Source organism: Zeugodacus cucurbitae, chromosome 6, assembly GCF_028554725.1.
Source record: "Zeugodacus cucurbitae isolate PBARC_wt_2022May chromosome 6, idZeuCucr1.2, whole genome shotgun sequence".
Classification (NCBI taxonomy): Eukaryota; Metazoa; Arthropoda; class Insecta; order Diptera; family Tephritidae; genus Zeugodacus; species Zeugodacus cucurbitae.
Window position 1 is genome coordinate 56738323 of NC_071671.1, and position 241374 is coordinate 56979696.

At 33.7% G+C, this 241374-nt stretch overlaps 5 protein-coding genes and 2 long non-coding RNA genes across 14 annotated transcripts; 2 read left to right on the forward strand and 5 right to left on the reverse strand.

Moving 5' to 3' along the window:
* Positions 1 to 9622: 9622 nt before the first annotated feature.
* Positions 9623 to 41220, reverse strand: LOC105214950 (loricrin). Of its 3 annotated transcripts, none has more exons than XM_011188658.3 (7): positions 41121 to 41220; positions 36765 to 36928; positions 20487 to 21071; positions 14442 to 14559; positions 13948 to 14260; positions 12466 to 12577; positions 9623 to 9881 (listed from the first exon to the last, which is right to left on the reverse strand). In XM_011188658.3, exons 3-7 carry the CDS (start codon positions 20913 to 20915, stop codon positions 9831 to 9833), a joined length of 1023 nt encoding a protein of 340 aa, XP_011186960.2. In that variant the 5' UTR covers positions 20916 to 21071; positions 36765 to 36928; positions 41121 to 41220; the 3' UTR covers positions 9623 to 9830. The 3 variants fall into 3 exon arrangements, with proteins under 3 accessions (XP_011186960.2, XP_054090352.1, XP_054090353.1); XM_054234377.1 differs by having other exon boundaries at positions 41116 to 41197; XM_054234378.1 differs by having other exon boundaries at positions 41021 to 41147.
* On the forward strand, positions 32686 to 185297 carry LOC114804311 (uncharacterized). 2 transcript variants are annotated; one of them, XR_003752529.2, is made up of 4 exons: positions 32686 to 33252; positions 79347 to 79518; positions 120659 to 120693; positions 184382 to 185297. It is a non-coding gene; the product is annotated as an uncharacterized LOC114804311 (long non-coding RNA). The 2 variants fall into 2 exon arrangements; XR_008471925.1 differs by lacking the exon at positions 120659 to 120693 and having other exon boundaries at positions 32688 to 33252.
* On the reverse strand, positions 57290 to 100760 carry LOC105214951 (serine protease filzig). The gene is made up of 7 exons (XM_011188662.3): positions 100408 to 100760; positions 63368 to 68599; positions 62111 to 62297; positions 61835 to 62019; positions 58710 to 58825; positions 58303 to 58422; positions 57290 to 57821 (listed from the first exon to the last, which is right to left on the reverse strand). The coding sequence occupies exons 1-7, from the start codon at positions 100646 to 100648 to the stop codon at positions 57657 to 57659; spliced, it is 6246 nt and encodes a 2081-aa protein (XP_011186964.1). The 5' UTR covers positions 100649 to 100760; the 3' UTR covers positions 57290 to 57656.
* On the reverse strand, positions 100770 to 108340 carry LOC128922747 (uncharacterized). Its single transcript, XR_008471926.1, has 2 exons — positions 108202 to 108340; positions 100770 to 101013 (listed from the first exon to the last, which is right to left on the reverse strand). It is a non-coding gene; the product is annotated as an uncharacterized LOC128922747 (long non-coding RNA).
* On the reverse strand, positions 153409 to 202560 carry LOC105214949 (serine proteinase stubble). 4 transcript variants are annotated; one of them, XM_054234368.1, is made up of 10 exons: positions 202400 to 202559; positions 197252 to 198264; positions 179801 to 180215; positions 166851 to 167008; positions 164338 to 165856; positions 163742 to 164248; positions 156614 to 156791; positions 156397 to 156549; positions 154325 to 154596; positions 153410 to 154262 (listed from the first exon to the last, which is right to left on the reverse strand). In XM_054234368.1, the coding sequence occupies exons 2-10, from the start codon at positions 197252 to 197254 to the stop codon at positions 154099 to 154101; spliced, it is 3369 nt and encodes a 1122-aa protein (XP_054090343.1). In that variant the 5' UTR covers positions 197255 to 198264; positions 202400 to 202559; the 3' UTR covers positions 153410 to 154098. The 4 variants fall into 4 exon arrangements, with proteins under 4 accessions (XP_054090341.1, XP_054090343.1, XP_054090342.1 ...); XM_054234367.1 differs by having other exon boundaries at positions 197252 to 198354; positions 202400 to 202553; XM_054234370.1 differs by having other exon boundaries at positions 197252 to 198104; positions 202400 to 202552.
* LOC128922746 (uncharacterized) lies at positions 178301 to 179210 on the forward strand. The gene is made up of 2 exons (XM_054234379.1): positions 178301 to 178499; positions 178561 to 179210. Exons 1-2 carry the CDS (start codon positions 178432 to 178434, stop codon positions 178973 to 178975), a joined length of 483 nt encoding a protein of 160 aa, XP_054090354.1. The 5' UTR covers positions 178301 to 178431; the 3' UTR covers positions 178976 to 179210.
* An 11683-nt stretch (positions 202561 to 214243) lies between the features above and the next one.
* Positions 214244 to 231028, reverse strand: Sb_0 (serine proteinase stubble). 2 transcript variants are annotated; one of them, XM_011188656.3, is made up of 6 exons: positions 230760 to 231028; positions 228078 to 228254; positions 215552 to 216115; positions 215049 to 215226; positions 214691 to 214988; positions 214244 to 214626 (listed from the first exon to the last, which is right to left on the reverse strand). In XM_011188656.3, the coding sequence occupies exons 1-6, from the start codon at positions 230989 to 230991 to the stop codon at positions 214330 to 214332; spliced, it is 1746 nt and encodes a 581-aa protein (XP_011186958.2). In that variant the 5' UTR covers positions 230992 to 231028; the 3' UTR covers positions 214244 to 214329. The 2 variants fall into 2 exon arrangements, with proteins under 2 accessions (XP_011186958.2, XP_028897936.2); XM_029042103.2 differs by lacking the exon at positions 215552 to 216115 and having other exon boundaries at positions 230760 to 231007.
* Positions 231029 to 241374: the final 10346 nt, after the last annotated feature.

Consider the following 241374-nt stretch of genomic DNA (forward strand, 5'->3'; position numbering starts at 1 on the left):
AACGAAAAATTAACTGTACATAAAAATTGTGCTAAGTACATATGGCTCCTATTACATTTAGGTATGCTAACATGCTAATTTAGGTATCCTACATAAAACACGAGTCGCCGCTTTTGGACAAAGTAGTAAAAAAAAGTAAAAATAAATCATTTAAAATGCAGCATACAACTATTTTATTGTGTAGCAACCAACATCCTGTTAAATTTAAGCATGTTGTTATTAATTTGTATTCCTAAATTTAATTCCTTATTATTTTTGTTAAGCATAAGTCAGTTAATTTAAGTAACATTAAACATTTCTATATTAATTTAGAACTAATTGTAAATAGTGTTTGTATAAAAAAATAAAATATAACATAAGTTTTAATTAATGAAATTATGTAGTTATGTATATGTTAAGTCTGCCTTTCTGCGCTTATCTGTGAGTTTGTTGTTAAACTATAATTACTGTATGTGTATGTGTGCACTTAGTGTGCTTATTGTATTTTGTTTTATACATATTTGTATGTTTTCTAAAAACGACAAAAGAAAAACACTGAATGTTAATAATAATATTAATAATAATGAAGATGAAAATAATAAAATTGATATAATAATAATAAAAAAATAATAAGAAATATAATAATAAAAAAAATATTAAGATAGTAATGATGATTATAATAAAAATAAAAAATATAATATTATTAAAAAAGAATAATTATAAAAAATTATAATAATAAAAATAATTTAAATTTTTAAATTTTTAATAGCAACAATAATAATTGCAAAGTGTGTCTATGTGTTCTCAATATAAAAAAAAAAATATTTGCTTATAAGCATTAATTTTGTTAAAATATATTTTCGCGTTTGTTAAGAAATATTATCAAAATAACTAAATATTTTTTGTTGATTTTTTTCCTTTAAGTAAATATTTAAATATTTATAACTTTTTACATATATTTTGCTTATATAATGATATTTAACTGCTAAGAATTCTTTAAACTGTTTTTTATTGTTAATATTTATGTATGTATATGTATGTAATTGCTACACTGTATTAAGAAATATTGTGAATAAATTGGAAATCTAAAAAAGTATACCAAATAAATTTAAAAATAAAATGTTTAAAAAAATGAAAATAAAAATTTTATTCAATAATAATTATACAGCATTAAAGCATTAAACACTGATTTTTATTAATTTTTTTTGCCTTACTAATATTTTTTTTTTTTTAATTTTTCCAATTTTCTATTATAAATTTATAAATTCTCTTTGTTCTGAATATTTCTAAAAAGAAAAAACAAAAACTTGAAATAATATGGTTGTTAGAACTCAAACTGCTAAACTGCATTTTTATTGAACACGTAAAATAAGTCATTTTTTAAATATTTCTACTATATTGATAAAGAAAAAAATACATATATATATATAAATTAATTAAATAATTAAATTACAGACGTAAACTTTTTGTAATGTAAATACCACAAATATAAAAGCTGCATATAAAATAATCAATTATTTGCGTTAAAAAAACAAAATGTTGGGTCATAATTGTACAGCAAAAGAATACAATGCTGTAAAGTACCGTATGCTCATGCATTAAAAAAATATTATAAATTGATAACGATTGATGATAATTTATGTATGCTAAAATGTAAATCGTAAAAGAATTGTAAGCAAATGAAACAGCTTACATGCAGATTATGATAAAAACCAGAGTCTAATGTTAGTGTTAAGTGGCGTTTTTACTGGCACTTTAAATAAAAAAATACAAAAAAATAAAATCAAAAATTATTATTAATAGTTTAATTACCCAAAGTGCACTCACAAGCGTTGGGTCCTCTGTCCGCACTTTGTACATTTTGTGTTAACATTTTATGTTTTTGAAAGTTTACTTGTGTTTTATTTTTTTCTGGTAAGTATATTTGCGTTATGGAAAACTTTATTAAAAACAAAAACTATTCGAAATTTTTTGAGTAGCTGTTGTTGTTGGTTGGGGTTTGCAGGTAAGGATATAAAATTCTTCAAAAAATAAATAATTTAAAATTTTATTATGATAAATCTTGTATTATTCGGCTTTCATCATTTAATTGGTTTGTGAAATTTCGCTGAAAATGTTTTAATTTACAAGTATTTTGTGAGGGAAAACTTATCGGAATCAATATGAAACTATTGTTTTTAAAAGTATATACATGTATTTTTTTTATTAATTTTCGATCCCACACTGTGGTCTAAAAGTCTGAAACTAACAAAAGTATACGATTTCCAAAGTACTGGATATTCGACATGCGAGATGTGTTCAAAAAATAACAGAAATTTTAGTTTTCATTCCCCTACATTGTTATAGTCGCTTCCAAAATAGTCCCTATGCACAATTGGCCAGCCTACTTCCAATCATCGATATGCTTGTAAGGGTCTCTTTATTTTTGGAAATAGGAAAAGGTCACACGGAGTTGATATGACTCATAAAAAGACGTCTAACTTTAGCAGCTGCTGAAAATTTTATCGTACTTCAGAGGCATATAATAAAAAATATAAACAAATTTTGGAAATGGACTTCTTTCCCTTTTTTGTTTCAAAGCGGGATTCAGTGCCTTTCCCCGCTTAAGTGTCTCAAAAGTATTGCATGTTTAGAAGGTTCACTTAAGTGGGGATTACTGTATTCGAAAAATTTACGAATTTAATAAAGACAAGAAAAAAACGTTAACTTCGGCTGTACCGAAGCTAATATACCCTTCACAGCTGCATTTCTTTTAGTAACTATGTTTAAGCAAATCTAAAGACGTAAGAAAAAGTAAGTAAAAACAAGTAAGGAAAGGCTAAGTTCGGGTGCAACCGAACATTTTATACTCGCATATACTATATCGCAATTTATTTAGAGATCTACCTATATTTTCGGTAAAAAATTACCCTTAGGCACGGAGTTCAACATGTTCGATATTTGGGGCCTTGACAAGTCATGGTTCGATTTTGACAATTTTTCCACAAGTGATGTCACAGGTCAAATACAGTATTTGTGTAAAGTTTTATTTCGCTATCTGTATCGGTTCCTTATGTATACATTATAAAGTGAACGAATCAGAAGGATTCAAAATTGAGTTATATGGGAAGTAGGCGTAGTTGTGAACCGATTTCACCCATATTCCACCAGTGTCATCAGGGTGTCAAATAATATTATACACTGAATTTCATTGAAATCTGTCGAGCAGTTCTTGAGTTATGGTTTTTGACCCATAAGTGGGCGACGCCACGCTCATTTTCCATTTTGTAAAAAAATCTCAGTGCAGCTTCCTTCTGCCATTTCTTATGTAAAAGGTGTTTCTGGTGTTTCTCGTTAGTGAGTTAACGCACTTTTAGTCATTTTCAACATAACCTTTGTATGGGAAGTGGGCGTGGCTATTATCCGATTTCTTTCATTTTTGCACTGTATAAGGAAACGGTTAAAAGAAACGACTGCAGATTTATATAGCTTTATTGGAGATAAAAATATTGGTTTATTGCAAGATATATACAAAAAACCTATTTGGGGGCGAGGTCACGCCCACTTCCCCAAAAAAATTACATCCAAATATGCCCCCTCCCAGTGCGATCCTTTATTCCAAATTTTACTTTTATATCTTCACTTATGGCTTAGTTATGACACTATGTGTTTTTGGTTATCGCCATTTTGTGGGCGTGGCAGTGGTCCGATTTTGCTCATTTTCGAAAGAAACCTTCCTATGGTGCCAAGAAATAGGTGTGCCAAGTTTCATCATGATATCTTAATTTTTACTCAAGTTACAGCTTGCACAGACGGACGGACGGACGGACGGACAGACAGACATTCGGATTTGAACTCCACTCTTCACCCTGATCACTTTGGTATATATAACCCTATATCTAACTCGTTTAGTTTTGGGTGTTACAAACAACCGTTATGTGAACAAAACTATAATACTCTCTTGCAACTTTGTTGCGAGAGTATAACAAAAAATTTAGAGATATCCTTGTTTTCAACCTCTGAAATCCATCTAACCCCTTAAACCAAGTATCTATCATTGGCCACTTGATACGTCAAGCTGTCACACATAACCTAAAACCCTTAAATCTCTTAGTAAACACTAGTTGAGTAGGTTTCTTGGGTAGTAAGTCTGAAATACGCATAAACATTTCCAGCGCGAGTAATCGAAATTACCACTTTGAAGATTAAAAGGGCTGCTATTGAAGTGAGTTAACTGTTTCAACAATTTTTTTGACCAAAGAAAATATTCAGTTTATTCAGTTGCAGTTTCTAGAGATTAAATTAATTGTTGTAGTAGTAAACATATTCCAAAAATCATTTGTAAAATTCTGTCGATATGAAGTTGTTGGGTATATATAACTCTGGATCAGTTCAGGTTACCTACACCTATATATATATATATATATATATATATATATATATATATATATATATATATATATTTGGCGTAGGAACCGCTTTAAGCGATTATAGCCGAATCCACCAGAGCGCGCCACTCATTCCTCCTTTTTGCTTTTTGGCGCCAACTGGAAACACCAAGTGAAGCCAGGTCACTTTGCACTTGGTCTTTCCACCGGAGTGGAGGTCGTCCTCTTCCGCGGCTTCCTCCAGCGGGTACTGCATCGAATACTTTCAGAGCTGGAGTGTTTTCTTCCATCCGTACAACATGACCTAGCCAGCGTAGCCGCTGTCTTTTTATTCGCTGAACTATGTCAATGTCGTCGTATAAATCGTACAGCTCATCGTTCCATCGTCTGCGGTATTCGCCGTTGCCAATGTTTAGAGGACCATAAATCTTGCGCAAAACCTTTCTCTCGAAAACCCCAAGAGTCGTCTCATCGGATGTTGTCATCGTCCACGCTTCAGCGCCATACATCAGGACGGGAATAATGAGCGACTTATAGAGTTTGATTTTGGTTCGTCGAGAGAGGACTTTACTTTTCAATTGCCTACTCAGTCCAAAGTAGCACCTGTTGGCAAGAGTGATTCTGCGTTGGATTTCAAGGCTGACATTGTTGGTGTTGTTAATGCTGGTTCCCAGATAAACGAAATTATCTACAACTTCAAAGTTATGACTGTCAACAGTGACGTGGGAGCCAAGACGCGAGTGCGCTGACTGTTTGTTTGATGACAGGAGATATTTCGTCTTGTCCTCATTCACCACCAGACCCATACGCTTCGCTTCTTTATCTAGTCTGGAAAACGCAGAACAAACGGCGCGGTTGTTGCTTCCGATGATATCAATATCATCGGCATACGCCAGGAGCTGTACACTCTTGTAGAAGATTGTACCCTCTCTATTTAGTTCTGCAGCTCGTATTATTTTTTCCAGCAATAGATTGAAGAAGTCGCACGATAGTGAGTCACCCTGTCTGAAGCCTCGTTTGGTATCGAACGGCTCGGAGAGGTCCTTCCCGATCCTGACGGAGCTTTTGGTGTTGCTCAACGTCAGCTTACATAGCCGTATTAGTTTTGCAGGGATACCAAATTCAGACATCGCGGCATAAAGGCAGCTCCTTTTCGTGCTATCGAAGGCAGCTTTAAAATCGATAAAAAGATGGTGGGTATCGATTCTTCTCTCTCGGGTCTTTTCCAAGATTTGGCGCATGGTGAATATCTGGTCCATTGTAGATTTTCCAGGTCTAAAGCCACACTGATAAGGTCCAATCAGTTCGTTGACGGTGGGCTTTAGTCTTTCACACAATACGCTCGACAAAACCTTATATGCGATATTGAGGAGACTTATACCACGGTAGTTGGCGCAGATTGTGGGGTCTCCCTTCTTATGGATTGGGCAGAGCACACTAAGATTCCAATCGTCAGGCATGCTTTCTTCCGACCATATTCTACAAAGGAGCTGATGCATGCACCTTATCAGTTCTTCGCCGCCGTATTTGAATAGCTCGGCCGGTAATCCATCGGCCCCCGCCGCTTTGTTGTTCTTCAAGCGGGTAATTGCTATTCGAATTTCTTCATGGTCGGGTAATGGAACATCTATTCCATCGTCATCGATTGGGGAATCGGGTTCGCCATCTCCTGGTGTTGTACTTTCACTGCCATTGAGCAGGTCGGAGAAGTGTTCCCTCCATAATCCCAGTGTGCTCTGGACATCCGTTACCAGATTACCTTCTCGGTCCATACATGATAATGCTCCGGTCTTGAAACCTTCTGTTAATCGCCTCATCTTTTCATAAAATTTTCGAGCATTACCCATGTCGGCCAGCTTTTCAAGCTTTTCATACTCGCGCATTTCGGCCTCTTTCTTTTTACGTCTGCAAATGCGTCTCGCTTCCCTCTTCAGTTCTCGATATCTATCCCACCCCGAACGTGTTGTGGTCGATCGCAACGTTGCGAGGTAGGCAGTCTGTTTTCTCTCCACTGCGGAACGACAATTCTCATCGTACCAACTGGTTTTTTGGCGTTGCCGGAGACCAATTGTTTCGGCTGCAGCGGTATGCAATGAGTTTGAGATGCCGTTCCACAGCTCCCTTATATCGAGATGCTGATGAGTGCTCTCCGAGAGCAGGAGTGCAAGTCGAGTAGAAAATCGTTCGGCTGTCGGTTGTGATTGCAGCTTTTCGACGTCGAACCTTCCTTGTGTTTGTTGACGGGCGTTCTTTGCTGCACAGAGGCGAGTGCGTATCTTTGCTGCTACTAGATAATGGTCCGAGTCAATGTTTGGTCCTCGGAGCGTACGCACGTCTAAAACACTGGAGACATGTCTTCCGTCTATCACAACGTGATCGATTTGATTGCGCGTGTTTCGATCAGGGGACAGCCACGTTGCTTGATGAATTTTTTTATGCTGGAATCTGGTACTACAGACAACCATATTTCGGGCCCCAGCGAAGTCGATCAGCCTCAGGCCGTTTGGCGATGTTTCGTCATGGAGGCTGAATTTTCCGACTGTTGTGCCAAAGACACCTTCTTTACCCACCCTGGCGTTAAAATCGCCAAGCACGATTTTGACATCGTGGCGGGGGCAGCGCTCATAGATGCGTTCTAGGCGCTCATAGAAAGCATCTTTGGTCGCATCGTCCTTCTCTTCCGTTGGGGCGTGGGCGCAAATCAGCGATATGTTGAAGAACCTCGCTTTGATGCGGATTGTGGCAAGACGCTCATCCACCGGGGTGAATGCCAGGACTCGGCGACGTAGTCTCTCTCCCACCACAAATCCAACACCGAATTTGCGCTCCTTTATATGGCCGCTGTAGTAGATGTCACAAGGACCCACCTTCTTCCGTCCTTGTCCCGTCCATCGCACTTCTTGGACGGCGGTGATGTCAGCCTTTAGTTGTATGAGGACATCAACCAGCTGGGCAGAGGCACCTTCCCAATTAAGAGTCCGGACATTCCAGGTGCATGCCCTCAAATCATAGTCCTTTATACGTTTGCCGTGGTCGTCATCAAAAGGGGGGTTTCTCATCCGAGGCCTGTGTTTCTTATTCACTGGTTATTCGTTTTTATGTGGTGGGTCCCAAGCCCTACGCACAACCGCACAAGCGGGCTTCGCCTTCTCACTTTAGCTCGCCTCCAAACGGATGTCTGTTAGCTACCCAGGGGATACTTGGTCTAAAACCGGAAGTCGTGAGCTGCTTGAGTCATATGCAAAAGAATCGTTACCTACACCTGCCTGGAGTAAAAACTCGATCCAAATTGTTCTGCTCTGTGTTCAGGGCTTTGTATAAGAGAGAGGACCGTCCAGCTGATTTAGTCCATGTGACGAATTCAGGCATTACACTTTATCTTCTATCTGTTCTTTGTATACTCTCTTAAATTAATTAATGTTAAGATGCTATTGGTTTCGGCTTCATTCGAAAATACATTTAGAAATTTGTGGATCCTTTTCACGGCAGTCGGATGTGTATAATCGATATGAACCAGAATTTAACATTTTAACAGCGTTTTTCAAAGTAGTAGTAGTTGAGTTCATATCTAATACATCTTGATATTTTCCGATAATTTTTTAACAAATAAAACAATATTTGTTGGCTTTTCAAAGCCCTTGCGGGCCTTACTATTTATGCTCTCATTTATTTATGTACTCTTTTTTTCGGATTTCTTTTGCACATATAATATTTAATTTACATATTTAAATACATATTACGAAAAATACGTTTTAAATTCTTGAATACGAAGTATAGAACACAAAGAATACAGGATTTCAAATGAAAACAATTCTCATATATTCACACAGCAAATGCTGCTGCGACCACCAGCTATACTATGCTATACGCATCCACATGGGTTATACAATTTTACACTTATAAATTTAATAAATAGTTTATATATTTTTTGGTTGTAATGAGAAAAATACGACATGCAAATGTGTGTAGTTTTCAAAACACGCAAGATATGGGAATGACTTTAGTCTGTGTTCTTCGTAGAATTTAAATTGAATGATTTTTGTGTTGTAATTCGAAATTAATGAATTTTTGGTTTCTCACTGGAATTATTTTTAGTTACTTAGTTTATATATATATATATTCATACATTGAGATTTACACACAAATGATTGACTCATTAAGGGATATGCATTGGTTCAATACTTTACTGTTGCAATAATTTTCAATAATTTGTAGCTTCATTTCTTTTGTGTATTATTTTATAATTTTAATGTTAAATAATTTCTCTTTGGTTCAACAATATTTTTTTTTTGTTTAAATCCACTTAATAATATTTTTTATTTTATTTTGTAAATATTTTTTTAATAATTTTTTTCGTAATTATTTTTTTTTTAAATAATTATTTTTCTCTTTAATAATTATTATTTTTAATAATTATTTTTTTATAATGATTTTTTTATGATAATCTATTTTTTATAATAATTTTTTTTTTATGATAATTTATTTTTTATAATGATTTTTTTCATAATTATATTTTTTATGTCATTTTTTTTAAATTATAATATTATTATTTTTTTATAATCAGTATTATGCCTCAGCCAGTATAATTTGTTGTTTTTGTCAGCAAATTAATGCATTTATTATTATTTTTTGTATTTATTTCTAAGAATATATAGTATATATATGATTTTTACAACATTTTTCGCTACTTTACATTTAAATTTGAAATTCTCATTGGGTTTATAGAATTTTTCTTTGAATTTTTCAAATGAAATATTTTTTTGTTTTTGTTTTTGAAATTAATTTGATATTTTTTGTTGTTTTTTATTGCATTGCGCACATTAAAACATATATATTTTTTATTTATGTATATATTGACTTACATACATAATAAGTATATACGCATAATTTCTTTGAGTATATAGTATAGTTGTTCACAATAATACAATTTTTAATACATTTATAATTCATTGAGTATGTGTGTGAGTGCTAATAGCAATTCTTCTATAATTTCTTTGCTTAAATTCTTCGAATAAATGATATGTTAGTGTTTTGCTTCACATTTTTATTTTTATTTAATTTTTTTCTTAGACCTTAAGTTTAACTTTGCTTGATATGTTGTTGTGATCTTAAAACTTGCTAGGGATTTTCTTTGTAATATTTTTTGCTTTTTTGTTTTTGTTTTCTTCTCAAAATCGTAGTTCAATATGATTGTTTGTTCTCATTGCCTCCATTTTACATTGCATAACGCGTCGGCTTGCAGGTGTCCTGTGAGAGGATATGCGTCTATATGTATATGTATATGTGGTGATTCTCTCAGTGACTCCACCACACGTGGATATATGTTTGTATATGTGTGTTCTCATATGCGTGTGTGCTTCCTTTCTTCTTCTTTCCTTCCTCCTTACACTCTCTTTACTTCTACTTCCTTCTTATTCATCTCCCTCCTTTTTCTTCATCTCCCTTCTTCTCCTTTCTTATCCTTCCCTATCACACTCAGCCTCATTACATGCGTCGTTGACTGAATGCGGATAGGAAGCGTGAATCGCGCACTTCCTGCAAAGAAACCAAGAAACAACAAAAAAATGCAAACTAAATAAAGAAAGCAGGCACACTTTGTAATTTATTTGAATTTCTATATCAGCAACTTTCAGCAGATGCCAAGGAAAGTTTTATCGCTTCCTTGCTCTTTTTCTTTTCAACGCTTAAATTATCCTTGTAGAAAGCTTATTTTTTGCAATTGACATACTCGGCTGGTAGCGTCGTCGCTTGAAGTCAATCAGTTTGAGTGCAGTGAAGCATGACTATAATAGCGGAAATGATAGGCTCATTAAATTTTGCTTGTACTTGACTGGTTGTGACGCAGGTTCTTTCTTCTTCTGATGATTAGATTACAGTGGGTAAATGTTATTATAATTAACTAGATTTGTATACGGTGTGATACTTTTAAATTAGATCTGATTTCTAAATAAAAGTAAATTTACATATACATACACATATGACGTTTTTTAAAGATTTAGAATTTCACAAAGGAATAACTGTCAAACCAAATGCAAACCAACTGTCAGAATTAAACAATGACTTTACGCTTTTTACAAAATTATTAAATTTTCAAGATTTATCTAGCTTCCGATATTTCAACACACTACTTAGAGACTAGAGATTTAGAATTTCCTAGACAATCTCTGTCAAGCCAGTTGTCAAAGTTAAGATATGGATTTGACATTAATGATTTCATATTTCTAAAGTTTTCGACATTTTTAAGTAATAATATATATTTGGTGTTCTTTGGGAGATCTACAATTTCGTAGAGGGCAAAGTGTCAAACCAACTGTCAAAGTGGTCACGAGATTTTGACATTAATGTCTCAATGTTAATCAAACATTCGAAATTTTAAGGTGGTAATTATATATAGGATGATTCATACCTTCTATTCTGAAATTGAAAGCTTTAAAACATCCACTGCTATATTTTCTAACGGTATTTCAAATACGTTCTGTGATTTATTTTGAACATATTTGATCTATTTGACTGCGTCGGTTGGCAGAATATAGAATATCAATTGATTTTATCTCAAAATAATTTTGTCTTTAGAACATAGCCCCAAGAAAGTATCTACACATCGGCCCAATGTTGACCGAACATAGATATTAGATTGGAAAATAGCTCCCATCCGCCTTTTTGTCTTTTGAATTTCGCGATTATGTGTAAAGCGCTACAGAGCTCGTATCTGGCAATACTATACAACTTTCAAAGATCTTGACATAACCTGCAAAACGACGCTATGCATAATTGGTTTGGATTTTGCGTTCAACAGTTATAGACGTGTCAACATGGAGTTCACTAACGCCGAAATTCGCGCTATTTTAAAGTTTTCCTTTGTTAAAGGCAAATCCGCTAGAGAAACGATCCGTGAGATTAATGGTGTTTTGGGGATGGTACTTTATCACTTCGAACTGCGGAGCAATGGTTTCAACAATTCAGAGCGGGTGAAACCGACACCATGGACAATTCAGCCGGTGGAAGACCTGTGACGACGAATACCGATCAAATTATGGCAAACATCGAAAAAACAGGAGATGGGAGTTGGGCACCAAACCACTTTAAACCATCTGCAGAAAGCTGGATACACAAAAAAGCTTGATGATTGGGTGCCGCATGATTTGACGCAAAAAAAATTTTCTGGACCGAATCAGTGCCTGCGATATACTGCTGAAACGGAAACTGGAAAAATCAGAAGCGTCCAGAATTGGCCAACAGGAAGGGTTTAGTGTTTCACCAGGACAACGCCACACCACACACTTCGTTGATGACTCGTCAGAAGCTACGGGAGCTCAGATGGGAGGTTTTATCGCATCCACCATATAGCCCGGACATAGCGCCAAGTGATTACTACCTGATCCTGTCCATGACGAACACCCTTGATGGTGTAAAGTTGAACTGAAAAGAGGCTTGTGAAAAGTGGCTGTCCGTGTTCTTCGCAAATAAGGAGGGGGCTTCTACGAGGTGGGTATTATGAAGTTGCCGTCTAGATGGAAAAAGATTATCGAACGAAACGGCGGATATTTGAACTAAATCTGATCACTGTAACATTTTTTATAAAGCATGGAATAAGGAGCAAAAAAGCGGAAGGGAAATATTTACCAACCAACATATTATACATACATATATGAAAGAACAAACGATTATTTCTGACTTCGTAACTGCTTTCATCTCAGATAAACTATATATGAATACTCGTATAAATATAAATTACAATAAGTAATGCCACAAAAGTGCATTGAACTCTTTAGTACTTGAAAGCCTCACTCCCTTAAATTTGTCCTCATAAAAAGCACTTTAATGCAAGCGCATGTTTCTTACTGCCGACGAAGTGTATAATTTATATTTGTTCCTTCTTACTATCTCAGGTGGCTGCCAGCACTTAAGCCCTTAAGTTCACTTGCTTGTATTTAACTCAGCTTTGGCTATGGCTTATACGCTTTGGCAATTGCACTGCCCACCCACATCTCACCTCAATTTGCCATGAATTCACTTAAGCACTGAATTAATTCATTGCATAAGCTTCTCATGCACTTACACCTGCAATTGAGTGCACCTTTTTTATGTTTTTACATACTTACTTCGTACACTTGCTTACCTCATCTTCCGTTGGCATAATGTCGATGCACATGAAAGGATCCCGGAAGTAAGCGCATAATTTGCGTGGACGTATGCGATGGTGAGTGCGTTGTAGTTGACAGCATAAGCCCCTGAAAGAAAATGCAATAAATGAGTGAGTCAATAAGTGTTAGAAAATGTGTATTCGTATTTTAAAGAATTACTGTTTAAATATATTATAGGTATACTAACACTACAGCTACAGGGTAAAAATTGTGGTGAGATTGATTCTCAGGTGGTAGTTTGTTAAAATAACTTAAGACGTCTTAAGTTAAATGTAATAATTTGTGTTCTTCTCACCGCCACAATCTAAAATAGTTTTTTGTGGTGTTTTAACACTATTCGAGTATATTAGACTTCAAATAACTTACAAAAGGAGAAAAAAATATGTGAACGATTTTTACTACAATGTAAATATCGTATAGCTCAAATCGATTTATGTCTTTTTCAAAATTTTTCAAAAATATATTGCCCATTATCTTCATTTATGTATTATTGGTCTAATTTCAGTCATAAAACCTATGTATATTTCATTCGTTTGAAATTGAGCTTTTGTACTTCTCAAACGGTTTATGAAATATTAAATTCTGAAGATCATCCGTTGAGGTGATCCTAACCTCTTTAAGTTACTTTAGATAGACGTCAGTGAAAAATACAATACATATTATCGAATTTAGAAAATTTTTATTGGTTTAGTTGACTGATATCATTAGATATATAGCAAGATATATGACGAATAGATGAGATAATAATCATCTCATCATGCTTTTGGGGGAATGGTATGATATGAGACTGTGAATTATGACTACCTAGACGGTTAACCTAAAGTGTTTTCGTAATATTAACTTGCCACCTATGGTATATATTTCAATAAATATGACTTTTATTGAAGAGAACCCTTTTTGAAAATAAGAACACAACTGGTTCTACTACCCTGTTGTTTTTATCGAATATTGTTCGAGGGAACATGGAGTTCGTTCGGATAGTCTTATAGGCTGCCTTATAGTTTTGTGGTTTCCAAGTGGAAATATTTGTTTGAGGTTGTTGTTGTTCTTTTTTTTGTTGTAGGAACCTTTTGTTGTGAACAATATCGCTTAAGTTCTTAGACCTTAATTGAATTCTAATCCAAGTCCGCCTGTTTTGTGTGCTCGAATATCATAAGATTTCAATATAAGGTATCAGAAGTTACTTGTTAAAATACTAAGAGTGAATGAGATACGTTCCACAACTTCCCCATTGTCTTCCATTTTCCATTGTTGTAACAAAGGACCAAGGTCATACTGACCTCACCTACTTTCGCTGTAAAAATATTATAAAATGGAGGTCGCATTTTTACTTCGCGCATAAAAACTTACTCCTTCGCCTTTTATCGCCAACATTCCACATAATATTTAACGACAAGAACTATACTAGCGGTAATATTTCTATAAAACACACACATATATGTTTATGTTTCACTTACTTGCTCACATTACATTCGCTCGACGATACACAATCTTCGCCAAATTGCTTCATATTCAACGTCAACTTGGGAGCCGTTGCCATATTTGCGCCAACATTGAAGCCAACAGCGCTATTACCAACACCGCCACCGACATCAGCACCAACACCCACACCACCACCGCCAACCGCATTCAATAGATGAGCCGTAGATGCGCTAGGTTGACACATCAGATTACCAGCCGAGGTCTTCAGGCATGACATGCCCAAGTCACAGTCCGTATTACGATGACAGAGATCGCGCTTACGCCCATAAACGTAAATGCATTTACCTTCTATTAAAAGAAAAAAGTGTTGATAGCAAAAAAAGGAGAGAAAAAATAAAATTTTGAAATTTTATGGTGACTTTTCGTCACAGAGCTGCGATAGATTAACACATCGTCAATGCGCTCTGCACTTGGTTATATATTTTTATGTGTGAGAGAGTGTGTGTGTATGTGTTGTTGTTACACTTACCACCATAGGTATTGACGCAGACACCTGTGGGACAGCAATCATCATTGACCTGACAAGCGCGATCCACGCATGGTGTATCCTCTATTAGCGGTTCCACGATGCCATATATCTCCGTTTGCTGCGAAGAGAAAGACACGTGTGTGTGAGGGCGTTTATGCGTGAATATATTCATAACGGTATATAAATGGCATGCCATATTTTAAAAATAAATATGCATATATACATACATACGTAGCATGTATGTATGCTCATAACTGCATTTGCATTAAAATTCAATTTACGGTGCCTCCAACCTCCAACGCCCACACAGCCTTCGCGCAAATGCATGGCGCATCTGCCATTTGTGCCACTAATTGAGTTGCATGTCGGGAGCAAAGTTTAAAGTGGTAAAAACGGCAAAGCCTGTGTGCGTTCATGGTTAGTTGCGCCCGTCCTACATGACGTATGAGTGATGTGCAATTTCATTGCGCTCAGTCACTGGCGGCTGCAACTGTTGCGCAAGCAAGCAAATATTTAATATTCGTAATATGAATGCATTTAATTAAAAGTACATCATAATACGTATATTCATGTTTGTTGGTAAAGAATTATGACCGAAGTCGATGGGAAATTTTGAATATGAGGCAACAAAATTTTGGGTGAACTTTTATCTATCAAAATTAAGAGTTAAGTTTGGACAATTAAGGTTGTTTAAAACTGTTAATTTCTGGTTAAATATTGAATTACATTTTAATATTCTCGCAACAAAGTTCCTAAGAGTTCACCTAACGGTTGTTTGTAAGTCATAAAACTAAAGGAGTTACATATAGGATTATATAATACATATATATGAAAATGATCAGGATGACGAGACGAGTTAAAATTCGGATGTCTGTCTGTCCGCCCGTCCGTGTTACGGCCAACTTAAGTAAAAATAAAGTTATCTTGACGAAACTTGGTATATATGTTCCTTGCGGCGGTAAAGAGTTGCTATTGAAAATGAGCGAATTTGGTCCACTTTGCCCACAAAATGGCGAAAACTTAAAACACATGAAATGTCATAACCAAGTTATAAAAAAAAGCTCTAAAATTAAAATTTTTTCGTAATTTTTTTGGGGAAGTGGGTGTGGCACGGCCCGAATAGGTTTTTTGTATATATCTCGGAAATCAATTCAGCTATATTAACCAAACTTTCTGCAATCGTTTCTTTTAGCCAGTATAAAATGTTCGGTCGCATCCGAACTTAGCCCTTCCTTACTTGTTTAGTTTATTTTTTATAATTACTTCATTTCTATTGTTTAACCTCCGTCGTTCATCATATCATCGATGTAATTAAGTGGTAACAAAATCATCTATCTCATATTTCCGACAGGGCTCGTATGATGAGCTTTTCATACGTTTTTAACGTTTAAATGAAATCCACAGTGTATACACTGAATTGTATTCAATCGAATCATAAATATTTATTGCTCTTCAATTTAAAATTTCTAACTATTTTTGTACCAGAGCTCAGGAATGTGATGTACAAGATATGATCCTTATAATAAAGTGCTTGCAGAATAAATTAAATCTTATTTTAAATATTTTTTATTAAAATCACAATTAGTTGTTTATATAAAATTCGAATATTTCGCTCAAAATTTCTTAAGTGGATGGTTGGTAACTCTAATTCAAAATGTGTTTAAATTGATGTTCCGAACACTTCACCAAATGCTTTTTTAAGCTGGTTATAATTGGTCTACATTTTGAAATAATTTGTTCAGTTTAATTTTTTCGGTAGGTGGCAACTCTGTTAAAAAATTATTTAAATTCTAAACATTCAATATACTTTCAAGATCTTAAATTATATATAATTTTTTAATTTGTATTTTTTTACTTTTGTGAAGCTGGCAACGCTATACCAAAATATTACTAAATACAAGATTTCTATAGTACTTTTTTTGATATATTTGTGCATTTGTGGTAAGGGCATTTTTCAAGCTGCTTAAAGAACTATAGTTCTTATAACCTTTTCACACAGCCAAATTAATTAATTACATTAAAATTATAATTGAGAAACTAGTTTTTGCCCTTCGCACTGCCGACTACTCGATAAACGATCAGCTGTTATAAATTTTTTGGTTTTGCTTTTCGTAAGAAGATGGTGAGTTTCATTAGCTGATTGCTATTTTATTAATAACCTTTTATTTTTGTAATTTATTAATTTACAGCAGCGACATCTACCGTCGAGTCGCAGTGCTGCTATTTTGAAAATAAATACAGCCAAATTTACAGCGGCGACAACAACTCGCAGATTTGTATTGGGTTTTCAACTCGATTTATATAATCGATCTAAATCAGCGCGTTAATCGAGCAAAGGCCGGTTAATTGATCAATTAAGTTCAGTGCGAAGGGACCAATTATCTCGATTATATTGTACCAAGAACTTAATTTTCTGAATTAACATATCTCTCTTCTATATAAACTCTGTAATTATAGTTCATTACTTAGATGGTAACGTTTTCCAACAGGTGTTTAATCATGTTCAAATTAGTATTCCTAAATCATTTCAAATCCTGAAATCTTTAACTTAGAGCTTTAACAACTGTTCTAAAGCTTTGGAATAAAACAAAACTTATTTTACAATCTATTTAATTGTTAGCTCTATTATATTTGATGTTAACAATATTGGGATAAGGGTATACTTTAATCAATGTAATATCAGTTGTCATTCAAAGGTTAAAATTTATTTTCAGAACTAAAAACTTTATTAAACTAACTTTTTCCAAATTGTTTTGAATTTCCATAACAAAACTGATGGTATGAAAAACCGAATTGCTCAAATGCATACTGTGATGGCTTAAAACAAAAAAAGCATTATACGTTTTTCAAACTAAAATACGCCTAATTGAAAATAAAATGTTTAATTTTTTCCAAAGAAAATTCCTTATTCAAATTGCCACTGATACATCAAACTGTTTCTTGTATTCACCAGAATATAAAACAAACTAATATTTTTGTATTAGAATAACAATACTTCAATAATAAAAAATAAAATTCCAGTTAGCCTAAGTTGGAAATACAAATACAATGTGCCTATTCAACAAAATGTAAATGCATTTTAATTGAATTGTATCCATATGTACAAATATAGAACTTCTTGAAAATAAATCGCTTGCAAAATTTCATTTTACTTTGCTTGAATGAAATCAACAAACAAGTATATGTACATACCTATACTACATACATATATGTGTTTGGCATATCTACATAGAGTATGTACTAAGTATATATTGCATTCGGTCAGTTATCATAATATTTATCACAATTCATTGATATATATATACATATTTATATGTGATATATTAAATGATGATATATCTGTATCAATAAGTGTCGTTCATCTGAGTGCAACAGCAGTGTCTTCCTTGTGTATCTTCTTTAATATTAATTAACTTTATCAATGAAAGGCAATGAATTGTGGTAACTATTATGATTACTTGCCAGATTCAATTTCTATTGATTTCGATATTAATTTGGAATGTTTAAATAGAGACTAAGACCTTGCAAGAGGCAATGCACACAAGTATATATTTTAAATCAATTAAATAATTGAAATGCAATCTACTCTTTACTCCTTTGGCTGCAAAATTATTTAATATATATAATCTGAATTGTAGGCGTTGAATCGTACTCCCGCTATGCCATTTCCTATCCTAGAAACTAGTCTTTATTCTGAGCATTGGAAAGGACTTCATATTTTACACTTCTCTAGTAGCTTCAAAGCTGGAATATCTGGAGACCAAATAATGATTGCCAAAGGGAAATATTTGAACATTTTCAAACGAAATTTTTCTAGAGACCCTGGTGACAGAAGTTGTGCAAACCGATTCCCTCGTTTTCGTCATTATACTTATACCTATAGTGCTTGAGTTTCTGTCTAGATCGCTTTTCTTTTTTGCCCAAAATGGATTCCTTAGGACTTTTTATTGGTGTAAACCTAACTGATTCATTTTGCTAAACTTTGTCCGCTCTACCGGAGGAACAAACGTCATTAAAATCACTGTACAATATATTTGACATTTCATCTATAAGTCCTCATGGTAAAAAGTTTAAGCAGATTCATGTAATAGTCTGCTATAAGAATGTCTTTCTTCTCTAAATTGGCTGAGATCATTTTACTAGTTTAGGAGATGGTCAAAGTAAAGGTATCTATCCAATTTTATTTCAGTTAAGGCTCAGGAAGGAGGGTTTTGGCTGGAGTCGAACTTCTTATCCCCCTCAATAGATCTTTAATAGATCTAGAAAGCGTTCCTCGATATATGAGGGTTTTCTCTCCTATTTCTATTTGTTTTTGGAATCACGAAGACCTGTCTATGTTGATTCTATGATTCTATGATTTCAGTCTCGGAGATCTTCTCCGAAATCTCTCCTAAACTAACTTAGGTCCAGAAAATATTTTAAACGTGTTCAGTTTACGGCTCCGATATTTTCCGTACATTATTAGATAAGTTTACATCTATATAATCTCGCAACAAAGTTGTTAAGAGAGTATTATAGTTTTGTTCACATAACGGTTGTTTGTAACACCCAAAACTAAACGAGTTAGATATAGGGTTATATATACCAAAGTGATCAGGGTGAAGTGTGGAGTTCAAATCCGAATGTCTGTCTGTCCGTCCGTCCGTCCGTCTGTGCAAGCTGTAACTTGAGTAAAAATTAAGATATCTTGATGAAACTTGGCGAAACCGAAAACACATAAAGTGCCATAACTAAGCCATAAATATAGCTATGGAAATTAAATTTGGTATGAAGGATCGCACTATTTTTAGCCACTTCTTAATACAGTCCAAAAATGAAAGAAATCGGATAATAACCACGCCCACCTCCCATACAAAGGTTAGGTTGAAAATTACTAAAAGTGGGTTAACTCATTAACGAAAAACGTCAGAAACACTAAATTTCACATAAGAAATGGCAGATGGAAGCTGACTCAGATTTTTTTACAAAATGGAAAATGGGCGTGGCGTCGCCCACTTATGGGTCAAAAACCATATCTCAGGAACTACTCGACCGATTTCAATGAAACTTGGTTTCTAATAGTTTCCTTACATCCCAATGATATGTTGTGAAAATAGCCCAAATCGCTTCACAACCACGCCTACTTCCTATATACCAGAACTTTGAAGACAATCTGAATCGTTTACTTTACAATAGATAAAGTAAGTATTAGTGAAGATATCGGTGCAGAACTTTGCTATTAGGCTATTAGGCAGCCCCATTCTAAAAATCACCGAATTCGGACCATAGGTTTTTAAGGCCCATATATCGAACACGAGGACCTCGGTGCTTCTAACCTAATATTATGGTTTCCAACTTTCAATGGACTTTATACAATATATATGACGAATATGTGGGTTAAATTGTGTATTATATAATATAAATAAAGTTAAATAAATAAATTGCGAGAGTATAAAATGTACGGTTACACCCGAACTTATCTCTTCCTTACTTGTTTTCTATATTTTTATATACTAATCTGGATAATTTGTGGACCAAGTTGTTGTCTAAAATATAAAAATAATCCGATCTGCTAAATCAACAAAAAAAAAACTCTCTCCTTTTCTCATGAAATTCTTAAATTAACTCTTTTCAAATACAGCACTTCTCGAAACCTTGGTCAGCTTTCATTTAATCAAAAACATGTCTACAACACTTCACCTTTCAGCGCAGCCCTTTCTTTTAATTAGTTACTTCTTTCATTTCCATTTGCCTTTGTTCTAGAGTTTCTATAGTTTTCACAAGACTTTTGTGCGAATGCAACTTTTTAACCTCAGCACTTGGCTGCCAACAAGCCTTGGCAACACTTTACAACTTCGGTGGCAAAAGGTGCATTCCGCAAAAAACTAGAGGCCACGCAACTTTTGTATTAGAGTTGCTACAACTCACTTTAATTACTTTCATTTCGCTGCAAAAGTTTGCAACATTTCCACTTTCAAGTGGTCGCTTTTTGTGTTCACATTAACCCTCAACCGGACCCGGACGCTACTGTGCTTTGACGACAAAATGAAATTGCATGAAACTCACCTGTTGTTGTTGGCCACCAAAACCACCTGTGTCCACATCATAGCCCGCGCCGTAGGTGGCGAAACCAACACCTGCCGCACCACCGCCGCCGCCGCCAGCAACTCTACTGCCACCCACGCCGCCATTGCCAGCAGCACCGCCACCGCCTCCACTTCCGCTTCCCATGCCATGCAAGCTCATGTCGTTGCCGAGGCCGAAGAGTGCATTAAAGTCGTCAATTTGCTGCGCATTACCGGCACTTCCGCCGGTTACAACGCCTCCACCGCCACCGCCACCGAGACCACCGCCAATCGGCCCATCAGCATTATTGCGCAGCCAGCTGCGTGAATAGCGATTGAAAAACTGACGATTCCAGGCGTCCACGGTGTCGCCCAGCAGCAACACGGCGCCAACACCGGCCAGCAATAACCAAATCAAAGTAGATTTCATGGCGTTGTTGTTGTGCGGAAAGTAGTTGCACCTCCTGGAAGTGTATGTGTGTGTGTGTCGGTGTAGTCCTGTGTTTACCGTTAAGTGTTGGAAATGCGTGAATGTGGTTATTCACGGTTGACGCTTACGGTTTTAGCTGGCGCGCTACCATATGTGCTATATATTGATGTGTTTTTATATGCCATAAAAAGAAAGAGAACAAGAAGAAGAAGCAAAAAAGAGCGGAAACAATTTAAAATCAATTTCATTTAATTTCTTTTTAGAAAAGTACTCATTCATGCTTGCGTATAAAAAATTAAGAAGCTTATGTGCATAATACATAATACTGTACTGATGCCGTTATACAGTGTGTATCAAATGTAAAATTTACACACGAATCACCGAACTAATTTCATTTGTTTTGTGTTCATGTTCATGCCGTTCACAAATATTTCGTTTGCCCGAGTGAGCAGGTATAATGGCTATATAAATGGATTTAATGCTGAGAGGATTATCAATTAATTGAATTTCGTAACAGAATTTTCAATATTCAAGTATTCAATGAACCATGGAGTACGCTGAAATCATTATGATTTGTCACGAGTTCATCAAAATTCTCATTGTTGCTCAATTTTCTATATAAACAATCATATTGACAACCTTGCAAATACTTTAGAATGAAAACACTTAGTACTGAAGTCCTTAAATTCCGTATCTGGGTACATACGAGTTGTGTTCAAAAAATAACGGGAATTTTCGTGTTTTGAAAAAAATATCTAATCAGTCATCTATAATAATGTTCATCTTTAAAATAGTCCCATTTCGATATTATGCCCTTATGCCAGCGTTTCTTCCACTCATCGCAACACTTATCAAATCCCATTTTTGGGATAGCCTTTGACTCTTTCTTTTTGGAAATTGAAAAAAAGTCACAGTCATGTTTTGCGAATATTGAGGCTGGAGCATCGTTACAGTATTGTTTTTGAATTTAAAGAATTTACGAACAAGAAACGACAAACGCCACGCTCATAAAAACACATACAACCTTAGGCTTTGCCACAGATTGAATCAGCTGAAAATTGTATGGTACATCCGGGGCATGTATATCAACTTAATAAAAAATTAAAAAAGTGTTGACAATTGGACTCTTGGACAAGTGGAAATTTTAAAATTTCCATTATTATTTGAAAGCACCAAAGTATATCTCATTTTAACCGATATTTTCGGTAAACAATCAGTCATATGCACTGAGGTCCACTTTTTCGGTATTTCGTATTTTATGATCTTTTCTATATCATGAAAGTCTTCATACTAGGTTGGCAAATAAATATCTCCCATTGGCCTTTTTGTCTTTTGAATTTCGCGGCTATGTATAAAGTCCTACAGAGCTCGTATCTGGCAATACTATATACATCTTTTAAAAGTCTTGACATAGGATATTGCGTTCAACAGTTATAAACGTGTAAATACGACGATTCAGAGCGGGTGGACCATGGATAATTCAGCTGGCGGAAGACCTGTGACGATGAATACCAATCAAATCATGGAAAACATCGAGTTAGACCGGCATGTGACATCTCGTGACATCGCTCAGGAGATGGGAGTTAGTCACCAAACCATTTCAAACCATTTGCAGAAGGCTGGATACACAAAAAAGCATGATGTTTGGATGCCGCATGATTTGATGCAAAAAAAATCAACGAAACAACGTCTGCCCTATGCTGCTGAAACAGAAAGAACTATACCCATTTTTGAAACGGATGCTGACTGGCGACGAAAAATGGATCACATACGACAATATCAAGTGAAAACGGTCGTGGTTGAAGGCCGGTGAATCGTCCTAAACAGTGGCCAAGCCGGGATTGATTTCCAGGAAGGTTTTGCTGTGAGTTTGGTGGGATTGGAAGGGAATCATCCACTATGAGCTGCTCCCATATGGCCACACGCGTAATTCTACCATCTATTGCGAACAACTGGACCGCTTGAAGCTGGCGATCGACCAGAAGCGTCCAGAATTGGCCAACAGGAAGGGTGTAGTGTTCCACCAGGAACACACCTCGTCCATGACTCATCAGATGCTACGGGAGCTCGGTGTCCATGGCGAACGCCTTTGATGGTGTAAAGTTGAACTCAAAAGAGGCTTGTGAATAGTGGCTGTCCGAGTTCTTCGAAAATAAAGGAGGGGGCTTCTACGAGGGGGTATTATGAAGTTGCCGTCTAGATGGAAACAGATTATCGAACGAAACGGCGCATATTTGAACTAAATCTGATCACTGTAACACTTTTTATAAAGCATTGAATAAAGAGCAAAACAACGGAAGGGAGATATTTGCCAACCTAATATTCGCTAACTGGGATTTTGAAAAGTTATTTTCCGATTTGAAAATCAACCCTAGGACTGAGGACCTCATTATCGATATCTAGGGTCTTGAAAATGTATATCCCGATTTTTATAATTTTAAAATGAGAAAATCTGCACTTGCAAAATCCAAATTTTCTGTATCTGGGGCCTTGAACAGTTATTTCCAATTTTGATCATATTTCAATTTCCATATCTCAATTGCTGTTTGATTTATATTGTAAAGTAAAAAAATCTAATGGAATTTAAAATGCCATTTTTTCAAGTTATCGATTGTAAAAACTGACAGACAGTCAACCAGATTTCAACTCGTCTCGACATTGGGGCATAACTCCCGGTTAGTCTTGGGTGCTACAATTAAGCTTTAGGCGAACCATTATCCATAATATCCTTTGTGAGGAAGATTCCATTCTCCTTCATATAAAGAGTGGTCTTGACTAGTATGTCTATGGTATTTTACAGAACCAACATAAACAGAAATAAGATAAAAGTTCAGTATTCTTTGAAGTTTCGGATCTTATCAAAAAATATAAAAATTGGAAGTAAATTAAAATCTTTTCCATGGAACTGATTTACCTCCTCACTTCCCTAATAAATTACCTAAAATCTGTAAAATTCCGTACAAATCAGAAATTGTTCAAGTATTATCGCACTTCAAAGATCAAAGCCAAACCAAAACTATTATGCGTAGCTACTCAATCAGTGTAATTAATTCATTTATCATTTCCTTCACACGAATTTCGGTTACCGTTTATTATAATCACGAACGTGTATATTTGATTACCCACTCAATGAGTGAATGAATGAATGAATGAGCCAAAGCGGTTGTATTAGCATGCGCATAAATGAATATCGTTAGCAAATTATGAAACAAACTTCCAAGGTAGAAATCTCTGTTCATAAGAATTTCCAATTTTGCAAAATATTTCCATTCACCATTTTATACGCCAGCAAATTAACATAAAATATTGCCGCTAAAAGCCGTTCTTGAATAAACACTCTTTATGCATTCAAATAAAATTGGAACGCGTGTGCAATGTGGGCCGCAGAACTTTACCACCTCGCCCGCTCCAGCGCCAAAAGTATGCTACAGTACTTAAGTACAAATCTTCGCTTTCTTCTATTCACACGCCTGTTGCTTCGCAGCGCAGAGAGAAAGAAGAAAAACGAAAAATGAAAAATAAAAAATAAATAATAAAATCCAATAAAATTACGAGCACTTTTGCAGTCGCGAGGAGTTATGAAAATGCCATAAATGTGTCCGGTTTTCTCTTACATAAAAGCAGCGCTGGAGATTTTACGGTATACACCGTTAAGTTAGGGTTCAAGAACTCTGAATGCAAAGTATTGTTGTAAGCATAATAAACAGAACTTTGCAACTGCTTAAATTCATCCACTCTCGGAGGGCGCCACTCCTTCGCTTGCGGCGCCTAACGGCAGGCAACAAAGCGCTGCTATGCGTGGTTTAATGGCATGGCAACAATGTTTTGTTTAAAGGCAAATGTAAATTTAAATGCTCGCCTGCAACATTGTTGTTTACCTTAACTCCAGGCCAACACTCTACAACATATTTGCCTTATTTTACATTTCTTTGTTTTCGTTTCTTCACCCTTTTCTTATGCTGACTTCGCCTTTCTTAATGCTGACTTGCTGGTTACTTGGCATCCGTGGGTTTGACATGTGTTGCCGCGTTGCTTTAAACAGATACATATATGCAAAGTTTCTACAGTTATTTTCCTTAATGCTTTTACCTTGTTTTGTCTTTAACTAAAGCTAACTAGCTACTGGCTATGCTTTCATGCGCGTGCAGTTGGTGTGATGGTATGGCTATACTAAAAACGTTTATTTTCTACTCATGTATGTATTCACTTAACCCCAAATAGCAAACGCCATTAAAGTTATCGCTGAAAAATCATGGCGTTATTCTATTTGCACGCGGTTGCTTTAGGTTTCCATTTGGTTCTTACGCGTTTCGAACAGATTTTATTTACTTTCTGTGGAAATAAATTGTCGAACTTCGAGAATATTATCACGTCCTTAAAAATTATACTATATTTACAACTAAAAAAGAGTATATTTTTTATCATTAAATTAAATTTATTCCAATTCAAGAGATTAGTGTTCAGTATTACTTTTTTATGGATGGCAACTCTATTTCAAAGTAAATTGAAGCCCTTGAAATTTTTCTATTGTTTTTTAAGGGTAGACATTTTTAATTTTTATACTCTCGCAACAATATTGCTAAAGAGAGTATTATAGTTTTGTTAACATTACGGTTGTTTATAATTCCTAAAACTAACTAACTAGAGTTATATACACCAAAGTCATCAGGATGACGAGTAGAGTTATAATCCGGATGTCTGTCTGTCCGTCTGTCCAGGCTATAATTTGAGAAAAAAATTAGATATATTGATGAAACTTGGTACAAATATTTCTTGCCAGCATTAAAAAGAAGATTATGTTCGAAGATGGTCGAAATCGGACTAGTAAAGCTATATCAATGAAACATTGAATATCTCACAAGTTGTATTCTTCAGACACTTCCTTACATAGTTCAAAAATGGAAGAAATCGGATTATAACCACGTCCAACTGCCATACAAAGGTTATGTTGAACACTAGTAAAAAACAGGAAAAACATTAGAAACCTTAAATAAATCGTGGTAAAGATGGTACATAAGTGCTGCACTCAAATTGGTATACGAAATTTTAAATGGGCACGGCTCCGCCCATTTATCGGTCAACAACCATATCTCCGAAATTACTCGACTCGATTTCAATGAAATTCGGTTCATAACATTTTCCCGACATCCCAATGATAGAATTTGAAAATGGGCCAAATCGGTTCAAAACCACGCCTACTTCCCATATACCAGAACTTTGAGGTCGATCTGAATCGTTTACTGTACAATATACAAAGATATCGGAACAGATCTTTGCACAAATACTGCATTTATAATATCGCCCTTTTAAAAAATTTCGAAATCGGGCCATAATTTTTCAAGGCCCCATGTGTCGAACATGAGGACCTCAGTGCTTCTAATATTTTTTTTACCGAAAATATAAGTGATTCTCTCAAATATTTTTAAGAAATAGAGAGGAAACATTTTTCTTCTAATAATATGTCTCCGTGCCAAAAATGGTTGAAATCGGGTCATAACTTCCCCCAGCTCCCATATACCTAATATTTAGGGTTTCAAACTTTAATTGGACTTTTTACCATATATATGCGGAATATGTGAGTCAAATTGTGCTTTATTAATAAAATTAAAAAATAAATTGCGATAGTACAAAATGTTCGGTATTAGCCCTTCCTTACTTGTTTAGTTTTTCTTTTTTGCACAAATGGAACACCTTTCTTTTTAAAGGTCTTTACGCACATATTATTTATATTTATCATTTGATTATGCTTCAAGACATATTTTAAAGCATAATCAAGCCATGTTGAATCATTGTTTGGTTTTATTTTGCTTGACGATAAGATCATGTAAAAAAAACGTACAATATAGTTTTGTACTTGCTTGGTGAAGTATTATTTGAAACGCGTTCCGTTGCCCAATAGAAGAATAGTTGTGTTTCATGTGGACAAAACTAGGTCACATACATTGACACCAAAAGATGTAGGACTTTAGCTGGGGCGATCTTGAGTATTCACCTTATAGTCAGACATGCATACATGACACCAACAGATTATACTATCTGTGCCTGTCTACGACGAATAATTTACTGGTGAAATGTACGCTTCAAGTGAAGCTTATCGACTGTTCCAATTTTTTGCCAATAAGGCCCAATGGATGGGTCTATGAAAGTGACATTTAAATTTACTTTCAAAATGGCAAGAAGTTGTCGCAAAAGTGTGCATATTTGATTTAAAACATAAATCATCATTCTAAATATGCAGAATAAGACTTTAATTAAATGCAAAAATTATTAAATTAATATAATTTACTAGACCATATACAATTTATTATTATTATACATAATATTATCAGTACAACGGTGCGGATGAGTAACATTTTATTTTGTTTTCATAGTGATTTTTAATTGAATATCAAAATACAAGTGGCAATGAATAATCTTTATATATGAAATTCTTCTGTAGGTGTGTATGTCACTGCACTAATCACTACACAGCTGAAACGATTTGAATGAAATTTATTGTGTGTCTTCAAGCGGATTCGACAATTTGTCATTTTATTCGGTCCAATTAATTAATTTTAAATTTATATATTTTTTATATATGTTTTATATTCATCAAAAATAGAAGTCACCGTTGCTACTATATTGAATTCGGGTAAAGGTATATCAAAGTGTTTTGCGAAAATTTATTTGGAAAATATTTTATAATAAGATATCGCTACTGTTGGTGTACCAAATATTCAATCCAATTATATATTAATTCTAATTATTTTATTATTTGTGTTTCATATTTTGTTTAATATCCCAATAGCTTCATACAGGCCAATGTCTGTCGGGTCTGCTAGTAATTAATAATAATTAAAGGTTAACATGATCGATTTTCATTCAAATTGCTTTCATTTTTTCATTACTATTTACCAAATATAATATATGTATGTAAGTCAATGAAATAATTTCTTTGATGATTTTGCTCATACAAATTGATTCTGTACATTTGCTATAAACCATACAATAAACCACATATCGATATATATATATATAAATGTAATTGTGTTGTAAGTAATATTGACTCTTAGATGGCGAAAACATCAAATAAATACAACACCCACACAACAAACAGTCAACGCGAGCACAAAGGTAATAACAATAAATTTATCTGCCAAGGGTACAAGTTGACCTCAGTAGCGCGTACAACTTGTTAGTTCACCAATATGGTCGTAGAGTGACAATAAAGGAATTGTGTGCGAAAGTCCCTTTGCGGAGGGATGTTTCCTTCCTGTATAAGCTTGTTTAGTTTGATGATTTCTAACAAATGTGCTAACTAGTTTAATGATACCACAAGTATTGTGTTATATAAATGGATACCTCCATAAGTTAGTAAAATGATAAAAGTTTTGACAATTTCCGATTATGAAACGATCAACAATCAAAGATATGGGTCACTTACGTTTATTAAAGTGAAATTATAAGGTTTTTACTTACTTCATATTAAATTAATTCATGCTAGTTACTATGATATTTATTTTTTCTTCTCAAATCCATTAAGAGTACAATCAATAAGCCATACTAAGAAAATTTTATAATATTTCAGTGACTAATAATACTTTTTTAAGGCATTTGCAGTCAAATTAGCCATTCCTTACTAGCCTTTACTAAGCAATTTATAAGCTAATTTTATACTAGGGTTATTTTTAGTTATCCATACGTGTAAAAACATGTGTAAAATCTGAAAATATTATATTCCCGCCCCTTGGGCCACGAAATTTGTTATTGTAACAGACACACACAAATTAAGGCATCTACATGCCACAGCAGTAGCCAAATCGAGAAAGAAATGCGGACGCTCATTAATTTACATTAACCCTGACACCAGCATTGTTTGCCGCGTATCTACAGAGGAAGGGTAGGTCTATATTGTTGTTCTTTTTCCTTTGTTTTTGGCGTGAACTCTTTACCAGCTTTCCAAGAATAAAAGTGCTGAAATGAATAATTAATTTATTGTGCGTCAAACGTGTGTTTTTTCTACTTCTGTGTAGAATGAAAATGTGGCCAAAAATAGCTTTGTAGCGCATTAAGCGGAGATTAACTTAAATTCTTTTCGTGTACAAATTAATACAAAAGTTAGATAAGAGAACAAGAAACATGTAAGGTAAAGTTTGACACTTTAAGTACCGGATAATGATGATTTGGGTTGAAATATATAGGGTTTTATATTGGTTATTTAAGACTCCTAGTCTTAGATACATATATTGGAGCTTAGGGAAGGTCTGGGCCGATTTCATCTACTTTTGTCATTAAACTATAATCTGCTAGGGATATTTGTTAATAATATACCTCACACATTGATCGATAAAAAGTCAACACGGATAAGGAAAGACCTTATGTTGGGTATATGAGAAATAGAGGACAGTACTGGAGCTGTTTTATCAATTTTCGACACCAGGTAAAGTTATTGCCAAGCAAAAAATCATCCACAGCTTCCTTTAGATGTTTGACAAATCGATCAATATTCCCAGTATAAAGTCAAATAGGTTTAAACAGAGGTCATAGGTCACAGAGGTCCTCATATTAGGTATCTGAGACAAAAACAGGTTTAGTCTAATTTCGACTAGTTTTCAGATAAGTGTTGATACACATTAGAGAGTTTCTTTGCTTAGCTTTCTTCAGATATCGATATTGGTGTTTGACTAATTGTTTGGTTAAAGATTTTCAAGGAATTTCAAAAGATGACATATGAAAAGTAGTTGTATTTGAGACCGATAATTTTACCATTTTAGGTAAAAGGATTTCAAGGGAATATATCTATCGATTAGTTTTAGGTTTTACAAATAACCGTTTGGTGGAGAAAATTATTATTCTCCGTGCGAGCGTATGGAAACACTTTCTTATTCCGGCTCCGTACAACTCATTATCTTTGTTGAAGGGTTAATATGGGGAAGGTGGTGGCCACACTTTTGTTTGATTATATATTTTCGATGATATTGCGTTGGTGTTAAAAAAGCTTTAATCCCTTTTATTTGTAATATATAGTATCACGTTACTTTACCATTGTGAGAGTCAATTATTGATTTACTATCCTTCTCGGTTTTATTTAATAAATCCGTTTTGAGAGCATGGTTGTTCGTCGTCTCTTACAAACTACTTCTTCAACATTTTTCAGATTTGGTTGATGCAACAAATGTCGGAATATATTCGACCTGAGATGAACAACAAACACATAGTATATACAACCAACACAATTTTACTTTTTGACCCAAGAAAATAATGTCTAAAATTTCTCTTATTTTGTCTAAGTTCATCTAATAACGTCCTTTCTCTGTCACCAAAGAATTTGAATATGGACAAATTGGAATAAACATGGATTTAATTCATTTCTCTTTAATGATTTCGAAATTTTTCGGATTACATATTTGAAGAATCTGTCCAGGGTTTTCAAAGTAATATTCCACGGTGATTACTTTATTTTGTTCCCTATTTTGCTATATCGTCTCATCGTATCAAACATAAAATTCACTCGAAATTCGTGAAAAATTCTATAAAAAAAGTTTCACTGCCTTATCATGCATTAAAGCGCATTGAAACTTTTCACGCATCAACTTTTGTCATATTGAACATAAAAAAATTTTTCCGCTTCATTTTCTCACTTCTCACAACGCACTTCCACTTAACTATGACAAACTTTTACATTATGGGTTAGGGATATGTGTACATATGTACACCATCTGTTTTTATCTCTTCACTTTACACCAACACTTATCAATTCTTTTTTTTTATTCTTTTTGTTCTTGTTGTAATAACCTTTGACAGATGTTGTTACTTGGAATTGTAAAATAAACTTTTTACAACAACACATGCACAAACACTATATTTTTATTGCAGTTCACGCTTACGGCTGGTCACTCTGTCACCCATTTAATAATACCGTAAAATGTCATTAGGTTGCCTTGGTGTCACAACGTGAGCGCCATACTTGAACAAACGCATAACTTTGGTGCTCACGGAGCATTTGAACGTTGTGGTATTATATATTGGAATTCTTGCAGCAAATTATAAGTTTCCTTATAGTCGTTTGTGGGTTATTTAGGTGTGGTCAGTATAGATATTTTGACACAGTCTGAGGCAGAAATTAGATGATTTTGAATGGTCGAAGAAGAGATTCAAATATCAAAGGAATTGTTAGAGAATAACAGCTTAATTGCTGTGATGCCCTAAAACTTAAAAATTCTAGTTTTTCTACGAGTTTTTCATTATGTCAAATTCTCTGACAAAAGTAAAATTTTCAGTTTCAGCGAGAACTGAGATGAATTTGAATGGTTGTAATGAAAAAATAAGGATTTAAATATTATTAGAGAGCAACAACTTTAGTCAAGTCCTGAAGAGTAAAATTTATTATCCTTAAATGTGGCTTTCATTATGTCAAAATTAATGACAAAAGTAAAATTTGAATTTCTACACATATCTAATAAGCGTTAATTATACTTTAAAATCATTGGTAATTTCAGTAAAAGTTTTGTTAAAAAATCGTAATAAAAATTAACAAAATTTTTTTCAAATTATTTCACTTTGATTGTCATTAAATTTGACGTAGAGAAAACCACAAGGATTTACAATCGGATTATAAAGACTACAAGAACTTTGTGCTGTATTTATCCCATTTATTGTCATTCTAAATGAAAATTAAACTTGAATAATATTTTTTCAACACAAAAAGAATTCGGCGCTGCTCATTTGCGTCAGTCAATTCAACAACACTCTCGCCCAACAACCCTATAAATTGAAGTCTTCTACTTCTAGATATTCGTTACTTGTTTTCGTTTTCGATTGAATTTCGTAGGCGTTAAGCTTCGAGCGTTTGGTCAGGCGCGTTAATTGCTTCTTGAAAATTTCATTCGCTTCAGCAACTCATCCATCGTCGCAATTCGCCATTCCCAATGGAATTTTTCGGCACAAGCTGAGCTACAAAATTTCCATTGTTCGTGTGTAAAATTTGTCGTTGAATTTTGTTTGAATTTAGATTAGGTGCAGTGAATTTTGCTACAATGAAGTGATTTGTTGACGAGAGCTTTAAAAATGGTAGTGGGAGTTTAATTGTATTGGAATATAGTATGTTTGATTAGAGAGATTTGAAGAGAGTTCAATATAGAATTGTTTGAAAACAAATATATAATAAAGGTGTTAGGTTGTTATTAAATTATATATTGAATGGATTATGGAACTAGATAAATTCATACAAACAATCATTTATTGTAGACGTTGACTGTTCGCCACTGCGTATGAGTAACCTCAAAATCTTATGTGAAGTATAAGAAGCGGTTTCGACTTCAAGCTTTATGAATGTAGGAACATTTATATTTTCTGCATATATGGGTGATAAATATATATAAATACCCCAACGAAGATCATGTTTGAAAATGTTTAATTTTTTAAATGGTAATTGATACGATATTATGAGCAGTACAGAGCTCTCATACTTCGTTTTAATATAAAATAATAAATTTTTTGAAATAAGGAAAGGGAATTACTTTCTATGAAATGCGATTGCACGAGAATTCAACTATTATTTACTTGTGATGCACTAATTTTGGCTCAATATTAGTCAATATCACAAAGTTATATTTATGTATAAGCGTTTATGCTCATTAAGGACATATTTAATTATACCGTTATATATAGTAAACATCATCAATCAAGGCTAATAACAGCAGAGTGTTTGCAATAAATTTACTAAACAATTAGAAGATCTAATAAGATTCAAACCAAACCAAAAATAAAATAAAATGAGAATTTAATAAAAAATAAAATAAGAAAATAAATTAATATAATATGAAAAATGTAATTAAAAAATAAAATAAAATAAAAAGTAAAATTAATAAATTAATGAAAAAAGTAAAAAAATAGTGAAAAGTGAAAAAAAAAATAAAAAAAGTGCAAATTAATAAAGTAAAAAATAAAAGTCGTTCAATCCCATTCATATAAAATATCAAAAGAGAAACAAACAAGTTTCCACCAAAGAATGCCGCCCTTCACACACCTACATCGCAGCTGGAAATATTCCTACAGACCGCAAAAGTACACGCCATGTGATGTCTCAACAGTTTTCGCCATTTACCATTTGCATTGTGATCCTGTGCTAACAATAATTTATGGCAGATTTCAATGGAATAAAATATCAACACACATGTGAGCAGTGTAAACATCGACGCTGTTAATTAACGCACAAAATTATGCAATGATGGCATGCCAGCGTGCACCCAACTGAACGCAAAACGAAAACACAGAAAATAAAAAAAAAAACGGGAAAATAACAAAATACACACAATTGGCCAGCGGTTTTACCCAACAAAAACACGACACACAACAGGTAAGCCATATGCCATGCTTTTTTGTTTTTGTATTATAAGTCTGCATGTTGAGCGAAACCGTAATATGAATTTGTTGAGCATAAAACACCCATTTTAACCACCACCAACACAGTGCTCTGTTATTTTATGCCTTCGTTGATTGTTGTTGTTGTTGCTTTAGTTACTCAGATATCTGTTTGCCAGTTAATTTGGCTTCATTAAGCGGTTGTAATATAAAACTCGATGTCATGGCATCAAGCTACACACAACATTTCCGTAGCAGCGCTCATTTCAGATTTGAAATCTCGTTAAAGTGAATTGAATTGAATTTAAATTGTTTAGAAAATCAGTAAAATATATATATACATAATTTTAAAAGTCAAGGAGACGTAGAGCATCCTAGTTATTATTTAGCTCTTTCCTCAAACATATGCAAATTTAAGTACAATTTTTTAATTTTTTCTCATTGAAATCCTAAGTATGATTCCAACTCGAGTTATTTCTTCTAAAACATATATTTAGTTACAAATATAGGTTATTAAGAGGTATGTAAAAAAATAACGGTAATTTTAGTTTTTTGAAAAACACATTTATTGATTCGTCCACATTATGTTGCCTTTAAAATAGTCCCCATTTGATATTATACGCATACATTCAGATGTCAGCGCTTTTTCCAATCGTCGAAACATTTTTCAAACTCTATTTTTGTGATAGCTTTTGGCTTTTTCAGCGAAATGCTTATAAAACGACGGACCTCTAAGGTTCTTTTAATTTTGGAAAATTGGAAAAAGTTATACGGTGCCATGTCTGGCGAATATGGAGGGTGGTGTATGGTTACAGCATTGTTTTCGATTGACCTTTTCGAACGATTCATCATCATCATCATCATTTGGCTCTACAGCTCTCTGTGAGCCTTGGCCTGCTGAACAGTACGCGTGCAAGCTATTCTGTCTTTTGCGTTTTCTCTCCAGCTTTCTAATCGGAGCTTTTTCAGATCTTCGTTTAATTCGTTCTTTCATCTTGTTTTTGGCCTTCCTATGTATGCTTTCGCGTTCAATATCTTCTTTTAGGCTCTTGAATCATCCATTCTTGTAATATTTTGATAAATCGCACCACGTTTTCGCTATAATTAGCTGGTCAAGTTCGCTATTCAATCTTATCGTCTATTCGTCAGGTCCGTTTTTGTCTGCGCCGAAAAATTATCGGAGAATTTTTCTTTCAAAGGTCATCAATTTTGTTTTGTCCTTTTGCTTATTGTTCATGTTTCAGCTCCATAGCACAAGACTGGCCGTACTGCTGTTAGCTTGTAGACAAGGTATGTGAATGTGCTTACCGCTTCAAACTCACATTTTCCAAGTTTAATTTTTGTTAGTGTTTGGGCGTTCTTTGCTCTGGACATAAGCATATGCTTTGTTTTCTCTTCATTGATTTTCAATACAATTTTTGAAGTTGCCACATCAATTTCAGAAAAAGTAGTTAGAAGCGCATTTTTATTATGGCTTGCAATAGCAATGTAGTCAACGTAAGCATATTTTTGAGTGGTTCTGTTCAAAATATGACCAGTACGCTTGACGTTGCACAATTCGTCTATTGCGCAGCATAACGACAAATTGAAAATTGTTGAAGAGAGTGTATCATCCTGGCGAACACCGCATTGAATGGTAAAAGCTTTCGATGTTTGGTCTTGTTGGTCTTGTATCATTACTTGCAGCGTCATTGCTGTTATTCTGATTAATTTTTCTGGAATTCCACATTTTTTAAACGCTGCGGGAATAGTCAATCTGTCTATTGTATCGAATACTTATTTGAAATCAATGAACAGCAAGTGTAAATCGATGTTATGCTCGTAGCATTTTTCCTTTGCTTGCTTAATGGAGAAAATTTGGTCTGATGTTGATCTACCCAGTCGGAAGCCGCATTGGTATTCGGGTGATATTTTTTCGGCATACTTTGTGAGTTTGTTGTTAAGTACTCTTGCGAATATTTTGCACGTTGTGTTGAGAAGCGATATACCACGATAGTTGCTACAGAGGGCTCTCCCTTCTTATGGATTGGTATTATAATGGCTGTATTCCAATCTTTAGGCAAGACTTCTTGCTCCCATATTAGAGTGATTAGGTGGTGAATTCTTTCAAAATATAGTTCTAGATTGATTTTTCCTAAAATCCCGGATAGTCTGCTATTCTCCAGACTACGAGTCGCCTGCTTACTCTTTCGAGAACTGGCTGTTAGGGATATACCGCCCATACTCGGTCGTCAGAGCCTCTTTCGTTATCGACAGGATGCGTACATATAGTGTTAAAATACCTTAAGCCTTTCAGTAATATTCTTAAGTTACTCATTTGAAGATTATCAGAACGGCAATGTGGTGGCATCGCCGAGTATTATTCGGCATCGTCAGTTAATAACAAATTCATTAAGTAGAAATGTTGGAACATTTTTAGTATGCTTGTGCAAGAATCTATTAAAGTAAAACATTAAAGTCTTCTTAGGATATAAAGCATGGTAGATAATAATGAAATCGTGCTATAATAATAAAAACTGTAACTTATTGGACGATTATCATGATGCGAATGAAGCATAGGTAATCGAGTAAGATATGTCAAGTCGATATTGAGGTAATATTGAATAGTATATTGCTTAATAATGACAAGTACTAAAGTATACCATGTCGTCTTTATTGATGAAAAGCAATATAAAACTGTTTCACGATAATGAGAAAATATTATACCATTTAGTATGACTATTATGCGATACTATTTTGGCATCGCCGATTAATATCGGCATCGTTATTGATAAATGTTTACAGAATAAAGATAGCCATTCCATATTCAACATATGCCCTGAATATTATATTAAATTATATTTTTTATTATTACGATTATGATAAAATCTTCATATTTGCCGATTAATAATTATCAGTATGCGAATGTGGCAACATTAATCACCTATGCGATGCCGGCTAGTAATTTTCTTTTCCGCGGCACTGAAGTGAGAAGTCGATAGCTTTGTCCCAGTAAATTACTCTACTCAATCTGGCATCGCCAAGTAGTATTCGGCATCGTCAGTGAATAATACACAGAACTTTAGAAGAGGTTTTGTTTTATTTTTGGGTATCCCTGTGTTACGATTCCTTAAAAGAGAAATACTAAGAGCCCTTCAAAAGTATTACACATCGATGTTAATTGTAAACCATACCCATTTGCTATTATTGCGATCTCCTAACTCCTTTATCGTTCGACAGCAGGCTTTCAGCCAAAGTCAATTCCCTTAAGTCCATAGGATTCAAACAAAAACCATTTAGAAAAATTCTTCGGGGTTCGGGGCTTTCTATATCATAAATTGCAACCAAATTGATCAGAGGTTCCTTTTTAATACAAACCAATAAGGGTCGAAAGGTCATAAAGTCGAAGAATTATCAACAATTTTACTGTTTTATGTTTGATTGTCTATTGTTTCTTCCCTTTCGTATATATGTTTTTCAGCTTCTTAATCTCTTATACACATACATAATGAAATACCGATTACTTACCTTCGAAAGTTGCTGATGCTAATCTCAATTAAAGCGTTTTGTATGCCTTGCTGTTTCTGCCAGACAAATCTATTATTTGCATTTAATTGCTTCCAACGCAAAGTCACGGCAGATTTACATTTTCCAACGGTATATTTGCAAACTGCAAAAATGCAGCGAAATCACTACGCAAAAGGAAAATAATAATAATAACAAATGTCAAGAAAGGAAGAAAAATTCGAAAAGTTGTGATTAGTTTTGATTAAAATTCCAGTAACTATAAATTTCAATTGGAAATCTACTATGTCGGCAAAGCAATTGATTTGTGTTTAGCAGGGGAAAGTGTATAATAATATTTGCATATGAGGGGGTAGTGGAGAGAGTTAACGTCATTTGCACGCGCGAGTTGATAATGCTGATAAAGAAATTGAATTTGCGCTCACTCACAGGCATACGCATGCACATACAAACACAGTGTTATTAAATGGCTATAAAAGAAAAATACTTGCGCGATAATCTTAGCAATGTATAGCTGAAATTCCTATTATATTGCACATAAATAGAATGTATGTGTGGTTATTAGTGTTAAAGACGAAGGAAAAATTTAAATAATTGTTATAATATCTTTTTTCTGCGAAACTACTTTTATAGGGAAGAATACCCGTCTCATAGTAGGTCTTTTCGATAATAAATTCAACAAAAGATAATTTTTTTTCGAGTAAAGTAGGATTTTCATCTTTTTCTAAGTTTTGTTTAAAAAGACTTATGTTGACGATAAGAATTTACAAATTTTTTGTAAAGTCCTTTAATTTCATCTGTATATGATATTTTTGATAAGGGTTGCCAACATAATTTTATAAAATATTAAATAAATATTTTAAATAGGTTTATTAGCTTAAAAATCGACTTTTTTCTATTGGACTAAATTCATTTTTTCTGAAAGATTGAGTCATGAGTAAAAAAATGTGTATTCACGAAGTTATCCTCGAAAATCGAATTATTCACCTTCGAATGTGTGTTGTATAGTGTTATATCAGTCTTAGGAATATAAAGAAAGCATATTTTTGTCTATCTGAAATCCATTCTCCAGCTTAAGCGAATAGAAAACAAGTAAGGAAAGAAGTTCGGGTGCAACCGAACATTTTATACTCTCGCAATTTATTGAAGAAATTTAACCAATACATATATGCGGAATAAAGCTCACCGTATTTTTGAAAAACCTATAATTAGGTATATGGGAACTAGGAGAAGATACTTTTGAAAAACCTACAATGAGGTATATGGAAATGTTATGACCCGATTTTAATAATTTTTGGAACAGAGACACACTATTAGAAGAAAACAATTTCCTCTGAATTAAATTGAGATATCTGAGAGATTTATCCATATTTTCGGTTAAAATTTACCCTTAGGCGCGGAGTTCAACATGTTCGATAACAGGGGCCTTGAAAAGTTATAATCCGTTTTCAACAATTTTTTCACAAGTGAAGCCAGAGATGATATGCACTTATTGTGTAAAATTTTATTCCGTTATCTTCATTGGTTCCTTATGTTTATATTATAAAGTGAAGGAATAAGATGGAATTCAAAATTGAGTTATAAGGAATGTAGTCGTGGTTGTGAACCGATTTCGCCCATTTTTTATCCGTGTTATCAGGGTGTCAAGAAAATATTATATACCGGATTTCATTGATATCTGTCGAGTAGTTCCTGAGATATGGTTTTTGACCCATAAGTGGGCGATGCCACGCCCATTTTCCATTTTGTAAAAAAATCTGAGTGCAGCTTCCTTCTGCTATTTCTTCTGTAAAATTTAGTGTTTCTGACGGTTTTCTTTAGTTAGTTAGCCCACTTTTAGTAATTTTCAACCTAACCTTTGTATGGGAGGTGGGCGTGGTTATTATCCGATTTCAACTATTTTCATGGTGGGGTATGTAAGAGACCCGACTGCAGAAAGTTTGGTTTATATAGCTTTATTAGTTTGCGAGTTAAATACAAATAACCGATTTGTGGGCGGGGCCACGCCCACTTTCCCAAAAAAATTACATCCAAATATGCCCCTCCTAGTGCGATCCTTTATTCCAAATCTTCACTTATGGCTTAGTTATGACACTTTATGTCTTTTTGGTTTTTGCCATTTTGTGAGCGTGGCAATGGTCCGATTCTGCCCATTTTCGAACTTGATCTTCTTATGGTGCCAAGGAATATTTGTGACAAGTTTCGTCAAGATATCTTAATTTTTACTCAAGTTACAGCTTGCACAGACGGACAGACGAACAGATGGACAGACGGACAGACATCCTGATTTCAAATCTACTCGTCACCCTGATCACTTTGGTATATATGACTCTATTTCTAACTCTTTTAGTTTTAGGTGTTACAAACAACCTTTATGTGGACAAAACTATAATACTCTCTTTAGCAACTTTTGTTGCGAGAGTATAAAAAGAAAGAAGACTGGAGAAGCTGACATATAGCTGACACTATTTAAAAGGGGTTACCACCTGTTTACATATTTTTGTTTAAATATTACAAACAACAAATACAAACCAATCGGGTTCAAGAAAAATTACTATTTGCAATATTTTTTCTAAATTTATAAAATAATATTATATTTTAATATTTGTATGAAACAATAGATTTTGAGGTGTTTTTGGGCCATAAATAAATATTTTTAATATGATTAGCTGCTTTGTAGTTCGTATTAAAATTTGAGTTATCACGAACAATTATAACAGACCTAGAACAATAAATAAATCTTAATTTGATTGCCAATTTAACAAAGAAGCAAGATGATGGATGTTAACTTTTTAAAATCCAGGTTTTTTACACACCCAAAAAAGTTTGTACTTTGTTATACTCTCGCAACAAAAGTTGTTCAGATAACAGTTGTTTGTAAGTCATAAAACTCAACGAGTTAGATTTAATGATATATGTATCAAAATGATCAGGATAGCGAGGCGAGTTAAAATCCGGATGTCTGTCCTTCCGACCGTCAGCGCAACAGATAACTTGAGTAAAAATTATTATTATTTTACATCATTATTTTTAAAATAGTTGAGATCAAATTTTACAGAAGAAATGGCAGAAGGAAGCTGCACTCAGCCCTTTTTAAGAAATGGAAAATGGGTGTAGCATCGCCTACTTATGGTTCAAAAACCATAGCTTAAGAGCTACATGACAGATTTGAATGAAATTCGCCATATAACGGTGATAACACGGTTGAGAAATTGGCGAAATCGGTTCACAACCACGCCTACTTCCCAAATAACTCAATTTTCGATTCCATCCGATTCCTTCACTTTACATTTACATCGACATTAGAAACCAATGAAGATACAAATACTGTATTTCAGCTGTGGCATTAACTCGTAGAAAAATTCTCGAAATCGGACTACAACTTTTCAATGCCTCGGATATCGGAAATGATAAACTCAATGCCTAATAGTAATTTTTCACAGAAAATATAGTTAATTCTCTCAAATATTTTACTTTAATTCAGAGGGAATCTTTTTCTTGTAATAGTGTGTCCCTGTGCCAAAAATTATTAAAATCGGGTCATACCAACTCCTAGCTCCCATATATCTAATTATAGGTTTTTCCAAAATACGGTGGGCTTTATTCCGCATATATCGGTTAATATGTGAGTTATCTTAGCAAATTTAAGTGAGAGTATAGCCTTGAATATAGTGTGCCTTGGTGGTGAAAATGAGTGAAATTGGTTCAGGAATTACCTCAGCCCTGATATACTATATATGATGATTTTCGTTATTTTATTGGACTTTATGTCGAATAGATGGGTGAAATTGTGTGTTATCGTAATAAAATTACATCAATAAATTGCGAGAGTATAAAATGATCGTTTCCACCCGAACTTTGCCTTTTCTTAAATGTTATTTTTAATTTAACTACTAAATTACTTAATTTAAAACACTTTAATCACCACAATATCAGCACTGGTAAATATGCAAAGTATTTTGAGATTTTAAATCCGCACTTTTTTCAGAAATAGATGAATACATTAACCTCAAACTTGTTTGTTTTGCTTTCAAAACCGAAAAGTTTTGAACTATATGTTAATAATCCGGTTGAAAATACATTACACGTGTGTCTACATAACGATGAATAAGTAAAAAAAAGCAAAGCAATACACGCAGCAACCGCAAATCTAAATACACCTACATAACCATATGATATATATGTATGTATTCCTCACTGCAAAGTCCCTTTAAGTCGTCAATTGCCAAAAACAGACACGCAAACTCAAACAAACACACCTCCACACGCAGCAACAAGCAAGCAAACCGAAAGTGTCTATTTGAATGGGGACCAAGAGGGACTGTTGTGTATGCTTTTCTAAAAATTGTCACACTTTACACTTCGCTTCTGATATGAAACGCTTCAGTAGAAACTTTCCGTGACTACAAATGAACGAACTGAACACGTACGCGTACGCTGAATAACTGAATATTTGTAGCGTCATTCGGTATTAGCCAACACCTGTCGGCTGTCGTCATATGCTAACGCCGTCGTCGTCGTCGTCGTCGTCGTCGTTGTTATCATGTCACGAGCAGAGGGGCGAAAATCCTTGCCGACCGGTTAAAATGTACCAGCGCCACCAGCAAAGAAAAGCTCCTGAGATATATATGTGTGTGTGTACTTTAGCAGCGAAAGCTTTCTCAGCCGCTTCGTGTGCCAAGTCGGCTGTTTTTTCGACGGCTAAGTAGGGTTAGGGACATATGCAATATGCATAGCATACTTTGCGGCGTACATCAACTGGCGTATGGTATTGCGAGCGGGGCATTTGTGCGTTTTATGAATTAAATTTACAAAAGCTCCTTACTTATAACCTATTGTATAGTAAAATGTCATAATCATACGTATATAGTGAGCATGTTTATATGCTTGTATGTGATCATATGTATCATATTTATGCGCGTGTTTACATTTTTAACCCAAGGAGACCCACGTGAGTTGAATTTTTGCTAAGTCCCTTTGAGAATTTTCGTACCTTTTTAAGCATCATGCCTGCTAAATATTTAAGTTTTCGTTGAATATAATTATAAATAATATATGCGCGAAGATTGATTCCGAAAAAATAATGTAGTTTGGGTGCCTAAAATGCAACTGTTGCTTGGTTAGAGCCAATGAGTATTAATGTCTTCGTCAACAGAGATTTCTTAGAAAGATTTATAAATATTTTTCTTTCTTGATAATATTCTTACGTACATATAAATATCATTCTTGTTACTTCGTTACTCTGGAGATTTGAGCACATATGTGGGTACGTTTTTTGTACTTTTTAAGTGACTGATTGAACTAAATCAAATATACTTATTGAGAAAATATAATATTAAAGATTTTTTCTTTTAAATATAAGTTTGTGTCTCGACTAATAAGCCTTAATTGAGATAATTAGCAATTTTTTTTAAGAATTCATAAATTTCCACTAACAGTTAAAATTGTCCAATTTTATTTTAATGTATACAAATTTTCTGTGCAAAACTGGAATGTGTCTCCTCCAAATGACTTTAATTTAGTAAATTAACATATTATTAACATATTATTTCTATATAATTATGAAGATCTAATTGAGTACTTAGTCAATACATTATTATTCGTCAATACTTCCCACTCACTCTAAACTTGTCACTAATGAGGTTATCACGTCTAGTATGCCTTAATTTAATTTAGTCAATTAGTCAATTGATAATCAAGACGCTAAACAAATTCTAATTCCAGCGAGTGTTTTGGGTAATAAGCCTTAATTTAGTAAATTAGCCTTAATTTAGTCAATAAGCAAATTGACTTCACATAATTAATTAATATAATAAAGTACTTAAGAGACTAAATAATTCTCTTTCCGGCGAATGTTTCGGCTGTTAAGTTTTAAATTAGTCAATTAGCAAAATTAGTACATTTAATTGAGGACCTGATAGAGTACTTAAGAGGATGAAACATTTCTCATTCCGCCGAGTGTTCCTGCTGTTAAGCTTTAATTTAGTCACTTAGCAAAATGAGTACATTTAAATTAGTCAATTAGCAAAATGAGTACATTTAATTGAGAATTTGATGGAGTAATTAATAGAAAGAAACATTTCTAATTCCGGCGAGTTGTTTGTCTAATTAGATTTAATTAAGTCAATTAGCATATTTACTATATTTAAATACAAATCTGATTGAGTAATTAAGAGGCTGTAAAGAAGTTTTAAAGGCATTATCAGACTAAATTCCCCAGCTAAATTTTTACAGTAGCAGGATCGCACTTTATTTATTTTTTTCTGTACTGTATACCACACCTGATTAAAAATAAATTCATCTAAAATTTAACTTTTGTATTCCTGGAATTGTGTTAATTAGTTTTTTTTTGTAAATATTTCATGTATTCTGTGTCACATTTGAAAAGCAGGCTTTCGCACCAATTTTCTCTCTACTAACAACTTAATCTCCCTATACCTGTTAAGCGGCCGCAAGCCGTTTCTTTATTTAGTTATTTTGTATTGTTGATTTATTCTATTTCTGGTTTCGCTGCGGTGTAGGATATTTTTCTCCCCGGTTCATGACGTCAACAAGCCCACTCTCGTGAGATTTTTTGCTAATATTGTTGTTAGTATTAAACGTAACGGTTGTTATTTCAATATGTTGAATGATTGTACAAGTTTTTGTATACTCTACACTAATATATTAGACATCAGCAAGCTTTCATGTTGTCTGTATTTGCTTTTAATCCATACGTAATATTGTTAGTTTGCTTTACATGGTACCTATGCATTTAAGTTGAATTAAAACACATGTGGGTACATATGTATTAAGATTTATCTGTATGGAATTGGTAAAGAGATAAAATTGTAAGTGCTTTAAGCGTGGAAAGTGTAGTTGTAATTGGTGATATGCTTTTCTGTAAATATTCATTTGCACTAATCCTCTTGATCAATATAAACAGTTGGATTATCTGTATCCTAATCTGAATATCTGTATTCAAAAATGAGATCTCAACAGATTTCTTGATGCATGGTAAAAAAAGTTTTAAACTTCTAAATCTACAATTTAAGGCTTAAGGGGTCCGAAAGAATAAACAACTTTTCCAAAAGAATTTGATTTCCAAAAAATATTTTGTTCTCAAAAGACTTCATCTCTATCTCTAACCCTATTTCAATTTTTATCTCTATCTCTATCTCTATCTCTATCTCTATCTCTATCTCTATCTCTATCTCTATCTCTATCTCTATCTCTATCTCTATCCCTATCTCTATCTCTAACCTCTATCTCTATCTCTATCTCTATCTCTATCTCTATCTCTATCTCTATCTCTATCTCTATCTCTATCTCTATCTCTATCTCTATCTCTATCTCTATCTCTATCTCTATCTCTATCTCTATCTCTAACTCTATCCTATTTCTATCTTTAACTCTATCTCTATCCTATTTCTATCTCTATCTCTTTCTTTAAGAAAACTTTAATAAGAAAGTCACTCATCCATTGCCTTCCGAACTATTTAAATCTCTTCAATGGCGTTGAACAGGAAAATTGGCGATTTCAATGGCTTGCAGTGCTCTAAAACACCCACTCATTTATCAAATTAAGCTCACACATGCACTCATTTTGCATGATGCATGTGACAAATAAGTTAGCTGGGCTGGCACACTTGCTGATCACGCTCTCATTTAGATTGTCAGCCCCCAAGAGGAAGATAATGCATGAATTCTTAATGATGCCATTCATGTGTCTCCGGTTTCCCACTTAAAAGCGTACAAACATATGCTCGGAATATACAATTACATACTTAGCTTACCTGCAGCCAGCAAATTGAGCTGGCGAAATAAATTCAAGCGAAGCAAATCGAAGTGTGTGACACATGTTGCCCCAATGAAATGGCAGCCACTTTACCTTTTTGAAGCAGGCATAAAAGTCTCAATGGGGCCATTGAATTATTGCTCCTTATGTGCAATCAGTAAAATTGAATTTTGTGCTCTTCGCTCTGTTCGTGTTGGTTGAATAATGTGGATGGAGTTTTTAGTTTTCTTACTGAAAGTAGTAGCAAATAGAGGAGAGTTTTAAATAATATAGCGGAACTTATTTCATCGATATCCTAGTGTTGGTTTTCAACGGGCTAGCTATACAATTTGTTCAATCAGATTGTTAATATTGGCTCTGTGTTTCAATGATTTTCAGTACACCAAGTGAGTGGAACCCGGTGTTATTCGTTTATCTGGAATCATAATTGATCGGAATCAATAATAATAAGAATATAAAATTGTTTCCCAATTAAAATCCTAATGGGAGGGTAAGCAGAGATACAATTAATTGAGTGAAAATACTTGGTCTCTAAATGTGGATTAGGCCATTCGGAAGAACAGTCGTAGGTCGATGTTTTAACGGTTATTTTCTAAAATAATAAATTATGAAAGTTTCACGGAGGAAAGTCAAATTATATGCTCAAAGTCATTGTTATGAACAATATTAAGTTATACATAATAGCCTGACTCTTACCTGAGGATTGATTCCTAATTGCCTGATTCTCTTAGACTTTCCATAATATTTTTAGCTAATCGAAAATGGGTATTTTTCGAAAAATATCGATTCTGGCGCCATCTAGCAGACTCATTTACTGCAAGCACAGTTACTAACTGATAACCTAAATCGGACTCTGAATATGATCTTTAGTAATATTGCGATCTTAGCCCCACCTGGCGGAACCAAATTTTTCAAATCTATATCAAATTTATTTCCAATATTTCCTGAAATGTAAGTAAACTCGGATATAAACACGAGTTTTAGTAAAATATTGACCATGGCGCCATCTAGCGAACTCATTTACTGCAAGCGCAGTACATTTACTAACTGACAAACAAGTTGGACTCTAAATATGATCGTTAATAATATTGCCTATCTAGCGTGGCCAGATAGACACCGTGTATCAGATAGACATTCCAATATTTTCCGAAATATACGCAAAATTCTGATCGCGGCGCCATCTATCGGAAAATATATTAATTTATATTTTTCTAACCAACATTCGAACTTATTTGAAATCAACTAAAGGTTTCCACCTCAAACTAAGTTTACTAAAAGACAATATCAATTGATGACTCCAAATAAAAATACACTTAATGCCAGTTGCACTAAAAATGTCAGTTTTACGCAAAAAGCTCAAATTTAGTGTCGCCGAAGAATTTTACCAACTGTGAATTGCAACCTGCACTTAAGTGCTGCACTTTAAAGTTCAGCGTACAAATAGACCTCAGCAGTTGCGATTGCAACTAACTCTTACACTTCACTACACCTGTGTATATGTATACTTATATACAAACACACATATATATATATACTTATTTACTTAGCGTATATTTGATGTTATTTGCATTTTCGAAGTGCCAATGTTGCGCTTTTTTGCTGTGCTTGTTGTTGTAGCTACTGTTGTCGACTGGTAATCTTAAACCAACAGCAGAAATGCATTTAACTACAAGTACTCTGCCGTGTATGTATGAATGAAGGAGAAGAACAAGAAGTAGTTTCCTTGCAACGCACCTGCTGTTTGTTGGCTTTTGCGCATTTCCAATGGCTTTCGATACTCAGATTTTATAAGCTATATAAATATAGGTGAACGCATACATATATAACTATATATGAAGTAGAGATTCCAGCAGTGGTTGGCGCTAAAATCCACATTAATCCGCCGAAGCGTGGGTGAGCTTTACAGTTATACAAGAAAATGCACTAATTGGTTGGTTTTTGGCGAGTTTAAATGGCTTGTATTGCGGTTCTGTAGAGTTTGTGTGCAGGAATCTAAAATTGAATTGCCATCCTTGCAAGATGTGTGTGTATTTTCACCGTGATTTATTTCACTCTACCACAGGTTGCTGCTCGTAGTATCAATATGCTTTAGAATTTGCGATTTTGTTGGGGTTTACGTTCTCTTACAATATTCGTGGTCAAATTTAGAATGCGAAATTCCACATTAGTTTCTTTTTGAATCAGGCAGAGGTCATTTAAAGGAATATGTGAAGCCAAGGAGCCAAAATTCTATATAAAATGTGTATTGTAAGTTGCAGAGGGTGAAAATCGGTCTAAAAGCACACCCAACTCGCATATAAATTGTGGACGCATATATTCTGAATAAAGTTCAATAGAATAATGAAAATCATCATAAATAGTATATGGGGACACCTATACTCAGTGCAGTTTCTTTCTGATATTTCTTCTGTAAAATTTTGTGTTTCTGACGTTTTTCGTTAGTGAGTTAACGTACTTTTAGTCATTTTCAACCTAACCTTTGTATGGGAGGTGGGCGTGGTTATTATGCGATTTCATTCTTTCATTTTTGGACTGTATAAGGAAAGGCTAAAATAAACGATTGCAGAAAGTTTGGTTTATATAGCTTTATTGGTTTGCAAGATATATACAAAAAACCAATTTTGGGGGCGGGGTCATTTTCGAACCCCCTCAGGGTGCCAAGGAATATGTGTTCCAAGTTTCATTAAGATATCTTAATTTTTACTCAAGTTATCGCTTGCACGGACAGACGGATGGACAGACATCCGGATTTCAAATCCACTCGTCATCCTGATCATTTATGTATATATAACCCCAGATCTAACTCTTATATTTCTTGGTGACACAAACAACCGTTATGTGAACAAAACTATAATACTCTCTTTAGCAACATTTGTTGCGAGAGTATAATAATATAGGATTTGCTTATAAATCAGTTAAAGATTTTGACAAATAGGCGTGGCACCGCTTATTTTTGGTGAACTTTCATATCTCCTTGCTGGCCAAGAATTTAAGAGACCTCTCTTTTTAATCGCCAATATAAGACTGAAGAGTAAAAAAATTAAGGAATGATGCCGAGTTGACATTCCTTGACCGAATAACAATCCGGCTCCGTTCCGGTTACTTGAAACCGACTGCTATGGGAACGGTACAAAAAATCAGTATACACCTTCTCTTAGACTCCATATATGGTAAATTTTGAATTTTTTATTTTTGAGCTATAAAACATCACTTAAGTTTAGCCTGGGAGGTGATTTTCTATGCCAGTACAATAGCCTTTGTCAGTTCTACTGTTTCCTCCTATTCCTATTCTTCATTTGTAAGGTGTCCCCAGTCTACTGGCATGACTACCAATAAGACAATGACCTGTTAACACTCTTACTATAGTTCTTAAGTCGTTTCTTTTAAATTTGAAGAAACGGCATGTGTGGTCATTATTCAATTCAGGGCACGTTTTAGCATATTGAGCAAGTCAGATATTGTTTTCAGCGAGATTCGGCTATATCTATGACGTATTTGTCAATTAAATATCAAATTAAATATCGGCCAGAGGCATGTATATTCACTTTTTCATGTATGTATATTCACAGGTGGTACCTAGTCTGGCTAGTTCATCTGCTTTACAGTTTCCCGGAATGTCACTGTGTCCTGGAACCCATTACCGGTTTATCGTGAAATAGTTAGTTAGTCGCATTAATGTTAGTTTCAGTGAAAGAGTGTTTCCAAAATACTATCATTCCTATGCTAATTTGCAACAGTTGCTTGTTATAGACAACTAATCAACTTAGTAAAGGTATGGCTTTATTTATTCATAGAGCCTCCTCCGCTATATTGTATTCTCAGTAGCTTAATGAAAATATTTGTCAGCAACGTTATCAAATTGTATGATAATTGATCGAATATGATGTCATGCGAATAACTTCTGCCGTTTTCCTTTAAACGAGTACACATTCTGTTCGACGGTGCGTATAAGTAACATCAATTACTGTGTTAAATGAAAATTTAATGATCAAATTTTTGCAATCATTATTTTTTTTTTTTTAATTATTATTATGAAAATATATCGTGGTAATCAGCCGAAAGCCTATGATGCTAGCGCTGCGTACTTTAGTTTATTTAATAATTTGTTTATTATGTAAGCTTTAATAAAAAAAAAATAAAAAAAAAATATCGTGGTAATAGTAAATAACGATTTAATATTTTTCCTAAATAATAACATTTACATGAGTCCTAAATCGCCATCACAGTATCGCATATTCAAGTCAATGTGCTAAAATAACAACGTATATTCTAGCTTCCTCAACTAAAGTTAAAAAAGTGATGACAGCGTATACACGTATTTAAAGCATCTCTCCATTACCTCCAAAAGTGTTGAAACTTAACCAAACCGCAGCTTGTTCACTTTTAGCTACTCACGTCCTATATACACACATACATACTTATGCATATTGCTTGGTATGTATTACGCGCACGAAAGCCCTTATTTAAGCACTTGGCTATATTTTACCAACGCAGACAGTTGAGTTATTTGTGTAGTTTGCTAGTGCTCACTTATTGTACGAGAAGCTTATAAAGATATACTTACAGCGTAACCGCAAGCGGTGCCGTACGCAGACACTCAAACACCTACACTTTAATATCTGGATATATATAAGTATATTATATAAGTGAAATATACTGCCAAAGCACTTATACACTTTCTTCAGCAAAATTTGTTTGGGTGTGAAAGCGATTTCTGCGCTAACCCACTTTAAGCGCTTTACCGTCGTCGTCGTTGTCGTCGTCAATCTAACGGTGTTGTAAAATTCGCTTTAACTAGTTGCTGCGTTGTAGTAAAACTAAAAGCTATTGCGATGGAGGTGGAGAGGGAGAAGTCTGTTATTTATACGTACTCCTCGTATCTATTTGTGTTTGCATTTGTAAGTAGCCAATTTTAACAAGTTGTCGATAAGTTGAGATCGAAAAGCATTTCAGTAGATTTTGTGCGCAGTTAACGAAAATTGGTTGCCAATATTTTGAAGAGCAGTGGAGGGAGATATTTGTTATGAGTGGTGAGATTTGATAATGTGCTGATCGTTTTTTTTTTTAATTTCTTGTCGCTAGAGACCGACCGATTAATCGGCCTTGGTATCGGCATTGGCCAGTATCGGCCACAAAATTCAACATCGGCATCGGTCATATTTGGCGATTCTTTTTTTTTATTTTATACTTTTTTGATTTCTTTAAAGCATAAATTCTGAACTAATAATTCATCACGATGATAATTTAACTCTAGTATAAAGAAATTCAATAATTTTGCATTAAATTGAAGGTTTTATTTAGCACTGCTAGAAAGATTCGATTTATGTCAAATATTCCCAGCTTTCTTTAACAACTTTTTGAGATTTTGAAATAAAGCCACTATTTGAGATTCTATTTTTAAAAGTTCGCCATAGACAGGATAATGTGATAATCACTTGGTGCTGGCCTGGAATATAAGGTGCATGCAAAAGAACCTCCAAAACAAGCTTCCGAAGTTTCTATCGAGTCACCATTACTATGTGACGCTTTTCACAATGCGAGATATAAATGACAAAAGTCATCTCTTTGAAAATAACGGATTATGTTTACTCTTCTTCTTCTTGATTGGCGTGGACACCGCTTACGCGGTTATAGCCGAGTCCACAACAGCGCGCCACGCATCTCTCCTTTTGGCAGCTTGGCGCCAATTGGTAATACTAAGTGAAGACAGTTCCTTCTCCACTTGGTCCTTCCATCGGAGTGGAGGCCTCCCTCTTCCTCGGCTTCCTCCAGCGGGTACTGCATCAAACACTTTCAGAGCTGGGGAACTTTCGTCCATTCGAACAATATGACCTAGCCAGCGTAGCCGCGCTCTGCGGTATTCGCCGTTGCCAATGTTCTGAGGACCATAAATCTTCCGCAAAACCTTTCTCTCGGAAACTCCTAGTGCCGTGCCGTCTCATCGGATGTTGACACCAGAAGCGTTGGACGGAAATGATGACGGACTTGTAGAGTTTAGTTTTTGTTCGTCGAGAGAGGACTTTACTTTTCAATTGCCTACTCCAAAGTAGCACCTGTTGGCAAAAGTGTTTCTGCGTTGGATTTCAAGACTAACACGCGAGTGCACTGACTGTTTGTTTGATGACAGGAGATATTTCGTCTTTATTTTTATTATTTTAACTAGCCCTACTATTTTCGAATATTGGCCATATTTATCCTTAAAGGAAAATCGGCCGATTCTTTGCTAACTGACCGATTAATCGGCATCGGCATCGGCCATAAATTTGGTATCGATGTCATGCACTTAAGCCAGCATTTCTTCCAATCGTCGAAACACTTCTCATACTCTATTATAGTCTTTGGGTTTCTCAGCGATTTCTCGTAAGCTTGAGAATGACGGGCCTTCAAGGTTCGCTTTATTTTTATAAATAGGTAAAAGTCACACCGAGTTATGCCTGGTGGACTCCAAATTCGTTAAATTTTATTTTTTACAATTCCCGTTATTTTTTGAACATACCACGTAAAATTTTCCATAAGAGGTATATGGCCTATGCTGTTTCATTTACCTTGGGAATAGAAAGCATTTCTATTCAGATTCATTATGATATCAAACAACCGACAAACAAACATCCAGAAAACCGAAAATTATTATATTAAGATTACGGATCTGGATTAATTCTTTGACCGATTTCCTCCAACCTCTATTTGACCTGTTGTAATCTTTAACTTGACTTCCCTTGACTCCTGTCTAGAACTCCCTTGACCTCGGAGGACCTTTGGTTTGACCTGGACGGAGTCAATGGATCTTAGGTGGAAGCCAATGACCACCACGTGACCCCTCAAAATGTAAATAAACTTTTGCCGGAGTCAATAACATTTGGCAAGTGTCAATGAGCTTTGAAAGGTCACGTGAGTTCAAGGTTGTTTACATTTTGAAATATCACGAGGGATTAAGTTAGAGTTCCCGAAAGGTCAAGGTGGTGGTGAAGTGAGGACAAACAGGGTGTCGGAAGAAATATTAATTTGGCTTCAGGAGACTTAAAATGCTAAAAGAAGAACCGTCGAGCAAAACGTATATTGAAATGGTCGTAAAAAAAAGAAAATTTCGGGAATGTAATGGAATTCTACTCTACTACTTCTACGAACTGTGAGGGAAAGAGAGGAGTGGCGCGCTATCATAAATTCGGGTATAACCGGCTAAACGATTTCCATGCCAATCACAAACATACATACATAGGATTTCTACTACATTCTTGGTGTAGAAAATATTCAAGTTTTGGGCATATTGGATCCCTTGCTATTACTGCGACAAACAGATTTTACTACGAAGAACGTGCGAAGTTAAATTGATGATGCCTGTTGTTAGTTCTTCCATTCAAAAATCCATCTAAAATATAGAAATTCAGAAAAATATAGTCGACTTTAATTGAAGTATCATTTACCGTTTTTTTATTATTATTATTTTTCTTTTTTACATTTCTTTGCAAGCTTTTTTTTTAAATTCTATAAGTTTCACATTTTCTCATTACATTTTGGCATCAAGTATCAGCTTTCGAAATATTCTCAATAAGCCGAGTGCTTAGCAACTCATTTCACTCAACATAAAACCGAATTGTCCAACATTAAAGTGCTTTGGTGCTTAAGACTACTTAGTACACATCACACCTCAGGGCTTGCGAATATCGATTTTATCAACACCATTTCACTGAAACTTTGTCACAAAATTTGCAATGGACTTTGCTGGTTTTATCACAATTCTTCTGTCTTTGTGCTATTTTTAGAGAAACTCATAGCAGTTACAAAAACAAAAAATGAGAATATCTATGTAAGAAGACTGTATGTAGTGGACAAGCCACCACAAGCCACACGTACACACACTTACACTCACGTAGTCAATTGAAACACCCTAGGATAAAATCGAAAAGAGCCAATTTGGGGTAACTGTATTCAACATGTCAACAAAACGCCCAGAAGCTTTCCGGACTTTTTTGTTTGTTGCGAATTCCGGCATTTTAGTGTGCGATTGCGCGTGTGTGTGTGTTGGCGTTGGCGTCAGGGCAAAGGTGATATGTTAACCAACTTTGCTGGCACTTATTCGTGTTTGTGTGTGGCGAGCTTTCTGAAATTGTTTGCTTTTTTTTAGGAAAGGTCAGTGGCAACCATTTTAAGTGCCATTTTAGGCATTTTTTGACGCTTGAGTAGTGTTGTTATGTATCGGCAATTAGATTTTTGGTATGCTCTTTGTGTTTTATTCTGGTCGTTGGTCTCAAAACAATTAAACTTTAACGTTTAACTTTTTTTTGAGTTTCTTGCAATTTCTTTTCGCAAAACTTCATTTGATAGCATAGAAAATTGCAATATGTGCAAAATTCAAGTTTTTAGTTTTATTTTTAGTTTAAACTTTTAAATAGTTTGGTTTTCAAAAGTTTTAGCCAATTTGTCATGGAATTGGTACTGAAACGTTTATCTTTGCTCATTCCTCCTTATTGGCTTGTTTTAGTTGTCATACTGTTTTGTATAGCCAAAAACATTTGCGGAAAATATGGCCGATAAATACTCTATTGAATTCAGATCAGGACTTAATGCCGGACACCGAAGTTAGGGAATATTACGCGACTCAAAAAAGGCTTTAGGTTACCTTGCGACTTTATGCTGGAACACCCAGTTATCGCCATGATATTCCTCAGTAAATGTGATAAATTCACAGTCCAGCTATTCCATATATTTGCGCTTTCCTACGGTTCAGGACAAGGCAATTGGGAGACTTATCTTTAGCGCTAAGAGCAGCCCACATCATTAGAGATCCACCGCCATTGTTGCGCTTATAGTAAGTATGGCGAGGGTACCGTAGATCCCTCCAATACTTATGATCCATCTAAATTTAATGTTTTCTCATCATAAAATATGAAATTTTGAAACTCTACTTCTTAGAATGTGTATGTTTCGCATAAAGGATGCATGCGTTTTATTGCGATCTTGCGATAGATACTTTGAATTCATATTTAAGAATTATGTAAGTATCCTTTCAAAATTTGTTGTATACATTGTCTTGGCACTTTCATTTTGAACCAACTCATCATGTCGTGCGTTGCCAACTTGCGAATATGCCATTTGGTACGTTCATTTATCGGAGATTTTGTTTCAAAACGCTTATGTTTTTTGTATTCTTCAGGGTTTCTTAAAGAGTTTCATATGGTTAATGCCATATTACTTTAGCAGTATTTACAAAATTTATACTAGTAAGGGCCCGTAATTTGGGAAAGCGGGCGTGGCCCCGCCCCAAATATGTTTTTAGTATATATTTCGCAAAATAAATTAAGCTATGTAAACCAAACTTTCTGCAGTCAGTTCCCTTACGTACTTCACACACACAATAATCACGCCCACCTCACATACAAAGGTTAAAAGTGCGTTAACTCACCAACGGAAAACATCAGAAACACTAAATTTTACATAAGAAATAGCAAAAATAAGCTGTACTCTGATTTTTTTCTTCTTCTTCTTCTTCTTGACTGGCGTAGACACCGCTTACGCGGTTTTAACCGAGTCAAAAACATCGCGCCACGTATCCCTCCTTCTGGCAGTTTGGCGCCAATTGGTTATACCAAGCGAAGCCAGGTCCCTCTCCACCTGGTCCTTCTATCGGACCTCTTCCTCGGCTTCCACCAGCGGGTACTGCGACGAATACTTTCAGAGCTGGAGCACTTTCATTCATTCGAACAACCTAGCCAGCGTAGCCGCTGTCTTTTTATTCGCTGGACTATGTCTATGTCGTCGAATAACACATACAATCCATCGTTCCATCGTCTGCGGTATTCGCCGTTGCCAATGTTTAAGGGACCATAAATCTTCCGCAAAACCTTTCTCTCGAAAACTCCTAGTGCCGTCTCATCGGATGTTGACATCGTCCACGCTTCTGCACCGTAAAGTAGGACGGGAATGATGAGGGACTTGTAGAGTTTGGTTTTTGTGCGTCGAGAGAGGACTTTACTTTTCAATTGCCTACTTAGTCCAAAGTAGCACCAAGAGCATGTTGTTGATGCTGGTTCCCAGGTATACGAAATTATCTACGACCTCGAAGTTATGACTGTCAACAGTGACGTGGGAGCCAAGACGCGAATGCGCTGACTGTTTGTTTGATGACAGGAGATATTTCGTCTTGTCCTCGTTCACCACCAGACCCTTACGCTTCGTTTCCTTATCCAGTCTGGAAAAAGCAGAACTAACGGCGCGGGTGTTGTTTCCAATGATATCGATTTTTTTACAAAATGTAAAATGGGCGTGGCATCGCCCACTTATGGGTCAAAAACCATATCTCAAGAACTACTCGACGGATTTTAAAGAAATTCGGTTCATAATATTTTCTTGATAGCCTGATGACATGTGTGGAAAATGGTTGAAATCGGTTCACAACTACGACTATTTCTCATAGAATTTAATTTTGAACTCCATCTCTTTCTTTCACTTTATATTGTATATATAAGGAACCAATGTAGATTGGAATTGATAGGAATAAAACTTTACACAAATTCTGTATATAATCTGTGGTATCACTTGTGAAAAAAATCGGAAATAAATTTTCAATGCCCCGGATATCGAATATGAAGAACTCAGTGCCTTTGGGTAATTTTTAACCGAAAATATGGGTAAATCTCCCATCGGGTCATGACTTCCCCTGGATCCCATATACCAAATTATAGGGCTTCAAACATACGATATGCTTAATAGCTTTTAAATCGTTTAATATGTGACATATCTTAGCCAAATTAAGTGAGCATATAATCTTGGATGTAAAGTATGTTGGTGGTGAAAATGAGTGAAATCGGTTCAGGAATTACCTCAGCCCTCATATACTATATATGATGATTTTCTTGATTTTATTGGACTTTATGCCGGACATATGGGTCAAATTGTCTGTTAACTTAATATGACTATAGCAATAACCCGAACTTAGACGAGGTTAATTTAAGGTTAAAAAACTGAAAATTATGAACTATCCTAAGTATGTTAGTTTAAGGGGTTTCATTTTCGTTTTCAACTCAGTTTTTGCTGAATGGTCTATATTCACGAATAAAACAACATAATTTCGAATTTTTCTATTTAATAACATTATTCGTTTTATTTAATGCTATAATATAAACTATTATTTTATGTAATTATGCATAAAAATTTTAAAATGTTTTTTAAAATATATGTTTATTAAATATATTTTCATTGAATATATGCTACCTTTACATTTTTGCATATTTTATTACATTTAATATTTAAATTATTATTTTTTAATTGTTTATGCATTATTTTGACTTAATTTTACTATTAATTACATTAGTTCAGAATTAAATTATAATTTCATTTAGTCGTTCTTTGTTCGTTTTGTTAATGAAAATAATTAATATAACTAATTTGTTAATTTCAATTTAACTAAAAACAATGCTGTTCAAACAAGCAAATCATCTTTCGTTGTCAGGCATAAATTCGTTTTCAACGCAGTGAAGCGCCTCAATTACCACCAACGGTTGAAATGAGTACACTTATGTGTTATGTAACAAAAACTGTTTTCGTAGTAAAGAATTTGTCTAAACAGTGTTTTTAGTTGAATTAAAGGTTAGTTGTTAAGGAAAGCAAATTAGTTTGCTTTAGACTTAAATGAGAAATAAATAAATATTTAAGTAAATAAATAAATAAATATGAAATAAATAAATAAATATGAAATAAATAAATAAATAAATAAATAGTTACAGTAATAAATAATTTTATAATCAATTTAATTATGGAATTTGAATTTTTTGAAAAGATTAATTTTTCTTCACATTTTTTTTCCAATTTCGTTTTTTTCAAAAAATAATATTTTTTTTTCAATAAATATTTTTGTTTTTCAATAAATAATTTGCTAAATAAATATACGAAATGCCTAAATAAATAGCATAGTCACAAATAAATAGTTCAATAAATAGTTTGCGCGCTTAAAAGTAGGCAATAAATATTTAAATGTAGAAATAAATAATGAACAACTCAACGCCTGTTTGTTTTGTGCTTTGTAAAATTAACTAACAATATAATTAAATATTATTTTTTTTGTTTTTTCAATTGCATAAAATTACTTTAACACTAAGACAAAACATCAATTTGCATTTAAACATTCAGACTACTTAGGCACGATTTTTTTAATTATTATTTTTTTTTTTTATATCAACTATGAAATTTCGCTTAATTTCCGTTAACCCACCCAAGCCCCAGTTGGAAGTATAACTATAATTTTGTTGTTGTTGAAAATATTGTGTTTTTGAAAAATATTTTGCCTTGCGCCAAAAGGTATGCTATTTAATGCCAACAAGCGCACTAATCATTGCGCAGCGTAAATTTAAGTGGAAAATTGCGTGTACGCCATGCGACAGGCTTTCATTAAGGTAAACAAAAAATCGTTGCATACCCACAGGCGTTCACTGCCGGTTTTTTCGTAAATACCCCACAACAGACATATTAAATGTGGCTATTTTTAAGCTTGGAATATTATGCGCGAAAAATAAATATGAAAATAAATATGAAAATAACAGCAAAAAAAAAATTATTTGACAAGCTATAGCCTGCAGTGTAGTCGGTGAAAAAGTTGCTTATTCAATTTCGCTACCACGCGTTATGTTGGTATATATGAGTGCCTTACATGCCTCTAAACAACAATTTCATTAATAATTTTTTTCAGCTTCACTTTGGCTAACTGAATTTTTGCGCAATTTCGCAATGTTTTTCTCGCTTGCTTGTTGCTTATATTATAACGGCATATACATTTCGGCGCTTGCATTTTATCGCTAACTTTTAAATCTCATTTTGCACAGAAATTTTGTTTTTGCTTTTTTCGCTATTTTCGCACATTTTTACACGGATTTGTTTTCACATAATTTTCACTAACTTCATATTTCCTATTGGTGTTGTTGCACTTATACACTTATATACTATATATATGTATATATATATCGTATTCGTATACCTAACTAACTGTATTCAATATACTATATATATTATATATAATGACAATGTTGGTATTTGCTATTGCTATTGCGTTGCGTTTATGTGTACTTTTGTTGTTGCTGTTTACTGTTGTTGTGCTCGACTATTGCTTAACGCTGTGTGTGTTACGTTATTTATTTGACACCCGTTATGCTACGCAGCCAAGGCTTATAGAATGTCGTACGCATATAGACACCGGGCAGGTATGGCGCCGCACATTTGATACCGTGTGATACAGTGCCGGCTAATTCGTAACGACCGTCGGGTCGTTGCAGCACCAATGGACCACCGCTGTCACCCTGTTGTTGTTTGATTGTGTGGATGTGTGTGTGGTAGAAGAGGAGGAAGAAAAAAATGCTATTATTAATTTTTGGTATTGATTAAAGCGCCATTGCCTTATATAGTCAGTGTTGTATATATTTTTAACCCTTAGTTACTCATTAAAAATAGATTAAGAATAGATTAATTTTTTTTAGAAGAAATTTTAAGTTTTTAAGAATTAGAGAGCCTAAAATTTTACGAAAAATAAATCAAAAATATATTTTATTTTTTTTTTTAATAAATTCATTTTTATTAATTTTTATAAAAAAATAACTTAAAATTTCTTCTATAAAAAAAAAAATAAAAAAACATTCTTTGAAATATGACTAATTTAAAATATGATTAATTGACTAATATAATCTATAAGTTTTCAAATCCTTCTGTCATCTTCGAAAAATTCATAATCTTATTCTTAAACATCGATGAAAGGCTTTTTTAATCACTTTCTGCGTCACTTACCTCACACGAGTCCTTTTGCCCGTTTGCATAGCCGGCGCACAGGAATGAGCTCAGAATCTTTTTGTTGTGCCCCGCCGTGTGGAACATTTCCTGACAGACGCTGTTCTCAATAATTGGCACCTTAAAATGAAAATAAGATAAAATTAAAATTAAAATGATATAATAATAAAATAATATTAAAAAAAAAACAAATGAAATAATAAGAAAAAAAAAATAAAATAAAATTTTGATGCAAAAAAATTTTATTAAAAATGCGCAATAAACTGTACCCTTGTTTACAACTTTTATACAAAAATCTCCACTTTAATTTTATAATAAAATTTCGCTGAATTATAAAAATGTGTAATTTAATATTTATACTCTCACATATACACTCTCACAAAGCTAAATTTCATCAACAAACTCACCTGAACTTCCTGCAAAACAGATGGCACACCGCCGCCATACTTGAGTCGTCCCCAACCGGTGACTGTCGCCATGCGACCGGTGAAGTCTGCTTGGTCGTTGGGCATACAAATTGGCACTGGAAATGTTGAAAAATAGTAAAATGTAGTTAGAAATTTCATTTAAGCAACGAAAGTAATGGGAAGTTTCAAATAAATCTGATCTGATTTGAAATAAATAGGTATTTAGTATAAAATATCATTTCAGGGCTAATGAGTTTATTCAATGCTTGCTTAGAAAGTAGCTAGAATGCTCTGTGAAAAGTGAAATATTGCAATTAAGTAGTTTTAATAATATAATACTGCCATAATGGAGGGTATAGTATTGGAAACATGTGATTGACTGAGTGGACAGTACGTATACGCAACGTTTTGGGTATCGAGCTTAGATCATTCCGATTTCTAATATAAACTAATATACTACGTTCTCTATATACTCTCTGTTCTCTATCTGTCGAAGTTCCAAGTCTATAAGTTCAAACAATTTGAATGTTAACGTCCCGTCCCTATGGAAATAGTCGATGATATTTTAAAGAAGTATCTGATCTGATCTCTTCATTTGCCATAATTTAATTACATAATAAGCATAATTATACTATAATAAGTGCAAATTTTCTGACTCTAACCTATATTGAACGGCATTGCCTAGATTTTGAGGCAGTCTATTATTAAGAACTCTTTCCTAATAATGGTCGCCTCCGATAAGTTATGCTAAACATCTCAAAGCACTTTGTCTTTGAAAAAGCTTTCATATACTAATATTGGGAGAAAAATATCGGCGAAACATATAGTATGGGAAAATATAAGAGATTGACAAATCCCTTCCACCTTTTTGTCTTTTTAATTTCGCGGCTACGTATAAAGCGCTACAGAGCTCATATCTGACAATACTATACATCTTTGAAAGGTCTTGACATAACCTACAAAACGACGCTATGCATGATTAGTTTGGATATTGCGTTCAACAGTTATAAACAGGGAGTTCACTAACGCCGAAATTCGCGCTATTTTAAAGTTTTCCTTCGTTAAAGGCAAATCCGCTAGAGAAACGATCCGTGAGATTAATGGTGTTTTGGGGATGGTACTTTATCACTTCGAACTGCGGAGGAATGGTTTCGACGATTCAGAGCGGGTGAAAACGACAACATTGATAAGCCAGCCGGCGGAAGACCTGTGACGACGAATACCGATCCAATCATGGAAAACATTTAGTTAGACCGTCATGTGGCAGGAGATGGGAGTTAGTCACCAAACCATTTTAAATCATCTGCAGAAGGCTGGATACACAAAAAAGCTTGATGTTTGGGTACCGCATGACTTGATACAAAAAAACCTTCTGGACCGAACCAACGCCTGCGATATGCTGCGGACCGAACTCGACCGATTTTTGAAACGGATGGTGACTGGCGACGATACGACAATATCAAGCGAAAAGGGTCGTGGGCGAAAACCGGTGAATCGTCCCAAACAGTGGCCAAGCAGGGATTGACGGCCAGGAAAGTTTTGCTGTGTGTTTGGTGGGATTGGAATGGAATCATCCACTATGAGCTGCTTCCATATGGCCAGAAGCTTAATTCTATCATCTACTGCAAACAACTGGACCGCTTGAAGTAGGCGATCGACCAGAAGCGTCCAGAATTGACCAACAGGATGGGTGTAGTGTTTCACCAGGACAACTCCAAACCACACACTTCGTCGATGAGTTGTCAGAAGCTACGGGAGCTCGGATGGGATGTTCCATTCGTGGTGTAAAGTTGAACTTAAAAGAGGCTTCTGAAAGAAGTCCGAATTCTTCGCAAATAAGGAGGAGGCTTCTTTGCCAACCTAATATGATATTTGAGAGAAGAAGTGTTATATATATTCCTTCCAACTCTACTCCAGCACCATCTAGCGGGTGTTAAATTTTTTGCAGAACTATTTATTATCTCATTCGTTTATAAAAAAGACTTTTGTATAGAAAAATTATATTCAGTTCGATAGATTCGATATTGTCGGAACTTGGATTACGCATCAAAATATTTGATAATAAATTACCGTCTATTTACCAAAGTATTTTCTATTAAACAAATTAAAGTAATGCTTGAAATATAATATAACCAGTTGAAGTATTCTTAGTTGTCTTAAAATACTTGGAAAAGCCTGCCTGAGGTAAATTTTGTATAATCAAAAGCACAAAATATGAATGAACTAAAATATATTTATATTCTGTTTTAAAAGTATATATATATATTCTTCTTTTATATACATTTATGCATGTATGTGCCTAACATGTCAGTATTTTGTCCCTCATCCAACACGAAATTTGGTTATTTAAATCTTTTGTTGCATAAATTCATGCACAGTTATGCATACTCGTATGCAAAGGCAGTACGCCACCAACTTGAACTTTATGGTTGCTTCCCAAAACTCGTAGTAGCCGTGGGGTCACATTGCATGTATAAGCAGTGTCCTATTACATACTTGAGCTACGCAACATTGTTGGGATTGCAGGTGGAATTTCCCACCGCTTTTTGCTGGCTTTGTGAGTGCTTGCGGCAAAGCCTTTGTGTTCTTTGAACACACACTGAAGCAGACGACTCTTCCATTCTTCGTGGGCAAAGTAATCAATAAAGTTGGCTCTGTAAACTGCTGTGCGTGTGTGAGTAGAAGCTTTATGAAGTTGACTTGTTTTAATGTTCGAGTAGCATATGTCAATTGCAATGGGTTCGGGAAGCTGTAAGGTACATGTGCATGCAGTTGAAGAACGGTATTTGAAGTACTTGGAAGTCTTATTGGAGTAAATGCTGAAGTTGAAAACAGTAAACCCCTCAAAATACTGTACTCTCGGTATTCATTAAGGTGTGAGACTTTGCTTCAGTCTTAAACTGTGAAACTTGACTATAATATGCATACAGCCTAAGTGTAGGCAACAGTTTGGTATCATTTGTTTAGAACGGAGCTAATAATCAAAAAATGTCTAGAAATATATTATGCGAAGTGTCTAATTATCCATATCTGGATTTCTGTCACCACATGGATTCACTAAAGTCAATCAACAATATGAAAATTAACGTTATCTTATTCCAAATTCCTTAAATTCTTCCACTTACCTATATGTGTGTCAAATTGTACCGTACTCTCGAGCTCAAGCAGCGCCAAATCATTTTCAAATGTCGCCGGATCATATTGACGATGTACAATGACACGTTTCACATTCTTCGTAACAGCACGTTTACTCTCCAAATCGCCAGAGATATCAAACTCACCCATAACAGCGACTAATGAAGCCAGGAAGCTGTTGACCACAAAGAATTAGGGGGGAGAAAGATATAGATTAGAACAAGCTAAAATAATTATGATTTTTCAGCATTTGCTTTTCTACTCACCCCGGCTGACAATGCGCCGCTGTGACGACATAACGATTCGTTATCAAAACACCGCCACACTTGTTCTTGGTAAATAGTCCCAACCATGTGGATTCACGTACGAGCACTTGCCATGGGTAAGCGCCGAATGTGGAACCTTTGCCGCCTACAATTCTGCCAGATTTGATGTGTGGCCGTACGCCGCATTCTGTCGATGGGGAGTGAAATGTGAGGTTAGGAGGTAAGGGAGAGTATAGCAACAGCATAGATGAGTGTTTTGCGAGGTGACGCTGGTCAGTGGTGGTGGTGGTGGTTGTTGTGATATGATTGATTAACTGTTACAATTTCGTGGTGGATAAATGGTAATGGTGTGGGTGGTTGATAAAAGTGATTTGTGATATTGGTGAAAGTGCTTGGGTTGCGGAAGAACTGCAATGGACTGCATGAGTCAAGGGAGAGTTTGACGGAGAAAGAATGCGAATGAAATCGGTTAGGATTGTATATGGAGAAGGTGAAATGGGGTGAAGTTGAGCGTGGTGAAATAGTTTAAGTGGGCAAGTTAGGACCAAGGCAAGTGAGTTCATGTTGGATAGCTAAGATAGGCAAAGTTTTTGTTTGAATGTTCTTCAAACAGAGGCAAGTTTAAGAGGGCAAGAGTCAGGGATGATATGACGAAGGTGGGAAAATCAGAAATGAGGGATTTATGAGGTATTTTCAAAGCAGGGCTTTGAATTTATGCGGGAATTTGTTGAAAGACTTCTTAAGGTTTTTTTTTCGAAGATGGATGGGAATTATGGTCTGTAGTAGTCTTTAAAATGGAACTCGATTTAGAGGAGGGCATATATTTGGTTGAACAGACGCACTGCGATGATCAAGCCCGATGTTCATGTAAGGTTTAATGCAGTTATGTGAGTGCAGTGGTTAGCATAGTAATGTCGTGTTAATAGAAATGTGTTAATAAACGGCCAACAAGTGCAAGAAGCGTTTTACAGGTGAAAGTGCGAGCGTGCGTGAGTGTGTGTGTGCGTGCATGAGTGTATGTCGCGTGCGTGCGTGCATGTATTGCGGAGTGTGTAGTCATACAGGGTACAAGGAGTGTGTGTGGGTTCAGGAGGTGAGGGTGATTGGGACAGTTTTAGTGTAAGTGGGTGGTGACAAATTAGAAGAAAAAGAAACAGAGTCGTTTCGGATTCTATGCATGGCAAACTAATTCAACACAAAAATCAAATAATAAAACAAAAAAAAAACTCTGCCGTCACCAATACGGCAATTACTTACTAAATTTGCGTCCACCAGCGCCAGCGTAAATCTCATCCTGATCACCATCGATCTCATTATCTATTGGATTCACATCTTCTTCGTCCTCTTCATCGATCAACTCATCTTGGACTGGTGCTTGTGTTGTTGTTGTTGTGGTTACACGACGTGTAGGCTTGCGTGTTGTCGGTCTACGTGTGGTCGTTGTGGGTCGTCTCGTAGCCGGACGTCTTGTGGTTGTTGCTGGTCTACGTGTCGGTTGTTTGGTGGTCACACGTGTTGCTGGTCGTTTGGTGGTCGGTCTTTGTGTGGCTAAACGTGTTGGTTTTCTGGTCGGTTTGCGTGTTGTAGCCGCGCCTCCAGCGCCAGCGCCGGCGGCTTGATATGTGGACGGTGGTGCAGCTGGTGCGGTGTTATTGGCTTCATCAATCATATCTGCCAAGGCATCGAAGTTACCCTGCAGTGATTCGACGATCTTGTGCACTAAAGTATTCATTTTGTCCTTGAGAACACCATCCTCGACGAAGGCGGGTGTCGACAGTTCCAAATCGGTGGTCACCGCGCTCGATGTGGCCGACATGTTGAGGTTAGGGTTGCGTACAGGTGGGAAGTTCACGAAGTCATTAGGTGATGTGTAAGTTTCCTCTTCGACGGGCGCGCCAAGTTTCTCACCAGGTATGGCGAATGGTGGGTAAGTCGGTGTTGGTCCAAAGTAGCCTGGGAATGCGGGACGATCATCGGATGGCACACCATATTCGGTATCAGCGACTGATTGCGTGAAAGCCGGATGCACGCCATTCTGTGCAACGTTTTGTCCTACATTCTGCACACCATAGTAACCTGGATCATCGAAGTCATTACTTGTGACTCCAGCTAGGTTGACATATTCGGGCGTATTTAGAGGCAAGTCAGGACGTCTTGTCACTACCGGACTGTAGATATATGAGGTGCTGCTGAGGGCGGGCAATGGCGTTGTTGGTGGGAATGCATTATCACCGAAGATGGTGCCGGCGCTGCTCGGTCTTTGCGGCCAGTCGCTGTTTGTGACGAGTGTGAATAGCGTTGGTTTGGGTGTGATAACTCCATTCGTGGTGGATATTGGTTTCGATGTTACCTTGACGAAGCCTGGTTTCTTATGTACGTAGGTATATTGTGGGCGGTCCGCATACTGTGGCTTAACATCACCACCAAAGACTTGAGACTGTACAGCACCGAAAGCATCGAGCTTGTCATCGGCAGCCACAAGTGGCGGTACCTCGGAGTCGTGGTAAATAAATGTTGTGCTTGGACGAGATGTAGTAGGTGCAGCGCTTTCCACACTTGGTTTGCGTACAATGATGGGCCGATTTGTGGAGCCGCTTACTTGCTCTTGATTGAAGTTGTTCGAAGGTAGTGGCGCTGGGTAATACGCGTCCGATTCGAAAGTGGGTTGTGGTACTTTAACATTTTGATCGTATGAAGCATCTGGTTTATCATAGTCTTGACCATAATCCTGTGATGTTAATTTAGTATCCTGAGGATATGTGTCATAGTTGTCTGTGGGCAATTGTGTATCTACAGGCACATTTTGTTCTTCTACATGGTCTTCATAGATGGCTGCCGTGTGGCTAATTGGTTTCCTTGTCGCCGTTGTAGAACCATAAGTATTCGTTTGTTCATTGTAGGTATTTGTTGACTGACTGACGGGTTTTCTGGTCACAGGCTCCGCATTGTAGGTGGGTTGCTGCTCGGGTCGCTGATATACTGGCTCTACATTGTAGGTATTTGAAGCGGGTTTCGCGTTGTTGTTATTGCTGGGCTGTGGTTGCGTCGTCGGACGTTTCACATATGTTGGCTTGTTGTGTTGGTAGGTGCTGGCGGGTTGTTTGACTGGCTGTTTTACGCCTTGTTTGGTCGGTTGTTTCGACGGTTTCTTCGCAGGTTGTTGTGTTTGCGCATATGAGGCTTGTACTGGTCGCTGAACATAACCATTATCCGCGGTATTTTCATTGTATGTGTTGGCTGGTTGTTGTGCCGGTTTCTTTTTATTATAATTGGGTTCTTGATAGTCGTTCGAGGTTTGTGCAGCTGGTTTCTTAGTATTGAAGTTTGGCGCTTCATAGTTGTTAGCGGGTTGAGCGGCTGGTTTCTTTGTTTGTAACTGTGCGCCACCATAATTATTGGCAGGCTGTGGTGGTGTCTGGTTGTAACTGTTCAATGGTTTTGCTGTTGTGGGTTTCCTCGCCGAACTTGGTTTCGTCTTTTTGTTATTCGGACGTGTGGTACTTGGTTTTGGACGTGGACGAGGACGTGGTCTAGTACCGCTCGAGGTGATTATACCGGAAACTGGACGTGGTGTTGACGTAACAGCAGGTGCTGCATCATATTGTGGACGTGGTGGCACAGGTGTGGTGGTTGGTGTCAAATAGGCAGACGTGGTCGTCTTGCTAATTGTTGGACGTTGTGCGACAGTACTTTGGTCTACATATTGTATTGTAGTCAATGTGTCCGGTTTGGGTGTAAGATAAGACGACGAAGGTGCTTGAGTATCCTGCACTTTAGTTGGATGCGATGAGACGGATACTTCTTGAGGCACATCATTGTACACAACGGTTGTTGGCAGCTTGGCACCATTGTAATTCTGTACATTCACCATACCGACATACGGCGCTACGGGACGTTGTGGCTTACCAGCAATAACGGGTACTTGCGCATAGCTCGTGTCTGCTGTTTCTACTTCCGCTATTTTGTCGACTGTGCCCTGTGTGGTTGTATGCTGTACATGACTTTGTGCGCCATAATTGCTTGCAACATCTGGCGCAAAGTTACCCTCTTCCTCCATATGCGACATATCAACTGGATAGGCAATACCGAGCGCCGGCATCTTGTTGAACTCGTGCGTTTGATGTGACGACGATTGCAATACATCATTATAATTATTTGCGGGCATTGTGTGTTCGTCCAGCACTTCGGCAGCGTCTTCAGCATAGTTGACAGCGGTCGTTGAACTATGGACTTCGTGGGTGACAGGCTTAGACACATACGAATGTACCGGCTGTTGTTGTGCAACAGATGGGATGGCATGTAGGTCGGTGCTTACGGTCTCCAAATAAGCAGGAACTTGCGCTGTGACCGGTGAGTAGTTTGGTGTATTCGATTGTTCATTGTCGGCGTCGTAGTCAACTGGACGTTTAGTCTCTACTTCATCATAATAATTTGTTGTTGCACCGCCATACACTGATTCACCTGTTGTGATGGGTACATTTGGTGTTGTTGTGCCATAATGTTGTGCACTACCAGTTGGCTCATATTTGCTTGCCGACGCATCGACTTCCGTATCATATGAGACCGTTTGTGGTCGTTGCTGACTGACAATATTATAAGTAGGACCATGATTGGTTGTGCCATTCAACTGCAATATTATGGATTCGATGGAGTCCACATGCGTGGTGATAGAGGTGCCGGTTGTAGGCTCACCATATGTGGGTGGTTTCTTGCTGGCCTCCTCATCCTGGACGCTTTGTATCAAATCGTATTTGTCTTCTGCCGCCAGCGATGCATGTGTTGTTGTTGTGGTGGTTGTTGGCTGATAGCTGATGGGCGAAGGTTGACGCACAGGCGCTTCCATGTACACAGGTTGTGGTCCATAGCCGGTTGAGAATTGCAAATCGTCCTCGATTAAGTCGGCATCGGCACCGGGATGTGTGATGTCGCTGTGTGTGAACTCGGCACCATCAAGTATGAGATGATTGTGGTTGTGTTGCTGTTGCTGTTGCGGTTTTTGCTTCTGTTGCTGGGACTGTTGTACTTGTTGTGGCCGAGCCGGTTGTGGCCGAGCCGGTTGTGGCCGAGACATTTGTATTTGTGGTCGTTGGCTCTGTTGCTGCGACTGTGGTTTGGGATGTGGTTTCGGTTGCAGTGGAGGTTGTGGTTTGGATTGCTGTTGTGGCTGCTGTTGCGGTTTGGCGGTCTGTTGCTCTTGCGACTCGGTTTTTGAATCCTCTTCGGTGGTATTCGCTTCCCACTCATTTTCTTGCACTGGATTTTGTGTTACTGGTAACTCTTCGAAGGAGTTCGATTCCGATGAGCTATTGGGTTCGGTGAGTCCATTCACGATGCGCATTGGCAAACCCGTTGTGGTAAGCGAGGCCGGTTCATCATCGAATGTCGGTGGTAATGTTGTGCTTAGCAGATCTAAGACGAAGTCATCATTGAACACTGGTGACGCGGTGGTGAATGGTATGTGGACGGGACGTGGATTGGACTCATGCACAATATTTGTACTTGCAGCAACTTGATCGGTTTGCATTTGTGCTTCCTGCTCCAACTCGACGCTGGAAGACTGCGTGCTCGAGTCTGCGCTGTTAGCAGCTGCATCCACCGAATTGGGCTGTGATGCGCTCTCAATTGAAATATCATGGTTGTCGTGTTGTTGTTCCTGCTGCTCCTGTTGTTTCTCCTGCTGTTGTTCCTGTATCTCTTCTTCCTGCTGTTGACTATCAGCCTGCTGACTATCCACCTGCATGGACTGCGGTTGTTCATAGTACGAAGCAGTGGGTCCAACTGAAGGTTGTATTTCCTGCTGTGCGCTCTCCAGCGACTCCATCATATACAGGGTGCTTGTGTTTGGCACTGATTCCTGTGATTGGTACTTATTACTAGGCACTTCATCTTGTTGCGTTTGCACTGCTTCATAGGAATTGACAGCGCTGCTGCTACTCTCCAGTTGCTGGAAGACTTTATCGATATTGGTTTGCGTATAACTGTTCTCTGGTTGTTTAACCTCTTCGGATGCCGTGTCCACCACATCACCATAGATGGGTTTCGGTAGTTGTGGCTTATATTGTTGCTGTTGTTGTGGTTTCTGTATGCGCTGTGGTTTTGGCTTTGGTTTGAAAGTGGGTGGACTATATTTGGTCTCTTGCGAGTGCTGCTGTTGGCTCTCTCCATAGGTTTCGTAAGATTGTGCCACCGCTTGATTGGCGCCGCCATACTCATCTTGCAGCTTCTGTTGTTGATGTTGTTGATAGTACGAGTTCTGTGCATCATTCAGCAGCGTAGTCTCAAGATCCTGTTCGCTGGGTATTTGACAACACGCGCCAAAGAGAAAACCATCCATACACGCGCCCACCACCTCACCATTGCGTTGCGCGCATTCGTGATTGAACATACAGATGGTGGGTCCATTTTTACGTGGGTCATTAATCGCCAGCGTTTTGGTGGCGCGACAATGTTTCGGTGTTATCCGGTAGCCGCCGAAAAGCTTACGTCCTTCTGTAAGGAGAGCAAGAAAAAGGTTGGGATTTATGATTTATTATTGATGTGATTGACAAAAAAATTAAAAGTAAAGTAATTAGATATACTTTATATTAGACTTTAATGATTCCCAGATGTAAAAAGAAATATAGAGTAGTGTTGCCACTTATCGAAACAAATAAAATTGAAAATTTTACAAACTAGTTTTCTACTTGCACTTTAGAAAAGATTTAACGTGTTGATAAAATCTTTAATGTATGCAAATTTTGAATAGGGTTGCCACCTATCGAGATTAGTAAAAAAAAAAAATACAAAATGCAAGCAAGAAGTAAAAAGATGTTTGAAGAAACTTCTCGTATTAATTAAAAAAGTATTAATAAAAATATAGAGTTGCCACCTATTAAAAAAAAACTAAAATCTAACCAAATATCAATGAATGGGGCCTTATATAAGGCTTTATGGACGAAATATTTTTTTTAGAATGTTCTTTCAATAGAGTTGTCACCTATATTTTATTATCCAAGTATAAATAATCCTTCCAATCTCCAAAAAAAATCCTTCAATAAGCAATTCTTGTCATTTGCACAACTTCAAAGTGAATTTAAATTCCAATTATGTAAACTAATTAAGCTTGCATTCAACGAATTTTATCACACAAAGAAACCTTAGTTTCATTGCTATGGTAAATCGAAAGCAGCTACCGATAATAATTAACTTAACTTATTTCATGGCTCAATCGGTCAACTCGAGCTGAAAATATTTCTGTTTCAATTTACTCACACTTCACTGCACGAATTAGTAGAGTGAAAGATGAGAAACGAAAAAATATTTTGACAAATTGTAATGGAAATGGAAAGTAATGACTGCACTTGTAATTAAGTTTACATGAAAAGTCATAATATCGAGCAAATGAAAGAGAAAATGAGGAGCTGACAACTTTAAGCCTGAAAAATCAAAAAAATATTTTAATAAGCAAAAAATTGAAAATTGTAATTTTTGCTATTTTTGAGGTTATGAGTGTTTAGAAACCGGGTGTATTCATATCATTTGTTAGTTTAGTGGCGCTTTAATGTCAACGTCTTTATTGAAGTCGCTTTTTTAGTAGCAGTAACTCATATTTGAAGTTACAAATAAAAACTGAATGTAAATATTATCTATCTCTCTCCCTCTCTCTCTCCATAACAGTAGCTATTGCTTTACATTATTTCAAGTTTTCTGTATGAATCTGTAATTAATTGAAATTAGTTTCAAGACATCTTCAGAAAAATGCAAATAAATAAAGAACACTCAAAGAAGACACCAAAAATAACTATTCCCTTCTCACAACCCTCTTTCTCTTTACACCAAACCTACTCTTCGTATTAATTTGTTCATGTCAGTCAACAGATTTGTCATTTTCAAACGATTACTCAGTACGCGCGTAGTCAATAGATTCATCATTAATTTTATTTTGATTTTTTTTGTTTGTTTGTGTTCTCCTACCAACATTTACTTAGCCTCCATTGACGACGGGTTGCTGCTGAAGATGTACTCAACCATTAATCTGTTTAAATTATAGCGTGCCGTGAGTGTGGTAATGACATGAAGCGGGCGTAGTGAAAGGTTTATGTTATGCTTCTTTTGCTTCACTTTTTTCTCCAATTTTGTGCAAGAATTGGTCATTTATTAGTTGGTTTTTGTGTGCTCGTTGACTTCATTGCATGCTTTTGTATCACCTCATTTCATTCTATTATGATTTATGATTTCTTTTAGGAACTGTTATTTTGATATTCATTTTTCGTTTGAGAATTGTTTTATACGATTTAATGTTTGTTTGGAGTGTTTTAAAGTACCATATATACATATATCTTGTGTTTAGAGAATTTATGAATGGTTTGTTTATCAGATTACATTGAACTAGTAAAAAAGTTTATTGGATTAATTGGATTAAATATTTTGATAACTATTATTCTATTTTACAAGAAGAAAATGTCAAAATTTCAAATATCAAAACGTATGTATATTGTTTTTAAGACCAAATTCGTCTCTTTTTCATTTATAAAGGTTTTCCAAGTTGTTTTCAGTTTCTTCTGTTTTTTTATATTATCTCTAACCATATTTGTTCAGTTTTTTAAATACTTCTGAGAGAATGTTTAATACTTAGGATGAGGAGATCTACATGGAGTTATCAAAAGATTCCTTAGTTCATTCTAGACAGTAGTTCCCAATCTTAGTTTCAGCGGAGGAAAGGTTGTTCGATCAAGATTTAAGATTTAGCATTCGGAAAATATGAGAAAAGTATTCCAACTGCTTGTTTAAAGTTAAGTATTAGGTCAAAAAATATTTAAAATTATAACAATGAATATTTGAAGAATTTTTTACTTTCTTCGAAATCTACTGAAATCTCATTGATTTCAAAGTAATCTCTTTTTGAGGTAGTTTTGTTAACAATTTTGTACTTTTTCACTTGTTAGAGGTCTTAGGCGAAATTATATCAGATTCCATATTATGGAAATCATATTATCGAGAATGCTGATCGACGATTTTTTTCTGATGTTTCGACACAAATTTTGTATCAAATTAATTTAAAAGCGATGCTCTTACTGTTTTAAAAAAATATATAAATTGTTAGTATCACTGATAACGGATAATTGTTTGACTTTAGACATCTCAAGTTGATTTCTTTACAAACTGCAGAGGGAAATTATGAACATTGTATGGATTACTGCTCAATTTGACGACGTTGTTTTTCCGGTTTGTTTAATTTTTGTCGGGCCAAAGCTCTTCTATCGCTATCAATAGTCAATAACATAGATTTGGGAACATATCATTAAGATTCTTTTTAGTGACCTTTCATTTTTGCATAAAATCAGACTGTACCTGAAAATGTCATGAATCGGTTGAGAGTCTATATTATTATTCTTTCGAAGTTATTGTAAGTACACGAGATTTCTATTGACGCTCGATAGAAGCAAATGTGGGAATATGGTCGGCATACTCACTGGTCACTGTCCTGTGGTGGCGCATGCCTACAAGATGGGACTGATAGATTGCGAAGACTGCCGGAAATGTCAAGAGCAAGGCACCAGAGAAACAATGGAGCACCTCTTCTGTGAGTGTCCTGCATTATCAAGACAACGGCTTCAGAATTTGGTTAGGTTAATCTGGAAGAGATTTCGTAAGTGAAGCCACAAAGCCCTTTGAAATTCGCCAAGCATCTAAAGTAGGATTACTCCTCATTAACTACGTGAAGGCACTCCATCTGGTATCGCAAAGGATCAAAACTGGTCTATGTGTGGCTTTATAGCCTACTAGAGTAATCTAAACTAATCAATTGTATTGACAAGAATTTAAGATCTATTCGCTTGAAGCAATTGATCTTACGAACTTCGTTGAATGCTTTAGAGAACTTTGATACTTTCGTTATAGGTTTTGAAACAGATCTCCGTTGATGCCGTATATTTTTGATTGAGACCTTTTTTTTAATTTTTTCAGAATTTTTTGAAAGAAGTTGATTTCGTCAAATACATAGTCATATAGTGATGAGTTCACTCTAAAGTGAACTCTATACTCAACCTTCTTCTCCTTCCTCAACTTTTTCATATAAAAATCTTTAACTTCGATTTCATTTCATCTATACTCGCATTGAATAAATTCACAGAATTTCTATCGCCAACTAAAATACAAATTTCTCGACAACTAAAAATAGTTGCTTAAAGTCGTTTAACACGCTCGCAGCTCATACATATTTACTGAAGTTCTTAAGAAAGCGGAGAGGATTTACACTACAAATTAACGCATCCGCATTCGTTTCACCAAAGCAACCACTACTCGTATGGTTAATGGATAAGCGCTTTGTATGCAATGCGTTCATCAGTGATCGCTTTGGCTTACGCATTATTATCGACGCGTGCGCAGAGTTGACCCAGTTACACATATTTCCCATATCGAATGTGCAATGTGAATAATTGAAGAATGAAAGCGATGCGATTAGGCTGACATGGTTAATGAATGACTGGCGGACGAACCAGGTGACTGGTTGACTAACAGAATGGGTGACTGGATGACTAAGTGGCTGTGATGGCTGACTGTCTAGTTGTCGCGTCGTCACTAAAGTTATTAGAGTATATGTGTTATTGTTGGTGTAATGTGCTGTGATGCTGTGACCAAGATTTACCGTTGCTGGACACCGTTATACTAAACCAAGTATTGAAAAGTAATTAACACACTGTTAATTAAAATAGTGAAAAAAATGTGTGGCTTGATTTAACTGTATTAACGAATGAGAACGAAATCATTTTTTCTTCTCTCCTCAGTGTGGGTATGGGTGAAAGGGCTACGAAGAAACGTGATAAAAATCAATTTGGTTTAATTAGTTGCAATTTGTAAGTGAAAATGAAAGGGAAAACGCTTGATTTTCGTTAGAGAAATGCGCAAGAATTTGCAAAAACCACAAAAACAAAAGCAATAACAACAAAAAAATCGTTCAAGAAATCACTTTCGGCATTTCACTTTACCGCACGGAGTCAAGCGCCAACCCATGGCCCGATAAGTGCCAATAAATGCGCATGCGCAAACGAAAGTAAATTGCGAACTGTCGATTTTTAGCTTACGCGCGCTCCAAATTATTGTTGTTGTTGCGTTTCGGCCAACGCATCTGCACATCATTGCTGTAAAGTGAAAGTAACTGAATGGTAATGGGTAGAAAAATGCTTCAACGGCCTGCTGGTCAATTGATGGAGTAGAATACTAATATATACATATCTATCTATAACTGTATTTGTGTGTTGTGGCGGAGGCAGCACACGGAAATTAAGAATTTAATTGCTGACCGCATACAATAATGCATTTTGTTTTTGTACTCATTCGTTTTTGTTTTTGTGTTTTTGCAAACCACGCAAATTACATGAGTACGCATTTCAATTTTGAAATGTAAACGCCATTCACTGACTTTGAAATTGATTACTGGCAGCGAAAAAAAAGGAAATTAATTTTTTTTATTTATATTATTTTTTGTTTGTGCGCCGATACATAGCAGCACAATCGAGTGCTAAATGATTTGCAGATAATTTTTATGGTAGTAGTGTTGGGAAGATTTAAAAGAAAGCGATAGTGATGTTTCGGAAATTGAGCAATTATGACTTGTTTACGATTTTCTGAGCTTGTTTTGCTTTTATTATTTTATTGCATTTAACGGTGTTTCACAATTATATGATAATGTTGAGTTGCTGAAGTTAATAATAAAAATATATTGACTTAGGGGCACAGAGAAGAAATAAAAAAATAAGTAAGATAAGTATAAAAAATGAGCTCGAAGAAAAAAAAATAAAAAAAAAACAAATAGAGTACAAAAAGTAATAAATCGGATATTAATTATACATATATACCTACGATCTTCTTGTGCAATGGGATCGATTGGGTTAATTCATCTGTCTCTAAATGCTCAACCATTCGATATTCGAAATAGGAAAAAGTCATACGGAGTCATGTCTGGCGAATATGTAGGTTGGGGCATCGTTACAGTATTGTTTTTGGCCAAGAATTCACGTACAAGCAACAAAGTGTGAGTTTTCAACAATTGAAAATCGCCACGATCATAAAAACACGTCTAACCTTAACTGCTGCTACTGACATTTGGACTCTCTAAACCCGTGAAGATTTCTTCTTAAAATGTGTGACACGAAAATCCCAAAATTGCATTACACTCAAAGACAAAAGATCAATACAATCTCTCTACTTATCCTCACTCACTTCAAGCTTAACCACGCCACAATAGCAACAACCAAACTCAAATCTAATTTCCTTAAAAACGGAAAATATGTGTCAAAAATGTGGCAAAGCTGTAACTGCAGTTCAATGGAAAGGCAAACCGGTAATTGCTCTACCAAGCAGGTGGCAAAATTGAGAGATAAACTTTCATGGCAGTTAACCGACAACAATCAGCAGTAGACATCAAAGTCACGCGTCGCTGTCATTTTCACTGCCAAGCATTCACTCATTCATGGCGATGACACACGGCAGCCGCAAGTTTGTCGTGTGTCGCACCTGTCGCTATGCCACGAAGCAATAAAGATCGCTTATGAGATGAGAAAAGTAAGCGGATTTTCAAAAGAGAAGTTTTTAAAAACTAATAAAAGGAATTGTAATCGTGTAGTAGTAATGATAATTGTGTAATGGTAATGATAATCGTATATTGGTAATGGAGTATTTAAAAAGGAATAGTAATGATAATCGTATATTGGTAATGGAGTATTTAAAAAGTAATAGTAATCGTAATCATATAATAGTAATGGAGTATTTAAAAATAAATAGTAATGATAATCATATAAATGTAATGGAGTATTAAAAAAGTAATGGTAATGATAATCGTATATCGGTAATGTAGTATTTGAAAAGTAATAGTGACCGTAATCATATAATAGTAATGGAGTATTAAAAAAGTAATAGTAATGATAATCATATAATAGTAATGGAGTTTTTTAGAAGTAATAGTAGTGGTAATCAAATAATATTAATGGAGATTTTAAGAAGTAGTAGTAATGGTAATGATGTATTTAAAAAGTAATAGTAATGATAATCGTATAATGGTAATGGATTATTTAAAAACCAATAATAATGATAGTCATATAATAGCATTGGTAATCATACAATAGTAATTGTAATCAAATAATATTAATGGAGATTTTAAGAAGTAGTAGTAATGGTAATGATGTATTTAAAAAGTAATAGTAATGATAATCGTATAATGGTAATGGATTATTTAAAAACCAATAATAATGATAGTCATATAATAGCATTGGTAATCATACAATAGTATAGATAATTGTAATCAAATAATAGTAATGGATTATTTAAAATGTAATCGAATCTGCTCTTTATCGTCAGTTTAAGAAAAATTGCTGTAATTTTGGAGGTTTTGCTCTTCAACACTATAAACCTAAATGCTGGTATTTTCATAACCTCAAAATACATATTTATGTTCGACTTTCTTGCAGCTTTTATTGGTACACTTATATGTAGACTACCTGTTAATGCCAGTAAAACCCCTTTCACACTCACTTTGTCACATCTTTTATTTATTATACAGCGAAAGAGCGACTCTATTCACACTCCAGCATTGCTGATTTATTTGCAATTTTCAATTTCTTTGCTATAATTCACGTGAAGCACTTCTCAGTCACTTTAATTAATTCCAGATCGAGTCAATAAAGCTTCTTCATAGCCATCAATACCCTTCGCTATCAATAGCAGCTTCAACAATATCGGCAAACACTTGCTATATGATTACTATAACGGTGGTTTTGCTCTGCCAAGCTGCCGTCGTCACTGTCATTGTCATTGCCATTGCCGCACACACACATCCACACAACAAACAGCACAGCATAGCTTATCTGCCGCTGTCTGCTGTATAGTGAGTGAGTTGTGTGGTGGCGTCGGTGATCAGGTTTTTCACGTTGTAAAGTTCTATGCTGTCTATAGCACCTAGTTGTTATTATTAATATTATTGCTGTTGTTGTCGTCGCTATCTATTCAGCTGTACGCTAGCGCTGTTTTTATTAGCCGTTTTGCTGTTTGCTTTTGCTTTGCTGTGTCGTCTTATTGTTCGCTTTGCTAGCTGCCAAAGTCTATGAACGTCAGCGACATAGGCTACTAAGTCAGTGGGTCAAGCTCAGCATTGTTTTTTGTGTGTTTGTTGTTTGCGTTGAAGCCGCAACGAACGAATGAATGAGCGTACGTCTTAAGCATAACAAGAATATAAAATTACAGCAACACTAATAACTTTGGCTAACAAGTTTACATTAATAAATGCTGCTATTTGTGTGGGCATTGTTGTTACATATGTATATAGGTGGTGAACATTTTTATTTTACTTTTTACTATTTTTTGTTGTTTTTGGGAACATTTTGTTGTTGGCATGTCTGGTTTGTTGGTGAAATATTTTAGAAAATGTCACATGCATGACATATTTTTTATTATGAATCGTATATTATAGCTTTGGTATAATTTTCTTTTTAAGATTTTAAAGTACCTTGGGAAGCGTCTTTATTGCTGTTAAATTGATTTGTTAGGAATCTAGCACGATCTTGATCTATGTATGTATATATTTTGATATAGTTAGAACTCTGAATTTTGTATGAAATCAGATGCTGGTTCATCACATGTCAATACAAGTAATGGGAGAGAAGGAGAGGAGGAGGAGGGAAGAGAGAGAATTTGAGCGAGAGAAAGAATGATTATTTTCTTCAAACCAAAGACCTTCTTTACTGATGGCACATAATTTTTAATATGGGGGGAGGAAAGATCTTTGACAAAGATCTTTATCCAGCGGTATATTTTGACAGCGCTGCCACCTTTTTCAAATAAAATTGGAAAATAATTAAATACGCAGATTTTTTTTTAGAAAATGTTACAATATGGCTTAAAGACAATCGGAGAAAAATGTGTAAAATAAATTTTTTTCTATACAGTGTTGCCACTTATGTAAACTTGATATTAAAAATAATTTTAAATTATGTCCAAACTTATTATTAAATCTTATGAATTAAAGAAATTCAGTGGAATAAAATTTTACACTGCTTGCTAGGGTTGCCACCTATTGAAAGTAATTTTGAATTAAAATATTAGAAGCAAGGTTATTGCCGCACTTTGTTCTTAAAATATATGAATGTTGATCAAGTGTATTTAGTACTCTACATAGTACTCTAATCCTAATTTAAACTGTATAGGGTTGCCACCTGTCCAAAAAATTAGAATATCGTGTTATTAATTTCAAATAATGCAGAAATTTCAGTTTCAATTTGGTGAATTATAACATTATTTTTGCCATATGTACGAATAGAATACTAGGGTTGCCAACTATTAAAAAATAATAATTAATTTTTTAATATTAATTTAATAGGTTTTTTTGTATATTATATATTTATATATTACTATCGATTCAGCCAGTATTCAAAGGTTGCCAACTATTTAAAAAAATATATATTTTTTTTAGAATAGATTATATACATTTTTCTACTATGTCTTATAATTGTGTGTAATCTGTGTAATTAAATGCTCTAAAACCCATAGTTGTAAAAAAGTATTTACTAAGGTATTTATAGTCAAATGATTACGTAATTAACTCAGCTTCTTATATATTTACTCATACTTTTTTCAATTCGACTCAAAAAGTTTAGCTTATTAGCATCTTATTGAAGTGAAAAAAGTCTCAATATTTCCGCTGATGCCACATGATTCATGCAAAATGCGCACATGTAATAACAACCGAAAACAATATATTCGTTATAAACAAATTCAGTGTAAGGCACCTGCATCAATACCCAATCAATTGAATGCGGGCAATCAAAAGATTTAAGCGACAAACCTGCTTTCAAGTGAGCACTCATTTATACACATATAAACACACATACAATCATATATATATATAAGTTCATACACGTATGTGTGTATGATATTATCATTTGCCGCTTCGAAACTTGTTATCTCATGCAACGGTGCGAAAATTTTCACCGCCCACTGTGTAATCCCATTTCCACGCACATAACAAACACACACACATTCACACGAAAATCATTGCACCGCCGGCAATTGCAGCGCTTGCACTCGACGTTGGTGATGGCAGCGGCAACCTGCAATGTCAACTGGCAGCTGTTAAACCTGCATGACTGCGCTTTCAAGTTTACTTTTTCCTGTTGCATGCAATCACGACGGCGGTGCTACCGGTGGCACAGCAGTAACAGCAGTGATGGTGCAGCAGCGGCGGCGACAGCGCAGCGTCAAAGTCGCTCAGGCGTTTGACACACTTTTCTCGGTTACTACATACTCTTACATTCGGTTCCGTTTTCTGTTAGTGCATTTATATGTATGTGTGCGAGTGTGTGCATGTTTTTGATTACTTTGATGGACCCACATATGTGCCTATTTGTTTTTGTATATGAAAGCAGTTAACGACTGCAGTTGTATTGGTTTGCTTTTATAATTAATTTCGCTTGCATTTTGTTTTTTTTTATAGTTTTTTAATTTTTTTTTTGCGCGTTGGGCTTCGTGCCTTGCTGCCTTGCGTTCGTATGCTGTAACCTAAATTGCACGTTGTTATGTTGATATTTGTTGTTGCCACATGCAGCACGCACTCATTGCTTTGGCGGTTGCATATGCAGGCATTGCAGCAGTTACGCATTTTAATGCATAATTTTTGCAAATGTGAGAGAAGGTTTATGAAATGGGAAAATTGTTAAAAAATTTGCAATGTTTTGAACGTTAGTTTCACTAAAACCCATTAAAGTATGAAATAATATTACTTCAATACAGAAACATTAATAATTAATGAGATTATTGAAAAAAATATTTCTGAATTATAAATTAGTAATTTCTAAATTTTTAAAATTTAAATATTTTATTTTATTATTATTTTTTTTATTCTTATTAATTTTATTATACGTTTTTCTTTTAAAATTTTAAATACAAAAATAAAATCTTAATTGATCACTTAATTCATTTTTATATACAAATTTAACAGCAAATTTTATTTTTAATAATCAATTAATAATAATTTGATTAAAAATAATTTAATTAAAAATGGATAATAATAAAATAATTATTAAAATTAATAAAAAAGATTACATTTTAAATCAGAAAAAAAATCATTGAAATTTTAATTTTAAAACATTTTTCTTTGAAATAAAATTAAAAAAATTGTAACTAAATTTTTTAAAATGTTTTTTTATTTTTAATAATATTTTTCATATCACATTTATATATTTATTTTATTTTTCTTCCTTTCTTTCAGTTTCATTCAGCTCTCCTGCAGCAATCTGCTCTCATTAATTACTCTTTATCTCACTGACAGCCTTACCGCTTTGGCCTAGTACCAATAAACTAGGTGCTTTAACGGTAACGTGAAAAAGTTATTATATCGATTAATTAATAGCGGCCGTTGTTTCGAAAGTGTCAAAAGCGGGGTAAGTGAATTGTTCTAGTTGCTATTAAAAACTTTAATGCATTTATATATAATTATGTCTGTATATATATTAGTTTAAATAAGAGGAAATAAGACTACATGTGGAGAGTGGAAGTGTTTGAGAGAAAGTCTCAAGTTCTAAGCTATCGATAGGATATACATATGTTAAAAGCATATGGGAGAATATTACAACATCTTCTGAAATTGAGAATCACTCAGTTGAATAATTATTTTTTGTTTTTGGCTTTACAGAAAGCTCAACTACCCACAACATCAGAAACTATATAATTTTGAGAGAGAGAGACCATTTTTTTATTAAGTCAAAAAATACAACTACTTTATTTTTTTAAGACAATTAAATATTCATTCAAAACCTTTTTTTTCGGTTTGTCCAATTTAGGAATCTATATATATATTATATTGCGCTTTAGGGTGATTTGTAATGTCAGACTTTTCTTAAGACCTAAGCTAGAATAATTAGGAAAATGTTTGGTAAATGCAACTTAAAGCTTCCGCTAGGTGTCGCTATGATGAAATTTTGCTTTTTATATAGTATAGTATTTGTATCGAAAAATAGCGTTTTTAATGTTTTTTAGGCTAGGTCTAGTCTGCTTCATTTCTAAAGTGATATTGGCATTACAAGGAACATTTGATTTTTTTTGTCTAAATATGGGTTTTGAAATAAATTGAAAAATTTATTAAAAAAATTTTATAAAAAACGTCATAAAAAATTGTGGACATCTATTTTTTTGCTTTTAAAATTTGTCTATTAATTTTTTTTTTAATATTTTTGTGATTTTTCAAATTTTTATTTTATATTTTTTATTTTTATTTTTATTTTTTTACGTTTTAAAATTTTTTTTTATTTTGATATTTTTTTTGTTTTAGTTAATTTGTATCTTCATTCCTCTACAAATTCAGTTATCATTGTAAGAGCACGTTTGCGGAATTCTTTCATTATTCACTTTCAACTGATTGCAAACGCTACATAGTTGCATATCACCATTTGAGAAATCATCATAAACAACGCGCTTTCATTTCGAAATGCAATGGTACTATGTAAAAACATACCAACAAACATAAAACTGGAAACAATTCAATTTCAACAATTGTAAATGATTATTACCCTCTCGTCTAGCACACATAAATGCAATAAAAAATAATTTAAAATAACTTTTCCAAATAGTTGCACGAAAATCCCAGATAGTACTTGTGTAAATATGCAACGATTCCCAACTCATCAATGCGTTGGCATTTCTCTCGCTCGCTTTGAATTTCTCACACGTACAAAGCATATTTCGTTCGTTACCTACATTTGTTTTCTAGTTTTACTGCTGAAAATGAAAGTTCTGATTTACATATAATCAATAGGTAGCATACATGTGTATTTACTCAACCTCCATAGCATATGTGATACCATGAAGTCACATTCGAGAGGCGCACACATTCCTTTCGTCGTCCGACTATTTATGAATATTTATTAATCGTGCGGCTTGTCGTTTGTTGCGCTCGCGTGACAAAAGTGTTTTTCTTTTTCACTTTTTTCCCCTCATTTTTTTCACTTCTTATTCAAATCTACCATTCATATGCATTCAATTGAATTTATAATTCTGGTGGCCCTTTTCAATTTGCTGGAGACAGCCGATGCGCGTGTGAAATGCGGCGCTCAAAGCAAATGCAGAGTTGTATTTTTCAACTTTTTTTTATTTTGTTTTTTCGTTTTTATTGTTTATGGCCTATAATTGTGTGCGTGTATATTTGTCATGGCGTTTTAAGACAATTTTGAGTATATAGTCAAATAAAATTTTTAAATTTTTTCTGGATTTTATAACCTAAAAATTTTAAACTTGTCTGAATGAGACTACCCTATATAAGGTAGTCGACTTTGGGATTTAAAATATACGAAAATGAATTTCAAATACGCTCATTTATCCGCTTTACTCAACACTTCATATTTTTATTGTTATTTGTTGTTGTAATTTTCGCTTCTAGTGTTACGAACTATAAGTTCTCACGTTATATATAAAAATTTATCAATCCGCAATTCAACTATTTCTTCGGTTTTCGGTGTTTTTCAATTAATTATTTTCTATCTCCAACAGAAAATCAATTAAAAACGTGTTTTGAAAATTGTCACGCTATTTGCATTAATTTGTTGTTCTTATTGATTTATAAATACATTATTGTTGCCTTTGTTGTAATTTGTATTTGAAAGAAAACGAAAGTGCTGCTCTTTTCATGGCTCAATGGATTTGAATATCAACTTTTTACTAGGTCAAATATCTAGCTGGGGGAAATAGTGAAGAATGCGATTTGGTTTTGCATTAATTAAGTCAGAGTTGCCAACTTTTTGAAATTTTATTATATTAAAATTAATATTTTTAAAACTATCTTAAATGGTTGCATGCTACAATTCTTTTCAAACTTAATTAAAAAAAATATATTTTTTCGTTTTATGGAAAAAATGTAAATAGGGTTGCCACCAATTATTTTTTAACTTGCCTAATAAGTATATAGATTTGAAAAAATCTGCAAAAGCTGGTCTATAAAAGTGTCACCAATCCTTCTTAAAGCTATAAAATATTTTACTAGGGTTGCCACTAAATTAATTTTTAGTTTTTGGGTTATCACCAATTATTTTTTAACTTGCCTAATAAGTATATAAATTTAAAAAAATCTGCAAAAGCTGGTCTATAAAGGTGTCACCAATCCTTTTTAAAGCTATTAAAATATATTGCTAGGCTTGCCACCAAATTAATTTTTATTTAATTTATCATAAAACTAATTATTAATGCGCAAAAAATACGATATTAATACATGATAATTTTGAGTTTTAAATTTTATAATATTTTTGACGCCTTTAATGGTCAACTCAGATTTCTAGTAGAATCTAGTTTTTCCAAAACATCCTTCCTAACAATTCTTCTTGTAATATTAAAATAGTTAAAAAGGTTGAGAATACATTGAAATTCTACATGGAACTATTGAATATACAGTATCAGCTAAAACGGAAGGTTTTCAAGGTTTCCTATGTAGGATTCCTTATAGAGCCTAGAATAAGTTGACTCTTTCAGCCTCCTCTCATTTTTTATAAAGTCTATTAGTTGTTTAGTGATATTACAAATGAATATATGTATTATTTGGTATACTTTCTACATTCCATTTTTTCCATATTGGGCAGAGTTGCCATATAATTTTTTTTTTTTATAAAAATTTTTATATGTTGTAAATCAGCGCCTTTTTCAATTCCTTGGTTTAATTTAAATTGTATTGCGCTTTTATATTTTACATTGTTGCCAGATTATTTTCAAGTGAAAATTATTATAAATTAGTATATATTAGCGGTATGTATGTACTTTTATATCTGAGTACAATTTTCCCTACAAGCATTTTACGCTCATTTTTCCAACACTAACTCGTAAATCATAAATTACTGTGAACAATCAATTACTCTCAGCAAAATATGCAAAGCTGGTAATTGAATTAAATTGCTATTTATTTATTAATGTCCGTCTTTATTTTATAACCCACATTGGGTATGCCGCTTAAGTCTTTTGATTCATTCGTGTGCACTTCAACTGCATGGCACAGTGCATATGATGAATTGCTGCAGCGCATTTGCATTGGTCACTGGTCGTTCGAACTGCCAACTAGTGCATGCAATTGGATTAGTTGCATGCAGCGCTGCTTTGCTGCATTGCAGAATAGCTTGTTAAAAATATTCATAATTGCCATAAATGTGTTTCCGCGATTTTTCGCGCGTTAAGTAATTCATGCGATCGAGTGAGTGCATGTCTGCCAACTGAGATAAAAATCTAATCTTTTTTTTTGTATTATTTGCATTCTTTTTTTTTAGTTTTAGGCCCATTTACCGCAATTTCTAGGCTTAAGTGAAGGCTTAAAACGCGATTCATGCTGAGTGTTGAATATATGCGATGTATTGCATGCATTTGGAGTATTTATTTAATGGTTTTCATTTCATATTAGATTTGCTTAGTTTGAATAGGGTGGTTACTATGAACCTAATGCTAATTGGGTTGTAAGAATATGATTGTTCTTCAATGCCCTTTTGGCGAGAAGGAAATTGTGTTTTACTTGCATCAACTCATTATAAATTTTTGTTTTGAATTTAATTTAACTTAATTTTTGTTAACTTAACTTAACTTAAACTTCACTTGAACTTAAGCTAAACTTAATTTTTAACGTAAACTTAAATTTTAACTTAAACCTAAACTAACACTTAACTTAAACTTAAACTTATACTTAACTTAAACTTAAACTTAAACTTAACTTAAACTTAACTTAAAATTAACTTAAACTTAAACTTAAACTTACACTTAAACTTAAACTTTAACTTAAACTTAAACTTAAACTTAAACTTAAACTTAAACTTAAACCTTAACTTAAACTTAACTTAAACTTAACTTATACTTAACTTAAACTTAACTTAAACTTAAACTTATACTTAACTTGAACTTAAACTTAAACTTAAACTTAAACTTAAACTTATACTTAAACTTATACTTAACTTAAACTTAAACTTAAACTTAACTTAAACTTAAACTTAACTTAAACCTAACTTAAACTTAACTTAAATTTAATTAAACTTAACTTAAACTTAACTTAACTTAAACTTAACTTAAACTTAACTTAAACTTAACTTAAACTTCACTTAAACTTAACTAAAACTTAACTTAAACTTAAACTTAACTTAAATTAAACTTAACTTAAACTTAAACTTAACTTAAACTTAACTTAAACTTAAACTTAACTTAAACTTAACTTAAACTTAACTTAACCTTAACTTAAACTTAACTTAAACTTAACTTAAACTTAATTTAAACTTAAACTTATACTTAACCTAAACTTAACTTAAACGAACTAACTTAACTTATTAAAGTTTAACTTTAGTTTCAACATTAGTTTAAATTTTAATATATTCGCATTCTCGTTTAATCAACTTTAATTTTTACACTTCGCATGCATCGCATATTTAGCACAAGAAAAATAATTTTCATACAAAAAATAAATTTCATAAACTCACGTGGCATTCAAATTCAAAATGCAGCTGTACTCTACTTTCCGACGACACAAAATCACCGCAAAATCAGGCAAAATTAAAATGCACGTTTTGCAGTTTGGCCATTAAGGTTATGGCCCAAGTGCTCGCGAGCCACCAACAGCAACAACAACAGTACAAGTATTGTCACCAGTTGCTTCTACAGCGACTACAGTGTCGTCTTCAAAGCCAATTCTGTGCTACCGTTTGGCTGACAAAAGGCGGCCGTAAGTCATCAGTGAAAGTTTCTGCATTTTTCGAAAGAAGACACACGACGACACACGAGTGTGACAAATTCATGCAAAACACACACAAGTGAGTCAGTCCGTAAGTGAGTGAGTGGATAAGTAGTGTTTGCAAACCAGGCGCTGATGAGCGCACGAGTACAGAGAAATGAAAACAGTTAAACAACAAATAAATATTTATTTGTGAAAATAAAATCGAAAACGGCATTGCAAGTCAGCCACGACGAAAAGTGGGCGCATGCGCGAGCGTGGAATGCATGCTAAATACTTGTATATATGCACGTACGCGCAGCTGTATTGAAAGTAAATTAATCAATACATGAAGAGGCCGTGTGCTGGTGAAATAAGCACATAAAAGGCCGGTAGGTGTTGGAAAGCTTGGAAATGAGGTGTCTCAAAAGTTCCTAAAATAATATATTTAGAATATCGGCGTTGCTGAGTGGTGGCTTAAGATTTTTGGGAGACTTATCAGTATGACTGTGGTGAATTTGTTGACTTTGTAACGAAATGTTGACAGTGCTATGGAAAGTGCAATAAGTTGAATTTTGGAAGAAGTAGGTAAACTATTGCACATGAAATGGGAATGAGGACGCAAAAAGGAAGTATTTTTAATGACTTTTTTATAAAAAAAAATATTTTTATTTTTTTTTCTAAGAAAATTTTAGTTTTTGTTCGTTTTTCAATAAAATTATTGTTCGTATTTTTATGAAATATTTTTTTGTGTTTTTTTTTTTTTAAATATTATATACAAAAATTTATAAAAAAGTGTTTTTAGTTTATAATAAAATTTTTTATGGAATATTTTTTTTTTTAAATATCATTTTTAATTAATTTTTTTTTTAATGTTTTTCCGTTTTATAATATATTTGTATATTATTTGTAATTTTGTTTGCAACATATTTTTTATAATTTTTTTTTTACTTTTGATTACATTTTTCCATAATTTTTTTTTTTGTTTATTTTATATTGATTGTTTTTTGGTAGTGAAAAATTTTATTATATTAATTTTTGTGATTTTTTTTTATTTTTTTGTCATGATTGTTTTATTTATTTTAGAAAAAAAAAATTGTAAGTAATATATTTATATTATGTATTATATATAATGTTGAAAAATTAAAACAAAAATGAATATCAGTTGTGTTCATTAATTTTTTTTATTTTAAATAATGAAAATTAATTTTTTTATGTGATGTATGAAATATTAAAAATAAAAAAAAATTACAAGTTAAATAAAAAAAAAAGAATATTTTTACAATAACTAGTAGCCAGCTAATAAATAAATAATTACAAGTCTTACAAGTAATATTGGAAAAAAGACATATTAAAAAAATATCAGAAAAATCTCATGACCATAAAAAAATATTAAAAAGTTAAAAATATCACAACAAATAGCACAACAATAAATAATAAATGCGCGCGCAACTCTAAACTCCGTAAGTTAGTCAGTAGAATAATGAGCGCAGCAGGAAAGTGAACAAATATACATTTCAAGCAAATTCATGCTACTTTTCGTATAATATTTTTTTTGTTATTTTTTTATGACTTTTTGCATGCCAAAGAGCGTATGCCAACAGTCAAACAACATAAAACAAAATATATAAATAAATAAAAACAAAACAAAAATAAAAAAAGGAAAATAAATAAGAAAAAAGTTGTACGTGAGCTCACTGCAGCATTTCACTTTCACCACTTGTCGAATTGTTTTTGGCTTTTTATTTTTAGTTATTTCTTATTTTCGTTGTTTTTGTTGTGCAAATGTCTGCGGTCTGTGTTTTTGCCACTCAAGTGTTGTCTCTGTTTCTTCTTCTTTTTCTTTTGGCTGCTTGCTGCTGCCACTTCTTGGTTCTCATTGCTGCCGCAAGAGCACACTTGACTTTTTATGTATATTGTTATGGTTGTTTGAGCAGATAATCATCTGATGAATGACAATGAAATTGAATTATTTCTGGTGACAGGTGTTCCGCACACACAAACGAATGTATATATATGTATATGTAGCTATATAGAATATGTGCTTGTGTTTGTTTGTAATGAATCTCATGCTGTTTTGGTGGGAAAGTAAATTGAAATCGTAATTGAAAACGTGGACAATGTAATGTAGTGGCAAGTAGAAAGAAATGTGCGCTTCAAAAACTTTAATATTTTTTATTTTGCGAATTATTATTGTTGTGATCACTAGTTGGATATTTTAGTGATCTTTAAATTTTGAATGTGGACTTATTTGCTTAATGCGTATATTATGGTTTCATAAATATGAAATATGAATATTAAAATTTAAAAATAATATTATTATAAATTATGAAAAAAATAAATAAATTAATAAAACTAATGTTTTGAAAAAATATTAAATTCAATATATAAGTTTAAAAACTTTTTTATAATTTTCCAAAAAATTTTAATTATTCTAATTTTATTTTTTTTTTTTTGTGAATTTTAGTGATTTTAGTTTAGGGTTTTATTTGCTTTTACTAGTCTATCTGGTATTTTTACATATTATATATTTTTTTATTTATAGTATTAAAATTTTTTTACAACAAAAAACTTAATTTTAATAATTTTAGGTCTATTCGACTTTGTTTTTATATTATTGCTTTTTTTTTGTGTAATTATTTATTAAGTTTAATTTTTTTTTTTAATAAGTTAAATTATTTTTAAATATTTTTTTAATAATTTTTTTATTGTTTCATTACCAATTTATAAACAAATTATTTCTATAGGTTTTATTTATACAATCTTCCATTTATTTTATGATATTAGAAACCAAATTGTTTTGTTTAATAAATTATTTTCTTATATATTTTTAAATGTGTTTCTTACCTTATTTTATTTTAGCGCTTAATATTTTGTTGATTTTTAAATTTATTTTACTTAAAGAATTTTTATAATTTATTATTATTTTTTTTAATTTTACAAAATTGTTGACGCAAATTTCTCAAAAAAATTGCCGTTACTGTCTTATTTTAATAAAATAATATTTGAACAATTTAAATGCATTGTCTTATAAGAAATAATTTCATAAACGAGTTGAGAATTATATAGTTTAAGTATATATCGCGAACGAAATACTTAGTTTTTAGCCTGATTAAATCTGCCAGTTCATACCTCTGAACGGGATTTCATATTTTAAGTGGTTCTACGAAGCAAAAGTAGGATTTTTATACACTCTTGTCGGTCTTCAAGGTTAAAATTGGGTTAAGAGAGGCATAGTTTCTATTTAGGGGTTAACAAAATTGTTCTATATAAGGAAATCACATCCTAACAAGTTAATGAGCGCTTGACGAAGAATTCAAAAATTTGAGAGTGGTTGAATAGATCACTAATTGAGTCAGTTTAATGGCTACAAGGAAGTCTAATTAGAGGTCTTATAACTTTTTGGTAACAGTAACAGTAATTATGAAAATACCTGAGAATATAATTTAGTGTTAAACAAATAACTAAAATTTGAAAACGCCTTCCGTAACTCATCTATTAAATTTTTTTGAACAAAAATATTAAACAGAAAATTTACACCAAAATACTTCAGTGAAAATTTGGTTTTCGTTTAAGAGCCAGAAATACTATCTTCCTCTCTCTTACCTATTTGCCTTGAGCTCTTTATTTTTTCCTCAACGAACTATTTCTTCAGCAACTGGACTTACTCGTTCACTATCCGGTTAATCAGCTGTAGACGAACATCAATCAACGCCATCAACAACAACTCCTACCAGCAACGCACGAGCTCGAGCTCATAAGCGCTACAAGCTGCCGGCATAGATATTGACAATTGATTGCAGCTAAATATGTTAAGATACTGTTATGCGACGTCGCAAACGAACAATCGCACCAATGAAAATATGGAGTATATGTGTATAGGGGCATTTGAAGCATTTTCTACATGCAACAGCAAACAATTTCAAACGCCTCTGTACAGACAACAACAACAAATAAAGTCAGATAATAACAAGAAGAGTATGTAATTTTTCGAGTGGTGATAATGTGAATCTAAGCGATACACTTAAAAGCAATAATCACAATAATAATAACAATAGTAAGAGTAACAGTGAATGGAGAAAATATGAAAAATATGTACCGGCAACAACAACAAACAGTCATAGAATGTAAGTAAGATCACTCAACTCCAAGCGTTGCCAGTGGGTTTTCAGCGTCGCATTGTTGGCATTTTGTTTGATTACTAGCTGTCGACACACCGCACACACGCACACATACATACATACAGAGAGGCACCCAAAAGCACATAAAAACATTCATAATCTCATTTTGTTGCTTGGTTTGTTTGGGGCGCTCAAAGTTGATGGAGTTGTTGATGCGCTTAAAAGATAAACGCGCGCAACAAAGGCCAAAATAGTGGATCAAATTTAATGATACGTTTAAATGGTGGCAACAACATTGTGTTCAAGCAAAAAAAAAAACACTTTTTTATTTTTGAGTTTGAAAAAAAGTGACAGCAAGAAATCACTTAGTTCGTCGCACAAATTAGAGTTGGTAAAATGAAATTTTAGGTTTTTTTGATTTTTTAATTTTTTTTGTTTTTGTATTTGTTTTTTAATTTTCCTTGTTACTCTTTGTCTGGTTTTGGCGCTAATTCAAGAAAAAATGGGTGCTCTTAGAATTAATGCTTAATGTGTTCTTGTCTGGCTAAATTGTTAAGTAGGTAAGCGCTACCGCTTTGTTGTTGTTGTATTGAGTTTATAGAGTGTAAAAACTATTGTGGCTTATAAGCATATTAGTTGTGTGCAATTTGCGGTTTGCTAATAATTTTGCGCAATATGAAAAAAAATTCATATACATATGTATGTATGTGTACTAATGGTTGCGGAATTTAAAGGAGGACTTGGGTAATTGTTTGATAAAATCAGTACATTAAAAATTGTTCTATATTACAGTTAAGCTTAGTTCATACAGTAAGCATAGATTAGCCTGTATGTTATGATTTTTTAAATATTTATAGAGTTGCCACCTATTTGAAAATTTTAAAAATTATTTTAAACGTTATTTATGCGTTAAAACCTCTAAATTATAAAAAACTATTTTTGGAGTTGCCACCTCTATATAATTTGTTTGGTGTTGCCACCTATTTTTAATTACAAAAATTTATTTAAAGCGTTATTTATGTGTTGCAACCACTATATGACAAATCAATTTTTTAGAGTTGCCACCTGTCTGAAAATTTTAAATTTATTTTGTATATATTGATATATTTTTTAATATTTCTAAATAAAAGGCGAAAGTATTAAATATAATAATAATAATTTTTCAAATATATTCCTTTATTAATTTTTTTTTTATTATTGTTAATTTTTAAGAGTGAAAATATGTTTTTTTTTTATTATTTTTAATAGACTACCAATTTCGAAACTGTGTACAAATCACTCACTCACAGATAAGTACTTCTTCCCAGTATTTGTTTGGCATTAAAAAACAATTTTTACTCATCAATGCCCAAGGCATTATTTGCTAAGAAAGCACTCACTCACCTGTGCACCCATAGCACCGCGCCTTTAAATGCCGACACTTTGGAAATTTGTCGAAATGCGCATGATTAGCTATCAATAGCACATTTTTATGGCGCGCTGTAAGTTAAATGGGTTTTCAAGAGCGCCAAATTGGTGAAAAAAATCAATGAATAAAATCCGCTGCGGGCATTGAGTATTTGCATAAATATTCAAAGACTGTATGGCAGACACATGCTTGTTTTGTTGGTTTTGTTGCTGTTTTAAGGTATTTGTGTCTTCGGACGCTAACTCTGACACATAGCGCTGAGCTGCCAGCGACTGCTGCCAAAGAAAGGCTACTACTAATTGTTTAAATACATATTTACATACAAATTTTGTTTTTGTTATAAATTTATTAGTGTTGCTCGTTTGTAATTTTATTTGGAAAAAGAAAGTGCGAAAAAACGGTGCTTTATGCTGTCTCTTTTGCGCCACTCAACCAATCAATTGCCGTTTGAATTGTTCACTATTCTTTATTTTTCTAGCTTTTATAAGCTTTTCTCAACTCAACCATTGTGTATATGGGTTAAATATCTGTACGTAGTGGTCGGCTTGAATGGCACTGTTTAATTGAAAATTTATGCAAAGACATTTGAATATTTGTTGGTGTTGTACATATGTGTTTAAGCACATATGTTGAGGTAATAGCATTACTTATAAGTCATTGTTTAAAATGTATATTATTAGTGGTTGTAATATACCTCAAATTTGAATTATTGCGGTAAATTAGAGTCAGTTAATATATCTCTATTTCAAATTTATATTTGTTTAGTGGCCGCATTGCACAAAAGTGTTAGGTAACGAATCATTAACCGCTCATTTGCATTTAACCAAATTTCACTTCCTACTTAAGTGCCGATTGATCTATCGGAAATCGAAGAAAGTGAAAATTTGCAAGCATAATTTACCTTTCAAGAAATATAATACTCATTTTTCATATAAATGAGCGCTGATTAATCAGCTTGTTATAATAATTATGGTTTTTTAGGAATTTCTTTAGAGAGGAAGTGATGTCATGTTGTCGCTGATGTAATATAAGAAAGAGTCAGTGACTCGATAAGGCCGATGCTCGTGGCGATTTTTTCGTCTATGAGGTTTTAGAAAGTATGAGTTTCAAAAATAGTAATTTTTATGCTAGCAATTCAATTTTGAACTAATTATTAGTGGTTTCAGACAGGAGCTAATTAATCAATTAACCGGCCTCTGTTCGATTAAAACGCTGATTAAGATCGATTTACCAAACAAAATAAAAATCTACCTTAATTTGAATAGTATTGAGTTTTAATCGACTTGAAAATGAGATGCAACTCTGCTATTGGCTGAATTTTTTGATCAATTTCTTGATCGGTTATCGAGTGGCCGGCAGTGTAAGAGACGAAAAGGGGTTTCTCTCTAATTTGGCTGTCTAAAATCGCTATAAGGTTCACATATGATTCTGCTGAAAATTTAGTATAGATGATATACTCTTTAAAAAATTTTTAATTACTAATTATTTTAGTCTTTTCGTTTGCTGTCAGTTATAGAATGACTATTTTTAAATATCTGGCAACACTGTAAAAAATATTTTCAACTACATTCTTTCCTAAATCTTTTCAGTTAGTTGGTTTTTGTAAAAAATCATTTATTTTATAACTTTCTAAGAATTAACATTTCCAAAAGTGTGGCAACCCTATTCAAAAATAAAAAAATACAAAAAACAATTCTTAAAACTCTCATTCTAATACATTTATTGTTATTTTTTCTTAAAATTTTTATATTGTTTTTAATTTTCGAAGAGGTGGTAACTCTTATCTTAACATTTTCTGAACTCTAAGATTTCCTAATAATTTTAACTTAATGTCTTACCTAACTACAAATATAGCAGTTTTTTCGTTAGCTATGATTTTGTTTATTATAATTTAAATTAAATAAAAATTGATGGCAACCTTGCTAAAACATAATTTTATTAATATAATTTTCTTAAATGCTTTCATCTTATTGATTATATTGAAATAAATAATTTATTTTAGCAACTTAATTAATTCATAATTTCAAAATGGTGGCAACTCTCATACAATCAAATATACTGCATTGTCCATTAAATCACTGCAATTGGTAACCAGATTTAAAATTTTCAACTCAATTTCAATTTAATTTTTTTTAATTTTCAAATAGATGGCAACTCTTCTTAAGCCCTTATAGCATTTAAAAATTAAAAATTTTGATTAAAAATCCATTAAAAAAAAATTGGCCCAAAAATTTTTTGTCGAAAAAAGATGTTCTTCTAGTAGATTTCTTTTTTTAACGGGTGATTTTTTTGAGGTTAGGATTTTCATGCATTAGTATTTGACAGATCACGTGGGATTTCAGACATGGTGTCAAAGAGAAAGATGCTCAGTATGCTTTGACATTTCATCATGAATAGACTTACTAACGAGCAACGCTTGCAAATCATTGAATTTTATTACCAAAATCAGTGTTCGGTTCGAAATGTGAAATCCGCTTTTTTATCGACAAATTTTGTTCAGCGATGAGGCTCATTTCTGGTTGAATGGCTACGTAAATAAGCAAAATTGCCGCATTTGGGGTGAAGAGCAACCAGAAGCCGTTCAAGAACTGCCCATGCATCCCGAAAAATGCACTGTTTGGTGTGGTTTGTACGCTGGTGGAATCATTGGACCGTATTTTTTCAAAGATGCTGTTGGACGCAACGTTACGGTGAATGGCGATCGCTATCGTTCGATGCTAACAAACTTTTTGTTGCCAAAAATGGAAGAACTGAACTTGGTTGACATGTGGTTTCAACAAGATGGCGCTACATGCCACACAGCTCGCGATTCTATGGCCATTTTGAGGGAAAACTTCGGAGAACAATTCATCTCAAGAAATGGACCCGTAAGTTGGCCACCAAGATCATGCGATTTAACGCCTTTAGACTATTTTTTGTGGGGCTACGTCAAGTCTAAAGTCTACAGAAATAAGCCAGCAACTATTCCAGCTTTGGAAGACAACATTTCCGAAGAAATTCGGGCTATTCCGGCCGAAATGCTCGAAAAAGTTGCCCAAAATTGGACTTTCCGAATGGACCACCTAAGACGCAGCCGCGGTCAACATTTAAATGAAATTATCTTCAAAAAGTAAATGTCATGAACCAATCTAACGTTTCAAATAAAGAACCGATGAGATTTTGCAAATTTTATGCGTTTTTTTTTTTAAAAAAAGTTATCAAGCTCTTAAAAAATCACCCTTTATTACCAGTTAGTTACTGTGCAGTTATAGTTATTTAATTATTTTAGTTATTTCTAACTAAATAAACTGCATCACAGCAGCTGCTCTAAATGCACTACCATGCGTATTTAAGCTTCAGTTTTTATTTAACTTTCAAATGAACGAGGAAAACTAAAATTCATAAAAATTTCCGAAGATTAGAAAGCGAAAAAATACCTCAAACACACTACTTTGCAGTTATTGAGCAGAAAAATCACTTAACAACAATTTCTATTTGCAACGAACGTCCGTCTCGCTACAAACGCACGCACCAGCACTTACATATGTACGAGTACATAGCTATTTATGCAGAGTATGCAGTTAGAAACGTGCCTTGCCTTACAATATACATATGTACGCATGTGTGTCGGTATGTTTGAAAGAAATAATAGAAATTTTCAATGGCAAACAAATAAAACAGTAATAAGTGAGCTGTTACACACATACATACAAACACATGTAGACGCATAAAATAGAATACCGCCATGGTTATGCTATGCGCTATACTATGCTCTGTGATATATATTTTTTTTATGTATTTACATATATGTATATGCATGTATGTATGTGTATGTGTGTGTTACATGCTAACAGCTACTACAAATAGCTGGCAGCCGGAAAGCGAGCAAATAGCCAGAGAAATTCTTTTAGTACACAAACAAGTCAGAGAGTGGGCAGCGGACAGCGCACCGCAGCGGCAACCGGTAGCGACTACGGAACGTGATTGTGAAATTATGGCGAGTGATAATGGAAATGGAAGCGCTCGAAATGTAAACACACACACACATATATATACATACATGCATTCATACATAAAAATGTATATATTTACATGTATGAATTGCATATTTGCAAGTTTGTTAATATTAACTACCTTTCTTGTTGTTGTTTTTGCCACTGCGTTTTGTTGTTAGCACATAATACTTGTTCTTATTACTGTTGTTGACCACAATGTGCCACATAAAGACGTCGCCGAAATGCTACTAACTACTTCTGAGTGGCGGTTAGCCGTCAAGTTTGCTTTGCCAGCAATGAAAATGTAATAATTATGCCATCACGTTTTCATTTAGCACACTTCTAAGTGTGTTTATGTTTATGTTTACGTGTCAGCGGGTGGTTCACGTGTGGTGGAGTAAAATGCTTTGGTAGTTCGTATTGAAAATATAAAATTCATAACTTTTTTTTTAAGTTTTAAAAACATTGTTGAGGTTTACAGTATTTGAGAGTAATTTCAATATGCTTGAGGTAAATAATTTTTAAAACATAATTGAAGATTTTTAAGTTGCTTAAATTTTTTATGATGAATTTTGTAAAATTTAATTTTTAATAGTTTTTATACTGATTTTTCACTTTAAAATTTGTATATATTTTATTTAATATTTTTTAATATTTCTAGTTTTAAAATTGTGTTTTTTAGATTTTTTTCCATTTCTCAATTTAAAATAAAATTTGTTTTCATTAATATTATTGTTTACTTTTCTAGTTTTATTATTTTTTAATTTTTTTTAAATTTATTTCCGTTTTTTTAATTTTTGATTAGAATTTGATCAATTAATTTTTCAATTGTTATTTCCATTTTTTTTAGGAGTATTTACTTTATAATTCTTGACATTTTTTTAATCTTATATGGAATTAAGTTTTTTCAATTTTTTTGCCTTACTTCTTAATCTCTTTTTAAATTATTATTGTTTTGTTTTTTTTTTTTTTTATTTCTTTGGTGTTTGGGTTTAGTTTTGAATTTTTAAATATGTTACTTATTTTTTTTGTAATTTCAATATTATTTTTAAATATGAATTTTTTAAGGTGACATTTTCAGTTGAGAATAAGTTTGGGATGCAAACAGATCTCCACAAATATTTTGTTGGGTTAATGTTGACACAAATGTCCAAGATCGATATAAAACGATTTAATCGATTTAATCGACCAGCGCTTGACCCTAGAGACATTCCCGCAAACGTCGAGAATTCGGCACAAAAAGTGACATTTTCAGTTGAGAATAAGTTTGGGATGCAAACAGATCTCCACAAATATTTTGTTGGGTTAATGTTGACACAAATGTCCAAGATCGATATAAAACGATTTAATCGATTTAATCGACCAGTGCTTGACCCTAGAGCCATCTATTGGAAAACGGCGGAAGCAAAGTTGTAGACCTAATATGATTTATTTTTAATATTTATTTATTTTTTGGTATATTTGATTTTGTGTTCACTATATAGATTTTACTTAATTTTTTATCAATTATAATATTTTTAAATATATAATTTTTATTTTTTTTTTAATTTAAAAGGTTACGGTTTTTTGTTTTTCGTTTTTGTACAATTTTATAATTTTCTGTTTTAGTTTTTAATATTTTTAAGAAAATATTAAATTTATTAGGTTTTTTAACTCTTAATGCTTATTTCTATTTCTATTTAAATTTTTTATTTTTAAGCTTTTTAAAATTATTATATATTTTAATTTTTTTTACCTTTGGGTTTTTAAAATGATTATTGAAATATATATGATTATTTAATTATAATTTGTAATATAATATTTGAATATACAAAAAAAAATGCAATTCAAAATATTTATTTTTTCTAAATTTTTAAATTATTTTTTTTTATAAATATTAATTATATTATATTTAAGTTTTTTTAAATATTTTTATTTTTAGATTTATAATATTTTAAATATTACTAAACTAAAATTGAGTATGAAACCTCAAAGTTAGATTTTATTGTAATAATTTGTCGTTATCTCTCTGCAACAAAGACTCCAAGGCCAAACTAGTTTAAATCAAAACTATAATTACTCTGTGCAACATACATCTTGCGGCTATAAAAACGCCAATTTGACCCATATACCTTGACTACGGGGATTCACAAACGGACATATGTAACACATTCTCTTTCGGCTTTAATATTTTATTACAATAGCACCAAACAGAATTTTGGGACACATTTTTTTTTTATTTAGGGGACATATTTGCCTTAAGACATTTTTTATTTCGTCTCAACACATTTTTATTATGTCAACTTGCAAGCGTGAAAGTGCGTAAAATATTGTGAAATTTTAGTATTTTTCCAGTCGACGTCGGTGACAGTATAACTCATCAATGTAGGCTTATATATATGAACCGAATGTGTTTTTAAATTAAAACTCGCCGGTTTGCATTTATGCCACTTCGTTGGGTGCTTAGCGCGAGCGACTAGTTGGCGCGCGCATACAAAAGACTTAAGCAACGAACGCGCTTGAGCTTCAGCACATGCGCCTGTGCGAGTTAGGAATTTGCAGTGCATGTTTGGCAGCGCAAGAGTAATCAAAGCAGCGCAACAACTCAGAATAATATGTATATATGTATAACAGATATATATATAGAGACATACATATATGTACAAATATGCTTCTATATGTATGTTTGTGCGTAATTATGCGTGCAAGCACACAACAAAACGGTATTTGCTTCAAGCAGACTCATTGAGAACGTCAGCATCTAACCAACCATTTGTCTTATATACGCCTGATGCGCCACTTCAAATCCTACTTTCTATAATTAGAGTATTCTATGGCTTTTGTTCGCTTGTTGTTGTTGTTGGCATTAATCATTAGCTTGCGTTTTCTCGCTACCAAACCAATTTCCACACCGACCATTTAGCCGTTAAGTGCGAAATGTGTTTCACTTTTCACTAGCTAACATGCGCAGAATATATTCAAGTGAAAAAAACAGAGTTAAACTGTCAACAATTAACACTTGGCAAATTATAAGCGCATTAGACAAGAAAGTCATTTGGCAGCGTTGAAAATAGAAATAAATGCAAATTGTTGTAAGACATCTTTGTATTTGCATGTAAAGCTTGTAATACATATATACATACATATGTAATTTATCTGTAGTGCAAATTGTCTATATGTGTGTTCTGTAGCCATTTGTCGATCAACGCGTACTAAATTTCTCACATTCTTGTTCGGCTAATGTGCGTAACGCCACAGGAAGTTGCTTTCATATAAGTAAGTGTGTGTAGAAAATGGCGTAAAAGCTGCGTGCAGTTTTGTATGTAAGCAATTATGTCTAGTTTTCCTAATACAAAACTAGTCTTTGAAGACAGTGTAACAAGTGGCAATTGATCCTATATTTCATTTCAAGTACCGTTATGCATTTTTATAGCATATTAGATGATCATACTGCGTCAAAAAACATAACAAAAGAATTCTCTATCCAAATCTCACAACAAAATTGAATTTTAAAATTTTTGTTAGGTGGCAACTCTGTTTCAAAAAATATTAAAATTTGTCTAAAGATGCCTTAAATGTACTGCCGTAAACGAAATATGTATTTTGCTGTTTTAATTTTTGAATTAGGTGACAACACTCTTTTATTTTTTTGTTAGGTGGCAACTCCATTTCAAAAAAATTTGAAATTCGCCTAAAAATATCTTAAATCCATGATCGAAGTATGTATTTTGCAGTTTTAATTTTTGAGTTAGGTGGCAACCCTCTTTTATTTTTTTGTTGGGTGGCAACTTTATTTTTAAATTTATTAAAAAATTGTTTCCAATTGTTTCGAAAATTCGAAGTTTCTTAAATTACTCATTTGTAGCAGACATTTTCTAACAATATCAGCTGCATAGTTTCGAAAGTTGGCAACTCTAGTTCAAAACATTTAACATTTTAAGAATTTCCGCAATATTTTTTGTTATCCCGATTGAGTATATCAAGATAAGAGATTCTATAATATATATTGTATACACATATATATGTATATGAAAATGAGTACATCCATAATTATTAACGATAATTATTCATATTTAATATTAAATCTCTTATAATCCATATTAATCATGTGAGTTCAGAATATTTTGTAATTAAATTCCCTACTTTTTAATTTAAATTATCGCAATTAATTGTTTCTCTAAGTGTAACAATATTTATCATTTGCTGCTTTCTTCCACTATTTACTCACGCACAGCAAATGACCGCAGAAGAATATGAGTTAGATCAATGATACCAGTTTAGCATTAATATGTACCGGCAGCTATTCTGAACAAATCACGTTAATAAGAAAATTAAATAAAACAATATTAGATAGCAAGTGACAAGGCAGCAAGCTTTCACTAAGCAAGTACAACAATAAATGGCTGTTAAAGAGAACAAATTGGATAATGGTTAGGGTAAGAGTAAGTTATTTTATAAATGTAATAGATATGCGTCTGATTGATAGTCTTCTAACACGAATAGGTATTTTTCTAAGCTTACTGCTATAAATATCCACTATTATTTGTATGTAAAAATGTTGAGAAGAGATATAATATATCTCTGGAGAAATATGTTTTCAAAATTCCGTACAATAGAGATCTAAGTTGAGAGGAGTGCATACTCCGATACCAAAGTTCAGTTAGGACTTTAGCGTTCAGGAAAACAATATGAAGAATATATAAAGAATAATAATAAACATAAATAACTATTTGACATTCAAGGATTCTGGATCATATACACCAGTGCTGATTATCTCCACTGTTTCAGAGGTTTTTTCTAGTAAATTTTAAAGGCAATGCTTTGATGCTGATTAACTTCTAAGTAGATTAAATAAATTACTCTGAAAGTAGGGGAAGTACTATGATGAAGCTAGATAATGATTGTCAATCAATAACTGTGACAACAATATGCAATTTCCGTGATATCTCCAACTGGCTTACTTGAAACATTCTTATAGTAATTGTCGAGAGCTAAATGCTCAAATAATGATTTTTGAGATTACAGCTTATAATAAAGGTGCTGTAGGCAAGTATTTTTGATTTTTTAAAAGGAAACATGTTCAATATAATATCGGCATTCGTTCAAGCTTTAATCGGGATTATTTGGAGACATCGAAAAATTAATATTTAAAAGTTTCGTAGAACAAACTAAAATTCCAAGAAATTCCAAATATGAAATCTTCATCTTCACAAGCAATAATATCGAAATTGTCTGAATAAATCTTTATTACTTCAATTACTATCGCATTGTTCCAAAATTGTTTCTCATATAATTATTATAAAAGGATTTATCCAGCTCTTTTTGGACTTCCTTTCGAAAGCTCCCATGTTTTTGTTATAATATTATTCTGAGACTCAGCTTAGTAGCATGTAGTATTTCTACTAAGATCAGAGAACTGTAAAGCGGACAAGATTGCAAGAGAGGGTACGCTAGCAATATTGAAGTCGGATTCGGAGCGGGTTGGTAGTCCATGGTGTTTGTGTTATTCTAACTCGTCATCTTCTAAATTACCTTTATACATTGAAGTCTGATAAAAAGAGTGAGATCTCTTAAGAGATAGATCAGCACCCTTTTTCTTCTATGAGATGAAGTTAAAAGGCCTCGAGTAACCAAAAGATTTACTGGGGAGATGCTTCTATTATAATATTATTTATTGAGTAAACATTGTATGAAAATTTATCAGAGAGAATATTTTGTCTCTTTGGAATCAATGAAACGTATTAAAAATTGATAACAATTCCATAAATTTGTTTTGATATTACAGAGTTCTACATTGAAGCTAAAACTTCATAAAATTTATCACAATTGCCAAGCACTCAATTACCGTTAAGGGCTTAATTGTGTCACTATTGGAAAAATGTCAATAAAGGCCGCCTAAAAATGTCAACACAAATTATACTTTCGAGTGCATGAAATAATATTTAGTACTTCGCAGTTGAGCTGAGCTTTGTTCGAATTCTAGAAAATTATAGCACTAAGTACCATAAAATCCGGACACACTTAATGAACCAAAACAAAAATACTCATTCTCATACATTTTATAACAACAACAATAAATAGGGAAATAATAACAAAAGTAAAATAACAGAAAACACTTGATCTTGGGCACTTACCACTGTTGTTCACATCAATTGGCTTAAATCCATTTGTCACCTGCACAAATGCGGCCATTATATACACGGTTGTTAGCAGCCACATGCCGAAATTGATTGATGTTGATTTGGAGGTCAGCTGTTGTTGCTGCGTGTGTTTTGTTGTTGACTTTTTAGCATTCGCCATTGGTATTGTTGGTGTTGTTGTTGTTGTGGATAGCCACGCGCTTTGGCGCGTCGCTGCGCTAACCCACTTCAGCATACCGATGCTAGGCGACACTGCAGATTAGAACAATTTCCACGGCACAGAATTTTGAACAAAATTGTATTACAACAACAACAAAGTGTGCTTTGTTGCAAATTTTTTTTTTTAATCTTTGTTATTTTTCTTTTTTGAATTCTTTTTGTTGTAGTATTTCTTTGTATGCGCTTTTGCGGTCAATACGCGATTTGTCGTCGCTTTTAATTATTTTTCATTTAATAAGTTTTTTGTTTGTGTGTGTGTGTGCGCTCCATGCGCTCGTCGTCGCTCGTCGTATTGTGTTTAATTGCACTGTTGTTGATTTAATTGTTGCGTTTTTGAGCACAGTTAGTTAGCAGTCATAGAAAGGTGAGTGGAAATTATCGCTGTAAAAGGAAAAGTGGTTAGTTGTAGAGAGAGTTGTGCGTGTTTGCTTAAAGAATTTAGAACAATTATTTATTTCTATTATTTCTTAAGATTTAGAACAATTAATTGTTTCGTGTTTTTAAAGAATTTGGAACAATTAATATTTTTTTATTTTTGTTTTAACTGTTATTTTAACACCAATTTATTGTTATTTTTGGTCGGAGATTAAATGTTTTGTTTTTATTACGCGGCGAAATGTTTTTGTATGAATCAAAGTGTTCTTCGATAATTCTAGAAATGCGTTCATTAGATTTGTAGTGAATTCAGATATAGTTTTTTCAATAAAGGACATACTCTTTCACCTTTTTTTTTAAATTGTTAGCTTTTACCCACAATTTTCAATTCCAATTTAAAATTTTGTGATTTATAAATCTGTATAAATGTTATTTTAAAGTTTTTGGAATCCGACGAAATATATTTAAATTTTTTTCACTTAAAATAATATCGAATAATTATTTTTTTATTATATTTGTATATATTTACTGTCTCTTAATCTAGCAGAACCCTATCTAGTTAATGTTTAAATGCTTTTAATTAAAAAAATAAATATTTAAATATTTGTCTATTAAAAATGCATACAAAATATTTAAAATATTTCTTATTCTTTTAAAATATTTATTTCTTTAATTATTTGTTTTTATGCTTTATTTGTACTAAGGGCTTAGGTGAGTTTTAGAAGCTAAAAACAAGGGTATTTAAAAAAAATTTAATGTATTAAGATACATGTTTTAACAGTATTTTGTAAAATTTTGATTTAAAAATTCCGAAAACTCAGCCGTTTGGACGTCATCTCTCATGACAGGTCAAAAAAAAAAAAAGGTCTAGCGGTGGACATCATAACTCATGATTGGTTTATCTAAAAACAATAAACCAAAAATATTTCGATAGTGTATAGATAGATCTAGTTAAGGAACGAAGGAAAAAAGAAAATATTGAAATTTTGAATTTTTGATAGAATTTAAACCAAAATACACACTTTTTTGGACAAATTTTCGGCATATATTGTCTCCAAAAATAGTTATAATAACAATATAAAAAAAAATCCTTCGTTCATTAACTAGATAATGTTATTTCAAAGAAAATAAGACAATATGTTTTTTTTTTTTAATTTGTAATTTTGGAACCCACCTATAACGTGTTAATGTGTTATTGAACTGAAATATGACAGATTTTCAAGTCAATTAATAATCTTCAGAATTTGATAAATTTATTTTTCTGAAGTCAGAATAATTTATAATATTCACTGCCAAAAAAAAGAGAACTTTGGTAACCCTATTAGATATTAAAAAAGTTTATTAAAATTTGTGTGGAGAGTATATATCTCAAAAATTCTTTCTGGGCCAGAAAATGATGTTGGGAGTTTATTCTTGCTAATCATGAAATAAAATATAAGTTATTTATTTTCAGAATTCAGTCTATTTATTATCAACTGTAAAAAATGTAATATAAAATATAAAAGAAGTTTGGAATTCATGTATTACTGTTTTGATAATTTATTAATTGAAAAAAAAAAAAAACGTTGATGGTATATTTAAAAAAATATAAAAATCCAACTATTTTTTGTTTGATTTCTGATATCTTCATAAAAGGTAGGGGCAAAGACACTTTTTTGTAAAAAGAGAAACATTTTTGAATTCAATTTTTTTAATCCTAAGCAGGAAAACTGATGTTTCAAAATTAATCAACTTCCTATTTTTGCACCAGAAAGCAAAAAAAAAAATTGTCACCATAAATAATTTATTTTTTATTACATTTTAGGATATATTTCCTCATTTCGAATACAAATAAAAATTAAAAAAAATTATTGCTTCTAACAAAAGTATGAATTTTACTTTATCACACTCTTGAATTTTTATGGAAATAATTTTATTTACTGAATATAATATTAGTTGTAATAATTGGATTTATGTTTCATTTATGCTTTATAAATACTGTTATAAAATTTAATTTCTAAAAAAAAATATTTATTTTCATTTTATTATTTTTATTTTTTTCTAATTATTTTTCTTCCAATCTAAATTCCTTTATCAAAGTTCTACCATTCAATCGTAAAAAAAAATCATTATTATTTCAATATTTCCACACACTAAAATATATTCTTTTCTGCACAACAACCTGACTTGCGGATGCTGCTACATATACAAACAACACTAACACACATCCGTACACAAATAAGCAAACCACACGCATCAGTTGGCTACTGTTTGCTGAACTCATAAACTACGCTTGAATTTTAGCGCACAAGTTTATATGCGCTTTGTTGTTATACACTGTCTTATTGCTTGCAAAAACTACCGCTATTCTGCTGCATGCTCAATCATACGCTTCATTCAAGCAACATCGACGTTTACAGAACAACACAACAGGAACAAGAACAACAACAAAAACGTGGCGGTTGGCTGGCTGGCTGATTGGCAGTGCACGAAGGAGGAGGGAACGCACGAAAGACTGTAGCAACGAACTTGTTTAGCTGCAGCGGAAAATATTGCTCGCCTCAGTTTTCTCCAACTTAATTATTGGTGTTAATGTTGTTGGTGTTATCATGTGTATGTGTTGTTGTTGTTGTTATCATGCATGTGTTTGTTGTTGTATGCATCTGGTTGTATATTGTTGTTGTTGCTGAACTGTTTTTGTTTTTATTGTTGTTGTTGTTGTTGTTGCACAGGGGTGACTGGCAGGCAGACAGGCAATTGGCCGCTCGATAGGCGTTGAGTGGCAAATTCGCCTTGCCAAGCCGATAATTTATGCTTATTATGAGCGCGAAATGCAATAAGCAAAGAATGTGCAAAATGTGCAGTAGCAAAGTAGCTAATAAAGAACACTGGCAATGGCGTAAAATTACGACACAACAACAACAACAAAGCAGCAAATATACGCAATATATTTCTTTCGGCAGCTACGCATGCGCAAGAACTGTAAAGGTACAACAACAGTAAGCTGAGAGGAAATTCAGCAATGAAGTAATAGCTACAGAAAGAAAAGAAGCTGCATACAACAACAACAACAAAAACAACACTGCACGAATCACCGAAAAGAACGGTCTTTTTCGAGTTCACTGCAAAAAACAAACGCACGGTAAAAAAGGTAAAACGGTCCAAAACTGAATCCGAAACTAACTGACAGTAGGTTTGCCGGTCGTGATAACTAACTGAACCGAAGTGGGTTGAGGGACTTACATACAGTTTTATATATATATTAAATATATCTGTATATACATATACATGTGTGGTAAATGACTATCAGCGACAACAGTTTGCTGCTGCTGCAGGCGTTCTGTTGGTCCGGTAAACTAACTGTCTGCTCGAGCGTTTCGCATGCAAAGCCAATGCCAATGCCAATGCCAAGGCGATGAAATGGAGGCGCGCGCGTACCCGCGACGCGTTGTACAGCAAGCAAGCCCACATATATTGGTCAAAGACACTAATTAACACATTCTGTTCTGTAGTGGCAGTTATTTACTACTAACCGCGAGATTTTTCTTTCGCATACTTTTTCTGATTTATTGTGTGTATTTTATTTATTTATTTAATTCGTGTTGTTGTTTGTGTGGAGTTTAATATGTAGGAAAACTGTGTTATAAACAGCTATCTGCAACGCTTATGTGTCAAGCTACTGTTAGTTATTAAATGTTAATAATTGTGTTGGATTTTGCTATGACTTATCTATAATAATTATTGAGATTTAATAGCCGATATTTGCTGGTTCTTATGCTATTAATACAGAAAAAATGTATACGTCAATCATACAGTATTGTGCGGCACAATTCCAACTGAAATTAATTTAATTAAAATCCTCTTCAATAGGAAATTAAAAAAAATGTATATCTATATATTCTGTTTTCACTGCCGTAAAATCATGAAAATTTCAGAAAAATATTTAAAAAAAAATTATTAAAAATTATCATAAAATAATTGCTGAAATTTTGCGCAATACTGTGTATTCACTATTTTTGGGGAAATTTTAGTATACTGTGCCAGGTTTTCGGGAATAAAGTGGGCATGGTTGGAAAGAGCAGGTTCTCCAGATTAAGTATATATATTTTCCCCCGAAAAATCGAATCGAAATTCGAATTCATTATTTATTTTATGAAAGTGAGCTTTTAATAGTATTCAGGGAAACTGTATGAACATTTTTCAACCAAAATTGTATAAAAAATATATAAAAAAATTGTTATTTATATTTGTTATTTGTCTTCTACTATGTTATAGAAGTCTTGTAAAATAATTTGTCTTGATTTCAAAAAGTTTTCAAAATTGAAACCGTAAACCAGAGCAATTAAATTTCAGATCAAGTTATCAATTCAAAATTCTAAGGTGGATAATGATTGTAATCAGTTTGAAGCAGGCAAAGTAGTCAACAAATTTATTTGAATCCGCAAGAATTTTTAATATATTTCAATATGTCATGATATTTTTTGTAATTTATCACAACTAGAAAATATAGTTTAGAATTTTACACTGACTGGCTCGAATTTACTGGTACTTGGTACTTATCCAATTTCATACTAACTGGCTGTCTTCCGTACTCACGTCCATAAAAGTATTGTAAAATTTGCTAAATTTATTGCATGCTAGAAGTAATGCATTTCATGATATATCCCTCAACTGGGTATGAGGCCCAATTGTTAATGAAATGTATCTCTTTAAAACAGATTTGAAAGTAAAATACTGGAAAAAATAAAATGATTTGTCTATTTCATGAACAAAAAAAACATAAACAAGTAAAGAAAGGCTAAGTTCGTGTGCAACCGAACATTTTATACTCTCGCAATTTATTGCTATATTTTCATTAAAATAACACACAATTTGAATCATATATTCGGCATAAAGTCGAAAATAAAAACGAAAATCATAATATATACCTTATTGGCTGAGGTAATTTATTAACCGATTTCACTCGTTTTCACCACCAACATACATTATATCTAAGATTATATGTTCATTTAATTTGCCTAAGATATTTCACATATTATCCGATTTATAAGCTATTAAGCTCATCGTATTTTTGAAAATCATATAATTAGGTATATGAGAGCTAGGGAAAATTATAACTCGATTTTAACCATTTCTGGTACAGAGACACACTATTAGAAGAAAATAATTTCGATATCCGGGGCATTGAAAAGTTATAGTCCGATTTCGACAATTTTTTCACAAGTGATGCCACAGTGATCTATATAGTATTTGTGTAAAGTTTTATTCCGCTAAATTCATTGGTTCCTCATTCAATGGTCTCAATGGTACATATAATAAAGTGAAGGTATGAGATGGAATTCAAAATTGAGTTATAAGGGAAGTATTTGTGGTTGTGAACCGATTTCAGCCATTTTTCACATGTGTTATCAGGGAAAATATTATATACCGAATTTCATTGAAATCTGTCGAGTAGTTCCTGAGATATGGTTTTTGACCTATAAGTGGGCGATGCCACACCACGACGGACGGACGGACGGATAGACAGACATCCGGATTTCAACTCGTCTCATCATCCTGATCATTTTGATATACATAACCCTATATCTAATTCGTTTAGCTTTATGACTTACAAACAACCGTTATGTGAACAAAACTATAATACTCTCGTAGCAACTTTTGTTGCAAGAGTATAAAAATGCTGATTTCGATTTTTGTTAGAATTGTTTTTGTTAGAATGGACACTAATTTATAATCAATTTTCCACTTGTGAATAAATGTTCTTTATGAATTTAACAGAAAATCTCATATATAAACGATCGAAAAACGATATGAGATCTGCTTAATTATTTCTAGTCGATTAGCTCTTAAAAAAAATTGCTTCAGAAAATCTGTCGGTCTAGTAGAGAATGCTTCTTGGCCGCCTATGAAAATACTCATAAAAATCATTATTAGCCCAGTGTCTCTTTAAGGGCTTTCGCACAAAATCAAGGCGAAGAGGAATAATTCGATTCGGTAGCATTTAGCAGAAGTGTTTACCTTCATAAATTTCTTTAAATTATATGAAATTTCTGGAGCTTATTTGATTTTAAACTGATATCACTTCATCGGATTTGTACGTGATACAAAAAATATTTAATTTTGAAAGTCTCTAAAAAAAATTCGCTTGTGATTGCTTCGAAGTATAGTCTGCTCCTGTTGTTTTTCTTTAGATCTCATAAAGAATCCTTTAATAAAGGTAGATATAAAGGTAGATATGAAAGGAACGGGACCCATTAAAATGCTTTGAAGGTATTCTTATTACCTTTTTTTCAAATGATTTTGGGAGTGACTTTGGTTAAGGAAATTATATTATTAATTGATAGATAGATGACTACTAAAATGAAAAATTTCACACTGATAATTTATATTTCATTATTAATTATTAATTGACACAGTTGAAAAATATGAGAAGAGCAATTGAGCACAAATAAAATTGTATCAAGCACCAATGATTATCATTTCGGAAAGCAATTCATTTAAGTGAATCCAACAGCAGTTAAATAATATTATTTATTAAAAAAAAAAAACATTTTTAAACTTTAGAGATAAAAATTCTTATAAAAACATGAAATAATTTTATAAAAAAATTTCCAAAATTAATAATTTTTTTTCTAAATTATTTCGATGCAGTTTTTTAGTAGCTTCTAGTAATTTGGAGCTGATTTTGGATAAATAGTATATTGAAAATAATCCTTGATTCAATATTGAACACAAATATTGGTTGAATCTTGTCAATATAAAATATATCCTTTACTCCCATGTATTTAATATGTAAATTTTTTCCTAATAAGCACCTATATTTTAGTATTTTTGTTAAAAAACAAGAATCCCTTATCAATGTAAAATCCATTTTTCGCTGTTTCGCTTTTGTTTGTATACATTTTCACAATATATTATTTTAGTTTATAGCCTTTCATTCACTTAAATCCAAAAATATATTATTTTGTCACATTTCGCCACATATCGTTTGAGTATTTTCACTTGCAATTCAACTTCAGTTTACTTCTGACACAAATCCTTTCACTTCAGTGCCACTTAATGCACACAAGCATTAATTTCTTCGTTTAAAATCGTATTTTTTTGAATAAATCGTGAATTTTCTTGTTTTTAGTTAATTTTAATTTATTTAAATTTGTCACAAATTTCCATTAAGAAACCAAGAAACACTTTAACATATTTTTATACCACACACACTTTACTTCGTCCGCAGCTAAAAAAACGCAGCACCGTTAAAGAACCGCACTATTCAAGCGTTTGTAGAAATTCCGAACGAGTTTAATTTGTAGTACGCTCATACATGTACGTATGTATATGCACATATATCTACGATATAATATATATGAATATAATATTTTCTTAATGTCCAAAGAAGTCAAGTCACTACAGCGAACTGCCGCACATGCGTCCATCAGCGTGGACGTTCAACGTATGAGTGTGTGCTGGCGCTGTCGCTGGTGCTGGTGTGAATTGCTTGTAGTAAGCGCTGCCACACTGCCGCATCGTCGAGATAACGGACCACGCTTTTGTGCAACTTTCACTTTAGCAGCAGCAGCAGCGGCGACAGCGACAACAGCAGCAAAGCTTGCTTGCCTGAATATGACTTGCTCGAAGACTCGCTTCTGCTAGTACCGGCACAATAAAGCTCTGACAATAACAACAATAACAAGCTAACAAAACGTTTATAATGTAACAACAAAAGCAAAGCCGTTTCTTATTGCTTTTTAGCTGACTGTCACTGCTGCTTTTGTGTTGGTGTGTTGTTGTTGTTGCTGTTTGCGCTGCTGCCGTTGACTGACTTTCTTGCTGGCGTTACTTGTTGGTTCGCTTGTAATGAATGAGTAACGCTGGTAAGCCGAGTGTTTGTGCAAAGAGAGTGATAGCGTTTGCTTTGAGGCGCTTGTGGGAGAGAGTGAGTGAGTGCATGTGAGCGCTGTTGAGTACTTGAGGAAGGTGTTTAAAGGAGTTGCGGTAAACAAATGCGGAGTTTTTTCGTGATTGTTTCATTTTCTTCTAATTATTTATGCAATATTATGTGAAGAATTTCTTTTTACGGTGTTCTTTTGTATTATGTAATATATTTTTAGAGTGTTTTTGAAGGTACTTATAATTGGTTAAAAGGTACAAATAATTGAAAAATTAAGCTGTTATTTTTTTAATTTTTTAATTGCAAAATGACAATTTTTTAAATAACAGAAAGATTTTATTTTTTATAATAAAAGCTCTTTTAACTTTTATAACAAAAACTCTCAAACGATTTTTGTTTTTGTTGTTTTTAAAGTAATAAAAATAGAGATTTTCAATACAAGGGGACTAGAGATTCAGGTTCTGTGATAATTCTGTAGCATTTATTACATAATTCTCTTAACGTTTAAGATATTTAAATAAAAATATTTTGAAAATTTCATAAAAATTGTGTGGAATTTATTTTTTTGACATTGGAAATTATATATATATATTTTATTATATTTATAATTTTTTCTTTAAATTATTTTGTAACTTTTTAAACAATGTTTTTTTATTTATTAATAATTTAATATTTATATTTATTAAAAAATAAAAAAATATTTTCAATACAATTTAATAAAACAATTTATAGTTTTTAACTATTTTTTTATTATTTTAATATTAAAGTTTTATTCAAAAATTAAAAAAAAAATTATAAAAATTTATTAAAAAAATATTTTAATACAAATTTATTTATATTTTTCAACGCCAAAATATTCGCATTAATTATTAATAAAATATTTTCAAAAATGTTTTAAAGATTTTTTTTTATTTTTGCAACTTTTTAAACAATGTTTTTTATAATTTATTAAATATGTATATAAAAAATATTTTTTTTAAAATAATTTCAATAAAAATTTTAATAAAATTTTTTTTTTTTTATATTTTTCAATGTCGGAATATTCGCTTTAAGTATTAGTAAAATATTTTCCAAATTTTTTTAAACATATTTTTAATTTATGTTATTTGCATTAATTACACTGTGATAGCTTTTTTCAAAAAAAAAAAAAAAGACAAGACCAAATTTGACGGTTTCCCCCTATTTCGGGTCCTACGAATCGAACTGCATCATTACTTTTTTGAGTTACAATCATGGTTTCATACAAAAATTTTTTTTGAAGTTTTTCATCAAAGTGGCCCATTGTTAAATATATCTGTCAGTTGGACTTGGACATCTTGGTATCGGAACATTTTCTGAGTGAGATACTGGTAGCTGTGCAGATTGAACACTTTTGTAAACTGTGTTTTTTTTGTTGAGTCTTGCAAATTTGTTCTTGCACGCGTAGCAGTTACCAGTATGATGCCCTTGTGGATCTATCCAAATCATTGGGATGCCGAACCCCATTTTTAGGCACAGTCTTTTTGACCAGTTATGCAGGTTGTTGTTGCATTGCGTGCAAATGGTATTTGGCACCCAATCTACGTCTCTTATAACGGGCAAATCGAAATATTCCTCGTAGATGCCGGCAGTTCCCGAAGATATTTTGCGTCTACTCCGAGGGCTTGTAAATTTTCCACATACGTAGCAGAACAACGATAGGCCAATTGGACACTTATTAATTTTAATTTATTTTCTTAATATACAAGGCACTAAAAAAATGTTCTTTCCGCGAAGTCAAAGTCAAATTAACTACTGCAATCTATGCTTAAATTTTGACTCTTAGGCAAGCATTTAACGTTTCTTTCAAACGTTACTTATTATTTCTTATCAGTACAGTGGTTAAAAGCTTGACTCGTTGCTTGCTGATTTGTGTTGGACATTGATAGATGAGTCTTATTAAATTTAATTTAAATATTGTGTACAAATTTATGATACTTATTGATAACACTTAGAAGATACAAAAAAAAAAAAAAATTAAATAGCACACAAACATAGTTAGTGTAGCTTTTTTAAAAAATACAAATTTTGTTAAGTTTTTTTTCTAATGGGTAGTTTGCTCAGAACGTTGTCTTTGCTTAAGTTTCTTACTATTACAAGATGTCACTTAATGTATAAGTATCAATGGTTAAATTAAAATATTGACGAAACGTGAGGGAAAAAACTTAAAAAAAAATGGATTAAATTTCAGTTTTTTCGACATATTGGCTATAAGGACACAAAAAACATTGATTTTGGGGATTACAGTCATCTAAGAACTTAAAGATGGACTTATTCTGAGAAGCTTTGCCAAAGAAAGTTTACCAAAAAAGTCAACATTAAAAAAGTTAGAGACCGAAGAAAAATGTGCCTTTCTCTTACAATGGGCCACTTTGATGAAAAACTTCAAAAAAAATTTTTGTATGAAACCATGATTGTAACTCAAAAAAGTAATGATGCAGTTCGATTCGTAGGACCCGAAATAGGGGGAAACCGTCAAATTTGGTCTTGTCTTTTTTTTTTTTGACTATCACAGTGTTATTAATAAAATATTTTCCAAATTTTTTTAAAGATTTTTTTACTTATTTTATAAATAATAAATTGGTTTAAAGTTTCATGAATTTCTTCAAAAAATTAGATTTGAATTGAATTTAATCGGTTGAGTTGAGGAATTAATAATCAAAATTATATTACTGCCTCTATAAAAGCGAATTAGTGGCTTTTACAGAATTGTTAAATGTCCAAAAATATTTTAGAATCTTAATTGGGGGTTGGAAATTATATTTTTATATAATTTATAAACCGTTTTCGATTGTTGATTTGTTGTTTTTGTATTTTAAGTAAGTTATAAATATTTTAATGCAATTATAAACTTTTAAAAATATTGCAGTTTTTATAATAATTTATAATTTACTACAAAAACAACAATATGATTTTCAAAAAAAATAATAATTTAAAAAAATTTTTTTTTAAGTCACACTTCCTTCAGGCATTCACTTCCAATTTCTCAATATTCCTGTATTCAATCACAAACGCTTTAAACACATGCACTACCACACTCGTTTCTCTTTCGCCGCCACTATCACTCAATTCGATGCATATTTGGTTTTCCTGTTTGTTTACATTTTTCTCGTGCTGCCAATATGTTTGCACTGCTATAAACATTGCTAACGGTATTCTAATGACAACGGTGTTGCAAATTTTTCTCGGTTATTTTAAACGCGGTCACTGCTATAATTGGCCAAACACAGCGCAAGTTCGTTGCTTAAGTCTTTTGTTGGAGCACAAATTTTATTTTAAATGTTTACAACATTTAATTTTGTTAATTTAATTAAATATTTTTTTTTTCCAAATTTACGTGCCTAATTCCTTTCACGTATGCTCCCTTATTTTTTTCGCTTGAATTTGTATAACGCGTTCGTTTAACAGCCAAAGTCATGAACGTACCGCACGCGTGCGCAAACCAAACTCGACTGAAACGGTTGGCAATCGGTGCAAGACATTAAGTGTGGTGAGTGCCGGTTGGCAGCAGCTTTCCGCGCGGTGGTTAGCTTCTTCAGCGTTGGCCTTCGGTTAACAGTAGTTCGTCTGCTGTTATTAACATCGTGCTGTTAATGTATTTTCTCTGCTGTTGATTGACGCTGCCACACATTTGGCACGTGTTGCAAGTTGTATTGTGTTCGATGTGGCTGTGGTGTTTTTTTTTGGTGAAATTCTTTCATTTATTGTTGTGAAACTCTGCATGCAGTAGTTGTTGTTGTTGTTGTACCATACGTATCGTTTTGTGGGCGTTGCATTTTGCTGGTTAACTAGTTTGTTTTGGCTGCCTATTTGTTTTGCTTGCGGCAAAGTGGCGCTTATTATGCTCCCGACAGTAATTACATGTTGTTTTGTGTTCTCATTTAACGTTTTTTTTATTTAAGTAACACTACTAGCTTTGTTTTTGTATGTCTCTTTATTTATATGTATGTTAGTTTGTTAGTTCGTCTGCATGTAGATATTCAATTGAATGTCAATTGCTAATTGAATGTGGTTTTATGCTTGATTTCTTGCGGATGATGATTTCAGTCGTTTAGTGTATTTAGTTTATTGCTATATCATTCATTTTTTACTTAAATATAACGATTTGTATTGCTTACGCTTTGGTGCTTTTACAAGAAAACGAAATAATTGACTCATTAATAATAAATGTTATTTCGAATAAATTTAATGGACATTCGTACGATTTGAATGTAGCTCTGAATTATTAGCAATCATTATTTAAACGAGAATGCAATTACTAAAATTATTTTTTTTTTTTCAAAAAAGTTTTTTGCTGAAAAGTATATGAAAAGCTTTGATTATTTGTCTCAAATAAAAAAGAAATATTTAAACAGTTTATATTGCGTTCATTTATTATTTTTATACTCTAGCAAGAAAAGTTGCTAAGAGAGTATTATAGTTTTGTTCACATAACGCTTGTTTGTAAGTCCTACAACTAAACGAGTTAAATATAAGGTTATATATACCAAAGTGATCAGGGTGACGAGTAAAGTTCAAATCTGGATGCCTGTCTGTCCGTCCGTGCAAGCTGTAACTTGAGTAAAAATTGAGATATCTTGATGAAACTTGGAACACGTGTTCCCTGGCACCATAAGAAGGTTAAGTTCGAAGATGGGTGGAATCGTAGCACTGCCACGCCCACAAAATGGCGATAACCGAAAACACATAAAGAGCTATAACTAAGCCATAAATTAAGCTATGGAAATAAAATTTGGTATGAAGGATCGCACTATGAAGGGGCATATTTGGATGTAATTTTTTTTGGGGAAGTGGGCGTGGCCCCGCCCACAAATAGGTTTTTTGTACATATCTCGCAAACCAAAAGAGCTATATAAACCAAACTTTCTGCAGTCGTTTTTTTAGCCACTTCTTAACACAGTCCAAAAATGCAAGAAATCGGATAATAACCACGCCCACTTCCCATACAAATGTTAGGTTGAAAATTACTAAAAGTGGGTTAACTCACTAACGAAAAACGTCAGAAACACTAAATTTCACATAAGAAATGGCAGATAGGAGCTGCACTCAGATTTTTTTACAAAATGGAAAATGGGCGTGGCATCGCTCACTTATGGGTCAAAAACCATATCTCAGGAACTACTCGACCGATTTCAATGAAACTTGGTTTGTAATAGTTTCCTTACATCCCAATGATATGTTGTGAAAATAGACCAAATCGCTTCACAACCCCGCTTACTTTCTATATATCAGAACTTTGAAGACAATCTGAATCGTTTACTTTGCAATATATAAAGAAAGCATTAGTGAAGATATCGGTGCAGAACTTTGCACAAATACTATGCTTATAGTGTGGCAGCCCCGTTCTAAAAATCGCCAAACTCGGACCATAGGTTTTCAAGGCCCCATATATCGAACATGAGGACCTCGGTGCTTCTAACCTAATATTATGGTTTCCAGCTTTCAATGGACTTTATACAATATATATGACGAATATGTGGGTCAAATTGTGTATCATATAATATAAATAAAATTAAATAAATCAATTACGAGTTCAATATACCCATATTCCTTGAGGCTCAATATCGAGAGAATTCAAATTCCTTCAGATGTATTATCACTCAAAAAGTTTCTGCTGCCAATTTCCTCTTCTACATATTACATTTTTCAGCTCTTAAAAGTGAAGTGTGAATGCTTTCAGTGCTTCAATTTTCAGTATTTTACTTATATTCATTCAGAGGTAATCATCGTCATTTCTAAAAGAACGAAATGAACTGAGGATAAAATGAAATATATATGTATATCACTCCTCAACTTATTACACGAATATTCATCTAAACAATTACTGATGAAATTATTATAAAATTACTCGTGGTACAAAATAAACTCTGAATTGTTCGGAGAAATAGTTTTTGAGTAAATTTTAAGAAATTTTTATAAAAACTTTCTTTAAATAATCTATATAGGTTAAATATTATATATAAACACTTACCATATCTGATATTCATAAGCATACTCAACAGTATTTGTTAAAATACATATCTGACGCTTTGATCAATATAACGCCTTTTTGACATATCACGCGATCGTCGTGTCAAGCTGTCATGTTGTTTTTGTGCAGTATTGTTTGTCATTTCATTAAAGAAAGACTTACTACTGAACCACGTTTAAAAATTCTTCAACTTTATTGCGAAACTTTACGTTCTGTAAAGAACGAAGGCCATGAATAGCGGATTCAGCGCCGTTCGTAGCAACTCGGACTGACGTATGACTCGGATTTGACATATTTCGCAAGAACTGAAGCCGCTCGACATCGCTTCGCTCTATGTGGTCTTGAAAAGTTCCAAGAAGGCCCGACGTTTTCGAGCCAAATTGTGTTCAGCGTTGAGGCCCATTTGTGGCTCTATGGGTATGTAAAAAAGCAATATTGCCGCATTTGGGATGAAGAGCAACATGAAGAGATTCAAAAGTTGTCATGTCATCCAGAAAAAAACAACCAATTTGTGGTTTGTGGGCAGGTGGAATCATCGGTCTTCAAAAATAATGCCGATGAGAATGTAAGCGTCAATGCTGACCGTTATCGTGCCATGATAAATGACTATATGTGGGGATCTGTAAAGTCTTTGAAATTTGAGTTATCTATTATAGAGCAAAATTGAGATTAATAGAAGTTGATAAGACTCAAAAGGGTTATTGTTTAAGTTGATTGGTTGATTGGACTAGTAGGTTTAGCCAAGCAAGCAAGCGGCCGTTTTTAAGTCATCATTAGACTCATGAGCGTTCCAACGGTCCTACCAATCTCTTGAGAAAGCTGAAATCTATTTAGCTTCATTAGGATAGCCTATTCGCATAGAAATTAATTGTGCAATTAACCGGGCTCTGTTCGATTAAAGCCCTAATATTTCTACATGAGTTTTTAATCGAATACAAATCGAGTTGAAGATGCAATGCAACTCTCAGTTGATTGTTAATCGAATAGCCGGCAGTGCGAAGGACAAAAACTGGTATCTCAATTATAAACTTAATGTAATGAATTAATTTAGCTGTGCGAAAGGGCAGCTAAATTAATTTATTTAATATTAAATTAGATTCTTTTACTGTCAAAAGCCAGTCCTCAGTCGAGTACAATTTTCTGTTTTTTTATTTTTTTTTTATAATTTTGTTAATTAATAAGAGATAAGATTTTGTCATTTAAAAAAAATGATTAGAAAGCTTTCAGATACTTATATTGTGAGGGCTAAATTGAGTATGTAGAACACTTGAAAACTCTATTTAGACATGTTTAAGCTTAGTTGTCATAATTTGGTATATAATTCTTTAAAGTTATAACTCTATAATCCTAAATATGTCTATGCCTTCTAAGGACTTCGGATAAAGAGTCGCTCTTGTACGCTTTTTCATTGGAAATATTTAGCCTTAATGTTTGACTCTTTATAGCCATTAAGAATGAGTTGATTCAAAGATGAAACTTTGATATGTGTGACTGTAACCGGTATTAACAAAGCTCCCTCGAAATTTTGGGACATCCCCTTTGGAAGAAATCCATTTTCTAACTATAAGTACATTCAATATTTCAAACAACTTATGTCTATCTTCTCTATGAAATTATTTTTATCGATATAGTTTTCCCTTTGGCTTTCCTTAACCAACTTTTGATCCACCAGATTAAGCCATACTCTCGTCATTTTTGCTGCTGCTAAATAAGAAAGTTGCATAATTAAATCTTTTACGCAGAGATATTTCCGCTTCCTTATTTAGTTGCAGACAAATAATTTTGAAAAAAAAAAACAAAAATATAAAAAAAAATATAAAACAACAAAAACAAAAATAAATTAAATAAGCCGAAACTGCACTTAAATGATGTTAACAAAAGCAACAACAATAAAGTAAATGGCACAAATGAGCGTAAATTCACTTTTGTTCAAGTACCCAACACCTAGCCAGCACTTGCGCGAGCAATAAAACAACAAAAACAAAAGGCTACAAAAAGCGAAACCAACATTAGAAAACAGCGTGAGAATCGCCATAAAAATCTCGTTGGAAAATCGCTTATTACATCAAATAAATGTACAAGTGGACATCAACTATCAAACAACAATTGCGGTGAATATACAAAAACAACAACGTCACCGACTGGCAACACTTTCGCTGATGCGCGCGACGAAAAGTGTTCGACTGACCGCAGAAGCCTTTCGCTTTCGCAGCAAGTTGAGCGTGCCACCGCGCCACGGCGGCACCTTGACGCTGCCGCCAACGACCAGTGAGTACCACCACTAAAACACTACAATCGTTGGTGCTGCCACTTTGCGCCGCAGAAGAGTATTTTTATCTCGACTTGACCGCCACCACCATCGGAGACAATTAAATCATCACACCGCGCGCTTTATCTTCATTGCAATTACAGCAACAATGTACGGCTATTTGTGCGTTGCAATTTTACGGTTTCGGGTTGGTTGGTTGCTCGTTGGCTGGTGGATGGATCGTATGAAAAGAAAATAGAAAATTGAATGGGAGAAATGAAAATAATAATAATGAATGAAAATCTTCCAAACAAAAGAAAAACAACAAAAAAAAACAACAAAATCACATATTACAATAATTATAACTGTAAATCGCTTACAACTCGTGTACGATCAGATCATTCATTGATGTGGAGCTCCTGGCTATTTGCTTGTTGGCGCAGGCTGCCGAACTAATCGATTCGCCGGCTGAAATTGCGTGGTGGAATGATCTCTGATGGGGCGAAGCTGCCAGCCTACAAAAATTAAATTAGAAAATGAGAAAAAATTGAAGATTTAAATCAGTCAAACAACAAAGCCTTGTCCAGCGGCGTTGTGTTATCAAATTTGTTACGAGTAATTTAATGAAAATGAAATTTAAATGGGTCTATGGCTTTTTAATTTTGTAGTAATTTTATAAATAAAAACTATACTCAGAAAACATATGGAACTTCAAAGCTCAGGCTCTGCAAATACTTTACTGCCAAATCACAAGCGAAGTATTCTTACACAGTTCTACAAAGACATCCTATATACCGAACAATGCAGACGATATGTGGTTTGAAAAGGAACGAATATCATTAATTTATTATCAGATATCTGTCTAGTAATTATTGTCAGATGACTGCTGTCAGATAACTCCAATTCGAAGCTATCTGTTAGTTTACTGTCAGTTGATTGCTGTCAGATTGTCGTCAGATGCTTCTCAAACGAGTGATGTCCTATTGATGACTGTTAGTTCCTATCAGAGAAGTATGATAGCGGTCTTCTTAAATATTGACAGCATTGATTGTTGTTAGATTGTTGCTGTCAGATGGCTGTTGTCAAAGACGGCTGGTATTAGATGACAGCTGTCAAATATCTTCAGTCAGATGCCTGTTCTCAGTTGGCTCTCGGATGGCTTATCTCAGATGATCGATGTCAGATAACTGCCAGATGCCTCTTAAATAACTTATGACTAACTTGACAACAGTTCTCTGCTGTCAGATGGATGTCATAGGACTGATAGTGAATAGTTGTTACATGGATGCTGTCAGCTGGTTTCTGTTATTTGGTCGTCTGCTGGTTTTTGACTGATATAATTGAGATAACTATTCTTGGGTGGTTGTCATATAGCTTCTGTCAGTTAAATGTCATGCAGTAGCTACCAAACCGTTATTAAATGAATGTCAGTCTTCTCATAATAAAGATAAAGAAGTCAATCTTATGACAAGATATTCGTAGCTGCTATGGGAAATGAAAACGGTTGATCTCTAGAGTAACATTTTCAATTTGGAAATTCAGTTAATAAGAAAATAAATCCTTTTCGATATTTGCTATTTCCGTAGCTTTCTTTTTTTAATACCTTAAATTATTCTCCATATTAGAAATATAATATTAAACATAATTATATTTTTCATTGACATTAATAATATTTTCCAACTTTCTGTAAAGACTCCCCACACCATACAAAAAATATTACGATGCTGCTCAGTTGTATTGAATTAAAAAAAAAACATATATTACACTTTTTCTAAAGACACGTGCGTAACAAATACCACAAATTACTCATAGTCCGCCAATACATATGATAAAAACTCGCTTCAAATGCAATTTCGCCACTCGATGCGAAACAATCGCACCAAACCACAAGACCACAAGTTGAAGGTGTGGTGTGGATGGCGCATTTCTTCGCGCAATTATTCGCAACTGGTCACTGCAATGCAACGAATTTTCACTGGCGCTTAACTTTGCGGCGTGGTTAAACCATATGAGAAATTGCTATTATATTTTAGCATGAGTGGCAGTACAAATTGCCGCATTTTTCATGAGCAAGTGTTGGATTTCCATACAAATCACTTTGCGTTGAATATGCAGAGGAGTTGAAGTGTGCCAGCAACCTATAATTAAGCTATCAACAGTTCATCAGTGGCAAAAACGATGGCAGCCAACAACCGACTGAATGTTTCATGTGCGGCTAGTAAGATACAGTTATCAAGAGTTATCTCAATGGTCATTACTGCTTTGGGACATCAATTTTGCGAGATTTTTGCGTATTTTTGCAATTTGTTGCACTTGTTGTTAAGTGTTTGATATGATTTCTGGGCGTGTATGAGGGTAGTTTACTGAATACTTTTTTTTTAGTTTACTGAATAATTAGTTTACTGAATATTACTTCCATTAATTTTTACCTTTTCATTTGAGTGTTTTGTGGCAGCCGTATTCCAAAATAAGTCTTTAAGAATATCTGCACGATTTTTGTCGATAATATTTCTTTTTTATTTTTCTTTATGATTTCGCATTAATTGTAATTCGATTAGTGGTAACCCTTCTCCCAAATATGACTAAATTATAGCTTTCCTGAATACTTTCCGTTTGATAATTCTATCGTGTATTTGTATTCCTTGAATTGTTCGAATTTCTATTTTCCTAAGACCTAGATTCAGACCTGCATAGATATTCTGGTAATATATTGTCTTTCCAATCCAATTTCCAATTTTTCAATTTTATGATCTATCGATTATAAATCATGGATTATAGATTAGAAGATCATATATTATACATCATAGATCGTAAATCACAGATAGATAATAAATAATAGATTGTAGATCATAGATCATAGACCAACATATCATATACCATAGATCATATCCCATATATCATAGATCATAGATTATAGATCATAGATCATAGATCATAGACAGAGAGATCATAGATCATATGTAGATCATATATCGTAAATCACAGATAGATAATAAATAATAGATTGTAGATCATAGATCATAGACCATTGATCATATACCATAGATCACAGATCATAGATCATATCCCATATATCATATATCATAGATTATAGGTCATAGGTCATAGATCATAGATCATAGATCATAGATGATGAATCATAGATGATGGATCATATATCATAGATCATAGAGATCATAGATAATATGTAGATCATAGATCATAAATCATAGATCATAGATCGTAGATCACAGATAGATAATAAATAATAAATTGTAGATCATAGATCATGGATCATATACCATAGATCATAGATCATACCCCATACATCATATATCATAGATTATAGATCATAGATCCTAGATAAGAGATTATGGATTATAGCTTATGGATAATATATCATATATTATATATTATAGATTAAACTTTAAGAGAAAGCTTCGATAATTTTCAATATCCTAGGGTTATTATTTTTAAGAGTATAAAAGGGTAATCGAAATATAAATATATATAAAATAATAGGACTAAGCTTTTTTAATCGTATATGAACTTTACATTTCTTTCCTTCTAGAATCGTTTGGAAAGGAGTATATGTTTGTGAAAGAGGTAAGTTTGAATATAATTTTTCCATAATAATATTGAATAAACTGTTAAAAGAAATGATTTTCAAATATAATAATTAAGTTAGGTTAGGTATGACATAGACTTATGTTGAATTTTTTTGGCACAGAACTTTCTATGAAGCTTTTATGGAACTTCACATTAAAATCAATCAGTCGTTTTTAGACAACTTAAGTCTTGTAGGAGTAGAAACTAGACCAAGCTTTTGCCAGAGCTTTTAGAGCTAATTACGTAATTCTTTAGACAGTAATATTTATATTAGATTCAATCACATTGAAATCATTAATTTTGAAAAACTCAAAATCCATTATTAAATATTATAAAAAAAAAAGTTCACTGAAAATATTTATTTTTGGCTGTTGAATGTAGTGATTTCAATCGCTAAAAGTGAAAATAACACTCTCACACATATGTTTTTATTTCTTATGTATAATTTCAAATTATTGGTTATAAAATTTTCTTCGATTTATCAGACCCGCCTTTATAAACATTTAATTTTTTTTGCATTTCTTACATTTTTCTTCACCATTCACATTTTATTTTTTACGTTGCCGCGCTTCTTTTATGCGACTAAGACCGAGAGATATGATTAATTTATCAGACGCTTCGGCATTTTTCAGCCGCAAAACTACGCGCCTTCACAACAAACACACGCTGTGCTTTGTTGTTTTTTGTATATAATGTGTGTTTTGTATTTCTTGGTTTTGAGCTTTTTCTACATCCACTTGATATCTGACCATTCAGCTTTCATCGTTGACTAATCGAATTAACTGGCCTTTTTGGTAATTCTACTGTTATATAATTTTCTACTTTTGTTCCCAGCCAAAGTTGGTTGTTGTTTTTGCTTTGTTTTTATATTATTTTGTTGCCTCAATTGCCGTTGCAACGGCGCTATCACGTACTAACATAAATATGTCTGTGTGTTAGTACAACTCAATTTCGGCGCAGTCGTAGCGGCTTAGCCATTTAATTGGACAGTGACCAAATAGTTTATATGTATATATATGAAGGCTTACAAATCTACATTTATAATTTGTTGTTATTGTTGGCTGGCGAAGTCAGTGAAAGTGTTTGGGGCTTTTATTTAAGTTTCTTATTCTTCCACTTTTTGCTCAGCGTGCGTAGCGTCTTTTTCGTTGTTGTTGCTATTGTTTAACATACAACAGCTATGTTAGCTGAGCTGGTCGCGCTCGAAATTTTAATTATCATCGCTTTTCTCTTCTATATGCATATGCATATGAAGCTTAGTATTACTTAGTCACCTTGGTTTCTGTAGGCGCACAATTTTCATAACTCAGCTGGATTTGAACGTGTATAACACACATAATCTGTTAAATGTTTGGGTAAAATGGTGTTTTTAATTATATTAGCAACACTGTAGCTGCTTGTTGGCTGTGTTGTAATACGTTGCATTGTATTGTAATCTATTTATGTGTATGTGGATTCTAATTTGTTTTTCGGCGCTCTACAGCTTATATAACAGAATTCCATAGCAAAAAAAAAATAATAATATTGAAGAAACATAAATATCACATAATTTGGTCAATAGTATAGAGTTTTAACTCAGTCAATGATGGATTAAGTTTTATTGGTTTATGTAGATCATTCGCAAAACAAAGCATCTGCAAGGTCTCAATATCGAATTTCGCAATTTTGCGGCTTTGCAGTTTCAGAGAAAGCGCTATTATCAAAACACCAATATCTTCAAATTAATTAGTTTTAATAGGAAATCTCAAATCGTTAATTTGAAGAGTTTAAACTTATATTGACTGAAGACGAAAAGATCAAAAATTCCATCTTAAATAATTTAAACAAGCGTTTTTTGAAATAGGAAGTAAATTAAATTTAGAAATTTTGATGAGCCTATCTGAGTAGCTGGAGTCTAAATTTAGCCTTCCATCTTTATTTGTTTTTTTTTTTTTTAATTGGAGATGTTGGAAAGATGGGTATATGAGAGCTGGCGTGTATACCAAAAGAAGAACTGATAAAATCTGCGTCCTCCAAACTTTCTTCTTCTTCCAGCGTCTCATGCTCCTCTCTTGCTACTCCAACTACTTGCAACTACTCTATCTGGTGTTCCAGCTATTTACCGGATCGAACAAATTCGCAACTATCTGTTTATTAACTCCTCCTCTTGTTGTTCTAGCTTCTGTGTTGTTGTGTACCATTTTTTTCTTCGTTTTGAATTTTAGTACCTGTGATATTTTCAAAAAATCGATCGTTTAAACTTTCAACAATACCCTGTAAAAGCGGTAAGGTCGTGTCTTGAATAGTTTTTGAATAGTAGCGTTCTGTAGACCGCTCGCAGGTACAAGCAGCTAAAGTCGAAGCTTTAAACGCGTTTTTCTCGAAACGACTTTCTCAAAACTGCTGACATTATAACTCAACGAGGAACTGATCGATAGACTTAAAATTTTAACTGAATGTTCTTAAATATATTTACTATACACAAACATATGACCTACGATCTTTTTGATTTGTTGAAAATTGTCCATTTGTCATACCATTTTTTACCTTAAAAACGACATTTTTTTTCTGAACTACGCCATTTTGTTAATTTTTGATATTTTTCAATAATTGTAGGCTCCTATACAATGGAAATATCTTCAACTTAAATGCCTTTTTTTAATTCTGTTTGTTTCAGCTACTCATTCGGCCGGAATCATGTCAGCAGTTGGGGAACTTTTTTTTTGGTACCTCCCGAGACAGCCGTTATTTTTCATTATTTTTGTAAACAAAATCTTAAAATAAAGCTGAAAATATGCCTTGTTATGTCCAAAAAACTTTGAAACTTTCGATCGAGTACTTTCTTAAAAAAAAAATCACGAAAATCGGCAAAAAATTGTGAAAATTATTCATGGGTTACACTGATATAGCCCCTTAAATATAGTCTTAGATATAAAAATGCTATGTTATTAATGCCAACTATCTCCGACGCGTGATGGCGGTGCGAATTGATATATTGTTTTGGAAATATCCCTCCAAAAAATTGATGTTTAAAAGTTTATCTCTTTTCTAAAATCTTTGCCATGTGCAGGATATTTTTATACTCTCGCAACCTGTTGCACAGAGTATTATAGTTTTGTTCACATAACGGTTGTTTGTGTCACCAAGAAATATAAGAGTAAGATATGAGGTTATATATATATATAAATGATCAGGATGACGAATGAATTTGAATTTTGATTGTATATATCTTGCAAACCAATAAAGCTATATAAACCAAACTTCCTGCAGTCGTTTATTTTGGCCACTTCCTTATACAGAATGAATGAATTAATGAAATAAATCGGATAATAACCACGCCCACCTCCCATACAAAGGTTAAGTTGAAAATGACTAAAAGTGCGTTAACTCACTAACTAAAATTGTCAGAAACACCAAATTTTACATAAGAAATGGCAGAAGGAAGCTGCACTGAGATTTTTTTACAAAATGGAAAATGGGCATGGCGTCGCCCACTTATGGGTCAAAAACCATATCTCAGGAACTACTCGACCGATTTCAATGAAACTTTGTTTGTAATAGTTTCCTTACATCCCAATGATATGTTGTGAAAATAGGCCAAATCGCTTCACAACCACGCCTTCTTCCTATATACCAGAACTTTGAAGTCGATCTGAATCGTTTACTTTGCAATATATAAAGAAAGCATTAGTGAAGATATCGGTGCAGAACTTTGCACAAATACTATGCTTATAGTGTGGCAGCCCCGTTCTAAAAATCGCCAAACTCGGACCATAGGTTTTCAAGGCCCCATGTATAGAACATGAGGACCTCGGTGCTCCTAACCTAATATTATGGTTTCCAACTTTCAATGGACTTTATACAATATATATGACGAATATGTGGGTCAAATTGTGTATTATACAATATAAATAAAGTTAAATAAATAAATTGCGAGAGTATAAAATGTTCGTTTACACACAAACTTAGCCCTTCCTTACTTGTTTCATTCTGATTTGGAATTTTAGTCTTTACTTTAAACAACCGCGTCGTTTCTAGTCGCTCATATTTATAAAACAACTATTTCTATGTCGTTTCTAATTGGGGAATCTCAATTTATTTGCGATAAATGTCCATAACGACAACGGTAATAGGGCCGAATCAATAAGTGGCAAATTTTTTTTGGTGATATTTTAATTTTACGCCACATAAAGTTTCAATTAGTTTCTTTTAAAAAAATTAACTAAATAATAATATAATAATAATATAATTTAATGTCATAGCCAATAATATAGCATTATTGTAAAGATACCAAAAGTCATTTTGTGTTAAAAATGATTTCGGGCAAGTGACCGCCATGGCTGGTCGGAAGCCCAATTTCCCACCACATTTTGCAGCAATCGGGACCGTCTATCAGCAAATTTCGTTCTGCCTGTGAAAGTCTGTTCATTATGAAATGACAAAGCAATCTGAGTATAACTTCTAGCTATAAAAAAGATCAACGGCGAACAAAAGTATTGCCGCATTGAAAACCACACGTCCAAAAAAGACACCTGTTATACTATGTTAATATAAAAAACAAACAAAAATGGTCTGAGAACGTTGTGCTATCTGCGTTGATGAAGAATCATTTTCTTCCTAGTCTTAATTTGGAGCAGCATAAAAGATTAACTCTAAATTAGAGAAGTTACTTTATCTTCCATATATTATTTTATGCAATTAGAAGTCCTTGACTTCTGTTCATCGTTCTACATATAGTATTATTATTTTTCTTTTTCATTTTTTTTATTCATTCATTATAGGAAATATAAAGTTTTATCTTATCGTAGAGTTCAGTCAGCGTTTCTATCACTTTCGTTTTCAAGTTTTTCTGACAAATGTTATTTTTGCTTCCACTCTTTCACAAAAAAAACCAACAACTTTTCCTCAACAAGCACAAGTTCTTTTCTGTTACCCACTTTGATTATCTAACTTTTACTTTCGCTTTCATTTAGCACTTCAGTTGATAATCTTTCACTTCAAGTTCGTTTCTTAAGTCTTTTGTTTAAACGACTTCGAACGACTGCAGAGCGTGTTGTGAACATTCACTTTTGTTTTCGACCAAACACACATTTCCTCAGGTCAAAAACAACAAACAAAAAAGTGCATAAAAATGTTATTTGGCAAGCGGTTCGCACGCTCAACATACATTAAGAGCGCGCTAGCGCCAGAGGGGAGGCATGTCGCACAAACAAGTAACCAAGTTATGTGTGCTGCAGTTGGGCTTCCTGTGCGCTGGGAAAATTCTGCGTATGACTTCATCGACATCATTAACAAAAAACCCATCGACATCATTAACATTAACTGGAGGCAGGAAAACAGTGTTGGTAATTGTAATTGTAGCAGCCAACAAGTGCTGTAGTTTTGAGCGAGTAATAAAAGTCATATTACTTTAGTGTTGTTGTTGTTGTGTTTTTTAATTTACTTGGTGTTGTTTCAATTATTTTACCTTTTTGTTTTCATTAGTTTGTTGTTGGTTGTTGTTTTTGTAACTATTTTTAGTTTTATTTCTATTTTTCTTGTTGTTGCTGCCTTTTTCCTCTCCTCATTGAAATGTCACTTGGAGTGGTGTGCTGCGCATGCGTCGCATTTTTTCATGCTGACCACACTTTGCTGGCGGAAAAGTAAAATCATCGAGGAAAAAAAGCGCCGTTTCCATTGACAGTGAAAAGAAAGTGAAATTCTACGGCACTTTGGGTGCACACTTAAGGAATTAAAAAAAAAGTAGAGATTTTTTGCCGCCACTTTTTATATGCTCGGCGTTATTTACAGACATAATTTTTTTTTATAAAAAAAAATAATAATTTGCGTTGTTTTTCATTTGGCCGCTACGCCTGACTTGTTGCAACGCTGTGACAGCACTTAAGCCATGGCTGTCGGCTAAGTTGCTTGCTTGAATGGCTCTACACAGACACTCATATATATTTGCATGAAAGCATAAGCTACGCTAGTCAAAATGTCAGTCAGTCTGTCAGTCGGCCGCCGGCTCTGCCAGCCAACTCATTGCTGCTGCGTGCGGCTAAAACGCTTGACCTATGGCAGCGGACGGCCAGCGCTGGGGATGCGCCGCTTTTTTCCTTGTCACTTGGCTATCACTGTTGTATAAAAACTCATTGCACTTGGCGACAAATGTCTGCCGCATAACTGTGCAACGCTGCCAAGTGAAATTCGGGTCAAGGAAATGCCAACAATGACATGCGCATTTCAAATAGCAAATAACTGATGTATGCTTCTTGGCACTTTGCGTTTTTTTTTTTCAAACTTCGTTTTTACGCTCGTCGCTTGCTGTTTGCATTTATTGCATTGATTATTGTGCGTGTTTTCCAAATCTATTGGCGCACACGCCAAGCATTCGAAGAAAGTGCAAAAGTATTCGAAAAAGCGCAAAAATCGCAACATCAGCAATTGATAGTTAAGATAGCAGAAAAACATTAAAAATGGCAGTGACACGCCCACTATTAGGCGAGTTGCTTCGCAAATGATATTTTAATGGAATTCCAATCTTAAATTTAAATCCGTATATGATAATTACTTTTTACGCTTTAAATTCCAATTCTCAGTTAAGCTGAATAATAGCGAGCGAAAAGGCAGTGTAAATACAGTTGTACTTACATAACTCGAACCCTGGAATTGGCGAACTTTTCGCCCGGGATATAATACAAAATTTAAAATTTTACTATCGTAGTAGAATTTTAAAAGAATTCCTCTATATCGTATAGGTTAGGTTAGTCTGGTGGGCCAACAAGCCCCGCATAGACCAGTTATGGTCTTTAGGTATCGATGGAGTCCCGTCACGTATTCCCTGAGTAGTAGTCATCTGATAGGATGCCAGCGCTTAACGCGAATTTTAAGAGATAATGAGGCCTTACTAATGATATCTCCTCCAACTTATCGTACTGCGGGGCCCCAAAATCTACATCGTATAGAGGCGAAAAAAATAATATTACATTAAATATATTACGAAGGTACGGAATACAGACGTCAAGAGCCAAACAATGGCAAATTGCAACAAATAAAATTACAGTATACACGTTTTAACGTATTTAAATAAAACTGTATGCGAAGTAAATAAATAAAACTGTGTATAAATCTATATTTTCAAGCTTTTTTTTAATTTTATGTTTTATTAATGAAAACTTCTACAACTCGAAGTTTTTTTATGGATTATGGTGATTCGATTTAGAGAAATTCAACTGTATAACTAAGGGGGAAAGGGGACTGAATTTCTCTATATAAAAAATAAATTTAAATTTTTTAATTCATTTAAGTTTAATATTAAAAAAATAAGGTGTGACATGTTCAAAAAATCGATTTTTTATTTTTTGCTTATTGGATAGTTTATACTTTCAAAAATATCTGTGAAATCTTGAACAAAATTGCTGGCATCATCAATTCAAACTAAGTATGCTTGAATATATTTACTACACAATGACCTACTTTTTGATTGATAGAAAATTGTCAATTTTACAATAGAAAACGGGAATTTTTTTACCTTAAAAAGGAAATTTTTTCAGAACTACGCCATTTTGTTAATTTTTGATATTTTTCGTAAATCGTAGGTCATTGTATAGGAAATTCCTTCAACTTTATAACTTTTATGAATTTTTTTGTTTCAGCAACTAATTCGGTCGGAATAATGTCAGAAGTTGGGGAACTGTTTTTTTCACCTCCGAAGACAGCATATAACCCCGTTATTTTTCAACCATAATCCTTCTTAAAGCTATTTAGTTTCATAATCATATTGTAACAATTCGTTTATTGTACTCATTTTGATGAATTATTTTTTTAACAGGTGGCAACCTTCTTGAGAAAATATTTTCAACTACAGACTTTCTAAAAATTCTTTATGCAGAAATTCTCGTAAATCTGCGTAAGATATATTTATAGATTTGTTTATCCGTTGTACCATTTTAAAATGTATTAAAAAAAATTATAAATTTTTAATAGGTGGCAACTCTCCTAAAAACATTTTCAACCGTCTGCCTTATTGAAACTGTATAGGTTGATAATCTTATTGTAATAATTCGTTTATAGTACCCATTTTGATGAATTATGTTTTAACAGGTGGCAACCTTCTTGAAAAAAAATATTTTCAACTACAGACTTTCAAAAAATTCTTTATGCAGAATCCTATATCGATGTTCTGTTTATCTCATCAATCATTTTATTTAAACTTCACAAACAGGTGGCAACCTGTTAAAAAAATTGCTATCAACATTAAGATATTTTAAGCTTTATACCTATATAAATTATTTCATTTATTTGGTGGATATAAATATTTGTAATATAAAAAATAGGAGTAAAATTTAAAGAGAGGTGGCAACTATTTTCGAAAAAAAAAATAAAACAAACGTTTTCAAACGAATTTTCATAGTTGTAAAAATCTGAACAAGTGGCAACTCTTTTGGAATACTTTTCAGTGTTTACCAATCTAATATAATTTTGATTTCAACACTTTTAAATTCAAGTTCATTATCTATCGTAATTAATAAAAAAATTCTCATAGATAATCGAATCATTTGCAGTTGAATGGAAAACAATTTGGAAGATAATAGCAATGTTGGAGTGACCTTGATGTACTCTGTTACAACATGGAATTTGAATCCTTCTTGGTAATTTATAATTACAATCTCTTAAAAAAAAATGTATTTACTGAAATTTTCATAATTACCATTTTTATAACAGACTATATAATAATAGTAAGAAAAAATGAAATTTTGCAAAAATTATTTACACTACACTTGTGCGAAAACTCACAGCGAAGTTCTATTCAAATTGCGCTTATGTAAATGCAAAAGCTTTGTTCAGCGCTTCATAACCATATATGAGTGGACTGTTACGAAATTCAGCGATTTTCCATAACTGTGAACAAAATTCACTTTCTAGCCGAACGAAAGAAATTCCAAGCCACAAAAGCATTCTTTCATTTACACTTTTTTTCTGGCACTCTTTCTGCATTTCTTTTTTGTTTTGCGCGAAAAAAGGTAAGCAACAAAGCGCAAAATTTCACACTGACCAAGTGCGCCGGCGCAGCGCACACAATCGTACGAAAATATGCTCGCTTTGTTATACATATTTGTTTTTGTTGTTGTTATGGATACCTAAATGGCAGCACCTAGCAGCACAATGGCGAAGGTCAAGTAACTACAAGGAAATTACTCGCACATTCAAGCCCATAAGCCGAAAAGTGCAAGCGAAGGCAGAGCAGCTGAAGAAATTCGCTTTTATGATGGTTTCCAAAGCGAAAAATGGCAAAACGAAGCGAAAGAAGAAAAACATAATGCAACAAGGGAGATAATGGTGTGCCACACTGTTGTTGTGCTGTATGTGTGTGCGTGAAGGCAGCAGTAGCCGGTCGCAACAATAAACTTTGCACTTTCTTAACTTTCTTTCCAGCCGAGCAGCAGACCCAAGCGGCAGTACTAGCTACAGATACTTACAAAAAAAAAACAGCAAGAAAGGTGTTTAGTAACTTAAAAAAGAATTAGCAAAGTGTTGTATAAGGCAAGCTTTTTTGCAGTTTTATTTCCTTACATTCCTTTGTGCTGTTTGGTTGGTGAGAAAGGATGCCGTTGCTATTTTGCTGCCAATGAACCTGTTTCGATTTGGTTTTTGTACCAAATTGTTTGGTCTCACTTTTCTTTTTATCATTCGCCATGTTAGGACATCCGTTGCAGTCTTTGTAGGTACTTTTGCTTGCCAACAAGTTTGTTGCTTAAGTCTTTTATTATTGAATTTGGTGCTTCAACACAAAATTGAGTGTAATCGCTTAGGCGAATATTATTTAATATTCGATCTCTCTCCACAATTCAGCCGTTTGTATGAGGCGCTTCTTGGGTGCTATAATATGGTTTAAGTTTCAAATTCTATTGCTTTTATTTTTCCGATTCGCTTCTTATCTCTGAGTTCCATTCTGTTTGTTCTAAAATTTAGTTGACGTCTAATAAAAAAACAATATGAGGCTCTCCCACCAAATAACCTCTCTCCATTCAATCTGCCATCTATTTTAAAAAATAATAATTAAAGGTATCAAGACTTATTGATGCTAAACTAAAGAAGAATTTTACAATTGAAGTACTAGTCGAGGAGAGGGGCAAACCTTTGAGAAACTTTATTGTAAATATATTGTTGAAAACTTGTCTCCACTTGTGTACATTTTTTATCCTTGTGCTAATTTGTTGAGGTTTGAGCCCAACAGTTTTGACGAACAAGACTTTGTAAATATTTATCTTTAACAATTTTTCGAAAAAAGGTTGCCATTTACTCATATTTTTATTTTTTATTCCAATAAATTAAAAAAAAATAAATTTGTTGACGGGATCGGCCACCGTATGTAATGGAATTGAATAGGAGTAAACGGATCTGATATGATTTGTGAATCAATATATTCAGCTGTTCAACTTTTGGAATCTCCTACACCATGCTAAGAAGTCAAAAGAACAAATAATACTCTGAAAATCAAGAAAAATAATGTGCGCGTTCGAATTATAAGAGAAAGTAGAAAGATAATTGCTGTATACTCAGTTTGCTTTATTCAGTGTCAATATCGACTATTATTTCTTGAAAATATTGAATATTGGTATTTCTTCTAGCGCTTTAAAACATTCTTCGAACACGAATTAAGTTACCTACGGAGTTCCTTGTTGCTCGAAAGATACAATTTTTTAAGCAATCTTACCATTATTGTGGACAAAAATCTTCAAAGAAGAGTCTAAGTCCATGTCCATTCCTTTCCTCTGTTTCGTCGTTCCAATAACCAACAAAAATTTTTTCTTCATTATATATTTGATATTCATTGTCTTTCTTGGTAGAAATTCACAGTATTTCTTCAATATCATGTATCATAATTATATACTCTATAGAACATAGCATAGTTCGCTTTGTTCCATTCATATTCATATTTTCTTCACTTGTCCAAGGAGACTCCTTGTGCTTTCATCTACCTTCCATTAATTTTCTGTCAATATTCAATGGTTCTTACGTTTTAAGTTTCTTTTTACCAAATTGAAGACCAGTAGTTTGTTTTTGTTAATATGAGATTTTTTATTTATATGTATCCGTGATCACAATAGATCTGTATTTATTATTATTAGATTCGAAAGCATCGGTTTATTCAGCTCCAGAAACTATCGTTAAATTCCAATTCTCACTCATCAACATAACATATTTGCCCACCTGCTCGTATTGGAGTGTTAGTGAAATATTTTTGAGATCAATTTAGAAGGAAATGATATTTATTTTCAAATTATTAGGTTGGCAAATATCTCCCTTCCGCCTTTTTGTCTTTTGAATTTCGCGGCTATGTAGTTCGTATCTGCCGATACTATACATCTTTGAAAGGTCTTGACATAACCTACAAAACGACACTATGAATTATTAGTTTGGATATTGCGTTCAACAGTTATAGTTATTACATGTAAACAAGGAGTTCACTAACGCCGATTCGCTATATTTTAAAGTTTTCCTTCTTTAAAGGCATATCCGCTAGAGAAACGTTCCGTGAGATTAATGGTGTTTTGGGGGATGGTACTTTATCACTTCCAACTGCGTAGGAATGGTTTCGACGATTCAGAGCGGCTAAAAACGTCACCATGGACAAGCCAGCCGGCGGAAGACCTGTGACGACGAATACCGATCAAATCATGCAAAACATTGAGTTAGACCGGCATGTGGCATCTCGTGACATCGCCTAGGAGATGGGAGTTAGACACCAAACCATTTTAAGCCATCTACAAATGCTTGATGTTTGTGTGCCGCATGACTTGACACAAAAAAAAACCTTCTGGACCGAATCAACGCCTGCGATATGCTGCGGACCGAACTCGACCGATTTTTGAAACGGATGGTGACTGGCGACGATACGACAATATCAAGCGGAAACGGTCGTGGTCGAAAGCCAGTGAATCGTTCCCAACAGTGGACAAGCCGGGATTGACTTCCAGAAAGGTTTGGCTGTGTGTTTGGTGGGATTGGAAGGGAATCATCTTCTATGAGCTGCTCCCATATGGCCAGACGCCTAATTATACCAACTGCTGCAAACAACTGGACCGCTTGAAGCAAGTGATCGACTAGAAGCTTCCAGAATTGGCCAACAGGAAGGTAGTGTTGTGGTGTAGTGTTTCATTAGGACACCGTCAGACCACGCACTATGATGATGACTCGTCAGAAGCTACGGGAGCTCGGATGGGAGGTTTTATCGCATTCACCATATAGCCTCAACAAGTGATTACCACCTGTTGCTATCCATAGCGAACTCCCTTGGTGGTGTAAAGTTGAACTCAAAAGAGGCTTGTGAAAAGTGACTGTCCCAGTTCTTCGCAAATGAGGAGGGAACTTCTATGAAGGAAACGGCGCATATTTGAACTTAATTTCGATCATTATAACATTCTATATAAAGCATTGAATAAAGAGGAAAAAAGCGGAAAAAAGCGTAAGGGAGATATTTGACAATCTAATACATAAAACTTAGTTGAAAATAAGGAGATGGCAGAAAATACTGAGTATATATATGTATGTATATGTTAAACTTGATTTCAAATAAAATAAAATATTTCCAGTTTTGAGGAATCGTGTTTAATGGCATTAATATTTATTTAATTGCTTACATAATTATTTTTTATGAAAAGAGAGTATTTTAGTTTTTAGTTATGTCCATAAAGACAGCACCTTAGTTGATATACACATCATTAACACATTTGTACATGAGCGCCATCTTTTTATGAACACAAGGTGCTAATTTAACAAAAAAAAAGTGAAATAATTTCACTTTTAATAACTTTTCATTGAGTCGCCAATTGTACGAGCGGAAAAAATATAAAAACATATCGCGCTTATTCAATAAACATGTTTGCGCAGTGAGTAAACAATTAAATTAGGTAAGTAAATTAAATAATAAACTAGAAATCGCTATGCATAATATGTGTTGTTAGTTGTGGCATTAAAATGTGAGTTTTTTGTTTGAAAAATGATGGCATGTTTTCAAAAAACGAAAGTGCGCGAAAAAATAGCAGCAAACATATAGAAAATAAATAGAAAAAGTAAAATACGCGAAAATCACTTTTAGTTAACTTTTAGTGACAAGCGACGCTACGTGTTGCAGTTGTAAAAATTTTGAAAAAAAAAAAAATTATAAAAAAAGCCAGTTAACAATCATTAACTTTATTTGCTTTGACAACTAGTGACAAAAAAGACAAACACACATACATACAACCGCTTTTTGGCGAAGGAAATTGGTAAACCATAAATGAAAGTCTTGTCTATTAATTGTCGACATTTGACACAATCAACTACACATATGTATGAGTAATTTGCCTGTAACTGTATTGTACGCATTGTCCAAGCGTACAAAATAATTGCACACTTACATACATACATATCGACGACAGCACTTTCGGTTAACACGTCTGCGCATGCGCAGCGCCGTGGTCATCATAACCAGCCGCACGAATGTATACTTATGTATAATTACCTTGTTATAAGACTAAGACACGTCGACGTTGCATGCCCCAAAGGCAGCGACATGTGCGCAATTACTTAAGTTTCCATGAGTGCGGTGTTAATTTTATATTCACGCTTTTTGTCACTTACATCTTCGATAACACGCGCGGCAATAATAATCAATTGCTGCAACGGCTGTCAATGACCGACCGGCGGTTTTGCTGACCGAGTGCAGAAAAATAAACAAATTAAATAATGATTTTAGTGTGGCCAAGACTGGCTTTTATTACTATTTATTGCGCGCAGTTAATAATTGGCGAACATTCAAATAGAAATAATTAATTGCTGAACAGATTTTACACATACGACATCTGCCGGTCTCTATTGCCAAATAAACTGGTTACAAATTGGTTATCTATAAACCACTGTTATACGAACATTAACTAGCACAACTAGTCAGTCCACAGACGATTTTAAACTTTCTTATATGTCACATATTGTCAGTCAACATTTTCTGGCCGGAAATAATACTATCTACTTCGATTATGCAGCGAAACCACGAGACAAAACATTAAAAAATCGTTCTCTAAAGATATAAATTTATTGTTTTTCTGACTAGTTCGATTTTTACCAGTTTCTCGTTACTTTTCAGATCAGACTACAATATGAGCTGTGATTAAACGCTTCCCTTCATTTAATCCTACTTTCATCCTTTTTGAAAATGTATACTATGTAAAATCCATGTTTCGAAAACTCGAGGTAGTCAGTATAAGCTTTTCCGGAAGGATTGAAATTTTTACCAATCATTTTCCATTGAAAAAAGGCGACTGATTTCCTTTTTTTTAATTTCAAGAAAGAGGTTAAAATATTGTTAATGGTTAGGTTACATTAGCCTAATTTTGACTTTGACATTGCAAAGTATCTCACTTGAATAAGTACTGGTCTTTTGTAATATCAAAAACACCTGTACCAATGGATCAAGACGACCCTCATGTATTGACAAATCGCTAGAGTGTTTCACATATTTCTTACGAAGCCAAAATTAATCAATCCATCCACTATCAAGCCAGCCGATAGGTTCACCGAATTATGCTTGCCGAGATGTTTCAAGCTCAGTCTGATGAATGCTGGAGATTGGTGAAAAAAGTGTATCGATGATTCCACCTCGTCGTCCTCCATACAGTTTTAACAGCTTCGGTCTATATTTTGGCACTCTTAATTATATGTTCCAAAATTTGTTGTGATATCTGCCTTACTTACAATTTAATTTAATTAATTTTTAGTTGTATTCCAATTGTATCTATAATTATTAAAATAATATCTATACTAATATTATTAAGAGTAAAGATTTGTATGCATGTTTGTACTGAATAAATTCGAAAACTACTGTGTCGATTTCAAAAATTCTTTCACCATTGGAAAGCTACATTCACCCCGAGTAGGCTATATTTATTGCTAGAATCTCAACTTTCTGGAAATAGTTCCCAGGTTAGTGTTTCAAAAAGACTCCTTGATGGAGAATCTTAATCTGAAACTCAAAATTGTCGTGCAAGTCATTCTCTACGCATCGCAATCGCGCGCCCGTGTGTCGCAGCTGCTTGCTGAACAAAAAAAAAACAAAATTTCAAAACCTCCCAAGTACGTGCTTGAAAGTCGAGTACGGAGGGTGTGCAGCGGCTTGGAGAACAAAATATTAGAAATATACAAGCTCACACTAGGGCATCGAACTCTAAGCGTTCCCAACGCCTTCATAATCAGAGAGAAAGACAACGGACATCGAAGACTAGAGGTCGTAATCAAGTTTTAGCTCATTGCAAATAAAATATAATTTCAAGTTCGAATTTTCTTCATTTTACTATTTTAAAATGAACCCACGCAAGAAACGGCAAAGTACATACAAATGTATGGGAGAGTGTGTAAAAATTTATAACTTTTGAAATGTTTGTTAAAATCCGTGCGAAGATGGAGTGGTCTGCTATTATCTATACTAATATTATAAAGAGGAAATGTTTGTTTTTTGTTTGTTTGTCTCGAATAGGCTCCGAAACTACTGAACCGATTTGAAAAATTCTTTCACCGTTGGAAAGCTATACTATCCCTTAGTGACATAGGCTATATTTAGTTAAAAAGAATAGGGTTCCTTACCAAAAATCCGATAATGTAAAAAAAATACCAAAAAACTTTCTTTAATCGCGAATGATGTACTACAATTTTGTAGAACTTATCATTATCTACAAAAAACTTCGCGACCTCTAATTATTATAGTTTTGTCACAATAAGCGATTTTATATAAAAAAATTAATTAAAATACCACTACATGAAAAGGCTCTTTACTTATACCTTAGTATTAATCCTTATCGAAATTAATGATTTATTATTTAAGATCGCTTCAAAACCTTTATATAACTTTTTGAATTATTAGATTCTGACATACCATTCAAAAGATATCACGAGTTAAAAATTTTGAAATTTTTGAATGGTCCTGTGCGGAATTAAAAATAATTGTCGCTTGATAATAATCTATATATATAAAAATGAAACCCGTTTTCCATTGTCACGACATAGCATTAAAACGGCTTGACCGATTTGGCTGATTCTTTTTGTGTGTATTCCAGGGGGTTTGAGAGTAGTTCTTACGGAGAGAAAATTTTAGAAAAATTGCTTGAAAATGTCTAAATAACTTAGTAAAAATAACTTAGGATTTTATGTAGGGAATTGGGAAGAATATTTTGATAAAACCCTGATATTTATGTCCTATATAGAACCTGTTCTTTTCATTTTACTGGCAAAATACTGGCAACTGAGATGATCTTTTTCAATATATTATTTTGCCACAATTTGTCATTATTTTTGTACAATGCAATATACGATGGCAAGGTATAAGAATGGGAATAAATACCATTAATTTCTGTAGTTGTCTCCATTGCTACAGTTCCTTTTGCACCTCATAGTTAACATAATGACAAATTTAATGACAGTCGTAGCAAAACCAACAAGTACAGTTGTCAGTTAATTTTTTTGGTGTGAAATTTCAAACAATGGAAATTTGTAGTTTGTTTCAATCTGAATGATTTCTCTAGGTGCAGTGGAACAGATGTTGTCAAAATTTTAGTATTGTCAATTTATGGTCATTGAAATTGACATTATGCAAAAAAGCATTATTTTGTAAGTCTCTATCGTTAATGCAATGAATATGATATAATAAATATATATTAACCAAAGCGCCATCTACAGTATCCGGTAAATTTGTGACATAAATATAATATTTTATTGTGTGAAATAAATTATTATTTTTTATTTAAAGAAATTACATAATAAATTACAAGTATCTGGGAATGTAGCTATTCAATGAAAATAAAAATAATGTACTTAAAAAGTATAACAAATTGGCGTTAAAAAAGGTGAACTGTTAATATCACCTTTATGTGACTACAATTATGCCTAATAATGATATCATATAAGCTTAAATACATACATACATATGCACACACATGTATATTATTTAAACGCGAAAATTATTGCGCTTTGCGTCGAGTCTTAAATCGTTTTTTTTCACCATATCGTATTTCATTTTCTGCTCTAACAGCGCTTAGTCACATACAAACAACCCCAGATTCGCAGTTGAATTGAGTTGAGGTGTTGTTATAGCAATAGTTGTTGCGTGCCAGCTCAAGTCAAACGGTGTGGTGCGCATTTAATTAGCGAATATTATTATTAAATATGATTTTGGTAATGCGGCCATTTATTTTTCCACTTATTATACTTTTCTGCCATTTTTCATGCGTTGTTGCTGCTGCTGCTGTCTTCTTCTGTGGTCGGCTTTATTTTTAGATGCTTCTTGCAATTACTGTCGTAATTGCCAACATTTGTTTGGTGAAATTGTTGGACGCGCTTTGTGTGAATGCTTCCCAAGTGTTGTTGGTGCTTTTAATTCTTTTATTTGCGTATTTTTATATAGCAGCTTCTTCTGTGTATTTTTTATATATTTTTCGTTTTTTTTTTTTGTTTTGGCAATGTAACGCAATGAAGTCGGGTAAAAAAGGGTTTTTGCACTTTCCAATTAATTTTTGTAATGAAAAAGAAAGTGTTGTGCGTACACGCAGCGCTTCTTGATTAAACGGCGAATGACCAAGCGTTCAGTCAGAGTTGCAAATACCTTTCTTTGCGGTTGTTTTGCATGCGTAGGTTTTTGCTTAAGTTTAAAGTTAATTAAAAATCATGTACTTTGAATATTTTTTGGTAAATAATTTATTATGTGGTCTCTTTCAATAATAAACCCCCACAAGTTCGTCTGGACCTCAGTTATGGAAAGTATGTTTTGGTTTAAGCCTTATCGAAATTACATCATCTGCATATGTTTAAAAGAAACCTCAAAACCCTCAACCTTAACCCTTATGGCGTTTTTAGACAAGAGCTAAGTGATCAATTAGCTGGCCTCTGCTCGATTAAAACACCTATTAAGATCGATTTACCATACAAAATAAAATCTACATTTATTTTTCATTGAATTTTAATCGACTTGAAAATGAAATGCAACTACGGTAGATGTCGCTGCTAAAAATATCAATCAGCTGATGAAACTTATCAACTTCTTATGAAAAGTAAAAACAAAAATGTATAAAAACTGATAGGTTATCGAGTAGCCGACAGTACAAAAGTCAAAAAGGATTTTCTCAATAAAAATTATAATTGATCAAATAATCTGGCTGTCTAGAAACGCTATTATATAGCTAAGGGAAACCTTAAAACATTCACAGCATTTACCTCGTATCATTAGTTAGAAAAGATTCGAAGGTATCTGGGTCTTTAACTTTCATAGTTTTGAAAATCATTCTAACTCTGACTAAATAAAATTCTGGTTTATGTTAACCATCATTGAGTTAGATTTTACCCCAGCAGATGAAAAGCAAGCTTAAAATGTATTTCAGTCTGAAATGAGAATACATAATTTGAAAGGTATCGAGTTGTGAATAGAACAGTAGCTCGCTAAATATCCTGTAGTAGATGTAATTGATCGTTTTTATTCGGCTTTGCTCGTTTAGCTTCTTGTTCGTTATGCAAATTAATTTATTATAATAGATAAATAGAATTCGCTCTGAAGTGTGATGCTTTGAGCAATTTTTAGTCTGAGTTCCCACATTATTTTCTTCTTTCTTCCAGTACTAGCTCTCCCCATGGTATCTTGTTCTCATTTCCTTTAAGTCTTTCCGAACGCTATGGACCCAGTAAAGCGTTTTTGAGATATCCGCACCAGCGCCACCTGGCGAGAATAATTAGACATATACTAGTTTAATAAAACAAACTTGATTTTCATAGCTACACTCCATGGTATTCTATCTGTCCCATCAATTTAGTTAAGAAATAGATAATATATTGTATTATAATTCAATGTTTTAAATATTTTCATGCAAGCGCCATCTAGCGAGTAAATTAGGAATTAATTCCTCATTATCTATCTAATGATATCAACTTCTTCTTCGAAGAATAATTGGTCTTCTCTTATTTAATAAAGAGAAAATATGTAAGAGAAATGATCTATTATCATACAGAAAATTCACTTTGCCCATCACTTAGTCTTCCATATGAGCAATTTCATATTTTCTTCTACAATAAAACAAAAAAAAAATGTCTTCCTCTCAAAAGACCGTAATAAAAGTCCATTCAGTTGGTGATAAGAAAAGTGAAAACACCCCATTAAAAACTCAAAGTACAATAACACAAAATGCACATTAAAGCTTTGTGTTGCAGTAAAGCGCGTACTAAAAGAGAGAAGCTTTCGGCGAAAATTTCGTGTTCAAGTGGATTGCCACTGCAAAGGTGTTGCTGAAGTATTTATTTATTTAAGATGGGCGCTGATTTAATTCAAGTTGCAGCTTCCTTTCTACGCGCCAACAAAATTGACAATGACAAACAACAACAAGTAAATAACGTAGAGATATGTAGGTGCGCGTGTGGACCTATGTCAGGTATTTAATAATAGCAGTCAAGGAAAAGAAAAGTCAAATAACAGCATTATGAAAAGTGAAAGGGCACTTCGGTAGCAAATTGCTTGGAATTGACAAATTGACTTCTACTGCAATATTATTGTCTGTTTGTCTAATATTGTTTGTTGTGGCGTTATTATTAATCATTTTCGATTTGAATGCATATTTGTGTTTAATGGTCTTGTTAACAAGTTGTTTATATACTTGAGAGATCCCTTATGGGGAGGTTGTCTCGACTGATTTTACAGATTTTGAAATAGTTTGAGTAGAGAGTCTAGTTTTAGAAGTTGATTACGCCATTCTTGAGGTGATTGAGGAACAGAAACTCCCTTTGAAGTCAAAGAAACGCCATAGTATGGATAAAAAGGTGAATGGAGTCAGACCGTGACTCATGCTTTGTAGTCTCTAAAACAAAAAATTCGTCAACCTCTGTTGTCGAAGAAACATTGCATTAAGTGCCCACCAGGATAGATTTGCCTGCACTTACTTTGTTTTACGACGTGTAAATCGGCAATCCTTGGTCCATTATGGAAAACCTTCTTGACGGAATCTACGCTGTACCACCTAAGTTGGATGAAATATTATTGAAAATATAAAGATAAAAGATAGAGGAGAGGTTAATAGAGAAAGGAGAGAGGAGTTTTTAGAGCGAGTGAAGTTTCGGCATTGATACAAACCTATTACATAATTCTTCTTTACAGTTATACTTGTATCAAAACATGTAAATGAATATTGACGATGGAGTTACCGAAGTGTCCAAAAAATAAAATTTATTTATTGATATTTATACTCTCGCAACAAAGTTGCTAAAGAGAGAATTATAGTTTTGTTCACATAACGGTTGTTTGTAAGTCATAAAACTAAACGAGTTAGATATAGGGTTATATATATCAAAATGATCAGGGTGACGAGACGAGTCAAAATCCGAATTTATGTATGTCTGTCCGTCCGTGCAACGGATAACTTGAGTAAAAATTGAGATATCTCGACGAATGTTGGTATACATGTTCCTTGGGACCGTGAGAGGGTTGCTTTCGAAAATGGGCAAAATCAGACCATTGCCACGCCCACAAAATGGTACAAAAGATCGTCCTAGTAAGGGCCCAATTACTAAAAGTGAGTTAACCCACTAACGAAAACCGTCAGAAACACTAAATTTCACAGAAATAATAGCAGAAGGAAGCTGTACTGAGATTTTTTTACAAAATGGAAAATGGGTGTGGCATCGCTTATGGGTCAAAAACCATATCTCAGGAACTACTCCACAAATTTCAATGAAATTCGGTATATAATATTTTCTTGACACCCTGATAACACGGATAAAATGTTCGAAATCGGTTCACAACCACGACTACTTTCCTTAGAACGCAATTTTGAATGCCATCTCATTCCTTCACTTTAAGAAGATAGCGAAATAAAACTTTACACAAATACTGTATATAATCCGTGGCATCACTTGTGAAAACTTTTTCGAAATCGGACTATAACTTTTCAATGCCCCGTATATCGATTATGAAGAACTCAGTGCGTTATGGTAATTTTTCACCGAAAATATCGGTAAATCTCTCAGATGTTTCAATTTAATTCAGAGGAAATCTTCTTCTTTCAATAGTGTGTCTCTGTACCAGAAATGCTTAAAATCGGGTCATAATATGGAAAACGCTTTTATGTAAAATTCATCGGAATCGCTTGAAACTCACTACTCGGTGGATCTAGGGGTCGCTGATTACGAATTTGGCGTTATTTTTTCAAAAAATTTAAAATAGCGAATATGGCGAACACATTCTAAATATTCGCCGTATTGTCTTCGCCATTTTGAGAATCCACCACCGGATTCGTAATCCGTGAACCCGAAAAACCCCGAGTAGCGAATCCGATGAATTTTTAAAAAATCCTCCGCCATATTGGTTTTTTGGGGTTATGTCAAAACTCTGATCTGATTCAAAATCCTGTTCCGGATTCAGCGACCCCAAAAACATACGGTGCATATAGTAGGATCCACATGTCATAATAAAAAAAAATTGTGTGACTGCAATTTTGATTGAATACTAAACATTATGAACATATTCCGCATCTTCGACAACTAAATAACGCAAAGGTCAAGAGTTATTGAACTGTAGTTACAACGGCGGTCATTATGGCGGCCTCAAACTTAACTATTTGGCGTTGTAAGTAGCCACATACATATAATACTAAAGGGAGCTGAACATCATCAGGCCAACGACTGCATTCAATCAAAATTTACGAGTTTTCGGCTTTCGCTTTCACAAGCCTGTGGTTTTTGCCAATACAAAATGCACAAGCTAACACACACACCAACATAGATTCACCCACACACACATACACATCCATAAGTGACTCTTTCGCTGTGTAATTTGGCAAACATAAATGATAATTTGTAAGCAAAATGTTTTTTTCTGTTTATTTTCCAAAGCTCATTGTAGGCAAATGAACGAAAACGCAACGCTTAAACAAATTATGAAGTAAGCAACCGTTATTGGCAGCCAGCTACCGTCAACGCATTGTGAATGTTTGCCTATTCTCTTTTGCATGCATCCTTTAGCCTTTTTTGCTTTTTGCTCATTTGCTTTTCTTTGTTTTAATTTTGAATTAACCATCAAATCGGTAGTAATTTTTGGCATTATTGACAATTCGTTAAGTTCGAAATGTCTATGCAAATAATTGCGCAAAATTTCACTTTTATGCCTTAACGGTGAGTATGTACACAAATTGGTGATTTGATTTATTTTTAATTACTATTGATTTTGCAGTTTGCTAATTATTTGTATGCGCTTTATTTTAGTTCATTATGGCGTAAATGATCACTAATTGTTTTTCGTGCATAATTTTTTGTAAAAAATAATAATTTATATTTTTAATGAAAATCTGTTGTCGTCTTTACACTGAGGTCGTTTGGAGCCAATTCAAGTTAAGAAACTTGTTCTTTTTCATGACTGGCGTAGACAACGCTTACGCGATTATAGCCGAGTGCACAACAGCGCGCCACACATCACTCCTTTTGGCAGCTTGGCGCCAATTGGTAATACCAAGTGAAGACAGGTCCTTCTCCACCTGGTCCCCATCGGAGTGGAGGTCTCCCTATTCCTCGGCTTCCACCAGCCGGTACTGCATCGAACACTTTCAGAGCTGGGGCACTTTCGTTCATTCGAACAACATGACCTAGCCAGCGTAGCCGCTGTTTTTTTATTCGCTGGACTATGTCTATGTCGTCGAATAACACATACAGCTCATCATTCCATCTTCTGCGGTATTCGCCGTTGTCAATGTTTAAGGGACCATAAATCTTCCGCAAAAGCTTTCTCTCGAAAACTCCTAGTGCCGTCTCATCGGATGTTGACATCGTCCAAGCTTCTGCACCATAAAGCAGGACGGGAATGATAAGCTTGTAGAGTTTGATTTTGGTCCGTCGAGAGAGAACTTTACTGTTCAATTGCCTACTCAGTCCAAAGTAGCACCTGTTGGCAAGAGTGATTCTGCGTTGGATTTCCAGGCTGACATTGTTGGTGTTGTTAATGCTGGTTCCCAGATAAACGAAATTATCTACAACTTCAAAGTTATGACTGTCAACAGTGACGTGGGAGCCAAGACGCGAATGCGCTGACTGTTTGTTTGATGACAGGAGATATTTCGTCCTGGCCTCGTTCACCACCAGACCCATTCGCTTCGCTTCCCTATCCAGGCGAGAAAAAGCAGAACTAACGGCGCGGTTGTTGTTTCCAATGATATCGATTTCATCGGCGTACGCCAGAGAAACTTTTTATTGACCTTATAAAGCGTTTTTCAAAAGGGACATTACAAAAGTATACCGATCCTGCTCTTTTCACATTTCTCTTCAGTAAAGTTTGCCATTTCATCATGGAGAAATATACGATCCAACAACGCGTTGGAATTATTAAAATTCTCTCATAATAAGCAAAATATGCGTTCTTCGTTAGACTGCAATCCACACGTACTCCATGAGTCACCACTACATCTCGAAAAAATACGCTTTGGTGCGATTTATGAGTCGGCGACGTCAGTGGGCCATACTTCTTCCTTGATGATCAACACCGGTACGTTACTGTGATTGGGAATCACTACCGCTCAATGATAACCGCATATTTTTGGCCCGAATTGAATGACTTGGACTTGGTCAATATGTGGTTTCAACAGGACAACACGGCGAGTGTTATCTCACGAAATGGTGCAGTAAATTGGCCGCCTTGGTCTACGGTCTATGTCTATGGTTAATGCCAACAAGCCAACTTCGTACGAATATCGAACGTGAAATTGCAGCAGTATCGGCCGATTTACGCTTGAAACCGTCGAAAATTGGGTTCAGCGCCTGGACTTTGGCAGACAGGTCATGCAAAAGAAATCGAGTTCCCTACATAATGGCATCGAATGTATTTTCACTGGCATACCGAATTTCATAGATATCTCAAACACTTTATTTGGTTCCTCATTGTAATATATTTGCATAGCCTCGAGCAAGTTTTTTGATACAACTCTAAGTATGACCTGCCCTATAGCAGAAAAATCAGTCAACATATTGTTGAATTAAAACTATTATATTTTCGGGTAAACTTTTCCTCAGTTTTTCGTGGTCCTTGACGTTATACGTGTGTGTATGAACGACTTTCAAATTTAAAATCTATTTCAAGCCTGTTATCGTTGTTGTCGCTGGAATAAACAGTTGCAAAATAATTGCTTGGAATACTGCCGACTTCACAGTCCTTGAACTGAAAAAAATCAGGTTACGTAGACCCGATTATCAGGGCCTACGATATCGTAACTCAATTCACTCGTTCAGAAAGTCCGTCTTTCAAAGATGAGTTTTATAATAGATTGATATAAGTAAATTTCACATCCAGAGCTATTACTTAATTAATGAAATTATCCTGTAATTTGGATTGGATACCATAGGTCAACTTTTCGTTGGTTAAATTCTTTAGGTATCTTAAATTCTAAAATCAGTGTGGTTAGGGATTTCATTATGGAAATATAAGTATAATACCAAGATGTAGCTGGAATGACGAAATTTTCAATTTAATTTTTGTTTCATTGCTCACAATCCATTCAGACAGTCGATATAATTGCGGAGTGAAATGGTAGATTATATATGTATATCGGTATTATCTTATTGTCCGATTTATTCCGTTAAATCAGCTATAAACCCTGCCCCTGAACAACAATATCTAAATATTATTATTCCGCCACTGTAAATTGATTTTTTTTTTAGGTTAGATCAAACTTATTTGGTGTCGAATGAAATTATCATACGCCCTGGTATAATATTATTTTTGTCTTCTAATTAATATATTTTTAATAATTTCATATCAAAAAGTGTTAGATTTGAAATTATAATAATTGCAAAAAAAAACTTCCTTGGTAGAGTTGTTTTCCACACACCATCTAAATAAAATTATTGTCGAAGCTCCACCAATCTGGTATATGTTTCGGAATGATGATTTCATTCTTCTCATGGGGCTCACACTAAAAAAATGTTATCATGTTTTAAACTTTTCCATTTATTGAGGCTCACAATTTCATCTAGATAGAGATATGCAATGGTGTGCAATGGTGGTTACGGATTTTTGCTTACTGGTTGTAAAAATCAGCTCAAATAAATATCTCAAAATGCTGCTGTGATTACATTTAATCCTTCAATAGGTACGTGGGGTCTTATGGAGCCTATTTTATTATTTTTGATTTTTCTTATAAATAGCAAAAAAAAGCTTTACTTGTTTCATGGGACTTATCCATCTAATTATTTTCACTGTTCTTCCTTGAGTCGTACGCTGATGCTCCTCTGATTCAAATATATTATTTAACGTCTCAGGGAGATGTCTATAGCCTCAAATACCTCACTCACTGTTGTAATATTAGTAAATATTCGATAATTTCGTGAAACGATTAGCGGCATACAAACTTTTAATTTATACCAAAGACAACTTTTAGATTACAATAATCGAATTTCCAGCATTACTAACAATTGAAACAAATGAATCAAAACGAAATTCATTCATTCAGCATCGCATCTATAACAGCGAATTAAATTTTTTCAATTATTTTTCTGTTATTTTGTGACCACCAAAACCATGCAACATTTAAGTTTTATCGCCACACATTTACAAAATACAAAAACAACAAAATTTTACAATTACAACAACTTAATAATAACATTGCGGCGACCACAAGCTGCAACAAAGTAACAAAAAACGACCTATTGATTGCAGTCATAACACACAGTCAGACAGACACACACACACCTCAAGCGAAATGCAATAATTCATAATGTATAAGTAATAAATAAGTGGCAGCACTTGAGAATGAAAATGAAAAACTTTACAGCACGATTATGTGTGAATAATCATCATCAACTTAATCGGCAACGACGGCGTCACCATGATGAATCGGCTGCGGTCAAAGTGCGACCAAATGAAAAGCGAAACGCGTCGCCTCACCGACTTGGACACGGCTCCAAAATCGAATGGGTCGATTGAGTGGCTTCGAAAAGCAATTTTGGCATCTCAATTCCGGCACTTGAGCGCAGCCACATCACTTGTTGCACGCGCACACACACACTCTGAGTGCTTGCTGTCGTTGAGTGTGTGGCACTTTCTCATGATGCGTCGTTAAGTCGCCGCATGTACATACACGTGTGAATTTTTTCGTGCCTCATTACGTTACGTGCGGCAGCATTTTGTAATTTTGTATTTTGTGTGAACATTAACGAATTATTTCCGATTTTTTGTGGATATTAATTTTTCATTTTTTTATTAGTTACTAATTTTTGATATTTTCTTTTCGCAGTTTATTGTTTTACTTCTATTGACGGCATTGATAACCAGGATAGTGTGTCTTTTATTTTCATGATATATTATGAGCGGTTTGATAAATTATTTGAAAAGTCATTTCTGTGCAAGTAATTTGTATTGAAATCAATTGAAATACGTTTCTGTGGTGCGTTGGATTTTTTTTTAAATTTATTTGATTGTTTTTATATAAATGAAAGTGAGGATTGAAAAAATCAGAAAATCAGTTAAAAGCAGTTTTCTGTAAACAATTTAAGAAATTATAAATTTTTTGAATAAAATTTTCAAGATTTCTTAAAATTAATTTTTAATAAAATATTTCACAATAATAAAGGTCTTAAAAATATATAAGAGACTTACCTATATTTTCTGCCAAAAATTTGTTAGAAGCACTGATGTTCTCATATTCGATATATAGGGTCTTGAAAACTTATGGACCGATTACGATTATTAGAAGGGCGACTCTTTAATTGCAGTATTTGTGCAAAGTCCTGTTCCGATATCTTCACTAGTGCTTACTTTAAATATTGTAAAGTAAACTATTCAGATCGACCTCAAACTTCTGGTATATAGTAGGCGTGGTTATGAACCGACTTAGACTATTTTCATCACATATCGTTGGGAAGCTAAGAAGATAAAATGATCCGAAGATATAGCTTTTGACTCATAAGTGGGCAGAAGCACGCCCATTTAAAATAGAATATGCATACCACTTTGCAGTGCAGCTCTTCTATACCATCTTTATTATGAAATTTAAAGTTTCCGGTGTTTTTTCTCACTAAATTAAAGCATTTTTAGAAGTTTTCAACATAACCTGAGTATGGAAGATGGGCGAAGTTATAATCCGATTTCCTCCATTTTTGAACTGTATTAGTTAGTACCTAAAAGAAACGATCCTAGAAAGTTTGGTTGATATAGCTTAAGTAGTTTACGAACTTAGAACTTAGAAGGGGCGGGGCTACGCCCACTTCCCCAAAAAAATTACATCGAAATATGCCCCCTCATAGTGCAATCTTTCATACCAAAATTTACTTCCATAACTTAATTTATGGCTTAGTTATAGCTCTTTATATATTTTCGGTTATATTCACTTTGTGGGCAATTACTCAAGTTACAGCTTGAACTTTAAATTATGAACAGTTGGTATGTTGATACTTGACAATCATTTTCAAATGTTTTTTTATGTTCAAAATTGATCTATTTAGTCTCCAAATTTTATCAACTTATTTATTTTATACGATTTTTTTAAAATTCGAAACACATGGCAACCTTTTTTAAATAAATGCTCAACTGTAAGCTTTACTAAACCACTTTATTTCGGTATCGTTATTGAAACAATTCGTTGTTCACAAACAAATTTTGTACATTAAATATAAACAGGTGGCAACCCATCAATTGTTTTAACTATAAAATACTCATAGGAAGCCCAAAATAAAATATTGCCAAAAAAAAAATTTCGTGAAACCTTTAGAAAAACCTGAAAATGGCTTACATTTGATCTCCACATCAACAATACTTGTTTGCTCCAGAGCTACGGAATTTTCAGCATTCGTGAATGCAGCAGTAGAGAATATTATGCCACACCCGTAATGAATCACTGGGTGCAGTAAAAACATGACTTTCATAACAATATTTCCTGAAACACCTTTCAATCATTAAAAGACTCCAACCGGGCTGTTAGCCCAAAAGTTTGTTTTCAAATATTACATAGATGTTCGAGGCAATAAATTTCTAACAAAAGAAGAATACTTCGCATAAAGTAACATTTTTTATGAGAATGTATATACTTTGAGAAAAGCTTGACGGCAGCCTTGCCGTTCTAATTGTACAAAGACCTCACCATTCATCAGGAAATCGGCAATATATTTAATAAGTATATATTTGTAAGGTCTTCTTCGGCAAATTTTTCTATGTTTCTATACTATTTAATGAAATATATATAGAATTAATCTCGGATATTACATTATAAGTTCATCTATGCACCTAACTATATGACGCCTGCAATATCTTATCGCTGCAGTCAATGAAATGATGCGCTCACTCACTTGCTGACATGAAAAGCGAAAGTCTTTTTCACACTCAAGATTGTTGTTATTGTTGTTTTCGGTGTTTTGTGTTTGCACGTCAATAATCGTAGTTTTGTTCGCAGTTTCGCTGTCGAAGTGGTCATTTGAAAAATCAAAGTAGTTAAGCACGAAAAAAATGTGGGTTTGAAGCGTTTAATGTTTTATTTCTTTCCACTCCATCGTCGGCGGTCGATAGATAATAACGGCAAATGCTTTGTTGAAATTATGGTTTATCAGCAATGATTGCGGCGTAGTAACAGCTTAATGGAGTAGTATGTGGGTTGAAGTAGACGCACGGGCAAGCAAACATATAGATATATAAACAGAGGTAAATGCGGTAGGTATTTAAGCGGAAAACCTGATTTTTGTTTTATTTTGCTACTGTTTTTTAATTTTTTGTATTTTTGGCAAGGATCCATTAATAAAGTTTATAAAACTGCCGAAAGAGAAAATCTAAGATATGTATCGAAATTTCATTGCGAAGTTAATAAAATGTTTTAAAATTCACATAACGTACAGTACGCATTCATCAAATATATGTATATGTGTGTACAATATTGCTTTGGGAAATGCCCCAGCAAACTTCACTTTAAATCTTTTACTTTTTTTATTTTTATTTTAATTTTTTTGTTTTTTTTTTTATTTTTATTCGCCTTTGCAATAGAAAGCCTCAACAAAATGCATTGCGTCTAAGTGCCATCAGCACGCAGTTTCCACAATCGAAATGTGCTCCCTAAACAACTTCTTTTGGCAGCTGCCAATCGGCCGAAAGCCTCGGTTGTACGCATGTGCCACCGTGAAACATGCAACGAATTTAAATTTTGTTAACTTGGTCACTTCACTGGCGGCAATTGATTTATGTTTGTGCTGTTTTTTTTTATTTTATATTTTCACTTTTAATTTTTCTAAAGTACTTTTGGTAATTTTAAGACCACAATATTTGTTAGTAATTATTTTCTTCATAAAATATTTTATATTTATTATATTTTATTATACACTTTTTTATAAAATATTTAACATTTGTATATTATTAAATAATTAAAATATTTTGTATATTTTCCTAGATTAATATTATTTTATATTAATTATTTATCTTGGATAATACTTTCATAATCATTTCACTGGCGTACAAATCAGTTAAATTGTCACAATTTATTACTATAGCTCAGCCCAGAAAATTCTATAGCATACTTTTAGGCTTTATGCAAAACATTTTAAGTCAAAAAGGGAAATTTTACTGATATAATATCCCCTATATTCAAAATTTACAATTGATCTATTTCTAGGCGGTGATCTTGACTTCACTGAAATGTTGCATATTTATCACCCTGTGTTATATGTACTTATATTTTGTTTATCCTTGCAATAGTTTTATATTTTAATTACACAAAATGCCACAGCGATATATAATAAATATATAAGTTGAACACATTTTTTGCCCGATTCATTATGAGGGCGAACTAAATATTTATTTTATCGAGCACCTTTGGATACGTTCATTACATCAGTTGTTAAAAGCGACAATCGGCCTACGTAACTGGACCCCTCGGACGGATTTAATATATATGTATGTGTACAGCTAAAAATGTCAGCTCAACAGTATTCAATTACTTCGGGAAAGTTTCGGTTAGTAATATTTTAAACTGAACAATAATATATGGGGTGAAGGTTATAGGATGGAACAAATTATTTTCGTTATAGGGCATCATTAATATTTTTTATAGAAAAGACATTAATATTAAAAACACGGGAGAGAAATTCGAGTATACACCTAATTACATTCGGATCGCAAGCAGCTTGTGAGCTGTATAGAATTGCACCCGAAAATGGGTGTGAGTGAAATTGGCACAAAACCGAATTCAATCTTTCTGGTTATTCTTAGAGCGTAGTTTTACCGTTATATGAACGATTTTATTAGCGAGTTTGGTTTAGATAGTATTAGTTATGTAGTTGTTTAGAGTTTTTGTTTGCCTTATTCTGACAATTTAGGTTCAACCACACCGGACGTATTTTGCTCTAACCATCACCAAGCGAACATGCGTCACATATGAAGTTATGGACTGTTGTCGTATGAGACAAGAAAAGACGTTTTTACTAAGCCGGTGTAGATTATTACACAATGTTTCGGCTTGAAATCACTAAAATTAAAAAAAAAAATATATAATTTCCAAAGTTAAAGCTGTCTGTGTTGACTCAGTTTCAAAACACAGTCCTTGCGGTGACAATCATAAGTCCCTGGAGATTCATCTAAACTGAATCGGATAAAAAAAAAATAGTTTTATTAATAGATAATCCTGGACCGGATATAAGCTTCTTTCTTTTTTTTTCAAAAATTAACAAAATGGCTGTCTTAGGCATTGTTTTTCTAGATTTTCGAGAAAAAATCAATAGTTAATTGGTCTTAGAAAAGCGAAATTTTTGAAAAAAACTATGATCCGGCCCTGAATAATAATGTATTCTAAAAGCTGTATAAATTTCATTAAAATCGCGCTTTCGAGTTACAGTTGTCACCAGTTCAAAAAACATAGTTTTGAGAAAATCGCATTTAAAGTTTCACTGGAGTTTTAGAATGCGCTCTTTGTTATTTGTCGAATAACTCGAAAAGTAATTATCGGATCAACTTAAAATTTTCAGCGAATATTATTAAGATATTATAATTACGATTTTTTTTTTTTGAAAATCTTGACTACACCTAACCCCTTAATGCATTTTTATACTCTCGCAACAAAGTTGCTAGCAACAAAATTTATTCAAAGCTACATCAACCAAACTCTCTCCAGTTCTTTATTTGAAATACTTATACAGTCCAAAAATCGGACTATAACCACACCTAGCTCCCATATAAAGGTTATGTCGAAAACTGATAAAAATGCTGGTGCTTGTAAGGAAAAGAACCAGAAACCTTAAATTTCATTATAAAGATGGTTCAAACGGGCTGCATTCAAATTGGTATACAAACCTTAAATGTCCGCCCATTTATGGGTCAAAAACCATACCTCAGAAACTACTCGACAAATTTCAATAAAATTCGTTTCATAATATTTCCTTGTATCCCAATGATATGTTGTGAAAATATTCCAAATCGCTTTACAACCACGCCTACTTCCTATATACCAGAACATTGAAGTCGATGTGAATCGTTTACTTTACAATTTATACAGTAAGCACTAGTAAATATATCGGAAAAGAACTTTGCATAAATACTGAATTTATAGTGTGGCAGCCCTTTCTAAAAATCGCCATCGGTTTTCAAGGTCCCATATATCGAACATATGCTTCTAAGCTGTTTTTTACCGAAAATATAGATAAGTCTCTCAGATATTCTGAAGAAATTTTGTAGGTAATATTTTTCTTCTACTACTCTGTTTCCATGCCAAAAATGGTTGAAATCGGGTCATAACTTCACCTATCTCCCATATGCCTAATTTTAGGGTTTCCAACTTTCAATATATGGGTCAAATTGTGTGTTCTATTAATATAATTAAATAAATAAATTGCGAGAGTACAAAATGTTCGGTTACACCCGAACTTAGTCCTTCCTTACTTGTTAAATATGTATATATTATTTGATTTGAGGAAAGCTGATTCCATAATTGTAATTAACTTACTTACTTACTTACAAATCCGAAAAATATTTTGGAATATTATTCAAGCAATTGAAAAATTCTATATGTGGCAACCCCGTTGAAATAAGTTTTAATACGTAAATGTTATACTATATTCTATTATTTTTGTTCTATATAATTTAGTAATATTTATTTTATTTCTCTTATCTACTTAAGTAATATTATAATACGTTCTAAAAAGATTTTCTGAATAGAGAAAAAACTATAGTCTATGTATTCAACAAATCGTTCCTCTGTCAGTGGTTAATGTCTCGTATAACTTCTGTTTTCAAATAAAATTACAAAATTTGATATGAATCTCAAATTTTTCTTTAAAATAAAATTAAATAAAACAATTTTAAATAATTATTTTTTTTTTATATTTCTTTTACACTTTATTTGCAATAATTTAAATAATATTCAATGATGAGTAAATGCAACTAAACTTAGCCTTTCAACTTACAAATTAATCGTTTTTTAGTGTTTTTGTTTTAAATATATTTTAAATAATAAATTTATTATATATGTTAATTAATAAATAACACGCATGTGAGTTATGACTGAAAGATGTTTTTAGAAAACATTTTTCAAAAAAATAATGGGAATTAAATAAAATTACTAAGTACAAAGTACATTATTGCGAAGAATACACATATGCATATATTAATATAATTAAGTTAATATAATTATTAAATATATATTTTATTAATTTAATATCAAGTCATAACTAAACTATTTTAGATAAATACAGTTTTGAGATATTTTTTGTTTTTGCTTTTTTCTTTCAATTAATTAACAGCTAATTAAATATCAATGTATGTACAATATGAATAATGCTAACGGTAATTTTTTTGTAATTATTTTACATATAATTAATGTTTGTATGGATATGTATATAAATAGTTAAAATGTTTTTTTACGCTATATTAATTTATTTTTTATTAAATTCTTTTTTATAAATTTTTTTTTTTAATTTTTTTTATATTTTTATGAAAATATTTTTTTTTTAATTCCAAAAAATTCTGATTTTATTTTTCTAATATTGATTTTTGTTGTTCATATGCGTGGGGAAGCGGAAATTCATGCAAGTCGTTGCTTTGATTATAACTGTTATGTTGAATGGGTGCGTTAGTAGCTCACCAATATTTGTATTTGCTATAACCAAAGCACGAGTTTTGCTTTTCTCTTTCAAAAATTTCACACACACACACCCATAAGTTCGTGTGTGTGTGGCGTTGAAGTGATAATTGTAAATATTTACCAATTAGATTCTTCATTTACCGTTACCGTTTTGCTTGTGGCTTTCATTTTTTAAATTGGGCTTTACTGAGCGAGTTTAGAAGAGAATGAGAAATGAACTGTCTGCTAAACTACTAAAATAAAATTATTTAAATACTAAATACTAAAAAATCTTCGCTACTCTAATATAAATACAATACAAACATATTTATGTATTTCGGTATATAAACGCTGTGTGTGGTTTTTGTTGTTTGCCTTAGAACTGCAATATTTGATTAATCCAATCTCTGAATTCGGAGATGCGCGTATAAACGCCCGGTTGATTGGCCTCCGCACAGCCGATGCCCCAAGAAATGACGCCGCCCAACTGGAAGCGTTTGTCGTCTTCGCGCTGTAGCACCATCGGACCGCCAGAGTCACCTATTTACAGTAAAAAAAATAGTTTTTATGCAATTCATTTCAAATTTCATCAATTTCTTTACCTTCACAAGAGTCATAGCCGCCCTTCTTCCAGCCCGCACAAATGAAGATGTGCGGTATGTGCTCAATGAAACCGGCTACACGGTACATCGATTCACAGATTGTGTTGTTGATCACTGGTACAGCGACTTCTTGCAACACGCTTGGCAGTGGTCCATTTTCGTAGAGTCGTCCCCAGCCGGTGACGAATGCTGTTTGTCCCACGAAATCGATGTCACTGTTGGGCACACAAACCGGTATGATGTTGGGTTGGAAGACGACGGGCTCGTAGAATCTGAAAGTGTGGAACAATTTTAAAGTGAATTAGTTAATTGGTATAGACTTTGTAATATTTCTTTATTTCTACATAGTTGGCAACCCTGGGCATAAATATGTTTAGGCTAAAAAAATTCCATTATCTTCGAGAAAGTGTTTTAAAGCTGCATATACACCTTTTGTAATATTTTCAGTTTTTATTCTTTATTTTCTTTACTATCGTGCGACTTCTTTAACCTGATGCTGGAAAAAATTATAAGAGCTGCAGAGCTAAACCGAGAAGGTACAATCTTCTACAAGAGTGTACAGCTCCTGGCGTACGCCGATGATATTGATATCATCGGAAGCAACAACCGCGCCGTTTGTTCTGCTTTTTCCCGCATGGATAAGGAAGCGAAGCGTATGGGTCTGGTGGTGAACGAGGACAAGACGAAATATCTCCTGTCATCAAACAAACAGTCGGCGCATTCGCGTCTTGGCTCCCACGTCACTGTTGACAGTCATAACTTCGAGGTCGTAGATAATTTCGTATACCTGGGAACCAGCATCAACAACACGAACAATGTCAGCCTCGAAATCCAGCGCAGAATAACTCTTGCCAACAGGTGCTACTTTGGACTGAGTAGGCAATTGAACAGTAAAGTCCTCTCTCGACGAACCAAAATCAAGTTCTACAAGTCGCTTATCATTCCCGTCCTGCTTTACGGTGCAGAAGCTTGGACGATGTCAACATCAGATGAGACGACACTAGGAGTTTTCGAGAGGAAAATTTTGCGCAAGATTTATGGTCCTCAGAACATTGGCAACGGCGAATACCGCAGACGATGGAACGATGAGCTGTACGAGTTATACGACGACATTGACATAGTTCAGCGAATAAAAAGACAGCGGCTACGCTGGCTAGGTCATGTTGTCCGAATGGACGAAAACACTCCAGCCCTGAAAGTGTTCGATGTAGTACCCGCCGGAGGAAGCCGAGGAAGGGGAAGGCCTCCACTCCGTTGGAGGGACCAGGTGGAGAGCGACCTGGTTACACTTGGGATCTCCAACTGGCGCCGAACTGCGAAGGAGAGAGACAGGTGGCGCACTATCGTCGATTCGGCTATAACCGGTTAAACGGTTGCAACGCCAATCACATACATTCTTTTATTGGTGGCAACTCTGTTTTTAATGCTATTAATACTAAAAAAATTTAAAATACTTTCCAAAAGTCTTTGTAAAATGCTTATAACCAGACATATTTTTTAATATTTCTTATTTCGTTAGGTGGTAACTCTTTTTATAAAAATGTTTATAGCTAAACAAATTTGAAAATATTCCGTAAATTCTTTTAAAACCCCTTTTGTATGTATGTATGTAGACATTTTTGAAATATTTTCTGTTTTTCTTTTTTGATAGGTGGCAACTATTTTTGAAATATAAGTTATAATTAAAGCTCTCTAGTACCTTCCGCGAGAATTTTAATAATTTTTAAGCCTTGCCAAATTTATAAGAAATTATTCATTACTAGGTGGCAACTCTGTAGGCAAATTATGTTTAACTGAAAGTTTTATCAAATTCTAAACCCAGGAGGTCTCTCTTATTATATGTCTAAAAGTTTGTAATAACTTACATATCTTTAAGTTTAAGGATAGGTGGCAACTCTATTCGAAAATTTTAAAATCAGTTCTCTAAATATTTCTTAAAATTCAACTTTTTAAACAACATTTAATTAAATTCCACTACATTTATGATAATTTTACTTTCGTTCTCTTCACTTTTTATCCACTTCTTTGATCATAAATTTACTTAATTTTAAAAATCCCCCCTTTGTACTCACCTCAGTAACGCCAAATCATATTCGAAAGTTCTCGCATCGAATTGTGGATGAGAAGCTACAATTTGTACGCGTCGCTCCTGATAGCCGTAAGGTTCCTCCTCTTCCGCCAGATCGTATTCGCCCATGCGCAGCAAGAGATCAGATGGTGGTACACTGAAAGCGTTAATTTTATGTGTTTAGATTTTCCTCTTAATTATCAAATTAATTAATTATTTACTTTTCCACGCAATGCGCCGCTGTGATGGCCCAATTCTCATTCAGCAACGCCGCGCCACATTTATGCAGATAAGTCGACGTGCGCCACTGTCGCAGCGATATCTGCCATGGCCAACGTCCGAAAGCGGCATTCGAGCCACCCACAATACGCGGTTCGGGGAACATGCGACGACCGCAAACTGGAAATAAATAATGAAATAATGTTTAGATTGGATTTGCTAACAAATGAATGGAAAATTATAAATATTAATTCTTAATGAATCCTTCCAGCATCCAATATGTTTAATTCGAGGCTTTGGTAAAGGATTCTGAACCGGAAGAATGGAAAAATCATTTTATATAAAAATAAAAAATACAAATTGTTTAAAATCCTCGAGATCTTTATTGTAGTCAATATCAACAAGCTATTGAAGGAATTCTTAAATACAGATATTTCTTGATTATTGTCTTACAGGCCAGTAATTTCAAAATGAACACATTGGCTCATTGTTTAGAACTAAGTTTCCTAGAGAATGACTGTAAACCTAGGTGGTTTTAGGAATGTGACAAAGTGCTATTTAAATTGCAGAGTGTGTGTTGATAAAAATCGTCCGCATAGTCTCAAGGCTCTCTCATATTCTAGAGCAGTAAGTGTCTACTATGGTTCGCTTACTAAGGGCTTTATTGATCCATACTTTTTTTTTATTAAAGATGTTTCTCTAATTGTTGACATCCCATAATCTTTTAATTGGTAAATGTTTCCATTCTGGCCTTAAACCATAACTTTAAGGAAACAAGGCTAATGTCATCTAGATCTTGTGTCATCAGCATATATGGATGTTCTTCAAAAGATCGGTAGAAAAGTACGTGACTCGATTTCCACTCGAGCATACGTAAAAATTATTTTTCTTTATGGTTTGTAGAAAATAGAGAGCACTATATAATAACGGCATGAGACGGCTATTGATATGATAGTTATGAACCCACGCCAAAGAGCGCAATCCTAAAATAAAATAGTTTCGTATAGATATTCAAACTGCAGAGATTCTCATCCAGAGTCACGATTTGTACAGGAATTAAGTTTTAAATATACATATGTCGGTCGTTGGTAACTGTAAGCAACATTGACGTCGGAAAGGCAGCGGGTTGGTAGTCCATGGTACATCTGCGCAAGAGCGCTGGACATACAGACTACGTATGAGCTCGCCAAGCGCTGGTCCACAACCAGCACCTGTGCAGTGGCAAAGACCTTTTGGTTCGCTGTGGAGCGTAAAAGGTCCTTTGAACTGCTTTCTCTTAGCAAGGTCGATCTCTGCGCGATCATTTGTGTGCTTACTGGACATTGTCCACTGGACACCCATGCGTTGAGACTTGGGATCTTGGCAGATGCAAGTTGCCAAAGCTGTTTGGTGGAAGGCGAGGTGGAATCATCTAAGCATTTCCTTCTCCACTGTCCAGCTTTTACCAGACTGAGATTGAAACCCCTTGGAAGGCCCACCTTCGGCGATTCTAGCGGAATGGCGAGAATCGACATTAGCCGACTAAAGAAATTTGTAACCGATTCCAAGGGTTTTGCTGAATCTTAAGGGTCTTTGATCCATCAGGAGTTTATTAGTATCACAAGGGACAGGCTCAAAACTGTCTAAGTGAGATCTAAATATGGCCGAAAGCAATTTTCTCCGAAATTATTCACAATGTCTAGGATTTGGAGGTTTCTTCAATGTAAATGCTATAGAACTTCCAATAAAATTATATTGAGCGTTTCTCTAGATATGCTATACTAAATCATTGTATTGCAAATAAAATAGGTTTATAGTTTCATATAATAGTTAAATTTAAGATTATACTCTATTAGAATTTTTTTATTAGCTACAGTATCCATATTAAAGTCGAATAGACCATAATGGACCCAACTATATTACCCTATAAAAAATAAAAGATATTAAGTCAGCATAAAAGCCACTTGATATCCCTATAGGGGTCGTATAAATGCAATTTGCAATACTTCCATTTGACCTGTTTCCACAAATACCAAATCTTCATATGCACTCACATGCAGATATACATACACAGGTCCAAGTAGATACATGCTGCCATATTAATGTCTTTGCTGAGTTTGAACAACATTTCAGCATGCAGCATGTGGCATGCCACAGCAAGCTTATTTATGTCATATGAACATGGCTGTGTATGTAAGTATGTGTGCAGGTGCATGCTGCAGAGGCCAAAATGTCGACAGAAAATGCAGACAAGCGCACTGTAGTAAACCGTTGCCATTTTCATAATCAATTAACCTTATCTGCGGCATTAACGCTGGCAACCGTACACCATAGCCTGGTTTACAGTTAACGCGAAGGAGCGCCGATAAATGCGCTAAAATTCAGAAGTAAGAAAGAAGAAAAATCAAATTTTTTAATTTGCTTACAGGCGGCTCTTGCTCATGCTGATTTTGCAGACACGCCGCTTGAATTTTCTGCAATTTCTATAAGTGCGTGCGTGAGTGCGTGCCACCGGCGATTTTTGTGCCACAAATGGCGCGACTTGCGGGTCAAATGTGCGTATAACTCACGCGATTTTAAATTTTCAACATTTTTTTGCGAGCAATGTAATATACTACAGTGGCGAGGAACTGAGTACGCGTGATTTTGCATCCACAGCGTCTATTTAAGGCATGCCCCAATGGCTGAGCGCAACATCGCCGCTGTCTTAAATGACCAACAGCGCGATCGTCAGGCAATCAACGCAATGCAAGCAAATGTCTGACTGACCGATTTGTGTTTTAAGGCAATTATCTTGATGCAAGACGACCGCCAGCTGTGTGTGTTGAATGGCCACAGAGCTTATTGCCTCGAGTTAAACACACACACACACACACACACGTCTCGCATGTGAGATAGCCGTGTAATCGTGAAATATTACATACATGCATATATACATACAGATACTCAATCGTTTACAAGTTGGATTGTGACTTTAATGATTGCGTCTCTGCGCAGTCGCACCATCCAACCAAACCATCGCTGCAGCAAGTTACATTCGTGCAACGTCGTTGCTGGAACAGGTTGAGTGTGGAGTATAGCAAATAGTTGTTTACGATGGTCTCTGCATATGGTCATGTGCAAGACTGCAGCGGCCAAAGTCAAGGTTTATTGGACCAACTTCATATCTATATGTATATATGGAACTTGCAGCTATTTTGGCTTGCAGATTTGCTTGTGCTATTACATTTATTTGCCTAGCGGTCTTTGGCATTGATTTGCTTTATGAAGAATAAAATTTATAGTTTTTGGAGGGTCATACAAACTGCGGGCGGATATTAAACAAACTGTGTAATTAAAAAATATTTCTTTCTACTTTTTTTATTTTTAATATTCAGAAATGAGTATATCTATATTATAAATTGTATATTTGTATAGTAAGGTTAACGTATTTATTTTAAAGTGGCAATACGTCTTCTAATATTTTCATGAACTTTCCTTATTGAACTGATATTGACAGTTGTCTTGTCAGTGCTGTGGTTTTAGAATGGTTGTCGGTTGGAAGTTTTAGAATTATCTGTTTCAATTGTTCTTAAAATAGCAGTCTGAATCTTTAGTAATCTCTTACGAATTAAATTTCGCTGCTATGTATAAAGGACTACAGAGTTCGTATCTGGCAATACTATACATCTTTGAAAGGTCTTGATAACCTACAAAACGACGCTATGTATGATTTGGATATTGCGTTCAACAGTTATGAGCGTGTAAACATGGAGTTCACTACCGCCAAAATTCGAGCTATTTTAAAGTTTTCCTTCGTTAAAGGACAAAACGATAGAAAACGTTCCGTGAGATTAATGGTGTTTTGAGGGATGATACTCTATTACTTGGAACTGCGGAGGAATGGTTTCGTCGATTCAGAGCGGGTGAAAACGACACCATGGATAAGCCAGCCGGGGGAAGACCTCTGACGACGAATAACAATCAAATCATGGAAAATATCGCGTTAGACCGGTATGTGGCATCTCGCGACATCGCCCAGGATATGGGAGTTAGTCACCAATTCACTTTAAACCATCTGCAGATGGCTGGATACACAAAATGGTTTAGTGCATGGGTGCCGCGACGATAAATGATTCACATACGTCAAAATCAAGCGAAAACGGTCGTGGTCTAAGTATGGTGGTTCGTCCGAAACATTGGCCAAGCCGGACTTGACGGCCAGGAAGGTTTTGCTGTACGTTTGGTGGGATTGGAAGGGAATCATCCACTATGAGCTGCTCCCATATGGCCAGACGTTTAATTCTACCACCTACTGCGAACAACTGGACCGCTTGAAGCAGGCGATCGACCAGAAGCGTCCAGAATTGGCCAACAGGAAGGGCGTAGTGTTTCACCAGGACAACGCCAAACCACATACATGGTTGATGATTCGTCAGAAGCTACGGGAGCTCGGATGGGAGGTTTTATCGCATCCACCATATATCCCGTATATAGCGCCAAGTGATTACCACCTGTGGCTCTCTATGGCCAACGCTCTTGGTGGTATAAAGTTGAACTCCAAAAAGACTTGTAAAAAGTGGCTGTCCGAGTTCTTCGCAAATAAGGAGGGGGGACTCTACGAGTAGGGTATTATGACTTTTCTGTCTAGATGGAAACAGATTATCTGCCGAAACGGCCGTTCACTGTAACACTTTTTATAAAGCATTGAATAAAGAGCACAAAAGCGGAAGGTAGATACATATTTGTCATTAAAAGTTCAACCTCATTATTTAAAGTCAACCTCATAATTTCCATTAGTTTTCTATAAATTGTTCATATATCCATTTCGTCATTGCTTACAATATCTCAAGTAAAATTTTCATGAAAAGTGAATGAGAGACAAATTCCTCATCATACCTAAGCAGTTTCACGGTGAAACTTTTTTCGATAGAACGGAATTCATATCAATTTCCAGTAGCTTAAATGGGGTTAAATGAAGCACGCTTACATGTGGCGCCACTAGAATGGATTTAACAAATCTCTTACCACAGCCAATTAACTGCAAAGGAAAATTAAGTCAGACGCCACACGAAATCAAGCCTCTTTATTTACCCATTATGTATAAATTTTTATGTACGGTTGGCATGTGGCATAAGAAACTTGTTCCACCTGCAGAGCCAAATGTTTCTTAAGCAAAAACAAGAACAAGAGTCAACCAGCTAGCAGAAAGAAGCACAAATATAGGAGTGCCTAAATGAATGTAACCTGTAATTTTGCTACCAGCAAAGTCAAAAATAAACGTCGACAACAACAAATACAACATTATCGGCTGCACCTTGAGTCCTCATAGCCATCCATTGTAGCAGCAGCGACTTCTTGCAACACAGTGGCGCTGCAGTGCAAAAGTACCAAAGTGCAAGCGCGCAGCTAAGCTTCGTGCGCCACGAAATGCCACAAGCGGAAGCGCCAACAACAATGTACGAAAATAGAAGAACATGGCACGTTTTGCACAAAAATAAAAAACACAAAAAATTAACTATAAGTAGACTCATCATAGTACATGCGTTTTTACAGCATGTGCTTGCCTGGTCGGGCATTCGTTCGTGTGGCACATGATTGTTGCATGAATCGCTCGTAAATAGAGTGAAGTGCCGCACGTTTGCTCATCGCGACCTTGATGTGGACCTTCAAACCGTTCTATTTGGTAGTAGAAAATCGAGGCTGCCCAAGAAGTCAGTGACCCAGCTTTGAGCTGAAGCGCTTTAAAAGCGCCGTGTTTCCATACACTCATTGCATTCGCGAGCGCATACTCATCGCACGAATTTCCTGTCGCACTGTTTGACTCACTCAAATGTCAACTCAAATTATGCGCATTTCGAAAAGAAGTAAATTAATTTTGTTGTCATTTGCGGTAAATGTGCTTTACGAGTGCTTCACTTTCGTAAGCGGCTTTTCTGACGAAATCAAAATGATTTCCTTGTTGTACCTTGTGCCCTATTGTTCGTGACTAAGTGCATTCTTTGTGCTTGTTTAACCATGATTGAAGCAAAGAAACGGATACGAACAGCAGATTATTGAACTTTGCTTTTATTTTGACGGTACATATAGCTAGATATCGGATGTAGCTCTCAAGAAATTTAAGTTACTCTTTTTCGGTCGACATTTTTAAATATTTAAAACGAATAAGGTCGTAAAGGTGGAATATCACCAGTTTAATCTCATATAATTGCAACTAACGGGCAAATAAACACTTTTAAACTCCAGCGCCACCTGGCGTATAAGTTGAATATCACGTATAGTTACAAGCTTAGGTAGCTCTCATATCATCGCAGTAGATATCCTATTCCTAGAATATATTTGATAAGAAATTGGTATTCAGTAGTCCATAAGCCTTATTCAAATTCAACCGAAAGTCAATTACAAACTATTTAACACTCAGCACCATCTACCGATAACTTTTAGTGGAAAATATTGTGTAACAAATGTATGTTGAAAAGTTGAGACAAATCGAATTAGAATCAGCTGTTGAGCAATATTTATTGGAATGCTGGATTGAAAGATCTTCATAAAAAGGTATAAAAGAAAGTAATTTTCAACAGAAACAAGTTTAAGCAAGATTTAGTTCGTCCTCACGGCCCTGAAAATCTCAAAATAGTCTCTATCTATAGAATATAGAACCATTTATCTCGTAAATATCTGTTATAGTATTCATTTATTGCGAATTAAGACCAGGAAAAAACAGTTTTTGAAATATTTTGACACCAACGCCATCTAGCCATGATTTTGGATCTAAATTTGCCTTAATTAATTTTAATGTGCCCTTAAATGCATGAAGTACCATATATGGTACATGCGATTCAAAGCAATTATGGCTTCATAATTCGATCAAATTAATCCCTATCGCAGTTTGGCGTTATTTAAAAATTACCGCAGTTTTCTGAAGTTTGACAGTGACCTAATGAAATGGTCAGAAGTCTTCATATTGGAGACTGAACTCATGCATTAAAGGGTTACATCTTTCGCAAAGATGGGATTTTTAGAATAAGATTATTAAAAACGTGATTTTTGGTAGAGCAAATCTACATATGAAAGAGAAATCAGCTAATCGATTGGCTACGAAGCAAGACGAGTTCATAGTACTATGAAATTCCATGAACAAATTTTCATTATCAAAATTCATTATTACTCACTTTGTCTGTAATCCATGCCCTCCAACGAGTTCACCGGCGCCGATGTCGAAGATGACAAAGTGCCATTGAAATCCTCAGTGCTGTAATCGGTGGTGCCAAAGATACCACTGCCAGTGGTGGAGAAACCTTCGGTACTCTGCTCGGCGCTAGTTGTTGACGACGATGTCTCCTCCACCAATTCAATAGGTGCCTCAGTGGTTGTTGTTGTGGTGGTGGTAGTAGTTGTTGAAGTGGTTGTTGTTGACGGTATCGTAGGCTTAGGTTTGGGTTTCGGCGTTGTTGTTGTCGTAGTTGTGGTGGTGCTTGTACTGCTCGGTGTAGATATCGTACTTGGTGCGGGACTCTCCGTTGTTTTCGTGGGCTTCGGTTTAGGTGGACGTGTACTCATCACCGACGATGGTCTTTCCGGTTTGGGCATAATTGAGGTTATGTTGCTCATTATTTCACTAATACTGGTTGAAACGGATATCATGGTGCTGGTGATGGGTGGCGATGACGTGGTGAAAGCTGGCAACAAAAAAATAAAAATTTAATAATTATAAAAAAGAGAAAATTAGTTTGTGTGGAAACGATTTATCACCACTTTTCTAACTTACCTGTGGCATTTGTGGTGATTGGTGATTCCGCTGTTTTATTGCTAGCATCTTGCGTGAGCGCGGTTGGTGGTGGACCCCACTCGAAGGTTGCGTTGATGGTCGTCGGCTCGTTGTCTATATTTGTCCAAGTTATCAAACCAGGCGTTGTTGTCGTCAGCTCAAGCATTGGTACCTCGACTTTAGGTGAATCTGTAGTCAAGACTGGCGGTTGTGGTGTGGTACTGCTGATTGGAGCTCTCGTGGTTGTCGTTGAGGTCGTAGTTGTAGTGGTTCTATGAGGCTTTGGTGTTGTTGGCTTCTGCGTAGTTGTTGTTGTTCTTGCTGTTGTTGTTGTGGTGGTGCTCGGCGCTGTTGGTTTCGTGTGGGTTGTTGTGCTACTTGGACGCTTCGTTGTAGTTCTTGTGGTAGTCGGCGCGGCGGTTGTTGTAGAAGTTGTTGGTGCCGGCGATGCTGTTGTAGGTCCAGCGCTGACAAATGGTACCTTCACAATCTCTGCTGTCGGCTGGGGTCGTGGCCTTGGCGCATGTGTCGTTTGCGGTACGGACTCAGCTGGCTTTGGCACCTTGGTTTCTTGCACAGTGGTGGGTAACTCGTCATTACTTATGGTTGTAGCCGGTGTTGGTGTTGGACGGCGATGTGTTGTTGCCACCGGCCTACTGCCAGTTGTGGTGACATTTAGTAAAATCGGTTTCACCGCTTCGTTGGTGTCGGCATCCACTGGCCGTCTGGTCGGCTTAGCGCTCGACGTGGGGCGTGGCTTCGTCTGCGGCGGTTTCCGACTTGTCGTCGGTCGACGCGTAATCAAGGGTCTCGGACGCGTAGTAAATCTCTCAGCTGGTTTCAGGGTGGTGGTTACATATTGTGTAGGTACTTCGGTGGTTGTTGGACGTGGTCGATAACGATTCGTAGTATGTACCGGCCGTTGTGTGGTCGTCACTTCATCTGACTTTATATTACTCTCCGTTCCCGATGGCGTAGTGGTCTCTACAATCTGGAAAGTAAAGAATTTCGGTGGCTGCGTGGTGACTTCCACACGTGTATCCAATTGAGTTGCGGTCGTGGTGAGTACAGGTCTCGTAACTGTAGTTTTGCGTCGTGGTGGCTTTATTGTTGTTGGTGCAACAGTTGGCTTCGCCGTGGTACGCACCACAAACTGTGACGTCTTGTGTGTTGTATGCACTGCTGGACGTTTTGGCGCAGTTGTTGTAGTCAGCTTAACTGGTTTTGTTGTGTTCGTTGTTATGATTGGTGTTGTATCGCCCTTATCGCTGTTGCTGATGCTGCTACTGCCATTAGCGCCGTGTATGGGACTGTTTTGTTGCAGATAACTTTGTGTTACATTCCTCACCGTTTCGCTAATACTATTGCTGCTACTTTGTACTGTGTGGTGTGGGCCGAGAGTGGTGAGTTTGAACAGTGTGCTAGTGGGTAGTGTGGTCGACTCGTGTGGAAAGTGTGAAATTGTGTTTTGATCGATGCTATTATCGCTGATTTCGGGCGCGAAGAGAGCAGCGTCATCCTGGAGGAAATGAAATGAGAACAGTAACATATAAATAAAAATATATGACGAAAGAATTTTAGGAATGAACCTTTCTATGCCTAATTTGTTTAACAATTTAATTGAATAAAATAAAAATGAGGAAATATTTCCCAATTATGAGCAAAATGTCCATTGCTTGAGAAATCATTTAATATAATTACTTAATTACGAAAGTATTACAGAAGTATTCAATACGTTTTTGCATTGCCAAATGTGAAAAATGGTGAAACGCAGGCAACATAAGTCCAAAATTAAAATTAATTGACATGAATTTGAATTAGAATTAGAATTAGAATTAGAATTAAAATTAAAAGTGAAATTGAAATTAAAATTAAAATTAAAATTAAAATTAAAATTAAAATTAAAATTAAAATTAAACTTAAAATTTTAAATTAAAATCAAAATTAAAATTAAAATTAAAATCAAAATTAAAATTAAAATTAAAATTAAAATTAAAATTAAAATTAAAATTAAAATTAAAATTAAAATTAAAATCAAAAATTAAAATTAAAATTAAAATTAAAATTAAAATTAAAATTAAAATTAAAATTAAAATTAAAATTAAAATTAAAATTAAAATTAAAATTAAAATTAAAATTAAAATTAAAATTAAAATGTGAATAATTCGAATTTTAAATTTTTTATTAAAAAAAAAATTCCTTAGCAAATCTACATTGGAAAAATCGAAGTTCTATAATTTGTAATATTTCTTAAGTTTTATCTTAAGTGGTATTATTAGAATTACAAGTTTTTCTTTCAAAAGTATTGTCCTAAGTTTTTACTGTTCTCAGTTCTCAGTTAAGTTCTTTAAAATTTTGTTAAGTCCTTAAGTATATTTTTAAGTTCTTAAATATTTCGTTAAGTATTAAGTCTTAAGTTGTCTTCTAAAAGTAATTTCAATACTCGATTATTCGATTACATTTTGATTACTTCAGTGTTTATTAAAGTAATTCAAGGCTTATTCTACACTCACCTTCAGCTGACAACATGAACCAAAATAGAAACGATCAATGCACGTGCCCAAATGTGTGCCATTCTGTTTAATACAATCGATGGCGAACATACAAACACCCGAGCGTCCAGACTTGCGTACAATGCAGGGTAAATGTCGTATATTACGACCTGATTGAACTGAAAAAGACAAAAAATAAAACAAAATTTAATACAAATATTTCAATAAGCAGCATAATATGCTAAAATTTACAAAAATATTCATTGATCATTTCCAAAAAAAAAAAATAAAAAAATATTTTATTTAAAAAAATTCTTAAAAAGTGTGAATAGACGAAATTAAAAAGTAATAAAAATATTTTTATTAAAATTTCAGTAGTGAATAATCGCAATAACACACATTTTTATATGCAAATTAATTTCTTTAACGGTGAATCGCTTTGACTGCTAATTCACCATTTTTGTTGTTATTTTATTTATTTTTTTCTTACGTTGTCTATATCCAAACATAACCCACTTTTTAATTCTAAACAAACACAAAAGTCTATGCAAATTTACGCACACAATATGCCAACGCTTGTTGTTGTTGTTGCTGCTATATTTGTAATATTCTCATATTTACATTTCACGCATTTTGTTGTTGTTTTTTTTTTTGATTTGCGACTTCAACAATTTCCGTTGCTTCGCGCTACAACTCGCAACGACGGACGCCTTCAATTTCAACGCCAATTTGAGTAAACCGTTAGCTATGTATGTGTGTGTGTGTGTGTTTAAGCTGTTTGAACCGTTAGCATAAGTGAAAATGAACGAAGCAATCAAAGAAAGAACGCATGAAAGTGTCTAAAAGATTCACCAAACCATCAACTGCGAGCGAATTAAGTTGGAATGATGGGCGAAAGAAGCACCCAGCGTTAGAATGTCGCATTGAGTTGTACAACAACATATAGTTATGTGTGTGATTGTTGTTGTTGTTGCCAAAAATATATAATTTATGAATTGTTGAAGAATTTATTAGAGTTCTTACAGGGCTTGTGTGTATTAATATTTTTATTACTTTTTATTTTTTTATTGTAACTGTTTTGAAAAGTACTCTTCTGTGCGTGTGTGTGTGTGTTGCAAGTGCCTTAAGTGTCGGCGATAATTTTAAAGACATAAATATGTACATATGTATATATAACTGATTCGTTATAGTCACGCAAAACATGAAAATATCGTGACACACTGCCGTCATTATGAACAGCAGCAGTAACAGCTTGAGGAGGAAGAGAAAGATAAAGAGCGACATGCAACATATTGACGTTAACTTCTACAATTATTGTTGTTGTTGGCAGTTAGCAATAAATTGAGTTGTTCCAGCGCGTCTTCGATGAGTAAGAACTTTTTTCGCCTTTCATTTCATTTCAGTTGGTCGGCAATCGAACGGTAAATGGATTGAACTACTGCTTGGCTTTCATTAAGACATATCTACCTGTGTATGTGTGCGTTATAAATCTGTGTCATTAGAAGCAATAATAATAATAGCACGCATTGTGTGCTTGTGATGTAATTATCCGCAATTCTTTCTTGTAGAAATATATATGTACCATAGGTATTTCTTGAACCATTATAAAAGACTTAAGCAACGAACTTGCTGTGTTCGCTGGCTGTTGATGTGGTAATTAGAAGAAAGTACTGCTCGGTATTATGAAACTGTTTCTTAGTTATGACAGCGCAAATTGTGTGTTATTATGTCGCAGGTAATCAATTTTTCACACACAAATATCTTAAAAATTGATGGAAAAGTGGCTGTTGCGCAATAATATTATTTTTGTTGTTTGTGGTGTGAAAAGTAGTTTTGTGGTAATTAAGAATTTTTTTTGGGAATTGAATCATAATTAAGTTAATAATTTACTTTAGATATTATTATGTGGCGCCATTTAAGATAAAATGGTATGCTTTATTTTATCAAACAATTTTAGCTATATTTAAAAATTTCAAGATTTTTATAAAAAAAAATAATAATTTAATTAAGTTTCTTCAAAAGAAAGGAAAACACTTAAATTACTAATTAAATTTTGAAATTTTTGTGTATTATAGAAATATTTTAGGCTTAAGGGTGAAACAGTTGGTGAGACAGGTTTGCCAAATCAATTTTTAATTGAAGTAAAAAAATTAAAAAGGAATGAAGCTAAGTTTGGCTGAAAACTTTACGTTTATAAATAAAATAAAACTTGATTACGACCTATAATCTTTTGTGCCCCTTGCCTTTCTCTCTGATTATGAAGGCGTTGGGAACGCTCAGAGTTCGACTCCCTAGTGCGAGCTTGTATATTTCTAATATTTTGTTCTTCAAGCCGCTGCACACGCTCCGTACTCGACACTCAAGCGCGTACTTTGGAGGTTTTGAAATTGTGTTCAGCAAGCAGCTGCGAGCGCTATTTACTCGACTCTCTGGCATATGCGAAGAGAATGACTTGCAAGACGATTTTCAGTTTCATATTAAGAATGTCAATCACAGAGTCTTTTTGATACCCTCGCATGGAAACTATTGCCAGAAAGTTGAGATTCTAGCAATAAATATAGCCTATTTTACTCGGGATGGATGTAGCTTTCCAATGGTGAAAGAATTTTTGAAATCGTCACAGTAGTTTTTGAGTTTATTCATTAGAAACATACATACAAATATTTTCTCTTTATAATAGTAGTATAGATGAAATGGGCTTACATTAATCATAAATATCAAATAATGAAATGAAATCTACACAAGTTGAAGATTTTTGAAAGGGGTTAGGTTTGTACATAGTTCTGAGAGAGATTGACACCCATCGTTATAAGCTATTGTACATTAGTTAAAATCGGGAAAAATATGTGTGAATAAATTGTAAATATGGCGTTGCCATCTGATTGAAATGATAAAAAATAATTTTAAGAAAAATTCTATATGGTCTGTATTTCACTAAAATATATACAAAGCACCAAAAATGGTCTTTAGATATTGCTGAATATGTTTTTTGATAGACATTGGCTGAATAAATGGAATTTTGTTTCAGATAACTCAATAAGCACTTTTTCAATTTTATATTAGATTCGATTATTAGTTTCAGTCAAGAGTTTCCTTTCATAATAAAGAGTATTTCATGGATTTAATGCTTTGAAGTTATAAAACCCTTTCTAGGAGATTTTCAAAAATTGAAAACACATCGCCTTCATGACAGAGAGTTTTAAAACGCACTATCGATGATTAGTATAGTATTTATTTGTGAAATCAATTGATCTACATATTGCTGGACAATAGATACTTAAGTTAAAAGTCTTCCGGTCTTCGATACAAAAATTACTTTGAAACAATACTTTCTATATTTCTATTTACCAATGAGCACTTGTATATTATACCTTCTGTACAACCAACAATTGTTTGCAGTAATTACTCAAATACATATTCGTACAGAACCGTTATTTAATACTAACTCTGCGAATGCATACCTACAAACACTAAGCATTTTCAAGGAATATTCATACTCTCATAATTTGTCTCAACTGACCTAAAAAAATATAAATATCCATCAAATACTTCACAGTTTCTTTCTCCACATTTCATTTTGCTTAATTGCTCAAATACATTCTTACATATAATTTTAATCGCGTGACCACTATGAGCAACAACTTAGCATTTAGCATATTTTCTGTGGAAATATTTTACTCTTCTAAGATTTTTGCATCTGCATTTGTTCTTACCAGTAATTGCATAATATACATTCTAAGAAGAATTCTTTGCCAATTCACCACATTGATGTTGAGCTGCCTCATGTAGCATGCTGTATGCAATTAACCACATATATGTATGTGCGCATATCATCAACAAAATGCGGCCGCAGAATGGCAATTGGGTCAGTAAGATTCCACTGCTAATGCCAAAACCACAATGCAAACTTAATCGTTGGCGAATTGGATTTATTGCTTCGCATAGAGGAAATAAAAAAAAAATTAAATTAAAATAATTGATAAACTGAGTAAAATTGCTAAATAGAATACAATTTTTTAGATGTAAAATATATTTTACAACAAGTAAGGAATGGTTAAGTTCGGGTGCAACCGAACATTTTATACTCTCGCAATTTACTGCTATATTTTTATTAAGAAAGCACACAATTTGACCCATATATTCGGCGTAAATATATTTCACATATTAACGATTTATAAGCTATTAAGCTCATCGTATTTTTGAAAAATAAGGGAAGTTATGACCCGATTTTAACTTTTTCTGGTACAGAGACACACTATTAGAAGAAAAATATTTCCTCTGAAATAAATTAAGATACCTGAGAGATTTACCGAAATTTTCGGTGAAAAATTATCATGGGGAACTGAGTTATTCGTATTCGATATCCGGGGCATTGAAAAGTTATAGTTCGATTTCGACAATTTTTTCACAAGTGATGCCACAGATCATAATACAGTATTTGTGTAAAACATTCGGATTTTGACTCGTCTCGTCAAACTCGTTTAGTTTTATGACTTACAAACAACCGTTATGTGAACAAAACTATAATACTCTCTTAGCAACTTTTGTTGCGAGAGTATAAACAATGCCATAGACAAGTTTGCCTACAACTTCCATTTCTTAAAATTCCTTAAAAGCTTTTTCTTGTTCAAACCCAGAACCCAGACAATTCTTGTTGCGTGTGTAGCGTCCCAAACCAACAAAAAAAAAAACTCCATAACATGTCATAACAGAATTCGTTCTAATGCTCTTCACGAAATGTAGGTTAATCCGTACGTGCTTTCGTGGTCACTGGCGTTTGCGACAGCTTAGCTATGGATTACAAGCGGATTAAATGTCAACGGCTGCGCATCATAGTAATTATTTTTTTGAGCTATTCAGAAAATATTGTTAATATTTTAAAAATATGCTCAGAAATTACGGTACTTTTGCTGAATACAGAGTTCTTGAAATTTTTTTTTAATTTTTTTGATTTTTTTTTATTTTGCCAAATTATTGATACTTTTTGAATGAGAACTTTGTAAGCGAGCACTAAAATATCAAAATGGTAATTAATAATGTAAGCGGGACTATTTTTTCCTAATAAAATAAATTTGATTATAAAGTAAGCACCATAATTTGTTAGTATCATAGTGAATATTTTTTGAAATTCAATATCAAATACCTTGAGAAAATTTTTACTTAAGTTGATCATTCTCTTGGTACTCGTTTACAAATAGCCACTTGCTAATTAATCACAACACTTCCATAAAACCTCAATAAAACCACTCAGCGCTGCTTAATTGCCGCACCATTAATCAGTGAATTACCCTACAATGAACTTTTCTTTTTATTTACGCTTAAAATATAGGTCTCTATAAACCAATTAAGCCACAAAATCCCAAAAAAAATAAGGAACCAACACATATTTCCCTTTCACTTGCTTCTCGTGTTGATTGTTGTTGCTCGAAAGCCAATTACTCATTCCTGCCACAAAAGTGGTGCATGCGGTGACCACCAACATTCACCACCTTAAATTAGATTCATCCGATTTCTTTATACACAAATCAAAGATAGAGCTATTCTCACTTGCCAACGTTTGTCGGCGCGTTCGAGTCAATTACTTGAATGCAATTATCTGATCACTTTCATGAAAGATTTTTCATCAACTTGATTTCCTTTTGATCTGATCTTTTTTTCTCGTCTTTTTTTGATTTTCCTTTGCTTTTCCCCCACTTTGGTGCTTGTGTGTGCGTGTGTGTGGACAGTCGTGATTTGTGTTTGGCCGCCGTTGGCCGACTGTGGCAACGAGGTCGCGCGCTCGCAACAAGCTTTTGTTGTAAAGAAAAGCTATAAAAGAACACAGACTGTGGCTGTTGATTATGGACAAACGCGAGTTGCCCGCATCACAACTCTTAAGCTTGTTGTTGTTAGCTGTTAGTGGCTTGTGATGTTGCCCATTTTTATAGCAACATTCTCTTCGTTTGTTGTTATTGCTGAACTGCCTGTTCACTGCTGACCTCAATTGCTTTTGATCGCCTAATAGGAAAGTATTCGCCATTTCCTCCTTGTTGTGCTGGCGGTTTCACCAACAACAACAACACGCCAAGTTAGTTGGTGTGTCTATTTTATTTTTTGCTTTTTGATTTATGTGATTCTTGAGAATTTCATGTATGTGATTTAGTGATTTTCACTCCGCTACTGCGTTTCTAATTTATCATCAAGCTGCTTGCTGTGTAATTTCTCAGCAATTTCACTGCCTTCCGCTTTACGCATATACAAAATATATGCATTTAATGCCACCGCTGTGCCGCCAAATTATATGAATCAAAATAAATAATTTATAATGAGCAACAGTCGCACACCGGCAACCGGCAACCGACGACCAGCAGCCAGCAAGCAAGGCAACCAGCCGCAGAGGAAGTGTTAATTGCATGTAAATTAATTACTTTTTTATGCGCTTCTTGACCTATATACCAAGTAGATTCTACGCATCCATTGGCTCTCTCATCAAATTGCCATTAATTTGCTGTATCATTGCATGAGTTCGTGACTACGATGGCCTGAGAGTTTTTCTAGATGTGGGCGCTTGCTTGTTGGTATTGTTGTTGCTTTTGTTGTATGTGTATGTCTCAGCAGCGTTTCTGCATCCTTATCATCACTTTCATTTGGTCTTAAAACAGCACTTTTTCTACATTTCAAACCGCAAACACTTGTTTGACTTGAAGCTACTTTCTCAGTTTCGGGTTCGTTGCTTAAGTCTTTCGTTTGTATGTTGGTTGCTGTTGATTGATGTCCGCAGAACAAAATGAAAGTTTTGCATACAAATTAGAAATGTTGGCGGCGTATAAGAAATGTTTCCTGTCACGATTTTTGACATGAATTTTTATTGTGATTTACAACAACAACAAATATACAGAGGTGTCAGCTAAAGCTCATCTTCAAACAAATGACAATTGGGGCGGGGTTTGGAGCGTTTTTTGAGAAGTAATGAGATGGTAATGAGTTGAAAATAAGGCAAAAGTCTTCTCAGACTAATATTAATTTAATTTACAGTATTTATAAAGGGTCAGCAGTCAAAATTGTTAAAAACAAATATTCTTAAACTGCTGAGAATTCAAAAAAATTTAAATTTTTTCTAAAAAAAAACTCCAGTTCCACCCACAATCTGCAACAATTTATTGTCTATTTCCCAAACAAATCATAGACACGACATAGCAACTGACACAACAGACTCAGCCAGTGTGTACGTGAGTGAAAGTGAACCAAATTCTGGAGCTATAAGCAGCAAACAAATCTACAACTTTACAACAACTAAGCAAAGTGACATTCCCTCCAAATAGTTAATTTCTTACTCATTGCTTTCCAAATTTGTTTAAATTAACATACACACATCGACTTATGTGAGTGTATTTACACATACAAACATGCGAACTACCTTTGCTTATCACTCATCACTGGGAGTTCAACTCATTTGCTAGCGCTGATGTCAACTAACTCATTAAGATAATCACCGGCTTTAGTCAACAACAACAAAATAATTTAAATGCTGACTGCTTTACAACAACAACAAACTTAAATATGACAGTGTTGTTGTTGTTCTTGCTATTGCTTTTGTTTATCTTTTAACTACAAATTATTTTGTATCTGTTGGTTTTAAAAGAAAACCCGAAAAATACTTGTTTTACCCACTTTTACTGTGTTGCCTGGCGGTTTAATGAAAGCGTTTCTTCTGTCACGTCTTGATTACAAAGAAATTTACTTGATTTTAGCTGAGCTGCACTGAGTTGGTGAGTAAATTGCTTCTGGGAAATGCGGGTGTAGCCGGATGCAACTATATATATATGTATGTATATGAGTATGGGAACTTGCATATGTGATTATAAATGCGCACACGTATGTGACTAGTGAGAGTAACAAAATATTGTTCTAAAATACTCAAAAACAAAAGACTAAAGTGAAAGCAATAGTCTTTTTTTAAGAAAATCGAGAAATAATATTTTGGTTTGATGGTAGAATTCTAAAATCATATTTAATAAAATACTTGACAAACAATTAAGGAAAGGCTAATTTCGGCTGCAACCGAACATTTTATACTCTCGCAATTTATTGCTATATTTTTATTAAGATAACGAAAATAACCATATATAGTATATTTTCTGAGGTAATTCTTGAACCGATTTCACTCATTTTCACCACCATTCTACATTATATCCAAGGTTATATGCTCACTAAGCTTGGCTAAGATATTTCACATATTGACCGATTTAAAAGTTATTGAGCCTAACGTATTTTTGAAAACCCTATAATTTTGATAAGGTGCATGCATCAGCTTCTTTGTAGAATATGGTCGGAAGAAAGCATGCCTGACGATTGGAATCTTAGTGTGCTCTGCCCAATCCATAAGAAGGGAGACCCCACAATCTGCGCCAACTACCGTGGTATAAGTCTCCTCAATATCGCATATAAGGTTTTGTCGAGCGTATTGTGTGAAAGACTAAAGCCCACCGTCAACGAACTGATTGGACCTTATCAGTGTGGCTTTAGGCCTGGAAAATCTACAATGGACCAGATATTCACCATGCGCCAAATCTTGGAAAAGACCCGAGAGAGAAGAATCGATACCCACCATCTTTTTATCGATTTTAAAGCTGCCTTCGATAGCACGAAAAGGAGCTGCCTTTATGCCGCGATGTCTGAATTTGGTATCCCTGCAAAACTAATACGGCTATTCCGTCAGGATCGGGAAGGACCTCTCCGAGCCGTTCGATACCAAACGAGGCTGACTCACTATCGTGCGACTTCTTCAATCTATTGCTGGAAAAAATAATACGAGCTGCAGAACTAAATAGAGAGGGTACAATCTTCTACAAGAGTGTACAGCTCCTGGCGTATGCCGATGATATTGATATCATCGGAAGCAACAACCGCGCCGTTTGTTCTGCGTTTTCCAGACTAGATAAAGAAGCGAAGCGTATGGGTCTGGTGGTGAATGAGGACAAGACGAAATATCTCCTGTCATCAAACAAACAGTCAGCGCACTCGCGTCTTGGCTCCCACGTCACTGTTGACAGTCATAACTTTGAAGTTGTAGATAATTTCGTTTATCTGGGAACCAGCATTAACAACACCAACAATCTCAGCCTTGAAATCCAACGCAGAATCACTCTTGCCAACAGGTGCTACTTTGGACTGAGTAGGCAATTGAAAAGTAAAGTCCTCTCTCGACGAACCAAAATCAAACTCTATAAGTCGCTCATTATTCCCGTCCTGATGTATGGCGCTGAAGCGTGGACGATGACAACATCCGATGAGACGACTCTTGGGGTTTTCGAGAGAAAGGTTTTGCGCAAGATTTATGGTCCTCTAAACATTGGCAACGGCGAATACCGCAGACGATGGAACAATGAGCTGTACGATTTATACGACGACATTGACATAGTTCAGCGAATAAAAAGACAGCGGCTACGCTGGCTAGGTCATGTTGTACGGATGGAAGAAAACACTCCAGCTCTGAAAGTATTTGATGCAGTACCCGCTGGAGGAAGCCGCGGAAGAGGACGACCTCCACTCCGGTGGAAAGACCAAGTGCAAAGTGACCTGGCTTCACTTGGTGTTTCCAGTTGGCGCCAAAAAGCAAAAAGGAGGAATGAGTGGCGCGCTCTGGTGGATTCGGCTATAATCGCTTAAAGCGGTTCCTGCGCCAAATATATATATATATATATATAATTAGCTATATGAGAGCTAGGGAAAGTTATAACCCGATTTTAACCATTTCTGCCACAGAGACACACTATTAGAAGAAAAAGATTTCCTCTGAATTAAATTAAGATATCTAAGAGATTTACCGATATTTTCGGTGAAAAAATGCCTTAAGGCACTGAGTTCTTCATATTCGATATCCGGGCATTGAAAAATTGTTGTCCGATTTCGACAAGTGATGCCGCAGATCATATACAGTATTTGTGTAAAGTTTTATTCCGCTATCTTCCTTATGTATACATTATAAAGTGAAGGAATGAGACGGAATTCAAAATTGAGTTTTATAGGAAGTAGTCGTGGTTGTGAACCGATTCCATTCATTTTCCACACGTGTCATCAGGGTGTCAAAAAAATATTATTTACCGAATTTCATTGAAATCGGTTGAGTACTTCCTGAGATATGGTTTTTGACCCATAAGTGGGCGATGCCACGTCCATTTTCCATTTTATAAAAAAATCTGAGTGCAGCTTCTTTCTGCTATTTCCACTATAAAATTTAGTGTTTCTGATGTTTTTCGTTAGTGAGTTAACTTACTTTTAGTAATTTTCAACCAAAACTTTGTATGCGATGTGGGCTTGGTTATTATCCGATTTCAACTATTTTCATGGTGTATGGTGGGATACGTAAGGGAACCGGTGTATATAGCGAGATATATACAAAAAAACTATGACACTTTATGTGTTTTCGGTTTTCGCCATTTTGTGAGCGTGGCAGTGGTTCGATTTTGTCCATCTTCGAAAGCAAAGTTAATGAGCTACATCGAATAGTATGGAAACCACTCCGTTTTATACTGACTGAGACAAAGTTTACTATGCGGCTGATGTGTTTACTCAGAGACCTTAAAGAGAGAAAAGCTCACCCTGTGATCGGATAAATTTCGAGTAAATTCCGTCTGTCACGCTAACAACCTCTTTATACGCTCAATCAAGCACATCTACCCTTCTCCCTTTGGTTTGACGCCGTCAAGGCTCGTTTGTTGAATCTTTCATTAGAAGACCTTGATGAAAAATGTATTTTTACAATTTCTACTTCAAATAGAGTTTAGCTGGCCGTTGCAACTACAACAAACTAAAATACCTAGTTAACTAAGCGAGTAGAATTTTTTTTAGATCATATAATAGTCAATAATTCGTAATTAGTCAAATCTGTTGCATGAAAAATTAATATCGAATTTAAAATTTTAAATTTCTAATGATAAATTTTCTGCTCGCAATCTGTTTCTATGATTGATTGATTGATTATACCAGCCATTATACCAGTTGTATGTTCGATTCGTTAGTCTGTTGGGAATCGTAGGCAGCTTTTTATTACATAGTGAAAGTACACAAGTACAAGTTACTCAGCGGATATTACATGCCTTTGCTTAATTTTGTTTTTAATTAGTAGCTCTAAAAAAATATACAAAACTTTTCTAGTTAGAAATGAAATTTAATCAAATTCATAAAAGTATACACTTTAAAATCTCTTGTATTCTCTACTATATCAAACAGCTTCATTCACTTATTTTTTAATTTTCCACATTATTTTCTGTCATTAAATGGAAAATTGTTATCAAACAACCGGTTTTCCGCTTCAATCACATAACTTATAATTAAACTAAATATCTATCAAATCTGAGCAATTCAGAATATTATATGATTAGTATTTATATTTTGTGGTAACTGAACATTTAAATAATCACAATGAAATTAACCCTAGAACCATAATATGCGTAAATTTTACGCATATACAATTTTCAAATTGTATTTGCACAAGTGTGCCATGACGTAACGGTACCCAGCGCCGGCAGTGCTTGTAGCAATTAGTGTTATATATGCAGGAATGAGAAAACCCAGCAAATGTGGTCATTTGAAGATTTGAGAGCAAGTGCAGCACAAGTCTATGCGTAAAATTTACGCATTGTTGGTAAAAAGCGAAAAAATCGAATACGTAAAATTTACGCATTGTTGGTAATAAGTGGAATAATTATTCGTAATAAAAGTATACAACTGTTGTGCAAATTTTATGTAGGCTTGTTTTCACTGACGAAATGGCAGCTGGAAAACCGTGTTTTTCAAAACAAAGATTTGATGATGACGATATAGAGGTTATTCTGCATGATGAAGATTTTAGTGATATCAGTGGAGATGGAGAAGAGGAAAATGAAGATTTCGATAGCGATGATAGTTTGGCCGATATGAGCTATTTTCCTGATCCAATTGATGAAGCAGAGGTAGAAAAAGAACTAGAAGTTGTCTGGTCTGAAAAAAGAAAAACAGCAACAGCATTGGAGGGGAATAAGCAGACAAAAATAAAACGTAAAACTTTAACATTGCCAAATTTGGAACAAGAGTTGGATAACCAACTTGCGGAAATTGGGGAAAATAGTCAAATTTTGGGCAAAAACGGTCACATTTGGAATAATTTTCCAATAAAACGTGAATAAACTGTGTTAATGAAATTTAATATATTCCTTCTCTTTTCTTTAATAAAATGAACTGAATTTTCTTTTAAAATCTTATACTTTATTTTAAAAATAAATTGTTTGATAAGAATTATCAATTTAGACTGCAAAATGGCTCAAAATCGGGTTATATTAGGCGGATTCTCATTTCTGCGTAAAATTTACGCATAGTTGGTCTTAACGTAGTATAGAATGACGTTATGGTTCTAGGGTTAAGAATTCTTCTCAAAAATATTAATTCACAATAAAAGCGCTGTCAGCAACCGCTTCCAATTACTTGAGCGCAGGAAATCCGTTGCGAGCAATAAATGTCACAAAGTCAGTAAATCCTAGCAAGCAGAGTTGGTAGACTGACGAAGAAAGCGTCGGACCTCTAGCTGAGTAGTCGGTTAGTTGCCTGCCTTTTATTGCTCAAATATAATTATTGCATTTATTTACCCATATTATCTGCTCTATATATTTATATTTACTACAATAATAAAACTAAGTATGCCTTTAGCAGCGGAAGAGGCGGTTCATTGGCATCTAAAACGCTGGCTGTAGAGATGCAAGTAAACCGGAGCTTTTTAATTGCTAGAAAACGAGTTTTTTCTTTTAACACTCTTTTAACTTTTCTCAAAGATAATCTAAGAATTGAAATATATATGCATATATATAAATAACTTGAACTTCGTTGGCTTTTATCTTGCGTTAAACATTTGTGGAATTTCGAAAAGTTTGTTCACCCAGTTTTTCAGTTTAGCCCTATTCTTCGTTGAATCATATGTGCGAGCAGATAAGAGAATTTCTATTTATTTTTGTACTCACACTGTGCTAAGCTTGGATTGTCGACAAAGACGGGCGTCGCCTGTGTTGGTGTTGCACTGTCGCTGAGCAGCAGCAGAAATGCGAGCAGCGGCAGCAGTGATGCGGCAACCGCTTTTAACGTTTGCCATGCGTTTGTATTGTTGTTGTAGTTGTTGGGATGCAGGTGTTTGTTGTCTTGTTGTTTCTGCTGTGTTGCATTGCTTGGTGTATTTGTTGCTGTTTTCAACATTTCTGTTGTTGTTGCTGTTGCTGCTTGATGCATTTTGTTTGCATTATTTGCACTATATTTACTTGACATGCTTGAAGTGGAATTCCTGTTTGACGTTCTCGTTGCGGTGGCTGCTGTGGCATGGGTAGTTGCGTCGCAGGCAGGCGGTGGAAATGAGGCCGGTTTTATTTGACGTATTGTGCCCATCTGGAAGAGTGGAGTAGAAGTAGGAAGTGTGTTTAAAATTATTGTTGTATTTTAAGATAAATTGCAGTTTTTAATAAATAAAAAATGTAAAAATTATATAGGATTAATCTTAGTGATGAGTTATTCGTATAATTTTTATAGAAGTGTTCCTGTACCGTTATTTGGATGTGTGGTGCTCTAAAAATTGTCAAAAAAAAAAAAAAATCAAAAATTGCAAAAATATAATTTAAATTTTTTAACCCGTAATTATTTCTTTGGATATTTCTTACGTTTTAATGAAGGGCTGATTAATTTAATTTGAATGATTGTTTTAAATTCTCACTGTATTCTGAATTTAAATAATTAGAATTTTAATAAAAATTAATTTTTTTATAAAAAATATGAGAATTTTTCTGTTTAATTTTTATTTTTATTTTAAAGAATTATTTATTGTTTGAATTGTTGTAATTAATTCACTGTTATTGTTAAAAATATTAAAATATTTTTTTTTAAACTTTTTTTTTTAATTTTTTTTTTTCAAAACATGACAATTTATGTTTTTTATTATCAAACTTTCAAAAAAAAAACTTCCAAATAAAAATAAGAAATCTCTATAAAACCCAAACAAATATAAGACAATCAAAAACGGGAGAAAGTAACAGAAATTGAAAGCAAAATCTCTACATAAAAACCTCCAAGAATGGAACACGCCTTAAAATACACACACGCCAATAGCGCGCCGATGTTTTGTTCCCGTGCGAAAAGCGAAAGTTGCTAATGACATTAAAAAAGCGCACACCACTTCAGCTGAGGGGGAATTAATTTTTTTCCAACAATAAAATGCTAATAAGCACCAAAGTGCTGCGCAAAATGCAAAAAACTTTCATTCTGACCTAATATTGGCACAAAATAAATAAAACAACAAATAAACTTTATATATATAAATGAGAAACAAATGCAAAATATTTGCTCGCCGGCACTGTTTGTAGCTGCTGACTGCCGTCATAGGTCGTGCTCGTGCTACAGCTGGTGTCAGTCGGCAAGCGTTGGCCTCATTATGCCTGTCGCCGTTGACTTAACTGGCACTGTGCTAGTGGGAACGACAAGATCACGATAACAGCAACAACAATAACACTGGCAGCAGCAGCGGTGCCGGTAATCTGTAGTGGCACAAATTGTTTACTTGTCGTAGATGAGGGAAGATAAGATTTGTTTGGTAGTTGTTAGTGGATTCCCAGTGAACCAAATGATGACAAAAGAAACTAGAAGTAGAACTAGGAACTAGAAGAAATTAGAAAGCAGTCTCTAGCTTTCCGAGTTTGTCTCAAAGATGAAGAGACTTTTAATTCGATTTCTATATCCATCTAGCATTAATTGGATAAATATGATACTTCTTTTCATGAATCTGCTATAATCGATTTCTTAACAATTGCTGAAAGGTGTTATATGCGTCATTGACTGTGTTTTAACGTTGCGCGTACGTTAAACTCGAGTTTAAAGTTTTAAGTTTATGAAGAATTCTTGAGAGATCCTATTACAATGTTTAAGAAATCGTGAGTTTAAGTCATACGAACATTTAACTCGAGTTATAAGTTTGGTGTTTATGAATAACTATGAACTGAAATCATTGCAGTGTTTAAGAAAATCAGAATTTAACGTGCTCAAAAGTTAAACTCGAGTTTAATGTCTTGTGTTCATGAATAATTTTCAACTGATCTTATTTCAGTGTTTATGAAGTAGAAACTTAACGCTGGGCAAATGTTAAACTCGAAATCACTTCTTTGAGTTTATGAATAACTCTCAAGTGTTCTCATTACAGTGTTTAAGAAACTGTGAGTTTACGTTGTGCGTAGTTAAACTCGAGTTTAATGCTTTGTGTTTATAAAAAACACTCAAGTGATCTAATTACAATGTTTAAGGAATAGAGAGTTAACGCTGGGCAAATCTTAAACTCGAATTTACGGCTTTGAGTTTATGAATAATTCTAAATGATATCTATGCAGGGTTTAATAAACTCTGATTTTACATTACGCGAACGTTAAACTCGAGTTTTGGGTTTTATGTTTATCAAAATAGCTGATCATTGCAGTGTTTAAGAAAATATGAGTTTCAGTTGCGGAAACGTTAAACTCGAGTTAAAGGTTTTTTGGGTTTATGAAAAAATCTCAAGGAAGTTCATTGCATTGTTTAAGAAACGATCTTCAGTTGCTGTTTTATATTAAATACCAAAATTCCAATAAACTCGAGTTTATGAATAAACTCACTTTTACTGAGCTTGTATTAAGTTTTACACCTTTTATAAGAAGTTAAAATTTTTAGCTAGTAAATATTGAATACCCTCACATTTGGTTTGCTAGTCCCAACCTCTTCAGAATGAATTCATTACTTTCGCTTCGCAAACTATACTTATATATTTATAAATTAACGCCCACCAGCGCCACTGTACGAGCTGACACCGGTGAAATTTCGCTAAAATCTTAAATATTTTTAAGAAATGTTTGTCTTTTTTAGCAAATTCTTGCGAGAGCTTCCCAAAAATCAACGCAAATTGACGCAATCAGGCGTGGAAATATACAAATATTTATAACATTAATGTGTTTAAGACTCTCTGTGTGTATGTATTGTACTCTGACTCGCTGCGAGTAGGTGAAAGTTATTGGCGTTAATGCGAATATCGTCGGCCGGCATGTTTTGTGGCGAAATCACGGAAGCAATGCCGGGCATATTTTTGCATTGTTTTGTTGTAGTTGTTGTTGCTGTTTGCCATAAGACATTCTGTAAATTTTGTTTGCTCATGAAAAAGGAATTTGCAGACATTTAAGTGCTGGTATTTATGGAACGAAAATTAGCAAATAAATGAGGTATGACAAAATGTGTTTGTATGTATATTTGTTTGATGATTTTTTGAAGAGTGAAATTTTCGAAAAAAAATTTAATTGTTTATAAGCATTTTCATGCCATTAGCTACGGCGGATTTAGCAGTAAAAATATTTTTTTTTGAGATTTTTATATACAAACATATATATACGTCCGTATGTTTACTGTAATTGTTGTTGTTGTTTTCTGTACTCATTATAAAACTCTGACGCATCTTTGGAAGTTCACACTTCGAAAATCGAAAATCAAAAGTGTTTTAGCACTCCGACTGCAACACCTTACAACAACTAACACTTGAGTCATCAGCCAATACAGACACCAACACACGTACACTTTTGTGTAACTGTATAAATTATATACCTTTCTTTAGCGTTTCTTGGCTGTCTGCCTAGTCTGGTCAACACACACACACCTTCCTACCTTCACCATTCAAATTGAACGTTTTCTTTTTTCTCTCATTTTAGTTTGTTCAGCTTACAACACTTCTTCTTCTTTTTGTTACTATTGTTGTTGCTTTTTTCGAATACCACATGCAAGTGTGTCATGTGCTTCTACACGCCGCCGCCATTGTTTATGCATTTGGCAAAAATGTGTCACCCTATTTGGTTGTGTAAAAGAAAGTTTTTGTGCTCTTTTGAATATTTTCGTCTGTTATTTATGGCCGGTTTTTAGTGCCGATTAGGTTTTAGCGTGTAGAAGGAAATTCGTTTTTTTTTTTTTTGTTTGTTGAAAATCGACTTATGTTGATTTTATTAATTTTCGAGCGACTTTTTGAAGTCGTTTGTTATATAATTGCATGTTAACTGTTCTTTTAATGTTGTTAGGGTGGTCTTTGGCTTATAGGTTAAGGCAAGCGCTTTTGGGTCAAAACCAATTTGGTGGTTAACTTACCTAAATGACCTCCATGTAAATTGTAATGAAATAGAAGTGTGGAAAATATTTATTAATTTTTTTTTTAATTTTTGCTTTTTTTAAGAATTTCTATTAAATTTATATTTTGTAAGGTATTTATTTGTGACCTGGTCTACGGAAAGGGGGCTTAGGTGTCAAAAAATCAATTTTCAGTTTTTAGTTGATTCGGATGGACGAAGCGAGTTGTTTACATATATGTTGTTACATATATAGTTGTTCACATATATATATATATATAATTATATAATATTGTTAATTTGCATTTCTAGATTTCCATGTTTTTTTAAAATTCAAGCAGAAAAATATTTAATTTTTTTAATAATAAATAAAATATTTTAATATATATTAGTCTATATCAATTTCTATAATAAATTCCCTATTTTTTAGTTTTTTTTCAGAAAATCCAGTGTCATAGTAATGAGAAAAATAAGTGCATTAGTGAAAAAGTGAATGTGTTAAGTGAAAAAAATAATTCGCATACAAATTTGAAAAGTGTATAGTGTAAGAATATCTCGAGTTCCTGGGAAGACGCTGCAGAATATTTAAATTGGTGAGTGCTGCATTCTACTATATATTTACTATTTCAACATATGATAGCAGTATGTATTTTTTTAACATAAAAAATTTAATAATCTTCAAATATCACTTCTATTATGATAAGATATAATACCACAAGCATAGTCGATCAGACCATCCCACAACATTGAAGCTTGGTTATTAGAGTTATTAAGTAACTGAAGGTTTCCATTTGTTATCCACATTTTTAGGGTGTTAATAGGGACTTGAATTTTCTAAAATGCATTCTATAAGAATTCAAAGATTATTTCGATGGTTAAGGCGATTAGTTTTAGAACTCGTTCTTAATGGCCTTTTCGCACAGCTAAATTAATTGATCAATTAAAATTTTAATTGAGAAGTCAGTTTTTGTTCTTCGCACTGCCGGATACTCGATATTCGATCAGCTGTATGTATTATTGTTTGAGCTTTTCATAAGAATTTGGTAAGTTTCAACAGCTGATTGCCATTTTCTCAATAATCACAGCGACAACTACCGTCGAGTAGCATTACTGATTTTTTTAAATACAGATAAAGATATATAATTACAAAGAAGACCTTCTATTTATTAGACATCAAATTTGATATTGAAGTAAACAATGTATTGAAGTAAACAATTGTGGTTAGTGGCACATCAAAAGTTACTCTTAGCAACCAGACAGGGTCTCAATTATGTAACGTCTTCATAATTTTTTTTATTGTTTTTTAAACTTCGTATACTATCAATATTATAAATCTCTTCTTCGTTAAACTGCAGTATTGTGCTCTCCAATATAATTTTATATTTGTATTTATTTTATTTTTATTTATTTATTAAATGAAAAATAATAATACAATTATTATTATACAAAATTTAAGGAGCACTAGTTGCAGAGGCTTTCAGCTCTTGTATTTATTGGTAGAGAGTATTGTAACAACATTGCTACTATTGATTTCTATAAGAGTCTGAGTGCTTTCAAATTGCTCCTTATTCTCGTTGACGAATTCAACTGGAGTATGTCGGCAAAGTGAGCTTATTTAAAGAATCTATTTCCATTTATTTTCCATGGTTGTTTTTCAGAAGGTTTAGTTTCAATCTATAACTTTGTCTGCTGGTTTAAGGCAGTAGTCTGCTTTAGAAGCCGGAAAAATGCGTTTTTTAGCATTTTTTTTTTGAAAGGGAAGGAAATGATTTCGGTAAACGGAATTTTAAGACGATAGTGTGCTATATTTAAGGCTTAAAAGTCAATATTTATTATTAAAAAATATTGAAATTTTTTCAAGTTTGAAGGTTTTTTTCTGGAGCGCCTGGAGTCTGCATTTGTAAATCGGTGCCGGTGATGGAGGTCGTGAACCATGCATCTGAAACAGTCGAACCATTTTTTTTTATATTTATAAGTTTTTTTTTCTTTATGAACTAAAAAAATACCGAAGAAGTTATAAAATTCCAAAATTTTTCGAAGTTTGAAAAAAAAAATCACTTTTTTAAGAAAAAAAAAATTGACTTTAAGTTGCAAAACAAGTAGTTTAAATAATACTTTTGTCCAACTTTTTTAGTTCAAATAAAAGATAATTTAATACTGAAGCTAGATCACTTTGGTTTTTTTTTTCTCGAAAACTCGAAAAAACGCGCTTTAAAGTCTGCCTGAGCCCTGCTCGACGCTCGGCCACTAGAACTGCTCTAGCTTCGAAAATATGTCGAATTGGCCTCTGGAATTTTAGAGACATATTCTTGGATAGTTTTGGAAGCGATTTAAAACAAAACAAAATAATCGATTTTTTGAAGCATGTAAAGCAGACTACTGCCTTAATAGCAGCTTTCAGAAATTTCGGTTCAACACCCTTGATTTACCGTCAATTCGAGATTAAACCTTTTTTTATGTAGTGTTCCTGAAGTGAGCCATATATGTTTACCTTTCATTACACTATACCAAAAAATATTTTGTTTCTCGGTATTGGACCAAACTATTTTTTTTCTCAGATTTTCGAATCAAGCCTCCAAAATCGAAATATATGGATTCGAAGGACTTTTTAAAAAACTGATTTTAATCTACATTTTTCTCCTAATTCAATGGTGTATAAAACTTTTCGGTCAAGCTTATATGGCAGATGCTTTGAAGGGTACAATTTTGATCTTCGAAAATAAAAAAAATTTTTATCGATATGTTATCGATAGTATACAAAAAAACTGATTCAACCATAAAATTTTAAAATTCAATAATAATTCTAAAATATTAGAATATCACTTCCCACTCACCAAACACTAAATATGAGAAATTGTGTGAAAAGAGTACATTTTTTTCTATTTTATATGTGATCTGTGATACAGTTCTAAACACGTTATGTAAATGTTAATCATTCATAATGATATGCATTTTTTGTATCTAAATATATTATAACTATGCAAGAATCCCGCTTCGACCTCAAAGTAACGCTTTAGTCTACATTTTTATTCTTATCTCACACTTTATTATATATAACTTATTGTTATTGCATGCATAGTAATTATGTTAACAGTATTTCCGTTAAAAGCCCACCGCTTTTCCCTCATCTTAACTCCATAAAAACAACAACAAACGGCTTTAGATTTTCATTGATGATTTTCTTCATTCGTTCGATTTGAAAATGTTTCGTAATTAAACCGGCATGTCTTTACGCAGTTTTCTTCAATTCTTTCAAACAAGCTGTGCAGCTGTGACCACTTCTTTCAACACAAACACACACAAGTATAACTAGAACATGTTATTTTTAGTTTTTTTTGTTGTTTTTGTTCAAAAGCACAACAACCGCAATTGTACTGTGGATGTAACTGAATTCGAGATGCTGCGGCTTGTAAGGCAGCAATACAGTGCTGACTGACCGAGTGAAAAAAAAACAATAAAAACGCGAATGTGACAAAGAGCAAAAGAACTTTTGTGCCGTGCATATAGGATTTCTTTTGCCGCAAACTTCTTCCACCAGAAGCAGCAGCAACCATCAAGCAGCCGCGGCGGCCAAACCGTACTTATTACGTTGCACGTGTTTTTTCCACTGTACAGCTGTGTGCACATATGTATTCTCCGGTAGGTGTGTGTGCTGTTATTGTTGTTGTTGTTGTTGCCATTGTGAAAGCCACTTGCGTAATACGGTCATTGACATTGTCAACTGATGCTGCTGTTAGCCATTAATGCTGTGGCCAACGCGATGACTTTTGTGCTACCGCTTTAATGCGAGCTGTTGTTGTTATTGTTGCAATCGCAAACCGCTGCTTCTTCAACTCACTAATCATCTGCTAGCTGTTGTTGTTGTAGCGTTCTTCTTTTTGCTTTTGTAGTTGTTGTTGTCGCGTCTTTTTTCTTCTTATTCTCATTTGTAGAACAATTGCAACGGAAATGAGTCGCCGCTGCCATCGTTTTTTGTTGCCTTTTGTTGTTGTTGTTGTGCTACTCTGCCTTCTGGTCATTTCAGATTTCCATTCAACTGTCGTGCTTACGGTTTCTTGCCATAAACTCACACATACTTGCTGCTTGTTCGCTTCTTTTGCTCTGCCGCATTGTCAACATTCGTCTTTGTTGCAGATCTTCTACTCAATACTCTTTAAAGATGTTTGTAAGAATTCAGCTTGCTTGTCGGCGTTAGCAGTGGCATCCGTTGGCATTTAGTTGGTAGTTGTTGTGATGTTCCTCGTTAGTTTGACTGGTTAGTTTATTTAGTTCTGTCTGCTGGTCTTTAGTGAAAATTGTGGCTGTGTGTAATTTTCATAGCGTTTCGGCAATTAAGGTACACCCATTTTGCTGGGAGATGTATTTATAATAGCTTCTAGTTAATTATAGCGTATTTTTATGAGCTGAGATTTTGAAAAATTCTTTGTTTTGAGTGACGAAATCTAACATATCGCATATCCATAACTACATAATTATTTATCTTTCATTAGAAAATGCTTTAAAATCATAAATCTCAACGTTTTTTTTTTTGGAGTGGAAATGGAAAAGTTCTTAGTGTTGTGCTGATTTATCAAAATAGCTCCAGTCTACTTCAGCAAGAGTAGATGTTTTGTTTCATAGTAAAAATTCTGCTATATTCTTTTTTCTCTTCTTTATAGTAATTTTAAGCTTCTGATTCCTAGGTATTGTTTATGTTGGAACACTGATTCGAGTCTCGAATAAGTTAGCAAAAATAACAAAATATTTTCGCCAATAACTTAAGTTGACTTAAGCTGATTTTGTCAACTAGAATATATAATAGATGGAATCAACAATTTTTTTTTATATATATTTTTAATACGCGATTTTCATATTGCATATCAATTTAAACATATGCAAAGCTTTCTAGCAATTTTTTTTAATTTCTGTATTATATTCTTTGGCAACTCATTTTTTTTAATATTTATCTAAATGTGTTCATTATTTTAGTTATCAGCAGTATGGGATTGGTGGAATTTTTTTAATTTTCTATACAAATAATTTTAATCTAATTTCTAATTTTTTTTTTCATAAATTATCTAATATGTTTTTGATTCATCGAAATAGGTGGCATTTCTATTTATCATAAGAATCCTACTCTTTAATTTTCTATTAATTTCTTTTAAACTTGAAAAAAAAAATTAAAAATGTTGGTAACCCTGTTTAATTAATATTTAAGCTTAAGATTTTATTTTGAAACCATTTTCTTGGAAATAACTTCAATCAAAAACAATTAATATTTTATTTTTATTAATTTTTGATTAACTACTTTTAATAATTTTGCTGAAGGTGGCAACATTGTTTGAACTTCAAAAATTTCGTTGTGATATTTTTTCAACTAATTTTTAGAAAAGCACCTAACGAATACAAATATACAACTCTTATTTTCGATTTTTTAACTATTTTTGTCCAGGTGGCAACTTTGGTAGACAAAGTTTGTATTTAAGATTCTATAACAGTACTTTTTTTGAATTAATATTTTTCAAAAAATCAACTTATTTTATAGTTATTTATTTTTATCCAAAAATTGTGTCTTAGTGGCAACCCCGTTATGTATGTATATATATAAAAACTAATGAGTTCAGTTATGTATACTAAACTATATTTTTAGACTAATTTTCAAAATTGCTTTTATGATCATTCTTAGATAATTTTTATTCCGAATTCAGTGCAACTCCATTAAATTTTGTTTTTTGTTTAAAAAGTCACCTTGATTTTTATTCATTTAATTTATTATTATATAACTTACAACTTTTTATTGAAGTACATGTGGCAACCCTTTCCATAAATTTTAATATTTTCTTTTAACTTTAAAGGGCTATACCAGTGTGACACTTTCAAAAACTCGATTTTTTGCTTATTCGATATTTTATACTTTCAAAAATATCCCGTGAAATCCGCAAGGTCGTAACTGGAATAGTTTTTAAGTTTTTCTCGATACAACATTTCTCAAAATTGCTGACATCATAACTCAACGATACATCGACGATCGTCAAATTTAAATTAAGTCTTGAATATACATATTTTCTATACAATGTACCTACGAACATTTTGATTGTTTGAAAATGGTCAATTTGGCATTAAAAAAATTACCATTTTGTACCTAAAAACCAACTTTATTTTCAGAACTACGTCATTTTGTTAATGTTTGATATTTATCAAAAATCGTAGATCATTGTATAGGAAATATATTTAACTTTAATAACCTTTTTGAATTTTTTTGTTTCAGCAACACATTCGGCCGGAATCATGTCAGCAGTTAGGGAACTTTTCTTTTGGCACTTCCGAACACAGCATATAACACCGTTATATTTCAATATTTTTGTTAAAAAAACAATTTAAAATATAGCTGAATATTTAGCTCATTATGTTCAAAAAACTTCGAAACAATCGATCGAGTACCTTCTTTTAAAAAAATTCACTTTACACATTACATGGGTATAGCCCCTTAACATATTAAAAAATGCTCAGAGTGGTGCAAAAATCCATGCTTAAATATAAAGTCCTGTATTAGTAGAACTGCGTCACTTTCCACTCAAAATATTTTTCAGTTATATATCTATATTTGTATGTATGACATTGAAATTGTGTATTTGAAAATTTATTCGACCCCAGCAGCTTATAAAATATTACCCAAATCTCAGCTGAGTGAAAGTAAAGAGATTTGCGAATATCACAAAAGAATCAAAATCGAGCGCGAATCCAAAATGCCTGTGTGAACAACAAGAAGCAGCGGAGAAAGTAATTACCAGAAATGCTGAATTGAGGCTAAAACACTAAAAATTTAAGTGGCGTTACCAACCATCTTGCATACATAAACATACCAATTTGTGGTTATAAAAATGCAAAAAGCAACAGAAGACGAAACGACAATCGACAGAAGAATTAGTCCATTTATGCGCATCAAATGAGAGATCGAGTTTGTCGCTTAAGTCTTTTGATTCGAACACTTAATCATCGCGTTTCAACGCCAAATTAGTCAAGCACTTTCATCTTAAATTTAAATTTGTTGGTTTATATGTTGATTTTTATTTTGTTCTTGTTGTTGTTTTAGTTGATTTGATAGTAGTTTTTGCTCTTACATATATAATGTTTATATATATAGATATATCTAGTAGTGTCTGCACATTTTGGCATTTGGGTCACGTTCTGGAACGCGACATAGAAAACGAACGAAATTGTAGAAATCGAAGAATTTGCCTTCTATGCTACTGTGTGTGTGAACATATATATTTGTGTCTGTGGTGAAAGACAGCTGTTGCGCCAGAAATTAGCACAAGCCACACAACAACTGATGTTTGCAAATTAACACAAATTCTCTGACAGCTCGGCAGTCGGTGGCTAGCCAGCCAGGCACACTTCTAAGCGTTAGCTTGCGTTTGGCTAAATTACTATGTGTTTTGCTGTTGTTGTAGACGAATGTTGCTTGCCAATCGATATGTTGTTGCATATGTTTCTTCTTGCTGATACTAATTTATATGGGAAAATTTGCATGTTTTAGGGTGCGTGCTGGAGCAGTCGGTGAAGTGATGAATATATATATGGATAACACATACATAACTCATACAAACACTTGTCACTTGAGCTATACAAAAATATATATTTAAACTTGTATATATGTTTAAGCAAGTATTTCTGTACCCACTTAGTTAGCAATTCATGGAAGCGTAAATAAATGAAAACACCGCTATTTGGGTCACTTACTCACCAACACACACAAACACAAGCACATGCATAGAGATCTATTTGCATACATAAACATTTATCGCTTTTCGTTTGTTCAGCGCTGTGTTTGGTGACGTCGCGTCGCAGCTCTCGTGTGTTACACATACGCCATGTTGGCTGCTGTCGCCGTAGAGTGCTGCGTGTGTAAACTTCTCATAGGTGTGTCATCGTCTACGATGGATTTCACGCATCATTATAACTAAATTGGAGTGAATGGCAGTAGGAAAATATGTTTTCTTTTGCCTTTGACTTAAACTAATGGGGTTGTTGGGGATATATGCTTAATGAATTGCAATTAGGAAGACTAAAAGTGGTTCGGAAAAATATTTTTTAAAAGTAAAAAAAAAAAATGTAAAATAGACAGTAGTAATTAGTAGTCGCGAAAGTAGAGTTAGAAGGTAAAAAACAAAAATATTACGAAATGAAAATAAAAGTAAAATACGCAACCTAGTAAAGAAAAGGGAAGTGTTTTAACTTGTAAATAGGACTGAGTTAAACCAAAATTTAGTACCTTTAAAATATAGCTAAGCACATCATTCTTCACTAAAAAGTTTGTAAGCTGAAGTATTTCTACGCATGTACTCTTGGTTTACTTAATGACGCAACTCATACTTAATTTCGTTAAACATATTTCCATATTGGAAACGGATATATTCAAATCAGTATATTCGTTATGTGAAGGCTGGAATAAGACCTGAAATAATGATTTGGAAACTAATCCAAAGCCCCTGAAATTTTTTATATTTAGTATGTAGGGGGCTAGAGGAAGATGTAGATCCATTTCAATAATTTTTTTTCTGAGCTTACATAATTTTTGTTCAAAAATGTCTCATGTATATTTCGTTGTTGCTGATAGATTTAGCCAAAAGCTATGGCAAACATTATATTAACGAAATATGAGGACTGAGGGAAAGATATAAATCGATTTCATCATTTATTGTATAGGCCCACAATATACTAAGAAAAATCTTCTCATAGTTGACCTCGATGACAACTACACTTATGCTTTCCATTTCAATTGTTATAACAACAACAACAACAACAGCAGTAATGTTCTCAGCAGTAATGTTAACAACAACAACAACAACAGCAGTAATGTTGGATAAAAATTGGTGTGAATTCTGTTTGCAGAGATCCGATTGTCGTGGAAGCGGACATATATTTATCGATATATATGGTGTGGGGTCAATTAAAAGCACATATAAGGGTATTACAATTTTTTGACCAGGATTATGAGAGTAAATAGGCTAATTCATTTATTTTGAAAAGAGCATTGCAGGAATACATTGCTTGATGATATATAAATATTATTATAATAAGTCTTCTAATATAGGTCTACAACTTTGCTTCCACCTTTTTTTTTTTGTAAATTTAAGGCTTTCTTTTGTATTAAATCGGTTACAAAAATGTTATTCAAAATATTGGCTGTCGCCAGCTACTACTTTTGACCATCTTTCTGGCAGCATGCGTATTCCGTGCAAATGTTGAGAATTCGGCTAAAAAAGTGACATTTTCAGTTGATTTTTTTATGAATATTTTGTTGGGCTAATGTTGACACAAATATCCAAGATCGATTTAAAACGATTTAATCGATTTAATCGACCAGTGTTTGACCCTATAAACATCTATTGGAAAACGGAGGAAGCAAAGTTGTAGACCAATACTTAGATTCACATTAGCTCGTATATGAAATACATAACATCAAGAATTTATTTAAATAATTTAATTTTTAACTTAATTCTACTCTAAGCAACCATGAAAAATTTATCTTTTTGAGCTCCTCCAAAAAAATTAAGAAAAAATTTTACTGCAATAAAAATTATGTAACAGAAACTGTTAAATTTAATTCAACAGCAGCAACAATAATCATAAAAGAAATCGATGCCAATTTTTAGTATTTCTAAAAAATAAAAATACAAAAAAAGTTATTCAAAGAAATTTTTTCATGAAAATTTTCTATTCTTGAATTCTTGCTTACTCTCTTTTATATTATAAATAGCATGCTACATTTTGCCATTTCTTTCGTATTATTTCAACCTAATAATTTTTCTGGTTTCCATATGCGTTGTTGTTATTGTTGTTGCGCACTTTCCTGCTGGGCTGGCCAATGAAATTTGAAATTTCAATAAACAAGAACAACGCGCAAACGCAAAAAGCGAAAGTTACATTTATGATGAATGAATAACCAGAGCTGTTATATTTCTTTAAGACATACATAAAAACACATTTCTACAAATATACCGCAATACGAGTGTGTGTGTAAGCATATTCATAAAACAAATTGTTAATTTATGTTCACATGCCGACTATAACAGAGCGGCCATTATGACCTGCACTTTTCTATTTCTTGTTTTCTTGTTGTTTTTTTTTTTGCTTTTGTATTTAAAAAAATATATAACTTTTATTTTTTTCTTCAAATTTTTTTCGTTCATATTTTTATGTGACGTTGATTTTTTGCTTTACTTTTCACTTTCTTCTGAGTGGCCATCATCATCTGTGGCTGTTGTTGCTGTGGCTATGGTGTGTGTGTTGGCGTTGACGTTGGAAAGTGAAAACTTTAACAAAACGCTGCAACAACAAACAGTAACAACAACAAGTGTGCGTAAACAATCATTATAAATGCAAAAGCATACAAAACGTTGTGGGTATTACGTTGAAGAAAGGCAACAAAAAAAGCATACAAAAAAATAAAAAATGAATTTCTGCTTGCGCTGAAAGTCCGCGTACAAATGACTAATAGAGCAAATAAAGCACTTATTAATTTGTAATTTTGTAATTTGAAATGGAGTAAAGTCGTTGGAAAAAGGCATAAAGCATAAATTATTATTAAAGAGTTACAGTGGCGAAGAAAGTGAAAAAATATGCGCTGCATGCGAAAAATGTAAATCATCTATTGATAGTACTATTTGGAAAAAGTTGCGTGTATGAAATATTTTTATTATTTTAAAGAGATTTTTTTGTCATTGTTGTACTTGTTACAGCAATTTCACAGTACGGTAAACTAGTTAATGAATAATATAGTTAATTGATTTATTTTTTTCGGCGGCCTCTTAATATAAATAATGTTATGATTTTTCCTTCATGAATACCAAAAAAAAAAAAAAAAAAAGAAACATTCATATATAAAAAGTATACCTTTTTTTATACCAAAAAATCGAATTTTTGTGGACTTTACAGCTTTAAATGAATACCAGATGAAAATACCTATATTTGTTGAGACATTTTTACTATTGAAACTGTGTTACATATATTTGGTGGAAGTCATGTTTTACCTTTGAATTCCATGAAAGTAAATGACTTGAATGACAACATTTGAACTTTTTTATATAAAGCTTCAGATGACTTAATAGAAATATTACATTCTGCTGTTAGATTTGTCTATAGTGTCAGAAAAGATTTGAACCAGCGCAATTAGTTGCCCAAGTGGGATCCATCACAACACATGTCGACTTTGAACTTAATCCTAAACCTAATCTATATATGTGATGCTTATTAAATTTAGATGCCTAACTGTTGTCGACTACTTGTGCAAAAACAATATATCATTAAACAATAGTACCTTTAACTGTTTGCTTTATTTTATATTCCCGACCATTTTTCGTATGTATTAAAACCTGACACACTACTGACGTAGTTGAATCATTTTAAATTATGGTATATTTTCCATGGCTGCCATATTCAAAACCGGAAAACAATTTTTGAACATACATTTCTAAAGCGACACTACAAAAGATATCGCTACCGATAGGGACAGCAAACGACGCCATATTTTTTGCCGCTCTTTTGACATTTCTCTTCAGTAAGCCATTGCCATTTCATCATGGAAAGATATACCAACCAACAACGAGTCGAAATTATTTATATTCAATACCGAAATTCGGAATAAGTGGTCTCAACTTTCAGAGCGATACGTCCTACGTAGAGACTCATTTCTGGCTGAATGGCTTCGTCCATAAGCAAAATATGCGTTATTCGTTAGGCTACAATCCACACGTATTCCCTGAGTCACCATTGCATTTCTAAAAAAGTACTGTTTGGTGCGGTTTATAGGCTGCGGCGTCATTGGGCGTACTGCTTCCGTGATGATCTAGACTACCACGTTACTGTGAATGGGAATCGCTACCGCTCAATGATAACCGCATATTTTTGACCCGAATTGGATGACATGGTCTAGGACAATATGTGGTTCAAAAAGGACAGCGTCACAAGCCATACAGCTAATGTCATAATCGATGTATTGAAAACCAAGTTTTTCCTTGTCCATTTGCCGCCTCGGTCGTGCGATTTGACGTCGTTAGACTGTTTCCAGTGGGGCTACGTCAATTCTATGGTCTGTGCCAACAAGCCAGCGACGATTGTTGAACTTCGTAGTTTTTTCAAGGAAGCCTAACATGAATTTTCTTAGTTTTTATTTGACAAACGATTTAGGCTCAAATTTGAACTAATGTAAAAACGCAATGTCAAAAATTATAAAGCAATTTCAGATTTAATTATACATATATTTTTATATAAATATTTTATTTTATTATTTCAGCAATTTTTAATTTTTTGCAGTCTCTTAAAAAATATTTTCATACCGACATGTATACATGACGAAAATACTTGTCTTGAGCCTATCTTGGCGACCAAAGTCTAAGATAATAATAAAAAAATATTATACGACAAAAGAGCATGCTCGGAAACATTATTGATGATCATTTCGATTAGTATTTGGTGTTGTATTAGTGTAATTGAGAATCTGCTGACTAAAGAAGCCGTATATTAAATGTTCAGTCTCTGTGTTGCAAGCCATAAGCTTCAATTTTGACTTATTTTAATATTGAGAAGCCAAGAAATCCTTTCAAATGTGATTTCGAAAAAATTAGAAAAGTGAAATTTTATTATTTTTGTTTCAATAATGCATTTCTTTTCCTTAGTACAAAGAAATTAGTATAGAGAACTTCTCCCAGCAGTATTCTAAAAGTTCTTGAAATCATATAAAATATAAAAAACAGCATATATTTAAATTTTTTTCGCCCAAAAACATTGACTAAACGTGAATTATAATACAAGATCTTTTAAATATTTCAAGCTTTCCAAACATTCCCACCAATAAAAAAAGTGTATAAATCAGAAATCATCTACACAACCCAACAACAACGAAGAAATGCGAGAACCTGCTGTCAGCTTAAAACTTTCCTGCAACCCAACTGAGCACTCTTGTGACCATTTAAGAAACGCGCCAGCATCAACGCCTGCTCGACCTACCAAAGAAACTCGTTTGTTTGCTGCACTACACTGCACTGCAAATAAAGCACAAACAAAAGCAACAACAACACACAGTGATGTGTACAGCAACAAGTAGTAAATGCAGCTATGCAAATGCCATTTATAATGGTAATATTTTGCAGTTTCCTGCGTTGCCACATTTTTGCATGCAACCAAATGGCTTATGTGGAAATGTATATGTGTGAGTGTTGCACTTTAGGCCAAAGTCAAGGCGAAATGAGAATACTGATGGCCACAGAGTCGAGTAACAATAACAAAAACAAAAACAAAAATAAATTTTTATAATCTTTGAGCACTTACCATGCAGGTCAAGAGGGAGATAAGGCGGTGCGTATGTTGTTGTTATTGTTATCGCTGCTGCTGCTGTTGGCAGTACGATGAGCACGAAGAGCGCTGGTTTCTGTGCGGCTACACTTGTGCCACACAAAGCTAACTAACTAACTGTGTTGCACGCAAAGTGTTTTGCGCTTGTTGCTATTGTTGTTGTTGTTGCTTTCTGTTGCTATCTGCGTTGTGGCAAATGCAGGCGATGGTGCTGTGCGTACGCTTTTGTGGCTTCACTACAGCTTCATGCATGCAACACGTTGCAAGTTGTTGGTGTATGCAACACTGTGTGTGTGTGTTGGCTGGCAATTTAAATATACAATTTACATCGCATGCGCGCCAGTTTGCTTAACGTTCTGCGCCTGTCAACTAGTTGTTGTATTTGTTGCTTATTAATTTGTTGTTTTTGTATTTGTTTGCGTTTTCAATTTCGCCTTTGGCTGGCTATGCCTTCCACACAGCTTACACTTGTTGTTGTTGTTGTGTGGCACAAAATACTCTGGCCTCAAATGCAGTTAGTTCGATGTCAGTGGCTTGCCTTTGACTGGGCGTCGCTGGCCGTAAATGCTTTTTTATTATTATTGTTGTTGTTGTTTTTTTGTTTTCCTTTTTCTCACTGCTGCAATTATACAGCGAAACTTGTGTGTGTAGCTAAGGCCAAAGTCATTTCTTGCTGCGTTGTTTGCTGTTGCAAGAACTGGACCACTACTGCGGTGTTGTTATTGTGTCGGTGGCTGCTAGGGGTGAAGTTTGTTGCGTGCTCAGGCGTTAGCACGCTTTGTGTGCGTTGCTTGTGAAATCGTTCGAAAAATGCGGACGCGTTGCTCAGCTGGTTTTGAAGATAAATGTAGTTGTTGTTATTGTTTGTTGTATTACTTTTTAGTTCGGGTTTTTTTTTTTTGAGTTAGTTCTTTATTTAGTTTTTTGTGTAGTTTTAGCTGCTTTTGGTTTGGTTGGCAACTTTTTCTGTTTATTTTGTTGTTATTGCACTGTGGTGAGATTAATTTTTTCTAGCACAAGTTTTTCTTTTTGTGTAATGATTATTTTAGTTTATTTTATTATAATGATTTACAGCTTATCTAAGTATTGGATTATGAGAGAAAACGTTTTTTTTTTAGAAAAAGTGAGGTTAGGTTGGGTTATAAAGTTTATTTTGAGTAAGAGTTAAATCTCTAATAACCTCTAATAAGTAGAGTTTTGTCTGATAACTTCAATAAGAAAGCACAATAACTGAGATATTGGTTATAAAATGAGCTTCAGAATACATAGTTTTTAGATCCATTCTGAAAATGGTGAACAATTATTACTAAAGTTGTTTAAATTGTGAACTTTTTAGGCTTGAAATGAAGATATGGGAAATTTTGATTCATTTGTCTAATAAGATAAGAGGAAAGTCCATTGTAAATAGAAAAAAATAGCAAGGGAATTCACTTTGTTCCAATCATAGACACTTTAGGGTTCGAAAATTTGATATTTTTCTGAGGGACATAAACTTTGTATGGATTTTGAGAATCGAAGAAACTATTTAGACGGTATCTAATACACAAAAATGAAGATGGAAATATTGTTTGATGTAAATTTTTTACTCTCAGTTGACATTGATGCTAAAAGTCTGTTTTTTTATAGAGACCCCATTGCTGCCAGGGATGCTTGAAAATATATTTCAGTTTTGTAAAAACTTCTATTACATGACAAAGGTGTTATAATCTTAAAATAACTCGAAATATGCAGAAAAAACCTGCGGTACTTTCATTTAAAAACGGATTTTGAATGAAAAGAATCATAAAGTATGTAAAATTGTGCTTAGAGAATTCCTTAAGAATTACTAAAATTGATAATATCAGACTTTTTCAAGTCAAGTATTATTATTATTGGCATACCTTTCGAATGAAAAGGCATAGGTAACGAATTTAAGTGTTTACTTGAGTTTCACGGCTACAATAAATCAGTTTTTATACTGTCTAATTTGAATTTCTAGTTTTGGAGACACAGTCCAAGTTGGTTGTCAAGATTCCTCGAGAACTACTAAACTGACCTAGATGAAATTTCGAAGTGATTTCTGAACTTAAAAAAATACAAAATGAATTACAAAAAAGAGATGTTTTGCTCCGTACAAAATCCATGAAAAGCTTTTATATTTTATAGTTGAAATTTTTGAATGAATTGTGAAGCTCCATCCCCTACATAATTAGTTCTACTTAGACGGAATGGACCTAAATTTTTATCTGACCACTTAGAGCATTTTAAAAAATTATTTTATGATTTGTTTATGTCACTACAACAACAACAAATCCTAAATTTAACTGTAATAATTTCTTAGATAATCCTCTCCTTCACTCTCTTTTAGTACATTTTAGAACGTTCATTAGTCCCTTTTCCAGTCTTAGTGCCTAAAGTTAGTTCTTTCTTCAAATCTTCGCACTTAAATCAACTTAAATATTTTATTGCGCTTCTGTTGGCGATTTTAGGTCAATGCTTCGAAAGTTAATGCCGTGTAATTTTTTTCTTTAAGCTCAATCACTGCGCTCTTTACTTTTCGCGTTTATATTTTATTTATTCTGCATTCATTTGTGTAATAAATCTAATTAAATTTATTTACACAAACACCACACTACACTGGCGTTGCACATATGCGAGCACAGCACTGAGTTTTTTATTTTGGTTTCTAATTTATGCGCTAAACACAAACACACACAAACACATAAGAATAGGCACTTTCATGTGCGTGTGCGTGCGTTTATACGCGTCTTAGGAATACATAAATATTACGCTTGTTGTTGTTGTAATATTTTAATGAGTTTCTTAAACTTTTCTCTTCGCTGTCTTTGTTTGCTTACTTTTCACTTTTTTCATTTCACGACTTTTTAAAATTTTTAATTTTTTTTTGCTTTCTTTAATATAGTTGTTATTGTTGTATTTTATTTTTTTGTTGTATTTGTTAATTTTAATTTTTTTTTCTATTTTTTTCATTTGTTAGTTTTGCATTCACGCTTTTAGTTCAACAGAGTTTTTCCACTGTTGCCACTGTTACTTTGTATGGTTTGTTGCGGAAAGTTGTTGTTATTGTTGTTGTTTTATTTTTTTTTGTTCAAACAATAATTATATACTTGTTGTTTGTAGTTGTTCGTTGCGGTTGTTATTCTTGTCTTTAATTTCTTTTACCGCACACACTTATATTATAGCCAGCTAGCTTGGCAATTTTTTAACTTTCTGGCTGACTGACTTTCTTCGCTTGCTACTCTCTTGTTATGTATACAACTTTGTTGCTATGTTGCTAAAGTTATTTTTTTGGTTGGTTTGAAATTTCATATATTTTATTGTTGTTGTTGCTGATTTTATTGCTTTACAGTGGCAGTTTGCAGTGATTACGGCTGTTTCCGCTAGTTCTTAAGTTATTATTTATGTTATATTTTTATGTGTCTTGCCATTTTACTTTTTTATAGCATGATAGATTTTTTATGATATATGAGTAATTTAAGTAAGTGCTGAAGTGTGCGAGTTTTATTAGAATTTTTGACGTTTTTAGAGTGACTTTTCAATAATAAAAAGAAATGTGAAATTTTTCTGATTTTATGTAGATATTTTTACAGTTAATGATCAGCTGTCTTATACCACAGATTTAACTTTGCTATAACTTAAAATTTGTCAATTTATTGCTTAAAATCATATGTGGTATAATTGAAAAACATTTGTATTAATGAAATTCTTATAAAATTATATATTTTCAAAGCGAAAGCTAAATGTAAAACTTTTTCGAACCAAAGACTTAAGGCACGAACTCGTTTACTAGATTGAGTTCGGAGTAATTTAATATGGTGAGAAAGCATAATGCTAAAATCATTTTAAAAATGAAGACAAAATATTTTGAGATAATTTTAAATTAAATCTAGCACTAAATTAAACTCTAAATGTATTGGTTTTTGCTGGTAAAAAAACTATATTTTTTTTTATTTTTTTGTTTTTTTTTTGGTCTAACAAGTTGGAAATTTGGCATAAAAACTTAACAAGTAGCATATCATATGCATTTATAATTGGATTATATTTATTATTTTTGAACATTTTGAGCTCGTTTCGTCCGTATTAAAGTTTTGTTTTCAAATTTTTATCTTTATTTTAGAATTTATTAAATTATTTTTGCTTTTTGTTGACACTTTTTCAAAAAAATAGTTTTATTTATCCTTTATTACTGTATTGTTGGCATAATTAAATGATTCAAAAATAAAATTTTAAAATAAAAAAATATAAATATAAATAAGAAGTCATAAATAAAAAAAAAATTTTACGTAGCTGCTTTGTCTCACATAACTAGTATCTATAACAACAACAACAAATATCTGAAACTTTCAACATTTTTAGAACGATTTATTGAGACAAATTTTCTTCTTTAAATTAAATTTAATATTTTTTGAGCCATAGAGTACTAACTAAGGCTTGAACAGGAGCGTTGCAAAATATTACTTTCATTACGAAGCAATGAAAATAAAATAATTAAAACTTCAATTTTACGCATAAAAAATTTGTAAAATGCAAAAAAAAAAATTATAAAAATATTTTTAAAAATTTCTTCAAAATTTGAACTAAATGACATTACTCAGTATAAAATTGAAGTTGAAGCCTCAAACTAAATTAAAAATATTTAATTACATAAGGAATTTCATTATTATAATCAGCTGTTAACTCTGTATAAAAGTATTAAGGCACAAACTCGGCCAAATTTTATTGTCTGTAGAAAGTACAAAAGACTTAAGACACAAACTCGATATAATAATTTTTCAAAAATTCCATTTTTAAAACACCTGATTGGGCTGAAGTGGTCTAAAAACTTACTTTATTGAAAAAAATAAAATAATATTTGAATACAACACCAGATTCATATGAATATCCCTGCAGTGCTTAGTATCCTTTAAGCATCCTTTATGTTGCATAAAACACCATAAATATTTTTAAAATACACTTTTTATACGATTTATATCATGAAAAGGTTGAAAACTCACAATTTCTGTTATTTTTTTAGTTTTTATTTCACTTAAACCTAAAATTCAACAGTTAGAAACCATTTAAACACACACAACCAAAAGCAGAAACCAAAAAAAAATCTGTAACATAAAAGAAACACTTTCTAACCGTATAGTGCATTCGAAGCAACAGTTCGGGTAAAAGTCGCACGAGCAACTGAAAGACTGCTGGACACTATAGCTGCGGTTAACAGCAACTTTCATAAGCGCCGCTGGTGATAACGGCGGATTGACGACGGCGGACACTGCGCTAGCAAGAACTAAAACACGACAGTCAAAACCGAATGTAAAACAGCAACTGAAGTTGAAACGAAGAAGTGTCCAACACTAAATGCCAAAACCAAAGTCGGTGGTAATGACCAAACGACGCACCAGCAATGAGGCGAATGTGAAGAAAGAGATTTGTGTGTGAGTGTGCGAAATGCGGCGAATACGTTGACGGAGGCGTCGACGAAGGCGTCGACTGCTGTAAGCAAGCACTTGTTGCTTTACTAGCATGACAAATGTGACTCGGTGCGTCGACGCTGACGTTGACTTCGACGTCGGCAGCGACAAGTTCTTTTGTTGTATGGACACGTTCATGGCCATGGCCAAAGCCGAACATATATGCACACATGGAAGCGAAGCGAATGCCTTGTAAGAGATGCGGAAGAAGCGAGCGGTCGCTAGGTGTTGGAGAAATAGCAGAAAGTGAGAAATGAGAGCATCCATACAGACAAGTGGGTCTAATGTGTGGATTGTGCGTTTGGGCGAGAGTTGGTGCCCGCTCAGTACACAAGCGCTGCTGAAGAGTAGCTTACAAGTAAACGATATTCGACTTACGAAGCCGCTGCCGAGCCGTGCCGAGAAAGTGAGTAAGCTACCAGCGTTGAATGAGTAAGGCGAATTAGCTGCGCAGACTGTGCGGTCGACGCGCATGCGTATCGCTTTGGAGATGCGGAAAAGAAAAGAGTTGAAAGCACGCATAACGGTGCTCTGTTGACAGCTACAACCGAAACACATTTCAACGAAATAAAAATGGAAAAAAGCACGTGAAAAGAAGCCGAATTTCAGTTTTATATTGTTTTTTGTTGTTGTAATTGGTGTTTGCGTTGCGTGTAAAGAACGCTCAGCTGATCGCAGGCATGTATGTAAAGTGAAAAAAGAGCTTGCTTTTGTTGTAGCAGAAGCATGTAGTGGGTATATTGTGGATCTGAATATGCTTGAGAGCGTCTCTGCTTTCACAATCTGAAGTCTTTTGAAAAAAACAACTTCTCACTTGCGAAATTTCAATATGCAATATACTACTTATATATCTCCAAAGCACACTCATATGCACTACAAATATGTGGGCTTGCTATTGAGAAATTGCATGTTGCATTTTGCCACTTTCGTAATTGGATATGCAGTTTCGTTCGTTGCGTCGTTGCGCCGCAAAATAATTCTTTTCCTGTCACCTCATTGTGCGCCGCCCGACACTGCTTCCTTCTTCTACTTGTTTTTGTTGCTCTTCCTATACGAGTAGAGCTTGCTGCATTTCTTGTTAGTTATTTATTTGCCTCTTTTGCTGTTGCTTTCTTTTTCTCTCTTTGCCTGTTTGTGTTTTTTGCTTTTACGAAACTTCATTATTAACTGTTGTCCTCCTTTTATTTTCTTTCATTCGTTCTTGCAATAAAATTGATTTGTGCGCATTGACCTGTGGTGTTTTTATGCCACTTTGTGTTTTTGTTGTTGTTTAATATGATACTCATTGCCAGTTGATTTGTGTGAATTGATAAGTTTTTGGCTTTTGGGTTCTTTGTGTGCAGTTTTTTTCTGTTTATTTCAAAGTGATTATAGTCATGTTGGTGAGAGTTTAAAATATGTTACTTGGAAATTTGTATTTTGTAATTTTTCATTTTTTAGCGGCTTAATGAAATTATTAAAGATAGTTTTTTTCGGAGTTCTTAGATTAAAACAACAAATACAATTTCGAAGAGGAATACGTTTTAATATTGCTACCTTTTTAAGTTTACATCGTAATGATCTTCTCAAATTACAAATATTTTTCAACTAAGTTATAGATTAATTTAGCTTCGATTAAAAATTATATCATAGAAGGACCTCGACTTGAACAAATCCGAATGGTTTCAGTACACAAGTTATTAAATTCTTTATGAAACTGGATGAGTAAAAGCTGGTTTAATATGTGCAAGAAGGACTGAAACCAACTTAATATAATCGATAAATGTGTATTTGTACAATATTGAAAATTCATAACTGAAACAGAAGCATTTAAACAGGATCATAAACCATAAAATTAAACGTATTTTTATCTTAAAAGTGTCACAAAATCGATTATTGATTATTTATGCGATAGTGTTTTCGATATAAAATTTGTGTAAAACATTTTTCAATATTTTTGTTTTATTTTTCGATAACAAATGCGATATTTTTCGATAACATAACTGTCGAAAGACACTTATTATGTGTGATAAGTTATTACACCGTTATTCATAACTTTTGTAAAATTTATCGATATTTTTCGATGATGTGTATGTCGGAGAAAAATTATTAGACATCGATAATATATAGGATGTTTTATTATACAGCTATCGATATTTTTGGTATAATTATCGATAACATTTATGATATTTTTCGATGATATAATTGTCGCAAAAATATGAATAGCTATAGGGAGGATATGTGATGATTTATTGAACAGTTATCGAAAACTTTTGTTATATTTATCGATTGTTCGATAAAAGGTTCGATATTTTACGATAATATTGTCGTTAGAAAACATTTTAATATCCACCAGCAGCATATGCGATGTTATATTAGACAGATATCGATGGCTTTTGTGATATTAACCTATAATATATACGATATTTTACGATAATATAATTATATTAGGTGTACAACTTTGCTTCCGCCGTTTTTTTGTAAATTTAAGTTTTTTTTGTATAAAAACGGTTATAAATGTCGATGAGCCTCAGCCGCACTTTTCTTGGAATTCAAAAAGAAAAGCAAAATTTCCCGCAAATGTCGAGAATTCGGCTCAAAAAGTGAAATTTTCAGTTGAGAATAAGTTTGGTGTGCAAACAGATCTCTACAAATATTTTGTTGGGTTAATGTTGACACAAATGTCCAAGATCGATATAAAAAAAAATCGATTTACTCAACCAGTGCTTGACCCTAGAGACATCTATTGGAAAACTGCGGAAGCAAAGTTGTAGACCTAATAGAAAAAATATTTTTTATCGATAACATATTTATCAGACATTTTTCGATAAGTTTTTTTTTATAATAATCGATAATATATACTATGGTTTGTTACCAAAAAAATAAATTTACCAATTAATAGCATATGCAATATTATTTGTGATGAAAGACACTTTTTTTTGATATTTATTTGAATTTGGAATCAAACCACTTTGTTCTAAATTAGTAGTCGCGCCTAGAAAATAAATTAGAATCGTTGTTTTATTTGCTATTATTAACCCAAACGATTACCCTCCACCCGCCCAACCGACGCGTGGGGCGCAGTCCGCATACGAGCGGAATTTGCCGAGTCTAGAAAGGCAAGAGATTTTTAAGCGTCCGGTTCTCAAACTGCTCAGCTACAGAAAGAAACATTTCAACAGCTGAGATTTAAAAATTTATAAAAACAAAAAGTTAAAAATTTCTGAATATTATTTATTAAGAGAAGACAAAATAGTTTTTTTGATGCTAAATATTGAGTCAGATGGATCAAATGTGCTGGAATGCGAATTAAAATCATGACATATTCGGCAGAATGGTTCATTTAACTCAAAATTTGTTCTAGAAGATTTTAGAAATAATGGTCTAAACTGCCTGGATGAACGCAATGGGACATTAAACTTAATATCAGACAAAAGGAATGAACTACAAACTAAACCATTCAGAAGTTTTACTAGAAAAATTATACCTAGCATTTCTCTGCGACTAGTGAGTGTGGGAAGATTTATAAGTTTTAAACGACTAGTATACGGGGGAAGATTCAATCTTGAATCCCAATGTAAGTGGCCTAAAGCAAAAAGTAAAAATTGTTTTTGAACGGACTCAAGCTTATCAGAATGGGATTGATAGCTAGGATTCCATACCACAGAACCATACTCCAATATAGGCCTTACCAATGTTGTAAAAAGAATTTTAGTAATATACGGATCACTAAATTCTTTAGACCAACGTTTAACAAAGCTAAGAGCACCTTTAGCTTTTAAGACAATTGAATTTACATGAGAATTAAAATTTAGTTTAGGGTCCATATTAACTCCTAAATCAACAAAGCTAAAAACTTGCTCTAAACTGAAGTTATTTATTACATAGGGGGAAAGATCAACAGTTCTACGGGAAAAGCACATCGTTTTACATTTTTTAAGATTCAGTGGCATATCATTTTTGTGACACCAAGTAACTAAATTATTTAAATCCGATTGCAACTCAGTCCTTTCGTTATGAGAAGTATATGATTTAAAAAGTTTTACATCATCCGCATATAATAAAATTTCTGAAAACTTAATTACTGAAGGTATATCATTGATGAACAACAAGAACAGAATCGGGCCGAGATGACTACCCTGTGGAACCCCTGAAGTGACACTAATTGAATCGGATAAAGTATTATTAAATAAAACTTGTTGTTTTCTGTTAGTAAGATATGAGGATACCCATTCAAGAAGTCTTGGTTGAAAACCAAGAAGATTCAGTTTTTGCAAAAGAATTGAGTGGTTTACTCTATCGAATGCTTTACTAAAGTCTGTATATATAACATCAGTATTCTTATTATCCCTAAAACCCATTGACACATGGTTTACAAATTCAAGCAAGTTAGTAACTGTAGATTTCCCTTTACAAAATCCATGCTGAGAGAATGAAATTAAAGGAGAGATTAAGAAAGTTATTTGGTCAGTGACAATAGCTTCAAAAAGTTTGGGTATAGCTGACATTTTAGCTATCCCCCTATAGTTCTCAACAGATGATCTAACTCCACTTGTTTAAGAGATAGGTTAAAAAGCTTAGTTAAGGGCAGATAGATATATTTTGCGCAATTTTTAAGAAAGCTTGAGGGAATCATATCAGGGCCATATTTAAACGAATCTTTTAACGTAACTAAATAATTTAAGACATCTGTTTCAGAAATAATTGGTGTATTAATTACAGTACTCGGACATAACACTTGATGATATGGCACATTCATAGGGTAGTTTGAACAATAATTGGATTTGAAGAATTCTGCAAACATATTAGAAATAATATAATTGTCACATGACATTGTTGATTTATATTTCATCGCGGACGGAAAATTTGAAATCCTGCGTTTGGAGTTAACGAAACCATAAAACAATTTCGGATTACGAATAATATTATTTTTTACTTTGATTATGTAGTTTTTATAACATTCGTCAAACATATCACAACATACTTCACACACTTCTGGTCATAAAACTTTAGAACTTTTTTTCTATTGTTCTTATGCTATCGGACAACTCAATATTATAACAATACATTTTCTTTTCGTCGACGATTTACTACATACCCACGGTTTGGTTGCTCCAAGATGAGTTCATTAGAGAATGTCGACAAATGTGGAAATTAATAGTTTTTTTTTTGATAAATTCTGACACAAATAATCAAAGAACCTAAGTTGGAACGATTATACACAAGTATTTACCAAGACATACCAAATTTTAACATAACTGTATTAACAAAGGGTATTTGGTCTATATGATATAAATAATAAGTAAGCTTGAAGTGCAGTGGTGGAGCTCAAGGGTTTGAATAATATTCACAAATAAAGAACAAATTATGTTGTTAACGATTTTAATTGTCAAATGAAATGAACTAGCATCTCATTTCAAATGTTAGCGAAATTATTACCAAGTTGAGGAAAAGGTTTCCGGTTTCATTCTAGAGAAAGAGAACCAAACCACTGACACATTTATAAATTATATGCTGTAAAGTATGCATTTTTCATTTCAATAAAAAATTCAACACTACTTTTCACACATATTTTCTATAGATTTACATATATATTTCAACGAAACTCTTTTAAGTATCCACAAAAATTATTTTAATAACACTCTTTTCACTAGTATTCTTCAATTAATATCTTCGTCAAACATATCACAACATACTTCACACACTTCTGGTCATAAAACTTTAGAACTTTTTTTCTATTGTTCTTATGCTATCGGACAACTCAATATTAACCGCCAACCGTTTGTGAACTTGAGAGACCTTGACACTGAAGCTGCTCCTCACCAACTGAAAATCAATACCAAACAACAAGTTGTAGCAAGTTCTTCGGCTAATTAAACACAAAAGCGAAGAAGCAGCGAACAGAAAGTCAAACACAAACATAAACACACACACTTCCATATATGCATGCAAAGACAGGCAGAGCGAGTGCGAGTAATTGAGCTGAGCGTATGACTGTGGCTATCGGAGCAGATAACATGCAGATAAACCAAGAAATAAATAATGGAAAAATAATAATTATGAAAGAAAAAAAGTTGTTCAAAGGAAAATAGTTGTAGATTTATGCATGCGCGTACTTCAAGCTAGCATAAACAGTAGCCAAGCGTATTAACAACAACAACAATAGGAGACACAAAGCACGAGTAAACGCTGTAGAACAGTAACCACAAATGCTTGGCGGTTGGATGATACCAGGTGTTGAGCAAATTTATATTGTATAAAAAAGACTTATGAGTTGTAAAAAAGTTAATCACCTTATTGTTGTTGTGAAGAGATTTGCCAATTGCACAACACATACATACACTCATATATGGATATTCAAGCATGCTTAAGAAGTTGGGCAATGTGGAATGCATTGCTGTAAGAGTTGCTGCGGCTCACTCTCTTATGTCCACCAATACAAACAAAAACATTAAAGAGAGTTTGTGAAGTTTAGGTGTTATTGCATAGGCGTAGAGTTGTTGAGTGCTGGTTTAAAGTAGAATATTTTAAAGTTTAATCGAAACGAATTATATTCGGAGGAGCTATAGAAACTAATATAAAGATAAAATGTATTGTTTAAAAGTTATCGTAGTCATTTGCTCTTTAGAATTTAAAAGAATATGCTTTAGTCTGGGAACCCTACTAAGTCCCTGAAAGTGAAATTGTAGTGATAAGCGTCGCTTTATGAATCCAATCATATTATATTTTTCAATTCGCCCTTTCATAGAAATATAAGCATTTTGATCTGCCTACCAATCCTACAGTCCCAAATTTCTTTTATAGTAGAAGTGGCGGGGTTCCAAAACCTGAGTTTTTCCTCTCAAGGTTATTCCTTCAAGATGCCTTAAAATACCTATGCATATTCAGATAAACAAAGAATCTACAATAGGTGAATCTGTTTTTTTTTTTTGGTTATTGGTTAATGAAGAGTTTTGTTCACATAAAGGTTGTTTGTAAGTCATAAAACTAAATGATCAGGGTGACAAGACGAGTCGAGACGAATTCTTGAGATATCTTAATGAATACATATTCCTTGGAACCATGAACTAAGCCATAAATAAAGTTACAAAAGTAAAATTTGGAACAAATGATCGTCCTAGTAAGGGCCAAATTTGGATGTATTTTTTTTGGGGAAGTGGGCGGGGCCCCGCCCCCAAATCGGTTATTTGTACATATCTCGCAAACTAATGAAGCTATATAAACCAAACTTTCTGCAGTCGGTTCTCTTACGTACCCCACCACACACCATGAAAATAGTTGAAATCGGAAAATAACCACGTCGGCCTCCCATACAAAGGTTAGGTTGAAAATTACTAAAAGTGGGTTAACTCGCTAACGAAAAACGTCAGAAGCACTAAATTTCACAGAAATAATAGCAGAAGGAAGTTGCACTTTGATTTTTTTACAAAATGGGAAATGGGCGTGGCATCGCCCACTTATTGGTCAAAAACCATACCTCAGGAACTACTCGACAGATTTCAATGAAATTCGGTATATAATATTTACTTGACACCCTGATGACACGTGTGGAAAATTAATGAAATCGGTTTACCACCACGACAACTTCACATATAACTCCATTTGGAATTCCATCTGATTCCTTCACTTTATAATATATACATTAGAAACTAAGGAAGATAGCGAAATAAAATTTTACAAAAAATAAGGTATTTCATCTTTGACATCACTTATGAAAAAATTGTCGAAATCGGACTATAACTTTTCAAAGCCCCGGATATCGAATATGAAGAACTCAGGTCATTACGATAATTTTTCACCGAAAATGTAGGATGTCTCTCAGATATCTTAATGTAATTCAGAGTAAATCCTTTTCTTTTAATAGTGTGTCTCTGTACCAGAAATGATTAAAATCGGGTCAGAACTTCCCTTAGCTATCATATACCTAATTATATGATTTTCAAAAATACGATGGACGTAATAGCTCGGTAATATGTGCAATATCTTAGCCAAATTAAATGAGCATATAATCATAGATATAATGTATGTTTGTTGACGAAGAAGCCTGGCAAAGCATTGCCAAAAAATATCCCATACCAATCATGATAATAAAATTTTTATGCCATAGAATAACTAAATCGCTCAACGGATTTTGCATAATTTTGTCCAAAATGAGTGAAAATATGCAAAAGAATGTACCTATGTATTGAATATGACCTTTACTTTGAATGCGTCAGTGAGTGATTCAGTGAATTCACAGGATTTATCATCAAACCGCCAATAATATTTGCATTGTGAAAGTGCAGTGGTGTAACCGAAGCCTATGAATCATATTTATGCTACTAAAAGGTATTTTTGATTTTAATTGATTGCTGATTGATCAACCAAAAATTATGCATGAACTCAATGAGTAATATTTCCAAACAAAAGTCTGAAGTGTTTGTTCAATATTAGATCACCTTAAAAAATATATTAAACTATTTACAGAACTCGAAAACAAATCTTTGATCTTGACTAACACATAATCTTCCTACAACAATCAAGTGTTTGTTTAAACCATCTCAACTATTGTGTGATTGCTTAATTCTCTTGCACCCTTCTTTTATTATTCGATTAGCATGTAATATGTTTGAGTACGTGATAAAAATGTTTAATCTAGCTCGAAATCCCTTGACGGCCTATGCTTGATGTTTATCAATGACACTGTGCAACAATGTCGAGTGGCAGGCTCACAGTAGCTATGTTGAGGTGCCACAAGCCGTACGACACATTTGATTTTTACTTTTAACAACATTTGTCTATATTGGTGAAAAGAAGGTGCAAAGAGAACTTGATGAAACGGAAATTGAGACATTGGACATCATTAAAATTCAATGAACCAAACGTGTTGCAGCGATCTTTTGTTTACGTTTTGGTAATGAAAAGAAGTGAAGAGTAGAAGAGAAAATATATTCAATGTGGAAGGCAGATAATTTCTGGTAGAGATAATTTCAGATAAAATATGTCTGAACAGTAATTTAAATATTGTTTAACAATTAACTCCAAATAATTTGAAATTATAATAACGAATTTGATTTTTTTAGAGCATTAAATGTGGAGCTGTAGTAAATTGGTTAGTAACAGCTTCTTTTCAAAGATATCCATTTAAATTTACAACTGGCAAGTGCCTAAAAGTATGCCTTGAGTTATCAAATAGGCAGCTAATGTTGATCAAGTTAATACTGTAACACTGGTAATTTTCTAAGCTTCGGCTCACAGCATAAAATAATCCCATTTCCGTTTCCTCAATTATATTTCAATCCATTGCTAATCAAGCAAACAAAATTGTTAAACAATAGTTGTACGTTTTTATAGTATGTTCACACAGACCATTTATATGAGACAATTAAGGCATTAATTGACTCATTATATTTCATAGACACTCGATTAAGCTTCAAAAAAATAAAATAATTTTTTTTTTTGGTGTGAAACTGCAATGCATTGTAAAATGCTTGAATTTCTCAATTCTGCAATCCGAGAATTGAATTAATATATCATCGTATTGTAATTAGTGGAATGATGGCACTCTTTTGTACACTATTATAAACGCTACTTCTGAATAAAATATTATTCGATATTAATTCGAATTTGTATCTATTTGATGTTAACCACATTTTTTGAGTTTTTGTCATTTAAAATATTAGGGTGTCACATATCTTCCATATCTGTTACAGTGATCGGATTTAGTTCAAATATTGCGCAGTTTGGTTCGATAATCCGTTTCCAACGTCATAATACCCCCCTCGTAGAAGCCCCTCCTTCTTTGCGAAGAACTCGGACAACCACTTTTCACAAGCCTCTTTTAAGTTCAACTTTACTCCACCAAGGGCGTTCAGGACAGGAACAAGTGGTAATTACTTGGCGCTATGCCCGACCGATACAACCTCCCATCCGAGCTCCCGTAGCTTCTGACGAGTCATGAACGAAGTGTGCGATATGGCGATGTCCTGGTAGAACACTACACTCTTCCTGTTGGCCAATTGTGGACGCTTCTGGTCGATCGCCTGCATCAAACGGTCCAGTTGCTCGCAGTAGATGGTAGAATTAAGCGTCTGGCCATATGAGAGCAGCTCATAGTGATTCCCTTCCAATCCCATCAAACACACAGCAAAACCTTCCTGGCCGTCAATCCCTGCTTGGTCACTATTTGGGACGATTCACCGGCCTTCGATCGGTCGACCACGACCGTTTTCGTTTGATATTGTCGTATGTAATCCATTTTTCGTCGCCAGTCACCATCCGCTTCAAAAATGGGTCGAGTTCGTTCCGTTTCAGCAGCATTACGCAGGCGTTGATTCGGTCCAGAAGGATTTTTTGCGTCAAATCATGCGGCACCCAAACATACAATTTGTTTGTGTATCCAGCCTTCTGAAGATGGTTTAAAATGGTTTGGTGACTAACTTTCATCTCCTAGGCGATGTCATGAGATGCCACATGCTGGTCTAACACGATGTTTTCCATGACTTAATTGGTATTCGTCGTCACAGGTCTTCCGCCGGCTGGCTTATTCATGGTGTCGTTTTCACTCGCTCTGAAACTGCTCGAAACCATTCCTCTGTAGTTGACGAAGGAAGACTTTAAAATAGCTCAAATTTCGGCGTTAGTGAACTCCATGGTTACACGTCTATAATTGTAGAACGCAATATCCGAACTAATCATTCATAGTGTCGTTTTTTAGGTTATGTCAAGACCTTTCAAAGACATATAGTATTGCCAGATACGAACTCTGTAGCGCTTTATACATTCAATAGACAAAAGGGTGGAAGGGAGATATTTGCCAACCTGATATTACTATTTTTACGATAATGATTTCATATGAATATAAACATTTTGGGATCGAGCAAAACTTCTTATTAAGTTTATGTCATAAAACGTCACTTAAGGTATTCAGGACTTATGTTTTTAAGAAATCCCTATCAAACTCCAAATAACTGTTTAGTGGACCAACTGTGTTTGCAATAAATTAATTCTTGTTCTATATGTTTCTGAGCTAACCTTGAATTTAGAAATTGTGAAGAGCTTTTTTAGATTGATCGATAAATACATGTGATAGCGAGCAAAACAATTACTGCTAAAAGACCATTAAGCCGCGCTTACTGATTCATAAGGTATGTGTCAGTGAAGTGCCTAAAAGTATGCAAGCAGTTATCAGATTTAAAGCTTGGCTTACATGAATTTATTGATTCTTAGTTGTGCCAAACCTCTCAAGTACATAGTGAAAATTCACATTTATTTACATTTTATTTTATTAGTTAAACACTTAAATATTAATAAATCGTATAAAATGTTCTTAATTTAGTATAAATTATTACAATACTTAATCGCATATTCGTACTTTTAATAAGTTCGGGTGAAAAATGGACGCATTTAAGTAACCATTTAGTTTAAAGACACATGAGTTATTTATAATAACATTTCATTCTGTTCAAAAAGCGGAAGTTACGCAATAAATAAGACTTGAAGAGAGTTGCAATTAGAGAAAATAAAATTTTAACGAATAAAATAAAATACGCAATAGGATATCGTTACATAACGGTAATCAGGTGGCATATCATACTAGTGCACTGCAGTCTTTGGCTAGTGTGAGTCCATGCAGCACTACGCATTATCATTGGCCATAACTTTATTCATCCACGGCACAAATTTCTGTATATTCGTATAAACACCGGGCAGATGTTCACGCCCACAGCCGATACCCCACGACACCAAACCGATGAGCGTTTTGCGACCATCCAACGATAGCGTTAACGGACCACCCGAGTCGCCTTGGCACGAGTCACGTCCACCCTCTTTGTAGCCGGCACAAAGGAAGACATCGTGTATTGCTTCGCGACGACCCGCTGCACGGAACCAACGCTGGCAGCGATCGTTGGAGAGCACCTCAACGTCCACTTCCTTGAATTTAAAGATTTTGATTTATTATTTTACATATTGGAACTCAACTATTTGGTTGTCTTACCTGCAGTACTGACGGCACTGTGCTCTGTCCATGCCGCGTACGTCCCCAACCCGCCACTGTTGCCATTTTGCCCACCAACTTCGTGGCCGGTGGCGGCAAACATACCGGTATTATATGCTGTTTGTAGACAACATTCCGATCTAATCTTATGAGCGCTAAATCGTTCTTGAAATCCGCCGGATTGTAGTGTGGATGCACTTCCTTGCGTTCGATGCCATATTCTTCGTGATTGAGACGCTCTTCTTGGCCGCGTACGTCCCATTCGCCCAAGCGGATTTTCATATTCGAATTGGCGGTGCTAAAGAGTAGTGAAGAGTTCAGTTTTCAATAGTATTATCTTTATGCCATTACTACTTACGTTGCTACGCAATGCGCCGCCGTGACGACCCAACGATTCGAGATGAGCGCGCCCCCGCAGCTAAGTTTGCGTGAGAGAAATCCACTCTTAATCAGCGCCACCTGCCAGGGATGTGAGCCGAAACCTGTCGAGTGACCACCGACAATGCGATTCGAGCGCGCATAGACCTCACCGCAACCTGCAATGCATGAAGGGAAATTGGAATTAAAATAATGATATAAGTGAGGTCAATATTTAAAGTCAGTGCAGAGTCAGTCACACCATGAAATGTAAGAATAAAAAGAAAAGCTCTTAGAACATATGAAATAAGTCTATAATAAGTGCAGAAGCATTCCAGTGCGGAGTTCAAGATATTTACATACAAAGAAGAAAACTCTAGAGTGATAAATAAGAGTACCAAATAAAAAAACTACGAAAGTTCCGTACAACTAAACTCAAGAACCCAAACAAAAAGTACTAGAAAAAAGTGAAAGTTGTAGAAACATCAAAACAGCTTTTGGTACCCGGCACTGGACGATAAGTTGTTCCGTCAGCATAAATGCCACCGCCACCGCCGCCGACGCCGCCACTGTAGTCTTCCGCCGCTTCGCCTGCATTCAAATCCAAGACATTGCCAACCGCGAAGGGCTGTGGATGTGGCAGCAGCTCATGCGGGCCACTCTCCGCCGAATGCGCGGGTGGTCGTTCCACATCGAAGAAAGTGTCCAAGTGATTGGTGATGCCGGAGCCCAGATGATTTGATTCATGCTCCCAGCTGCTGGACGAGGCCACAGCGCCACCACTCCCTGTGGGTCGATAGATATGTGGCTTGTAAGGTCGCTTTGTCGTGTACAGCGATTGTGTGACTTGGTACTGATGATTACTAATGACGGTGGGGTAGTGATGTACGGGCGGTCGTGAGGCACCCAATGTGCTATGCGATGCTATATTGCTGCTTTGTGTGGCACCGTGACTGTTATGCAAATTGTGTATTTGTGAACTGCTGCTGCTGCCGAGGCCACCATGCGACGGGTGTTTGTTGTGGCCCGCCAAGTCGGGGTAGATGTCGTGCAGGTGTATGATGTCACCTAGATTAAGTCGGGGAGCGTTTTTTATATAAGCATACGTATTTATTAAAAAAAATGTAGGGTATAATACGTGGATATAAATATGTATTGCTAATTTTAAAGCATTGCAAATTATATAATACAAGCATAAAATATTTACATTTATGTTAAATTTTTTCAATCCAGTGGAAAGATTGGAAATTGGGAAAATTAACTAAAAAAAATCCTATAATGAAATTAAATGAAGCGCAGATGTGTCTAATTTATTAGACTTTCGGAATATATTAATGTCTAACATCATAGATAAGGATATTAAAATTATATCTTACTTCATTTTCTAGTATTACAAGTTTTTTGATACTTTTCTATATGTAAATAGGACTGTTCCGGTTATAAACTGCTGTCTGAGCAACTTTCCAAGAAAATAAAATAATTAAACAAGTAGGTATAGATTACTCTGACAAACGGAATAATTATGTTTCTTGTATGGTTAGATACGAAACTATAGATCGGTTTTTCTTCACATTAATGCCCACTCTATTCTAAGAGGGGTTTTTGTCCTTTTTGAGAAATTTCATTAAAATATATTTTATTGCTGTAAAATTAACTTGCCAGGCATGTCAATAAATATGTTAAATGGGAGTTAAACAGATATATGATCAAATAGCTCTTACTCAAGTGCAGTTTCCACATTTAGTTGCGGTAAAATCCTTTTTATTGCACAAAAAGATTTAGAAATTACAACGTTATTGCTATCACGGTCACTTCATACGAGTTCTTTTTCCCTAACAACCAACAGGGAGATGCGATCAATTTTGAACAAAAATAGTACATATACCCTTCAACAACCATCATTTTTCATATATTTGGCAAACATCTCCCTTCCGCCTTTTTGTCTTTTGAATTTCGAGGCTATGTATAAGGAACTACAGAGCTCGTATCTGGCAATACTATACATCTTTGAAAGTTCTTGACATAACCTACAAAACGACGCTAATCATGATTAGTTTGGATATTGCGTTCAACAGTTATAGACGCGTAAACGTGGAGTTCACTAACGGCGAAAATCGCACTATTTTAAAGTTTTCCTTCGTTAAAGGCAAATCCGTTTTGTGAGATTATTGGTGTTTTGGGGGATGGTACTCGAAGTGCGAACTGCTGAGGAATGGTTTCGACGATTCAGAGCAGGTGAAAACGACACCATGGATAAGCCAGCCGGCGGAAGACCTGTGACGACGAATACCAATTAAATCATAAAAAACATCGAGTTAGACCGGCATGTGGCATCTCATGTCATCGCCCAGGAGATAGGAGTTAGTCATCAAACCATTTTAAACCATCTGCAGAAGGCTGGATATACAAAAAAGCTTGATGTTTGGGTGCCGCATAATTTGACCGGATCAACGCCTGCGTTTGCTGCTGAAACGGAACGAACTCGACCAATTTTTGAAGCGGATGGTGACTGGCGACGAAAAATGGATCACATACGACAATATCAAGTGAAAACGGTCGTAGTAGAAGGCCGGTGAATCGTCCTAAACAGTGGCCAAGCCGGGATTGACGGCCAGGAAGGTTTTGCTGTCTGTTTGGTGGGATTGGAAGGAATCATGAACCATATAGCCAGACTCTTAATTATACCATCTACTGCGAACAACTGGACCGCTTGAAGAAGAAAGGGTGTAGTGTTCCCCCAGGACAACGCCAGACCTTACACTTCTCATCCACCATATATGCCGAACAAAGCGCCAAGTGATTACCACCTTTTCCTGCTTATGGCGAACGCCCTTGGTGGTGTAAAGTTGAACTCAAAAAAGGCTTGTGAAAAGTGGCTGTCCGAGTTCTTAGCAAATAAGGAGGGGACTTCTACGAAGAGGGTATTATGAACTTGCCGTCTAGATGGAAACAGATTATCGCACGAAACGGGTTTATATTTGAACTTAATCCAATCACTGTAACATTTTTTATAAAGCAATAAATAAAGAGCAAAAATGCTGAAGGGAGATATTTGCCAAGACAATATTAATGATCCTTCTGATTATATTCTGTTCCAAATACTCAGAAATCGCTCAAACAAAAACGTTTTAGTTACCGGGAGGAGATAATTAGAAGCTTTGATATCAAGCCTTGATATGGTATGTGATATTATCGTTGTCATATTTTACAAAGTAAGGAACAAATAAGAATTAACCCTTCATCATCATCCCAAACATTTAGGGAACTCTACTTCAAGTATTAGTCATCCTTACATCGATTTTAGTTATTCCGGTATTAGGGATATTTTTATACGATATACACATATCGGTCATTATGTGAGATACTTTATAGAGCCTTGAATTTTTTAAGTTGGTATATGATATCTCTATCCTAGCCCAAAATGTTTGAAATAAATTTCATCCTATATTTTTTTATGTATAATAGGGAAATTAGATTCTTGTATGACAGCACTTTCGTTGCTCTATAGTCAATTTCGTTTTAAAATAATTAAAATATATATATTTTTTTACGTCCAAATATAATTGAGACAGGGAATAAAATCGAAATACTCTTTACTTTGTCACAAATTTCATTTTCGAGAAGTGACATTAAGATTTCTACCCATAGCGTGTAGAAAAGCTTTTCATTACCGTCCACTCAACCACATACAAATGAAACATGGACATCACTGAGAAAATAATGTCAACTAGAGAGACTTCCGGCTATTAATATAAACTGGCATATTCACACTCACATAAAAGTATTTAATTTGCAAAAGAAATTATATAACACATTAAGTAATACAGTTTTAAGAGAGTTGGAAAAATAATTAACACAAACGATAAAAACAAAAGAAAACTGAAATTTGGTGAACCAGAAATTTTCACTTATGCACCAAAGCTGTTATTTTATATTAAAGGCTTAAGTGTAATAGTATGTGAATATTATGGACTTATGTAAAGTCAAGAAAAACTGGAAATTGTTGATAAAATTTGCACTGCGTTCCCTTGCAAAGGTTAATTAGCAAGTCGCGGTCGACCATTGTGACAAAAATGATGGCACCGGAAAGTTGATTGGGCAGTAGTAAGTAGACGATGATGGTGTTGCGTCACAATGGATTTGCATGTAACTACACACGAGTATATGTGCGAATGACGGTTTGTTGTGGGAATTGTTGGCGTTAATTTGCGTTTTGAACCTTTTTAAACAACACTTATATTTATGAAATGTAAAGTGACATAAATAAATATAAGTGTGATTATAGGTGACTGAATACGTATAAAGTAAATTTCTGAAGTAAATTCCGTGCAGTTAAATATAGCTCAGACTTTTATTATTTATTTAATTATCAGTGGAAGAGTTTGCAGCTTTTAAGTCGTACGAGGAGAGCTTCAATGGTCCCACATAAGACTTCAACATGATATTATCATTCTATCAGAAACTAACTGGGCCTTTCCCCACATCGTTTAAATATCTAACGATAAGGAATATTTCCTTACTTTCGTTAATTTTATCACTTTAAAAATTTGAAAGAAAATTAAATTTCGGGTCTAAATGATTCAACATGACTCCCACCGGGTTAATATGTACACTAAAGGTTTATAATTTTCTAAATACTAGAATTTAAACCCAGGTTTGATGATCATCTACTAAGAACTGCTTTCCTACACCCAAACTCTTAATTCAGAGCTGTACTAACAGCAATTGGATTGTATGAAGGAAGCAATTGTCCAGTAGTATCCAGCTTTGGCCAATAGGGCCAGCCCCCACACATCGATAGTGACTCGCCTGAAGATTATGGAGCTTTGTTGTCTTATGGCTCGGACTTGGCACCAATTGAGTTCCTGCCGTCTCATGAGAAGCTTGTGAAAATAGACAATCCCAGTTTCTTGTCTATAGAGACGAGAGTTTTTATGATAGTGTCATTATGAAATTACCTTCTAAATGGTAGCAATTTTTCGAACAAAATGGTGAATATTTGATCTAAATTTGATCATTTTAACTATACTAAGGGCACTCTGAAATTCTCCGTCGGTTCGATTGCGTTCCTGAATACTTGGACCACTGCACCGCGTAACCGTCCCCTAGAGGTTTCTTCTTTGCGCACATACTTACGAGGGCTAAGTGGGAAGGAAGAAGTCAATGGAGGAGAAGTGCAGTCGACTTTTTCACGGATGGAACGAAGCTAAGGTGGAGTTTTTTTTTTGCAGAAAGCTCTCTATCTATTAGGTCGCTGCGATTAAAGTAAATTAAAGCTCTGGGCTAGTAAAGGAGTGTCTTAGATCCTTATCAATAGCTTCCAGCCAATAGCTATTTTGCTATCCGTCTAGTGTGTGTAACCGATCACCGCGGATAAGCTTGCAAGGGCGGGTACTCTAGCAACATTGACGTCGGAATGGGAACGCGTTGGTAGTCCATGGTCCACCTGCGCAAGAGCGCTGCACATGCAGACTACACATGAGCTCGTCAAACGCTGGTCAACAGCCAGCACTTATGCAGTGGCGAGTTCCTTTTGGCCCTTTTTTGGTGGATCTTTCTCTGCGCAAGGTCCATCTCAGCGCGATCATTGGTGTTCTTACTGGACATTGTACAATGGGTACCCATGAGGTGAGACTTAGGATCGTGGCAGATGCAAGTTGCCAAAGCTGTATGGAGGAAGGCGAGGTGGAATCATCTAAGCATTTCCTTCTCCACTGTCCAGCTTTTGCCAGACTGAGTGAGGTCTTCTGTATTTGCAGAGATCTGCCTAACCTATACGAAGTAACACATTAATACAGAACTTCTTTCTTAACCCTTTATAGCATCATGTGACAGATATGTTACAAACCCTTTTAGAGGGTACAAAACATAGGAAAATTAATTTTTCCCTTTTTAGTGTGATATAGCAGGACTGTCACACAACGTATTTTTCAATTTGAAAATTCTCTGGATTTTTATGTATTGGTATCACTTATAAAACGGTACTTTCTTTTTCGCTGTGGTAAAGTTAGTGAATGCACGTGCTTGCAATTACCGAAAATATAAAAAATAAAAATTTGTCAGTGTTTTAATGAAATATTTAGTGGAAAAGTCCAGGTAAGTTCAATATTATGTTTACCATTTCTGTAACATTGAGTAATAAGGGTCACTAAAAATTTGTTTGTGTTGATTTCTTATATACTTCACCAGAATGGCGTCTCGTAATTTATCTGCTGATAAAATTCTTGATGAGTTGATGAATTATGAAAGTAGTGAAGATGGGTTCGAAACTGACGATAATAGCGTTACAGATCCCGATTTTGATCCTGAGGGCGATATAAGTTCAGACTTTGAACTCGATTGTGAGCAAAATTACGCTCTTTTGGAAAACGAAAGGGAAGATATTGACGTTCGCTTAGAGGAATCAGCCATGCCTACAAATGCCACTCAGAAAGGATCGTCACATCGCCCTAAACCAAAAATGAATGTAGTCTGGAAAAAAAAGAATATTGAACTAAACGAACATCAAATACGTTTCACTGGAAAGGAAGAACTACCAGCGTAGAATATGTTGGAAATGTGCGAGGAATAATATAGCCACCGTTGTCTGGAAAGATAACAAAAGGGTAACTCTTGCTTCTAATTTCGCTGGTGAGCTACCGAAGTCCACAGTACGCCGCTATGATAAGGCAAAAAAAAGGTACATAGATATTGTAGCCGAGTATAATCGGCACATGGGTGGGGTTGATCTCATTGACAGCATCATGGGCCGCTATAAGATATTGCTAAGAAGCAAGCGATGGCATGTTCGTCTATTTTATCTCTTTTTAGACCTTGCAATGTCTAATGCTTGGCTCTTATACAAAAGAGCTCATAAAGAAAAAAATTAATGGGCAATCAGTTGTCATCTGCTGATTTTCGTTTAGATGTTGCCACGGTGTTGTGCAAATTGGATACAAAGTCCCTTATGAAACGAAGAGGAATTGAAGCGGAGATAAAATATAAAAAGCATAAGGGCCCAGCCCTTCCTCCTATGGCAGTTAGGCAAGATCAAGTTAGACACTGGCCGGTATGGGCAGAAAAACGAATTCGTTGCAAGCGCCCAGGATGTGTTGGAGTATCACAAACGGTATGTGAAAAATGTGGTGTGGCTTTATGCTACAACAAGCAAAACAACTGCTTCGAAGAATTTCACACTTCTTAAAAAACATTTAAATATTCACGAAATACAAATATTAATATTTAATGAGCTTAGAGACGTTTTTACGTAACGTGACATATCTGTCACATACCCTTTTTTGTTGTTTTTCACCCAAATAAAAAAAAAATTGTTTAAACTATAAAACACGTATTTCATTTCTATCCGAAATCTATTAGAAACGATACAGTTTTTCCGTTTTTACTTAGTTGAGTTATAAAGGGTTAAAAATGCCTCTGTTTTTCTTTGATTTAGTTTAAAGTCGTGAACAAATTTCACTTTCAGCTGCAGTGAATAATTTGCTCATTAATTTCCAGCTGCATGTTTTATTCGCCTTTTTACTAACTTTAAATTATGTTTTCATTTTATTTTTATTTTATTTCAAACTAAACATTCGGGTTAACATTTAACATATGTACTTATGTCTTCTTTTACAAGTTTTCTTAATTTATTTGCCTCTGTTTTAATTTGCTACTCGACATAGACAAACAGTCGCAACTTTACGCCTCAGCACCACAGACAATTTCATTAAGGTCTCAAGCAAAGGCAAATCACTTTTCAGCTGCATATATTTCGTCTGCACTGCCCCTCCCCTTCAATTTCCCCTCTTCTTCTTCTATTTTTATTATATTTCATGTTTTTCACTTTTCATTTTCCCAGACTTTGCTGCCATAACTGTTTTTATCGCTGTATTACATATTCACCTAAAACTCATCATAAAAGCGAAAATTCCCAGAAAACTCTGAAGTTCACTCGCACAACAACACACACACACCTATACATATATCCATTCGCGCTTTATTTTACCGGAAATGGCAAAGTCGTTGACGAAGAAAGTGAAATTAAAAGATTAAACCGCAAGATTAGTGGCAGTAAAAAAAACGTCATTAACAACAAAAACAATAAAGTGGGTGCCAATGTACAGTGGCGTCCCAAATTGATGGTGTTCCAAAAATATACGAATTCATGAAGAAAGAGTTGTGTCGTAATAAAAACATTTAAATGTATTTGTATAATTACATAGTACACTTCCTTTCTCAAGCTGCAGATGAGCCTCTGAATATGAGTGACAGCAAAAAGATTTTAACACAATATGTATGTTAACCTTAATTAATTACTACTTGGACCGCTTGCTTTCTTATTTAACAAGAAAAACTGAGAAAATGCAGACGAAATATTAATTTAAAGATTTACAGTGTAGTTGAAAGGATTCTTTTAAAATTGTGGAAAATATTTTTTTTATTTAAAATTAAATTTAATATTTTTTTCAATATTTTTTTTTTTTTTATATTCTGGTTGTCTTAGAACTGCAAAGTATATTCGAAGTCAAATTAGCAATTTTTTAAGCAAAATCAATTATTAAAATAAAAAAATCAAAATTTCAATTTCGAAAAAAAATCGAAATCCGAAATTATAAATTTTAAATTCAGAATTGAAATAAATTGAAGATTAAATTCAAATTTCAAATCCGGTTTTACAAATACGGAATTGTAGTCGTTAAAGTAAAATTCTGAAAAATTCAGAACTCACAATCCAAAATTCAAAGTTTATTATTCTAAATTAAAATTCAAAATTCATATTTCAAATTCGAAATTCAAAATTATAATTTCAAATTATACAATTCGAAGAAATTTTTAAATTCAAATTATCTACATTCTAAAATATTTGAAATTTTGAAAAAAAAAAACGAAGTTCGAAACTTAAAAATTTAAAATTGTAAGTTCAATTAAAATTTCGAACTTCAAAATTTCCAAAAAATCTAAAAATCTAAATTCAAATTTCAAAGTTCGAAGTTCAAATTAAAACATTAAAATCCTCATTTAAAAAAAATCGATGTATAAATTTCAAAAAACTAAATTTCAAAATCGCCTTTCAAAATTAAAATCCATACTTTCGAAACCATAATTTTAAAAATAATACCAAATTTTGACATTCGAAGTACAAATATCTAAATTGAAATTGAGTTTTCAAAATTTCAAGTTCGAATTTCAAAAATCAAAATTTCGAAATCAAATTTCTAAACTAAAATTTTGAATTTGAAGTTACAGAATTCGAAATTAAAAAAATCGAAATTTGGGGTTTGAAATTTGCAAATATCTATACTAATATTATAAAGCTGATGAGTTTGTTTGTTTGTTTGTTTGAACGCGCTAATCTCCGAAACTACTGGTTCAAATTGAATAATTCTTTTTGTGCTGGATAGTCTATTTATCGAGGAAGGCTATAGGCTAAATAGCATTACGCTGCGAAGAAACAGTAGTAAATGTGTAAAAAACGGGGGAAATTATTTATCTTTGAGGGCTTCCGTTCCTTTAGCTGCGAAAGCGGTTCAAGATTAGATACGCTAAGGATCGAGAACGGTTGGACCATTCTTAATGAAATGTTCAGAGGTTGTTCGTTGTGGATCTTGGAAGGTTTAGTCGGAAAATCGTAAAATTCCAAAAAGTGACTTTTTTCCATACATTTTTTTTTCAATCTATCTATGAAAAAAAAAAACAATTCGGAAAAGTCGGAAATTGGCAAATGGCAACAGAGAATTCAGAATTGCAAATGAACGGTGATATCTACAATGAAGCATTGAAATTCATATGCCATCACCAAATCGTCAAATTAGAGATGTGCTGAATCGTGCATACGACAGAATAACTTTGGAACAACAAGTATAAAGAAATGTTCCATTATTTAATGAGCAGCAAAAGACAACCTATGATGAATTGATTAAGGCTGTCCATGATGGAAATGGTGGACTTTTATTTCTTGATACGCACGGTGGAACTGGGAATTCTGATTGATTCTGATATCATTGATTTTGGCAACAATACGATCTCAAATGGCATTACGTTGGCTCTCGCATCTACTGGAATTGCAGCAACGCTACTTGAAGTTGGAAGAACGGCACATTTGACTCTGTAGCTTCAGTTAAACATGCAAATCTATGAAACATATATGAGATGAACGCAATTTTCTAGAAGCACTTGACAGAACAATAAAAGATCTGTGGAATAATAATCGTCGCTTTGGTGGCGTAATGATACTGTTATTGACAAACACATTCTGTTATTTCGAAATCAACAGCGGCGGAGGAATTGAACGCATGTCCCAAGTCATCGTACTTGTGGCGGCATGCGAAAACCATATGATTGACCATGAATATGCGTGTATTCCTGCAACAGGATAGCACCGCAGAAGATTTGCAAAGTACTGGGCAAATTCTGGTTAATACTTCTAATGGTTTGAAATCAATCCGAACATTAGCCAAATTTATCGTAACTACGATTGGTTGAGTGCACGCAGATTTTTAAATGCCAAAAATACCGATGTCGATGATTTAATCCATACGACTTAAAGTCAACTTCCGGGAGATTTGTGTTCATACACATCGATCGATCATGTTGAAAATGAAGACGAAGCTGTGAATTATCCAGTGAAATTTCTAAATTCTTTGTCATTATAATGGTTTTTCATTTATTATGCTTCGCAATCTTCAAGCAGCTATCGAATAATGGAATAGTTGCAAGAATTTCTTAAAGGGACTTGCAAGGGGGCAGAATGCTTGATTCCACGAATTTCTTTGAGTTCCAACGATTTGCCATTTCAGTTCAAACGTATTCAGTTTCCAATGGGACTTGCATTTGGGATGACAATCAACAGGTCTCAAAGACAGTCGCTGGAGGTGTGTGGCATAAATTTCATTCACGAGTTGAAAAATCATCTTATCTGTACATTTACACACCGGAACAGAAAACAAAAAATGTTGTTTATTAAGCTGAGTTACATTGAAAAAAAAATTTAGAAAAATCGCCAATAAATGTTTTCCAACACTATACGAATTCAACTTTGTTTTCAAAACAAATAATTTCACGCAGTGCAACGACTGCGGAGTCAGCTAGTATTATTATGTTAGGTTAAAAAGTTGATCCTTGATCCATATATTATCCCTCCCATTAAAGAAAATAGAGACTATAGTCTTAATTGATTGCTCAATCACGCAAATTAATAATTATTATCTTATTGTGTAGACAAAAAAGTAGCTACCAAAGAATCATGGCATTGAAAGTGGGGATTGCGTTTTAAAGCTTCAATTTCTAAAATAACTCTTTACTGATTACTATCTTGTAGAAACTTCAGCTTCAGCAAACAAAAAATTAAATTCTTAAAGTATTTACATTCAAACAGTAATTAAAGCAGAATATTCGGGCACTAAGCACGCTCTTAATTATCAGCTGCAAAAAAAGCATCAAAACCGCAAAAATAGCAAACCGCCCAAAATGAACCACAAAAGACTTCAGCGCGAAACCCGCACTAAACTTCAACAAACTTGTGGAAAAATTGCGATGGGAAACGCAGCCAGCGCTGAAACTAAAAAGTAATTGAAAAACAAAATAAAAAACTCAAATCGTCTGCATGCTGTCGTAAACAAAATAGTAAAAACAAAAACAATAAAAGCAAAGCAACAACGCGCTGAGAAGCAATGTGTGGAAGTTATCAGAGCAAAACGTCAATATATGCGTTGCTGTTGTTGTTGTTGTTTTTTTTCGCTTTGCCATTGCTTTTGTTTATAAGAAGCGCTCGCTGTTTGCATTTATTGATATTGTTAGCATTTTATTTCAAGTGATTTTTTGCTGTGGAGCGGTAGGTGGCGCATACTGATTCAACTTTATATAAGGAAAATGACTCGTCTACGTGTTTGTGTTGAAAAAGACGCCGCAAAAAAAATAAATAATTGGAATAGAAATGTAAAGCTTAGGTACTTAAGTTGTCTAACAGTGAATTGCTAAAGCGACGATTCAGCTGATTTTTCGGAGTCAATGTGGGCAGGGGTTCTTAAATTGTTTAGCAACTCATTGAGGAGGAAGGAAGGAATTTAAATGTTGAAAAAAATGTAAATTGTTTTGGAGAAAGTATAGAATATTTGCGAGTCCAATTAACCGTTATTATTCAAAAATTTTATTAATACTAACACTACTATTTTTTTAAGATTAAATTAAATGTAAAAAAATAATTTGTTTGCAATTTATTTGTAGCACCAAAATTTTAAATTTGAAACTCAAAGTTCGAATATCGAAATGCAAAAATCAAAATTCGAAAATCAAAGTTCGAATACCAAATTTCGAAATATTAAACAATTATTTTTTTGAAATTTATTTAAAGCATCAAAATTTTAAATTCGAAAATCAAAGTTCAAATACCAAATTTCGAAAATTAAATTCGAAAATCAAAGTTCGAATAATAATATTCGAAAATTGAAAATTGGGAATTAAAATACGAAAATCAGAAGTTTGAAGTCCAAATTCGAAAGTTGAAAAGAAAAATTCGAAAATCAATATTCGAATTTCGAAAATCAAAATTCTAAATTCGAAATAAAAAATACAAAATTTAAAACCGAAAATTGAATTACTTTCCTTCCCACACAACCCTATTTGCGCTCCCCTGCCAAAGTCAAAGCACCCACAGCGATGTACCTTCTAATAAGCGCCTGCGCATGCGCATGTAATGACTCTAAAGAGTGCAACATGTTGCATGCGCGCTCACATTGAACTACTACAGACATACATACATATTTACATACGAGTACATGTAAGTGCACGCATAAGTAATTGCTTTGCTGCAACATTCGTTGTCATTTTCGAAACTGCGCTGCACAACACTGAACTGAATTAAATTTATTGCGCAAAATTATTCAGCCAAATTACATAAGCGCAATTCTTCGACTATTATAGCATGCCACTAAGCAAATCAAGAGTACTACGAAGCACTAATTTAGAATGTCTGCTGCAGCGTTGCGAAACGGCAAGCTCTCATTTCTATATTATTCCCTTCTGCTGTCCCGCGCTCCTCCCTCATCATACTTACTTGTATTGTTGACTTGACTTGCGTGCGTATCCTCCGCATCGAGGTCTTTGTCCACACAGCACGACCAAATCATGCCGCCCGAGCAGAGGTCAAGCGGTTTGCCGCCGCCCAGCACACACGAAATGGAGAGACCGCATTCGAATTTGTGTCCACGAAAGCGGCAAGACTGCGGAATCACTGAAAAGGAAAAACGAGAAAGCCAAGAAAGAAAAGAAGACGAGAAGAAAAATTAGTTAATAGAAATTAAATCAGCATAAAGTGAAATACAAATAAAAGTAATAAAGTTGTAAGTTTGTATATTTATGTATGTGTGTGTGTGTGTTTGTGTAGTGGAAAAGTTGATGCGCAAAAATTATGAGAAATAGGAAAGCATGAAAAATTGCGTGAAAATGAAAACGTTTTTATTAAGAAATCTCTTTCGTGTGCAAATCGAGAAAAAAATTGCACATGTTAATGTCGGCGCATAAAACACATTGTTGCTATTATAGAGGGTGCTTCATGTGACTCTTATTTAATTTTAAACTGTTAAGGTTTTCACATAAAAAAATAAAAATTAAAACTGAGCAAAAATCCGCAAATTATCAGTGAAAAAAATAGCTATACAAATTTTTATTTCTAATGTATTTTTTATTTCATTATATTATTTCGAATCTCACACTCATTTCAAAATAGACTTTTTAATGAAAATATATTTCTAAATATAAAAAAAAATATTTTTGGTTTAAAAAAATATTCCTTGCTTGCTTTAAGATAAATTTGGTTTACCGATTAATAATTTTTATAGAAAAGAATCTTTGATTGTTGGTTATGTGCACTTCGATCAATATTATTTTCTAATTGTCATTTTTATAACATTTGAGGAAAGAAATTATGGTTCCAATATCCCAAAAAACACATTGAATTTTTATTTTATTTATTTTTTTAACCAGTAGAACAATTTTGTGTGATCAGCTTTAAATGAAAATAAACTAATTTCTTGCTTACAAGCTATTCTATAATCTTTATGAAGAATAAAAACAATTGAGTTGGATTTCCAACCTCTACTCTACTACTTTTTTTTTTCCTCTTCTATTCACTACTTTTTCTTACACATTTTTGCGAATATGTTCTAAAGTAGCTTTGAAAATGAACTTTGTCAATCTTTGAATTTTTCCAATCTCTCTTCTATCAACAGAAAATCTTCAAATATAATACTTTCTACATACAAGTTGAAATAATTTTTGGAAAACTTTCAAAAATAACTTAAAATTTCTTTCATTCATAATTGTAAAATATTTTCCTTATTTGAGATCTACAAACCTATATTCTATAGTTATATATATTTAAAAGCTAGAAAAAGCTCTTTAAAGCTAAACTTTAAAATAATAAAAAATTATCAACATCGTTTGGTTCGATCTCATCATACAAAAAATCTAGTTTTTCATTATTATCCATAAAACTCAGCACCCGTTTGAAAGAGTTCATTGAATCAAGATGATAATATTTAGAGTTTAATAAATTGCATGCTTGTTAGCAATTTCCAATTGTTATGGTAAATAAATTTTCATATGAATTAAATACATATTTCATAACGAAAGTTGAAAAAAATAATAATAATGGCTGTTGACTAATATTTAATTAAATTAATTTTTGCATAATTTTAAATTAATTGTAGCATAATAGTGTGTTCAAACCAAATAATAACAAAAAAATTTACTAAATTGAGAAACAAAACAATTTACTTCATTTTTTATATATAAAATATGGGACATTAGCGACAGTGCTTTCTCCTATAAATTTTCTATCGGCAATTCTTTAAATCAAAATCGAGTTTTCGAAATCAACCGAACCGAAATTCGGTCACATAATATGCGTTTCGGTTATATTTCGTAAAAAAATTGTGAAAATCTGTTGATAGTATTCAGTATATTCCAAAATTCTATCCCGAAGCATAGGCGAGGCAAATTGTCGTCTGCTGTTAGATGTTAATGCTCATACTAGAATATGAATGGTTCAGCCCAATATTAAATTCAGAATATCATTTAACAAATTTCTCTGTTGAAAGCATTTAAAAAGTTTAGACCACTCAAAATATATAACTGGAGAGCAATTCAGCGTATTGTCACGACATGACACCCAAATACTTGTGGTCTCACTTCGATTTTCGAGATTAAAAGAAATTGTTGTCCCCACCAAAATTTGTGTTCTAGAGTTATCTTTTTTGCTCTGAACCAAATAATTCGAAATTTTTTTTTAAATATGCAAATTTTCACGGTTTATTCATATAGTTTATTTGAAGATGCCGATGTGTTTATCAAGTGCAAATGAAAAATAAAAACTATAAATTTAGCTACATCTACGAGTATCTCCATAATTTCTGTGTTGTGCAGACAAATTTCAAGTATCCCTATATTTGTTTACTTATTGGTAGATGTCCGAACCACATAAAGAGCCTTCATATTGCCTTTTTAGATGTGTTTGAGTTTGAAAAATTTTACATAAACTTTTACTTCTCATACTCAAATCCTACTCGTTAAAGCTTAACTGCCTTTTGGAAGCTTTTAGTAAGATTCTCTTTATTTAGAATTGCATCAATATTTAAATGTCAATTAATCAGTTATTAATTTCCAAGAAGGGAAAAATATAATTTTGGAAAAAAGGAAAAGGAAAGGAAAAGAATGCAAACTCATTGCATGTAACTACTTCTCGCCAGCATTTCCATGACAGAACCCTCGCTATAGTAACCGCCGCCACCACCGCCGCTGCTGCGTCTCGACAAGGCGTCCAGTATCAGCATATCGTGTTCCTGTGCAGCGCTCGGATGCGCCAAAGCGTCAATGCCACTGGTGTGTAATGTTAGAAAACATATAATTGCAAGCACTCGCAGCCAAGTATCCTTTTTGGCAGAGCGTTTTCGGCGTGTGAACTTTGACATTTTGGGAAATTTATTGAAAGTATATTTTTCTGTATTTTATATTTTGCTATTAAACACAACAACACAAGTTGGTATATTTTCAAAATAATTAATTATTTTTATTTTTATATTTATATTAATTGTTGTGAGCTCCTGCGCGGCGAGGACTTTCACTTTCTGTGCCGCGACTTGCTCAAAGCAAAGCAAAATAATACACAATTTTATACACAGACACACACACACACGGCGGCTACAGCGCGCACAACGAAAGCAAAAGTGGTGGCAATGACTATAAAAGTGGCAAGTGGCAATACCAACAACAACACTTGTATAATTACACTGAAACTTTCTTTTCACCAGTTTTGGAAATAATTTTGATTTTAAATTTGAATTTGTGCATTTTTGTTTGGTTTTGATTTATTTTGCTCTTAATTATTTTATTTCATAATAATTTCATAAATTTTTGTGTATAATATTCTAACATTTCAAAATTATCCTTTTGGCTGCAACAACAATTCACTGTACTTATCATAAGCTCAGCGCTTCATTTTTATAAATTATTTTACTATTTTTTTATAAAAAATTTATTTTTAAAAATCTTCATATCATATTTTCTTTTATATTTAAATAATTTTCCATTGTTTTCCTCTTCAAAATTGTTTCAATCGCCACACTTGCCACAACCGCCGTGCCTTGTCAACCACAATAACCGTTCAGCGGAAAATTCAAGTCAGAACTAAAGCAGCACAAGCAACATCAAAGCCCATGAGGCAGCTAGCTAGTGGCTTGCCACAAGTAAGATGCGGCATTTACGCTGCCAGTAAGCGGCAAAGCATTGAGTCAAACAACGCTTACGAACTTATAAAAAGAAGAAGAAGACGAAGAAGAAGAAAATAAATGAAAGATTGAGTCAAAAGCTACTTCTTTCGCCGCATTTCTTCAACAATTTTTCAACTCATGTGATGTAGTTGAACTCAAAAGTTTTGAATTCACGCTCAAAAGCTTCGAATTTACGCTCAAAAAGTCACTCACACATATTACTTCACTCAAGTTTGTCGCTTAAGTTTTTTGTTGGCCTTTCTGCACCAAGCTGTATCAACTAACGGCTCACGCAAAGTATTAACCTCGCGTCTTTGCGGTTGAACTTGCCGCAGTTTATGTGTATATCTGTAATTATATATGTACTTATGAAGTAATTGAATTACATACGCCGTCTCAATTTTATTCAAACACAAATTCAAATGCTTTCATGCATTTGTCACACTTCTTTCACCAAGCGTCGCCATCACCTTCGTTTTTCATGCCAATTTCTTTCAAATACCACTTCATATCAGCTGTTTATATCTGCATAATTCGCTTTCAATTAAGAAAAAATGTTTGAATTTTTGCATTTTATTTCTGACATCAAAGTGTGTTTGTTTTTCAAGTTTTAATTGCCATACTTAAGCGCTCTAATCGTTGGGTTTGGTATGTAATGCTTCCAACTAAATTAACATTCAGTACTTCATCGCTACTTTTCGTCGGTAATTTGTCATTGGTGGCCTTTTTCTATTTTCGCCAACAGCAAAATGGTCTTAGACGGACTTGTGGACCTGCGGCGCTGTTTGGCTTTCAGTTTTTTTGTGGTATTTAAGTGTAGTATGAGGTGATCATTTGTCTAGTCTTTTTTTGTGTGTTATGCTTATCTACCTTAAGTTACACGGGAGAAAGGTATGGTCATTAAGATATAGTAATAAATATCTCTTGCTTTTGTAATTTCTGTTTTTACTTTTCTTTAACGCAACACAATTTTCTCCTTGGAAGAACATATTTGAGATTTTTTCGTTCTGAAGTCATTTACAAATAGTTGGAGAACAACAGTGCAAGTATTATGCAGCTATTTTTATTTTTACTATCAATTAAGAATTCATTTGAGTAACTAATGCTATCGGGGTTTCTTTTATTTTGTCCCCCAAGCAAAAAATAAACTCTTCAAGTTGATCTCATTCTGCTGGTTCATTCAAAAATATTCGTGATGATGTTCAATCAGTTATATTAATAATTTAAACAAACTTTAGAACAAGTTTGTTCTTTATCCATAACTTCGGAAAATCCACATTATATTTATAGGCCAAGTCTTCTAGTAGAGAAAGTAATAGGCCCAGTATAAATTAATCCAATATATTATCTACAACTTGGCTTCCGCCGTTTTTTTGTAAATTTCAGGCGTTTTTTGTTACAAATGTCGATGAGCCTCAGCCGCACATTTCTTGGAATTAAAAAAGAAAAGCAAATTTTCCCGCAAATGTCAAGAATTCTGCTCAAAAAGTGACATTTTCGGTTGAGAATAAGTTTGGGATGCAAACAGATCTCTACAAATATATTGTTATGTTAATATTGACACAAATGTCCAAGATCGATATAAAACGATTTAATCGACCAGTGCTTGACCCTAGAGACATCTATTGGAAAACGGCGGAAGCAAAGTTGTAGACCTAATATAAATAAATAAATTGAATGTTTTATTCAGCATAATTCGCCTGGTCCGATTTAGCTCAACTAATATTATCGACAACTTGTTGCCATTTTGAAAATATTTTCATAATGCCACCCTCGTCCCTGTTGATATGAAAATGTGACATCTGATATTCACTATACACTCTTGAGGCGAATTTTTCACCACTAAAATCATTCGCCATAGATGGGAACAGGTCGTAATCGCTTGGTGCCAGATTCTGACCATAAATTGGGTACCTAAGAACCCCCCAAACAAGACGGGCCTTCTATCGAGTCACTATCGATGTGTGTAATCTGACGTTGTACTCATGGCATACAATTCATATCCTATTGTTCAAAGTTGGATATTAATAATTGGTTGATTCCGTCAGAAGGTTCTATTATTTGAAGTACAGGTCTGACTTAAGACTATTAATTTTGGCCATAAGTGAGCAGCATAGTAGACGATCGGATTCGGCCATTTCCATAATTTTGTTGATATTTTCGATAATTCCTTATCCTATACTACATTACTTAGTACATGTTACATGTTATTTTTGAATTCAATCCAAAATTTTTATTAAATAAAAAAATGCCCATACTAATTGAATAGAGCTCAAATTATTTAGAAAAGTTACAATATTATTAATGTAATTAAGCCAGTTGCTATAGTTGTCAAATTAAAATTACAGTGATTTGTGCTGTCAACGTTGTTGCCAGTGTCAAAAACATATATGACTCGAGGCAAGGAACAACGTAATTGATATTGTAATAAGTACGAGAGACATTCGAATAGTCATGGAAGACAACTAAAAAGAGTTCAGTGTTTTTATCAGTTTAAGCCTTTGAAGATCTCTTGTATCGAAATTTTTCCGAACTAATATCTCTGTCGTCTTAGATTTTAAATATAGTAATATGACTATTCTTAAGACTTGCTATAAGCGTATAGAAGCGTTTAATATGCCTCCGGTCTCCTGGTGTATACATATTTGCAATTTCTATTTATTTAAATAAATACTAGTTTAGCTTAAGTGCGTCTCATCTAACTTGCAGCAAGTACTGTTCATTTTTTATTTCATCGAGATCAATATGTGAAGAAACGTGTATCATAAAATATCTAAAGAAATTTGCTCATGTGCTATGCATGAGTAGTTTGGATATTGCGTTCAACAGTTATAGACGTGTAAACATGGAGTTCACTAACGCCGAAAATCGCTCTATTTTAAAGTTTTCCTTCGTTAAAGGCAAAAGTTCCGTGAGATTAACGGTGTTTTGGCGAATGGATGGATGAACCAAAAAAAACCTTTTGGACCGAATCAACGCCTGCGATATGTCGCTGAAACGGAACGAACTCGACCCATTTTTGAAGCGGATGGTGATTGCCGACGAAAAATGGATTACATACGACAATATCAAGCGAAAACGGTCGTGGTCGACCGATCGAAGGCCGGTGAATCGTCCCAAACACTGACCAAGCAGGGATTGACGGCCTGGTAGGTTTTGCTGTGTGTTTGGTGGGATTGGAAGGGAATCATCCACTATAAGCTGCTCACATATGGCCAGACGCTTAATTCTACCATCTACTGCGAACAACTGGACCGCTTGAAGCAGGTGATCGACCACAAGCGTCCAGAATTGGCCAACAGGAAGGTTATAGTGTTCCACAAGGACGACTCCATATCGGACACTTCGTTCATGACTCGTCAGAGGATACGGGAGCTCGAATGGGAGGTTTTATCGCATCCACCATATAGCCTGGACATAGCGCCAAGTGATTACCACCTGTTCCTGTCCATGGCGAACGCCATTGGTGGTATAAAGTTGAACCGAAAGAGGCTTGTGAAAAGTGGCTGTCCGAGTTCTTCGCACTTAAGGCGGTCGGCTTCTGCGAGGGGTGTAGTATGAAGTTGCCGTCTAGATGGAAACAGATTATTGAACGAAACGGCGTATATTTGAACTAAATCCGATCACTGTAACACTTTTTATTAAACATTAAATAAAGAGCAAAAAAGCAGAAGGGAGGTATTAGATAGAGCCAACCTAATAGATAATAATACCATTTCAGAATAAAATTTACCAAACAATATTTATACCCTGAACAGGGTATATTAAGTTTGTCACGAAGTTTGTAACACCCAGAAGGAAGCGTCGGAGGCCCTATAAAGTGTATATATAAATGATCAGTATGTTGAACTGAGTCGATTTAGCCATGTCCGTATGTCTGTCTGTCCGTCCGTCTGTCTGTATATATACGAACTAGTCCTTCAGTTTTTAAGATATCGTTTTGAAATTTTGAAGATGTTATTGTGTCTTCAAGAACCTGCTCATTTGTCGGAACTGCCGATATCGGACCACTATATCATATAGCTACCATACATACTGAACTATCGGAATCAAGGGCTTGTATGGAAAACTTCCGCATTTTACTACATATCTCACGAAATTTGGTGTGAGTTATAGAAAGAATTTAGTCATAAAAATAATTTAGTCTCCGAAAAAATTGTTCAGATCGGTTAGTCACATGTTTTTTTTTACTTTACTTTTACTTTTTCTTACGTCTTTAGATTTGCTTAAACACATAGTTACTAAAAGAAATGCACCTGTGAAGGGTATATTAGCCGAAGTTATCGTTTTTTCTTTTTTTTTTTTAAACCACTGACTTATCAAACTGCACTCGTTCAACGTCACAAGTCATCTCTCAACAGTATAAAAATGTAAAAATAAAAATCAGTAATAACATTTTGTGACAAATATAAATGCCAACAACAAAAACAACAAGTTTATTTATTTCATTGCATTAGCTGAAACGGAAAATTAGAAGTGTCCAAATGTGGCTGACAAATGCGATTCGCAATCATTTTATTTGTTGCATGGCTGTTGCAACATTGCCGCAAACACTTCCACATTCACTTCTCGTTGGGCATGGCAAACTCGCGTTTTATTGCCGTAAGTCGCGTTTACCAGTTGTCACAACAACTACCTTTTGTCAGTTTCATCCGCTGATGGCTGGTTGTTGGTGCGGTTTACAGCTGGAAACACTATGCAACAGCACTACAGCAATGGTGGCTGACAATAATGTCGCTTATAACGCCGGTTTTCCTTGATAAACTCGCTTGTTCGTTTTAATTCATGTCTCTTTCCACTGCTGCATGGCATTGAACTTGCCGCAGATTTGCAGTTATTTTTATTTTCTGCAAAATTATCTTTTTTGTTAATTTTCTTTCATTACCGTTGCGTGTTGTGCGCATATTTGTTGTGTTTGGCGTTGAGTTGGCTTTTTTGGAAAATGTGGAAAATGCCTTGTGGAAATTAATGTTTATAACCAGTTTGTTGGTTGGAGGCCATTCGAAGCATTTTCTTTTGATTTCTTTTGGGTTTTGTAAAATTTATGATTTTCTGCCATGCGCTCGGCTATATCATAAACGTCATAAATATTGTTAAAGAGAAAATAAAGCACGAAAATCGTAAAAATTAGTTGCTTTAATCGTATAATAAGCGAATTAACGTAGCACTGCAGCTGAAAAGTGAATTTAAATGTAATCGCAAAAATGTGGCAACATTTTTTTTCAGTTTCTCTCAATAACGAGTTTTTGTCATGTAATGTTGTTTGTGTGCGAAAACAGTGATTATGAAGAGTTTCCGGCATTTGTTGAATGCTGTTGTTTGTTTTGTTGTTGCTGTGGGGATGCTAATATTTTTTATACATTTTTTTCGTTGAAAAAACCATAGTGAATTACTCTGTTCGGGAAATTTGTAAGCAGAAAAATGTGATGACTTTTATTGCAACGGTGTTTATTTGGTTATTTATACGAAATATTTAATCGATTTGCTTTAATTAAATTAATTTTCAAAATATGTGACAACCATCCCCGAAAATATTTTCCAACAGAACTCTGTCATAAATATATAAAGTTTGATACCCATATTGAAATATCGTATTTATTTGATATTTTTCTAAATGTGGCAACCGTTTAACAAATATTTTCTGCTATAAGCTTTCTTCAACCATTTTTCCTCATTATACATCCTACATTCGTAATAATAATTATTTTTTTATTAGAAATAAATTTAAATTTATTAAAAAGGTGGCAACCCTTCTCAAAAATATTTACTACTGAGAGCCATCTGTACCTTTTTAACTTTAATACGCACACTATAATTATTATTGTATTGATTAATTTATTTTAATTTAATAATGTTAAAATGTGGCAACTCTTAAAAAAATGTTTCCTACTATAAGCCTTCTTAAATCGTTTTTCTTTGATATACATGCTGTAATTATTTTTAAATTTTATTAATTTATTTTAATTCAAAATTGTAAAAATGTGGCAACTCTTTTAGAAATATTTTCTGCTATGAGCCTTCTAACACAATTTTTCCTTAATACGTACTGTAATTATTATTTTTTTATTCAGTCTTATAGTATTTAAATTTAAATTTATCAAAAAGGTGGCAACTCTTTTCAAATATATTTTCTACTAACATTTCTGAACATTTTTATTTTTGAATATTTTTATTTTGTAATTGTAATTATTTTCATATTTTATTAATTTATTTTAATTCAAAATTGTGAAAATGTGGCAACACTTTAAAAAAATATTTTCTGCTATGAGTCTTCTCGTCGTTTTTTTATACATATTCTGTAATTATTATTTTTAGTTAGTTTATTACAATCAGTTCTTTAAATAGGTGGCAACCCATTAAATAAATTCCATGTTTGCATTTGGATTTGGTAAATTTGTAAAAAAAACTCAGATATTATATCTAGTTTCTTAGTCATCTATTGTTCTTTGATAGCTTACTTTTTGGCGACAAAATATTGAAATTTACAAGTTGAAATCCAACTTCCAAGGTATTTCAATGAAAATATATGTATATATAAGGTATTACCATTGGAATTGATTCTAACCACATAAATAAATATAATATTGATTCAGAATACTTTTGGAAAAACAAAAACTTTACATAAATAACAAAATTTTAGGAAATTTATTCTTTCGTCTGTCAGTTTTATTTACTTTTGTCATGATATATTCATGCCGTTGATGCTATTTTTTTGTCAAAATCAGTAATGCCAACTAACCTACTCAAGAAATTTTTCTAGCAATAGCCACCTGCTAATGATTAATTAAATATCAAATTTCATTACTTCTCAAACTTTCTCACTTTCCACCCAGTTAAAGATGTCTTCACCAATGCGCAGCTAATTCATTTAAATTTTAATTGACCAATTGGACACAGAGTTGGAGGTAGCACTTTAATTAAATTTTATTTTAATGAATTTATTAATGCTTTTTTTATATATTTCCAAACTTTCGAATTTCTAAGCAAAAAAAAAATAAATATTTTAAAGATTCAAAAAAATTAAAATAAATAATAAAATACTGTTAATAATTAATCTGAAATTCATGCCAGAAATGAAATATATGTCAAACATCAAATAGATAGGAGAATTAGTGTTTTTATGTAGGCAACTGTGTATGAGATTTGTATGAAAATATTACTAAACAAAAACTATAACGCTTTACTTTTAGGTGAATTCCCCTTTACAGTATGAATTTCACCAAAAATTGCTGTCCTTGAACTAAAAAGAAAAAACAATAACGAATTCATTTAAATTACCTAATACTCAACCATACATTTATGGAATTTCACTATCTATGACAGCGCATTATGTAAGCTATACTATACTACATCTACTGCTATATTTGTACACACACTCATACTAAGCCTCGTATAAAAACCCAAACACAACCAAAAGTCACATAAGGCTCAGCTGATTATATAATTGTAAAAAAACGTAAGCGCATAGTTTTCCATTTTTATTGAAGATCAAGGTCACACATGAGCTATAGTAATTACTGTTTTTTATTGTTAAATGTCATTTGGTTGTCTTATTATTGAAATGCCATTATAATTATCTGCAAGCTTATTATTGAATGTGTTTTCTCTCTCTTATTAATCTCCTTGCCAAATTAGCTACTTTTGTGGGTATCTAAATACATACATATAGAGGTATGTATATGTACATGCATTCATTATGTATTTATGTCAGTTAATATTTGCATGAACATGTTTGGGTTCAGGTTGCAGTAGTTTTTTCCGATTTGTCATTGAATTTATATTTTGAAATTTTTTAACGAATTCGTTGACTCATTGGAAAACTTCTCGTAACTAATTTAAATTATGGAGTTAAACACAGATATACTCACAAACAATTTTTAATATTGACTGTTTTGAATGGTATAATGGATAGAGTTTTTAAAATTAAAGTTCAAATTCATTAAAAAAAATATCCACAAGTGAAATAATTTCGAAAAATTCGAAAACACAGATTTTAAATGAAATAAAATTAGATAAAATTTCGTCGAAAATCCTAATTACTTCTCACATTTTTTTTAAATTTTGACTACAAAAACACAAACTTCTTAATATAGTAAAAAATTAGCATACTCTGAAAAATTGATTTTTTGAAATAGAATTTTAGAGCATTTGATGGTATTAATTATATTCAGATAACGGTTCTTTGCTGAAAACAGTAAATCTTCGATTGGATTTGTGCCATGGACAAGCTTCTTGAGTACATTTAAGTTTGTTGTCGGCACAAAACTTGTAGATATCAAGCATAAAGGATCCCCACAATAAATAATAGTTTGGCAAATATCTTTCTTCATCGCTTTTTTTCAATTCCATACTTTATAAAAAGTGTTACAGTGATCGGATTTAGTTCAAATATTTCCGTTAGTTCAAATATTGCCGTTTCCATCTAGACGGCAACTTTAAAATACTCCCCTCGTAGAAGTCCCCCTCCTTTATTTGCGAAGAATTCGGACAGCCACTTTTCACAAGCCTCTTTTGAGTTCAACTTTACACCACCAAGGGCGTTAGCCATGGACAGGAACAGGTGGTAATCACTTGGTGCTATATCCAGCCTATATTGTGGATGCGATAAAAACTCCCATTCGAGCTACCGTATCCTCTGACGAGTCATGAACGAAGTGCCTGAAATGAAGTTGTCCTTGTGGAACACTATAAACTTCCTGTTGGCAAATTCTGGACGCTTTTGGTCTATCGCCTGCTTCAAACGGTCCAGGTGTTCGCAGTAGATGGTGGAATTAAGCGACTGGCCATATGGGAGCAGCTCATAGTGGATGATTCCCTTCCAATCAATCGGTCCGTCAATCCCGACTTGCTCAATATTTTGGACGATTCACCGATCTTCGACCACTGCCGTATGCGATCCATTTTTCGATTCAATCACCATCCGTTTCAAAAATGGGTCGAGTTCGTTCAGCAGCATATCGCAGGCGTTGATTCGGTCCAGAAGGTTTTTTTGCGTCAAAAAAATCCTGGGTGATGTCAAGAGATGCCCCATCCCGATCTAACTCGATGTGTTCCATGGTTTGATCGGTATTCGTCGTCACAGGTCTTCCGCCGGCTGGCTTATCTATAGTGTCGTTTGCACCCGCTCTGAATCGTCGAAACCAAAACATCATTAATCTCACGGAACGTTTCTCTAGCGAATTTGCCTTTAACGAAGGAAAACTTTAAAATAGCGGGAATTTCGGCTATAGTGAACTCCATGTTTACACGTCTATAACTGTTGAACGCAATATCCAAACTAATCATACATAGCGTCGTTTTGAAGGTTATGTCAAGACCTTTTAAGGAGGTATACTCGCAAAAATCAAAAGACAAAAAGACGTAATTTTTTTTTTATTTTTTTTTTTTTGTTTTGGAAGTTCTCAAACTTTAATCGTAAAGGGAATTAATACAAATTTCACTAATCTATTAAATACAAAATTTTCAAACAGTTGATCTCATTATTACCAACTAATATAAAAAAATGTGTCTCCAGGTTCGTTCAATTAAAAAAGATTAATTATAAATAAATAAAAACCTATTGTTAACACTTTTATCTTTTGTATA

Excerpts from the sequence above, each read along its gene's own strand:
- LOC105214951 (XM_011188662.3), bottom strand. The coding sequence starts at position 100,648 with ATGCTGAAGTGGGTTAGCGCAGCGACGCGCCAAAGCGCGTGGCTATCC. Across the intron at positions 62,020-62,110 it reads GCGGCGCATTGTCAGCCGGG|CTTCCTGGCTTCATTAGTCG; the intron begins GTGAGTAGAAAA and ends TGTGGTCAACAG. Across the intron at positions 58,826-61,834 it reads ACAATTTGACACACATATAG|TGCCAATTTGTATGCCCAAC; the intron begins GTAAGTGGAAGA and ends CAACATTTCCAG.
- LOC105214950 (XM_011188658.3), bottom strand. The coding sequence starts at position 20,915 with ATGAAATCTACTTTGATTTGGTTATTGCTGGCCGGTGTTGGCGCCGTG. Across the intron at positions 14,560-20,486 it reads TTGGTGGCCAACAACAACAG|CAAACGGAGATATATGGCAT; the intron begins GTGAGTTTCATG and ends TTCTCTTCGCAG. Across the intron at positions 14,261-14,441 it reads CTGCGTCAATACCTATGGTG|AAGGTAAATGCATTTACGTT; the intron begins GTAAGTGTAACA and ends TTCTTTTAATAG.
- Sb_0 (XM_011188656.3), bottom strand. The coding sequence starts at position 230,991 with ATGTCAAAGTTCACACGCCGAAAACGCTCTGCCAAAAAGGATACTTGG. Across the intron at positions 216,116-228,077 it reads AAGTCAAGTCAACAATACAA|GTGACATCATACACCTGCAC; the intron begins GTAAGTATGATG and ends GACTTAATCTAG. Across the intron at positions 214,989-215,048 it reads GCGGCGCATTGCGTAGCAAC|CACCGCCAATTCGAATATGA; the intron begins GTAAGTAGTAAT and ends ACTACTCTTTAG.
- LOC128922746 (XM_054234379.1), top strand. The coding sequence starts at position 178,432 with ATGCGTAAAATTTACGCATTGTTGGTAAAAAGCGAAAAAATCGAATAC. Across the intron at positions 178,500-178,560 it reads GTAAAATTTACGCATTGTTG|GCTTGTTTTCACTGACGAAA; the intron begins GTAATAAGTGGA and ends AATTTTATGTAG.
- LOC105214949 (XM_054234366.1), bottom strand. Across the intron at positions 164,249-164,337 it reads AATCACCACAAATGCCACAG|CTTTCACCACGTCATCGCCA; the intron begins GTAAGTTAGAAA and ends TTTTGTTGCCAG. Across the intron at positions 156,792-163,741 it reads GGGCATGGATTACAGACAAA|TTTGCGGTCGTCGCATGTTC; the intron begins GTGAGTAATAAT and ends ATTTATTTCCAG.